This window comes from Cavia porcellus, unplaced genomic scaffold (assembly GCF_034190915.1).
Source record: "Cavia porcellus strain 051 isolate PalLab524CR breed Dunkin Hartley unplaced genomic scaffold, mCavPor4.1 scaffold_5, whole genome shotgun sequence".
Lineage (NCBI taxonomy): Eukaryota > Metazoa > Chordata > Mammalia > Rodentia > Caviidae > Cavia > Cavia porcellus.
The window spans coordinates 63729611-64017968 of NW_026947488.1; the positions used below are offsets into that span (position 1 = coordinate 63729611).

A 288358-nucleotide genomic window follows, 5' to 3' on the forward strand; every position below is an offset into this window, starting at 1 on the left:
GAAGCAAAGAGAGAAGTTGAGGCCCGAGTCTCAGCCCATCTACTTCTCAGGTTCGTCAGTCTACCAACTTGCCATTTTTCTTTTTCTTTTTTGGGGTGGGAGGTGGGGGTAGGGGCGGGAGTGGTTTGAGAGGGTCTCACTCTGTAATTCAGGCTGACCTTAAAGTTGCTAAGTAGCCCAGACTGGTCTTGAATGTATGGTACTACTGCCTCATCCTTCTAGTGCTGCGATTTACAGATGTGTGCCACCATGCCCAGCTTCTTGGCCATTCCTTGGAGCTCTAGGGCAAGTTCCAAAGGTCTGTGATGCTTACAAAGAAGAGGCCCACACATCCCAAGAATAGCCAAAACCAGTTCACCCATTTATTTGACTGAGAACATTAAGAAGGACAACAAAATTAAACAATCATCAATAAAATTCTTACAGAAAACTCAGTAAGTGGGCAAGTACTTGGTAGTCTTTCCCATGTCATTGAGGATTGAGAGCTCCCAATATTCTTTGGAGAATAAGCAGTAGTTTTGCTGGACGTTGCTAGTACTCAGAGCATCCATTTACACATTCAAACCAGTAGTTCCTATTGCACATATTAACATTTGCCACCTAGCACCCTAAATATATGGTACCTCAACAAATAAATTAAAGATTTCCATGTGGCATGAAACCATTTCAGTTTGAACTAATATCCTTGAAAACTCACATTATTATAAGTTTTAATAAATACAGTAAGAACAGCTGGCATTTTACTAAAATACTGAATTTTAAATCGGAGTTTATTCCATAAATAGTTTTCTTTTTATCTGTTTGCTTTCTGGGATACATTTGCTCAAGTATTATGCTCTATGAAGTGAACTCATTCATAGATATCATATAAAAACTGTATTAATATGTGCCTCATTACAGAGGCAGATGGAAGAGCTGGATCTCACAGTTAATGAACTTAAAAGTAACTTAGGAAAAAGCTCTGCTTTTCATAAAACTTTAAAACACAGGATAGAGAATACCAAAGAAATATCTTTTTAATATAGAACTTCCACTAGAAATTTTATAAATATATATATTTGCCTCACCAGTAGATTTTCAGCAAGTCTGGATGGAATGATGCTATCATGGTAAATAAATATTAACAAAAGAATTAATGAGTTTCCACAGGTTTAAAAGATTTCTTTTGAAAAATAATCATAAGTTGAAATAATAATCATAATTTGTAGTTTACACAATTTAAAAAGGTAAGGAAGATACCTCTCTTGGAAGCTTCGTTTTGGGAGTAAGATTGCCCCCAGCCCCCAATTGTAGTTAAGTTCTTGGCTGAGTGGTAACACTTAGTCACAACACTGAAAAGAAGTATTTACAACTTTCAGGCAAAGTACCAAACATTTATAAAAGAGTAAGCTATCAGACAATCCCTAGTAGCATTCCTTGGAGTGCAAAGTCAGCAGGAAATGATTATCCATAACGTTGACAGGAGTCCTGGTGGGTCTTGGAAGCATTCAAAAGAGGAGTGCTCATCAGGGATTGCTCATGTTAGGTTCTGTGGGATGCCTTGTTTTTAATTTAACTGATTCCAGGATTTCATTCCCTTTATAACATCTCTGGCAGGGTCACATTCAGTTTAGTGCAAATGCAAAATGAAAATGAAACGAAACTAAAAGATACATTAGGAGCGAAGGCCGATGTTAGGATCTGTAGTCTCTCCGGACCGTGTGGGCCATCCAGTTCACTTTAGTAGTCCAACTTTCCCTGAGGGCCTCATCAAATTTTTGCTTAAATTGTTTGAGTGCTTCTTCATCAGTCTTTCCTAAAGCAAGAGAGTCCTAAAAATGAAAAGGAAAAAATGGTTTTTTATATCCTGAGTAGAGATGTACAAACATCAAAATCTTCAAGAGGCTGGCTTAGCCATCCATCCACAACCACTACTCGACAGAGTACCACAGATTCTTACTTATGTATGATTTATAGGATGGCAAATGAACAGGAAGGTAGTATTTTGACCTCATCGAAGTTTCTGAAGATGAAATTAATTCATAACTATTGAAGGCACTCAGCTGTCCATTAATACTCAGACAGGTAAAAGGGAGCTTGCTGAAAGGCAAGGTGGCGACCCGTTATACTCCCCAGTCCTCCGGGGAGGTGGGCAGGGGAAGGCAGCTGTTACCCAATATGAGTCTTTTCTATGCCCCTTCTACCCCTTCTGGGGAGGCCATATGCATTATAAGCATTGTGCTTTTCACTTCTCTTTCCCTCTCCTTTCCTCCCTCCCACGTTCTTCTTCTCTTTCCTTTCCTCCTTGCCTCCTTTCTTTTGGTAGTAAAGGAGATTGAACCCAAAACCTCTGCATTACATACAACCTCATCCCTTTTTTAAAATGCTGAGACGTTCTTGCTAAGTCCCTGGAGTTGCCCAGGTAGGCTTGAACTTGAGATCCTCCTGCCTCAGCTCTCAGAGTGCTGGGATTACAGCTATGCACCACCACATTCAGCCAAGCTCTTCTTTCAAAACTGCTCCTTCATATGAATTTTTCAGATTCTGTTCCTAGGTAAAAACTATCCATGAGAAAATTCCTGTTTCACTGCCTTCAGGCTTTTGAATGAAACTGGCAGTTCTAACTGAGCTCCACGCCCACAGTCCATGAAAGGAAAGGGGTTGTACCTTAAGATACTGTATATCCTTGACTGATGTGAGTTCAGGAAGCCCTGCAGTCAGCATCAGTGCAAAGAGAGTAATGAAGAGATTCCCGTGCCGCCGTAAAATCAGGTATGCCTCTTCACAACACTGGCGGAAACTTCGTTGATGTGACCACATGAGCACAGTTTTTAAGGGAAGACAACATGTTTCATAAAGGAAAGTAAGACATATTTAGACTTTCTGTTCAAAACAAAACATTGCTACTGAACTAAAAGTTCATTTCTGATTTTTGCTCTTGTGAAAACTGTCCCAAGAAACAAATTTATGTAAGTTAATTAGGTTCTCAAAACTCATACATACATCTTTTTCACAAAAAAACTAAAATTCTGTGATACAGGCAATATAACGATCTAGGTCTTTTATTTTCCATGAGATAAAACAACTGATAATTGCACAAGTAATAATTATAATTCACAAAGATCTCTAAACACACTGCTGGATTTGCAGTCCGCTCCCAGTGTCCATCATGCTTTGGTACTGCTCTCCCTATTGCCTCTCGTTCATTCTCCCTCTTAAGGGTAACTCAAGAAGACCACCCCGTCCTATGTTCTTTATCTTGCCAATGAGCAAAAAACAGGACCCAGAGATATATTCTGCAGAAACCTACAAATGCCAATAAACAATCCTTTGTTAAGCACATAGTATGTTTTTCCTCCATGGTATATATCTCTACTTATCACAATAATCCTGAAATGTAATATTCTTGACTGTGAAATAAAGAAATAAAGACAAGTAGTATGTTTTGAAATTTCTAAGTAGGGAGGAATAGATTACAAAGTCTGAACCCAGGATCCCTTAATGTTCTCCATATAGAAGGACAGCAAAATACCTGTTCTGTCAACACCTTACTGTCAAATGTCTTAATGGTTTCAGAGCATTTTCTGAATCAGAAGAAACATGGTGTTCTGTGAGAATGAAATACAGTAACTTTATTCAAATTCCTAGCATTCTTTGTTTCTTGAGCATTTCTCAACTGGCACAAGAATGAAACAAGCAAACTGCCCTCAAAGCTTCATGTTATCAGAGTGTATTACTTCATGGATCCAAACAAACTGTTCGGAAATACTAGTACAGCTGGTCAGATGAAAAAATGTTAGATGGGGTTAGCTTTGACTTAAGGGTAATACTCACCGACCAAATTTCTCTGTGTTTCCCGTTTTTCCTTGTTGAATGACATGAATGAAATCATAAGTAAGAATAAAAGGCACTCGTTCTCTTTTAATGCCAAATTTAGATTTGAAATTTCCAAGAATATGTCCAAAGTCAATATGGAAGAGCTGGAAAGCAAACGGGAATTAATTTTCCTTATTTTTCTGGTGGTTCCAAATAGAAAGACAATGTCTCTGCAATCTCAGACTTCCATGTACTACACCCACTCCCGTCTGAGTCCTCCTATTCATAGCCCTCTTGGCCACTTGGGAAGTGTTTCTAATACTTAGGTCTTTTACACGCAAATGAGACAGGCACATTCTCCTCAAAGCTTTGTTTTATCAGGGTGCGTTATTACACACTGCATGTACCCAATGGGAAAGGAGAAATACGCCCTGCCCTTTGCTGGGAGTTGAACACAGGTCCTTTACACAGAGCTTTATTCCGATTCATTCATTCATAAACAGTGTCTTACTAAATTGCTGAGTTACACAGGCTGGACTGAACTTACAACCCTCCTGTCTTAGTCTCCCACAGTACTGTAATTACTTGGTAGTAGAACCTTTATAAAGAAAACTACATCCAAATAATATAAATATCTGATTTTCAAAAGTCAAGCAATTATATAAAACATAACAGCACAACAACAAGAAGAGAACATATTTGCCTTATGAGCTCTGTTACTTGAGTGTTACTGCTTAGAGGTAACTGACTTTTTTTGTATATATTATTTTATATATATATGTTTATACTGACTTTTACTTAACTTTATTATCACTATGGAGATTCAGCACTTTTGTGTTAATGATTCCACATTCTTCATATAACACATTATTATAACTTATCATTAATTCAGTATTCAGTGTTGATATTGTTCAGATTATGTAAATACATTTCGAGTTTAAGCCATGTGGTAGTAGTATACTTAAAACTCAATTTCATTTTGGTTTGACTCATTTTTTTCCTATACAGCTGCTTCTTTGGTTTCAGTTAGTGACCCTATCATTTATTCTCCCCAAACTCTCCTTAGGACCCAAAAATCATTCTCAAAATTATTTTCCATGTGGTATGGTAAGGTTGTTGCACAGCCATCACCCTGAGCGTTCTCTTCACTCTTTGCTCACTTGAAGCATGTTTCCTAAGTCTCATACCCACGTTCTCTTTGTACATGAGGGTTTCTTAACACTGGCAGCACTGACCTGTTAGGGTGTGTAATTCTTTGTTACGGGATTCTGTCAGACATCCCTGCCCTCTAATCACTAGATGTCAGCATTGCTCTACCCTACTTGTCAGTTATGACAGTTAAAAATATTCTGCACACTGACAAACATCCTCTCAAGGACTTTTGTTTTTCTGGATGTCCTTACTCCAACAGCCTCCTGAGAAAACAGGCAGAGCAGCAAGCCAGCCACAGGGACACAAATCTACAATCCCAGACACCTGGAGGGTGAGTAAGGTAAGAGGATTTATTAGAGTTTCAACCTGCCATGGACAAGTGAGTAGTCACTGTCTTAAAAGGGAAAAAGAAAGAAAGATGTTGCACATTTTAAAATGTCTATTTCACCTTTGTATTTGACTGACAGTAAAATTCTAGATTAAAAAATCATTTCCCTTCAAAATTATGGAGTCTAACTTCCACTGTCTTAATTCTAAAGTAGCTCTTGAGAAGCTAAGTCACTCTGAGTCCTACAGTCAGGCATGTGGACTGCTATGACTCTGGAAAGGATTTAAATCTTCTCTTTATGTTGATGCACTAGAATATCTGAGGGCTTTGTAAAGGTCTTTTTCATCCACTACAAGCAAACATTTGTGCTCTTTTGATTGGATGTTCATAAACATCAGCGCTAGTAAATGTTTTAATTATTTACTTAGCACGCTTCTTCTTCTCTGTTTTTGTTATTTGTTTCTAAGATCTTATTAGATCTAATAATGTACCCCCCTACTATCTACAATTTCTGTATGTACATATACACATATGAGAGAGAGAGAGGTAGAAACAGAGAGTCTGAGAGAGACAGTGGTTTGAGTCAAACTGCCAAGATGTAAATCCTAGAATGCCATTCTCTGTTGCCTCAATTTCTTACCCATAAAATTGGCATACTAATACTACTTTGCTGTTAAGATTATCATGAGGATCCAAGGCACTGACATATGTAATGCACTTAAAACTGTGCCTGCCACAGGACATTTATAATACTTTCACTTTGACTCCTACTTTTCAACTGAAAAAAACAGAATCCATCACTATTTCATAGGTGTAATACCTTCTTTCTCAATTCTGTTACAATCATCCTCGGTTTACTGCAGCTACTTTATTTTCCCTGGGTACTTTTTCTCCTTTTGAAGAGAGAAATCTCTATCTTTCATGGTGGAAGTTTCTCTCAAATGTCTGTTAATCTAGTGAGCCGGAGAGTAGCTCAATGGTAGAGCACACTGCGGGCATATGCGAGGCCCTGGGATCACTTCCTAACACAGAAAGATAGAGGGGTAAGTCTGTTGGTCTGGTAGGAACAGATAGAATGGTGGTTACTAGGGATTGAGGTGGGGAGATGTTGGTGCAAGGATACAAAATTTCATTTTCCAGGAATAAGTACTAGACAGCTATTATACCACATGGTGGTTATAGATAATCACAATGTATTCTAATCATGGAAATGTCTAAGAAAGTAAATGTAATTACCACAAACGTAAGTATATAACATATATAATAATCATTAGTCATTCTATAAAATTTATGTATTTAAAACAACATGTGCATGATTTTAAAAATCTCTAGTTGTCAATCAAAAAAATCTGCAAATCTTTTACTGACCATTCATATTTAAGAATTAGTCACTAAAAAGCTAAATGACAATTGTGGGTACATGGTATGCTTGTTTGTTGATCAGTGAGTTTCCTGACAAGTGTCTGGGGAGAGACCTCAGCTGTCAGGTGTTCCCTATGGGACCAATCAGATTCTCTCATGCCTCCTCTGACAGCGGGATATATATTTGGTTGCCACTGTTCTTGGAGCTAACCAAGTGGAAGCGGCTGCAAACTGTACCACTTACTATGCCAACTTCTACTTCATCCTCATTTGTAATATGATGCCTTTTCCTTAGCCTCTGTAGAACCTAGTGTCCTTGAGTCAGAAAAATCAGCTTCTCCAGAGAAAAATCTACATAATATATAAACTGCCAACCAAACCCATTGTAACTTCCTCTCTTATCTGTGCCCTTGAGCAGTACTTGGTGCCTCTGATGCCACAGCTTTTCTGAGACTGACAAAGCTCTCAACAACTACTCAGGTTTCCATTTTCTTAGCTCTGCTAAGTTACTGCCACTTCTCCTTTCTTCAGTCATTTTTCGAACCTGTTGATGCATTCCATCCCCTGCAGCCTCTTTTCCTATCACCTTTGACCTTTTTTTTTTTTTTTTTTTTTGGTACCAGGGATCGAACTCATGACCTGGCACTTGCCTGGCAGGCTCTTGTACTGCTGAGCTAAACCCCTGGCCCACCTTTGACTTTTTGGATTTAAGGTTTTCCTTCTCATTATTACTTTAAAGGAAATAAGGGGAAAATGAAGATAAACTAAAACACCTACTCTGATTAACCAGAATCAGAGAAAATCTTTAAATATGTACACAAGGTCCAACCTTCCTGGTGCAAGGTGAACTATCTAGGACTTCCAGGAGTATAAAGTTCTGTGTTACACTGAAGCCAGGGTTCAAAAAGTCGCTCAGAAATATCCATTTTGGTATGCTTCTAGTGAGAAGAATTCTAAGGGTAGCTAAACTGAAAAATTATGCCTGATATCAAAGTTTTAAAGCAAGCCACATCACTCAGAAATTCACCTGAAAAGTATTTCTCACGCTCAGCAGCCTGACTGAGCTTCTTGAGTTAATTCAAAATACTTTTCTCCTTACTTCCATGTATGATTGAATTTGTTGTTCTAAAAGAGCAAATAACCTAAGCATGATTCATCTCAAGTTTTTTAGTACTGTTTATACACTTTAAAGTTAATGTGTCTTGCAGGGAGCAGTGGCTCATGCCTGTAACCCCAGCACCCAAGAAGCTAAATCAAGAGGATTGCCACAATTTTGAGGTCAGCCTGGGCATATATTGAGATTCTATCTTAAAAAATAAATCAAAACAAAAAACCCCAAAAAGTCATTAACTCTACCACATCGCCTGCTCTTTCCATTAGGTAAACATATAACCCAAATTCAATTTTTATATTGAAAGAATAGGATACTTTTAAATAATCACAACAGGGTTGGGGATATAGCTCAATGGCATAGTGCCTATCTGGCAAGCATGAGGTCCTGAATTCGATTCCCCAAAAATAATCACAATAATCTTTTCAAACATTTAAGGAAATGCTATTTTTAATGTGAACAAGGAATGTGTAAAGCATACAGCATGTGAAATAAGAATAAGGGCCTATGGGAAATTGAGGGAAAGACAAAGGCATGGTTTAACATCCTGAAGTCCTTATTGGACTCTATGGTATCCTCACCTGGCCAGTTTTTTTGACCATTATGTTGTCACTGTGTCTGTCACCAATCCCAAGGACATAAGAAGCTACACAGTAGCCAGCACAGGATAGGGTAAACTCTTCAATGGCTCGGTCCAGGTCATCCCTAAAACACAAGGAAAAACAAAACCAACAGTGGTATTCAGCCCTTAAAAGTGTGAGTTAAACCACACTTGTATCCTTAATTGTGAGAACTTATAACACCAAGCAGCTAAAACTGTACTAACAGAACACACTAAAACGGCCCAAGGGAAGGGAAGTCAGGCTATTTTCTAAGACATCACATAAATGAGCCCAAGCCATTCAAATCTCTGTGTCTTACACATCACGTTTCAGTGGGAATGGGTTCAGGTTCATTTGCACAACAGTTAAGAGGCAACCATGTGCTTCGCTGGATATTCCTGTTACAGTGCTGTGAAATTCATTTATTTCCTATATATTAAAGCTTGTCCAGCACCTTAATCACAATAATACAGTCCTAAGAACTGTAATTTTTAGGGGCTGGGGATTTAGCTCAGCGGCATAAGCGCCTGCCTTGCAAGCAGGCAGTCGTGAGTTCGATCCCTGGTACCGATAAAAAAGAAAAAGACCAAAAAAAAAAAAGAACTGTAATTTTTAGGATGAAGACATTGCAATCTAAAAACTCATTTATTTCTATTATAAAATTGATCTATTAAAATTTAAAATTTAAATTCATATTTCCACGTAATTACAGAAGTTGATGCACTTAAAACTTTTAATCACTATCTTTAAAACACTTAAATTCTTACACTGTACTGTAATTTTACTGCAGGGCCTCTAAAATTTGCTCTATAGTAAAATTCAATGTTAACTATAAGTAAGATTTTAGGAAGGCCTGTGTATCACTATGTTTAACCTGAAATGAAGCAATAAATAAAGTTAGGATTTATGACACTGATGATTTGCTTGTTTGTACAAAACAAGATAATTAAAAGGATAAACTAACCCAGAATTGCACTCTTTAAGCCAGTTCAGAAGGGCATCTTTGTTGAAGGCCGCTGCAGCAGCCACGTTGCTACTGTTCAGCTGAATGTCAGCAATTGTTTCAGAGGTGCTCACAACTTCTATGAGGCCAGAGCGATCTCCTGTTGCTAAGCAGCCGTAAGGCAGCATCCTGAAGGGAAAAAATGGGCATAACAAGTCATATTTTCCTTAAAAGAAATGTAAAGCTTTCCTTTTCATTTTTAAAATAAGTTTATTAGTGATACACTTGCCATTACTTATTCCTGCACTATTACCATACCTTCTGTGAGGGAGTAAAATTCTTACCAACAGATGGAAATGGCTTACCAAATTTCCAATACTCCAACTAATGCTATCATGTTATAGAGTAATTCTGGTGAAACATTCTATTTGCTTGGGTAGGTATATGGACGCATGCTGGTTAATAAAAAAGCCCTTCAGTTTTATTCACATTGAGAAGGAGGCATCCCTTATGAAACATGTGACGGGTACCAGGCTGAACACTCTATACATTACCTTTGTTAAGGACAACTTCATCCTTCAAGTGGTTCAAGCCCTGCAACCTTAAAGTCATCTTTAACTCGGCTCTCTTATGCCCGACATTTATTTATTTGCCCTGAAAATGTAGCCAGAGCCTAAGTATTTCTTCATTCCTCTTTCCTTGGCTAACGCTTAGTTCAAGTCATCATTAATCTTTACTTACATAATTCAACAGTTTTTTTAACTGGTCTATTTCATAGTCTATTCCTAACATAACAAGCAAAATTTCTGCAATAGCTTCCCAACTGTGAGTAAAGTCAGCATGCTTGTGGGGGCTCACAGGGTCTTCTGCAGTCTGGTTCCCCTTCACCTTCTCTACTTCTCTCACTTCTAATTTTAATCCTCCTTGCTGTTGCCCAAATGTATCAGACAATACTTCATTGCTCACATATATGTACTATTTTCTCTCTCTCAAATGTTCTTTCCAAGACACGTACATGGGTTATCCCCCTTCCTCTTTGAATTCTTTGCTGAAAGGTCAATATCTCAGGGAACACCGTGGATCCTACTTAAAATGGCAATATTATTCCCAATGCAATATTCCTTGCTTTACTTTTCTATATCTACCTCAATACAATCTGGCATCTTCTAAATTTTGCATTTTTTTTCTGTTTCCACTATTAAGATGCAAGTTTATCAGGCATGTTTTATTTACTGTTAAAACTTAAGTGCCTGAAAATGTGCCTGGGACAACAAAGGTACTCAATAATAAATGGTTTTCAATCAATAAACAGTATAGTAACAAAATTCCTGTAAGGTAAGTTCCCGATTTTACAAATGAGAAATGTGCATAGCTTGCCCAAAGTGACACAATCAACTAAGGAAGATCCAAAATTTAAAACTGGTCTGTGTGTCTATAACACACATGTACACCCCCCCCCAAGCTTAAACTCAAGACCTTTGTACTGAGCTACATTGCCAGTCCTTTTTTTTTTTTTAAAAAAAAAACAAACAGGGTACTAGGCCATGCTTAAACTTTTGATCTTCTGCCTCAGTCTCCCAGAGTGCTGGTATTACAGGTGTGCGCCACCACACTCAGCTAAAACTATCTTTTGAACTTCACACAGTCTCCAGAGTCACCATGTAATATGAACTGCATATGAAAAACAAAGTGGGTACAACTGATACGGTGAAGAACTGCTGCATGTTTCACAGTGACGGAACAGAGTCAAACCGGAGCACAGACATGACGTCAGCAGGCCTACATGCCAATTTCTTTTTCCTAGATTGAAACTTACCTTCTCACAGAGGATTATAAACTACTTAGAGCCACAAACTTTAAGTGAAAAGATGTGACTAAATGCAGACAGGCTGACAGTCTGTCAGAGAATAAGACTGTTTTTATTGACAGCCATTTAAGAGGGCTACCAACATAATACTGCAAAAGATATCTTAAGACTATCAATTTAAATAGTTTGATATTTACTGTTTTTAATAAATATAATGCTAAGCTGAGCGGAGGCATTTTGTTTTGTTTAGCATTTATTTGATTCTTAGTAAAGATAAAATTGTTTTTCAGATCTCTTTTGGCCATTTTAAGAAGCATTTCTTTGGTTAATTAGCTATTTGCACTTATTTAGGATTTTCAACATTTCCTTTTAGTCATTTATATGAACTCTTTTATGTACTAAAACTTTTTCTCACTTTGGTTGTAAATATTTTCTCCAATTTTCTAAAAACTATTGTAAGTAAAGAAACTGGAAAAACAGAATGAAATACCTTAGAAGATTCAATAAAAGTCGGTAACTACAGAAAATACAATGTACAGGATTTATGGGTTTAAAAAATAGCTGGGTACAACTATGTGCTAAACAATTTTGCAAGACTGAAAAAGAAATCAGCAGTCCCTAATCTCACTGAGCTTCAGAGCGCAAATGTACAATTTGAATGTACATGTATCTGAGAACAAAGTGGAAGGAGAACACATCCGGGATCAAGAAAGACCTCTAAGAGTAGGAAGGACAAGAGGGCTGGAGGGAGCACAAAAGCAAGGTGAAGAGGAAGAGCTGGACACCATGCAGAGCTCTGCGGGCCATGGAAAGACATCTGCCATCCTGCCAACACTCAGAAAGCATCTGGACTTTATGAAAGATGAGAGAGAGCAAAGGAAAGAGGAGACTGAGGGAAGGCGGCAGGAGGGAGTGTGTGAGTGTCAGTGCGTGTAACAATGACATCAAAGACAGCTTAATTAGATTCTAAAGCTCCTTCCAATGAAGCATTCGATTACAGTTCTACCAAAATAAAGCTGAAAGAAAAATCATCAAATTACATCTTGGCAGACTGGTACACCAATGGATTGATTATACCTGCACTAATTTATTTCTCCTTTAAGAAATTTATCTCTTAAAAGAAGGAGAACTTTGAAGCATGAATATTTTTTACTGACACTCCTTATCTTTATCATGACACAACACATGTAAAGCAAGCACTGTGAGGTTAAAGTGCACTTTCTCACTTTCCTGCATCTCTTCCACCCCACTTACAACCAGAATAGACACAAATCCAACAACTTCCTCTTCAAAAGCAGGCAGCGATGTAAGAATTCAGTGCCTTGAGAATGGAACATTCACAATGGGAAGGAAAAAACATCCTTGTCAGAGAGAATCTGACAGAAGTCAAACTGGGGACAAACGTCCGATCATCTTGCCTGTGCTCCTCGGCCACAGCCGACACTGCTACGAAGACCACGACAACACTCCGCACCTTCCTTTCTCACACACTCGGATCCAGTGTTACCTTTCACACATGGACTTTGTAACACAGGGTGGCAGCCCAATGTTTACTCTAAATGGTATGTGTCTTCTCTGATTCTGACTCAGGCATTAACCCAAAGCAGCACTTCATCCCATTACCTCCCAAGAAGAAAAGGGTAAAATCCTTTCCCTCATTCTTGCATGATTTTCACATTCTTCCTGTACCACTCAAGAACTGATGATATCAATGAATACTTCATATTAACTTCTGCATAAATCTCTTACAAGGGAATTAAAATTCACTATTACAACTCAAATGTAAAACTAAATGGAGACAGCTTTCAAAAACTTGGTTTCACATATATTCATGAGGCAGGGGATGAAGATGCAGAGGATTGTCAAACTACCAAAGGCCAGACAGACCTACATCAAGATGACTCATTTAGACTTGACAGAAAAGCCTAACTGGAGGACTATTTGTTTACCAAGGGTCAGCTTCTCAGCCTAAAATCAAAGGTGGTCAAGACTTCTTAACATATTGATGGCTTATAACTGATCTCATGTGACAGGAACGCTGAGCATGGTGGCACCTGCCTGTAATCCCAGTATTTGGGAGGCTGAGGCAGGAGGATTGCTGTTTCAGGCCAACCTTAGCTACATAATGAGTTCAGGCCAACCTAAAGTACATAGTGAGATCCTATCTTAAAAAAAAAAATAAATAAAATGATGTGACATGAATAATACAAGAGTATTCTGAAACATCAGAGAAAAATTAAAATGTGTAATAAAATTTTCACTTATGCAAAAATGTCAGTGTTACAAGAATAGCACTAAAATAGTGATATAGGGAAGGTACTCAAAGATTGAACTTAAAATAGGGTGTGCTACATGACCCAGTTTAACCTGAACAGCTGGCCAAAAGAAAAACAAACACAATAGAACACTAAAGCACATATATTTATAGAAACAATAAAAATGGTTTGCTGAGAAAGACATGGGTTTGAAAATGAACTTGAAAAGAATTAAAAGCACTTTATATTTTTTTTTAGACTAGGGGTCACAGGACAAAAAGTCAGCAAGGATCCCAAAGGACATACAAGTTCTTTTCTGTTGTTGTTAGACGCACAATGTTTCCCATTAGACAACCAGAGGATTTATTTCTAATTCTCTCTTCTGGGCCTTCAAAGAAGAAAGTATAAACTATGTGGCTACTTCTCTTCATCTGAGGTCACAAGAATTTCATTAGATACTAAATGCACTTTGCATTTGGCGAAATGGTAAAATCAAATTTGAGAAAAGAACTTGGCTAAGGTTTTTATTTAGGCTGATGAGCTAAGTCTAGGGCGTCTTAAACTCAGCTTTCACAACTCAGTAAAACTCTTCATATCAATGGAATCATATATGGGGCGGGGGAAGTTATTGAGGCTAAGCTTGAAGTTACTCTCCTTTTTTCTGTGAGCTCAATCAGACTATTTTACTAGCTGTTTCCATTATGAGAAATCAACAAAATTTTGCTATGAACTGACCATATAGGAAGTATTTTAGGCACCACAAACTTAATTCTGCTATTGTGGCATGAAAGCAGCCACTGAGAATAAGGTAAACAACTGGCTATGTGCCAATAAAATTTAAATTATTTACCAAAAAACATAACTCAGGCTCTAGGACTTCTTACAATGATCCATTCCTTTCAACCCATACAGCATTCCTTTAGAGGCTGAATAAAAAAATCTTCAACTACTGCTAACTATTCATAACTACTAATTCTGTTTTTATTTTTAATTTTTAAATTTTTTTTATTGGTGCCAAAAATCAAATTCAGAACCTTACATTTGCCAGGAAGGCAGCGTATAGCTGAGCTATATCCCAGCCCTACTAATTCTGTTTTTAAACAGTTTTACTGGAAATTCCTCCTGTCACTATGGCAGTCATAACATGCTTTTTGGATGAATTGTCTTTCTTATGCCCATCACATCTACAATCCCATGAAAGAGGAAAGAAAATCAGGGTAAATTTCTCTTTCTAGTTTTACAGAAAATATAGTCTGGAAGAATATAAGAATAAAGAATATAATATAGTCTGGAAAATATAGTCTGGAAGAATATAAGAGGAGAAAATTTATTTACTTTTTTTTTTTTTAAATAGAACATTTTGCCAGGTATGGTGGCGTATGCCTGTAATCGCACCACACAGGAGGCTCACCCAGGAGGGCTGCCACAAGTTTGAGGCAAGATGTTATCTCAAAGAAAAAAAAAAAAAAAGGTATTTTGGACCCACTGTACTTTGATAAACAAAGGGGACAATGTCTTACCGCAAGTATTTTCTCAAGTAGACTGGAAAAGACATTAATTTAGATTGGACAGCCCTTAATTTGAATTAGCTCTGCTACTTAATATTTTTGTAAAATTCCTATCACCTTAATTTTCTAAAGTATTAAAACGAAGTAATCTAGTCTCACTTTATTGTAAAGCTTACATGACATTACATATGCAAAAACCCTGCATGGTAAACAATTGTTTCAACTTTGAAAAATAACTTTTTTCCTAAATCCTTGGTTGGAATGTGATTCTTAATGTCTGTTCAGTCCTTATTAAAAGTTTACACCTATCCCTTGTTTCTGGAGTCTAAGCAACAAGATATAGTTTTGGAGTTGATGGAGTTTAAGATAATGTATTCAAAAGTACATTGTAAAGCACTATATTAAATATTAATATGAAAAACAACTAAAAGTAATACCAAGAGAGAATGAATCAACAAGTAGTTTTAGAAATTTTGCTGAGGAAAGCATATAACACAAGACTAAATAAGTAAATAAATTCACTAGAAACCTTACCGTAGGTCCAGACCAGCTTCTTTCCAGAGTAAATCCATCAAGCGCAGTATCTGGAGAGTCAACATATCTTGTCGTAAATCTAATGGAGAAAATCTGCTTAATTATACATGTTTTCATTTTGTTCCTTATAGTATCAGATAATTCATTTAGACTGAATTAAAACCATTAGCAAATACTGGGTAAAATTTTAATGTTGACCTATTTACTACATCCAATAGGCTTACTGATTTAACGTCCCCATAATATTTATTTCAGAAATTAAGTAAAAACTTTTAAATTATTATGTGTAAGTTACTGTACTAATTGTATGAATGCTAGAAAACTATCACATTGCATTTGTATTACATCGCATTGTCAGTTTTGCTTGTTTGCTTTAAGTTCTTAAAATTCACATAAGTGTATTACCTGTCCACAAAGCTATAATAGTTGAATTTTTAATTTTTTATTCTCAAGAGTACTTTCAGGTAAAAGAGTATATCAAAGTACTGACTAATTTCCTTTTAAAAAAAGCATTATACAACAGTGATATATATACATGTTTAAGTCGCACAGTTTATAAAAGCTAAATCTTGGAAACAGATTGCCCATCAACTGATGAATGGATAAAGATCGTTTTTTTTTTTTAATGCAATGAAATACTACTCTACCATAAAGAAAGATAAACTTGAGACATTTGTAGGAAAATGAATGCACCTTGAGACAGGTTTAAGTGAAATCAGACACACGTTTAAATACAAGCACTGTTTTTTTTGGTGTGAAAAACTGAGAGGTAGGTAAGGACCAAAATATATAATAGATATTGTGGAAAAGCAAGAAAATGTTCTAATGGGAGAGAAACTAGAATGAGGGTAGGGGGAAGGAATGAAAAAAGAAAAAAATGAGGAAAGAAGGAAAACATGGAAACAAAGCTTCTGTAAGTGAGGGGAAGAAGGGTTAAAAGGAGAGAAGGGCAATGATGAAAAAAGAAGACTCAAGATGCATCATATACAGGTACAACTTCTCTACAATGAATATTACCATTACGTGTATCTAAAATGTACCAATAAACTTAATTTTAAAAAAGTACTGACCAGTTTTTAGTTGCTACTGTACAGTCAAATGGGATTAAATATTTAGCAGAACTATGAATTCTTTACAAAGAACCACAGTAAGCGTATAAGCACATTTACATATGGTACATATAGCTCCTGCAGTCCTCACAGGCATCAAGAAGCTACAGCTCAATGAGTTTTATTTACACACAGCTATCTAATCATGACTACATTTTGTGGGTCATTATTTCAGAGGCATTTCTGCTGTAAAGTTTAGATAGTTTAATTAAAATATAAAACTACAGCAGTAAATCAATATTGCTATCACTAAAACAGGATTTATGAATTATTTAAATATTCACTTACATTTACAAGCTTTCTGTCAAAGAAATAGACTATGTATTTTATAGGAGGAAAAAAAGGAAAGGTACTAGCAACAGTGAATTATAAGTGAACTACAGAATTTATTTTCTGAGAAAGAAAAACAAAAAAAAGGGAAGGATTTATGACATGCTTAGTTTATGACAGCCACTTCTTGGTTGCCAGTGGTTACACATTTATATGCACTTTTCAGATAAAGCAAAATTACCAGCAAATGAAAACTTCTAAGAAACTTGGTGCTATAAAAACCTGAGTACTTACCATCACCATTTTTAAAAATCACTCCAACTGAATCCTCACCAAATACCTTATTGGTATATACAAGCCACAAAGGTTTCATTTTGGAATCCATGTATTTGCACTTTTCAATACTGTAACCAAATGAAGGGACTATTAGCCGATTTCAGTGTGACAACATGGTAAAAGTGTAATTTTGCCCTGATACATCAGACAAGCCCTTCACTTTTCCCTTTCAGGATCCGCAGAAGTCAGAGCTTAGAAGAAATTTGCTTTTGTGCAAAAAGAAACCCAGAGGAAGCTTTGATTGGCACAGACTGATGCCAGCTGGGCTGTATTTGAAACCTTAGAATCTGTCCTCACAGCCTCCACTTAAAACTACGTATTTCCATATATTTTCCTCTATATATTTATTTTTATTTATTTATTTATTTATTTATTTATTTATTTATTGCTCTTTTTCCTTTTTATCAGTACTGGGGATCGAACTCATGACTGCCTGCTTGCAAGGCAGGCGCTTATGCCGCTGAGCTAAATCCCCAGCCCCTCCTCTGTATATTTAGTGAATAAAAAATTAAAACTGTATCACTGGATTAATATGGGAATATTATAAGGTAATTCTTAATTTCTTAAAGAGAGAACAATTTCAATACTGAATACAAATTGTTTTCCACTATATTTGTATGAATGAGAAGGTAAGAAATAAAATTCCCTAATCTCTCAAGATCTTATTTTGAAAGAGTCAGCCAGGTGTGGTGGTACATGCCTGTAATTCCAGCACTTGGGAGGCTGAGGCAGAAGGATTACCTCAAGTTTGAGGTAAGCCTGGCTTACAAAGCAAGTCCAAGATCAACCTGGACTACACAGCAAGACCATCTCAAAAAAAAAAAGGTTAATAAAGTAATTTATTATGGTTTCCAACATTTTACTTACAAAGGATTTTCAACATTATAAACCAGTGATATAAAATATAAATTTAATTTTATACAATTAAAATTAGAAATTAACTTTTTTCTTTTTGGTACCAGGGATTGAACTCATTACCTTGCATGTGCCATGCAGGCACTTGTGCCACTGAGCTAACTCCCCAGCCAAGAAATCTTTTAAAAACGTTTACCAATCAATCCCATAACCTCTGAAGACTGTTAAAGTTTACCTTCCTTAGTTATATTCCACTTACTGGGGCTGACAGCTGGCCTTACTGCTCCCCCAAGGGACTCAAAACTCCTTTCTGCATAGCTATTTTTCACAGAAGACCAACTGTGCAAAGCACAAAGGTTCACTTACTAGAGCTCTGAAAGGATGATACATGGATTCAGAGGTGACTGCAAATCAGAGAGGGCTTCCCGATAAGCATTCTGTTTTAAACACGTATGCATGGCCTCCTTCCCTTTAGCTCTGTTTAGCTTCACTGCATTCAGTTTTATTAAACTATTTAAAGTTTTTAATTTGTTAAGTGCTTCAACCTGAAAAATAAAGTCCCCCCCCCACATTTATTTATGGTGAGAAATAATACAGTGTAATATCATGTGATCGAACTAATCAAAAAGTCTCCCAATACATGAACTGAAGTACAAATTAAGTGGCCTATGACTAACATTTTACCTACACTTAAGAATTTATTTTTAGCACTTGTTGCAGTATCACTTAAAAACTTTCTTTAAAAGATGAATATGAACTTTAGATTACTTACAATTTGGCTCACTGAGCAACAGAATTTGAAACACTTAGAACCTGAAACACTCCATTTGGCCTGCAACACCACACTCTAAGAGGAAAACCTGCACAGAAGTAACTGTGGGGCTCCTATTATTCAATCTTATCATCACTCTTGTATAATATCTCAGATTATACACTTCCATGAAAAGGATTGACAGCATAGAATACAGTATATTTATTATTCCAAGTCTAAATTATGAGCCAGGCATGGTGGTGCACACCTGTAACCCCCACACTTTGGGAGGCTAAGGCAAGAGAATCATTGTGAGTTCAAGGCCAGCCTGCACTACATAATGAATCCCTGTCTCAAAAAAAAAAAAAAGGGCTACATTACTTGTTTTGATAATGAGACAACTGGCTACCAAATTTATTCAAATAAAAACTTAAATAGTACAAGGTAAATTAACAATGGCCAACTAAAAATCATTACACATGGGTCAACTTTACTGCATAGTAACTGCCAGTTTTTCCATATCATATAAGATCTGTAAGTACACAGCATCAACCTCAGCCAAACATAAATGAGAAAGAGCATTTGAGTATGGTGCTAAAATCAGAAACAACCAATGATTAAAAACACTGGAAAAATATCTACATAAAACATGTGCCAGGTGTGGTGGTACACATCTGTAATCCCAGCATTTAGGAGGCTGAGGCAGGAAGATCACCAGGAGTTCTAGACTAGCCTGGATTACACAGTGAGTTCAATACAAGCCTGAACTACATAGCGAGCCCCTGTCTCAAAAAAAATAACAAACATCTAAGGTGTATAAAACAACATAATGAACACATTACTTGAAATTTCATGAACAGGAAATTTATATCATGTTTTTGTTTGTTTTGCTCCCATTCAAGAAAACTACTAATACTATGTAGGAGTATGAACTCGAGCATACTGTTTCTGCAGACAGACCAGCCTCACAGGAATCTAAGCAGGTTCCATGTAGTTTGGTGATAAAATCAAGATGGCTGAAGCTTGCCAAGTCATCTGTTGAAACCATAGACACTTCAAACTCTTAACAATTCAGGAGCTACATACACACACGGGCAACAAGGGAACCAGACAAAAACTCAACTATGCAAACAAACTTTGTGAAGTATTTCAAACTTGAATTTCTTGGGTGTTTGTATAGGGAATTTTCATTCCCAGCCATGTATTAATATTCATTTTCTGGAACAGTATACTGAATGGTCACAAACCAAATACTTAAGTGTTTCAAAACACTTTTTTTTTCTCATACAGGGATTATAAACAGCACTGAGCTACATCTCTACTTTTGCTTTTTAATTTTGAAACAGAGCCTTGCTAAGGTGTACAAGCTGGCCTTGAAATTGCAATGTTCTTGACTCAGCCTCCCTAGAACTGAGATTATTGGCATATGCCACCATAATGCTTTTCTATAGGTTTCTGGGGAGGAAAATAAATGCCATGCCCTCTTCTCATCAGTCAAGAAAAAGAGTAAGAATTTGTACACATACAGTGTTTCAGCAGTGGCAAACCTATGGCATGCATGCCTCAGCTGTCTGCTTATAAGCAAAGAAGAATATATATACATATGTGTGTGTATGTATATATATATATACATACACACACACAAACATATATACATACAAACACACACACACACGGCTTTCTAATAGCAAAGAGTATCTTGCCAAGCTGAAACTCTTAGCAAACCCAGATAACATGTAGTGTGACTTGATCATATGGATGAAGGATATGGTCATACAATGAAATCAAGCAAGTAGGGAGCTAGTGGGACCTTGCAGAATTTGGCAGAAATTTTGGGTTTTATTTTCAGTGTAATGAAAAATTATTCCCAGGTTTTAAAAAGGAAAATGACATAATACAATATACAACAGAGATCACTTATCATCTATATACAGAATGTGAGCGTGGGATCAGAGGCACAAATGAGAATTAAGGTTTATAAAAGTAAGAACTTTAATAGCAGTTTCATATGAAGAATAAGTAGGCTTGAAAAAAGAACATGGCGGATAGATAGCAGCTATAGAGGTTCTCTGAGATACCCCACTTAGAATCCAGGAATGGTGCGGTACAAGGAGTCCTAAGCAAGGAGAGATATACTCTGCCGACCCAGGAACCAACTAAGCTGGAACCTGAGGCACTGCCGCAATTTGAACTTCCTGCTGCCGCTGCTGCGTCCCAATCAGCACGGCAAGGAGAGAGGTGCAAAAGCTCTGAGAATGGGAATTGGCGAATGGAGCTGAGAGCGGGACTGGCAGGGAGCTCTGCATCGACCTGCAAAGAATAAGCGGAATGGGGACCCTTCCATAGAGTAAGAGGCTTCAGCAAAGGACATACTGGGATGGGGCAGACTTGCCGGAACAAGACGCTGCAGTGAATTTAGTCGTATATTCCCTTCTCAAGCAGGATTGGTGGGGAGTGCCTGGCCTGGGTGACGCTGCTGACTAAGACACCGCTGGGAGGCTAGCCCAAACCAGGTCCCAGCACCTGGCGGTGCACCCTAGTGGTGCACCCTAGTGGTGAAGCCTTCGGTAGGTTGACCTGGAGGGGCGGGCCCAGCAGAGGCTGCCCAGGTGTGTGTCTCCCTAGTACACTGCAGTGGGCAGGAACACCTAGCCAGTGCAATTCAAACAAACTGTAACAGACAAAGACAAAAAAAAAAACTAGGCCTCCTATATTTGCTTGTATGGAAGGAACAAAAAATATGGGAAGACAAAGCAACAAGAAAGGGTCCTCAATTCCCAATCCTGAGAACACTGATCCAGGAAAGGTGAATGCAAAGGACAATGAGGAAAGAAAAATGCAATATCAGACATGGCACCAATAGACATAAAGCAGTATCTCCAGAGTCTCATAGACGAGTTCAAAAGAGAAGTATTTAGCAAGATATAAATAGAATAGTTAGAGAAATGCTAAGCACCGCCCAAGAAAAAACAGATGGTGGAATGGAAGAACAGAAAAAAAGGGGAGAATTGTCTGATGGAGAACATAGAGAAAACATAGAATATGTGAAGCAGGTTCAAAGAGATTACCAGGAAACTAAAAACTCTATCGAAAGCTGGCATAACAGCTTGAAAGAAACTAAGGATAGATTATCTGAACCGGAGGGCAGATTTGTGGGAACATGAAATGAAAAACTTCTTAAAAATAACAAGAAAACAAACAGCAATAATACAAAGACTAGAAGATGATAAGAGGATCTATAATTTAAGAATTTAGAACATAAAAGAAGTAGGGACACAAAACAAGTGAACTACAAAAGCTACTCACAGAAATAATCCAAGAGAATTTCCCTAATTTAGCAAATGGTAAAGATACTCAGATGTATGAAGCATTCAGAACCCCAGCCACCTAAAACCCAAACAGAGCTATACCCAGGCATATAATAATCAAAATTCCAGAAATTCAATATAAGAACAGAATATTAAAAGCCATCAGAGACAAGAAAAGGATCACTTACAAGGGAACCCCCATCAGAATTACAGCAGACTTCTTGGCACAAACCATCAAATCACAAAGAGCGTGGGGGGAAATAAAAGATAATAACCTTCAGCCAAGATTGATATATCCTGCACAACTGTCCCTAGAAATTAATGGAAAAACAAGGTGCTTCCAGAATAAAGAGGAACTAGGGGAATTTGCAACCACCAATTCAACTCTACAGAGAATACTGCAGGATATTCTAAAAAAGGAAAATACCAAGATTCCAGAAACAGTGGCAGAGAAGCCACAATGAATGGAGCAGAAAGCGAAATGAAGAAGAAAAACTGACAACAAACAACAGAAAAAGAGCTCAACAGAAATGAAGCAGAGAAGATTGGATGGTAGGAAAAGCTATTTTGGAGAAAACAAGACATCATAATAGCTAGTGCTGATTTAGTATCATCTTGTTTTGAAGTCCCATCAAGCTTTTATTCTTCTGTCTCCATTGGTCTTAAAAGGTTGTATCTTATTGGATTTTATTATATGTGATAATATAAGTAAAAAGTTTTATAGACAAGATTATACAGAAACCATTGTTCATTTTCTGATAATTGGTTCTAAATACCCATACTGTCATTCTCTTGAATGGTTTTACATTGTCTTGATATGTTTGGTGCTATAGTATACGAAGTTTTACTCAAAGATTTCAAGGAAAGAGACAGTATGGTTAACTACTTTTATGTCAGGATATCTTGTGGTGAAACACTATTTTGCTTAAATGGTTATGCTTTGACTTGTGCTGTTTTGTTGTTATGGCCTCTTTTATCTCAATCTCCTTTTTTTAATTATTTACTTTTTTCTTATCTTTTAAGGGAAAAATAAATTTAAAAAATAGCAGGATACATTATAGTAACCCACTTTGATTTCCTATTAACTTGATTTGAAACCCTGTATTGCCCTCACCATTTTGTTTTGACTGATTTTCCCCTATTCTGCTTTGCTTGATAGTACCAAGTTTGAAAATATAAGCAACAACTGTGAAGACAATAAGATTCATTATGATGCCCATTCTGGTTGACTATTATCTTCTTTTAAAAGTCCTGTAATGTCTCCAGTGTTTTGGTTTTATTCTTTACTGTTTTGTCCAACTTTACTATAACTGATGATATAGGCAATTCTTTTTAAGATAGCAAGAGGCAGTATGATAACCATTGCTGATCACCTTGTATTCTGTTTTTACATTATCTATTATGTCCATCCTTTTGATTTGACCAACTCTGTTTTGTTATGTCACATTTGGTTTTACTCTCTTCAAAAAAAAGTAGTAAGAATTGTGGGAGTAATAAAACCCAAAATGTGTAATTGTTATTGTACAAAAGAAAGGAAAAGAAAGTGCTCTGAAGGATATAACTGCATACATATTTAAGTGTATAAGATAGATAACCATATTACTGAGTTTTGTTGGATCACTGAACAGAACTGTTTGCAATTTCACTGTTTGAAGGTCCACTTTATATGCTTTGATTTTGTAACTTGAACAACTATTTCTAAGATAACAATATGTAATCTATTAACTAGTGATTTCCTACTGTTTATTCTTTCTGAAATTCTGTATAACTTGTACCCTTTTTCTGTTTTTTTTCTTTTTCTCCTTAAATAAAATTTTAAAAAAAGAAAAAAAAATAAGTAGCCCAACTTCTAACTAAGAATAATGTTAGCTATTACTACTATCATGAATAAGTTTTCCAGAAGAATATGATCAGACATAGTCATTTTAACATTGGAAGAAGTCCTAAATATTAAAAACATCTAATGGAAATCTATGAGTTTCTCTAGCAGTGAAAATGAATTAGAAAAATGTAGAACTAAACCATTACAGGTATCTGACATAAAAATAGGGTAGTATACCACATGCAGTGAGTAAAAAATGAGGCATAAGGAAATAAATGGCCTTCAGGGAAAATAAACAGGTTTAAAGAGCTGGCAAAGAGAGGTGCTTTTGCCATAAGGCAGAAATACTGTACCAGAAAACAATCTGGCTGAGCATTTATCAAACCATAGAAAATTTCAGCTAAGTGGACTGAATATTTATAGAGTACTGTCTTCAGAATATATCAGCAAGATATATGCTAATATTTAACAGTCATATTCAGCTTGTGCTCCGAGGCTTACTCCATCACACCAAGTATCTAAGTGGCAATTACTTCAATATTCATCGCCAACACACACTCACAGAAGACCCAGCCATAATGAAGAAAGACAGCAATTCCCTCGATACTTTCGTTGATCCTAATGACATATATGAATTACCATATACAAGAACCATATTTCTTTTTCCCAGGCTTCACTAAAGTAACTACACTGGGAAAAAGAAACAGGCTTTTGAGGGACTATTCTACACTGATACTGGATTAATACTAATTCCAGGAGACTTAAACTATCACTGTGGTAAACCAAGCAGGGTAAGGACTTAACGGAGGTCACATATCAATGAAGTTTTAGCACAGACTGTTTCAAAGGAGTTGCCATGCCCATCCTATTATGCTTCTAAAGGTAAAATCAGAACCGTACTTAACAGCTGGAAGAATCTCCACATTAATGCCCTGACCTGTGGTTTATCTGTCCTTGTTCTGGTTAAAAAAGGAAAGGCCTTTAGAACTGCCTCTACCTAGGAAAACAAAAAAATTCAAAAACAATACTGCATTCCTAGTGAGAATGAAGAAATTAATGCCATCATCAAGGATTTGAAAGATGAAGGCTGCTGATTCACAACACAACTCAGTTCAATCTGCATTTAGTTCGCTATACAAATCAGGATTATCTCTAAACTAAATACAGAAATAAACTGGACTCTGAGCAGCAGTAACTCCCAATCTTGAAATGCTTTGTAGAGTAAGACAGTATCATATTCCTTTACATGACTTCTGCTTTTCTTTAGCTTAAATAAAACATTTATAAATGGATACTGCTATTTTATTAAGTGGAACTCTGATAAAAAGTTGTATTACTAAAAAGATCGGAAAACAGCATAAAACAAAGAACTTTAGCTTATAGCCTCAGAAACTTAGGTTTGAAACAATTCTATTATAATAATTACAAGTCTTTTAACAAGATTCTTAATCTACCGAGTCCTCAGTTTTGCCCTCTTTCAAATGCAGATAAAATCAACAATTGCATCATGGCATCTTATTAAAGGAAAAGTAAGATTAACATTAAAATACTTGGTATGTTTCTTGAGATATAGTTAAGTAATTAGCTTATGTTATTATAATCAGCAACATCGCAGTACTACAAGAGGGTATCACAATTTCATTTATACACATATAGTTTGAAAAAGCAACTTGAGGATTCTGATGGTTATATTTGTTTTTTTTTTTTTCTAATGGGGAAGAGAGTTTTAAGACAGGATTTTCATATATAGTTCAGGCTAGCCTCAAACGGTGATCCTCCTGTGTTAGCCTCCTGTGTGTTGGGATTAAAAGCATGTACCAGTATGCCCAGCAAAATTCCTGCATTGTAGAAATTATAACACCTGTGGATTAAAGAGTCAAAATGTCTCTGGTCTTAATAAATGATGCTGGGGAAACTGGCTTTTCTCATGCTGAAAATAGAGCCTAGATTTGTATTACTTACCATGCCCTAAACTAAAATTAAAAAAGATTCAAGATGTAAATAAAAAAAGAGAACCAGTCAGCTGGAAGATAGAATAGGTAAAACTCTGGAATACACAGGTATAAGCAACAACTACATAAATAAAACCTCAATTACAGAGGAAATGTGAAACACAGCTGGAATTTCATCAAATTGAAAAGCTTTTGCACAGCAAAAGAAACCACCAAAAGGGAGAAGAGACAACCCACAGAACGGAAAATTTTTTACCATGTACTCCTCAGAAAAAGGACTAATATCTAGAATATATAAAAAACATAAAGATCAGACTGGCCCAATTTAAAAGACCCAACCCAAAAAATGGACATCTGAAATGAATAGACATTTCTCAGAATAACAAACACAAACAGCAAATAAATATATGAAAAGCTGTTGAACCTAACTGGTCATTCAAGAAAAGCAAATAAAGACAACACTGAGATTCCAATAACAAACACCAACAATACCTGGGGAAAAAGGAATTCTTTTCCTTTTTGATGAAATGTAAACTGATACAACCACTATGGAAATCACTAAGGAGCTTCCTTAAGAAACTGAAAGTAGAGGTTTCATTTGACCTACTGTTCCCTTTCCAGGTACCTTCTCAAAAGAGTTAAAAGTAATACTGTACACCAATGTTTATAGTAGTACACTTTGTAATAGCTAAATCTTGGAAACAGCCCAGTTTCCCATCAGTGGATAAGTGAATAAAGAAAATGTGGTATTTGTATACAATGGAGTACTCCTCTACCCCCAAAAAATAAACGACTCATTTGTAGGAAAATGGATGGATCTCAAGACCATAATTCTAAGTGAAATAAATGAGACACACAAGTTTAAACAGCATTGTTCCTCTTCTGTGAGAAACCCAAAGTGTACATAGGGAATATAACAGAGGATAGGTACTGGGAATCAGGAATATGTTCAAGTGGAAAAGGGAACAAGGGAGGGAAGGGAAAGGGGAAAAAGGAGAATGAAAGGGAAGATGTGAATAAAGCTTTTGTAAATGGCGATGGGAGGAGAGGTAGAGGGTGGAGAGGGTACAGTGGGGAAAACATCAAGATATATTATGTGTGGAGGGGGGGAGAACATGGCGGACAGACAACAGCAACTACCGGAGGCTCTCTGAAAGGCTCGGCTCAGAGGCCAGGAATGATGCGGACTAAGGAGACACGAACCGGTAGAGATATGCTCTGCTGACTCAGGAACGAACTGGGCTGAGAGAAACCAACTTAGAATACAGTCCTGGCGCTAAAATAGGAACAGAAAAGACTCGGTGTGGAGGCTCGACCCTGCGCAATTAGAAACCGCGATTTGGGTTTCCCGCCGCCCGGCGGCTGGCTGCCTCCACAAGCGGCTCGGCAAGGAGGGACGCGCAGAAGCTCTGGGAACGGGAGTCTGCGAATGAGTCGAAAACAGGACGGACAAGGAGGCGTACACGAAAACTGACTGGTGGCGAGGTGAGTGAGAGAAACTGACCCCCTACCACAGTTTGACTCCAGCGGAGGACTTTCTGGGCTCGGGCAGTCCTGTAAGAGCAGGGCGCGGTGGCGACTCCAGCCACACATTCCCCTCTCGGACAGGATTGGTGAAAAGTGCCTGGCCTGCGTGACGCTGCGGGCGGACTTGGTAGGCTGGCCTAACCCAGATCCCAGAGCCTGACGGTGGCCTGGAGGGGCGACTGACTCCCGCATAGGCTGCCTCCTCCGCAACTCCCTCGTGCGCAGCGGTGGGCGGGAACATCTAGCCAGCGCAATTTGATCAGGCTGTGGCTGACAGGCAGGGAAGCCGGGCCTCCTATGTAAGCTTGCATTTTATAAGGAACAGAGAATATGGGGAAGGGAAGCAACAAGAAAGGCTCCTCGGCCCCCAATTCTGAGAAACAGGCAATAGTGGACACCGCACCAATATACATTAAGCGCCATATAGAGAGCCTCATAGACCAATTCAGGAATGAAGTTATCAACGACCTGAAGCTAGAAGTATGCAGAATAGTTAGAGAAATGCTAAGCACCACCCAGGAAAAAACAGATGGTGGAATGGAAGAACAGAAAAAGAGGGCAGAATTGCTTGATGGAGAAAACAGAGAAAGCATTGAGTATGTGAAGCAGGTTCAAAGGGACTATCAAGAAATTAAGAAGTCTATCCAAGACTGGCATAACAGCTTGAAAGAAACTAAGGACAGACTATCTGATCTGGAGGGCAGACTTGTAATATGGGAGAATGAAATGAAAAACTTCTTAAAAATAACAAAGAAACAAATACAAATAATACAAAGACAAGAAGATGATAAGAGGAGCCATAACTTAAGGATTAAGAACATAAAAGAAGAAGTAGGGACACAAACAAGTAAACTACAAAAGCTACTCACAGAAATAATCCAGGAGAATTTTCCTAATTTAGCAAAAGGTAAAGATACTCAGATGTACGAGGCATACAGGACCCCAGCTACCTACAACCCTAACAGAGAAACACCCAGGCATATAATAATAAAAATTCCAGAAATTCAATACAAGAACAGAATATTAAAAGCTGTAAGAGACAAGAAACAGACCACTTACAAGGGAACACCCATCAGAATTACAGCAGATTTCTCTGCACAAACCATCAAATCACGAAGAGCATGGGGGGAAATAATTCAAGCTTTGAAAAATAATAATCTCCAGCCAAGATTGAGAAATCCTGCACAACTGTCCCTGGAAATTGATGGAAAAACAAGGTACTTCCAGGATAAAGAGGAACTGGGGGAATTTGCAACCACTAATTCAACCCTACAGAAAGTATTGCAGGATATTCTAAAAAAAGAAAAATACAAAGAACCCAGAAATAGTGGCGGGGAGGCCACAACGAATGGAGCAGAGAACAAAATGAAGAAGACAAACTGACAGCTACTGACAGAAAAAGAGCTCAACAGAAATGAGACAGAGAAGATTGGATGATAGGAACAGCTATTTTGGAGAAAATGACATCTTAATAGGTAATACTGATTTAGTACCATCTTGTTTTGAAGTCTCATCTAGCTTTTGTTCTTCTGTCTCCAATGGTCTAAACAGGTTGTATCTTATTGGATTTTATTATGTACGATAATATAAGCAAAAACCTTTTAAAGACAAGGAGATTATACAGAAACCATTGTTCATTTTCTGTTAGTCGATTCTAAATACTCTGTAATGCTGTCATTCTCTTAAATGGTTTTACATTGTTTTGATATACTTAATGCTACAATATACGAAGTTGTACTCAAGGACTTCAAGGAAAGAGTCAATATGGTAACTACTTTTGGGTCGGAATTATCTGGTGGTGAAACACTATTCTGCTTAAATGGTTATGTTTTGATCTGCCCTGTTTTGCTGTTATGCCCTCTTTTTTCTCAATCTCCACTCCATTATTTACTTTTTTATTTTTATCCGTTTAATTAAAGGGGAAAAAAATAGCAGGATATAATATAGTAACCCACTTTGACTTTCTATTATCTCGATTTGAAGCCCTGTATTACTCTCACCATCTTGTTTTTGAGTGATGTTCCCCTATTCTGTTTTGCTGGATAGTATCAGGTTCGAAAGTTTAGGCATCAGCTGAGAAGATAATGAGATTCATTATAACACCCATTCTCGTTGACTTTTATCTACTTTTGAAGACCTACAATGTCTCCAATGTTTTGGTTTTGTCGGTTTTGTTCTTTACGGTTTTGTTCAATTGTATTACAACTAATGATATAGGCAATTCTATTAGAGATAGCAGGAGGCATTATGGTAACCATTGTTGATCACCTTGTATTATGTTTTTATATTATCTATTATGTCCACCCTTTTGACTTGACCGATTCTGTTCTGTTATGTCACATTTGGTTTTACTCTCTTCCAAAAAAGCAATAAGAACTGTGGGAGCAATGAAACCCAAAATGTGTAATAGTCATTGTACAAAAGAGAGGAAAAGAAAGTGCTCTAAACTATATAACTGCATGTATATTTAAGTGTATAAGATAGAAAATGATATCACAGAGTTTTATTGGATCATTGAACAGAACTGTTTGCAGTATCATTGTTGGAATGTCCACTCTACAAGCTTTAATTTTGTGACTTGAACAATTATTTCTAAGATGGCAATATGTAATCCATTAACTAGTGATTTCCTACTGCACATTTTTTTCTTCTGTAAATCTGTATAACTTGTACCCTTTCTCTGCTTTTTTTTTCTTTTCTCCTTAAATTAAAAAAAAAAAAAAGATATATTATGTGTAAGTACAAACTTCTTATGATGAATGTGGTCAGTACACATAACAGATACATTCTAATTTTAAGTAAAGTTAAAAAATATCTGTCTAAAAGATGTGGCAAAATATGTGAATCATAAATACTATGATAACGAGAAGGTTTAGGGATATGAATCTAAAGAACCAGGGTCTAAGGATTTCACAACCACTGTTAACAGCAGCATCAAATCCGTCATGAAGCACATCTAACAGGGCTACTCTTCTAAAATTTATGATATGCTGGTGACATAGACAATCTAAGAGCCCTGGTTAACTATGTTTGGTATAGTGTTTGGTTAATATTTTTTTCAGCTAAGTTCGTTAAAACTTATCTTTTTTTGAGTTCTGACTTTTTGAGACACAGTCCTACTCTGTAGTTCAGGCTGATGTTGAACTCACTATGAAGCCCAGGCTAGCCTCAAATTTGTGGTAATCTTCCTGCATCAGCCTCCCAAGTCTGGGATTAGGGGCATGCACCACCACACCCAGCTGAAATTGTATGCTGACTTAAATTTTCATAGAAGAATGTATTGATTAAGTGACTAAATCTCTATGACTTATGGGATGGGAAAAATTGCATTTGATAAAATGGATCAAAACACCTTTGTTGCCAAATTGCCCAGAAGCTGAATACCTGCTTGGAAAGCACCTTCATGTGGCCTACACTTCCTCGACAGTAGGCTTCGAGGATGACGCCAAATTGCACCGAGACTGCGGGAACATGCATTTCTGACCTGCGGGAGGTAGTAACGGTTTATCAGCATTTCAGATCACCAAACAAAACACTGACTCCCTTATTCTACTGAAAATAACCTTACTATGTCAAACAAAAGATCGAATCCCATCTTCTTACGCATGATTTTTAGTGAGATGACCAACTTTCCAATTTAACTTCAAAACATTGCAACTTCTTTATTCCAAAAAATCTGAAATTTTTATTTCTTACCTGATTTTCTTTTTGGAGCACAAAAGTAATTTTACTAGTTTATAAAGACAGCTAAGCTGAAACAGAAATTTATGAAATTTGACTGGCATTGTGCAGGTGACAAATGCCTCAGTTGGCTTCTATTCAATTTCTTCCTTACTTAACAATAGTATACATACAACAGTATACATATTTGGGGAAAAAAATGCAAAAAAGAATGCATTATTGTGTTGTTCCTGAGGAGGTTAAAAATAAGATTGAATGGGATGAGAAAAGAAGACAAGCTACAATTGAGGAAAAAAACAGCTGGGCAGGGTGGTGTGTACTTAAAATTAATGGTGGGGACATCCCAGCTACTCAGGAATCTGATTCAAGAGATTACAATGTGGAGCACAACCTAGGCAGCTTGGTGAGCCCCTATCTCATGAAAATATCAAGGGGTTAGGGTGTAGCTCAGTGATAGAGCACCTGCTTAGCATGCTTAAGGCCCTGGGTTCAATCTGCAAAAACAGAAAAACAAGCAACCAAACAAATAAGAGAAGAGAAGAGAAGAAAAATCTAGCAATAACAAAACCCAAATCCAGAAATGAAAAACCTAAAATTAAAAGCATAACAATACAGAAGTCATATTAATTCCTCTAAGAAGTTTTAGTTTGGAAGAAAGGAAGGGAGAAAGGGAGGAAGGGAGGGGAGGAGGGGGGAGGGAGGGGTGGCTTTTGTTTTTGTTTTTGATCAATGTAGGTTTCAACAGACTAAAATTCAGGTTAAAAAAGATGTCCCAGACCAAAGTCAAAAATGAGGAATCTACAATATTCCTAGAAAACAAAAGAGTAACTTAGTTCTCATTCTGATTTTACTCTTGTATGAACCTAGTAAAATAAGGTTTATGCTCCAAAAATGATCTAGTTGATAAAGAAAACTGAAAAAGAATTTTACAGTAAACCACTTTACCTTCCTCAGCAAGAGCAGCCTTACTATTAATACCATCCACAGCCATCTGAGGGACAAGTCTACATTTAGCTCAGCTGTGTTAAAATAGTAATTACCTTTTATTAGAAAATATATACGAAGTATTAGTTTCAGTTAAAAAAAAAAAAAATCAAGCAGGCATGGAATAACACTTTACCTGAACTGCTTTACCAAATCATGAAAATCAATGGTTTGGGTATCAATAAATGGAAGACAACCAAAACCAAATAAATTATACAGATAGCTTGGAAACAACTAAAGCAGCTAACTATTACACTGTCTTACACTGCACTGGATAATATTTACTATAAATAGTACATGTATAGTAACAAACAAAGCAAACTTACCTGAGATGCCAAAACAGAAACTGCCCTATCCTCCGATTAGCGAGCGCTCTTTCTAACAGAAATCTAGAAAGTGCACAATCAAGAAAAGGTTCGTATTTTAAAACTTGGACCAGTTGTAAAAGATATTGTGAGAGTTCTTCATCACTGAAAGAAACAAAAGACAGAGTAACTCAATTACTAGTGCCAGGAAAATAAAATCCCTCCCTACAAAACTATTAAATGGTAATTTACTGAAACACATGAATCCTGGAGGCCACATTTGTTACATGCTGATACTCACCATGCCAATGTAACAACATCACAACAGAACCTGAGATTACAGATGGGTCAACGAGGAGTAGAGGAAATGAAAGGATAGGTACCCAGGACACTTTTTTCAAATGAATTAGACTATTACAATTGATAGTTATATTTATAATCAGTTAAGAGTTACCAATACTTGGCTGCCTTAACACTTCTGATTATGCTCTTAAGTCTTTAGTCAAGCAATCATTTTTAAAACAAGAATTTCACCAGTACTGTAAATCAGCAATGTATCTTCCTTTGCAATTGTTAGGATTAAGTAATTCCTTCTTCCACATCATTGAATAATTAAAAATCACCTTTGAAAAGTCTGGATGATAAGACTTTTGTAAGTGGGCATTATACTGATTCACTGAATTACTATGAGAATACTGTGACTAATTGGGCTGAATTAATTCAGGTTAGTGGTTCTCTATTTTGTGTCCTATTCCCAAATCATTCACTATAAACACACACCTGTCAGAGAGAACTCTTGCAGCAATAAACATATGAATCCTCTGCTTGCTGTCTACAGTCTTGGACAACAAATGAGTAAGGCACTAGGCCAAAGCACAATTGAGACTTAAACCCAGAATATTAAATAGAAAAAACAAAATTCAAAGCAATAAAACTTAACAGAGGAAATATACCAGAATTAGCTATGTGAGGAACATGGGGATCAGTGCATTAAAGAAAAATACTTGGCTTGGTTCAAGGGGTACCAGGTAGCTTCTCCCCATCAGGTCTCCAGTGCAAACTTAGAATGGGAGCTTTATTTTTTAATTTTAACTTCCTATACCAGAATCTTAATTAGTTTTATTGTAAAATTTACACCTATTATAAAAGCTGTAAACAGCAGAAAAACAAAAATTAAACATATAAGTGGAAGAAAGCTTTTTCTCACACATCTAATTTTATTGCTCAAAAATAACCACTAGGGTAATTTATTTTGGATATCACTTAAAAAGAACAGAAAGGGATCACAGCATTCATACCATTCTGAGACTTTTGTTTTACAATAACTACACAATATGTAATCTTTTCATTTTAACTAGAATATAGCTAAATCTGAATACCTCTAAGCACATGTGCCAGGCACAGTGTCACGTACCGAAGCACCAGCTACCCAAGAGGCTGCGACATGAAAATTGTTTGAGCCCAGGAGTTTCACCGTCAGCCTGGGAAATATAGAAAGACCCCATCTCATTGCTTCTAGGAAGAGAAGTAGTAATCAAGACTACTATGAGGACTTCAACTTTAATGCTTTGCCTAAATATGTATTTTTTAAAAATTACCATGACAAAATATTAATACTTCTTAATTTGAGAAACAGACTACATGTGAAAAAGAGTTAACACAGCAGTGTTAGCTGCTACTGTTCAAAAAGTCTGTTTACAGGGCTGGCCTGTGTTTGGTTTTGGGGAGCTAAGATTTCAAAAGGGTTTCTACTACCCTAATTGATAAAAAAGGCTGACTGCACCTAAACTGTACCAATGGTATGGCTGCACACCCAGGTTCCTTAGGGGAATCCAGAAATGTGGTTCATGTTAGATGGAGGGGAAGAATGTGACCAGTATCCAGTGAAAAGTCCTGGCCACCAAGCTCACACAGCTTCCTTTGACCTTTTCTTTCTTATGACACATTCAAATGAACAACTCCTTCCCTACTCATCCCCAAGTTATTCCTCGCCCCAAAGAAAGCCACCTGCAGTAGATACCTCATCTGACGTAGGCAGCCTACAGCGTATTCCCGCACGTACTGGTCTGGATAGTTGAAGTCAAGAAGCTCCAGGGCTTCCCTCGGGGACAGTTTAGGCCAAATCTGAAGCAGTGCTTGAAGCTGTTTGAAAATTGAAACTGGTTCAGGAATGATGGAGGACAAAAGGAATTTATTTTTCCTTCGTAGAAAGAAGTATAGATATGGGCTCAAAGAAAGGCAAAACATACTTTCAATAATTGATTCCTAAAAATTTCATTCTGGTTAATACGGACTAACAGATAATTTACCTTTGTTGCTGGACTATTCTGTAGACAAGTAAAACCAGCTATTACATACTTTTATGACATAGAGTAAGACACTGAGTATGTGGATTCTAGAATTATTAGTCATTACATACAGTATCATAATCATTCTTAAAAATGATCAAGAAATACTTAAGGGTAAATTAAAAGAATAAATATAAGCTGCAAGGTCAAGCTAATAAGCAGCAATTAATATTTAAGAAGTTCACTAGTAACATAAAGCTAAAGACAAGTTTACTTGTGGTTGCTTTTTATTTTATTTTATTGATTGTCTTTTTGAGACAGGGTCACACTGTGCAGTTCAGGCTTGCCTAGAGCTCACTTTGTAATAGAGGTTGGTTTTGAACATGCAACCTTGCATCAGCCTTCCCCGTACTGGAATTACAAGCATGTGCCACCATGCTAATTTTTTAAGAATATCACTTTACTGAACTTTTTATTGTTCATAATATGTTTCAATTCCTCACAATAAGTAACCCACAAGAAATAAATAGTGCTTGGTTTATTTTTTATACAACCAATCTCCTATTCAAAGATGGTAACTAGAAGTGATGTGGGCACAGGGTAGCAGAGAATCCTTGGCTGGGCATGCGCTATAATTCTAAGTGGAAAAGGATCAGTACAATATAGCCACATCTTTGGAAATCCCCTGTTCTGAGGAACCCAAATATCCTAGAGAGGACTCTTAACTGCCTGCCATTAGAGCACTGTGAAACTCTTTGGGTTGTTTCTGATAGAAGGTCCCTTCTTCCATGTGGTTTTGATGTTTGTATCATGTGCTCTTCTAGCATATAACTGGAAGAAAACTGGTTATGGGGAAAGAGGGAAACTGATTTGCGGACCTCCCAGAGCTCAACCCTATCTGAAAAATCTTATTCCTTAGTGTTTCATTTCTGTCACTGGATTTTCATAGGTGTCACACTAAATACCTCTGGTATCAGTATCATGGATGATATACAAAATGTATCCAAGATCAACACCTCAAAACTATAGCAACTAGACTCTGATGATTAGAGGACTTTATATCCACAAAATGCTTGATCTTTAAGTCACATTGTGAGAGACAGCCCCTGTAAATCCTTTTTGTCTGTCTGGTAGATGTTTGTCTATGCTTTGTTTTCTGTTAGTGGGCAGTAAAAATTAAATAAAAACACAAAATACTTTATTTAATTCTATAAGCTGATCAGCTCATCATTAATTATATTAAGATATTCTCTAACAAGTTCATAATATCTAATTTAAGTTCTAGCAGCTAAATTAAAAATTTTTTTCTCATATTAAATAAAGGTAAAAATTAAGTCCACTAAAGATAATTTTTACAAAATTAATTTTTCAACTGTTATTTGTGAGAAAACAATACTTTGAATGATTTTTAAAAACCTGAACACTACTATTGACATATATTTACATAAATTATTAATTAGAGCCTGTGTGGTGACCCAGACCTACAATCCCAGCACTTAGGAGGCTGACGCAGGAAAACTGCCATGAGTTCAAGGCCAGCCTAAACTACTAGGGAGATACTGTCTCAAAAAAACAAAACAGAATCCCTTTCTCTCATATATTTATATACATATATATATATATATTTCATTTTCCACAAATACAGTGAAATGTTTTAAAATTTTAACTTTAAATTTTCATCTATTCTTAGCCCCTTATTGAATAGAAAGAGTAAGCTTTATACTTGTTCTTTTCTGTGTACAAATTACAGATAAACATATAGTAAAGAAGCAGACATACAATATTGCTATGGTATCAAAATCTCATGGTACAAAACTAAATTAGGGAAAACATGGACTAAAAAGTTTGAGAGATACTGGCTCAGAGACATGAAACAGCATAGTACTAGACACAGATCAATGGGACAGAGAGCCTAGAAGTAAACTCACATATCTACAGGAGACTTTTATGTTAAGTCAGCCATGCAACAGAAAGACAAGTGCTGTAAGATTCCATGCATGTGTGGAATAGGTTGAGAGTAGAATGGTGGCTACCAGAAGCTGAAGACAGGAAATAAGATGGCAGGGACAGGAAAAAGCTGGTCAATAGCTACTAAGTTATAGTTAGACAGAAGTAAGTTCTGGTGTGCTACTGCACAACAGTGAGACTTATAGGTAATGATAATACATCATATATTTCAAAACCTTGAAAGACTTGTAGTGTTCTCACCATAAACAATGACTGTGAAAGGAAAAAGATATTTGCCCTGATTTAAACATCATACAACATGGACACAGTACAGTAGTACTATACACGGACATCACACAATACCCCATAGGTGTGTGTAATTTTTGATTTTATCAAATACAGAGCTTTGATTTTAAAATACAGAGCTGGGGATGCAGCTCAGTGGCAGAGTGCTTGCTGAGCATGCACAAGGCCCTAAGTTCAACCCTCAATACCACAAGCAAGCAAACAAACCAAACAAAAACCAATTTAACTTAAATTTTTAGAAAAGATATAGATACTTATTACCAGTTTTTCTGACTAATGAGAAACCCCCTACTTTCTTCTTTAGATACTAACAATATACCAAATCTTTATTATAGACTAATGAGTTACAGAGGCACTATTTCCTAAAGGACTGAAACAACAGGAAAAAGTTCTTAGCATTCCCAGTTAACTTTTGGACTCCACAAACGATCCTGAAAAGCTTATATAACATTCTAACAATACTAGACATTCAGATATGTCATGAGTAAAAACAACCCTACCATTCGAAAGTACACGTAATTATTTTTGGTAAGATATTATTTATAATTAAAATTAAATATAGTTATTTAAACCTAAATTATATAGCAATCTCAGCATTCAGGAGGCTGAGGAAAGAGGATTCTACAAGTTCAAGGTCAGCCTGAACCATCTCAGAACCCAGCAAATGGTTGATTTAAAAGACTTAACAATTATCTCTTACCCCAAGATCTTATCTCTAACATGTCTTCATATTACTTTACATTACACGTGTTTGTTTACTAATTAACCAAACCAAATCTAACAATAAGAGCTTATTAAAACCATTAATAAAATAAAGATCAGTGAAAAATACTTTTATCTCTTATACAAATGTCTATCCTAAAACGAGCATGTCAATTATCTTTAGTGAAGGACCAGGGATTTAGTTTAGTGGTAAAAGCGCCTGCGTCTGCTTTGTAAGCACGTGGTCATGAGTTTGATCCCCCAGCACCAAGAAAGAAAAAAAAAGAAAATTTGGGCTGGGGATTTAGCTCAGTGGCATAAGCATCTGTCTTGCAAGTGCGCAGTCGTGAGTTCGATCCCCAGTACCAAAAAAAAATTATCTTTAGTGAAAGATAAGGCAAATCTACTCAGTAAATAGAATTTTTAAACCTCCCTTATCCATTATACAGAGGAAGAATTTAAATCCTCAAAACTTTTCCTGGAGAAAATTGTCCAATATATGAAATATACCTACAAGCAAGACACTTTACATAAAAATTAACTAAATAACATATGTACCCAAAGGAAATGATCTTTACAGAAATGATCTTTTGTTACCTGAGCAACATCTTCAAGTTTATTCCACTTGATTGACAGAAGTAATTTTGGCAGTGACTGTGGGAAATTCTCTCTGCAGTCTTGTCGCAAAGTCCAAATAAGATCCATTTCATTTTCACACAGCTGAGACAAAGGATCCCTGTCCAAGATTTCTTTCAGTACAGGAAGAAACTTTTTTCCACCTCGACTCTAAGAAAATAAGATACTCATTATAGAATTTAATGGTGCAAACATTCAGCAAATTTATATGTAATAGATTCATATATAATTAAAAGCTTTACCATGTGACATACAAAAATACAAATCCCTAAGAATATTATAAGAATATTAATGAGGTATCCTATTTAAAAGTTTTCACTTCTCAGTATTTAATTTCTAAGATGGATGAACAAAAAGAGCTTTTAACTTTTTTTTTATTAGTACATGTTTGCAGTATACAATGCTTCCATTTCTTGTGTGGAGTTGATCCATGTACATAACACATCCCAAATCCCCTTTCCCACCCTCTATCTCTCGATCCTCTTCCTATTTGAGAAAGATCTATCTCCCTGCTTCCTACCATCTATCTTTTATTCTGTTCATTCTTTTTTTTTTCTTTTTTGTCTTTTTCATTTTTATCGGTACCGGGGATCGAACTCAGGACTGCCTGCTTGCAAGGCAGGTGCTTATGCCGCTGAGCTAAATCTCCAGCCTCCTATTCTGTTCATTCTTAAAACAGTTCTAAAACTGGAAAACATATTTTTTAAACATAAAATCCATGTTTAAACACCAGGTGGCAGTGGTGCTTTGGGCCTAAAAAAGTCCTTTACTGTTTGCACTGAAGTCCTTTAATTTTTAATTATTATAAACAAACAATCCTACGATGACCCAAACACATAAGGTTAAAACACTAGGTACCCTCCTGGCTCAAAAGCTTAAGCTCTCTTTAGATTGAGAACTCTTTGTGTTACTGGGGAAAGAGGTAAATGCAGTTCATGACCACAAGACCAAACCATCCCAAAATCAAAACTGTGTGTTGGCTAAAATCAAACCTGAAAAAATTACAATTATCACAATTTCCTTCCTAATCTCTATAGGATTACACTAAAGTAAAATAGATAGGGAAGATAAGGCAGAAAGACCACGTTAGCTCACGAGTTTGAAAGAACCTGTTTAACACAGTGAGGAGATGAGAGAGGAAGAAGGAGAAGAGGAGAAGAAAGAGGAAGAGGAAAGTGGAGGAAGACATGAAAGAAAACAAAACAGAGAAAGATGAAGAACAGGAAGCACAAAAAGGAAGAAGGATGAAGAATGCATGTAATTCCAGCACTCTGTGAAGCTAAACAGAGATGAGTCACAAATTTGGGCACTTAGTGAGACTGTGTTTGTAAATAAGTAAGTGTGTGTGTAGTGTATTTTTGAAACAGATGGTGTTACTCTTGTATGAGGGACCTAGAGGATGTAATATATCACAGAAAAATCACTACACTGCCAGCCCGTGGAAAAAAATTTAAAAATTCATGCGTAGCAATCTCAACGACCATGCAGCAGTTCATTGCACAAATAAATGTCTGGAAGCCAACGACCACCACTGTAATTACCTCTTGTAATTATACAGGCCAATGGTAATTTGTATTAATCTCAGGATGTCTCAAAGAGCTTAGTATAAAGGCCATGGGTTCAATCTCCAGTACCACACGTATATGTACACATTCGTTATTAAGGAAGTCAACCTGCTCTTGACACAGGAAAGCACAACTGTCTTCATTTTTCTCATCCAAAAGCCTATGTTTTTTAAAACACTAATCTATAATAGCCCTAGGAAGCAAGAGTGCTTAACATACGAATCTTGGAGTGAGAAAATACACACAAGGTATTTTCTCCCTGACTACAGATCAGACCTAAGACTCATGTAGCAGTGAGAATGTTATGCATACAAATCTGTGTGAGCTCCAATTCAGAATTAAGGGTTCAAGAAGTGAGAACACAGGTGGCTCACTAAGGGAGCTGCAGGCAGAGCAGTTGCCATGGTCAAGTATGCCCCTTCCTATGCTTGTGCTGAGCCAGGACGGTGATAGGATCAGCTCCAGAATGAGCACAGAAACTAAGCCCCAGGATGTATGGACTCTACCTGTAAAAGACTTAAAGGCTTAAAGAGTTATTGGAGACACACTATAGTGAAAACGAAGGCATGCGGGAGTGTCAAATATAACAAGTGCTAATATAAAAATCACTGCAGTTAAGAAAAACGAAGCAATAGAAGCTGCCAAAGACCCTATTAGAAAACTAAAGCTATTTCTTCAAGGAGAACAAACATGACAGTGAAGAAGAAACAATCTAATAGTTTTTAAAATTGCTGAAGAGAGAAAGAGAGGCAGAGACAGAGACAAAAAGAGACAGAGAAGAAGGGGGTAAAACTGGGTGAGATGATACATGTATGTATAATCCAAGCACTATGGCTGATACAGGAGGATCACAAGTTGGAATCCAGCCCAGGTAATCTGGCTACTTAGTGAGACCTTGATGCAAAATGAAAAACTGAAAGAGAGCTGGGAATATAGATAGCTCATTGTGAGGGTATCACTAAAGATTTTAAAAGTAGATTTATTTAATGAAACAAAACAACTGTATTGTAAGTATACACTTACCAACTTGTCAGATAATTATAAACCAGATAATTATAGTTTAAGTCCATTGTTACCTTCATATTACTTTGTTATGAAATTTTTGCCTTTTAAAAATTAAAAAAAAAGTTAATTCTCTTGTTATGAAATTTTTTCCCTCTTTAAAAATTACAAAAAATACAGTTTATGTTTAGGAGGCAACAAATATATAGGGATGTATTGATTCTAATGTCTCTATTTGTTAACTGTTAAACTGTATTGCTCCTTGAACTCCAGAGGTATGAATTAATATTCACTGTTTCTGCAATATCCTTACCTAAATCAAAATGCTCCCCAGATACTGCGGATACAGTAAATTTGTCCAGATTTGGTATACTATTTTAAAAAATTAAGCACAAAATATAATTAATAAACAGTAAAGCTAAAAATGAAAGCCTTTGTACAATATCTACATTCTTTTTTCCCCAGAGCTAAACAGTTTGTAATGACCAATACTAAACTTACATATAAATACCAATATCCTGTCCCTCTTTTTAAAAATGACATCATTATGTATATAATTCTTCAGGAAGTTTTTATTTAATGCATTTGGGGATCTTGTCATGTTCGCTTAAGTAGACAGATCTATGTCACTTTTAAAATGCTTTCTTACTATTAGTTGTTATAACGTAAGATATCTCTGATCGATGTTTTGCTTAGTTCTAATTTTTCTCCATTAAAACTATGTGGCAATGACTAGTTTACTTGTATACTTCTTTATACATGTACTTTGTAGGATAGATTTCTAGAGGTAAAATTATTAGATCAAAATATGTATTTTCTTTTTGTTTGTTTTTGAAGCACGGTCTCATATGTAATGCCAGGGAATGAACTCATAACCTCATGCCTACCAGGCAGGCGCTGATGCCACTGATCTAAATTCCCAGCCCTCACTTCATAAGTTCAATTGACCTTGAGCTCACTATGTAGCCCAGGTTGTCCTTTGAGCTCCTCAGTCAACCCTTAGTATGGAAGCAGTGGTGATGACTTAGACTAAGATTCTGAGAGTTCTCACTGCAAAGCAGAAAAGAGCCTAGACCAGAGATTTCTCCAGGTATTTTCCCAAACAGCCACAATTAAATAGTGCTTTTATAATATGAAAATGAGAAAAATACACACATTGCCTTTATTTTTGTTTTCTAACGTCTATGTCATTAATATTTTATAGGTTCAACAGCTTTGCCAAAGACACGTAAAAGTTGTAACCTGATGACAAAAGAAGAGAATACTAGATCTGAATTAAATAGTCTTAAGCTAGAAATAAAAAGTAGAATAAAAATACCCATTTTCTTTTACATTTTTCCATGGTAGTAGATTTCCTATTCTTAATCAAGCACACGCAGTTAAAGACTGGATTTCCTGGTCTCCCCTGTATTTTACTATAGTTATGTGACTAAGACTTGGCTAAGGAGAAATAGAAGAAAGCAAATCTACTAATGGTGTCTCCTTACAAAGATTTGCATATCACCTCTAGTCTTGTTTTGTGTTTCCACTGGCTGTAATATACCAAAGTAGGAAGCTGGGGTAATGATATTAAATCATGGAATGGAAACTACATGTTAAACATGGCAGAGCTCCAAAGTGAAAGACATCTAATGTGATGCTTGTCCTTATTATACCTATTTCATACACAAAAGAAATACAACTTCCTCATTCAACTAAATAATATTCACTAAGAATGTATTGTAAATCTAAAGGGTACTGGGGTGCCAACAGCACCACAGACTGCTGAACCTACATTTGTATCAGAAAGGGGATCAGCAACTCAGCACTATTAACTGAGATGTCACCTGACAAAACAGTAGTATGTGCATACTTACCCTCAGTCACAGACTATTCTTGCCTATGAGTCACAGTCTTCCTTACCATAGGTGAAATGAAAGCACCCAATAGTACACACAACTTTAGTACAAGCAAAGGCATTTAAACATCTTAATACTTACTGATACATTAGCACTGTCACTGCTTGCAATTTCAGCTGCCTTTTCAATAATCTGTTTAAAAAAATTTACAGTTAAATTTTGGCTCTTATTTGTAGAATTTTAAGTATAAATAACTATGCTTGTATTTAAGGCTACAAGAAACTATATATGGTCTGGCATTTCTATGCTGTATAATGAAAACATGAATTTTAAAAGCAATAAAGTACTTCCCTAGTGCTCCAAATCTTTGACAAAAAGTAAACAATGATATTACATAAAAGGCTGCAACTCCTATGGAGCACCAGGATTGCCTGTCAAAAAATAGTGGCTTGTATACGTATGTTAAATTTTTAAAAAAATACATACAGGTAAACAAGCTGGGCAGAGTACAGGCATGTAATCCCAGAACATGAGAATCTAAGGAGGGAAGATCGCTGTAACTTTGAGGCAAGTCTGGGCTATATAACTAGTTCAAGATCAACTTAAACTACATAATGAGACCTAGACTAAAACAAACAAACAAAAACTACAAGGTTGGCATAGTGGCACGTGGCTGCAATCCCAGCTACTAGAAATCTGAGATAGGGAAACTGCCATTTTAAAATTGGCCTGGGTAACCTTTTGTTAAGATAAGTGAGAACCTATTTCAACAACAACAAAATAAATAAGTAAATAAATAGGGATAGAGAAGTGGCTCAGTTGTAGAATACTTGCCTTGCAATATGCAAAGCTTTGGGTTCAATCCACGGGACCAGTAAAAACAAAAACAAAACAGAAAATATATGCAGGTAATTATAGCAACAATCATTAAGTTAAACAAAAAGAATAGGACTTATGGGAATTTTTGGTATTATATCTGTATTCAAAGGAAACTCAATACATGCATATATGAAGACTAACATCTATTTTCAACTGATTTTCAAGCCTGAATTTCCATAAGACTACAAAGGCAATCAGAAAGTTTATTGACCAGATATGAATGACTGCAGCAACAGTAAAATAATAGATTTTTAAAGAAATGTTGTTGACAAATGAGCATGATGGTATATGCCTATAATCTCAGGATATGGGAGGCTGACACAGGAGGATAGCTACAAGTTTGAGGCCAGGCTGGGCTACAGTTTTTCAAAGTCAGTCTGGAATACATACTGAAACTGTATCTCAAAAAACAAAAAAACCTTTTTTTAAAACTTCTCTTAAAACACTAGATTAGAACCACTTATACTTGCATAAGATGCTGCATTTCTTAAAATTTTCTAAAAAGCACTTCATCGTATCCAATGTAAACAATACTGATCACTGAACACATACCATAACTGTACATATTAATACTCATTATATAAAATTAGCACAAGAAGCTGTGACTTAGATAAATTTCTCTCTAAAAGAACCATCACAAAAATATAACAGAAAAGTCAAAATGTAGCATTTTCTATTCAATGTGTATTAGAGTATACATGGTTCTTGCCATACTTGGAACTTTTATTATTTAAAAAAGCACAAAACTTAATTATAAATTATGAGTTAGAAAACTTCTCTAAAGAACTTGAAAAGTTACTTCATAGATGGTAAAATTCAATTAAAGTAAAGATGAAGGAACACTGAGTTACACAGATTATATATGTATCGTACTGTTTAAAATCTCTAGGATTACAATCGACTGGGTGCATAGCATGGGCAAGGCTTTGGGTGTGACCCCAGCAACACCCCCCCCCCCATACACACACATACACCTACACAGCTCTGGTAGTGCTAAACATTAAGATACAATTAAGTCCGTAGGTGAATTAATTAAAATATTTAGTATAATATCAGTATCAATCCTCAATTTTGTTTGTAGTTTTGTTTTGTTGAGATAGGCTCTTACAATATCCTACATAGGACAAGCTAGCCTTGAACCAACAATATAGCTCAGTCTGGTCTCAAACCCATAGCAGTCCTCCTGCTCTGCCTTCTGCATCCTGAAATCACAAGCATGCACCACCACACTTTGGCCTTGATCTTTAAAGGTAATTTGTTCTAAATTTGATTTAAAAGCTTCTTACTTTTTGTTTCTTTTGAGAATTGTTTCAAAGATTTTTACATACAAATTAGTACCTAATATAAGAATGCCAAACTTGAATATAAAAATATGACAATTTAGTTCTGTAAGCCTATAAATTACCACAGCCCTACTTTTTAACCACCAGATTCTTATCCCCAAGACATGCAGTTTATATACTAAGGAAACGCACTTTAAAATGTGAGTCCTTAATATAGTCTACAAAAATACTTCCTTAAAAAGTCCTACTAACAGTACTATCAACATAAAAAACGTGTTCTAGAAATATAAACTAATGCAGCAGTGATTACATCTTTATCTCTGAACCAACAACCTGGGCGGCATGTTTCACTAAATAACTTAAATGTTCATTTACAAATAATTTATAACCTTTTTTACACTGAAAAAAACTCAGAACGATTAGAATTTCCTCACATTTTAAATGAGGAACCTGCACACCAGTGATGTGCACGTCTCACCCTGCTAAGTGACAGTCAGAACTACTAGAGCTTGAAGGCTCTGTGCTCTACGACCTTCCCACTGAACCAAACCGTCAAGGATACACAGTTTACAAAGTGAAACAGACACATGGAATTCAAACTATGTACATAAAAAACTAGTACATAATAATTCAATTATTCCATGTACAGTGGCTTTTTAAATAATTAGCTTACCTTATCAAAGGGAGGGTAATAACAAGGTTGCTTTTTATTCTCTGGAAATTTAATATGCAAAGCTGTTGCATTTTCAATATATGGATTTGTTTGAACAGTTCCCATTGGATTCAACATTTCTTCAAGTTCATCTAAAATATGCAAATAACTTTGATTCTTAAGAAATGTTTTTAAAACGAAGAAAAAAACTGTAATGGATTTCTTCACATGAAAATGACTTAAATATATCATCTACACAACTTCAGCAGACAACGCTACCAATAACGATCTAGTTTTCTGTTCATGGTTGCAATAAAATTTCAGTGTGACTCTGCATTCTTTTTTTAAAACAAAAAAGTTAACAAACATTACGTCTACTTTACCTCATCAAATCTGAGACTTCTCAGGTCTGAGTAAAGTTAAGTGGAACTGCCATTCATCAAAATGAGGAGGCCCATGGCAACTATTACACCTGTACGCAGACTTTGTAATCACATGTAATCTTGTTTTCATGGTCACCAAAGTACACAGACTGATAATCTGAGAGTCCTCAATGACATTCATCTTTGCTGCTACTAGTTAATTACCTTGCAATATCTGACTTACTTTTTCATCTTTCCATCCTTACTTTTTTTCTCTCCCTGAGATAGGGTGTTGCTATGTAGTTCAGGCTGGCCTTGTCCCCACTGTGTAGCCCATGTTGGCCTCAAACTCACAGCAATTCTCCTGCCTCAACCTAATGAGTGCTGAGATTACAGGCATGTACCACCACGGCTGGCTCATAAATACTTCAGCTGGTAGTCTCTATAATACATCTATCAAATCATATTCCTTTTCCTTCTTCAACCACTTTTATTTAGCCAACTTGTCCTTTGTTTCTACCACTCTAAATATCATTCATTCACAAATTTGTGCAGACTCTTAGAAATGCAATGTAATCAGAAAACACTGAAACTTATAATCTTCTAATTTCACAGACAGGAAAACTCAAGATGGAGTTAGGAGTGCAATCTAAGGCCTCCACTCTCTAAAGTAGTATATCTTTTCTTATTTTGATTTTAGAACTATTGTACTCTCTATACATTCTAAAGAAAAAAAAATTTAAGGTTTATTCTGCCTACACCTAATATCCATAAAATACATATACTCAGAATTACTACCCATACTGTCCATAAAGGTTTTGTAAAACCTTCACAAATTCAGATCCTTGAGCCTTTGCTTGTCCAAATTTTTTTCCCTTATCTTACAGATTCAGTTTTTACCTCTGTGGAAGGCCCTCTAATTATTTATATACTTTCAGAGCTCATTTCTCAGTAAGTGAAAAGCCTATACTTACCAGCAGAATTACTCTTATTTGGCCTATCAAATACAACCTATCATAAGTCAAATTAACATTTTTGGAGTGGCCTCAAACAGAGATGTAGTTATGGAAAAACAGGTCATAAGAAGACACTCCTGGGTATACCACAAATTTCATATAATTTTTGTTAGAGAGCAATACATAATTATAAAAATTACCAATGTAATTATTCTCTGACTCAATAAACCCATTTCTGGGGATTTGACTTAGACATATACATGCACATAAACAAAGTTATTTATCATGGTGTTATCTGAATTATCAAAAATAACCTCACTTAAAAAAAAAAAAAAAAAAAAAAAGCAATTCTTGAGCTGTGCATGGCCCTATAGTCAAAGCACTTGGGAGGCTGAAGCAAGATGATTGCCACTGGGGCCAGGGATTTAGCTCAATGGCGCAATCACTTGGTAAAGCATGAGGTCCTGAGTTCGATCCCTGGTACCAAAAAAAAAAAAAAAAAAAAAAAAAAGACTGCCACTGGTTCAAAGCCAGCCTTAAGGTACATAGTGAGTTCAATGCCAGACTAGACCACATAGTGAGTCTCCAATAAAAAGTTATTTATGCAGAAACATAATATAAAAAATTAAGACACAAAACACCATCAGAAAACGCTGTTTTGTGTAAGAATAGAGAAAACAATAGAAAACTATTTATAGTTTCTAGTATACATGAAGAATTCTGGAAAGATACATAAAGAATTCTGGAAAGATACAAAAGAAAACCAATAAATGCAATTATATACTTTGTAATGGTAAACTAGGGACCCTAGATAATAGATTGCTTTGGGTTTTATGTCTTATTTGCGCCTGAGGTAAACATGACAGTTTTACAGCAGACACATGCAAGGTTAAGTGTATCTGCTTAGTATTTTTATCATACATTGTCTTTTATTTTGTGGTAATGGGGGGTAACTAATTTCTTTTGTTTCTGTTTTTGAAATAGGTTCTCACTATGTAGTTCAGGGTGACCTTGAACTCACTATGCAGCCCAGGCTGGCCTTGAACTTGCAGCAATACTCCTAGCCTTGGCCTCCTGAGTGCTGGAATTACAGGTGTGCACCACTATGCCCGGCTTCTATTTTTTAATTTTTATTTTATTTATTTATTTTGTGTGTGTGATGCTGGGGCTCCAACTGAGGGCTAGGAAGAATTCTACCAATGAGCCATGTCCCCTATTTTTAATTTTTGAGACATGGTCTTGGTATGCCAGTAAACTGTCCGGGTTGGGCTTGAACTTGCCATCTTCCTGCCTCAGCCCTTCAGAGTGCTGGAATCACAAGCTTGTGGCACCATGCATGGCTTTTACTGTACTTTTTAAAATCATACATTTCTTTAATTGTACATTTTCTTAAAAGTTGAAGTCAGGTTTAAGGTTTGCCAATGAGTTGTTTGGTGATTCTGGAGAACATGTGTAAGTCTAGCATTAAGAGTTTTAAGACAGGACAGTGCTGAAATGATCTTACGAAAAGATAGTTTTTCTATAAGAAATGTGTCAAGGGCAATCACTTGGGATTCATTTTGTCTGTCTGTCTGTCTGTCTGTCTCTCTGACAGAAGCTTTCTTACTCTCAGTATTTTTGCTCTTAAAAAAAATTAAATGTGTCAAATACACAAATCTCTCCTATATTTGGAAAATAATATAGTTAGGGAACTTCCTGAAAATTTATATAGAGGTGAGAAATAAAAGAAGATGAAACACATAAACATGCATGGTTGTAAGGAGTTCATGTCAATAAATAACATTACTCAAAAATAATACACCAGGAATAACTCAATAAAAGAGCATTTAAAAATGTTTATTGCTAGCAAGATAATTTAAAAATCCAAATAAGCTCAAAATGTTACCAAATAAACTATGATGAGAGGGGAAGAATAAAAGAAGAAAATCGCTATTACAAATGCAAAGTTTACGACAAAAAAGTTTCAATGTTTAGGAAAGCAGTATGGAATAATGAAAAGAGTAGTCGTTTATTCTAATTCTAGGTGTGAAACAGTTATGTAAGATTTACTAACTTATTTCTCTTTAACTTTTCTTTACTCATCAGTTTAAAAAAAGGAAAATAAAACCATCTATCTCATTTGATGCAGTTATGTTAGTATCCAAGAAATACAAGCATGTGGAAGGTACTCTACATAACTTCAAAATTTAAGCTAAAGCCAATTAATGTTCTAAAGGTTTTTTTCCCTTCCCTTTTAGTGAATGTTGTTGTTACCATGAATAATACAAACTGTTTTTAAGAGATTGTTCCTTAGAATGACTTTTAAAAATACTATAAAAGTAAAATGTTTAAAAGCAAGAATACATCTGTGAAATAAAAATATTCAGAAATAAACTGCTTTATGAATGTATTAAAATATTCTATGTAAATGTTTTAGAATAAATAATAAAGACAGTATCAATTATTTACTAAAAATACAAGAATACTGAATCAGAAAGAAGCATTAACTAGTCTACATGTCAAAGGCTACTTACGAAGTATTACAGTATAAATCTTACCAGGAAATGAAGACCAGCTGTGCAATATTATGTCTCCAGACCTCAACTGTCCTTTAAAGTCAAAAACCATGGTATTTACCCATGCTACAGGATAATGCTGTTGAAAAAGACACCATTTCAAAGTTAGTTCTGGAAATTTAAAAAAAGAAAATCAAAACAGGATGTGGAAACATGTTGACCATTTTTATAATAGTTAATGAAACATTACAGGTCAATATATCACAATAAAACAAAATATTCATACAATGGAATATTTGCTATGTAGCCTTTGAAAATGAGAAGAAATTTTAACTTTTCAATAAAATGTGACATACTATGGAGGTATGTTTTAAAAGCTTTCAGGAGGCAATATCTCTATTTAAATAAACAGAATTTTATTTGAATCTCTAAAAAGGAACCACCAAATTATTTGGACTTTTATGTAGATATTTTAACAGATTAATTTGGCTACATTATATTTGAAAAGTTATTAAATATTCTAATGTGAGAAAAAATTCTATATAAGAATTGCCTTATGATTTTTTTTAGTCATTACTACTTTTTAGAAGATAAAAGTATGACAACCAGAGGAAATGCCACATTTCCAAGGAACAAAAGACACAAACCTGTATAGATATAGTAACTAGGCTTTAAAATATAAAAGTCATATATTTACACTACCCAAAAATTACTCACAAAAAGGAAAAACATTTGACTAAAAAATATGAAATGAAAAACTAAAATGTGACAATAGGTACCCTTTATCAAGTATTTCAAAATCCACGAAGCTCTGGAAAAGATTTGCTCATAACTAACGTGACTGCAAAACATGACCAAAGATGACAGGAAGTAGTCAAAGTCTTCATTCACCACAGTTAGTATATTATTTCACACCAAATGCTGATGTGTTTGATTATACATTTGTGTCCTAGAATTCACAAGACACGTTGAGTGAGATATATTTATGCTCTTTCAAAAATACATAGAATTTTGAATTATCAAACAAGTCTGGCACTTGGGATTTTAGATAAGAAACTGCAGCCAAGCAAGGTGGTACATGTCTGTAATCTCAGCATTCAGGAGGCTCAGGCAGGAGGGTTGCTGCTGAGTCAGAGGTCAACCTGAACTGAGATCCTGTCTCAAAAACAAAACAACAAACAAAAAAAGCAAAAAGAAACTGTGGGTCAGTTATTTTAAAATGTTTTCATTCATTTTATCTGTATCTATAAAGTATTACATTGTAAAAGAATACCTACATTAAAAACATGAATAAGACACAGAAATGGAAATAGTCTTCTTGAAATCAATTCTTAGGGACCAACATTACAAAACAAATTACTCAGCTACTTAAAACAGTCTTAAAACCATTTATTTTTATAACAATTTTTAGAAATTAGGATATATAACAATTTTTAGAAATTAGTATACATTACCACTTTTCCAGCTTTCCTGATGGTCTGATATTTAGAGGGATTAATAGTTTTGGTTGATTTCTTTGTTTTTACTTTATCCAGAACTGCATAAACAGCAAAACATAACCGAGCCATTCTTGGCAAGTCACAAGTATTAATATCAAATTCCAGTGTTTCATTCCAAATGTGATCATTCTTCCCTGATATCTCTGAGCTTATGATGGTTTTACACAGAAGCTCAGTACCATGAAAAAGACCAGCCCTGACATGAACCTGTAATGGAGGAGATGAAAACAAAATGAAAACTACCATACACCACTGAAACATCTCTGCTTTGGAAAGTGATGAAATGCATACTTAGAAAACAAGCATACCAACTTTTGCAGAGCCTATTTGTCCACAAGACCTATCAGGCTATAATTAGGCAGTATACTGTCCACTAAACTATGATTACTTTAATTTGCTTTTCACTTAGGGCATAAGCCAGCTACAAAATCACCTACTAGCTTAAAAGCCAGGAATGTCTTCTAGTTGAAACAGTGCTAAAGAAACAACACAAGTCACAAAAAGTACAAGAAGAGTCAGGTACCATGGTACACACCTGTGATTCCAGCACCCAGGAGGTTGAGGGAGGAGGAATATTGCAGGTTCAAGGCCAACCTGGACTACACAGTGAGTTTAAGGCCAGACTGAAATACATAGCAAGACCCTGTGTCTCAAAAAATCAAAATAACAAAACCTCAAAAAACTACTAGTAGAGTTTTAACTGGAGCTTTGTCTTACTGTACAGTATAAATGTAAATAAAAACCTGATGGGTAAGAAGGCACCAATGTTTTTAAAAAAAAAAAAAAAAAAGCTCCATTTCTTTCCACTTCTAAATAATCTGTGAATCTGTCCTGATAAGAGCCAAGAAATTCTGTCCAAATCAATGATTACATGTATTTATGATCATTGTCCTTCATGTTTTATTTTAAAGCCCCACATCCAGGATGATGTAAGGCGAAACTATTTGGTCATCTCTACAGATTTTTTAAATGCCTTAATTATCACTAATTTAAAAGTGAGCACCAAAAGCATAACTAAGAACAGTATAGTACTAAAATACAGAGATTGACCCAATGATATACTTTTAAGATCAAAACTTTTTATATCACTTTATCCAAATATGACATTAGCATACACCATTAACAAGTATTTACATAATAAATAACTTTATGTGGAATTATTTAGGCTTGTCTTTACTTATTTTCTTTTTTGAGACGGTCTTGCTATGTGTTCAAGCCATACTTGAACTCACTATGTACTCCTACGTTGCTCTCAAACTTGAAGTGATCTTCCCCCCCAGCCTCCCCAGTGCTGGGACTGTGTAAACGGCACCAGCACCTCCTTAGCATTTTGTTTCTGTCAATCCATCATGAAATCTGTACAATGGGAAAACAGATTTATGATGTGATCTTAAGTGAATAGAGTAACTCAAAATACTATTAAAAATACTCACTTTGTGATCATATGCACAAAAAATACTAATAAAAGTAATTATTATTAGGATAACAGAAGTACTTTTGATTTGTCATTCCTTAAATAATTTTGACTTTATCTTAAAAATATTCTAAAATTAATATTCTAACAGGTGTCATAAAATGGCAGAATGCCATAAATTAAGACATATATGCAGAAAATGTCAAAATGTCCTCAATCAATCCAAAACATATGACTTCTTGGTATTATTTTAAAAACAACCTTTCAGGAATAACTCATTTCTGTACTGCTTCAGTAAAGTGGTAGAAGGCCTTAAAAAACAAAAAACAAAACAAAAACAGAAACATCTTTTAAGTTTTCCTCCGTGTTACCAGCATGAGTACCTACAGCGTTAAGTAACCTTTACGTAAGTCCATGTCCCTATACACTCATTTTTAGTCTGGGAAGACTATAAGTATTACTCTCTGAACTTTACAGAGATGTTCCCAACTTTCAGGAAATCTTTAAATCTACCTCATATACTATTTTCAAATGATTTAAATATGAGAAACTGACACCAACATTGTTAACAGCCAAGACTGACCCTAAGGTACAAAAGAAGTGACAGAAAGTTGTGTTGTTTTGTTTTGGAGACAGAGTCTTGCTACACTGCCAGGCTGGTTTCAAGTACCTTGACTCAAGTGATCTCCCTGCTTCAGCCTCCTGAGTAGATGGGAATAGACATATGCCACCACACCTGGCTAAAAGGAGCCATCTTAATACACACTTTATTACTCATTTTCCTAGCTTCTTTGCTTTCTAGATAAAAATTAGTGGTTTATCAAACCCACAGAATATTATTTTCTTCAAAGCAAGCAGAAATAGCTAATCATCAGAGTGTTGTCACATTTAGAGAAATCTTCAAAAATAAAATATGCCCCCGCTCCCACTGGGAATAAAGTTCAGTGGCACAAGTGCCTGCCTAGCAGACGCAAGGTCATGAGTTCAATTTCCAGTTACCCCCACACTCTCAAAAAGCACAACATGTCACTGCATTAGGTCCACTTGTTATTAACTTTTAGTCTTTCTGAGACACAGTTCACTGTGCATTTCACTTTTTAGCCCAAGCTGGCTCCGAACAGGCAACAGTCCTCCCATCTCAGGGTCCTGAGTTCTGGGACTGCCAGTGTGCACACCACACACAGCAAAGTTGATTTGTAAAAAATCAGAATATATGAACTTACCTCAGAAAGTTGTGGTGGTGTGTAAATGAAATAAGACACAGAAAACTTTAAGCAAAGCAGCTTAAGATGTACATAAGATGGTAATAAGTGATACTTAATAAAATTATAAAGTAGGAGGAATAGCACAAAGTTATTGCAGTTGCTGTCTCAGATACATAATTTTTCTTTTCCTTCCCAGTAACATGAAAGCACACAACAGATAAGAGTTTATATTTATCAGTGGTTAGAATGGCCCCACCATTGTTATACCAAACATGGTGGCACACGCCTGTAATCCCAGCACTCAAGTGGCTGAGGCAGGAGAATCGTTGTGAGTTCAAGACCAGAATGGGCTACAAAGTGAGCTCAAGACCAGCCTAAATTGCACAGTGAGACCCTGTCTCAAAAAGACAAAAATAAATATAATACAATACAATATAAAACAAATAAAAAAATAGCTAGGGAATCCTAAGTAAAGTGGTATAGGTTTTTGAGTTTCATACAACCGGCAATTGCTCTCTTAGGTCTGAAGAACATCTAAAAAATATCACTGAGTGGTGAGACAAGGGTTTGTATGCCAGAATCCTACTTCTGAATTCCTTGCTTCAAACATTCCCACTTGGTACTTCCTCTGCTTTCCCTCAGCACAGTTACATCCTGAATTCTACTTCTTCATGCCTTCCACGTCCAAATTACTAGTCCTCACATCTCCCTCTCCAATCACTGTATCTTTCAACTCCACAAGAAAATCTGTCCTGATGAAGGCTTTTATTTCAGTAAGCAGCACCCACTCCTTTACTTTCCTAACTGCCCTGTTTGCCTTCACTCTCACCACAACTCTCTCCAAGTGCCATCTCTCCTGTCACACTTACCTAATCCCCACTCTGCCTGCCTGCTTCTTTCTACATGCCAAATGTCTCTGGGAAGACCAGTGCCATGACTGACCAATTCATATGTCAAATTATTATCTCTCTGGTAGAACCATTTCTTATGCTTCACTCATTATTAAAAACTTTTTATTGTCATGTTTTCCATACTGACAACAGGCAACACAGTGTTTTAGAAGAGTTACAATGTTTTTCTTAAAAAGCTTCCAAGTTTCTTATTTTATTCTAAAACCAAAGCACTTGTGCATCATCACTGGTCATTAGAGAAATGCAAATTAAAACCACACTGACATTATATCTCACTCCTGAAAGAATGGCCAGGATCAAGAAAACTACCAACAGCAAATGCTGGAGAGGCTGCGGGAAAAGGAACTCTCCTGCACTGTTGGGAGTGCAGACTGGCAACCACTGTGGAGCTCAGTCTGGAGATTTCTCAAAAAAGCTGGGATTGGAAGTCCCATTGTTTCAGCTATTCCACTTCTAGGCATATTCCCAGAAGAACTGAAAGCATCACACCACAGTGATATATGTGCACCCATGTTTATAGCAGCACAATTTGTAATAGCCAGATCTTGGAAACAACCGAAGTGTCCATCAACTGAGGAATGGATAAAAACGTTGTGGTATTTTTAGAGGATGAAGTACTACTCAGCTATAAAGAATGATCACATTGAGATATTTATAAATAAACGGGCACAGCTTGAGACCATACTCATAAGTGAAATAAACTCACATGTATAAATACTGTACAGTCTCCCTAGTGTAAGAAATGGTAAGAATACATAAAAGTATGTGGTAATCATGATTCCCCATTTTACTGTTTTGAAGCCTTATAATGTTTGCATTCATTAACTGGAATGGTTTTATCCTGGTTTAATTTTATTATCTGTGATAGTACAAACAGCTATTTTGAAGAAAACAAGACTTACTCTGTGGTCTTACTATGCTTTTGTTCCTCTGTTTCCATTGGTTCTATCATATTATATCTTATTGGATATTATTATGTGCGATAGTATAAACAAATTTTCTATGGAAAATGAGATAATATAGTAGCTATTGTTCATTCTCTGTTATTTAGTTCAGAAAGCCCTGTAATGCTTTCATTCTCTTGAATGATTTTATACTGTTTTGTTATGTTGGTATTATTGTATATGAAGTTATGCTCAACTATTTCAAAGAAAGAGACATTCTAGTAGTTACTGTTAATTATGGTTTGTCTTGTGGTAAAATGCTGTGTTGCTTGCATTGTTCTGATCTTATCTGCTTTGTTATGTCCTCTTTTGTCTTAATCTCTTTAAAATAAAAAATAAAAAATAAAACAAAAGCACTAAAGCACTTTCGGGGGCGGCGACATTTTTTATTGCTACTTACTTATGAGATAATTAGCATACCTTCCAATACAAAAAAAATTTCAAACATCCTTCTTCTGGGGTATATATGTATTTTTTAAAAATACATTATATATTTATAGCATATATTATATAATGTATATATAAAATTCATATATAATATATATATTTTTTTAATTTTAATTTAATTTAATTTTGGTACTGGGAATTGAACTCACAACCTTGAGCCTGCTGGGCATGCACTTATGCTGCTGAGCTAAATCCCCGGCTCTACACGTATTTATTTACTTGGGTGTTCCTCTGGATGAAGCTAGGCAAGTGCTTTACCACTGAGTTATATCCTCAGCCTCAAAAGAATTACATATTTGGCCAGGTCTGTGTCACAAAACATTGGAGTAATGAAATGCTATTTCATTATTCACTATTATCTGTAAAAAGAATAGGTCATTCAGAAGACCAAATTATAAAATTCAAAAAACCAAAGATCAAATTATGTATCTAATACAAAAATCAGAACAAAACACCAAATAGTTACAGCACTGTGACTGTTACTAATAATGAAGTAACCCTGAATGGGGTTGGTAGGGAGCATATTGAGCACAGAATATGTATTAGGGTAGAACAGAGGGGTTTCAGGAGTATTTTATTTTCAAAAAAATGCAGCTTATTTCATGAGCACCTAGCAATTCATACATCTCCATGAAAGCAAGGAAAGGTTAAGAATATTATCTATTCACATTGCGACTCTTGCTTGGAAACTTCATATCCATAATATGAGTTTAACTCTCCCTAGTGTCACTATATACTGCCCTTCAACAAATAAAGTGTCTGTTGTCTAATCCTACCCTAAACCCAGTTTTGAGTACAAGTACACATATGAAATTTCCTGGAGAATACACAGTATATTTACTTCTTTATACATAAAGTTAAAATACGATTGTCCAATTAAAGATAAGCCATCATATGGCTGAGTACAACACTTAGACTGAACTAGCTTGGTGTCTCATAGAATAACTTATCAGTATTATACTTCGTGTGAAAGTCAGTTATGTAGCCAGTTATTTTAGTAAAATATTATTTAGCCTACTATAATGATGCTGGAAGTGGTGTGGTGCTTACATCTTTCATTGTGTCTCCTTCCCAGTATTATTTTTTGTTTGTTTTGTTTTGGTTTTTTGAGACAGTTCTCACATTGACCTTAAGCTCACTATGTAGCCTAAACTGACCTGAAATGTGCAACACTTCTCCTGCCTCAGTCTCTCAAATGCTAGGAACACAGGCATGCACCCCTACCTCCAGTCCTAAGGATTTATTAAACATTCCTCTCAGATGAGCATGATGGCACACATTCTGTAACACCAGCACTTAGAAGGTTTAGGCACAAGGACTCAAGTTTGAGGCCAGCTTGGGCTCCATAGTGAGTTCAAGACCAGCCTGAACTACATAGTGATATCCTGTCTCAAAAAATTCAAACTTTCTCTCAACTTCTAGTATCATAAACTACAAACTCATAAAATTACAAGTTTCAAGTCTCCCTTTGGCTTTGTCCACAAATCTTACAGCAATCAGAGAACCAGACACAGCCCTCAACATGAAATTAATTATACAAGGTCTTATACTATAAATATTTACTGGAAAACATGCTATTAACATTTTTTCTTATTTCTTGTCAATTAAATATCCTCAATTATGTTTTTAAAAGTCAAAATTGTACATACTGTGTGGAGGGAGAGGGAGAGAGAAAGTGAGAGAGATTGCATTGAATCATTTAAGACACATGATGAGGTAAATCATAAATAAAACAAACATATGACACATATTTTAGGCCGGGCGTGGTGGTGTATGCCTGTAATCCCAGCACTCGGGAGGCTGAGGCAGGAGGATCACTGCAAGTTCGAGACCAGCCTCACCTACAAAGTGAGCGCAAGGCCTGCCCGAACTGCATAGGGACCCTATCTCAAAAAAAAAAACAAAAAACAAAAAACAAAAAACATATTTTGCATCTGTTGTGTAGCAAACTGAAAAAGAGGAGTAGCAGGACAAAATGACATTTCTCACTCTTGGTGACCTTACAAGAGATAAATGTGCCACCTCATTTATATGGAATTCAAATTAAGTACATTTAGAAAAATCACAGCAAAAAATTGAATATAGTTTCAAAGGTTTGGTACAAAGACAAGCCATTTATAATAAATTACTGAGCTTAAAAAGGCTAGCATCTGTAAGAGTCTCCATTTTATCTCTCATTATGGCTGATTACTGAAATACTCCATTATATTAAAGACCACATTTTTGTTTTATCCATTCACTGGCTAATGGGCATTTAAGTTGCTTCAAGATGTAGCAGTTACAAGTCGTACCACTAAAAAACATGCATGCACATATATTACTGTAGTACAATGCTTTTAATTCTTCTGTGAAGATACCCAGAAGGAGAATAGCTGAGTCAAATTCTAGGACTAGTAAGCCTAATTTTTGAGGAATCTGCACAATGATTTCCAGAGTGGCTGTACCAATCTACACTCCCACCAACAGCAGAGAAGGATTCTTTTTTCCCCACAGCCTCTCCAGCATTTGTTATTTCTTGATTTTTTTGATACTAGCCTTTCTCATTTTTTTAAACTTGTATTTCATGAATGATCAGTGGTGCTGAACATTTTTCATATATTTATTTTCCATTTGAACATCTTCTGAAAGGTGTCTATTCATCTCAGATGCCCATTTTTGGATTGAGTCTTTGAATTTGGAGGGTCTAATTTACAGCTAAATGGAAGGACCTTGAGACCATTACCATAAATAAATAAATAAAACACATATATATAAATACTGCATTATTTTTCTGATGTAAGAAATTAAAAATGTAAACAAGAACAAAAATGCACAAAAGATTGTGAAGCAGGAAGAAACTGTTCAAAAGGAAAAGAGAACTAAAGATGGGAAAGGGGGGAAAGAAGGGAAAGAACATATAAGAAACAAAGGATAATATGAAAAATCAAGCTTTGTGAATGGTAAAGGGAAGGGAGCTTGACAGGAGAGGAGGGACACAGGGTGGGGGGATGAAGATATATCATGTACAGATTAAATTCCTTTAATGAATGTTGTCATTATATACACCTAAACCGTACCAATTAACTTAGATTTTTAAAAATGCTAGTACCTTTTATTATTTGACAATTTTTGAGAACTAAAGCAAGAAGCCACTATGTAAGTGCTGAATACATCTTAGCTAAATTTCACACGTGTGCATGCATGCACACTTATTTCCATCTTACTGTTTGGGAGAAAGGGTCTTGCTATGTAGTTTGGGGTGTCCTTGAGCTAACTATGAAGCCTAAGCTGGCCTCCAACTCACAGCAATCCTACTGCCTTGGTCTCCCAGGGATTATGCATGTGTGCAGCCATGCTCAGCTAAAGCAAATACTTTCTTTTAATACTATTTTTAAAACAAAACAACAAATGTTAGTTATAAATAAACTTCCAAGTTTCTGGCAAAATTAAAGAAATAAGGAATAAAGTACTATTATGGATAAACTGGCTATAAAACTCAAACAACCTCAAATATAATGGGCTGGAAAAGTCCTTCGCTAGCTGTGAACTTCCAGAACATGCGCTGGAAGAATAACAATAAAGATAATCAATCTAACTTGGGATTTGAAAAAAAAAAGAGAACCTGTATATTCTGAAGACATTTGTTTTGAAAAGTCACTATTTAATAGTCAAATTGTCATTTTAGAACAAGTCATTAAGACTGTTTATTTCTACTTAGGAAATCTGATTATCTGACTGACCTACACTCCCAGGTCTCTTTATTTTTATTTTGAGATAAGGTCTCATTAAATTGCTAAATTGTCCAGGCTGTGTCTCAACTCACCAGCCTCTTGCTTCAGCCTCTTAGGAGTGCTGGCATTATATAAGAGCATGTTCAAGTAATAACTATTGTCTTAAAACTGCTAAATTCCTAGTTCTTACACAGGAATAGGTTAATATAAAGAGCTATTAGTAACTTCCTGCAAATAAATTTAACAAGTTAAACAAACTTATTGAAAGACAAAAATTATCAAAAATGACACAAAATAGAAAATATGATTACCCATGTACCCACTGAAAAAATTAGATTTTTGTTTTGTTTTGTCTGTTTGAGACAGGGTCTCAGTATGCAGTTTAGGCTGGCCTTGAATTCACTCTGTAGCCCAAGTTGGTCTCAAACTCACAATGTTCCTCCTGCCTCAGCCTCCTGAGTGCTCGGATTACAAGCATGTGCCACTATACCTGGTTTGGATTTCTAATTAAAAACATTCCCACAAGGAAAACTCAAGGTTCAATGTTAAATGACAATTAAACATTTAACAAAGGAAGAGTAGATAATATTACATAAACTTGTTTAAGAAATAGAGAAGGGAAAAGTTCAATTCATTTTAAGGTCAACATTATTCTAATACAAGGCTAATGTACCTTTATCAAGCCAAGCTTATTTCACAAATACAAAGTTGGTGTTATGTTTTCTATCTAGATGTCCCCAAATAGCTTTGTGCATGTACTCATCGGTGGGACATTTGGAAGAGAACTGGACCATACAGGGTGCTACAGCTGACTCTCTGTTAGGGGGGCATGCTCATTCTCATAATCATGTGAGATGAACCAGTAACTTATAATAGCTAGCTGTCTACATCCATGTATTTTTATTTATATGTGATATGTATCTATCTCTACATGCTATGCTTTGACTTCTCCACCCCTCAGAGTTGAGGTGTGGAAGGCTTAGTCCACATAATATTCTGCCTCACCACAGGGCCATAAACCACAAAGCCGTGACCATGGGCTGAAAGTGTGAGCCAAGACCTACCTTTCCTCCATTTAAACTATTGATCTCAGGTATTTGGTCCTAAAAATGGAAAGTTAACCCACCACATGCATATGTATGTTTGTATTTATGTCCATCTCCTATTGGTTCTGTTTCTCTGGAGAACCCTGAGAAACCCTGAGAAACCCATCTACTCTTATTACTTCTGTTTAAAATTGTACTAGAGGTTCTAGAACAGAAGCCAAATTGACAGTTGACAGAAATTGGCAAAATCTATAAACATGAAATATCAATTATTTTAGGTATTTTGCTGCTGCCAAAGAAATAAAGCATAATGCTCAAGAAAAACTATATAGTGAAAGCTTGTTTGATCTTTTTTGCTTACTATTATTATTAGACAGTCTTACTATGTAATTTACCCTGCCTTGAACTCATGATATAATCCAGATTGTTTTCGAACTCCTGGCAATCTTTCTGCCTCACCTCCCAAGTGCTGGGATGACATGTGTGTGCTGCCACACTCACCTTTCTTTGACCTTAAGCAATAAACTGAAGAACAGTAAATGGCTGGGAAAAATACCAACTACAGAAGAGTTACAGAAGTACAAAGTTGTCTTCAAGCCTGAGAGTATAATTCAGTGGTAGAATGCCTGTGTAGGCTATTGGCTCCAGAAGAAAGACATGATGATTTACAAAGTGAAACAAGTAGGAATTTCCAGTTGGTACATTTATACACAGAAATCATTTGATATACATATTTAAATATGAACTAAAGGTACATTTGACTACATCTGACACATGCGTGTAATCCCTGAATTAAGGAGGCTGAGGCTACAGCATGGTCAAGGTCAACCACACTACATAGCAAAAGACTGTCTCGAAAAAGGAGGAAATCTCCAACGAACTCTACCAAATATTTACTAATCCACAGGAATGTCCAAGATGTATTAAAAGTGATAAGATTATAGAATAATGTATATGAAAGAAAAATGTATACAGCATCATCTCCTTGTCAATAAATCAATTAGCAATGAAAGATATAAAGGAAAACTTCAATGCCTGTAAGCATGTAAACACGTACACACTTGTGCATCTGTATAAACATAGGAGTCATCCACAAGGCTTGCTGAGTTTGAATCCCTTATGATAGTAAGAAGATGGAAAGGAGAAATTAATATTAGCACGTGTTGATGGGGCTGGGAGGGGACCAGGAATCAAACTCATGACCTTGCGCTTGCCAGCCATGTGCTGTGCCACTGAGCTATATCCTCAGACCCATTAGTACCTTTTTCTTAATTGTATTATCTTTTATTTGTCTGTCTGTTTTGGTTTTCTGAGACAGGGTCTGACTGGGTAGTTCAGGATGGCCTTGAACTCACTATGTAGCTTAGTCTGGCCTAAAACTTGTGGTGATCCTCCTGCCTCAGCCTCCTGAGTGCCAGGATTACAGGCATGCACTACCATACCCAGCTCATGTTATCCTTTTACAACTGAAAAAAAAAAAAAATCAACAAGAAACCTTTAAAAGATCAATACAAAACTACTAATAAAATAGAAAACACAGGCTAATGGGCCCCAAACACACCCATTAGAAATCAAAATCTAATGTCTGGTGTGGTAACAAAACTTGTAATCACGGCACTCTGGGAGGCTGAGGTAGGAAGATCCCAAGTTCAAGCTTATGTAGGAAAACCCCATCAATCAATAAGTAAAGGGGCAGACAGGATGGGGAATTAAGCTCAGTGCAGAGGTTGGGGGTTCCATCCCCCACACTGCAAAAACAAAACAAAATACAACAGAATAGAACAAAACCAAACACATCTATTTGAGACTTGAAGACCAAACCTCTTATTTTAATGACTGCTACTCAAACACTATTTTATCATTACATGCAGTTAGAGTGTACAGCATTTTGTTTGACTACTGTTTGCTAGTTTTTCTGATATAGGGTCTCACTACATAGTTCAGCCAGGCCTTGAACTCACTGTGTTATCCATGCTGGGCTCAAATTCAGAGTGATCCTCCAGCCTCAGGCTCTCAAGTGCTAGGATTACAAGTGTGCATCACAATGTCCATCTGCTTGCTTTATTTTATTTGAGATGCTGGAGATTGATCTCAGGGCCTCCGGCATGCTTAGCATGCACTGTTCCACCAAACTATATTACCACCCATTTTATCCTTTTCAGACAGGGTCTCCAATGCTCTTGCCCAGCTGATCTTGAACTTGTGATCTTCTACCTTGTTATTCCATGTAGCTGAGATTACGGGTGTATGAGCTACCCACACCCTATCTTGATGCTAGTGAAGTGATTACTATAATCAAATAAATTAGCATATCTATCACCATACACAGTTACCTTTTTTCCTTAGTGAGAATACCCAAAAATTTATCATTGAACTTCTAGTACATAATATACTATTATTAACTGCAGATCTCTTGCTATACATCAGCTCTTTAGAATTATTCATCCAAATTACCTGATTTTTATATTCTTTGACCTAGTATCTCCATTCCCCAATACTCATGATCCTAAAAAATATTTACTACTCATGCAACAAAGCAAGGGACTAGTAATTTCTGACAAGGTGCCCAGGGATATAACTTCATGCCAACAAATATTTCAAACTAAGTGAACCTCTCTCAGATCGTAAAACTGGTCTCTTAATCTTCTGCCCAGCAAAATAAGAAAAAATGCATTCTTTACATTTTAAGGCAAAATACTATCTTGGATCTGATGTGGCTGTGTAATAAATCCTTTTATGTAACAACTTATGATCTATAATGTAGCCATCTACTTTCTTTTTTTTTTTTTTTTTTTTTTTTGGGGGGGGGGTTACCGGGGATCAAACTCACAACCTCTGAGCTAAACCCCCAGCCCCAAGTCATCTCTTTTCTTTTAGGAAGCCATATTACATTTTTTCTGTGCTCAGCAACACAAAAATTTTTTAAAATACTCACTTTTACAGCTTCTTCTGTGTTAAGTTTATTTCCTTTAACCAAAACAATCTGGAAAGGCTTGTTATTGTCCCAAACATGCTGAAAGAAAATTAGGTAGAGGCGTTTAAATAAAAGAAATGAATATTCCCTAGCACCAATGAAACTGTCTCTAGATCCTCAAGTACATTGGAAAATTGTGAAAGCAGCTCTGAACTAACAAGTGAAAATCATATATATTAAATTAAGCATTATAGCCACAAGATCTTGGTTTTCAAAGCAAAACATAGGCAGCATGTACCACGAAATCACTAAAATAAAAATTATCAATGGGCTGGGAGTGTAGCTTAGTAGCAGAGTGTTAGCCTAGCATCCACGACGCCCTAAACTCATTCCAAACCATCTCCTCCCAAGCACCAACAAATAGTATTTAAAACTTTGGAATACATCTGTAATCCCAGCACTTGGGAGGCTGAGGCAGAAGGACTGCAGCAGGTTCAAGGCCAGCCTGGGTTACATAGTGAGTTCAAAGCTAACATGGACTACAGAGCAAGACTGTGTCTTTAAAAAAAAATATATATATATATATACTTTGGATAAGCTATTTGTGGTAACACAGATGGGCTTACTTTGACATATGCTGTATAATACTGTATACTAAAATAGCATATAGTATATATAATACTATATACTATATACAATTCGACACAAACTATGTAATACTATACACTAAAATTGCACCAACACAGACATATCAAGTAGTTAAGTAAACAATTTGTAAAGATTGAGTAACTTACAGAAATGTATTAACTATTCGAATGAACACAAACTTGCATATACACCTTATGTATTTTAAAGAGGTACCAATGAGACATGTTTAAAGTGGTAAAGCAGTTGAGTACTAAAGAATGTAGGCATATCATATTAAAAACACTACTTTAGTAAGGCTGCCAGAAATGAAATACTAATAAACCAACTATTTCTGTGCATCTCACTTTTCAATTAGCATGTCTCAAACTGCTCTTTGAAGTTGTAGGTTTAAGGTACAATCTCTAACTTGATGGCATGTTTCTGGTATGAAAAACACATAAATGGCATATTTATAGTATCTGTAACTTGAGCAAGTTAAAATAGTAGTCTGTGATTTATTTTTTAAATGGGTGATCAGTTTTTGGTAAATATGCACTGGTTTTCACAGAAGTAGAAGTGAGTATATGGAAATGTGTGCAACACTCAGTATATAACCTAACAAAAAATCACATGCCATCTACAATTACAAGGTTCACACATGAAACTTACAGAAATAATTCGTGTTTTCTTTGGTGGTAAAGGAAGAGGAAAGTTAGATGAATTCCGATTTATGGCAGCTTCTATGGCAATCATTTCCTGCTCATACATCTGCTTGATCTTGCAGCATTCCACAAGCACAAAATGGGGCAGGGTCCTGTTTACAACACAGTTCCGGATGTACTGGGGGACAATAAGGGGGAAGTGCAGACTTTCAAGCAAACACACTGACAGAATAAAATCAATTTGAATAGTAGTGTGGTAAATGCACTGTACAAGCACATCTTATTCAACAAGGTATCAGGAATATGATCACTTAACAATACATTAAATAGCTAGCATTAACTGAATGTCTAAGAATCTAACAACTGAACTTGATGCATAATTTCACATTGATCTTCACAATGCCCTACAAATTTTTTAAGGTTGGCCTCACAACATCTTAAAGAAATGAAACTAAGAAGGGTTAAGTTATACACTTAGCATCTGTAAGATCTCAATTTAAGACAGGTCAACTTATCTGACTCCTAACTTTAGCCTAGTGGTGGCGAACTATAGCACGTATGCTACAGTGGGCATACAGAATGCTCTGTCAGCATTCAAGCCAAGCTGCCCCAGAAGCATCAGGTAACTGCACATAGAGGCCATGCTGCATGCTAAGAATGGGGTAGTGCACTCAACAATGAGGTCACAAGCCAGGACTTGTCCCAGGCTTTGCATGGCCAGTCAGCATGCTCTCAAGGATATATAGATATATTTGTTTAGACTGGCTGTGATTTTAATAGATTCCCTTCTTATCAATACAAGAGTTTGGTTTTAACTTTTCTTATGAAAAATTATCATTTAATATCTAAGATTTAGCAAAGAGATGTTCTAATTAAGAGAATGGGACATTTTTAATGTGTTTTAATGTTGTGCTGTCCCCATATTTGAATTTGCAGCATTATATTTAGTCATGTGAAGAATTTATGAAAACTAGATCAAGAAGCCAGGCACGATGGCACATGCCTGCAATCCCAGCACCTAGGAGGCTCAGACAAGAGGACCACTGGAAGTTCAAAGCCAGCCTAAACTACACAATTAATTCAACACCAGCGTGAACTTTATAGTGAGAGCCTGTTTAATAGACGAAAAGAAAAGGTCTTGAACACCGAAAATCACCTAAAGCAAAAAAGCAAACTGAGAACAGATAGTGGAAGATCATTTTCAAGAGGCCTAGACAGAGTCCTTTGTAATAACTAAACACTCTTGGAAAGTGTTACATTAATTCTGTGCAGTAAAAACATTGTGTGTCCCAGTCAAGTGTCAGGCCAGAGATACAGCTCAGCAGCACAAGTGCCTGCCTGACAAGCTCCAGGTCCTGGGTTTGATTCCTGGTAACAAAAACACTCCCCCCGAACCCCACAGTGTTGCTTCTAATCAAGTGTGAGACAGCATTTTGACAAAAAAGCTACTAAACCTGGTGAAACTGAAAGAAAAGAGTTTCTTGAATGGAAAAAGAGGAAGTTTCATTTCCAGTGTCTTTGTTTTTAAAACTATCTTCAAAAAAAAATCACCTGACAGCTACCAGCTATCAAATTTTACTGTTCATAGCAAAATATGATAAGCCCCTATGTGACAGGCACTTTTATCAAAATGATCATGTTGTCTGAGAATAATTTCCTTTCTCATGATTTACCCAACAAGGATAAAATTATGCAAAACGCTGGGTTTGGTGGCGCACACCTGTAATCCCAGCACTAGGGAAGCTGAAGCAGCAAGACTGCCAAGAGGAGTTTGAGCAAAGCTGGACCTTGTCTTCAAACAACGCCCTCCCAAACAACAACAACAAAAAGCAACACCCCTGGGATGCTATATGGCAGAAATACTGCTAAAAATCAAATCCTGCAGTGGTAAATAACATTAGTCAGCAGCACACCACTGACTTATAAAAGGTAGCCTGCTGGTCTATGTATTTGCATGAAAGTACAAATATAAATAATTATGCAAGGCTAGTAGTAATTGTCATCATGTGGTTGTAATACCATGGGCTGGTGAAAATGGTATCCTCACCTGAGACATAGGGATAGATATCTATAATGCTGTGATAGAGGCTTTTCTGTCACAAGACATAAAACCCGAAAAAGTGGTTTCAATTACTAGTGATAGGAGACCTTGCAAGGTGGGTGCAACATCTGGTTTTACACAGTTCTCTGTTCAAGAAGCAAAATGTTTAGTCATTCAGTTTCATTGTATTATACTGTCCACAAGCTCTCTCTGCCAGTGAAAGAAGCAAAAAATTAAGACAGTATCTTCAAAGGTCACAAAAGTGGGGAATTACATCATGGCTCACGCTCTTCATTTTCAACAGTTTCTAGCACTTCCTGATGAAGTTCAGACACAGCATAATGCTTTACTTATGAATAACAATGTCTGGTGGCTGAGCAAAAGGCAAGTCCTAGAAAGATCTGCAGCACTCTTAGACAAAATTAGGCTGTTTGGTCAGAGATACAGCTCAGTGGCACAAACCACCTGCCTGGCAAGCACAAGGTCCTGAATTCAATTCTGGCACATGAAAGAAAGGATCAAAGAACAAAAAGCACATTTTTTAAAAACACATTTGACACTACACATCAATGTACTAAACAAAAAACTACAAAGTATGGGCACAGCAATATACGCACACCCATATGTTTACAGTAGCACAGTTTGTGATAGCCAAGCCTGGGAAACTTCCTAATAGCCAAGTGGCCCCCAACTGGTGAGTGGATAAAGAAGATGTGGGTTTCTTTAATAGAAAGCAGCACTACTCTGCCACAGAGAAGGATATGCTCAACACATTTCTAGGAAAATGGATGCACCTAAGGCCATAAGCTTAAGTGAAATAAATCAAGCACCCATGTATAAGTACCTCACTGTTTCGCTAGTGTGACAAACCAAAAAAGTAAGTAACAACAAAAGTATGTACTAGATATTGCAAAATGGGAAGAAAATGTTCAAATGGGGAGAGAAATTAGGGAGAAGGAACAACAGTAAAGCAAAATGAGAGAAGAAAGAAAACATACAAACAAAGCTTCTGTAAATGGGCAGAGGAGGAGGGGGTGAAGGGAGGGTAGGGGAATGGGAGAAAAACAAGTTCTATCATACACAGGCACAAACTGGAAATAGGCAGCTGAAATATTTTCCAAAACTAAAACATGCATTTGGAAATTCTGCATTTCAGACAATCCTATAGGCCACCAGAAAATCCACAAGGAATGTGGTTCCAGCTGGTCACGAATTCTCTATGTAGCCTAGGCTAGCCTTAAACTCATGGAGATCCACCTGCCTCAGCCTCCCAAGTGTTGCAATTACAGCCACGTGCCAACATGCGAAACTAAATAAGAATTTTGGTAACAGGTTTTTACATTTTCATAAGGAGACAATCCTATTTCCTTACTTCTCCAGATGAAGCCAAATTTTAAAGAACTTAATCTTTCCAACTTACAGTGGTTAGGTTTTTGGAATCTGGAACTAGAGCTACTAAAATTTCAAGAAAGCTTTATCTGGAAAAATGGATTCTATAACCTGTGTGCAACAACTGAGGATACAGAGAAGGTAAGAGTGTGAAGGGATGACAAAGGACACAGCACAGCTGGTAGCTCTAAAAATGAAACCCTTGAAGGATAGAATTCTTTGTCCAATAATTTTAGATCAATGAAATCACTTGAGATTGCTTTTCTTACATTGTTTTGATCACCATATGCTTGTGAGTAGCTGTTTTCAGCTTTCAATTATATAAAATATGATCAAAGAAACAGACTAACAGATGACCTGAAACTAATGAACTTGAGCCAACATTTGACAAATCAGCCGCATGCTTACGGCGGACGGCAAAGATCACAGTAACTATGCAAAAGCACATCAAATGCAAACTTTACTTTCAATAAAAAGCTGTTGGCAATATTGAAAGTCCTGTTACTGTGTTTTTCTTTTAAGACAAAAGATGTTAATGTAAGAGTTACTTTTTCTAAACTAAAACCTCCGTATTCAGGTTTAATTACAGTGTTGGCAGTTTCTGATAAATAAACGGGTTTCATGTTGCAGTTTGGGCACTCAGTCTCTAAAAGGTTTGCCATCACTGCATTGGCCAATCAACCAGGCGAGGTGAATATGTTATTCACATGTGCCACTCCCACGCTTTCCTACATAGCACAGGGCTCGATAAAAGCATTACCAATCGTCTTCCCAACCAACACCTATTGGTTATGTCCTGTTTTATTCTCATGACATCAAGGGGCTCTTCAGAGGCACAAAAACAAGCAAGAACGATTATTCCTATTTCCAAAGATCCCCAACAAGTGAATAGGAAGCCAATGTCTTTCAACAGAATAAATTTCCTACACGGATTCAAAGACTTACTGTATTGTATTCATTCTGAATCATTAAAAATAATTTTAATGAAGACTACTTTGATGAAAACACAATGTGACATCAGTCTTAGTATGTTGCCCACCAAGCACTTTTATCTTCCCTCTCTTTCTCACAGTCTAGAATTCAATTACTCAGTCAAAATGTCTTAGCTACCAATGGCAGGGTGTGGTGGTGCACACCTGCAATCCCAGCTCTTGGGAGGCTCAGGCAGAAGGATCACCATGAGTTCAAGGCCAGCCTGGACTACACAGTGAATTCAAGATCAGCCTGGAATATATAGCAAGATGTTGTGTCCAAAAAAAAAAAATCAAACATAAAAAGATGTAGTGTTTTATATAGTAGAGTATTACTCAGCTATAAAGGACAAGCTTTTGTAGGTAAATGGGATGCAACTCGAGACCATACTCATAAATGAATCAGATTTCTATGTACAAACGTTGTGTTGTCGTCATAGTGTAAAAAACTGAAACAGTAAATATAATCCAAAATGTACAATAGATATTATCAAAGTGAAAGAGGGAGAAACTGCTCAAAAGGAAAGAACAACTGGGATGGGAAAAGGAGAAAAAAAGAAAGTAAAAGATATGTGTGTGTGTATATATATATATAAGATACATAACTGTGCTACTAATCTGTTAGTTCATCAAAAAGAACAGTTTGCACTTGCATTGTTCAAGTGATTTTCATGCCTGTTTTGTAATCTGAACAACTATTTTGAAGATCACAATACACAATATATTAACCAGTGTTAATCTATTATTTTACTTTGAAATTCTGTACCATCGTTTATTTTGGTTTTAAAATACATAAATAAATAAATACATCCAGCGAATATTTGAAAGGAAATAAAATAGCCTTAAGAGAGCTCTTTTGGGCATTTTAGGCACAGCAGAGTTCATGACAATTGCAGTGCTGGCACACAGTACTGAAACTGTCACCAGCCAAGTGAAGCTCAGCAGCCTCACCTACTCTGGAGAGCAGAGTTTCAGTTAATCTTGAACTTGAAAGTCAGTCTTCACTGAAGCTTTGAGGTCACTTTCCCAGGTGTTACAGCTTGCGTCCAGATGTGCCCCTAACAACTGATGTGCTCACAGATAGGGTTTTGCAGAGGCGGCTGGATCTAAGGTGTATGGATATGGATTTAGGATTTGTCAATATGGAATATGGCTGAATGATAGCTAAATTATTCCACTGACTGTTTTAGCATAGTTCTGGGTATGGACAATGAAAGGTCCCCTTGGGCTGTGGGTGGTACCAACCAATATGCTAGATGGGGTGTGAAGAGAAAGATGAAAGGCAGGCTTGCTATCTCCTGCCTACACTTCCATGCCATTCTTCCCGTCCCACTTGGTTCTGCCTTGGAGACATCCGACTATGAACTGAGACATCTAGAAACTGTCAGCTAAAATAAACCTTTCCTTCTTTGGGAAAAAACAAAATGGACAGAAAGAAACAATAGAAAAGAATGTCTTCACTCCCATAACTTGCTTTTAATCTGTCTGCCTTCTAAACTACAAAAAATTAATGGCCTTCAAGGCATGGTGGCACATGCCAGTGAGTTCAACACTGACTGAGTCAGGACAATCAAAAGTTCGAGCCCAACCTGGGCCATTTAGTGAACTCTGTATAGAAAAAACAAATCATTTTAAAGGGCTGGGTATGTAGCTGAGTGTGAGCCAGGTGTGATAGCACATCGCCTATAATCCCACCACTTGAGAGGCTGAGGCAGAAGGATCACCATTAAGTTCAAGCACAGCCTGGACTACACAATGAGAGCCTGTCTCGGGGGAAAAAAAAAAACAAAGATGCACCTCAGTGTGTGAAGGACCAGCTACCCCTACACACACGCACACATAAGCACATGTGCACACACATACATACACACACAAACACACAAGTACCGCACCAGAAATTCAACACATGATGCAAAATCTAGTTTCCAGATACAATACCTGATGATCTCAGTTCCATATTGTCAGATATCACCTTATGTTTGGCATGTTTGTATCTCTCAATTAAAACAGTACAGTATCATAAAATCTTAATTTAAATCCTGTCACTATTGATCTCTCACTTGGCATTTACTCTATTCCTTACATAATAACCATTTTTTAGTGTCTAAAAGTATTTTCAATAAAGTATCTTAGAGACAAAGGCATCTGGGGCCAGTCTGGGCTATAACGTGAGTTTAAGGCCAGTCTGTACTATATAGTGAGACCTTTTCTCAAAATGACAAAAGAGAAAGACAGACAGACAGACAGACAGACAGACAGACAGAGGTAGCAACTTATTCTTTAAGAAGCAAACCTTGCTGTGTGTGTGCTGGTGCATGCCTATAATCCCAGCACTCAGGAACCTGAGGGAAAAGGATCCTGATGAGTTCGATGTCAGCCTGAACTACACAGTGAGACCTTGTCTCAGAATTAAAAAAAAAAAAGCAGTGGCAGGGGGGTGGGGGTGAGAGTGGGGGTGGGGGTGGGGGGGTGGCCCGAGGCAAAGACACAAAGACACACATACATACAAGGAAGACAAGCAAGCAAACCCTGACAGACTGGTGGCTGGCCCATGCCTATAATCCTGACATTCTCTGAGGATAAGGCAGCAGGATCACAAGTTTAAGCCCAGCCTGGGCAATTTAGTGAGATCTTGTCTCAAGACATAAAAAGCACCAAGTGTGGTGGTAAGTGTCTAGAATCTCAGCATGCTGCAGGTTGAGACGGGAAGGTCACTAGAAGTTTAAGGCCAGCCTGAACTACACAGCAAGACCCTGTCCCCAAAAAACAAAATAAGACTAAAAACAAAGACAAAGCACACAGGCAAGGGCGAGGTGGGGGAGGACTCAGTAAAAAGGCAAATTTGTGAGTAAGGGTTACTGAACTACACACACCTTTTTAAGCTCCACTTTAATCTGAGGTAGTTTACACATTTAAAGCACTCAGTATACATTTAAAGAACTCAGGCTTAAATGGAAATAAATATCTTGATGATTAGGGGCAGTGTTTTTAGGACTTAATTCGTGCAAATCTCCTAACATATATAGAAGCAAAAAAAAAAAAAAAAAGGTGCAAAAGGGATTACACACATAAATATTAATGACTAAAATTAAAATTTTTTTAAATTGAAAATTTTAAATTTTACTATACTGGATTGGGAATTTAGTTCAATAGTAGATCATTTGCAATTCTAGTACCCCTACCCAAAAGAATACTTTATATAACTGATAACAAATTCTTGTACAAATATATTTTTATACAACTTAATAAGTGAGTTGCTGTTTAATGAAATTTTAAAATATTTAATTTCCTCCAGGACATTTCACATTTAAATCATATGCTTGTACAGCAAACAAGTAGGCAAGTGTAACAAACTATGTTAAGAATTCATAATGCTATAGGAAAATAAAAAACACTAAAAATAAAAGAGACTGCACAGATACACATTCATATTTATAATCATTATGTCAAAAATACACATAACTATAAATAAAAGTAACAAAAACATGCCAAAATATTAACAATGATATTTTCAGAGGTAGGCATGATTATGGATTTTATGTCAGTGTGATTTTCTGTAGATTTAAAGTGTTTACAGGACTAGGGATTTAGCTCAGCAGCATAAGCGCCTGCCTTGCAGGCAGGCAGTCGTGAGTTCGATCCCCCGTACCGATAAAAAGGAAAAAGACAAAAAAAATAAAAAATAAAGTGTTTACTATTGGTGTACTCTTTTTTAAAAATCAGAAATAAAAACATATAAGCACACTTTTCAGTGAAGATAACAGTTAGCAAACCTACCTGGAACTGAATTAGTGGGTAATCACCAAATACATATTCTATTCTCCCAATGACTTGCAACACATAGTTACCAGGGCTGGCTTCATCATCTTTCCCATGAATAGTCAGACGTTTTTGGATTGCCAACTCATTTACCTTGATGGGGTTCATATTAGGAGACACATGAAAGCTAAACACCTCCTAAAAAGGGACAAAACAGAAAGCTGAAGCAGGAAATTCAAACACTGTGTTAAAAAATCACAGTTATAATCATTATGTGATATGTATAAATGTGCATTTTTGCAATCTTTAAAATTTTATCTTTGAATGAATTTTCTATATTCTAAATATGTTAAGATTTCTGATAATCTGAAAATCATCTTACTGTGTTCTGAATGCCACAGCTCCCATATGTAAGATTAATATTTAACTAAGCTTACTGGGAGCATCACAATCCCCAAGTTGCAATTTTACTACAATGCTGATAAAACAGCATGCTAATGGCAAAACAAACAAACAAAACCAGACCCACAGATCAATGGAGCAGAACAGAAGATACAGAAACATGTCCCAACACACTTCAGATACTTTTATCTTTGACAGAAGGGCCAAATATCTTTTAGACAGCCTCTTTAATAAATGCAGCTGGAAAAACTGGCTTCCCATAACCTGAACATTAAAACTACACCCCTATCTTTCACCACGCACTAATCTAAAATCTAATGGATCAAAGATCTAAATATTAAAAACAGAAACACATAATCTCCTGGAAGACCTAACAGGTGAAACTCTTGAAGACACAGGTGTAGATATATCCTTTGTGAACAAAATCCTGATTGCACAGGAAATATAGAGGCCACAGTTGGGAACACATTACATTAAAAAGCTTTTGCACACCAAAAGAAACCACCAACCGAGTGAAAAGACAACCCAAAGAATAGGGAAAAAAATTTTATCAGCCACTCCTCAAAGGACTAACATGTAAAATATAAAGAACTCAAAAATATCAAAATTGTTTCCCCAAAATTTAAAGACCAATCCCAAAAATAGGCAGCTAAAATGGATACTTCTCAGATGAACAAATACAAATAGAAAATAAGTATATACAAAAATGTCAAACATCACTGGTCATTTGAGAAATGCAAACTAAAACAATACTATAATTCACACTCCAGAAAGAATGGGTATCATCAAGAATCAATCAATAACAAACACTGGTAAGCCTTCTCCACTGTTGGTGGGTATATAAATTATTGCAATGAATATGGAAATCAGCATGGAGACTCCTCAAAAAACTAAAAGTAGAGCTTCCATTTGACCCAAGTATTCCTCCCTTTCTTGCTATCTTTCTGAAAGAGTTAAAAGGATCATACCACAGGAACATATTCACACCCATGGTTATAGCAGCACAATTTACAACAGGGAAATCTTGAAAACAAAACAGCCCACATGCCCAACAACAGATGAACAGATAAAGAAAAGACAGGTTTTATATACAAGGGAGTACTACACTGCCACAACAGAAAAAACCTACACATTTTTAGGTAAATGAATGTACCTTAAGAACATAATTTTAAGTGAAATAAATTGGACATGCGTCTATCACATTGTTTCTCTTGTGTGAGAAACCCAAAGGGTAAATAAGGACCAAAATGAATGATAGTTTTTGGGAAGCAGAAAAAAATGGCAAATGGGAAGAAGAACAATAGAGGGGATAGAGGAAAGGGAAAGGAAAAACAGGTATTTAAAAAATAAAAAAGAATGGAAGGAAAACAACAGAACAGAGTTGTGTAAAGGAAAAGTGGAAGAACTGAAGGGAAGGAATGGGAATGGGGAAAAAAAGAACTAAGGTGTATTATATACAGCTACAAATTCCCTATGAGGAATGTGATCATTATGCATTTCAAAGTGTATGAATTAAATCAGCTGGGTGTGGTGTGCATACCTGCAATCCTAGCACCTGGGAGGCTGAGGCAGGACTGCTGAGTTCAAGGCCAACTCAAACTACAGAGTGTGACACTGCCTCAAAAAAAAAATTTGTAAGGGGCTGGGGATATAGCTCAATGGCACTGCGCCTGCTTGGCAAGTGCAGGGTCCAGAGTTCAATCCTTGGTACAAAAAAAAAAAAAAAGAAAAAGAAAAAGAAATTAAAATTAAAAGGTATGACAATAAAATTAATTTTTAAAAAAAACTTTACTATCAGGGAATATATTATATGGATTTTCCCACTGAGTATCTTTCTCAACAAGTTATAAAACCTGGGCTGGGGGACTGGGGAGTTAGCTCCGTGGCGTAAGTGCCTGCCTGGCAAGTGTAAGGTTGTGAGTTCGATCCCTGGTACCAAAAAAAAAAAAAAAAAAAAAAAACACCTAGTCTGAAAATAAAGCTTCATGGTAGAGTGAGGCCCTGACTTCAATCCTCAGCACTGCAAAAACAAAACAAAAAATTTAGTCTATATCAAGAGGAAAAGTTTTGTCGTTCACCACTAAGAAAAAATCCATACTTTATACCAATTCAATAAATTAATAATTCTGTCCCAGGACTTGGAAGGTTGAGGCAGGAGGATCACTGTGAGTTCAAGGCCAGCCTGTTACCAGGAAATCTTATTTAACCAAATGGCACCTTGCTATACTTCATCTCATTTTTAGTTTATGGTCCCTACTTGCTACCCTGCATGTACTAGTATTGATAGTCTGCAAATGACAGAGAAGTGACATAGGGAGAATTTTATAGAAGTAGCAGTGGAAACAGCAAATGCACAGAAGAGGGAGTAGGTGCCAGGTATCCTTTATTCAGAGACTGGCACTCATTTTTTTCAATGGTGAAGAATTTTTATGAAATATTATTGGTTATAAACGGTGGTTCTGGCTTTTACAAATGTTCTTACTTGACTAAATAAAAGTATATAAAATCTATGTGATTTCTAACTTTTCCTTCTCCCTTTCTTCTTGGGTTTTTGTTTTGTCTTTTTGAAACAGGGTTTCACTCTGCAGTTCAGGGTGACCTTGAACTCTCTCAAACTTACAGTGGTTCTTCTGCCTCATTCTCCTGCCTCAGCCTCCCGAGTGCTGGGGTTACAGGAGTGCACCAACACAACAAACACAATCTTTAATAATTTTACTGATCAGTGCCAAGAATATAGGTCAGCGGCACAAGTGCCTGCCTGGCAAGCACAAGGTCCATTCTCAGTATCTCAAAAATTAATTAACTAATTAATTAATTTATTGGCCCACATTATACAATAGTCTAAGAAGCTGTAGCTTAATCCTTTTGGAAAGGTTTAGCATTTTTAAAAAAGCAGATCACAGAGAGGATATTAGCTAAATTTCAACTATCTCAATATCTGACATGTACAGGGAAAACAAGATTGTGGGGAAAGCACACTGAGATGGGCAAAAGTCGAAGATAAAACTAAGTTTAAAACAAGTTTTTTAAATTTGAAATTTAAATATGTGCTTGCCCACAGTAAAAACACTATTTGAAGCACAGAGGAAGCATTTCTTAGAACTAAAGTATTCAGGCAAAGACACAGATTTCAGGGGACGTAAAATGAAATTTTTTGTTTTGTTTTCTTGAGACAGGACCTTGCTGTGTAGTTCAGGCTTGACCTCAAATTGCACTGTGCTCCTCCTGCTTCAGGCTCCCCCTGCATCAGCCTCTTCCTGTCACAGCCTCCACAGTGATGAGATTATAGGTGTGTGCAACTAAACCTGGCTTAAAACAGTATAGAAAGTCTGGCTAGATGATCTCTAAATGATCTCCTTCTAACTTCATACTTTATGACTGCTTGGAATTGATAAGATTCTGTATCTTATCATCTCTGTATCATCATCTCTTATTTTCAAAATATTTCCTTAAGCCAGGCCTACAATCTCAGCACTCCAGAAGCCTGAGACAGGAGGGTTATAAAATCAAGCCCCGTTTAGGCAACTTAGCAACTTGTTGAAACTTTGTCTCACAATAAAAAACAAGGAAAAAAAAAATGGGACATAGCTCAGTACAAGGGTTCTGGATCCAATTTTCAGCACCACACACACACTCCATTGGGTATAGCAGCTGTCTAGCATGTACAAGGCCCTGAGTTCAAACTTAGTACAGCAAAACAGTAACAAAAACCCCAGAGTCCTGCGATGCAACCCTATGATCACAATACTCTGGGAGACTGAGACAGGAAGAATGCAAATTCAAGTCAAACCTGAGTAATTTTGCAGCTTAGTAAGACCATATCCCAATATAAAATACAAAAATGGCTAGAGATGTAGCTTGGTCCAAAGGCCTTAGGTTTAATTCCCACTACCACAATGGAGGGGAAAAAAAAAACAAACAAACAAACAAAAAACTGTTTTCATATACACTTTGTTAAAAAGATGATTACATTAAGATTTGTATATCCCAGTAGAAATACGACTCATCTGTAAAGAAACTCTGACTCATCTGTAAATTTACTCTGATAGGTAAATTGTACTAAGCCAAGGTTTCCAAATTGAATTGTAATCCCTCTTCAGCAGTAAATTTTCCTACTACACTTCTATGGGCCTTGCAGAAGTCCCTAAGCAGTATTTTATTTTATTTATTTATTTTTTTTTATTTAAGAGGAAAAAGAGAAAAACACAAAACAAACCAAAGCGGTGTAAGGGTACATGTAATACAGAACTACAAAAACAAAACAAAACAAAACAAACAAACAAAAAAAACATAACAGTAAGAAATCACCTGTTAGTAGATTACATATTATCATCTTGAAAATAGTTCCTCAAATCACAGTATCAAAGAATACAAGGTGGACATTCAAACAGGGAGACTGCAAACAGCTGTGTTCAATGATCCAAAAACATTGATATAGTCAGCTATTTAACACCCCTAAACACACTTGCTGTTATATCCATTAGAGCTCTTTTTCTTTTTTTTTTTCCCTCTCTTTTTTACAACAAAATTTACACATTTTGGATTTTATTACTCCTTAGTGCCTAAGCAGTATTTTAAAACTGAGTAAGATTTTATGCTACTAAAATTTTGACTCCAATTGATCTTTATTCTCAATTTATGTCGGGATAACCAATGGTGCTTTTCCTAAACAAGCCAGCCTGCCAGCTTCTCTGTATCTTTCTTTCTTTCCTTTTCTTTTTATATTACTTTTCTGTTTCTTTCTCCCCTCTCCCTCTCTTTCTCCCTCTTTCTCTCTCATGTTGGGTACTGAACCCAGGGCCTTTGCACTCAGCTACATCCCCAGCCCTTTTTATTTCGAGACAACCTCTTTAAAGTACTAAACTGTCCAACTGGGGCTCAAACCTACTTTAGCCTCCTAGAGGGCTGGATTAGAGGCCTGCGCTGTCTTATCCAGCTATAAACTTTCTTATCTAGGGATAATTCCTAAAAGCATGGTTCTTTTTCACCACTCTTTTAATAAATACTTATTACAAAATTGTCTAAAATGAGGCAAAACTCAGCAGGGTGTGGTGGTACATGCCTATAATCCTAGCATTTGAGAAGCTGAGGCAGGAAGGTTGTCATGAGTTTTGGACCAGCTTGAACTATAGTGAGAGCCTGTCTCCAAAAATCCACAAATTTAAAGAATAAAATGAGGCAAAAGTAGGTAAAATTAAAGACATGTGAGTAAAATTCTGGTTCATATACTCATTATAGGTGTGATCAAGATACAGAAATTTTTAAATTTTAAAATTTACTACAGCCAAATACAGATCATCATTAATCCATCTCAAAATACTCCCTCCTCATTTTGGAAGTCCTCTTTCATAAATGGCTTTATAACGTGTGACCAAAAGTATGGTGGAACGGCTGCTGAGCATCATCCAAAAGAAAGGCAGATTCATAAACAAATTACGGTGTGTCCTCATCCTCCTTATTCACTGGGTCTGGCACTGTGCAACTTCTGGTTCTTCCCCCAGTCAAAATGACCATAAAAAGTAAATGTTTTGAATACATTCAGGACACCAACACAGCCGTGACAACACCAAGACACACATGAAGGCAGACTTACAACTTCAGAAAAGTGGCAAGAAAGATAGCCTTACTGTGTTCAGGGTATGTGTGTGTGGGGGGCAGGGGGGGATCACTTGAGGAAGATTAGTGAAAATACGTCTTTTACTGTAATAAAAAATTTCCCAGCATTCACCCAAATTTTGATTACTATGCATGTGAGGCATAATAAAACAAAATCACTTCTCCCACTTTAGTTTCTTCATTGTAAAATGTGAGAAAAAACAGCAATATAAGGTTGTAGTGGAAACTGAAGTATAGAAGAAAAAGATCTCATGTAGGTCTAAGTGCTTGTTACGGCTTGGATCAAAACTGTCCCCAGAGGCCTATGTGTTTAGTCATAGGGCTTTTAGATGATTACATCACAGAGCACTGATCTCATCGCTAGTTTCGTCCACTGAGGAGCCCATAACTGAATGTGAGGGTGGGAGGTAGAAGAGGGGGATCTGGAAGAGGAAGTAGGTCCCTGAAGGTAGAACCTGAAAGGTTACAGTCTTGTCCCCAGTCCCCTCTCTCTTTGGATTTCTCACTTTGCTTCCTGGGTGTTGTGCCCTTTGGCGATGATGTTTCTGCCTTGGAATCAGCTGATCATGAGTGAAAGCTCTGATCTTGTGAGCCAAAATAAACTTTTCTCTCTTTAAACTGTGTATCTCAAGAATTTTTTTCCCAACCGAATCACCATTAATTCATATCACCATTGATTCACATATTCATAGAATGTATAACATATGGGAAAAAAAAGATCATTTTGATCTCCCCCACCTGACTTCTTTGCTAAAATGTTCTTTTAAAATCGTAAGATCTTTGCCAGGTATAGTGCTGCTTGCCCATAATCCCAACACTTGGGAGGCTGAGGTGGGAGGACAGGTGCGAGGCAGTCCAGCCCGAACTATGTAGCAAGACCTGTCTGGGGGAGAAGGGGGGACATGACACCAACATCTTTGTTTTCCCAAGAAATCTTTTTCACATCCCTTTAAAACTGAAAAGCCAATTATATAATGCAGTGTGCCATCAGTGTTCTAAACTACTATTCTACTGACGTGCAAAGGATGTTTAAACTATTCTACAGAATTCTAAATATACATCTACCTCAAATCTAAAGTTTTTCTTTGTAATGGTACATTAGTACAAGAGACACCACTAAGAATGGAACAGCATTCAAGTAAAAATCAGAGATTTCTTACTAAATACTTCTCTAAAAAGCATAATACAAGTATGCTGGTGCATGCCTCTAATCCCAGCACACTGGAGGCAGAGACAGGAGAATTGCTGTGAGTTTGAGGCTAGCCTAAGCTACAAAGTGAGCTTGAGACCGGGCTGAACTACATAGTGAGACCTTGTCTCAAAAAGAGAAAAAAACAAGTAAAATAAAAAATATAATAATACCTGACTATTTTCAAAATGAACAGCTACAATGAGCTTTCCTCCATAAAGTTTGTCTTCAAAGTTTTCAAGGATGGATGGATCATGCTCTGGTGGGTATGTCTGCTTCAGCCAGTCAATCCATGATAACCCCACAAGTGACTGGATCTTATCCTCACTGAATTTGCGCATTTTTCTTCGAAATTCATTTACTTCAGGATCCTCTAAGGCATCAAATTCATGTAGACCTAAACATATTTTGTAAAGGTATCATTTTCAGTAGCTAATAATAATAAAAGAGAACACAAAATGATTTAATAAAAAATTGAACTTAGATATTTAGACAAAACCAGGAATATATGAAAAAATAAAAATAAGCAAGATAAAATTATTAATCTCAGGGAAGGAAGGAGGCTGGGGGGAAAAAAGGAAGCAAGATATATTACACATTCCCTATGATGAATATGATTATTATATATAACCAAATTGTACAAATAAACTTAATTTTAAAACACGATAAATCTCAGGTACAAAACACATGCAGATGAAGTCTTGTGAAGAAATACAGATTGATTACCAGCTTTATAAGAATAATTATTGATATCCATAATACACAATTTAAAACCACATATAGTCAACCCACTCAGAGGCACATGCCTATAATTCCAGCATTTGGGAGGCTGCTACAGGAGGATCACCATGAGTTCAAGGCCAGCATGGGCTACATAACGAATTCAAGGATAACTGAACTACACAGCATGACCCTCTCTCAAAAGAATCAAATAATAATAATAAAATAAATTTTAAAGTACTACTACTAATAATGAACAGATGCACAGTTTTATGCCAAGAATGGTGGTACATATCTGTAATTCCAGCTACTTGAAAAACTGAGTCAGAAAGATTGCAAATTCAGTGTTAGCCTAGTCAATTAGTCTCAAAAATAAAATTAAGGGGCTGGGGATTTAGCTCAGCGGCATAAGCACTTGCCTTGCAAGCAGGCAGTCGTGAGTTCGATCCCCGGTACCGATAAAAAGGAAAAAGACAAACAATAAATAAATAAATAAAATTAAATCAGCCATAGTGGCTCATGTCTGCAAACCCAGCATTCTGGAAGACTAAGGATCGCAAGTTCAAGATCACCCTGGGCAATTTAGTGACTAGGCTGGGCTCTCTCAAAAGAGAAAGTTACCAAAGGGCTGTGTAAAGTTCAGTATGACAGTCCTGGGGTCAGTCTCTAGTAGTGCAAATAAGTGTAATGATTTAAAAAAATAAAAATTATAAGGATTGGGCTGGGTGTGGTGGCTCATGCATATAATGCCAGCACCTGGGAGGCTGATGCAAGAGGGTCATTGGAAATTCAAGGCCAGCCTGGGGTACATAGTGAGTTCAAAGGCAGCCTAAACTGCATACCGACCCTTGGAAGGAAGGAAGGGAAGGAAGGGAAAGAAGGGAAAGAAGGCTGGGGCGGGGTGGGATGGGGCAGAAAGAAAGAAGGGAAGAAGGAGCTGGACATGGTGGCACACATTTGTAATCCCAGCATTAGAGAGGCTGATGCAGGAGGATCACTGCGCGTTTGAGACCAGCCTGGGCTACAAAGTGAGCTCAAAGCACTGTGAGATCCTGTCTCTGAAAGACAGAGAAAAAAACAGAATGAGGAGGAGGAACAGGAAACAGAATAGGAAGGGGAGGAAGGGAGAAAGAAAAGCGAGAGAGAGAGAGAGAGAGAGAGAGAGAGAGAGAGAGAGAGAGAGAGAGAGAGAAGGGAGGGGAGGTGTTTAATAGTTGTAATAAAGTGTTTGCCTAGCATGCCCTGGTTCAATTTCAGGTACTGCAAAACAATTAACATAAAAGACTATCTCTCAAGGTCACTGATGTAGCTCAAGCTATAAAAATTCAATATATTCTACAGGATTACCATCATTACTATTTTAGTAACATTTTTCAGTACAGCATAAATAAGGGACTCTAAACTGGGTATGGTATCACACACCTGTAATCTCAGCACTTGGGAGGCTGAGGCAAGAGGAATGCCTTGATTTTGAGGCTAGCCTGAGCTTGACAGAGTTCAAGGCAAGCTTCGACTACATAGCAAGACTCTGTCTTCCAGAAAAAGAAAAAAGTGCAAAGCCAGGTATGCTGGCACACGCCTATAATCTTAGCACTTAGAGGATGAGGCTGGAAGACTGCTGCAAACTTGAGGTCTGCCTGAATTGCATAGGCAGATGTTGTCTCAAGGGGGGAAAAGGGAAAGAAAAAGTTTTGAGTTGAGCATGTGGAGTGGTTGCCTAGCACACACCAGGTGCTGAGTTCAATCCCCAGCAATACAAATAAGATACCCTACATGTTTAGACAAGTCAAGAAAAACGGGCATTTGCAAATACTTCTTTCAGAATGTTTTCAAATATTTCCTTCAGAGGTAAAATCCTCCGATGATTCATTTTGCTGGATGTTGGAGAAATTAATTCAGCTGTGGCATATATTTTCACCACAGGGAATAATCAGAACCTAAACAACAGCTCTGTAAATAATTAATTGGAACAAAAGTAAAAAATAATGATCAAGTACACAATCTTTCAGGAAAAAGTATTTTCAGCCTAGTCAGGACTGTCAAGTCCTAAAGTTCTATCGTTTTCTTTGTAGAGGGTGGGCAGTAACCTTGTTCCTGGGGTTAAATTGAAATAGTTGTTTACTGTTTCCCAAAGGGCATGACTTTACCACACTGTTGGTTATATTCATATAATAAATAAATACATGACTGTAAAAATTGACTTGTAAGGTATCAAAAGTAAATGTTTATTTTAAAACACTATGACTTATTCAAACTCCTAAAAACTTTTTATATACAAGGCCTCACTAGGTAGTTCAGCCTGGCTTTGAACTCACTGTGTAATCCAGGCTGGCCTCAATTACTGCAATCCGCTGGTAGGAGATTTGGGGAGATTGGATCACAGGCTTTCATACCACGCCTGGCTCAACGTAAACTTTTTAATGTGTGTGTATGATCACAACATCAGCTTTTCAAGATAGTCTGAAAAGCACAATCTATAGATAGTTAAGAGCAGTAAACTACTTAATTTTTGCAATAAAATACTTTTTATCTTGATCATTCGAATCGCAAGCCATATGGTGTAGAAAAATTTTTATGGGAATCAAAGAAAAAAAAAATTCTGGCAGATGGATACAAAACAAAGAACCTAATAAAGGAAATATTTATTTTGTTGAATAAAAATTAAAATTCTCGCAACATCGTCACAGCTCTAAAATATAGAACGAAATGTTTTTACCAAGGGCAAGAAAAATACATATATAATTCTAAGCATATACAATGAGGAAACATAATCCCCAAAATAAACTAATCATTCTCTCAAGTAATCAAACACTTTGTGTCATCAAATATCACCATACTGTAGTAAACCAACAAGGTTTTATTCTAATGGTCCTTGAAAGGAGTTAATCATTGGCTAGCCTGAATTACTATAGGTCAAGTCAAAACAAGGTATCTTAAAGGGGACAGTATTACAAAGTTACCCTGCATTAGTGAACCTGACCAGTATAGGTACCTATTCAGATCAAGTCTTTAAAGTCTCCTTCTAATAACCCTTTAGATCCAACATTATGTCAGCACATTCTGTAAAGCAAGATATTGACATACCATCGCCCATTAGGACTCCTAAGATTTCATGTCCTTAATTTTGTTACAATTTTCCACAGACTTAATTTGCAAAAAAGAATGTAGACATGATGCATCTTGACTCTACAAAAATAATTTTTAATTAAAGATAATTTCAGTTAAGGAGTAAAATTTATCAGAAACATGGGTTTTGTGGAAACATGAAGCAGCTAAAAGGTCAATATTGTAGGTATAGCTCATAAAAAATTAAGGATGTGTCTCAAAAAAAGCTATCTGGAGGCTGGAGATTTAGGTCAGCAGCATAAGTGCCTGGCTGGCAAACATGAGGGTGTGAGTTCAACCCCAGTACCCAAAACAAAACAAAACAAACCTATCTACAGTAAAGAAGTAATTTTTTTCTTTTGAATTCAAAGGAAGATACCTTGGTAAAATAAAAATATATCATTAGTGAAGAAAAAGACATACGACACACAAGCCAACATCACACTGCAAGAGGAGTTTATAAACATTTACTCTTCATTCTGCACTTACCTTATCTCAAACTGATAGTAGTACATGAACTATACTCTGAAAAGTAACGTCAGAATATACTTACTGTATGTTACATATATTATAATAGCTACCCTAAGAATTTGTGCTAGGAATTTTTAAACTACCTTTTCCTATAAGGACTCCAATTTTTGAATCCAATTTTTCCCCTGGATCACAACTTCTTGTCACTAACTTGAGGACTGGAAGAAAAGGTCTGACATCACAAAGTCTTCGTGTTTCATCTTCAAGTTCCTCATATACAGCAGTTTGATTCACACACGCAAACATGTAGGAGTCAATGTCCATAAGCAGGTTAAACATTGGGTAATTGTGAACTTGCTTCCATAACATCTGCAGATAAATGACACATGATCTGGATTGGAAATGCTGGCTTAACTGTACAAACACATCTGTACAAGGATACTCACTGCTGTACTGTTTGTAAAAATAAAAAAGCATATGGACAACCCAGTGTTTAGCAGTAACAGACTGGATAAGTCAATTACAGAATATTATAAAATTACGAAAAAGTAGATATATATTCTGCCACGGAAAGCCATCCCAAACACATTAAAGTCTAGGGGGGGAGGATAAAAAAATAAAAATAAAGCATTTTTTTAAATGGTAAAGTACAAACATACATATGATATAACACCTTGTATATAAAGTAATATATCCACATAGAACATAAAAAGTGCATTCTAAACAAGTTGTTAAAAGAAAATTATCCCCATGAAGATTAAGAGTCAATAAGGGGTCAAGGATGTAGCTAGCAGGCTGGAGATACCGCTTAATGGTACAGCATCCGCCTGGCAAACATGAGGTCTTGAATTCAAATTACAGTATCCAAAAAAAAAAGAAATAAAGAAAGGGGAAAAAAAAGAAAACTACACACATGCCTGTAATCCCAGCACTCAGGAGGTTGAGACAGGAAAATCACTAAGAGTTCCAGGCCAGCCTGCGATATAAAATGAATGCAAGGCCAGACTGAACTACACGGTAAAACCCTGACTCAAAAAGACCCAAAAAACCTTCACAGATATGAACAAGACACCTAAAGTAAAACTTGTGGCAACCCCTCCATTTTCTGACACAGAACAAACTGAAGAGCTAGGGATGAAGTTCCGTGGCAGACTACTTGCCTGGCATGAGTGAGGCCCTGGATTGGATCCCTAGCACCACGAAACAAACACAAGAGAAATAAAGTTCAGCCAACAAAAGAAATGAAAGTAAGTAAACAGGACTTCATCACACTTTAAAATTAGCCAGGGGCAGTGGTGCACACTGGTAACACAGCAATCAGCATGACATAAGTTTAAGACCAAGTTGACAGTCTGGGATATAGTTCGGTGGTAAAGCATATACCTAACACACACGAATCTCTGGGTTTGTCCCATAACACTAAACCACCAACCAAACAACCAGCACAGAACTACCATGCAATTCAACAAATTCCACTTCTACCCAAAAGAACTGCAAGAGAGGATTCAAACAGATATTTGTACACTGATATTCCCAGTGGCATTATTCACACTGCCCCAAAGTTGGAAATTACCCAAAGGTTTATCAACAGAGGCACAGGCAAACAAAATATAGTATATATGTATAATGGAATATTACTTAGCCCTAAAAATGAATGGAATTAAGATATATGCTACAATATGAAAGACAAAAAACATTCTGCTGTGTAAAATAAGCCACACAAAAAAAGGAAAGCTATTTTGTTGTAGGATTCTACTTATATAAAGTACCTACAATATGCAAATTCAGGTACAGAAACTAAAATACAAATCATCAGGATCTGGACTATAAATAAGTTATGGTTACATAGTTCATGTTTGAGATGATGGAAAAGTGCCAGAAAGGGAAAGTGGTGATGGTTGTCCAGCACTGTGAATATGTATCTATCGATGCTACTAGCTTTAAATTTAAAAACAAAAGGAAAGTCAATAGTCAGAGTCAGATATAGCGCAAGGCCATAAAAATGGGATTCACATCTATAATCTCAGCACTGGGGAAGCAAAGGCAGGAGGATCATTGCAAGTTCGAGACCAGCCTAGGCTACAAAGTGAGCGCTAGGCCAGCCTGAACTGCATAGAGAGACCCTGTCTCAAAAAAAAACAAAAAAATGGAGGTGAGGACTAGCATATTTGGTATGTCCATGAAAAGGACATGTATCAAATTTGCCATATGATTTTCACTATAAACATGTTCTATAACAGAATGACATTTCCCAAGCGACATAGAAAATAAGCTAAGTCTTCAGAAATTCAATTTTTAACATACCTGCTTAATATAAGAAATGGTAGCTTCCCGAGGTACCTCCAACTGGATATAAATCCCAGTGGGCAAAAGGAAATCCACAGATATGGAGCCATCAGAAGCTATCTGTGAATCCACTGCCCAGATGTCAAGGATGTCTGCCATAGCAGGAGGCATTATGAAGCTGAAGCACCTTCATAACCACATGGCCCTGAAAATCAGTAAGTAAAACAGTCATTAATCAAACAGTATATTAAGGTATGGCAAATCTGCTGGGTATGGTACCACACCAGCAATGAGAAGATAAAGCAGGAGGATCACGAGAAGTTTGAGGCCAGCCTGGGCTACATAGTGAACTGAAAACCACCCTGAGCTATACACCAAGACTGCCTGAAAAAAGAAAGAAGGAAAGGAAGGAAGAAAGGAAGGAAGACAGACAGACACAGACAGACAGGGTAAGTCAGGCACTGTGGCAAATCCTGAACTCCCAGCTATTTGGAAAGCTGAGGCAGAGACATCGGGGAGTATCAGGCTACCTGTATAACTAACCACATCCTCAGAAAAAAATGTATAGATATAGATATATGTGAGATAAAACCTACCAATCTGTAACTAGTATTTAGATTTTAAAAGTCATTAATAGGAGGCCAATTAAATGACATAGTATTTTAAAAGCAAGAGTAACTGGGCATGGTGATGCATGCCTGTAATCCAGCACTTGGGAGGCTAAGGCAGCAGAACTGCTTTGAGGTCATAAATTATTTAAATATAGTTTTAGTTATTATTTCATAAGTTTTATGTATACATGTGTGTTAGTATATATTTCATTCAAATTCAAGATAAATGTATGACATATGAAAGATGTTGAGCCTGGCATGGTGGAGCATGTCTATGATCTCAATACTCAGCAGGCTGAGGCAAGATCACCACTGAATTTGATGCCAGCTTAGGTCATGTAGTGAGTTCAATGACATTATATATCATGTCTCCAGGTCTTAAAAAAATAAAAATCGGGGCTGGGGATTTAGCTCAGCGGCATAAGCACCTGCCTTGCAAACAGACAGTGAGTTCAATCCCCCGGTACTGATAAAAATGAAAAAGACAAAAAATAAAAATAAAAAAACTTAGGGTAAAGATTACAAGATCCTTAAAAGTCAATTAACAATCACTCATCCATTCATTTTCTCCTATTTTTTAAGAAGAATTATATTCATAGACTGAGTTTTTCTCTGCAAACTCCAACATAAAGTATCCAGATAATAGTCAAGGAAGTTCAACAACTAACCGTTAAACAGGTCACAACATTCTTCATGATATGATGTGGCATCTTCCTCTTTGCTTTTACCATTACTCTACCACCCAAGACCTTGTGCCATAAATGCATTTGCTTTCCTACTGCTAAACCTGTGTTTACATGAAAAATGCTCATCAGATGAAAACCCTCAGTCCAACAAATGAAATACATACAAGGACCCAATAAGTTCTTTTGGATATAAGGATATGTTCACAATGAGGCTGAAATTTGTGTCTCACTGCCACCGCCAGGCAGCTGTGATATGAATTGAATCATTCCCGCCAGCTTGACCCATAGGTGGTACATGCATAACTATCCTATTGGCCAGCTTATACCACTTTCAGAGGGTCTCTGATTATAATAATACAAAGAAAGGCATTAATGTAGCACACAGAGGGCATCATATTACCGTTCCTTAAAGGAAAGGCTACAATGATATAAAACTTATAATATAACTAGCTTGTGATACAGCAGTTGTTAAAGCATATGCACCAGCAATGAAGTAATCGTAAGATTTCCACGTTTAAACTTAGAGAGTAAGCTGAGTGTGGTGTTGCATTCCTGTAATCCCAGCACTCAGAGGCTGAAGCAGGAGTACCTCCACGAGTTCAAGGACAGCCTGGACTACACAGTGACTTCAAGGCCAGCCTGAATTATACAAAAAGGCCTTATCTCAAAAAAAAAAAAAATTTACAGAATAAATTATTGATGAAATATTCATGAACACAAATAATTCTCTTCTCATATAATAAAATAAATTTATTGATTAGTATAATACTTTATAAATTGGTTTGAATAGTATTAAATTTTATATCTGGGTGATAATTATTCAAATTCAAGTAACTAGATTTGATCCTTCATATTTTGTATTAATTTTATTAGTAAAAAGACCAGTAAAAGTGATTACATTCACTTATACTGGTAATACAAGCCATTTGATGGGACAGCCAGTGGGAATGTGTTAAATTAGAAAATCATTTAGCAATCTCTAATGAAATAATGGGTCTAAACATTGATCATTAATCCTGGATGTTAAATATAATGCTGAAATGAAAGGACAGTAAGAAACTTTACAATGCATGTATCTTATTGACACACCAGAACCCACTGATCAATCTTAGCAGCACTAAACTGGGAACACCAATCATTTCGTCTCACAAAATGCAAAAAGAAATGCCAGGCACAGTGGCGCACATCTGTGATCCCAGCACTCAGAAGGCTGAGGCAGAAGGATCGCTGTGGGTTCAAGGCCAGCCTGAACTTGCATAGCGAGATCCTATCTCAAAAAAAGACCCCCCCCCCAAAAAAAAAAAAAAAAAAAAAACTTTTAAAGCTCATCAGTGAGCTTTTAGAGCTTAGCAGTTTAGCAGGAAATAAAAATTAACTTTTAAAAGTCAATAGCTTTACTATACACCAATAATAGGATACCGGAGAAAGAAATCAGAAAAGTAATTCCATTCACAATAGTTTTGACATAAAACACAGATAGATGAAGCTGGGCATGGTGGCTTATGCTTGTAATCCCCAGCACTCAGGAGGCTGAGGCAAAAGGATCGTTGCAAGTTTGAGACTGGTCTGGGCTACACAGTGACCTCAAGGCCAGCCTGAACTGTACAATGAGACTTGGTCTCAAAAAGACTAATTGATTAATTAATAGAAAATAAAAACAGAGGTAGATGACTTCTATAACAAAAATTTCAGAACTTTAAAAAAACTGAAGACTTCAGAAAATGGAAAGACATCCAGTGTTCATGGAGTAGCAGAATTAACATTGTCAAAATGGGCATAGCAATGCCAAAAGTGATATTCAGATTCATCAAAATATGAATGCTATTTTCCACAGAACTAGAAAAAAAAATTATATGGAAACACAAAAGACCCACACCAGTCAAAGCAATCATAAGCAAAAAGAGTAAGTGTGGAGGCAAGAGAATACTCAATTTCAAATTACACTACAAAGCTATAGTAACAAAAACGCAACTGGTACAAAGAAAGACACATAGACCAATGGAACAGAACAGAGAACACAGAAACAAATCCATTCAACTATAATCATCTGATTCTGGACAAAGGAGCCAAAAATACATGCTGGAGAAAAGTCAGCCTTTTTAACAGATGGTGCTGGGGAAACTAAGTATTCACTTACAGAAGATGATCCTTATCTCTCATCCTTATCACTCACTGACTGTAGAAACTTCAGTTTTGAAGTGGCTCCAAGACCTAGTTTAAAACTTGAGACTTTGAAACTGTTTAAAAAAAAAAAAAAAAACCACAGAGAAAACACTCAAAGTATTGGCACAGGCAAAGACTTCCTAGCTAGAGCTCCAATAACACAGGAAATAATACTAATCAACAAATTTGACTACATAAAATTTAAAAGTTCTTACACAGCAAGAAACAGTGAAGAGACAGCCTACTAAACAAAAGAAAATTTACTAGCTATTCTTCTCACTGAAGATTAATAAACTACATAAAGAACTACATAAAGAACTCGAAACTTAATACCACCAAAAACCAAATAGCCCAATAAAAAATGGGCAAATGAAGCTTCCTAACAGAAGTACAAAATGGACAATAAGTATATAAAAAACTGTTCAACATCTTTAGTCATCAGTAAATGAGAATCAAAACTATACTGAGATTACTCTAGTTAGAATGGTTAAAGAGTACAGGAAACAAAGGTTGGCAAGGATGTGGGGGTGGGGACTTCTACACTGCATGTGAGAATGTAATTAGTACAAGCACTATGCAAGTGAGTACAGAGCCTCAAAAACCGAAACACAGATAGCTAGGAATGATGCCATATGCCGTCCATAATTCCAGCATTGAGGATGCTGGGGCAGGAGGATTGCCACAAATTCAAGGTCAGCTTGTATTACAAAGCGAGATCCCTGGTCTCAAAGACAAAACAAAAAAATTAAATTAAAATTAAAAAGCTAACATATGATCCAACTATGCTACTTCTTGCTACATTATCTGAAGGAATTAAAATCAGTATAATACAGGAATGCTTGCAAACCCATGTCTTTTGCAACACAGTGCATAACAACAAAGATAAAGAACCAGCAATGATGCCCGGTAACAGATGGGTGGATAAAGAAAATGTATTACTTAGCTACATGGAAGAACAAAATTCTATCAACTGCAGGAAAACATGGATCTGAAGACCATCACTTTCAGCATAATAAAACAGAATCAAAATGGTTAACTTCCACACGTCTCTTTAACACGTAGAATCTAAAAGAGATGACAAGGAAGTAAGAGAGACTATCATTGGACAAACTGAAAGGGGTAAGAGGAAGGTGGAGGAAATGAAAGGTGGGTAATGGGGGATGGATCAGAGCAAAATACACACATTAACCCCCCACCAAATGTAAAACTAGGGAGAACAATGCAAGAGAAGTAATAGGGGATGGTGGTGGCAGTGAAAATGATCAAAGTATGTTGTTTAGATATGAATCTGCCAAAATGAATCCCCTATTAAGGGGATTACTGTATGACCAATCTTTTAAAAAAAGACGAAAAAAGATTTTTAAGTTCCCCCAAAGGTTCAGACCACGACTGAGAGGGAGGTGTCCTGGGACTTGAAGGTCGTGTTTTTTAAACTACTGTGTCTTACTAGTGCATACAGAGAGGTCTCTATATATTTAGAAACTCTTCAATTGATAAACATTCATAATAATGAACAAAGTCACCACAAATGTCACTCATTAGTTCTAACAAGGCAAATCACTTCAGAGCATCCTTTCTTTGTACACTGTTCTTGATGAAGGAGCTTCTGACTTGTAAGTAATAGTCAGTCAGTAAATATCTGCTGAATGAAAATATGACCCGTCAAATTAAAGACCATGTTTTGCTTACAGTCAAATGCAGTAAAGACAGAATCAAGCTAGCTCCCGAACAAGTTACAGCAAGTACTGTACTGTGTACTGCATCTTCATCAAGAGTTGTCAACAAAAGCAGATAGAAAAAATAAAACTAGCAAAAGTTTAAGACTATGAAACATCATCCATCTGTCACAGAGTAGCAATCATGATAGACCTGTACATGCCACTGGTTTCTTCAACATAGATTTTTTTTTCCCTCCTTACAGAAGACTGGGAATGAAAACAGAACCTTCACACTGAGCTACATATATGCAACCTTTTGTTTTTGAGACAGGGTGTCACAGGGTGGGTAAATTCAAACTTGTGATCCAATTGCCTCAACTTCCCAGAGTTCTGGGATTACAAATGTGTACCACTATGCCTGGCTTCAACAAGACTCAACTGAAACAAAATCACTCAATGAATAACAACAGAAACAAAAAACCACCTCTGGAAGCCCTATATGGTAGCCCACCATCCCAGCACCCACAAACCTGCAGCAGGAAGATTGTGAGTTCAAGGCCAGTCTAGGCTATGCAGTGAATTCAAAGCCAGCCTGTACTATACACCAAGACCATGTCTAAAACAATGGAGGGGGGAGGGGGGTGCGGCAGAGCATCCTAAAGTATAAAGTTCACAGAAGCTTCTTTTCAGAGGCGAGGGTACCTTATCACCATACCACTTCCACCCCACAGCATCAATTTCCCAGATATGAAATTTCTAAACTTCTGGGCTATTAGAGGAAAAAGCACTAAGGCAGACTAAAGGATTTTGAGATAAATGATTATAATAAAAATAAATTACAATAACAAATCACAACTGAGCCCCTTCTAGTCTCCCTCTCTAAATTATTCAACATACTTTGTTCAAGTCAGGCATGGTAGCACACCTCTGTAACTTCAGCACTGTGGAGGCTGAGTCAGGAGGATCACTGCAAGTCTGAGACCAGCCTGGGCTACTTACTGTGTTTAAGGCCAGCCTAAACTGTATAACAAGACCTGTCTCAAAGCACCAAAAACTAGACACAAACAAAAACAATCCTTAGTTCAAGCCAGGCATGGAGCCATACACCTGTTATCCAGATTTATCTGCAGCCTATATGTAAAACAGTAATGAGTATTTTACTTGCTATATATTTTTCCTTGTGGTGATGGGGATAGAACCCAGGCTTCACACATGCTAGCTCATCAGTGAGCTACCTAACCCCAGTGCACTGTACAGTTCCATTTTGTTTGCCTGTGCTACCTTTGACTAATGTTTTTGAGGTGGGGGAGGGTCTCACTGTGTAGTTCAGATGGGCCTTGAACTCCTGGTGATCCTGCTGCCTCAGCCTTCCTGGTGCTGTGGTTATAGTCATGTGCCACCATGACCCGCTATCTCTAATTCTTGAAAACGCACTGTATATAAGAAGCTCTGAATAGAGGGAAAAACCGAGCCATGAAACTGATCTCAAAATGTTAAAATCCAGTATAACTAGCTCTTTTATGTTTTTAAGAATTTTAGTAAACAAATCTATTGATGGGTCAGTCTGACTAAAACTACAGAATGCCTTGTAGGATGCACAACCTTTTAAAATATATATTGAGCCAGGTGTAGTGACTCACACCTGTAATTGTAGCACTTGGGAGGCTGAGGCAGGAGGATTGTTGTGAATTCAGCCTGGGATATGAAGTGAGCTCAAAACCAGTCTGAACTGCATAGCGAGACCCTGTCTCAAAAAGACTACAGATATAGATATAGATATAGATATAGATATAGATATAGATATATAGTATAAAATGTGCCGTGCCACAATTAAAATATCATGTCTGGGTTTGTGTTTGCCTAGCATTTGCAGGCCCTGGTTTCCATCCCCAGTACAACACTACACAAACACACACACATATTCTCTCTCTCTCTCTCTCTCTCTCTCTCAATAAATTTAAAAACATGTCCTTCGTCAGACCTAAAGGTGTGACACAACTGCTGAATAAATGAGGCAACAGATCAACTGGTAAGAGAATAAACATCTGCAGAGATATTTTTTAAGAAAATAAATTACTGTTACTAAACCGGGGAAAAGTTTTTGTTTCTTATTTCTCTTATTCACCCTTACTTCACAAGGATGCTGCATACACACATGACTCTAGTCTATGAGTTTCAGGTTGGGAGATGTCTTAGAGCATTTTAACGGTAAGAAAAACTAAAGCCCAAGCCGGTGTCGTGGTGCGCTCCTGTTATCCCAGCACCTGGGAGGACTGCTGCAAACTGGAGGCCTGTCTGGCTGATATAGTGAGGCACTGTCTCAAAAAACAAACAGTGGAATTAAATGTGCCCAGAGGGATGGGGCAAGGAGCAAGGAAGAAAACAAAATAAAAACTAAAGTCTAAACAAATTAAATATACATTAATTTAATTTAAGCAATTAGCATGCTTTCTTTTTTTTGCTTTTTTTCTTCTTTAACAGAAATGTACTTCAAAATGTTACCTATCTTTGAAAGAGCAGTCTAAAACCATTCTTTTGTTTGAGCATGAAAGCAAAACATTAAACAAAGACTAAGAATGGGAAGAGTTTTTAAAACTATGAAAACGAGGGGCTGGGGATTTAGCTCAGAGGCATAAGCACCTGCCTTGCAAGCAGGCAGTCATGAGTTTGATCCCCGGTACCGATAAAAAGGAAAAAAACAAACAAACAAAAAAAAATGTTACTGGTACATTTTAGATACACATAACATTCATGTAGGAAATTTGTACCTTACATGATACATCTTCCTTCTTTTTTCCATGCCACTCCCCTTCCCCTCCAACCCTCCTTCTATTTATTTATAAAACTTTTCTTTTCACTTTTTTCCCTCCCTTCTTTTCTTGTCCCTAGAAGATTCTACAAGGAAAAGCTTTAAATACTAAAAGTGATTCCAAATCCATAGCATATATCTAGAATTTAAGAAATTTAGTAAGCTGAGACAAGAGAATACAAATTTTAGGCTAACCTGAGCAATTTAGTGAGACCCTGTCTCAAAGAGTCAGCTGTGGTTATTTCTATAATCCCAGCATTCTGAGAGGCTGAGGCACAAGGATTGTAAATTCAAATCCACCCTAGGCAATTTCACAACAGTCCATCTCAAAACAAAAAGTTGGAATTGTAGCTCAGGGCACAGACCCTGGGTTTAACCTTCAACACTGCCAATTAATTAATTCCAGTATATAAAAAATACAAATACAACCAAATACAAAGAAACCAAGACTGGAGGGAAGGACTAATATAGTTAAAAACTAAAAGTAACCTTTTTCAGGGTATCCTTAATGAGGGCATACAGTAAAGCTCTATTATTCTGGTATTTTGGGTCCAAAGGAAGGACTCAAAAAGAGTTTAGCTAATCTTTAATCTGTCTATGTTCTTCAGTTAGTTTGTTGCTTCATTAGCAGTTTGGGGGGGGGGTTGTTTTTCTTTTTTGAGACTCTATGTAGTTCAGGCTGGCCTTGAACTTGTGGAGATCCCACTGCCTCAGCCTACCCAGTGCTGGGATTATAGGCATGCAACACCACACCCAGCATGTTGTATTTTTTGTTGTGTTTTGTTTTGTTTTAAAAGGAGACTCACTGTGTGGTTTAAGCTGGTTTCAACTATGTGTAGCCCACAGCTACTACATACAGACTATGTAGTATTATATATTAATATTCAAAATGCCTCTATAAAAGAAGTTTTAAAATTATAAACGAGATTTCAGTGTTTATTTTTAAAATCATAACATATATTTAATAGAATGACTTCTGTACTACCGTAAACAGACAACATTAACTCTCCTCCTGCTAAAGGAATTCCTGTTTTTAAAGACTTTTGCCAATTAGCTACTTGTAATGCATGAAAAGTTGTAGCCCATCAAAATAATCTCCCTGTAATATTAAAATATAAATTTAAATAAAAAATATTTATTACTTAAATTTTTATTGCAGTGAAAAAAAGATGGTCATCTTTTAAAAAAAGAAAAAGAAAAAATATAAAATAAACTTTAGGCCAGGTGTGGCAGCACATGTCTATAACTCCAGCACTCAGGAAGGTGGCTGAGGCAGGAAGATCACTGTGAGTTAGAGGTCAGCCTACACTACATAGTGTAGTTCAAAGATCATAGTAAGTTCAAGATCAGCATGAACCACACAGTGAGAACATGTCTCAAAAAATAAAAAATATTTCAAATTAATAAAGGATTTATCTCAGATTTAAAAAACACCCACTAGGTAAATATTATTCCTTCTACTTATGAATAGTTAAAAAGTATAACACTGACTGGGAGTGGTGGCACATGCCTGTAATCCCAGCACATTAGAGGCTGAGACAGGACAAAGTGAGTTCAAGGCCATCGTGAACTGCATAATGAAACCTTGCCTCAAAGACAAAAAGGAAAAAAAAAGTTTAATTTTATAGGAGTCATCAAGTATGTATTTTAAATTTTTATTCTATAATTATCTCTTTTAATGTGGTACAAGACTCATTAATATTGGGCTAGATCCTTTTGATACTTTCTTGTCCTTTTTTTGAGACAGGATTTTGTTATGCAGTACAGGGGCTGGCCTTGAACTCATTTTGTACCCTAGAATGATCTTGACCTTGCAGTGATTCTCCTGCCTCAGCCTCCCAAGTGCTGGTGATAATACTGCTACATGCTTTGTGTAGCAGTTTAGATTATACAGTCTGAGCTTAAAATTTCTTAAAATCTCTGAGCTTCAGTTCAATAATATATTAAAAATAAACCACCTTGAGTTAGTGTAAAGATTATACAAAACAGCATAATAACAGCATCTTTCATATAGCATTTGACATTTGAATAGAACTCAATAAATGAAGATTAGTATTAGTTTACCTAAGGGATATTAGTATGACCTATTTCTTTCCTGTCTCTTATTCACAGAATACAATCATCAGCCCTGATTTCTAGGTGTGAAAAAAGTCAGAGCACTATTTCTCAAAACGTAACCACCAGCCGCTTATCAAGTGATTTGATTATATAAATATTTCCCAAGTTAATCTCAGTTTCTACAGAAATCTCACACAGCATTTCTGCTCTTGCAGGGAGGGCTATGCTGTTTTGTTAACTTCTATGGGTAACACTTAATTTGATGCTGTGAGTCTTGGCAAAGGTATTTTTATTTCATTTCTGTTATACTTTTGTTAAACATTTATCTGTACTGTTTTTGCTGTTACATCATTTATTTAGGATGAATGGCTCAAGAACAGTTCAAAGGCCTGCAGCTCGGAACTGCTGAAGCAGCACTTGCAGCACTCAGGAGGCTCACGCAGCGCTGCCATGAGTTTGAGGCCAGCCTGGGTTATATAGTGACTTAAAGGCCACCTGAGCTGCACAGAAAAACTGTCTCAAAAAGCAAAACAAACATACAAAAACTTCCTTTATATTAGAAACAGTTTATATTAATATTAGTCCTCAGGTAATTATTAATTGCATTTATTGGTAGACTACACTTCTGTAAGTTTCATTTCATAAAGTAAAATGAAAATCACAAAACATGATACTAAAATGGGCCTTGTATCCAATGGGGTTTAGAATCTCTAGTGGTGTTTAATGGTGTTGTGGTTTACATCTTGATGACTCCCTAAAGCCTCATGCAGTCTCGGGGTGCAGTCTTGTAGGAGGCCACTGAATCTAGTTTGTGACTGATTCATGGTCCAATGCTAGGATTAAGGGTGTGAGTGTTACACTCACCCTAGGGCAGGCAGCCTGCACACAATATAAGGGACAGAAAGAGGTTTGTCTCTTTCTTCTTGCTTTTGCTGTCCTCTGCCACCATGAATTGTTGCCCCTCTGCCACGTGTCACTCTGCCTTTGACCCAAGCAATTATGAACTGAAACTTCTGTAAGCTAAATAAACCTTTGCCTTTTTTTTTTTTTTTTTTTTTTTTGGTCTTTTTCCTTTTTATCGGTACCGGGGATCAAACTCACGACTGCCTGCTTGCAAGGCTGGCGCTTATGCTGCTGAGCTAAATCCCCAGCCCCTAAACCTTTGCCTCTTTAACTCTAGGTGTCAGGTATTTTTCCTGAGTAATGAGAAAAGAAACCAAGTACCCCCTCAAAGCCTTGCCTGCTCAGAGGTGGGGCTTTTGGAGAAGTGACTGGAATGTGGAGGAGATACTCATCAGTGGAATAGGCCACAGATGAGTTTATAACTAAATGTGACTTGGAGGTGAAGCCAGGTCAGAAGTGGCAGGTCCCCGGGAGCACAGCCTGAAAGGGTTTAACTCCCTCTTACCTCCCCTGATCTCTCTATTTCCTTAAATCACCAGCTCTTCCTCCTCTGCCATCGCCCAGCCCCAGGAGTCAGCCACCTAGGGGCTAAAACCATTTATAACTGTGAGCCAAACAAACCTTTCCTCTTAGAGTTGCATGTGTCCAGTATTCTATCTCAGAGAAGAAAAAAGTAACTAAGACAAGTGTTATTTTTTTTGGGGGGGGGGGTCCTTTTTCGTTTTTATCGGTATCAGGGATCGAACTCACAACTGCCTGCTTGCAGGGCAGGCGCTTAGGCCGCTGAGCTAAACCCCCAGCCCCCAGACAAGTGTTATTTTGTCAAACTTTCTTGACAAGCACCTTCTAGAAAGGTTGTAGCAATTTATATTCTAACTCTAGGACTTACTAAGAGGGCTATATTAGAATTTCCTAATCTTAGTCAATTATCTAACTTTTGAGCTAATGCACATTACTCTGCTGCTTATAAAATTAAAGTTTTTATTTATTGCCTGTATAGTGTCAGTGTTTTTTCCCTTCCTTCCTCCCTCCTTTCCTTCCTTTCATCTTCCTTACAGGGCTTAGGGTTGAACCATTGAACTACAACCCTATCCCAGAAGTTTTTTACTTCTAAATAGTAATGTGTCTTTCTCTGTTGAGGACTTTTATATGTAAGGAATTAGTCTTCTCCAAAATCACTTGGTCAAGGTAATCCCAAAGGCCTGAGTTAATCCAGTCTATGGATACCAAACCAATTTGTCTAAAATTAGATTCCCCTAGATGGTTTTCATTCAACATTCCATCTTTGGGGGCTACCACCAATGGAACTCAAAACTCTGTGCTTGCCAGGCAGATGTTGTGCCACTGAGCCCTATCTCCCAGCCCCTAGATTCCATCTTGAAGGTCACCCAGAGCAACAGTCTCTGCTTTGCGAGAGGTCTGGAAATCCGATAAATCTTAAACAGGAAGCTCAGATAGCAAGGAGCTCTATAAAATAGGCTTTTATTCCACATCCTTTTTTTCTTTCACTGATAATCACTGAATGAGTAATAGTCTTGAACCCCATACAAATCTACTTAAGCAAAAGACACCAGAGAATGTCACTCCTGTCTTCCCAATGACTTTTTTTAAAAGTTATGTCATAAGACTTAATGATTCTAAAATACACAGGCTCTGAAATATTCCATTTTAAATTAGTCTTGCCACAGGCCAGGGATTTTAGCTTAGTAACATAAATGCCTGCCTGGCAAGTGCGAGGTCAAGAGTTTGATCCCTGGAACCAAAAAAAAAAAAAAAATAGTCTTGCTTCAAATATTTTTACTAATAATGCTAACAAATCTTTTCAGAGTTCTACTTTTCAGTCAGCCTTTTTTTCTAAGTGTTCTTTCATGCTTATCACAAAACATGAACAATTATTACAAGTGAACACATATTTCCAAGAAAGGCATGTCCTGCCTGGCATGGTAGGAAACACCTGTAACCCCAACACTCCCAGCACTTGTGAGGCTGAGACAGGAGGATTACCAACAGTTCAAAACCAGCCTCAATTATACAGCAAAACCCTGCTTGAAAAAACAAAAGCAAAAACAAAGGAAAAAAGGAGGAGGGGGGACTAAATAAATAAATAATAACAGAGCTCTGGGGTACTACTGGACAACATGAGGACAGATAAAAACTAATATACTGTATGTTTTATGAAAGTAAAAGAAAGTATCTTGCAAAATTTTCACCATGAAGAAATGACAAATTTTCAGGAGATAAATATGCTAACATGTCTGAAACATTGTATATGCATCAAGAGCTTACGGAACTCCATTAATATGCACATTTTATATTTTTTGTGTATTGGTTAAAGAAAAAAATTTACAAATTACTAAGTAAGACAAAGACTTCCTACTAATATCTAAGTACATAAATGGCCTTCTCTAGGCTTTGAAAATATAACTGAAAGAATTCTCCTTATTTTATACATTTTGGTCTAAAAACTTAAATGTTTAAAATAATGTATAAACATATAAATTTTCAACATGTGACTGTATAGTTCAATGAATCACTGTAAAGCAAAGACTACCTGCTGCAAACTAAAGGAACAGAACACTACCAGTGCCTCAGACACTCCCTGATTTCTCTTCCAGACAGCCACAGCCCCTCAACTGCCCATCACCAGCCTGACTTTTATCATAAATCCTTTCTTTCTTTTTCCTTTCTTTCTTTTCAACTACTTAGGTAACAATATGGGACTGAAGCAAATATCCAAGTAATTCTGGTTCACTGGACACACTTTTGTACCAGATACATATTTAAGACAAAGGTCTCATTGTCTTGAATGCTTCTGTTTCTTAATCCAGTGGCAACAGGCCCAATAGACTCTGAGGTTATATTATTTAAATTTCAATAAATCTTCTTCCCAATTATCTGTGTTCTTTTATAAGTGGTATCATGGCAATCAGGAACGACTGTGTGTAGCACAGGGCACCCACATGTAAGTGCTGTGACAGTGAGTCATAAGGCAAACTACACAAGTGTATGGGGTGGTGGTGAGTAACCAACAGCCCTCACATCGAGGAACTGAACTAGTGCCAAAAAGCCATCTGGATAACAAACAGTAACATGAGAAGAATTTTAAATAGCTTACAGCTGTAGAAAAAGCACTACTCCCGGCTCTGAACCTGCCAGTTATTTCTGTCTGTTGTCACTGTGAAAGTAAGTTATAAAACATCAAAACTAAAAGAGCATCCTGGAAAGCCTGGCATTTCTCCCAAGCCATTTTAAGATTACTTCTCTGCACATTGATTTAAGATTGGTCTGTGGAACTATTTTATTGTTTGCATGTCTGTTTTAAATATTTTCCTTGGAGAGCAACATTCCTGCTCGGCTATCCAGCCATGAATGACAAATTGCTTCTATGAGTAGCTTGCTACTAACATGGGGAGGGGCCACAACACAGCCTTGGAAAATTGAAGAGATTTCTCAGTGGTGCCTTGTCTTTTTTCACTGTCTATTCTACCTAGAGGACAAACCCAGGAAGCCAGAAGAGTCAAGCTGATAGCATCACCTTAGTGCTATGCCCTGACAGATGAAGGAGAGAAAAACTGCAGAGGAACAAAGAGAAAAAGTGACTGGTCTTCAAGTTGATGAATATTTACTAAGTACTCATTCTGCTTAATACGTACCACACGCAGGTTGGGGGCATTTCAAAAATAAAACGCCAAGCAGTTTGCTCCTCCAGCCTAACCCGCGTGCTTAGGTCTGCTGAGAGAGATGAAAAGGAGACATGCTCATGTGTTGCATGCGGGTGTTGCTCTCTTAGGACTGCTGAGGAGAACGAGACATGAAGACGATGAAGGTTTAATGACAGACTGCAGTGTTTTCCACCTTTGCCTCCCAGAGTCTCAACTACAAAAATGATGGAACACTGACAAAGAGAGCTATTCAATGAACACCTGCTTCAATTTCATGAGGCAGGATGGCAGTCAGATTATTTTACTGCAATGCTTTGGGTGTAGTTTGTACCCCAAAAGTTCACGAGTTGTGGAAATTTGGTCCCCAGTGAGCCAAGGTTGAGGATGTATTAAGGACTAAACCCAAGGCTTTCACACTGAGCTAGAGCACACTTTGTACTTTTTTATTCTTAGACAGGGTCTCATTAAATCAGTTGTGCGGACTAGGCTCAAACTTGCAATCTTTTTGCCTCAGCCTCCCAGAGGTGCTGGGATTACAGATGTGTGTCAAGATCTGAAATCTTTATGTTTACATTCTAAATAGAGCTTCTGAACAATATCTTGTGTTTTAACTTAGTGCAATGCCCTACACTTATGTAACAAAATCATAACTTTTGTTCCAAAGATCTCAAATGTGACCCCTTTCAAAAAGAGTAACTACGGGGGATAGTGCCGCAGGCCTGTAATCTCAGCAGCACTCAGGAGGCTGCGACAGGCGGATTCATGAGTTCAAGGCCAGCCTGAGCTACACAGTGAGTTCAAGGCCAGCATGAACTATATACTAAGACCCTGTCTCCAAAAAAGAATTTTTTTTCTTTTTTCTCTTCTTAGCATACCGCTGTTCAAACATTGCTTTATTAAGGAGGCTTCCATTTGATTTACTCATACCACCCACAATGCTGACTTTCACAAATGAATTACTAAAAAGGCAAATAAAATGCAAAATGGCATTAGTATCTACTTCCTACCACTACTATAACAGTGTATAATATATAGAAGATTTTAAAAGACTTTTCATGATTTGATATGGCCATTAAGATGAACCTACACTTTCTGGTTTTTGTTTTGTTTTGTTTTGTTTTTTGAGAGCCACTGTTAAAGGTTCTCTTCACTTTACTTTTCAGCTTTAAAACTGACACCACAGCTGGGCATGGTGGCATATGCCTGTAATCTCAGCACTTTGGAGGGTGAGGCAGAAGGACTGCCACAAGTTCAAACCAGTGTGCTTTAAGTAGTGAGTTCAAGACTAGATTAAATTACATAGTGAGACCCTCTCTCAAAGAAAAGAAAAGAACAATGACTTGTAGAAACACAGTAAAGTGTTCTGCTGTCATGACCTGTGATGACTTCAAAACACACCCCAAAAGCTCACCCACATTCCTCCAAATGTGGTTAAGGGGCATGTTCCCCTTCTAGGAGGCTGTGCTCTATCATTGCTTGACCAATTGAATATAGCAGAAAGAATGATCTACCAATTCCCAGGCCAAGGGCCAAGGAGCAATAGCTTCCAGGTGCTGTCTCTTAAGATCTTTGCTTATGATGATGCTCACTCTGAGGAGACTGCCATTTAAGAGAAGGAGCTCAGTATACATGGGAAGTTCATGAGGGTATGCTGATCAACCCCAGTGGCTGCTAGCACTAATCACCAGCCTTCCGAGTAAGGCAGACTTCAACAGCTCCATCTATCAGACTGACTTTCTCCATCTAAACCCTAATGTCATGGGCCAAAGACAAGTTGACCCGGCTGATCTCTGAGTCAAAAGTATAATAAAATGAAGGCCTTTTTCCACTAAGTTTTGGGGTGTTTTGTTATACTACTGATTTCTTTGAGTTGATTTCAAAGATTTGTGCTGTTATTGGTCGGACAACTGAATGTAGATGTCTTGTGCTCTGGGTGAATGATTTGGGGATGACAAGGCACAGTGTATGGACCACTGTTGCCCCTGACTGACATGCTTTGAAATTTTGCTGTAGTTTTTCTTCTTTTTCTCCATGAAATAAAATGGATTTGGGGGGGGGGGATCAACTACAATTTATACTAAACTAAACTAAATAAAATCACAGCTTTCTGGCAATTTTTTTTGAGGTGTGTGTGTGTGTAAGTGTACAGTGAGTGTGCCCAGGTTGTTTGAGCCTTATACATGTTAAGCAACAGCTTTACCACTGAGCTACAAATCAACCCCTTTTAATTCAGTTTGAGACAGTGTTTCCCTAAGCTGCTCAGCCTGGCCTCTGATTTGAGTCTCCCATGCCTCACTTTCCAAATAGCTGGGATTACAGACATATGCCACGCTGCCACAGTACTTGGCAAAAGCATTCTTTTTAAGGCCCACATCTTTTAAATTTCTGTAAGAATTGCTCAGTAAAACAACTGTGAGACAATTTTGTTTACTAGTTCTAACCTGTAGCACAGACTAAGGGTCTGTATTTTAAAACTTTTAGAAAACAGTCTATGATAAAAATCCTTTTAAAGAAATAATGTATCAGCCGGGCGTGGTGGCTCACGCCTATAATCCCAGCACTCAGGAGTTCAAGGCCAGCCTAAAATACAAAGTGAGTCAAGACCAGCCTGAACCATATAGTTTAATCCTACCTCAAAAACAAAAACAAAAAAAAAAAGGAAGGAAGGACAGATGGGAAGGAAGGGCAGGAAAGGAAGGAAGAAAAGGAAGGAAGGAAGAAAGAAAATATACTTAAAGCATTCCAGTATTCAAAGTCACAAATCACTGCAAATCCAACAGGGAGAAATTGAAATCCTTGGATGCTGCTGATGGCAATGTAAAATGGTACAGCTATTAGGGAGAACAGTGTAATTGTTCTTCAAAACATGAAACACAGAGGATATGCACATCTCAGTAATAGAGTGGTTGCCTAGCATGCAAGGTCCTAGGTTTAATTCTCAGCACGCAAAAATAAAGTTAAAAGTTAAAAATAAATAAACTCAGATTACTCTTATGATCCAGCAATTATACTTTCTGGTATAACCCAAGGAATTAAAAGTAAGCATATAACCATGTACTTGTAAATCTATGTTCAAAGAGCACTGTTCACAATGTTCAAAAAGCAGGAACAATATAAATCAAGACATAAACAGAATGCTGGGCCTGAACTGTATACCTTCCACATAGCTGAGAAGCCTCACAAGTTCAAGCCCAGGCTGGGCAACTTAAGGAAACTCTGTCTCAAGCTATCACACAAAAGAGAACTGAAAGGCGTGGCTTATTGCAAAACCCTATCAATCCCCAGTACCCCGCTACACACACAAACACACATAACAGAAGTAAACATATAAACAAAACATTGTACATAGATAAAATTATTTAGCCTTTTTTTTTTTTTTTTTTTTTTTGAGACAGAGACTTGGAGTGGGGGAGGTGGCCAGAGTGACTAAGTCAGACTGGCTGAGTTTGTATGCTGTCCCTACTAGTTTATATGCTTGGACCCTGACCTGCTTTCTTCATATAGGATACTTTAGTTGTCTTATATCTGAGACAAAGTCTCAGTATACACTTCAGGATGGTCTTGAATTCACACAGTATATAGCCAACACTGGCCTCAAATTAGCAGCAATCCTACTGCCTTCATCTCCCATGCTGGGATTACAGGCATATGCCACCACACCTGCCTATGTTCAGTCTTAAAAAGAATGAAATTCTAATACGTGCTACAATATAAACAAAACCTGAAAAATAACACAAGAGAAAAACACTGGAAAAAAAAAACAAATATTGTATGATTCCACTTTACAGGGTTCCTATAAGTAGCCAAAATTCACAGACAGAGATTAATGGTTACCAGAAAATATAGAGAAGAGGCAATGAGAAGTATATTTTGGGGTTTTTTGGTTTGCTTTTGGTTTTTGAAATAAGCTATGCAGTTCAGGCTGGCCTTGAACTCAAATGTGATCCTCATGCTTCAGCCTCCCCAGTGATAGGATTGCTTATAGGCATGCACCACCATGTCAGGCTCATGAAAAGTGTTTTGCTTTGTTTTGGTGTTCAGAACTGAACACAGGGCCTTACTCATGCAAAGCAATCACTGGATTAACAATGTCTTTTTTTTGAGACCGAGTCTTGCTATGTAGTTCACTTTGTAGGCTGGACTCAAACTTGCAACAATCCTCCTACCTCAGCCTCCTGAGTACTAGGATTACAGGCATGCATTACCACATCCTCATAAAATATTATTTAAAATAGGATATGTTTCAGTTTGGGATGATAAAAGAAATAGATGGTGGCGATGACTGCACACCTCTGTGACTATACCTAAGACCACTGAACTATACAATCACAACTATTTAAGATAACCAGAATGGTGGCATACACCTGTAATCTCAGCACTCTTGGAGCCTAAGAAAGATCAGAAGTTCAAACCTAGTCCAGTCAATTTAAGTGTCTTGGTGAGATCCTGTCTCAAAAAAGAAAAGAAAGCCATGTATGGTCACACACACCTGTAATCTCAGCACCTGGGAGGCTGAGGCAAGAGGATCACTGCAAGAATGAGTCCAGGAGCTGGGGATTTAGCTCAGTGGCGTGAGCACCTGCAAGCGTGTGGTTGTGAGTTTGATCCCTGGTACCGATTAAAAAAAAAAAAGAATAAATCCAGCCTGGGTTACATAGTGATTCAAGACCAGCCTTAACTTTTGAGACAGAAAGACCTTATCTCAAAAAAGTTTTTTAAAAATAAAAAACACAAAAAGGCGGGGCTGGGGATTTAGCTCAGCAGCATAAGCACCTGCCTTGCAAGCAGGTGGTCGTGAGTTCAATCTCTGGTACCAATAAAAAGGAAAAAGACAAAAAAAAAAAAAAAAAAAAAAAACCCAAAAGGCTGGAGATGCAGCTCAGTGTAAGAGGCTTGGGTTCAATCTCCAGTAATGCAATAAATAAACACTGATTTATATTATGTACATTCTTCTATAATTTAAAAAAACAAATATTTAAAATCCAAATAAACTGGTTTGTCTGCAATAAAGGCCTTCTGTGTTCAACTCAACTTTACTCTTTCTATGTCAGTGTAGTATTCAAAAATACTTGCAGGCCTGAAGTCTGGCTTACAACTTGGCTTGAGCCTCTAGCGCTTTCACTATGTTGCTGTCTTTCACTATGGTGATGTCGGCTTTTACTGCCTCCTCTCTCGCTTATTGTAGTCCAGCTACACCAGTCCTCTTGTGATAGAACACTTCAGCCTCAAAATCTGCATTTTAGTTCCTTCAGCCTAAAATGCTCTCACCATGCTATCCAAAAGCCAATATGGCTTGCTCTACTACTTTAGAGCTGTCAGATCTATGCTACCTGTCAGAGAGGGCTTCACTAGCTGTACTTTAGAAGGCAGTAAGCCCACATCTCCTCCATGAATGTCCACCTTTCCCCAATGTAATTTTCTTAACAGTACTCATCACCATACAATGTGTTATTTATTGTCTACTCTTATTATAATATCAACTCCATGAGAAAAAGACCATTTTTGTTCACTGTTATAAGGCCAGGAGCTAGCACACTTCTTAGTATATTAGTAGACATTCAATATATATTGAGCCAATCCAACCCCCTCATCAACCTTGAATCCTAGTTACTTCAACTACCAATGTCGGGCTAGGGATTTAGCTCAGCAGCATAAGCACCTGCCTCGAAAGCAGGCAGTTGTGAGTTCCATCCCTGGTACCGGTGAAAAAATGAAAAAGCCAAAAAAAAAAAAAAAATACCAATGTCAAATTTCTCATTTCCACCTTAAAGGTTTATGCTAGCTACAGAGTCACTCTGCCTGCTATGTCACACTAGTTGGTCTTGAACTGAGCCTTTACTGGTACTTAGAAATCCTTCTATCCTGTATTATACTGTTTCTTTACCTTCATCTTTGGGCTACTCAATTACAACAGCCTCTTAATTTCCTGCTTCTGCTTCCTCTCAGCACTTGCAATCTCTCTTCAATAAAGCAGTGAGAAGAATGTGTGTGTGTGTGTGTGTGTGTGTGTACCGGGAATCAAACTCAGGATCTCACGCTTGGCAGGCCAGTGCTGTGCCACTGAACTATATCCCCAGCCCAGCCAGAGGAAACTTTTAACATGTTAATCAATTTAGACAAGGTGACCTGTGCCTGTAATCTCAGCACTGGGGAGGCTATGGCAGGAGGAACACAAATTCAAGCCCAGCTCAGGCAACTTAGGAAGATTCTGTCTCAAAAAGGGGGCTATGGTTGTAGGTTAATTATAGAACACCCTAGAATTTAATTTCTAGAACTGAAAATGAATATTATATCACATTGTGATACTTTTATTCTTAAAACTTCCTGTCACAGCTTATATCTAACCTCATGCACTAATATAGGGGGCTTTTCAGAGGCGGCTGGATCTAGGGTATGTGACTATGGATTACGAGCGTGTGACAACTGAATTAGTCCTCATTGATTTAGCATAGTTCTGAGTGTGGATAATGGGAAGGCCCACCCTTAGCGTGGGTGGCACCATCAGTAGCCATGTAACCTAGATGAGATAAAAGGGAAAAGAAGCCTCACTGTTTTGTTGCTTTCTGCCTGTCACCCCATGGACTTCCTCCCCAAGCCGTACCAACCTCAAACTGTGAACCACAATAGACTTTTCCTCCTTTAACTTGTGAGTATCAGGTTTTGTGTCTCAGCAATGAAAAAGGAACTTAATACACTTCCCAAGGTGTAGTAAGGCTATTTCTTTGAGGCTAAATTTCTTACAATGGCTACAGGGACTTCACCTTGCTTATCTCTTCAGCCTTATCATACTATGGTCCTTACCACCCAGTTGAGAATATTCTGGAATGTCTACCTTGCCTCAAACATCTCCAGTTCATTTCTACCTTGAGTTTTTTCTTAGCTTGATTTTCAGTGGCTAGATTATCTTTTACATCTTACTTTAACGCCACCTCCTGATACAAGCAGTCATGCCCTACCAACTATTCTGGAGTGTGGAAAAGTTTTTTTGTTACTGGGGATCAAACTCATGACCTAGCACTTGTGAGCCAGGCACTCACACCACTGAGCTAAATCCCCAGCCCCCAACTATTCTATGTATTTCTTCTTCATATCAATTACACGTTGCCATTTTCTTTGTTCATTTCAATAATTAGCTCCATGAGAACACTGATTCTATATACTAAGAATACCTGGCACAATACAGATGTTTGATATTTATTGGGCTTAGTAATTAGCCTACGATGTTTTTACCAAATGTCTTCTTGCCAGGAATGTAGCTCAGTGGCACAGCGCCTGCTGAGTAAGCGTAAAGTCCTAAGTTCAATTCCCAGCACCAGGAAAAAAAAAACATACCAAATGGTTTTCTTCTCACTTGACCCCAATCCACAATTTAATTAATTATATGTGATATATTATCTTAGTCTCTAACTTATTTACAAGGCAAAATAAAGAGGCCACACTGTAACTCAGCAGAATAGCACTTTCCCAATAGGTGCAAAGCCCTGGGTTAGATCTCCAGTGCCTCCAAAAATAGAAAAATAAGATATTCTACAGTTTTCTTCCTCTTTCCCTAAAATTTTCCACCATTTACCCTCTCCTTCAATTTGATTTCTCAGAAAATTTGCTATTCATTTGTAAGCGTTAAGTCCTTTAATCATATCTTGATTTCAAACTTCTCTCTCAGTGTAAGATATTAATCACTTTTTAAAATATTTAAACTACTTTAATGGGTCATTCCTTTTTGTCTAAAAACTGTGGTGGCAGGTATGATGACATACACCTCTAATGCCAGTATTTGGGGGTGAGACAGGAGGTTCACTGCTAATTTGAATCCAGTCTAAACTACATAATGAGATACCGTCTCAAAAATATTCAGACTTTATCACCTCCTCTTCACCCTTCACTACAAGATATTCACCAATAAATATCCTCTTGGAATGGCCCTGTGGAGCCATTAGTGACTTCCTAACTACCAAACCCAAGGTTCTTCAGTTTCCAATAAACCTCTCTAAAAAGACTTCAATACTACTCACCATTAGTAACTTTTCTTTATTAAGCTTTTTTAATTCTATGTCAAATAACCTTAAACATAAAACTACCTTAAAACAAGGATTACAATTCCCCACTTCCACTACCCACCTCAGAGGTTAACTAAATATTTAGAATCTAACCAACACTTATATTTACCTTCTATATTAACTTCTGAAAAAATATTAAAAATTAAAAATATAAAATTGAATACTTACCTCAAAATGATAGCTCCCATTTCAGTCTTTTAGAAGCAAATGATCTTACTAATTTTTTAAAAGTGAGGTCTTCATGGAAGACTTTTTCAGATTAGAAGACACACTACAAAGAAAATTAAAGATAAAAAAATTAATCTCAGTGGCAAAATTAAAACTTAATTACGTGGTATTTATAACTTTCTACATATTAGAATAGATTGAAAATTTAATGAGGTTAAAGATCTTTCAGTATGTTTATTCCAGAGCATAACACTGGGTTCCACAAACATATCCTTTACTTTTCTATTGTAAATTTTTACTTTAGTGTGATAGTAGCCAGTTTTGTGCCTCAGTACCTTTGCCTGAGAGATACAGGAAACAATTTTTGTATTTACCCATTCAGTATTATGAAAGACAAGGTGTGTAAACTTGTACAAAAGTGTCAAACCAGGACTTACACCCACGTGATGCTCTAACAAGTCTTGGGTATGTTTACTTGAGCTTCACAGAGCACCACATTTACATACACCCACACCACTCCAGGATTATTTTTTTTAAGTTTTCTTTTGATTTTTTCAAGTAGCCCAATTCAGTACAATGGCACATGAAAAACCAGACTTGCAAGTTTTGGAGGAGGTTGAAAGTGAATCATCAGATTACTCATGCATGGATAACGCAGATGACCCATTTGTAGTAAAATACATGTTTTTGTAACAGAAGAATGGTGTGATGGATTGTGGGGGGAGGTCGCGGTGGTCCTGGAAGCAGTAAAAAATATTGGACAGAATGCCAGCATTGCCATTTAATGTTGGAAATTATAACACACAAAATGCTACAACATGGTATGCAATACACAAAGGCTGAAATGCATGTGAAATGTTCTATATATAGCAATAGCCATATTTAAAACTGTATTTATTATGATACTTCACTAGTAAACTGAAAATACTCAGAGGTCTGCTGTACTTAGCAGGGATTTCTCATGGTAATCACAGTAATATAAAAGACTTATAGAAACGCAATGGGTCAAAATAAGGCATAAAAATCTATGCCTTCAGAACACAAAGATTTCTACTTTCAATTTAGAAATTAATCCTGGAACTCAGCCATCAAGTCCTTATTTGTATAGTAATAAACCAAATGATGTTGTGAACAGATTTGTTGCTCCCATCTCCCATACTAATCAGAATGTGGCATTTGACAGTTGGTTTACCAGTTTTCAACTGATGCTGCATTTGCTAACAGGGCACAAGTTGACCAGCACAAGAACTGTACGTAGGAACAAAGCAGAAATTCCAAATGAAACACTGCCATTTCAAAACAGAGAATTGTATAGCACACCTTTGGACTGCAGAAAGATTTACACTAGCCTCATATACAGCAAAGAAAAACAAACCATTGCACCATGATGGAAATGCTGATAGGGAAACCTTGACAAACAGAAGCACGAGATGGAAACTTTCTACAAGGAAACCAAAGGCAGAGTAGATGTTGTTAAGTTATGCAGCAACTATGATGTCACTTGAAACACAAAGCATTGGCCAATGGTTGCATTTTACTTGATTCTAAACATGTGTGGCATAGAGCCAGGCATGGTGGCGTATGCTGTAATGCCAGCACTCATGAAGCTGTGGTAAGTGGATCATTACAAGTTCTACACCTGCCTGGGCTACAAAGTGAGCTCAGGGCCAGCCTGAACTGCACAGCAAGACCCTGTCTCAAAAATATACCCCCCCCGCTGGGTGTGGTGGCTCACATCTGTAATCCCAGCACTAGGGAGGCTGAGGCAGGAGGATTGTTGCGAGTTCGAGACCAGCCTGGGCTAAAAAGTGAGTTCAAGGCCAGCCTGAACTGCATAGAGACCCTGTCTCAAAAAGACCAAAAAAAAAAAAAAAAATATATATATATATATATATATATATATATATATACCCCTCAAAATGTGTGGCATAGTTTGATTGTTTATAAAAAAAATATATATATATATATATCACAGAGAAATTTTCTTGGTGCACTGGGACTAGAAATTGTAAGAGATCATTTATAGGAAGAAAAACAAAATGTTTCCTGCCCATGAAACTACACAAAAAAAATTCGACCACATTGGTGAGCTCACAGGGGAATAAGTACGTGTAGCACCCCCAAGACCTACTACATCAGGAAAACAAAAAAGACTATCAACTGTGCCCTATAAGAAAGGACAGGAAAACAAAACATAGATGCTATCACTGTAAGTGCTACTTGTGTATAGAATATGCAATTTATATGTGTGAAGACTTCCCTGGATGTGAGGATTGAAGCAAAGATGATTTTTGTTACAGAGTTCTGTCAGTGTTTTCATTGTAGATCACGTAATTTTTATTTCTGATGTTATCTCTTAGCTTTTGTAAGTAAACAGCTGATGTGAAGATGATGTCTGTTCTAAGCACTCATTACACATCTGATATTTTACTTTATTAATATTCTCCTACTAAGTGTACATTGTACAACATAGTAGGAAACTCCTGACAAAACAGAACTGACAAGAATGGCCTACACATAAGAAAGAAAGCTAAGTTTATGTGCTGTAGGTATAAGCAAGACATGGGCATGGAACATGCAGTTGTCATATGTGAAAACTGCCTGGGATGTAACAGTTGAAGCAAAGATTATTTCTGTGGTAGACTTTTGTGTTTATATTGTAGCTTACACAGGTTTTTATATCTGATGTTATCTCAGGTTTGTATGCAAGTACATAGCTGATATTAAAATGATGTCTATTCTGTGCACTCATTACACATTTGATGTTTTATTTTATTGACATTTTATTTTCTTGTTTAGGTGTGATAATTGAAGTAAAGATATTTGTGAAGTGCTACTGGTATTTTCATTGTAGTTCATATAGGAATTTATTTCTGATGTTATCTTTTAGGTTTTGAAGCAAATACACAGCTGATATGAAAATGATGTTTATTCTAAATGCACAATACATACTAAGGATTTTGCCAGGCATGGTAACACATGCCTATAATCCCAGCACGTGGGAGGCTGAGACAGGAGGATCACCACAAGTTCAAAGCCAGCCTGAATTACATAGCGAAATCCTGTCTCAAGCAAACAAATCAAAGCAAAACAAGACACAGGAATTTATTTTTGTGGTTCTTTTTTAGACTTTGTACACGAAAAATCAGTCGATGTTGAAAATTTTGTTTTTAATAAACAGTGAATATTTTAAATGTAATATCTAATTTTTTTATTTTTTTTCCTGCTAAGAATTCATTGTTCAATATAATAAAACTCATAAAATTAAAATAAGAATATTCTAAACAATAAATGTGGGTTTGACACACTTGTGGTTATTGCCTTTTATGACAAAAAATGTGTTATGTTAATTATCTATATTCCTCTGCTCTCAGCTTTTGGCCATTTTCCATGGCATTACATTTTTTACAAGTAGACTATATATTTATAATCAAATCTGACTACATTATTTGCATAACTTGCAGGGTCCCAGTGCAAAATAAAAATGTGACGACCAGGGATTTAGCTCAGTGGTGTAAGTGTCTGACTGGCAAGTGCAAGGTCATGAGCTCAATCCCCGGTACCAAAAAAAAAAAAAAAAAAACAGTGAGGACTTTTTACCACCATGGGGAAAAGAGGTGGTATATCTTCTGCTGGCTCCACACTCTTTATGTTTCATAAGTTATCAATCAAACTGAATCATCTGAATGAATTTCAGAACTGAGGATACAGTACAGCTGGGTTATAGAGCACTCTTCTATAATTTGAGAGCCCCTGAGTTCCATCTCTAATAACTACGTAAATGAATAAATACTCTCTATTAAGCCCAACTGGCTAATTTCAAATGTAAATATTTTTCACCACAGAAAAATTTTAGGGGCTGGGGATGCAGCTCAGTGGTAGAGCACTACTAGTCTACTATGCATGAGTCCCTGGAGTCAATCCTCAGCACTGCAAAATATAGACAATAATAAATAGTAACACAGAGCCACTAGCTCAAAAGTTAAGAATTTCAAGATAGAGACATAGCTTAGTATTTGGGCTTTGTTATAGTTTATATCTACATATTCCCCATAAAGACTCATGTGGTTGAACCAGTCAGTGGCTCCCGAGATCCAGCTATGGTAGAACTTAGACATCTGAACAAGAAAGCAATTCACCAGCCCTCGTGGTAAGTGCTCCGCCACAAGCCAGGAGAACCAGTCAGCAGCTCCTGTACCCTGCCACCCTGTTTACAACTCGGGGCAGAGGTCTGAGCATCTCTTGAGAAGATGACTGTATGCAATACAGCAAATAGCGAGGATTTCCTTCTATCTTCTCTTTGAAGGCAAATGTTGTTTTTCACTGTTCTGCTATGATTGTTTTGCTCTATTCAATATTCTCTTTCGATTAGTTTTAATGTTGTATTTTGGTTTGATTTCGCTATACCTAATTGATTGGACAACTATTGTGAACATAACAACATATACTACAGAAACTATTACTGTTATCCCCGTATCCTGCTGTGAAGTTCTGTATCAATTCCACTGCACTGTCTTTACTGGTTTTGTTCTGTCTTGTTCTTAAAAAAAAAAAAAGACTCATGTGCTCGTAGGTAGAGCTTCTGGGAAGTGACTGGATTGTGGGGGCCTAGTGAATCTGCTGTTGAGTTTATAGCTATAAATGACACTGGAGGTGAAGCCTGGTTGGAAAAAGTGCGTCAGTGGAGTTGTGGACTGAAACACTCTCTCTTCCTCCCCCTTGATCTGTTTGCCTTGCCATGAGCTCTTTTTTCTCTGCTATGCACCCTGCCATAGACCCAGCTAACTATGGATTACAATCTTTACAAACTGTGAGCCAAAGTAAACCTTTCCTCTTTTAGGTTACAATATAACTTAACCCTCTTAAGGGTTTGCTCACATTGCACCTCAACGAAGCCAACCATGTTCAGGACCCTCATTTTCTACTACTTGAATAGGAGGAATGAGATAAACAAATTTTAAATAATAGAGTGTATTAAAAACTGCTTATTTTTCCAAAAGTAAGAAAATTATTCTATCCCAAAACTGCAGTAGTGCCTTAGTTATTTAGTTACTTAGTTCCACAAGTACCAAACAAACTGGGCTAGAAACAGTATTAAGTCACAAGGCACACTGACAAACTCATGGAGCACCAAACAAGTACTAAGGCAAACCTTTCACATCAAGGTGTCAACTTCCAAATCTGATGACTTTCAAGCAGTCATCTACTAAAGTAAGATTAGCTAATTTGCTAGCTGAGGATGCTAACAGTGGAGGAGGTTATGTTGGGAGGGGGTTGGGGATGGCATAGTTACATGGGAACTCAATACTTCCTGCTAAATTTTACTGTGAATCTAAAACTTCTCTTAAAAATAAAGTTTATCACCGGGCAATGTGGCACATGCCAATTATCCCAGCACTCAGGAGGCTGATAGAGGAAGATTACTGCAAATTCAAGGCCAGCTGGAACTACACAGTGAGTTCAAAACTAGCCCGCACTAGAAAGTAAGACCCTGTCTTAAAACAAACAAATTTTATTTAAGCCTAGCATAGTGGCACATGCTTATGATCTTAACACTCAGCACAGGTTCACTGTGAGTTCAAGTCAGCTTGGGCTATGAATCAAGAATTTGTCTTTTAAAAAAAAAATATATATATATATATATATATATAAAGTTTATTTAAAAGAAAATATTTTGGTTACAGCAAAAATAACTAATTTGGTAAATGCAAGCACACTATTTATTGTTCTTGGGCCTGATTCTTAGTTTGTAAACCAACTAGGAACTGTTCAATGAAGAACAAGTCCCTGACGGTGATGAAATCACTGTTGATACCTTCTGCTACAGACCACCAAAACTTCCAGAATTAATGTCAGGGGCCTATAAAAAAAAAAATCCATTACCCTTAAATTTTATATACTCAAGCCAAGCCAAGGTAATGCCTGAACTACATACAGAGACTGTCTCAAAAACAAATAAACATACAACAAATTTAAAGTTTATATATGTATAACAGACACACACACACACATAACTGAGAATACTGAGAATACATCTCAATCATCTCAGAAGTGCTTCAGTACTACTACAAAAAAATACAAGTATCTCTTAAAAAGAAATACAAAAGAGAGTCGATATCAGACTGACAAATTTTTATGGCATTTTGTTTATTATGGGTTTTTTTGATGTTTGTTTTTTGGGGTTTGTTTTGTTTTATTTGTTTGCTTTTGGTACCAGGGATAGAACTCACGACCTTGTGTTTGCAAGCAGGCGTTTACACCACTGAGCTAAATGCCTGGTCCTGTCCATTACATCTTCAAGAAAGAATGAGCAGAGCAGTGGCGCACCTCCATAGTTCCAGTTGCTTGGAGGCCAAGGCAGGAGAATCACCTAAGTTCAGGAGTTGGAGGCCAGCTGAGATAAAGAGTACGAGGGACGGGGCTGGGGATTTAGCTCAGCGGCATAAGTGCCTGCCTTGCAAGCAGGCAGTCTTGAGTTCGACCCCTGGTACCGATAAAAAAAGGAAAAAGACAAAAAAAAAAAAAAAAAAAAAAAAAAACCAGTACGAGGGAAGGAAGATGGAGGAGGAGGAGTGTTTCAATAGATAATAACAAAACTAAAGGTATATAATGGTTCCTACAAAGGCAAGCAGGCCAGGTATTTCTCTACATAGGATCTTGAACACTGCTATTAACACAGAGAAAGAGAGATAGACATACAAACTATGCCAAGTAGTACAGGGAGAGAAAAACAAAACAGCAAGCAGAACAACAAATTTTTTACGCATATCCATAATTTTATGATAGGCACTTATAATTCAAGATGGGCTTTCAATTTTTTTGTTGTTGTTGTTTGGTTTGGTTTGGTCTGGTTTTTTGAGGCAGGTCTCCCTATGTAGTTTTAGCTGACCCTGAACTTGCGGCAGTCCTCCTGCCTCCTGCTTCAGCCTCTGGGTGCTGGGACTACATGCATGCTCCACCAGGCCCAGCACTTGCAAATGTTTATCAAATAATAGTAATGCTGGGGAGTTAGCTCACTAGTACAGCAGTCACCTACTAAGTGTGAAGCCCTAGGTTTGTTCCCTAGCACTGCAAAGAAAAAAATAAATACTAATAAAAACTGGAAAACAAATACATTCCAGTTGATACTGAATCTCGATGCTTGATAGTGAATGCCTGTAATTCTAGCACTTGGGAAGCTGAGGCAGAATCTTAATTTCAAATCCCATATGGCAATTTAGCAAAACTATATCTCAAAATTTAAAAAGGGAGGGGGGGCTGGGGATGTAATTCAGTGATAAAGTGCCCCTGGCCTTGATCCTTGGCCTTGATTATTGCAGGGGAGAAAAAGAGAATCTATCCTCTAAAACACCGTTTTAACTGAGAATTACTTAAGTGCTCCAGGCTCTGGTCTCATTCACCTTTTGCTCTGCTTTCTGCCTAGGAATTCTTCTTAATCAGTCCTGGATATTAACTATCACCAAACATTAATGACTTAAATTTCTATCTCTGGCCACAATTTCTTCCCCAAGATTCAGACCTGTAAAAAAAAAAAAAGATTCAGACCTGTGTGTCATATACCTTCCACCTTCACTGTGATGTATGTGGACTCTTCAAACGGGGCTAATATAAACTACTGTATTAAGTGCAAAACTACTGTTTTGCTCTCTCTTAAACACTATCACAGAAAAAAGACAAAAACAAAAAAGAAAACTTGTTTCAGCCGCCAAAATATACAAAACTTACCCAACACTCCCACTGTCCCAGACACAGTCACAGTCAGGTATCATTGGCATTTCTTGGCTTGCTATTCCAACATTCTCCTAATTTATCTCTCTGCTTTAATTTGTGTCTCTCTATAATTCAACTGTGGCAGAATAACTAGAATGCACTTTGTGCAGTATGAATGAAACACCTCCAATTCTTTGCCTAAACCTCATAATGGTGGGGGCCAGGGATACAGCTCATCAGCACAGCACCTGCCCAGCAAGCACAAGGTCCTGAGTTCGATTTCCAGTACCAAAAAAAAAAAAAAAAAAAAAACTCCCAAAGGTTTCCCACAGTAACTGCATCTGAGTTGCAACTATTAATTTTTACCAAGCCTACATGATGCTAGCTATGACCTACAGAGACCTATATGACCTAGTATCTGGACTGCTACCTAGTCAAACTGGTTTTGCTTTCTCTTCCTCAAACTATGTGACTAATAGAGAACTTTTGTACTGGCTGTTCTTCCAGATTGGAATGTCTGCTTCCAGGGCTTCTACTTTTTTTTTTAAAGGAAAAAGAGAAAAAAACAGAACAAAACAAAACAGTGTAAGGGGACAAGTAATACAGAACTACAAAAAGAAGAAAAAAAAAACAGTAAGATATCACCAGTTAATAGATTATACAATATCATCTTTGAAACAGTGATTCAGGTCACAGGATCAAAGCATACAAAGTGAACATTCAAATAGTGAGACTGCAAATAGTTGTGTTCAATGATCCAATCAAAAATATTAATATGGTCATCTATTTAACACACCTAAACACTCTTGCTGTTGTATCCTTTTGGGTACTTTTTTTTCCCTCTCATTATTACAACAAAATTTATACATTTTGGGTTTTATTGCTCCCATAGATCTTATTACTGTTTTTTGTAAGAGAATAAAATCAAACATGATAAAACAAAGCTGTCAGTCAAAACCAAGGATAGACATAGCACATGATGTAAAAACAGAGTACAAGGTTATCAACAATGGTTACCATAATGCCTCTTGCTTCCTTAAAGGGCTTCTATTTATAACACTTATGTCTCAGCTCAAAGCAGCCTCTTCTGAGAGACTGTACCATCACAGTTAAGACAGCAACCCAGGTCATACTGCTTTATCATCTTCAAATTATTTACTAGTACTAACAATTCTCATTTATTGATTTACATGTCTGTTTCTTCCACTGGAAAACAGGGAACTTTTGAATCCATTTTAAAGTTTTCAAAACTTTTCTACTGAATTTGAAATTATTTTCAAATAACATATAAAATTTCACACCAAAAAGAACAAATACATGAAGAATTCAGAAAAAAAACTCCCTACCCCTTCCTTATTTCTGAACTTATTATGGAGGATACAGCCTACTTATTACAATTAGTTAAATCAAAGTTTCTCCAGTCTCAATGTAGTTAGGGGTTAAGATTTTAACAAAATTCTCTAGACCAGGTAAACAGAAGATAAGAAGCAAGGCATGGTGATGCACACCTTTAATTCCAGCTACTGAGCAGGTTGAATCTCAAGTACAAGGTCAGTCCAGGCAATTTAGTGATTTACTGAGAGCCTGTCTCAAAGGCAAAAATTTACAAAGGGCTGGAGGTATAAGAGTAAAGGCCCTGGTTTACAAAAAGACGGGGAGGGGGAAGAGAGGATGGCAGTTGGCGCTCAGCAGTAGAGCACCTGCTTAAAATCCTATACATGAGAGAAAGACAGAGACAGAGAATGAAGTAGAGATTGAACCTGGGATGTCTGCCCTGATCTACATCTTCAGCCACATTTTTATTTTGGGACAGGCTCTCACATACTCAGTAGGTTGCCCAAGCTGGGCTTGAATTTGTGACCCTCTTGCCTTAGCCTCCTAAAGTGTAGAACTCCTCCCCTAACACCCCACTCCACCTTACCCCACCCCTATATGGGAGAGTGAACCAGGTTCAAAACCTATCCCTTCTTTTCTTTTCTTCCCCACTCTCGATTTTTATTTTGAGACAGTGCCTCACTAAATCACTACTCATCAGGATGGACTCAACTCTGTAATCTTCACTCTCAAATCAGGATGGACTCAAATCTGCAGCCTCACTCTCCCAGACAGCTGGGATTATGGGCATGCAACACCATGCTCAATTTCTGAATAACTTTTCTTACATATGTCTAGGGTGAGGGGTGTTGAGACAGGGTCTCGCTGTGTAGTCCAGGCTGGCCTCGAATTTCTGGTAATTCTCCTGCCTCAGCCTCTCAAATGTTGGGATTACAGGCATGAGCCACCACTCCTGGCAGCTTTTGATAAGCACAATACTGACAGCCAAATTAGCAAAGCATATAAAATCAAAAACAGCTAGGCATGGCACACCCCTGTATTCCCAGGACTTGGGAGGCTGAGGCAATAGGACTGCTAGGAATTCGAGGTCAACCTAGACTGCAAAGTGAGTTCAAGGCCAACCTGAACTGCAGAGTGGGCCACTGTCTCAAAAAAGAAGGAATAAAACTTTTAACTTTCTTATATTTGAAAAGTTCTATGTGTAACTTACACTAACATTTTATATTTAAGAATAGACATTAACACACTTCAGCATCTCTGCTAATAGCAGGAATAAACTCAGTATGGCATACAAGGTTTACTGCGATCCATTTCCTACTTATCATTTGTTTTGTTTTGCTTTTTGATACAGGGTTTCACTAAGTATATCTGGCTGGCCTCAAACTCACAATGATCCTCCTGCCTCATGCTCTTGAGTGCTGGGATTACAGATGCGTGCCAGCACACTTGGCCCTACTTATTACCTGAAACTCCCACCCACTTTACATTACAGCTGGCAATGAAACATCTGTGGTTAAGCTTTAAGCACCCCGACCTCCGACCTCCAAGAACCCTTCCTTGGCCATATCCCTCTTAAGGATTAATTAATAAATTTTTACTACAGTGGATCTGAAACAATTTGGTCTCGGTTGCTTTTCACACTCCTAAATTTAAGATTCAAGAGCTACTGTTACTTACGTAGATTACACAATATATAATGTATATTATGTATATGATAATGTATAATTATATATATACATCTATCACTGGGATTTGAAATTCAAACTAAGAATTTTCATTTAATAAAAATTACTAATTTCTAAATGAGTATTTTATAAAATATTTACAAATAATAAACCTAAAACTTTAAGTAACACAAATTCACCTTTACACATTTTATTTTTAGAAGCTTTATTTTTTAGAAAACCTGTAGTGAAAAGGGTGAAGTTGTTTTATATTTTTGCAATATGGCACCTAAGATACTAGATTTTGTTTTATTAGTTATCACAAATTTAACTGTTGCTGGAAAACTCTTATATACTTATGAAAGAATAAGAAAAAAAGGCAAATAAACCAATTGTGATGGTGCATGCCTGTAATCCCCGCACTGGGGAGAGTACGAAAGGAGGATTATGAGTCCAGAGCCAGTGTAAATCACCTGCCTTCAGGCCAAGACTGGATTATATCACAAAATCCTGTCTCAAAAGAAAAGGAGAAAAAGTCTTCATGTTGTTATCAAAGTAGTTTGACCTTTCAGATCCCCCAAGAAAGAGTTCAGAGTTCCCAACATCTCCATACCATAACTTTAAGAATCAACAAGTGCTCTTTCTTGTATGTTTCTACAAGCTGGGTTGTCTTTATTATTTGTATTTATCACACTATACTGTAATTTTATGTTCATTTTGTCTGTCTCTCTTAAAAGTTCCTTAAAGCCCACAAGCCCTAATCTTCAACTTTGCATGCCCAGTTCCTCATACAGCACGAAACATGTATCTTCTCAATATATGTTCTATAAAAAAGCCAGGTGTGGGGCGCAATCCTGTAATCCCAGCTCTCAGGAGGCTGGAGGCTGAGGCAGGAGGATTGTTGAGAGTTCCAGACCAACCTGGGCTACAAAATAAGCACAAGGCCAGCCTAAAGTGATGGAGAGACCCTGTCTCAAAAACAGGAAAAATAAAAAATATTTTCTATGAACAAGTGGTGAAACACACATATTCACACACTCTAACATTCATTAAAGGTTCATATGAATAAAGCAGATTTTTCCCGTGTCCAGTTTCTTAGCCAAGAAAAATGTATAAATGAAAAATCTTGCGATAAATCAGTAGCAATGTCAGAAGTAGAATAAAGAATACATGATGACACTAGATAGGACACGTTCAAAGCTCACCCCTGAGGGAACAAGGAAAACCAATCCTAAAAAGCATTTTACACTGTAAACATCCATGTTCTAGTCTTCTGACTAAATAAAAAGTATCCATTTGTGCAAGAAAACAAACTACTGTTTTTTTAAAGGTGGGGGAGGGAGGTGGCACCAAGGTAAGGACAGCACTGATAACAAGGAATACAAACAAATGCATTCAGTTTATGAAATGCATATGTATTTGAACTTTCCTCCAATTAGGATAAGAACGAATAATTCTATTTAGGGCTAAGGATGTTGCTCAGTGGCAAAACACTTTTGCAGTATGCACAAGGTTCTAGCCTCAACCAGTCTTTATTTGCATTTGTTTTCATTTAATGCCTTACATTTATGAATTACCTCACTGTCCAACTAAATAACAACACATTGAAATCAGGGCACACATTTATCCCTCTTGCTTAGTATACCTAGCTGGCTCTGTTCCTTGATGATCAATCAATGTATCTGTATTTGTTTGTTAGTTATGTATCTCAAGAGCATTCCGTGTCAAGAAAAAAACATCTTTTGCAATAAGGTTTTGGGATGAAATTAAGACAGGGCATCACACCAGAAAAAAGAGAATGAAAAGCGCTCTCAAGAGATTCCGCAGTTCTGAGAAGGGAGATTCTACACTAAACTCCTTCAGCTTTATAACTATAGGGTAGTCAACCACTGTCACCTACATGCACTAGAGCTGATGGCCTCCTCCTCTGGACCTCCAGTCTCAACTGTAAAATTTAAAGTTCTAGGGGCTGGGGATTTAGCTCAGCGGCATAAGCGCCGGCCTTGCAAGCAGGCAGTCATGAGTTCGATCCCTGGAACGGATAAAAACGAAAAAGACCAAAAAAAAAAAAAAATTAAAGCTCTAAAATGTAAAGGTTCTATCATGAATTTCAAGAAGTATCTACAATTTGTGTACCCAAGAAAATCCCAACCTCTTGGCAAGCACGTTTAACATTTCAAAGGTCTAAACTTTGACCACAGCTCACTGCCAGTCCCCATCATAAGGGCAAGGCATTCAGTTATTAGGTAATTTTCAAAAGGTTAAAACATGAAGTTTGTAAAAGATTAAAAAGGTTAAAATATGAAGTTTGCAGAATATTTAAAAAGGTTAAAATATGAGGTTTGCAGAAGATTAAAAATCTGACAAATTTCTTATCCAAATCGATATTTTTGAAACAAATTGATTAAATTTGTTTCCACCACTTAGTGCATACCTATAATTCCAGCACTTGGGAGGCTGAGGCAAGAGGACTGCCAGTTCAAGGCCAGTTTGGGCTGAACAGTTAGTTCAGAACCAACCTGAACTACATAGTGAGACCTTGTTTCAAAAAAACTAAAAATAAAATAAAAATTATTTCCTTAGTTCCTACCATAAGACCATGTGAATATTTTAGAAGCAAACATTGGTTGAATTTATTTCCTCAGCTCTCACCATTTTGCATACACTCAGTCATCCAAACTCATGGTAGGTAAAAATTATGACTTTTCATTGTAACCATAATTTGTAAAATAGGGCGTAACACAAAAATATTCACTATAGCATAATCTCAGAACAAAGCTCACAGAATCTTAAATACCAGGGCTTAGGAAATTAGATTTCTTTTTAAAATAATGGGTAGAAAAATCATTCTATTAATTTACTCTTCTCAATTTTATTTGTTGTGTTATGCATTCAAAATGCCTAAAACCGGGTGAGAAGTACAGCTCTGTGACTTGCCTGGCATGTATGAGGTCCTGAGTTCAATTCTCGGTAAAAGAAAAACAAAAACTAAAGCCTTCAAACTATGGCATTTAGTCTAAATGATACAACAAAGTTTATTTTCATAGATATTCTCATCAATTGTACAAAACCAAATCTCTGCAAAATAAATAATAACTATGCCAAACATAGTGGCATACACCCACAATCCTAGCATTCTAGAGACTGAGCAGGGGAATCAAGGCCAGTTTGAATTCAGCCTGGGCTACATAGTGACTTCAAGCCAAGCCTGAACTACACAGCAAGACCCTGCCATTAAAAAAAAAAAAAAAATCGAAACAAACTTGTCATTAAATGTAAGCTACACAATTCTTTAAGAATTCTTAGCCAGGCTTGGTGGTGCAGGCCTAATTCCAACATTTTGTGAAACAAAGGCAAGAGGATTGCCAAATTCAAACCCAACCTGGGCAATTTAATGACTCAGCATAATCCTATCTCAAAGAACAAAAAGCGGCAAGGGGCATAGCTCAGCGGCACAAGCATCTGCCAGGCAAGCTCAAAGTCCTGAGTTGGATTCCCATTACCAAAAACAAACAAACAAATAAATAAATAGAGCTGAGAATATAGCTCAGTGTGAATACACCAGTTTTAATTCCCAGTACCACCAAAAAAAAAAAAAAAAAAGATTTCTAAAATTTCCTTCCAAGGTATACTGCAAAAGTCTTTACAAAATTATTATGAGTGGGGTATGGTGGCACATGCCTATAACCCCAGCACTCAGGACAATGAGACAGAAAAATCATAGGCCAACCTGAGCTATATAATGAGTTGATGCTCAGCTTATACCATAAAGCAAGACTCTGCCTGAAATAACCAAAATAATAATAATAATAATATCAAGATTAGGAAGTCCATCTTCCCATTTTTATTTTTACTTATTTTTTGAAACTGGGAATCGAACTCATGACCTCATGTTTGCTAGGCAGGCACTGTGCCACTGAGCCCAGCCCTTCCCATTTTTAAATAGTTTGTCCTCTTACAAATGAATTAACAATAAGTTTGCTAATACAATTATGAACACATCAGTGACTTGTTTACAAAAATCATTTGATTTTTTTTTCAGTCTTTAAGAGAAATACATAAGCCCATTAAATATTTATGCAATTAAGTTTCCATAAAACCTGAAAAAGACAGGTTTCAGACAGCTCAACCTACCGAAGCTGACAAGGCAAACAGAACTCATAAGCATGCTAAGGGTGGGTCACTCAACAATCTAAATGGATGAAACTCCATTTGAAACTTCTTTAGACCTCACCCTATGTATCTTCTCATCTGGGTGCTTTTCAGTATCCTTTAAAATATCCTTTACAACAAATCACTAAATGCATGTATAGTACTTTGCTGAATTTTGTAAGCTGCTATAGCAAATTAACCAATGTTGAAGAGGGGGTTGTGGGATCTCCAGTTTGTAACCAGTCAGTCAGAAGTTTCAGAGGCCTAGGCTTGTGAGTAGATTTGAAGTGGGGCGGTTTTGGGAACTGAATGCTCCACCTATAGGATCTAATGCTATCTCCGGGTAGTGTCACAACTAAACAGGATTAAAGGATACCCAGCTAGTACGCACTGCTGTAGAACTGCATACTTACTTGCTATTGGGAAAAATCCCCACACATTTGGGGCCACAAATTTCCTGTGTTTATTGCAGAATAGCAGGAAAAAAAAAAATCAAGAGTTTTTGTTTCTAAAAACAACCTGAAAAACAAGTGGACTTACTGATGGTGATGCTCTGCATGACTAAACATTTAAACATGAGGAACTAGAATGCTGCAGGGACTGCTCTAGGAGAGGCTTACTATCCACAATAACCTTCATAATTACAAGGCTTTATCCTGCATATGAAAGCACTTCATAGCTCCCACAGTTCTGTAAAGGGTCTTCAAATACATAGATTACTTGCATACAGACATGTTAACCACTATTATAAATTTGAGACATTTATTGAAGACAACATATCCATTTTCCTACATTGTTTTTCCCACTGGTCATAATCTACATCTTGGATCATACAAAATCTGAACCTTATTCATTACAGCACTGCTTATAAAAGAAACGAAGTATAACCTGAAAGTGCATCAATATGGGACTGCTTAGGTACATTATAGTAAATTCACATAAAGAAATGCTCCGCAACTATTTTTAAAGTTTTTATTTTTATTTAAGAACACATTTTTTAAAAGCACACCTGAGGCAGGAGGACTATGAAGTTCAAAGTCTAAGTTAACAAGTTAGACTAAGTCTAAGTTAACAAGACTCTTCTCAAAATAAAAACAAAAAGGCATGCATGGTATTGTACACCTGTTTTCCCACCACTTGGGAGTGCTCAGGTAGGAGGATTGCTGCAGTTTTGAGGCTGATCTGGGCTACAAAGTGAACTACATAGTGAAATCCTGTCTCAAAAAGACTAAATAAATAAACAATTGGGATGGGGATGTAGTGGTAAACTACCTGCCTGAATCTGTGATCCTGTCTCAGTCTCCCATAGTGTGGTTGGTTATACATGTGTCATCATACCTGTTTATAAACTTTTTTTTCCTCTGTTGCTAACAATTGAACTCAGGACCTCACATCTGCCAGGCAAGTGCTGTGCCACTGAGCTATATCTCCAGTCTATATTACATTTTTACAACTGTAAAAATCTCTTGTGAAAAATGTAAAATCGGGACTGGGGATTTAGCTCAGTGGCGTAAGTGCCTGTTTTGCAAGCAGGCAGTCATGAGTTCAATCCCTGGTACCGATAAAAATTTTTTTAAAAATTAAAAAAAAAAAGAAAAAAAGAAAGAAAAGAAAAAAGAAAAATATAAAACCGTAAGACATCTAGGACAAAACCGAGGCAACTCTGCATTTGGCTGTGAGTCTTAAGGTAACACCAAAAACAATGATCCATGGAGGGAAACTGGGTAAGATGAACTTTTATTAGAATTCAAAACTTATGAAAGACACTGTTAAAAACCAAGTATCAGGTATTCCACTGTTGGAACGAGAGTCTGGGAGCAAGAAGAGTCTGGAATTAATTAGAAATACCAGTATAAATTCATGTTTGGCTAAACACAGAGTGGGTTATATACAGGAACAATACAGACATTGTACATACACTGGCTACTATTCACACATATTTCCTTGCTCTGTCAACTGAGAGGGTCTAGAAGTAGATTTTCTAGTTGTAATGAGTGCACCGAATATGCGGATCTTGGTTTAATACCGTTCTCCAGCAAAAGGATCCAAATTCTGTTGGAGAAATGACTGACCCTAGGATTCAGACAAGAAATATACAAGATAAGTCTTGAACATCTTTGTATCACCAAAGCAAGTGTACACATACATTCATATTGTCTCTCTTCCTCCCTCCCTCTTCCCTCCTTTCTCTCTCTCCCTCTCTCTCCATGGTGGTACATGCCTCTAATTCTAGCACTTGGGAAGCAGGAAGAATGTTGTGAGCTTGAGGTCAGCCTATATGCTACATAGTGAATTTAAGGTTAATCTGAGCTAAGGGTATAAAGAGCATGAAAGATTCTTGTGATGGACTTGTGGTATCCTCAATGTGATTGTTAAGCTATGCTAACCTATACATCTAATAAAATTGCATAAACCTACATACATGAGTGTACAGAAAGCTTTGCTATATGAATAAAGTACATGGATCCCATCAATATCCTGGATCTGCTACTTCTCTGTAGTTAGCAAAAAGTCATCACTGGGGAAACAGAAGTAAAGAGAGAGATCCCTCAGTATTATTTCCTATAATTGTAAGTATGCCTACAAGTAACTACTAACAAAAATTTTACTGATGGGCTGAGTATGTACCTCAGTGGCAGAATGCTTAGCCTGGGTTCAATCTGTAGTACTGGAAAAAAACTTTTTTTATTGATGACTGAAACAGAACTTTATTCTTTTATTAGGGGTACTATAATTCTATTGGTGCTATTTAATGCCATCTCTTTTTCTGACAAGAAGATCTCTCTGCTCTGCCCCAAGTTTCTGCACTCACAGGCTATGGTTCATATAGACACTTGAAAGTTAAGTGACACAGTTCCAAAGTATGCAAACAACCTCAGTGTCAAGTCCAAATTAAAAGTTCCTAAGGACCAAGACTTTCTTCCATTTAATTCAAACACTATGAAGTGCCTATTCAATGTCAGTCTATTATGCTAAGTAGTGACTACAGGCAAAAGAAAATTATGCAAGATATTACCAGTGTTGTTTTTTTTTTTTCTTGTTTTGTTTTATTTTAATACAGGATCTCTCTGTAGTCCAGGCTGGCCTTGAGCTACTATATAGCCCAACCCAGCCTCAAATTCACGGTGATCTTCCTACCTCAGCCTTCTAAATGCTGGGATCACAGGCGTGTGCAACCCCATTCGGCTAGGAACAGTGCTTTTTCTTTCATTCTTTCCTTTTTTTTGTTTGTGTGTTCTTTGAGAGAAGTTTCCTGATATAGTTCAGACTATCTTTGAACTTACTATGTAGCCCAGATGGCCCCACACTAACAGAGAATCTAACTCAATCACCCAGTACTTGGATTACAGGTAGACACCAGTAAGCCTGCCTAAACTATGTTTTCTTTCTTTCCATTTTGCCATCTGTAAAACTGAATAAATGGGATTATATTTCATCATGTGTTATTTCATGTAGAGTTGTTAGTATAGTACCTACATGTCTCTCCATCCCAATTTGCCTTTTATTCAGCTGTTTTAAGATCATGTGGACTTGGAGGAAGTGCTTACTATGAGTTTGGTGCTGAGAGCACTTCTAATTTCTGTGACTTCTTGCTAATTAAGGCCTGCAAAGGATCCTCTGAAACCTTCAAGTATCACAATGATATGATGAAGACAATTATTTGACAATTGAAGAACAGCAATATAAATATAATGAAGATATAGTAACCTGCAATGATTTCAAGTCCCTTCAGAAGCATGAAATAAAGAAGACTGGAGAGAGACTCTGTCAATATGGTCCAGGTGGGGAGGACAGCTCTGATTTTTGTGAACAAACTCACCGTGGGCAGAAATCCTTTCTAAGTAAGAAAAGTTTGAAAGTCTGTGGAACATCTAACAGTGTTCAAATCCATGAGAGAAATCACAGTTTGGGGAACTCATATGTACAAAACCACTATGAGAATAGATTTATTTCTACATGCCATATTGAAAAAAGATGTTAGAAAATATGGTGGAGAGAAACATATAACTGAGAAATGTGCAAAAGCATTATCTCACAGTAATTGCTTTAAAAACCATAAAAAAAACTTCATGCTGGAAAGCAAACATACGAATACAATCAATGTGGGAAAGCATTCAGTACACACAGTAGCTGTCAAAGACATAAAAGTCGACTTCCGGGAGAACATGGCGGACAGACAGCAGCAGCTACGGAGGCTCAAAGACCCAGCTTAGAATCCAGGAATGGTGCGGAGTGAAGAATCCTAAGCAAGAGGAGATATACCCTGCTGACCCAAGAACGAACTGGGCTGAGAGAAACCAACTGGGAATGCAATCCTGGTGCTATAACAGGAACAGATAAAGCCTCAGCGTGCAAGCTGGAGCCCGCGCCATTGGAAGCCACGATTTGGGTTTCCTGCCGCGGCAGCTGCGTATGAATCGGCTCGGCAGGGAAAGAGACGCACAAAACCTCTGAGAACAGGAATCAGTGAACGGAGTTGAGAGCGGGATGGACGGGGAGCCGTGCATCGACCTGCAGTGAGTGAGGGAAACTGGGTCTCTTCCACGGTCTAGGAGGCTCCAACAGAAGACATTCTGGGACCGGGCAGACTTGCCACAACAGAGCGTTGTACTGACTTCAGTCACATATCCCTCCTCACAAGCGGGAGTGGTGAGCAGTGCCTAGCTTACATGAGGCTGCTGGCTGAGACCCAGTAGGCTAGCACAACCAGGTCCCAGCACCAGAAGGTGACCTGGAGAGGCGGGCCCCGCATAGGCTACCAGGTCGGTAAATCCCTGGTGCCCTGCAGTGGGCGGGAACACCTAGCAGGCACAATTCAAACAGACTGTAGCCAACAGGGAAGGAAGCTGGGCCTCCTATATACGCTTGCATATATAAGGAACAAAGAATATGGGAAGAGGGAGCAACAAGAAAGGCCCCTCGGCCCCCAACCCTGAGAAACAGGCAATAGCAGACACAGCACCAATAGACATAAAGCGCTATCTCCAGAGCTTCATAGACGAGTTCAGGAATGAAGTTATTAATTACCTGAAGCTAGACATAAGCAGAATAGTTAGAGAAATGCTAAGCACCACCCAAGAAAAAACAGATTGTGGAATGGAAGAACAGAAAAAATGGGGAGAATTGTTTGATAGATTATCTGAACTGGAGGCCAGATTTGTAATACAGGAGCATGAAATGAAAAACTTCTTAAAAATAACAAAGAAAGAAACAGCAATAATACAAAGACAAGAAGATGATAAGAGGATCTATAACTTAAGAATTAAGAACATAAAAGAGGTAGGGACACAAACAAATGAACTACAAAAGCTACTCACAGAAATAATCCAGGAGAATTTTCCTAATTTAGCAAAAGATGAAGAAACTCAGATGTATGAGGCATTCAGGACCCCAGCCACCTATAACCCAAACAGAGCTACACCCAGGCATATAATAATCGAAATACCAGAAATCCAATATAAGAACAGAATATTAAAAGCCGTCAGAGACAAGAAAAGGATCACGTACAAGGGAACACCCATCAGAATTACAGCAGACTTCTCGGCACAAACTATCAAATCATGAAGAGCGTGGGGGGAAATAATTCAAGCTTTGAAAGATAATAATCTCCAGCCAAGATTGATATAGCCTGTACAACTATCCCTGGAAATTGATGGAAAAACAAGGTGCTTCCAGGATAAAGAGGAACTAGGGAAATACGCAACCACCAATTCAACTCTACAGAGAATACTGCAGGATATTCTAAAAAAGAAAAATACAAAGAATCCAGAAATAGTGGCAGAGAGGCCACAATGAATGGAGCAGAAAATGAAATGAAGAAGACAAACTGACGGAACTTCCGGGAGAACATGGCGGACAGATAACAGCAACTACCGGAGGCTCTTTGAAAAACTAGGCTCAGAAGCCAGGAATGGTGCGGACTAAAGAGAATAAGCAGGTGGAGATATGCTCTGCTGACTCAGGAACAAACTGGGCTGAGAGAAACCAACTTGGAATGCAGTCCTGGTGCTAAAACAGGAACAGAAAAGCCTCGGTGTGGAGGCTGAACCCCGTGCCATTTGGAAGCCGCAATTTGGGTTTCCCGCCGCGGCGGCTGGCTGCCTCTACATCGGCTCGGCAAGGAGAGAGACGCACGGAAGCTCTGAGAACGGCAGTCTGCGAACGGAGTAGAAAACAGGACGGGCAGGGAGGTGTGCATCAACTAGTGGTGAGGTGAGTGAGAGAAACTGACACTCCACCAGTTTGACTCCAGCGGACTTTCAGGGCCCGAGCAGTCCTGCGGGAGCAGGGCGCGGTGGCGACTCCAGCCACACATCCCCCTCTCGGGCGGGATTGGTGAAAAGTGCCTGACCTGCGTGACGCTGCCGGTGGACCCAGTAGGCTAGCCCAACCCAGATCCCAGAGCCTGAGGGTGGTCTGGAGGGGCGGGCCCAGCGTAGGCTGCCTGGTGAGCAGCGGTGAGCGGGAACACCTAACCAGCACAATTCGATCAGGCTGTGACTGACAGGGAAACAAGCTGGGCCTCTCATATAAGCTTGCACATATAAGAAACAGAGAATATGGGAAGAGGCAGCAACAAGAAAGGCTCCTCAGCCCCCAATTCTGAGAAACAGGCAATAGCGGACACCGCACCAATAGACATTAAGCGCCATATAGAGAGCCTCATAGACCAATTCAGGAATGAAGTTATCAACGACCTGAAGCTAGAAGTATGCAGAATAGTTAGAGAAATGCTAAGCACCACCCAGGAAAGAACAGATGGTGGAATGGAAGAACAGAAAAAGAGGGGAGAAATATTTGATGGAGAAACCAGAGAAAGCATAGAGTACATGAAGCAGGTTCAAAGGGACTATCAAGAAACTAAGAAGTCTATCCAAGACTGGCATAACAGCTTGAAAGAAACTAAGGACAGACTATCTGATCTGGAGGGCAGACTTGTAATATGGGAGAATGAAATGAAAAACTTCTTAAAAATAACAAAGAAACAAACAGCAATAATACAAAGACAAGAAGATGATAAGAGGATCCATAACTTAAGGATTAAGAACATAAAAGAAGAAGTAGGGACGCAAACAAGTGAACTACAAAAGCTACTCACAGAAATAATCCAGGAGAATTTTCCTAATTTAGCAAAAGGTAAAGATACTCAGATGTATAAGGCATACAGGACCCCAGCTACCTACAACCCAAACAGAGCAACACCCAGGCATATAATAATAAAAATTCCAGAAATTCAATACAAGAACAGAATATTAAAAGCTGTAAGAGACAAGAAACAGCTCACTTACAAGGGAATACCCATCAGAATTACAGCAGATTTCTCTTCACAAACCATCAAATCATGAAGAGCATGGGGAGAAATAATTCAAGCTTTGAAAGATAATAATCTCCAGCCAAGATTGAGATATCCTGCACAACTGTCCCTGGAAATTGATGGAAAAACGAGGTGCTTCCAGGATAAAGAGGAACTGGGGGAATTTGCAACCACCAATTCAACCCTACAGAAAGTATTGCAGGATATTCTAAAAAAAGAAAAATACAAAGAACCCAGAAATAGTGGTGGGGAGGCCACAACGAATGGAGCAGAGAACAAAATGAAGAAGACAAACTGACAGCTACTGACAGAAAAAGAGCTCAACAGAAATGAGACAGAGAAGATTGGATGATAGGAACAGCTATTTTGGAGAAAATGACATCTTAATAGGTAATACTGATTTAGTATCATCTTGTTTTGAAGTCTCATCTAGCTTTTGTCCTTCTGTCTCCAATGGTCTAAATAGGTTGTATCTTATTGGATTTTATTATGTACGATAGTATAAGCAAAAACCTTTTAAAGACAAGGAGATTATACAGAAACCATTGTTCATTTTCTGTTAGTCAATTCTAAATACTCTGTAATGCTGTCATTCTCTTAAATGGTTTTACATTGTTTTGATATACTTAATGCTACAGTATACGAAGTTGTACTCAAGGACTTCAAGGAAAGAGTCAATATGGTAACTACTTTTAGGTCGGAATTATCTGGTGGTGAAACACTATTCTGCTTAAATGGTTATGTTTTGATCTGCCCTGTTTCGCTGTTATGCCCTCTTTTTTCTCAATCTCCACTCCATTATTTACTTTTTTATTTTTATCCACTTAATTAAAGGGAAAAATATAGCAGGATATAATATAGTAACCCACTTTGACTTTCTATTATCTCGATTTGAAGCCCTGTATTACTCTCACCATCTTGTTTTTGAGTGATGTTCCCCTATTCTGTTTTACTGGATAGTATCAGGTTCGAAAGTTTAGGCATCAGCTGTGAAGATAATGAGATTCATTATAACGCCCATTCTCGTTGACTTTTATCTACTTTTGAAGACCTACAATGTCTCCAATGTTTTGGTTTTGTCGGTTTTGTTCTTTACGGTTTTGTTCAATTGTATTACAACTAATGATATAGGCAATTCTATTAGAGATAGCAGGAGGCATTATGGTAACCATTGTTGATCACCTTGTATTATGTTTTTACATTATCTATTATGTCCACCCTTTTGACTTGACCGATTCTGTTCTGTTATGTCACATTTGGTTTTACTCTCTTCCAAAAAACCAATAAGAACTGTGGGAGCAATGAAACCCAAAATGTGTAATAGTCATTGTACAAAAGAGAGGAAAAGAAAGTACTCTAAACTATATAACTGCATGTATATTTAAGTGTATATGATAGAAAATGATATCACAGAGTTTTACTGGATCATTGAACAGAACTGTTTGCAGTATCATTGTTGGAATGTCCACTCTACAAGCTTTAATTTTGTGACTTGAACAATTAATTCTGGGATGGCAATATGTAATCCATTAAGTAGTGATTTCCTACTGTTCATTTTTTTTCCTCTGTAAATCTGTATAACTTGTACCCTTTCACTGTTTTTTTTTCTTTTCTCCTTAAATAAAAAAAAAATAAAATAAAAATAAAAAGCAAAAAAAAAAAAGACAAACTGACAACTAATGACAGAAAAAGAGCTCAACAGAAATGAGGCAGAGAAGATTGGATGACAGGAACAGCTATTTTGGAGGAAACGACATCATAATAGGTAATGCTGATTTTGTATCATCTTGTTTTGAAGTCTCATCAAGCTTTTATTCTTCTGTCTCCATTGGTCTTAACATGTTGTATCTTATTGGATCTTATTATATGTGATAGTATAAACAAAAACTTTTATAGGCAAGGAGATTATACAGAAACCATTGTTCATTTTCTGTTAGTTGATTCTAAATACCCTGTAATACTGTCATTCTCTTGAATGGTTTTACATTGTTTTGATATATTTGATGCTACTGTACACGAAGTTATACTCAAAGATTTCAAGGAAAGAGACAATATGGTAACTACTTTTATGTTGGGATTATCTTGTGGTGAAACACTATTTTGCTTAAATGGTTATGTTTCTTTCTGCGCTGTTTTGTTGTTATGCCCTCTTTTATCTCAATCTCCATTTTATTATTTACTTTTTTACTTTTATCCTTTTAATTAAGGGAAAAATAATTTTAAAAAATAGTAGGATATATTATAGTAACCCACTTTGATTTACTATTAACTTGATTTGAAGCCCTGTATTGCTCTCACCATCTTGTTTTGACTGACGTTCCTCTATTCTGTTTTGCTTGATAGTACCAGGTTCGAAAGTTTAGGCAACAGCTGTGAAGATAGTGGGATTCATTATGACGCCCATTCTGGTTGACTATTACCTACTTTTGAAGACCTGTAATTTCTCCAATGGTTTGGTTTTGTTGGTTTCGTTCTTTACTGTTTTGTTCAATTTTATTATAACTGAAGATATAGGCACCTCTATTAGAGATAGTGGGAGGCATTATGGTAACCATTGTTGATCACCTTGTATTATGCTTTTTGCATTATCTATTATGTCCATCCTTTTGATTTGACTGACTCTGTTCTGTCATGTCACATTTGGTTTTACTTTCTTCCAAAAAAGTAATAAGAACTGTGGGAGCAATAAAACCCAAAATGTGTAATAGTCATTGTACAAAAGAGAGGAAAAGAAAGTGCTCTAAACGATATAACTGCATGTATATTTAAGTGTGTACGATAGACAATGATATTACTGAGTTTTGTTGGATCATTGAACAGAACTGTTTGGTCTCACTGTTGGAATGTCCACTATATAAGCTTTAATTTTGTAACTTGAACAAATATTTCTAAGATGACAATATGTAATCCATTAACTAGTGATTTCCTACTGTTTAATTTTTTTCCTGGAATTCTGTATAACTTGTACCCTTTTTTTTTCTTTTTCTCCTTAAATAAAATTAAAAAAAAAAAAAAAAGATCATGTGGATTCTTTCTCCAAACCATGAATGCTGCACTAACAGTCTCATCTCTCTATCTTGTACCTTTGTTTTCGGTTTTATCCATTTCTTTGAAATTTCCTTATCTAGAGGCAAAAACAAGAGGACTACATATTCAAGTTCTCGGCAACTCAGCAACTTTGCAAGATCTGTTTCAAAACAGAAATGACTGGGGAGGCAGCCCACTGAAAAGGCTCTAAATTTATCCCTTGTACCACAAAAGAAAATAAAAAAAGGAAAGAAAGCATCATGTAATCAAGTGCCCAATATTACATGACTAAAATACAAACTCAACAGGCTTCTAGCATAGCCAATGTACCCAGAAGTGTATCTTGGTTTAGTATAATTGTGTTATATGTTGTATGTGTTTTTTAGCCTGTAGTCTGGCTGTTAATCTGTGTTTATGATCATTACCTTGATAAAGACTTATAAAATAAATTAAGTGAAACCACTTATGGTGGTGTATGCCTGTGATCCCAGCACTTGAGAGGCTGAGATAGGAAATTTGCCACACAAATCTGAAGCCAGCATAGGTTATACATTGAGTTCAAAAAGGCCATCCTCTACACAGTGAAACTCTGTCTCAAAAGACCAAAAAAATAAATGAATGAATGATGCTGGAAAACATTCAAAAAAAGAGGAAGGGCAAGGGAAAAAATAATTGAAATGTTAGACACATGTACCAATTCAACACAATGAATGTATTCATTATTAGTGCACCTCCTTTTTTTTTGAGACAAGGCATCGAAATACACAGAAACCAATGAGTATAATATGCTGCCATGCTTACACAAACGCATACATTATCTATGGAACAAAACACAAAAACATTTCAATGTGGGATTAATTCTCAGGCAGTGACTGATTATAGCCTGAGTAGGGACTTGAATAGCTAGAGAGAGGGATGAGAAAGACATATTTTCTGTATCTCTTTAAATTCTGTATCTGCATGTACCAACTATTAAATATAAATATATAGAGCAGGGCATGGTAGCACACACCTATAATCTCAGCACTCTAGAAGCCTGTGGTAGGGGATGACAGGTTCAAGGCTGGCTGAGGCAACTTAGGAAAATCTGATTTCCAAATAAAAAGGTCTGCCCCATTTGGTGGCACATATTTGTAATCCCAACTTCAGGGAAGAAGGAAACTTGCCATGAGTTTTAGGCTGGCCTGGACCACATGGGTTCAAGACCAGCCTGAGCTATATAGTGTAACCGTTTTTAAAAAAGATCTGGGGATGTTGTTCAATGGTAGAATACCTGCCTAGCATAGGCAAGGCCACAGATTCAATCCCCAATACCAAACCAAAACAAAACAAGTCTGTGAGACCTGGTCATGGCAGCACACATTAGTAACCCCAAAGTTCTGGCCAGGGGGCAGAGGTAGGTGTGAGGATTTCAAATTTCAAGGACAGCCTGATCCTACACAGTTTAGCAATTCAGCAAGATCACGCCTTCATAGCAAAATAAAAACACACAAATGTAGCTCAATGAGAAGGCCTTGGATTTAATGTCCAGTACCTTTGTTGTGTGTGTGTGTTTGTGTGTGTTTCAGACAAGGTCTCTCCATGCAGTTCAGGCTGGCCTTGCGCTCACTTTGTAGCCTAGGCTGGTCTTGAACCGGCATCAATCCTCCTGCCTCAGCCTCCTAGTGTTGGGATTACAGGTGTGAACCACCAAGCCCCAATTTCAGTATCTTTTTTTTTTTTTTTTTAAGTCTGTGGCTAGAGTAGAATATGCATTAATCTTTCCAGGCAACCATAAAACTACTAAGCAGGGCCAGGGATTTAGCTCAGTGGTATAAATGCCTGCCTGGCAAGAGAACATGAGTTCAATCCCTGTACCAAAACAAACAAACAAAAAAAACTACTGAGCCAAAATACACAACCAGGCAAAATATCAACGCAAATATACTAAGTGAAACTTCTAGTAGCCTGGTGGTCAAATTCAAATCTTGAGAATGAAGGCATTCACAAGGTAAATTCATACTTATGAATAAAGTTTTGAGTCAAAAATATAGAAGTAAAAAAAAAAAAGGTGTGCTCTCTAGAAGGAGCATACAAGTATACTAACACAGAAACACTATTAAGTAAGGCTAAGTATGTAGCTTAGTATTAACATGTACAAGACTCAGCACTCCATCTCATCACTGGGGGAAAAATTAAATAAGCATAAAATCAAAAATGTATTTATTAATTTAGTTTGCCCAGAGACTAAAACCACAGGGCAAACTAGGTTAGCACGTGCCTATAATCTTGTGGCACATGCCTATAATCCTAGCATTTAGGAGTCTGAAGCAGGAGGCCAGCCAGTTCAAGCCCAACCTGTACTACAAAACAAGACTATCTAAAAAAAAAAAATGTGTTCCTAACTCTAAAACTGATATAGGGGAATGAAACTCCCAACTTACTATGTCCCTTACAAGTTCGTATTCTTTAAAATTGAAGAATGAATTTTAGGAACAACGGAGGTGAAGAGTAGAATATATTTACTGAGAGAAAGCAAGCTTCTGTCTGAAGAGAGACCGAAGAGGTTCCCAGGGGGTTGCCAAGGACTCTTGTCTTTTTCAGGGACTTTTATAGAGTAAAATCATGGGGTGAGACAGGTTCAAGGTGGGGAAAACTGGGAACTTGCAAGGCAGATGGGCATAAGGTGGGACAGAACTATGGTTAACCAGTAAGATTAGTTCAGGTAAAATTGATTACATTAGGAACAAATGGGGAAGCGAGTAACATAGAAAGCGGGCATTCTTAAAGAGCAGTGACTCTTCCCTGGGGGGTTGGAATGGTGACTCCTGGCTTCCTCTGGGTGATAGGGAACCATTTAGAATATCAGTCCTTGGGATGTGGATGCATTTGTTTGATCCTTTGTCTTGAGGTCTGGCCCACAGCAGGAGGTATCTTGTCTTCCCTACAGTTGCCAGGTATCTGGGTTAATGCACTAGCTCCTTTGAGGACCTCCCCGGTCTCACCGCCTATAATATTTCTTTTTTTTTTTTTTTTTTTTGCTTATAATATTTCTAACTAACTCGGCTGCCTACAACAAAACCTAACTCCTCACCTACCCAGCTATGCAGTCAAACAGAAACAGAAGTAGCACTATCAAATTACCAGTTCATCTACTCACTGGGAAAGTTCTCTAACTCACTTTCTTATTTGTAAATCCTTAACCAGGCATGGTAGCCCATCCCTGTAAATCCCAGCACTTAGGAGGCTGAGGCAGGAGGTTAGCTGCAAATTCCACACCAGCCTAGGCTACAAAGTGAGTGCAAGGCTAGCTTAAACGGCATAGTGAGACCCATTCTCAAAAAGACAAAAAGAAAACAAAACAGGGGGGGGGGGCGGCTGGCTGGAAGCACATGTGTCAAAGGCCAAGCTTCAAGATAAAGATAAAATGACCAAGCCTACATGCCTTCCCAAGATATAAAGGTAGGAAGATCATTGCCAGTTCGAGGCCAGCCTGGGCTACAATGTGTGCTTAAGACCAGCCTGAACTGTACAGCAAAACTCTGTCTCAAAAAAATAAACAAAAAGATGGCAACTCATTTTCAAGTCCCCCTTTGTCCCTCAAGAGCTATCTCTTAATAAATTCGTCCTACCAAAAAAAAAAAAAATTGTCCTACTCTTAACCTCCATTCTTAACATTTATTCTTCAGTTTCAAAAATCACAAACTTAGCTGGTTGTGGTGGCTCATGCCTGTAATCCCAGCACTCGGGAGGCTGAGGCAGGAGGATAGTTGTGAGTTCGAGACCAGCATGGGCTACAAAGTTAGCTCAAGGCCAGCCTGAACTGCATAGCGAGACCCCGTCTCAAAGAAAAAAAAAAATCAAACTCACCATGTCTGACATCTAACAGGTTGAAAGTTACACTTTTTCCTCTATGTTTACCAGCCAGAGAATCATGAATTCCAGCCTAGGCTACAAAGGGAGACCCTGTCTCGCAAAGAAAAAGCCAGGCAAAATGGCTCACTTCTGTAATCCAGGCAATTCAAAGAGTGAAACCGAAGGATCAAAAATTTGGGCCCAGACTAGGTAATCTAGCAAATGTAGCAAAAACTTCTCTGAAAATAAAGGCTAAAAGGGCTGGGGATATAGCTCAGTGTACAGGCCAGGGTTCAACTCCCAGCAACACACACACACACATTCTCTCTCCTACAAAACTGTAGGTAGACTAAATTACCAAAAATAAACAATAAAAACCCTCCAAATTGAATTAAACTTGTAATTCTGATAATATGAAATGCTGGTTATTTAAATTATAAAAACTCAATCACCTAAACTAGTAAAGCATGAGTGTGTAAAAATGTAGATAGAGCTTGACCTCTGGTTGACAGTCACTTCAAATTCCTTCCAGTGGCTCAGCAGGTGAGGAATTTATGGAATTTAGGTCTTCAAGGTCTAACAAGCACAGTGGTTAAACCACCCAGTCAATACCAAATTGTTTGAGCAATGCTGGTTGATCATCTAACTCCTTAAATCCCTTCTATCTTTTCTTTACTTCACAACTGCAATTATTTTTAAATGAAAAGTACAATTAGTACCTATAATAAATTAGTTGCAGAAATGTGAAAGTAAATGTTATAAATTGGTTGCTAGAAATACAAGGACAAACTGGTCAGAAATATGATTATTTAAAATAAAGCTACTGGATTACCCACAGATTTATTTTAATCCATCTAATCCTGTTGTAAGCATGGAAAATCAAGATCAGCCTTCCCTTGAAGGAAAATGTGCACTTGCCTGATCTCTCCCAAGTGGCTAAAGCACTAAAGAATTTCAAACTACAGGGTCAAGGATGCTGCATTTCCCTTGAGTTTGTATCAGGGTAGAATTCGAACCTCAGATCTGGTTCTAAGGATACTACAAAATAGAAGACTGCCCAGGTTAACATTTGTTGACTTCAGCAGGAAATTACTCCCAGTTAAAGAACCAACCTCAAGTGACATACTATTGAAGGAGCTATTATAAAGAAATTCAATGAGGCAGGAAATGGCATGCACATCTGTAATCCCAGCATTTAGGAGATAAAGGCAAAAGGATGCTGAGAGCTGGAGGCCAGCCTGCACTACACAGTAGGTTCAAGGTCTGCCCGAATTATACTGAGACCCTGCCTAAACAAAAAAGAACTCCAGGGACCAGAGATATAGCTCAGCAGCACTAAACCTGCGTGGCAAAGGTCAGGAGCTCCATCCCTTGTACCAAAAAAAAAAAAAAAAAAAAGACTCCAAAAAAGCTGCGTTAGAATTTGTGAATCTCTGAGCATGTAATGAAAGTTCTAGGTTAACTACTTTAGGCTGCAATCAAGTTAACAGAATAATGGATAGACATATTTGCAATATAACCAACAAATACATGCACAGTAGTATATCACCCGTTAACCCTAAAACCCGTGAGTTCCTAATACAATTAAGTGACGGAATAAAATGAATAGGCTAGCAAAATGTAACAATGTTAGAGAGATAACAGGGAGAACAGGTGAGATTTCAGAACCTAATTCCTGACAAAAGTAATTTCTATTTACCCTTAAAGTTCATTGATTGTCATTAATACATATGCACAGGTGTGATGAGGCACATCTGTGATGCCAGCAGACAGGAAGCTGAGGCAGGAGGATCACCATGAGTTAGTGTGAGGCCAGCCTGGGCTACACGGTGAACTGAAGACTAGCCTGAACTACAAAGCAAGACCTTGTCTTAAAACACACTCACACACACAGAAGATGTATATATCTATCTCAATCATGCACTATGGGATCTGTCTTGTTCCAGTTATATGATCTTTTCCCCCAGTACTGGAGACTGAACCCAGAGTCCTTAGCATTAAGGTACATCCCCAACACTTTTTAACTTTTTCATTTTCAGACACAGTTTCACTAAGTTGTCCTGGTGGGACTAAAACTTGTAATCCTCCTGCCACAGCTTCCCTCAGTGCTGAGATTATAGGTAAACACTGTGGCTGTAATTTTTTACAATTTTGTTTAAAGCCTTTATAACATTTCTTAGTCTGTAAGGCCAATTAGTTTACTGCTTGTAAGCCCATCATGTCAAAGACTGGAATTCTCATATTTCTACATGGAAACAATTAGATTGATCCACTCAAAAATCAGTATCATTTCTGTACACAAATAACAAAATCATTGACAGGGCCAGGGGTTTAGCTCAGCGACATAACTGCCTGCCTGGCAAGCATGAAGTAGAGTTTGATGCCCAGTACAAAAGAAAAAAAACAAAAATATCTCATTGAGAGAAAAACTAGGAAAAAAATCTTTCACAATAGCATCCCCCCCAAAATGAAATACCTAGGAATCAATCTAGGGAAATAAAAGACCTTAACATTTACATTACAGCACTCTGAAAAAAGGAGATCAAAGAGACTATCATAAAATGGAAAGATACCTCCTTTTGTTTTGTTTTGTTTGAGACACATTCTCACTATGCAGATTCACTATGTAGCCAAAGCTGGCCTCAAACTAACAGCAGTCCTCCTGCCTAAGCTACCTGAATGCTGGGAATACAGGTGTGCGCTACCATGCCTGGGAAGACATCCTTCATTTTTGGGTAGGAAGAAGCAATATGGTGAAAATGGCCATACTTCCAAAATTATTATACAGATTTAATGCAATTCCAATCAAAATATCCAAGCATATCTCACAGAATCAGAAAAATTCATTTGGAACCAGTAGAGACCTAGAATAGCAAAAGCATTTTTGGACGATTAAGGCAAGGCAGGAGGCATAACAGTCCCTTGGCTTGAAATTATACTACAAAGCTACTGTGATAAAAAACAGAATGGTACTGGCAATACAACAGACACAAGGATCAATGGAACAGATCAGAAGATCAATAGAACAGACTGGATGTGTAGTACAACTCCAGATATACTAAGCCACTTTATCTTTAACAAAGATGTCAAACACATTCATGGGAAGGTAGCCTCTTTAATAACTAGTGCAGGGAAAACTGGCTTTCCACATGCTGAAGATTAAAACTAGACCTATGTCTATCACCATGCACTGAACTAAACTCAAAATGGACTGACGATCTAAATATCTGCTAGAAACTAAAGTCAGTACAACTGTTTAAACAACAATGTAGGCAAAGACTTTATGAACAAACCTAATTGCACAGGAACTATCATACAGAATAACTGGGATCTAATCTTATTAAAAATCTTTTGCACCTAGCACTTGGAGGGAGGCTGTGGCAGGAGGATCATCACAAGTTTGAGACTAGTCCGGGCCACAAAGTAAGCTCAAAGCCAGCCTAAACTGCACAGTGAGACCCTATCTTAAAATGACCACAAAAAAAAAGCTTTTGCTACAGACATAAATGCCCCAAGAATATTATCATTATAAATAGCTAAAATGTACCAATAAACGATTTTTTAAAACTCTTCTGTATTTATTTATTTGTTGTGTGCCAGAAATCTTCTGTATTTATTTATTTGTTGGTGCCAGGGATTGAACTCACGACCTCACACTTGCCAGGCAGGTGCTTACGTCACTGAGTTAAACCCCTGGCCCCAATTTTTTAAAAACTCTTACACAGAAGAAACAATCAACAGCATGAAGAGACACTTCACAGAATGGAAAAAAATTTTGCCAATTATTCCTCCAAGGACCAATGTCTAGAATATATAAAGAACTCAAAGAATCAGACCATCCAAAGTTAAAGATCCAATCCAAATATGAGCATCTGACATGAAAAGACATTCTCAGATGAAGAAGTCAAAATGGCAATTACATGGAAAAGTATTCAACATCACTGGTCATTCAAGAGATGCAAATTAAAACAACACTGAGATTCCAGCTCACTCCCCAAAGAAGCTTTCACCAATCAACCAATAACAAATGCTGGTGGGGCTGTAAGGAAAAAGGAATCCTCCACTGTTGGTGGAAATGCACACTGGTGCAACCACTGTAGAAATAAAGTGGAAATTCCTCAAAAAACTAGGACTGAAGGTCCTATTTGACCCAGGTGTTCCCCTTCTTTGGAAAAGAATGAAAAGCATCATATCGCAGTGCAGTATATACACCTGTGTTTATAGAGGTATCGTTTCCAAGAGCTAAATCTTGGAAACAGCTCATGCCCATCAACTGATGAATGGATAAAGACGTTGGTATTTTTATACAAGAGTACTACTCTGCCATAAAGGATGCACGTGTGATATTTCTAGCGAAATGGATTCATCTTGAGACCATACTTTAAAGTGAAATAAATTAGACACAGATGTTTAAATGCTGCACTGTTTTTCTATGTGAGAAACCAAAAGTGTAAGTAAGGACCAAAATGTATAATAGATACTGGGAAATGGGAAAAAAAATGTTCAAATGAGAAGAAAGGGAGAGAGGGAAAGGAAAGAAAGGGCAAGGAAAAAAAAACTACAAGAAATAAAGTGTTTATAAAGAAGGGAATGGGATTGAAGGAAGGGAAGGGACATGGTAAAAAGGAGCAAAATTTATCATGTACAGGTATAAATTCCCTATGATGTTATCATTATGTATACCCAAAATGTACCAAAAAAATTTTAAACTCCCCCCTAAAAATTACTTTGATCAAGTATCTACTTATATTCAAGTTTGACATACTCTATTCATAAGAAATTTTGTTTTGATGTTTGTATATATATTTTTTGAGGTGGGATCTCACTGTGTTATCCAGGTTGCTCTCAAATCACAACTCAAGTGACCCTCCCACCTCAGCCTCCCAAGTAACTGGGATTAAGGCCTAGGGATGTAGCTCAGTGCCACAGCACCTATCTGGCAAGTTCAGTGAGTTCAATTTCCAGTACCCCACCACCAAAAAAAAAAAAAAAAAAAAAAACCCTAAAATGTACATGGCCAAGCATGGTGATGCATGCCTATAATCCCAGCACTGGAGAAGCTGAGGCAGGAGGATCACTGAAAGTTTGAGGCAAACCTGAGCTAGCCACTAAGTGAGTTCAAGGCCAGCCTCAACAGCATAATGAAACTGTCTCAAAAGATGAAAAAATAAATAAATAAAATTGTTCTACATCCTATTAGTGGATATAGAACAAGAAAATTCATACAACTACAGCAACAACAACAACAAAAAGTATTGCTTTAATTCTTGCTTGTTTTTGGACAGGATCTCACTGTGTAGTTCAGGCTGGTCTTGAACTTACTGTGTAACCCAAGCTGCTCTCACACTCCCCACAATCCTGTCACAGTCTCTGGAGAGTTGAGATTATAGCTGTGTGCCACCATGCCTGGCTTTTAGGTAAATTTTTAAAACGTCACTCCTCTTTTAGAAAATCCTTTTGTTTAAAACTGTATAGTTACTGTTATGGTTTAGACATATGTCCCCCAAGCTCTCTGTGTTGGGAGTTTGGTCCCCAGTGCAGTGTTCAGAGCTTTCTATAAGGTAAACGGAGTTCAAGGTCAGCCTGGAGTATACAGCAAGACCCTGTCTCATAGAAAAAGAAAAACCAAAACAAAAACAAAAACTTCCCTGTAAGGCATGCAGGGTCTCCACCACCCCACCCTGTGTGCCACTGTGGGCCCTGGAGGCTAGGGAGAAGCAGCAAAGAAGCTGCCTCCGTCCCTGCATTCCCCCATACCCGTGAGCAACGGGACTGACCCAGGATGAGATGATAACTGAAGCAGGGAAGCAACCTGATGTTTGTGTTGTTTGACTGTGCAAGCCTAGGGCCGGTACTCTGAGCAACTGTTTAGAGGATAACAGTATGCAATATAGTAATGATAGTGAATTTCCTAATGTTCTATCACTGTTGTTTCATTTTGCTGTTCTGTTTTTATTCCCTTTAAAATAAATAAATATTATCATTTGTAATGGCCAAAAAAAAACTTCCTTGCAAAGGGATCCTTAGGGCTCTAACTTCATTAGTGGACTTACCTACAGCTGTGCACATAACTTGGTAGCATTCTTTATGATAAACTGATAGAAATTTCGAAGATCAGGCCTAAATGAAGTTATTAATAGGAATGAAAACTTGTGGACTATATCCTGTCCCTGGTCACTTCCTCTCTGACTTTTATTTTATTGTTCGTTTTTTCAGACAGGGTCTACATATATAGCTCATGTTGATCCTAAACTCACCATGTAGTACAGGCTGGCCTCAAACTCACGGCATTCCTCCTGTCTCAGGAGTCCTGGGAATACAGGCATACACCACCACACCCGGTTCCTCCGAGGCTTTGTTGAGGCGGGAGGGGAGAGGTGTTAGGGTCTCCCTATGTAGTGCAGGCTGGCTCTGAACTTGTATCAACCTTCCTGCCTCAACCTCCCAAGTGCTGGGTTACAGCATGTGCCACCATGCCAGGCCTCCTCTCCAGCTCTTAACCCTGCTTCCCAGCAAGGAGAAGTGAGTAGATTTGCTCTCACACCCTTCCATCGCTAATCTCATCACAGGCCCAGAAACAATGGAACCAATGAACTCTACGCTGCAGTCCCAAAACTGAGCCAAAAGAAAGCTTTTTTCCTCTTTTAAATTGTCATTGTCAGGTATGCATCTTGTCAAAGTGACAAAGCTGACTAACACAATCATCTAAACGAAATAAGTATCTTGACACAGGAAGGGGTCTATATTAGAGATAAGCAATCTGTATTTTCAGAACAACTGTTAATGTACTATGCCTGCTGCAACCATATATCAAATCCTTTTTCATTTTCCCCGTCTAAAGCAGAAGCTTGTAACTCACATTTGTTCTGTTTTTCAGTTTTGTTTTGTTTTTTGAGACAGTATCTTGCTAAAGGCCCAAATTGCCCAGGCCTGAACTTGCAATCCTCCTGCCTCATTCTCCCAGCCCCAGGACTACAGGTGTGCACCACTATTCCAAGCTAATTTAGAATTATTTAACTAGAAGATGACAACACAAAGACTTACTCTGGGTTATATTCAAGAACAAGTTAGAGAGGAAGTACACCAATTTTCAGCCATTCTAATAATGGATAAAATTAGACCCAAAGGGTGGAAGACATACTGTGATCATGAGAAAGTAGGACGGTCCCTTCAGGAAAAGGATAGCTGCCTCTCTCACAAGGGTTCTAGGAGACACTGGATTAATACAGGCTCACAATAGTCCTTAGAAAAAAATAGCCCGAACCAGGAAGCAGAAATGGGACGGAGAGAAAAAGGTATCAAAACCTGGGGGTAGAAAAGGTGAGAGAAGGAAATGTGAAAGGACAATTGTCTCTTACAAGCTTTGAAAACTGATATTCTCCCTTTGTTTCTGTTCTTCTCTTGTATTTATTAAACTGTAAATACTGTTTCTCTAGTGTGGGATTTCTTCTGAGGGCCGGGGATTTAGCTCAGTGGCATAAGCACTTGCCTGGCAAGTATAAGGTCGTGAGTTCGATCCCTGGTACCAAAAAAAAAAGTAAATTGAGCCAGACTGGATTTCTTCCAACATATTTTTCTTCATATTTCTTGTTTTTTTTTTTTTTACATATTTCTTTGAAAATAAATTATTTGTACCATTATACACCATGACAAAGCTTTCCAATGTTAATATAAACCAAATGATGAGAATCTATTCCAAAATAGGGTAACTCCAAATCAAATGGTTCAGAAAATGCACATATCCACACACAATTCATACACATACGTACTTTGCATGCAGTGGAATGTTCTCAGATTTAAAAAAAACTGTCTAATTGAACAAAAAATTCCTGCTTCCTGTAAAAATATTAAATAGGATTGCAGTGCTGGGGATATAGTTCAGAGGCACAGCGCCTGCCTGGCAAGTGCAAGGTTGTGAGTTCAATTCCTGGTACCAAAAAAAAAATAAAATAAAAAGTAACAATAAATAAATCAATAAATAACACTGCAATGCAGGGTAAAACTACAACATCCTTCCCAATTATGCACAAAATTTAACACCTTAAAAGAACAAAACAATGCCGAGGAAGCATGAGGTCCTGAGTTGGATTTCCAGTACCCCGCACACACAAAAAACCAACAAAACAAAAAACACAAAACAGCCAGGTGTGGTGGAGCAGGCCTTTAACCCCAGCACTCCCTAAGGTAAGAGAATGGCTGAGTTGAAGATGAGCCTGGGCTACATACAGAGTTTAATACCAGCCTGAACTACACAGTGAGACGGTCATAAAAAAAAAAAAAAAAAAAGGTTTGCTTCCTTATTTTCAAAAATACCCATGATCTAGCATACAATAAACAAAATTCATTTCTGTCATTAATGGTTTAATATTTAAATGCCCAGTCTTTTCATGGGTAGAGTACCTTAATGAAAACCAAGGAAATTAAAACAACCTAGAGTCAAGAGGGTCATAATTTAAAGCCCAGCCTGTACAAAGGACCCTGTTTCAAAATAAAAAATAAAAAGGGTTGGGAACGTAGTTCAGCACAAAGGCTCTGGGTTCAATCCCAGCACTAGGGATAGAAGAAGAAGGTAAGCAAGTCTAAAACCATGCGTAGCTCTAAAAAAGGGTAAGTCTAAACCAGTGGCAGTAAAACTATTCTGCAACAAGCTGAACAGCTGAAAACTCTGAAAAGTTCCCCATCACTGTTCTATATTCTCTTGACTTCCTACTACAAAAATTGGAAGCCAAAAAAAGGTGTGTTCAGAACGTTATATTAGGAATCAGAAGACTTCATAAATAATTTCACTCCTACAATCAATACAGTCAACATTAGCTAAATCTTCCAGGCACCTAGAGATGATGGCCCTGGCCTTTAATCCCAGCTACTCAGGAAACAGGCTAAGGTAGGAGATTCTAAAGCAAGCTTGGCACAAGCTTGGGCAATTCAGAGATGCTGTCTAAACACAAAATAGGGTCTGGGGGCCATAGCTCAGGGGCAAAGCAACTGCCTATCAAGCAAAAAACCCCTGGATTCAATCCCCAGTACTGAAAGAGAGAGAAAACAAAAAAGGAGGGAAATCATCTTTATAGTGGAATATGCTAGTGATAATCTAAATCAGGGGAGTGTAAAACTACTTTTTCCTTTAAATCATTTTCGATTTGGTGAATGCAATTCCAGTTTTAAGCCTGAGGATTTTCACTTTGTTCCATTCCTGCCTCCGAAACTAGGTTAAGATCCTTATCCTGACTACTCCTTCCTATGCTGCATTATTCTGACTTAAGCAGTTCTGCTTTTACCATAAAACCTTACAATGTAGCATAAAAATCCCCAAATGATTAATGAACTGCTGAGAACTCTGACCTGTTCAAGATGATTTTATTAAGAATCATATTTCCAAACATCTACTTCTGCTTCAAAACAAGTACTCTTCTAAGTTAATTAGGATGACTTCATCAGACACTGCCTACAACGATGTTTACAAAAGCACTTATCACTCCCTTCGGATGTAGCAATGCAGAAAACAGAGTCTGTTTCCATACTCTTCCTGTGTTTATACTCTGTAACAAGTGACAGAGTTTAAGTGTCACTTAAGATTATTTAAACATCAAAGCACTTGAAGTTTATGTGTCTCACCCTCTGCACAGCAGTTTAAATGTGTATTCCCCCTATAAAGGAATCCTGGATTCACTTAGTTTCATTCAGGCAGCAATTCCCACTTGGTACCTCACACAGGTTTCAAAGTCAGCCTCTTCAAGACAGCAGGACTCTAGGAAGAGGCTATAGATTTCTATTTTGGCCACTCTAAGATTACAGGCTCTAATGTTAAGCAACCTCAGTTGAGCTTCTTACAACACCAGTCCAGGGCGGAAATAAATGAGCCCCCCAAACGCGAGTCTGCAGACAGGAATTGCAACAACTGACAAGATGCTGCAGCAGGGCTCTTTCTAAGAGCTACCTTTATTGAGCACTTACTACTAGGCTATGCTTATATTCACAACTCTATGAAGTATGTATTATTATTTCCACTAAACGCATCAGCCTATTTCGGTCCTGGGCTTATCTGTGACGGCACTGGGCTTCTGAAACACTTCCCAAAACCAAGAGCCAAGGATCTCCGCCCCTCAAATACAGTTCTGCGCAAAACAGCCACCTAAGGGTCGGAACCTCCCGGAGGTGTCGCAGAGACTGAAAGAGAGGACAACGCCTCCCCACACCGGCGCCCGCCGGCAGCCGCCCGAAAGCCTCCCCGGAGGCCTGGGCACAGCTCACCTTGGAGAGCCCCAGGCGGGCCGCAACCCGGCAAGCGTCCTCGGCGCGGGCAGGAAGAGCTGCGCTCGCGCGGCAGCCGCCCGCGCCCAGGGCTGCGGTGGGCAGGGCCGCCCGCCGGGCCGCGCGGGGGCACCTCCGCTGGCGCCGCAATCCTGGCGCCCCTCCAGCCGCGCCGCATCCGGGTCCCGCGCCGCCGCACTCACCTGCCCGGCGCTCCGGCGCTGCCGCCACCGCCACCGCCGCGGGTTCCTGCTCCGGGTACGCACTCAGCAGTCCAGGCTGCCACGACGGCCCCGCTCGGGAGCCCCCATCCCCGCTTCTCTCAGTCACCTCCCGCCTGTCCCACACGGCACTACACCCGCCCGACACCCACTGCCATGGCCCGCTCCGCCCCAGCCGCCGCACCGACCGACGGAGCACGCGCGCGCCCCCCCCGCCGTGCCCGCGCGTGCGCGCGCGCTGCCTCCGGACCAGGCCTCCCAGCAACCCCGCCCAGCCAGCGAGGCGCGCCGGCCAATCCCGGGCCCGCGCCGGCCGAGGCGACCGGGGGGACTGCGGCACCGGGAATCCCCTTTCCTCCTCTTTCTCTTGCGGTCCGCTTTTGGGACAGTCTGCACCTGCTCAGGCCTGCGTGGTCTCCTCCCCAGACAGCCTGTTCCTAGGCTCCTCACCGGCCTTCTCTCCCGAGTCTTTTCCCGGGCGCCTCGCTCGTTCTGCGACTGGGAACTCACTCCGGCTCCGGACGCACCCTGCCCGCCTCTCGTGCTGGTGACTGTGCCTCTGGGCTGGGGGCTCGAGGCCACTCAGCGTCCTCACAGCCAGCCCCAGTCCCTCCACAGTGAGTGGTCTTTTAAATGGAAAAGTTCAACCTTCTAAGTCCAAAATTCTTTTTGCTGTGTGTGGAACAACAGCTAATATTTATCTACAAAACTACGTTTTACCTGACTCTTTTGCTTGCCTTATCTGTGTTGTCCTGGGCCACAATCCGGGAATTTCCCAGTCCTCTCTTTAATAAGACACTTGAAGTTTACTTGTTGAGAACCTAAAAGTCGAGCATATTGTAAAACTGATTTATAGTAGTTACTGCAACCTAATGCTACTGTAATAAGCTCAGGCAGCAAGTTAAGTGGTGTAAATATAATCTGAAAGTAGAATCTAATGTAAGGCAAAGGTGCACCCGGGCGTGGCTCTTCAGCCTTCCAAGTAGCTGGAATTGCAGGCGTGCACCATCGTGCCTGGTTAGAGGAAGTTTTTTCAGATAGTAGTAATATAATTTTAGAGAGACAAACTTTAAGCAAGACAGGAAGTCCAGAATCATCAAAGAAAAAAATCAAAACATTGGTCCACATAAACGTTTTGAAGTCAGGTATGCTAGTAAACAACTAATCCTAGGAGGGTGTGGCAGGAGGATCACCGAGTTCATGGCCAGCCTGGGCTACATAGACCTTGTCTCAACGCTCCCCATCCCAAAATAATAAATGTTTTGAAGGTTTTGTATGACTTCTTATTTAAGAAAAAAACAATACCTGGAACAGAACTGGACAAAACACACGACAAGCACATTGTATCTCTAACATAAAAAAGTTTTTCTGTAAATGGACTTCTTCAAAACCAGAGAAGTCTAGCATGGTGATACACACACATAATCCCAGCAATCTGGGGAACCACAGTAGCAGGATCCCAAATTTGAACCCAGCGTAGCAATTGGCAGTTTAGCAATTGACGGAGACTTAAGAATGTAGCTCACTGCAAAGGCCCTAAATTCAATCCCCAGAACAAAAATGAAAAAGCAAAAACAAGCAATAGGTACACCTGTAATCCTAGCATTCTCAAATCTGAGATGAGGATCCTGAGATTCAGACCAGCCTGGAAGATATAAAAAATACAGTACTGTCCTAAAGCAAACAAATAATTCATTCAAAAAATGCTCGTAAGCATGGCGGCTCACACCTGTTATCCCTGCACTCAGGAGGCTGCGACAAGAGGATCCTTGTGAGTTCAAGACCAGCCTGGGCTACAAAGTAAGCTCAAGACCAGCCTGAACTGCATAGTGAGACCTGTCTCAAAATGACAAAAAAGAGAAAATAAACGCTTTAATTTCACTAATAATCATGAAAAAAAAAATGAAAACCATTGATTTTTCACTTAACAGTTTGGCAAACGTTAACCAGAGGTACATAGTGAGTTCAAAACCAGCCTGAACTATAAAGTATTTCTCCGCCCACCCTAATCAATTAAAAATAAAAAAGGCTGGGGATGTAGCTCAATGCAAAAGCCCTGGATTCAATCCCTAGTACTATAAAGAAATACACTGAATGTTGAACAATAATAATCAGACACTTTGGGGGAAGGAGAGTTGAATTAGGGTTTCAATCCAGGGTAGTACTGAATTCTGCAATTTTTCTGCTTCAGTCTCCTAGGTGCTAGGATTATAGGCATGTGTGGTTTTAAAATTACGATTTAGATAATTTTAAATCAATTAGCACTCATGTATGGAATGAGCTAGATGAAAGATAGTAGCCTTGGTTCTGAAGGAGTTTGGGTGTGGCTCTGCTTCAGGAATGTGAGCTATTTATCAACAAGGGTGTTGCCCTGTTTGTTGCAGAGAATCCACCTAGACTATAATTTAACCTGTTTTTACATTTAAGGAATTATGAGGCAAGTAAATAAACATTTAACTACTCTACTTCTTTGAACATTTTTGAATCAAAGTTTCATGGCCCAGCTGGGCAAAGTGACACATACCGATAATCCTAGCAATCTGGGAGGCTGAGGCAGGAGTATAAGGTAGTTAGAAATATTATAGGCACTCAGACAGGGCTAGGCCTTTGAGGAAGCCGGCACAGAAGACCAAAAGTCTTGTGACCTTAGAGCAGACACACACACCTCTTGCTGTGGGCCAGATCTCAAAATAGAAGGCAAAACAAGTACCATCACACCCTTAAGTATAAACCTTAGGGAATAGGCATGGATCTCCTTGGGAAGCCAGGAGTCACCAACCCATTTTACCGGAAGGGTCACTGATCTGGAAGAATGCTCACTTGCTATGTGACTCTCCTCCCCATTTGTCCCTGATTTAGTCAATTCTATCTGAACAATTAATCTGGTTGGTTAATCATAGTTCTGTCCCACCTCACGCCCATCTGCCTTATGAGTTCCCAATTCTCCCCACCTTAGACCCTCTTCACCTCATGATTTTATTCTATAAAAATCCCTAGAAAATACAGAATCTTTGGCAACCCACTCAGGACCCTTTCTGTCTCTCTCGCAGACAGAAGCCTTCTTTCTCTCAATAAATATTTCTACTCTTATAACATCCATTGTTCCTAAAATTCATTCTTCGATTTTAGAGAACACGAACTTGTACCAGACATAGAGCAGGTCAGGAATTTCATTCCTCTATCAGGAGAACTGAAAATTCAAACCCAGCCTGGTTTGGGTTATTTAGCAAGACCTTGTCTTAAAAATAACATTTTATGGGGCTGGGGATTTAGCTCAGCAGCATAAGCACCTGCCTTGCAAGCAGGCAGTCATGAGTTCGATCCCCAGTACCGATAAAAAAAAAGGAAAAACACACACAAAAAAAATAACATTTTATTTTTTTTTAAGAATTTTTATTTTCATTAATACATATTTGTAATACATATACTCATCTTGGGAAGTTGGTAAATGTACATGAGTTTGGGCTGGGTATTTGGCTCAGTGGCATACATGTCTGCCTGGCAAGCATGAGGTCTGAGTTTGATCCCTGGTACAAAAAAAAAATGTACATGAGATATCTTAATTCTTTTTACTTGTTCTTCCCTTCTCATCCAAAGTAAAAATTTAAAACGGGACTAGAATGTAACTCAGTGCAAAAACTCTGATTTCAATGCTTTGTACCACAAAAATAAATAATAAAATTAAAACTAAAAGGGCCCCAGGTGCCAGGGACGTAGCTCAGTCGGAAATCCCTGGGTTCAATCCCCAATACCACCAATAAATTAATGAATGAAAAATAAAAATAAAATAAAATGGAGGTAGGATGCTAAGGCAGGAGGACTACAAGTTTTGTTTTTGTTTTTTTTTTGTCTCTTTCCTTTTTATCGGTACCGGGGATCGAACTCACTACTGCCTGCTTGCAAGGCAGGCGCTTATGCCGCTGAGCTAAATCCCCAGCCCCTAGGACTACAAGTTTAAAGCCAGCCTGGGCTACATGACAAGACTCAGTCTCAAAATACAAAAACAAACAAAACAAACAAACAAATAAATAAATAAATATAAAATAGAGGTAGATTATGCAATTTGGCTGTTCTTACCAGACTCTGATAATTAAATCAAGCAGAACTCACAGGCTATAGCAGTCATAAAATACCTATGCAAATAATTAGGGAAGCCTGCAGGTAGGTGATGGATCTGGAAAAACAAAAACCTGGGTTGCTCAATTCCAAGAAGTTGAGACACGAGGGAAATGTTCTAGTCCTGAATGCCCCAATTGGTCAAGGGGCAGATAAATGCTCCTCTTACAAGATCAAGATTTAGACATTTAGGTGCTGGATGTGGCTCGATAATAGCGTACTTACTTATCATGCACAAGTTCCCAGTTCCCAATATAAAAAAAAAGAAATTTATCCATTTAAACTGGTGGTGCATACCTGTTATCCCAGCTCTTTGGAGGCTGAGGCAGAAAAATGGTGGTGAGTTCAACATCAACCTATTCTATATAGTAAATTTGAGGCCAGCCTGAACCATATAGTAAGACCTTGTCTCAAAAAAAAAAAAAAAGAAAGAAAGAAAATTTACCCATTTGGAGATCAGGGATGCTCCATTTAGATGAACATTCAGAATGAAGTTAACAAGATTTTGTTAAATATTTCCTTCAAAGCTGCCAAGAGAAAACCAGGTTTGGAAGCACAAGCCTGTAATTCTAGCACTATGGGAAGCTGAGGTAGGAAGACTGCAAATTCAAATTTGGGCAATTTAGTGAGACCCTGTATGAGAAATAAAAATAAAAAAGGAGGGGCTGGGGATTTAGCTCAGTGGCATAAGAGCCTGCCTGGCAAGCATGAGATCATGAGTTCAATCCTCAGTACCAATAAATAAATAAATAAGGATTGTAGCTGGGCTGGAGGTACCTGCCTGTAATCCCCAGGGCTTGGGAGGCTGAGGAGGAACATCATTACAAATTTGAGACCAGCCTGGGATACAAAGTGAGTTCAAGGCCAGCCCAAACTGCATAAACTAGACTGTCTCAAAAAGATTAAAAAAACAAAAAGGATTATAAATAAGAAGGGGAGTAGGAGTTGAAGGGAGAGGAAGGAAATAGGAAAAAAAAAAAGAATCAGTTATATAGTTATATAGGTTAAAATTCTCTATGATGAATCTGATCATTATATATACCTAAAATATGCCATAAAAAGCATAAAAAATTTTAAAAGATTTAAAAGAACAAGGAATGTACCCTCGCTGCCAAGGTCCAAGGTTCAATCCCCAGGACTACATAAAACAACACAAAGCTACCAAGAGAAATTCATACCAGACAGTGTCAGTAATCACAAACATTTTGAAAAGCAAAACATATTCCCAGAGTCTTGAGAATGTTCACTCTTTTACTCCCTCCGCAAGAATGCCAGTCACTGGGCTAGAGAGTGGAGACATAAGGAGAATCAAACAACTGCTGTGGCTTGGGCTACAGGGGAAGAAACATCATGAATGAAGTCATCACATGATTAACTGCAAATTACATCCCAGAGCCACAAAGTGTTGTGCAAGCAGAAGATAATAAGAAGTAAGCAAGGCTTTCCATAAGGAAGGGACAGAAAGCCTCAGTGTGAAGAGCAGACCATAACCAAAGTGCCACAATTAGAAAAAGAGCTAGGCGAGGGTCCCACAGCAGCAAGGAGTAGGGACATTTGAGAGAGCAGACAGGGCCAGTGTGGCTGCAGCGTACAAACAATGGAGACCGTGGTTGTTGCTCTTTTTATTTCCAGTTCTCTTCCCCTGCAGAGCACAGGAGAGGATGGTACTTTCTTGATTCACAGGAGCTAACTAGCCATGAGGCCTGGTTTGGCTAGTGTGGCATTTGTTATTACCTCTCAGTGCAGTGTGGAAGCTGAACACCCTCATTCTATGCATGATAATTCTAGCATGGGTGTGCTTGTAATACCACCACTAGGAAAGTGAAGGCAGGAGGATCATGACCTCCAGGCCCCCGAGCTTACCTCGAAAACAAGCAACAAAAATAACTGTAGTGCGGCCAAGCGCAATGACACATGCTTGTAATTCAAGCTACTTAGGAAGCTGAAGTAGGAGGATTCAGAGTTTGAAAGCTCAAACCCAATCTGGACAGTTTGGCAGACGCTTGGTCTCAAAGTAAAAAAAAAATAAAGATTGATGACATATCTCAGACTGAAGACACTGCTGATACCAGGGCTCTGGGGCCACTGTGAGCTCCTTCTAGTGATTCTTTCTAGGTTCTTGTTTGAAACAAAGATGATAAGTGAGAAAGGTAGTGAAAAAAAGTATGCACTGGGAGAGCAAACCCCTCTAAAAATGAGCACAGTGGCCAGAAGGAGATTAGCCTATGTTTCTTGTACCTCTTATATCCAGACCTCAAGTCTAGGCCAATGAACCTATGGCACGTGTGCCACAGTGGGCATGCAGAGCCCTTTCGTCAGCACTCAGGGAAAGTTGCCCCAGCATCACCCCAGCAGCCAAGCATCAGATATTCAGGTTTAATTGCAGTGTTGGTGCTTTGCAAAAAATAAGTGGGTTTTGGGTTGCAATTTGGGCACTTAATCCTTAATACATCCACAATCCCTGGTCTAGGTCATCCTTTGTCTTTCCCCAGAGGAACTAAAGATTGCATTTTCAGATCGGTCCCAGATGCAGCTTTGGTGCCTGTGTCCTGGATCCCTGGGATTGTCAGGTCACACCCATTTGCCCAGCAGGCTGGCCACAGCCTAATCTCCTGCCTCACTGGGTTCTGTCCACAGTACCACAGGAAGAAAACTAGTTTTTTCTCCTCCTGCATGCAGATGTGAAGGCACACAAGTGGGATGCTCTGAATCACCTAACTGATACTCAAAGGGCAGGGCAGCAGATAACACACAAATTAGAAATGTCATTTTGGACTAAGCTTCCACACAGACCAGGCTAAAAATCACAACAGAGATGCTGAAATAAAACTCACATCACCAAGATGAAACCAAACAGAGAAATCTGAACAGAGAAATCAGGATTATTGCAATAACAGCCAAATTTCTTAATTTTCAACAGACATGGTAATGAGGTGTCTCTGATTTAATGCTTACACAAATAAACAGGTAAACTGAAGCAACCTATTGTTAATTCCTCCAGTTTTGGTTTTATTTGTGTGGTGATATTGGGGATTGAATCTAGGGAGTGCTGAGCTGCGTTTGTTAGCGTTGAGTGGCTCAAAAATAGTCTAGGTTCTTGTGTAAGACAGGGAATGAATTACCAAATGGACACCCTTAGTATGTGGTAAGTAGTTACATTTATTTAAGATCACAGGATGATAGCAGAAACAGGAAGAAGAGCAAAAGGAAAGAAGCTGAAGGGAAAAAGGGACTGGAGGGGGAAAGGAAAAAGGGACTCAAGCAGCAAAGAGAAAAAAAGGGATTCAATAACTGAAGCTTCCAGTATTTATCAGATCACTGATCCAAAGCGCCTCCCACTGTCCCTCTCACTGATGTCAGCAATCTGCGTGACCTCCTAAGGCTAAACCTGGATAATTGCTCAGGATGGTCCTAAATTTGAGCCGGGATAATCATTAGAGTAGTATCTGTTTACAGTTGAACAAAAGGAAGGGAGTGACTCAGCTCCTTTGTTTCTAACAAACAGTACTACACTGGCCGCCCTTTTTTTTTTTTTTTTTTTCTTTTTCTTTTTGACATTTGGTTGTTTTTTTAAAACAGGGTCTCATTATGTCACCCAGTCTCGCCTTGGGCTATCCACTAGGAGATCCTCCTGCCTCAACATGAGCATGCTAGGATCACGGGCATGCACCACAACTCTGGAATGTTTTTGAGCGGAGATCTCCCTACATTGCCCAAACTGGCCTCCAATTTGCCCTCTTTGTGCCTCAGTCTCCTGAGTAAATAGAGTCTTAGAGATGTGCCATAGTACCCTGTCCTTGGGTTACCCAGTGTACAGCCTACATGAACTAGCAGAATTTCTGCCTGCTCTAATTGTGTTTTTTGTTGTTGTTTGCTTCTTTGCAATGCTGGGATCATTCCAGGGCCTCAAGGCATTAGAAACCCCCAACTTTGATCTCTTTTGGAAGACAGAATGCCTAAAGGACAGAAGCTACAGACAGGGCCTCTAGCGTAAGTCTAGAATCTGGACAGCAGGAAGATCTCAAACTCAGTCTAGCCTGAGCAATTTACTGAGACTCTGTCTCAAAAAAAAAACAAAACAAAATAGAAGTTCCCCTTTAATTAGGCTAGGGAAAACTGGTTGGACCTAGACGGCTGCCTTTGAGTGTCTAATAGTCTTCAAATTCATTTCAGTGTTCATTTCCATGCTAAGTGACATACCAACCCCTCCCCCGCAACCATGTCGGGGAACCCTGGGCCACAAAGGAAGTGAAAAGGGGTGGTGCCTGAGTTCTGGGGAAATGTCTGCCTATTCCAGAATAAAACAGCAAGATTCCTAGCCATTTAAAACCAATCCTTCACTCCCATTTCTATGCCTATATCTACGCCTTCCCTCTCTCTCTAGTTAAAAAGTTGGTTTGCTAGTGTAGACCCCAGGCTCTCCATTCTCTGGTTGGCCAATTAATTTATGCTGTTGGTGATCACCTTCAGCCTCAATTTCTGGTTTTGCAACACTGAACATAAAAAAAGGATCTTGGACTGGGCATGGTGGCACACGCCTGCGGTCCCAACACTTAGGAGGCCGAGGCAGGAGGACCATTGTGAGTTCAGGCTCAGCCTGGGATACCTATGGAGACTCTGTCTCAAAAATAGCAATTACAACAACAACAAAAGAAGGAAGATGGGGGGCAAGGAAGCATTTATAGGTAGCATCCCTTGTAATATACTTTGTTCTTTAGTTCTGCCTTCTCTAGTCTTTCTCTGTCCGTAAAACCAACCTCTTCTGGCTCTGCCATTTGGAACACATCTTATGGAATGAACTATTACCCAATTCTAGAATAAAATGAAACCAACTAAGATAAATTGTCAGGTAGGCATGGTGGTGCGTGCCTGTAATCTCAGCACTCAGAGGCTGAGGCAGGAGGATCACTATGGCCAGCCACAGTGAGCTGAAGGACAGCCTGTGTAATTGCAGTAAACCTAACTTATCCTACTGATTTACATTTAAATTCAAGAAACTCCATAGAGTAGACAGATAAGCTAAGAGAATAAAAGTTAAAATATGTTTGAAGTTAAGGAATGAGAATATGCAATAAAATAACTGCTTTAAGGAAAAATTTTAAAAATATTCTGAGCCAAATAAGATAAGATCAAGGAGTACGAACACCTATTTCAGTTACTCAAAATGGCACAGTCCATCATGGAAGAGATTATGTAAACTTTTATAGTCACAGAATAAAAGTAGCCACAGATAAATGTAATTACCAATTACATCTTATAGGTGAGTTATACAAAGACAGGAAATCTTTTCTATAGATTTCTGATAACTTATGGTGTGTGTGTGTGTGTGTGTGTGTGTGTGTGTGTGTGTGTTTGAGACAGGGTCTCTCTCTGTAGTCCAGGTTGGCCTTGAATTCACTATGTAGTTCAGGCTGGCCTCTAACTCATGGCAATCTTTCTGCCTCAGCCTTGCAAGTGCTGGTATTACATGTGTGTGTTACTATTCTTGGATCCTTTTTTTTTTTTTTTTAGACAAGGAATCTCCTTATGTAGTTCAGGCTGGCTTTGAACTCATTATATTGCAGACTAGTCTTACAGCAATCCTCCTGCCTCAGCCTCCTGAGTTTTGCAATTAAGATATATGCCACCACACCAGCTCTTAAATTTTTATTTTGAGACTGTCTTATCAAGTTAGTTGCACTTACCTTGAATTTGTAGTCCTCCTGCTTGTGCCTCTGAAGTAGCTGGTGTGTTCCAGTGTCTTGCTGAGGCCAGGGTTTTATACATGCTAGGCAAATGCTCTAGTGTTGAATTACATCTCTATCCTTTGTTTCAAGCCCAGACTGGATAATTTAGCAAAACCTAACTCAAAATAAAAAATGAAGGCTGGAGATGCAGTTGAGTGTGAAGACTGAGTTCAATCTCCAGAACCATAACAAAGATAAAAAGTACAATAAAATCATATAACACAGCTGGGCATAGCAGTACACCCCTGTAATCCTAGCACTCCGTTGGGAGGCTGAGGAAGAAGGATTGCAGGTTTGAGGCTAGCTGGGCTACATGGCAAGTTCGAGGTCAACCTGGACTACATTGTGAGAGCTTGTATCAAACAACACAACAAAAACAGATACATACATTGAAAGGGCCAGGCGTGGTAACCTAGGCCTACAGACCTAGCTACTGAGGGGGCTAAGGCAAGAGGGTCACTTGAGCCCATGTGTTAGAGATCAGCTTGAACAATGTAAGAAAGAAGGAAAAAAGGAAGAAAGAAAGCAAAAGGAAAGAAACAAAGAAAAGAAAAGAGGAAAAAAAAGAAGGGTTACTGGAATGCCAGAGTAGTGTCCTGGTGACGAAGAATGAAATCATGGACAGAGGAGGTAGGGTACAAATGAACTTACTTAAAAGATATCAAGGCAGGGAAGTAAATCTTCCATCAGCTAGGAAGGGGATCTGAGTAGGATGCCTGTGAGGGCTCTTTGTCTAGGGGCTTTCAAGGGGTCTAGAAGGGAACTAGGACCATTGTGTAAACAATGTGACCTCTACCCTAGGGGGGCCCTCATACTTACCAGGGTCCAATCTATGCAATGTCCCCTCAGTGCCTGTGCATGGCTCAGGTGCCCTTGAACCAGTGGTCCTGCCAGATCCCAGCCTGGGCGTTTCCCAGACAGCGGAAGGACACCTGGCAGAGGTTTCTTTTTCTTTTCGGTGTTTGTTTGCTTATTTGTTTTTTCTTTTAAAATTGTCTTTCTATGCAGCTGAGGTTCGCCTTGAATTCACTATGTAGCCAACCCAAGCTTGCTTCAAACTCACAGGAATCCTCCTGTCTCAGCTTCCCAAGTGCTGGGATTACAGGCATATGCCACCACATCTGGCAGTTCTGGCAGATATTTCTGTAAGATCCCTGGAGGGCACTGTCTCAGCAGACTCCATTTTGGGGCCAGTGTCCTCACCACCTAATAGAATCCTAACTTCTGTCTCACTAGTTCCTGTTACAGAAGGAAGGAGCCAGGCATGGTGGCTCACCCCTGTAATCCCAGTACTCCTCAGGAAACTGAGGCAGGAGGATCCTCACAAATTAGAGACCAGCTGAGCTCCATATCCAGTTCAAGGCCAACATGAACTGCATAGCAACCCCCTGTCTCAAAAATAAAAACAGCTGGGAAGTTGGGTATGGTGGTACACACCTGAAATCCCAGCATTTGCAAGGCTGAGACAAGAGGATTACTGCAAATTTGAGAGCAGCCTGGGCTATGAAGTGAGTTTAAAACCAGCCTGAATTGCATAGTGAGACTCTGTCTCAAAAAAAAAAAAAAAAAAAAAAAAAAAAAAAAAAAAAAGACAAAAAATAATTAAAACTACAAAAACAAACAAAAAAAGGAAAAGAAAACGAGGAAGGGGGAGAGGGAAGAAAACATACTGACTGGCTCTTTCCCATCTTGTACTATCTACCACTAACCTGAATTTGTTTCTTTAATCTTCCTAGTAGTATTAAAGTATGTACGGTTATTATATGCATTTTCCACATAAGGAATTAAGGTTGAAGGGGATGAACAACTGACTGGAGCTCCCACAGTGGCACACCTGAAATTGAAACCAATCACTCTGCCTGAATCCTCAATAAACTGGCCTCTTTAGAAAGGCTGTTCATATCCCGAGACTGAAAACTCCATCAGACTGAAACTGGGGTGACTGTAAGTAAAAAAAGACCAAGATAAAGCTGAGGTCTTATCTCAATCTTCAGCAGCGTCTGTCACCTAATCATGTAATCTTCAACGCATAGTTTTTGAAGTAAATAACCTATTAAAACACACAAATGAACCAGAAATGGTGGCACATGTCTGAGATCCAAGCACTTAGGAGACCGAGGCAGGAGGATTGCTGTGAGTTTAATGTCAGCCTGGGCTACATAGTGAGTTCAAGATCATGTTGAATTAAATAGTGAGACTTTGTCTCCAAAAAAAAAAAAAAGTGAGTTCATCATCAATAAATTTCATTTGTCCCTAGGGAATGTATTTTGGTATTTATGAATGTGCTTCCATCGCCTCCTGCCGGGCTGCAGTCCTCTGGAGGACACGGTATAGGTATATTTACTAACTTCTTTTTTGAGATACAGTTGCACTTTGTAGTTCAGGATGACCCTGAACTCACTCTGTAGCCCAGGCTGGCCTCAGGTCAGCAGTTGTCCTGTCTCAGCTTCACAAGTGCTGAGATTACGGGCACATGCCACCAGCCCTGGCTAGTGCATATATTTATGCCTCCCACAACTGACACAGGGCCTTGCTCTTAGTAGATCTGCAACAAATACATAGAGTCCCTTCATTTGAATCCACATAGCCAATACTCAGAAATTCAAATATCATGTGTCCAACTCTGCTACTTCTACTCTCTTCCAGGGTTTTAGTTCATTCATTGTTGTCTAGGAATATTGAATTCATAGCCTAACTGCACGTGGCCAAAAAAAAAGAAAGAAAAGAAAAAAGAGTCTATACTCAGCGCTGAAAATCATTATGTCATCTATTATTTGAAGGGGGAAAAAACACAGAAAAACACAGCTGATGAACATATGATGAAATGTCCTTAAGGATATAACATAAGCCAACCAAAGCACAGAAATCCAGGGTTCACCCAGGACAGCATCCTGAAATTGTCTGCACTTCCACTGGTTGGAGGGCAGGTGTTATGTCGCTCTGCCCTACAACAATGTATCTGACCTGGCTTCTGTCCAGACAAAGCTTAATGCGCTGTGGATTCTCAAACTTTTTTTAAACTTACACTCACCCCAGGAAGAAATCCATTTTACAGTTCATTACATAGGGATGTGTTTGTAATGTTGTAAGCTGAAATAAAAATTCAGTGAAAAGTGCTAGGCTTAGCCAGGTGTGGGGGTGCATGCCTATTATACCAGCAACTCCACAGGCTGAGACAGACGGATCCCCACAAGATTGAGGCCAGGTTGTGCGAAACAGTGAGTTTAAGGTGGCTCTGGATTCTACAGGGAGACCTTATTTTAAATAAACAAAACCCGAAGCAAACAATCAAACAAAATCCACTTGGGCAAAGCAATACAATTTGTTAATCCCAGTTTCTCTGGAGGCTGAGACAAGAGGACTGCAAATTCAGGATTAGCTTAGGCAATTTAGTAAGGCATTGATTCAAAACTAAAAAGTACTGGCAATAGAGCCTCATCACCCTGGGTTCTACCCCCAACACTCACCTTCAAAGCTTATTACATGTTTCATGTGATGCTCTCTGATGCTGTCTAGTCTGTTTCGTTTTATATATTTTATGGGGTCCTTCTGCTCGTATTTTTCTTTTTTCCTTTGGTACCAGGGATCAAGCTCACAACCTCACACTCAGTGGTGCTTATACCACCGCTAAGTCCCCAGCTTTCTGCTTGTATTTTTTTTTTTTTTTTTGGTCTTTTTCCTTTTTATCGGTACCGGGGATCAAACTCACGACTGCCTGCTTACAAGGCAGGCGCTTATGCTGCTGAGCTAAATCCCCAGCCCCTCTGCTTGTGTTTTGAGACATGGCCCTATAATGCAGTTCAGGTTGGCCTTGAACTCGTTATGTAGTCCAGGTTGGTCTTAAATTCACAATGATCCTCCTGCCTCAGCCTCCAACATACTGGAATCACAGGTATGTGTCACCAAGCCTGGTTTAAATGAATTTTTGTGTTTTTAGATGGGTCTTACTCTGTAGTTCAAGCTACTCTTGAATTTACCAGATAGCCCTGGTTGGCCTCAAACTCACAGCTACCCTCCTGCATTGCTTTCTTTGAGTACTGGGATTGTGGGCTTGTGCCACCAATGCTCAGTTTGACTGGAATTTTTAAAACATAAAATACAGGGCTGGGGATTTAGCTCAGCGGCATAAGCGCCTGCCTTGCAAGTGTGTGATCATGAGTTCGATCCCCGGTACCGATAAAAAAGAAAAAGACCAAAAAACAAAACAAAACCAAAACATAAAATACAAGCTGGGCCTGGAGGCAAGAGGATTGTTAGTTCAAGCCCAACCTGAACAACTTAGTGACTTAGCAAAACCTTGTCTCAAACTAAAAAATAAGTTGGATATAGTGGTGCATACCTGTAATCCCTGCACTTGAGAGATAGAGGCAGGAGAATCACTGCAGAGGCCAGTCTGACCCTAGTTCAAACCCTAGTACCAAAAATAAAATAAAATTTATCTTAATTTTATTTACAACCCATCAGGTTAATTTCACAATCTATTGAGTCCAACCAAAAAACCCCATAGCACTGGCTCAATACATGTGCCAGTGTAACTTCTGTGATAGGATCTCCAGCATCTTGAATTCAGAATCCTCCTATTTCTTATTTACCCCAGCCCTGACCCTGTTAGACAGGCTCTCTGGGGAGTGAGCACCTACCTCACTGTGAGAGCAATAGGAGCTGGCAGGCAACAAAGACTGAAAATGAGATCAGAGCTCAGAGGAATCACTGTCCTTATGGAATTTACAACCTAATAAGGGAGACAGACTTTAAATAACATTAATAAATAGCATTAAATTAAACTAAATTAAATTAAGAACTTAATCAGAGTTTGTTTAATTACAGTAATGCTATAATACTATCAGTCAGAAAAGTGTAATTTGCGAGTGGGTGTGCTTTGAGATAGGATTTTGCTGTGTAGTTCAGCTGGCCTTGATCTCACTATGTAGTGTTGAACTCCTGCTTCAGCCTCCCAAGTAGCTGGGATTACAATATGTGCCACTATACCTAGCTCTATTCGTAACTGTTTTTTTTAATAGTATATATTTATGATATATAATAAAAATGCTCATTGTGGTGAATTGGTGCATACATATCACATCTTGATCCTATTTTATTTTGTTTCCTCCACCTCCACTGCATTACCTCCATTTCTAGATCCCCTTCCCATCTGCAAAAGGTCTAGCTCCCTGTTTTATGTCATCTCTCTTTTATTTTGTTCTTTATATTTTGATCCTCTCATAGAAGAGAAACCGAGTAGCCAGGCTCGGTGGTGCATGCCTATAAACCTAGGACTCGTAGAGGCAGGTAGATCACTGCAAGTTCTAGACCAGCCCACGCTATGTGATGAAACCTTGTCTCCAACAAACAAACAAACAAACAAACAAATGCCATGTAATATCTAACCTGTGTGTAATTTGTTTCCTCAAGCATTACCATCTCAAGCTAGATATAAATTCAATTGTGGAGTCAGGAGAAGCATCTGGGTTTTTTATTTTTTTTATTTTTTTTATTTTATTTTATTTTTTTTTTTGGTCTTTTTCCTTTTTATCAGTACCAGGGATTGAACTCACGACTGCCTGCTTGCAAGGCAGGCACTTATGCCACTGAGCTAAATCCCCAGCCCCTTAAACTGGTTTTTAAATAGCTGGTTTTTAAACTGAAACCTGAAGGCCAAGTAAGAATTTGCCACATAGATTTGGAGAGGCATTGTCACTGAGACAATTCTGGACAAATGAAGAGCAACAACAGTAAATACAGTAAGAAAGAGTTGGGAACATGCAAGCCCCTCCGCCGTAAGAGAGAGTCTGAGGCCCCATCCTTTCTATCCCCACTTGTCCTCTGGAGCTGCCCTTCCCTACTTCTTCACAAGGGCCTGGGCTCTACTGTGTGTTAGTACTGTCCCAGCCCCACAAAGATGTAGGTGGCCCAGGCGGACCAGTCAGAGGTCTTCAGCTCCCTGGCCACAGTGATGACTGGTTCAGGGTTTGGTTAAGTGACTTAAACTGAACCAATTAAAGTCCTCTTTATGTATGCCCTATGGGAAAGAGATGCTCTGAGCATGCATCCACAAATGCGGGATCAAGTAAAATGAGCAGGACACAATGTCACATCCTGTAATCCCAGCTACTTCAGAGGCTGAGGCAGGCAACTAGAAAGTGAAAGCCCAGGATGTGTAATTTTTTAAAATAGGGGCTCACTATGTAATTGAAAGGCTGTCCTTGAACTTACTATGTAGCTAAGGCTGACCGTGAACTCGAACTAGTCCACCTGCCTCAGCCTTTGCAAGGCTGGGATTGCAGGTCTGCACCACCACGCCCAGCCAGCCTGGGTAATCTAGCAAGACCCTAAATAAACAAATAAAAGTAAATAGGGCTGGGGTTGTATTCTTGTGAAGGCTCTAGGTTCAATTACTTTTTTTTGTTTTAGAGCGGGACATATACGTATTGTGGGAAAGAAAGTTGGAGAGACAGCAGAGAGAGAGAGAGAGAGAGAGAGAGAGAGAGAGAGAGAGAAGGTTCAGTTCGTTTTTTTCTTTTTCTTTTCTTTTTTTGTCTTTTTTGAGACGGTTCAGGGTGGCCTTGTCACTTTGTAGCCCAGGCTGGTCTCAAACTCTCAACGATCCTCCCACCTCAGCCTCCCCAGTGCGGGGATTACAGGCCTGAGCCACCACACCCAGCTCAGTTCTTAGTAGAGGTTCAGTTCTTAGTAGGAAAAAAACAACAAACAAACAAAAACAACCCCAAAACTGAGCTCAGGAAGGCAGAAGAAGCAGCGAGCTTCCAGAGGGGCCTCAGGGACCAGAGATGCCACTGGGCAGCAGCTAGCACAAGCACTGCCAATTTAGAGTTGGTGACTTTGCTCTGAAGCCAGCAAGATGAGGAAGCCAAGGAAGAGGTGAGCGGAAGCCCTGCCCAGCTTGAAGAGCAGCGGGCACCCACTCTCCCGATTTCTTGCAAATCTGTAGCTCCTTAAAACATTTTATAACCTCTTGTTTCTTTACAGCTCGGTTACTAAGAGGAATATGCTAGAGCCAGAGAAGGAACCGGTACAGAGGGGACTGGTGAGTTGCTCAGAAGCTGGCCCTGGCGGAGAGCTCCGCGGGGGGCTTGGGCTCAGCCCGAGGCGCTGCAGAGCTCCAGTCCCAGCGGAGGTGAGAGTCGGGTGGGGCTGGGGTACCTCAACCCCAGAAGTCCCTCGGGGAGTACTTCAAACGCTTTTTCACCGACTTGGCTTTGTAGTTAGGTAAAGGAACTGAGCGCTGTGGGAAAGGGGAACTGTGGGAAGCGGGGCCGCCCCGCCCCGCCCCCGGACCCCTACAGTTCCGCTACCTCTTCCATCACTGAACACTCATTGTCTGTCCTGTCTCGGTCTCTCCCCCGCCGGACCGTGAGTGTCCCGGGAACAGGCGCTGCGTCTGATTCACCTCCTCCTGCCTCACAATGCGGCCCAGCGTGGGGCTTGACACTTGGAAGTTTCTCAAAGAGTTGCTTGTTGAATGAAAGAACAAATGAACGCTTTCTCCCAACTGCCCTGAACCCTAACTGGGATCTACAAGGGAGGAGAGGCCCGCCTATGGGACGGCCTCTTACACCCCTTAGTCACAGTCTCTGTGTCCCGCCTCGAGGAGGCAGCCCCCCCCCCCCTAGGTTTGGTTTATCTGTTCTTATGCATTTTCCTGGTGACAGGGGTCTTTTTCCTTTACCAGATTTTCACAGGCATATGTAAGGATGAGAACCATGATTTAAAATGAGAGCAGTTCCAGGATAAAGATTATATGTTTTCTCACATTGATGCTCCTGTACATGATATGTGGCGTTGGTAATTTTGTGATGTGAGCGCTTCTGGCTCGCCTAAGTGGTGACAAGATGTCATCAGCTTTGTATTCTCCCAGCACTTTCCCGTTAGTGCCACAGCCACTGTATCCTGAGGATTTCTCTCACAGGGTTGGTTCCGCCTCCTTAATTCTGCAGGTGGGAAGACAGGGGAACTGGATGTGACCTTACCAGCAGAGGCAGAACCAGGAAAAACTCTGGAATATCCTGCTACCTAATCCAGTTCTCCTTCTTGCACATTCAGCAGGCTCCCCTCCCCTCGGCATAACAATGGAAGGAAAGAGGAAATGGGAAAAAATAGTCAAGTACTTGAGGTAGAAGGAGGTAATTACCAGTACCCTGGAGCCAAGGGAGGAATGCCAAGTGAGGAGGGTTAAAGAAAGCACACAAGGACAAAGAGCTGGGAAATTAGGAACAAATATTTGCTTTTGCAAGGAAGCAAAAATGTAGACACCACTGCTGAGTTGGACAGGCCCTGGAGAAAACTGAGATCAGTGGCAAAACTAGGCTTGGGCAGGGTGAGGAGAGAAACTTGCAAGCAGCTAAGCTTCATGGAAGAGCCCTGGCCTGAAATGGAGCATCTCATGGCAAGGAAGGGATGTTTAGTAGTTTTTTTTAAAAATCTGTACCAGGGATCAAACTCAAGACTGCGTACTTGCTAGGAAGGCACTTATGCTGCTGAGCTAAATCCCCAGCTCCAAGCATCCAAGTTTAGAATAAAGGAGCCACTGGGAAGGCATTCTCCAAACACTCTTCCAGTAGGAGTGCTTGCTTAAGATTCAAGGGTGGAGTCTCAGCTTGAACCAGGAAACCGAGGAGACCCTGGCCTCTGAATGAAGGATGAATTTCATGAGATGAGCATAAAAGGCTGGGGATATAAATAAATAAGCACTTAAATAAATAAGCACTTTTGGGGGAGGGTACCGGGAATCAAACTCAGGACCTTGTGCTTGCCGGGCAGGCGCTTGTGCCATTAAGTTATATCCCCAATCCTTAGTTTTTAAATTATATTTACTGCTTTTGAAATAATACAGATATGAAGCACTGATTTAAACTCCTCCCATAAGAAGACAGTATCAAACTATACACATATAATGCACAAACATCCGTTTTCTAGTTTTGAGATTATTCTATAATTAAGATGCAATCACCAGGGGAAAGTAGATGAAGGGGACACTGAAACTTTATGTCCTGTGTTTTCGTTCTGTGACTATAAAGGTTTCTAGCCCCTCAGAAAAAGTGTGGAAACTACACTTGTAGAAACTCATTTGTGGGACTTCCTGGAAGATGATGGTGTGGTGCACAGCAGAGAAACAGCCTCTCTGAGATTTGGTGCACAGATGCTAGAATATAGCAATATAAGAAACAGAAGAAGGAAAGAAGGGGTCCCGGTGTTAGATCCGACGCCGCAGGGAAAGAGACCCCAAGGACTCAACTCTTGGTGAGGAAAAAAAAACTTTATTTCCATGCGCATGGGGTCCTCCAGGCAAACGAGTGCGGAGGGCCCCGAGGGGAATTTGTGCAGGGTTTTTAAGGGCACAAGCGGGAAGCAAGCAGGTTTACAGAAGCAGATCGCATTGGTTAATTTTGAACGGTGCAGGACTTGGCAGATGCTGATTCGAGGGGTCTGGGGCTGAGTAACCATGGAGACCGAGGGTCCTGGTCTGATCTCAGAGTGTCAGGTACAACTCGGTCTCGTTTGAACAGCACATTCCTTTACTTATCTTTATCTTTACAGAGGACAGAACATCTTGTGGTTAATGACTAGCAGATGCATTCCTTCCTGTCCTGCTCTGATTACCTCAGGGGGGAGGTTAGGGAGCGAAACATTCTTTATTGCTCTGTTCTATGACTCGGGGGGTTACAGCTGGGGAGTCGATTCTCTCATTCCCCCCTTTTTCTTGTGGATGACCTCTAATCTTAGAGGTATGTTGTAGCTAGGGGTTCATATTGTTGACCTATGACCATTACTTTAACCTGAGAAACTTGTCCCCTTATGAATTGGGTAATCCAGTTAATGAGGCAAGGGACAATGGCTAGGATTAGGATTAAGGTCACTAATGGTCCTATCAAGGGAAGGAGATAGGGGAGAATTCCGTTTTACATTTTTTAAAAGGGGCTCCCATACAAAGATCTTTAACAATTGTTTTTTTTTTTGCTTACAGGGGGACCAAAGCCGCCGTGCAAGGTTGGCATCAATGTTATTAAAATCAGAACAAGCAAGCTAAAACAGTTCATGACCAGCATAATCTAACTGTGCTTTAGTCAATTTTTAACTTTAAGGGTTACCAGTCTGTTGTGTAGTCCACTGAGTATGTCCCTCATTGTCTGCTGTTTCCAGTGGCTTTACATGAGTGTAGTGAATCCGCGCAGTTTTTCCTGCTACCTTGATGGCAGTGGGGGTACTGAGCACCACGGTGAAAGGTCCTTCCCAGCAGGATTTGAGGGAGTCATGGTGGTGACATCGAACTAAGACTGGAGTCCCTGGGGCCTTGGTCTCTGAAGGCGGGTCCAAGTGTTTTTGTCTAAACAGCTGGTGGATCCAGGCCAACACAAGTTGGAGTGTCTGCAGGGACTTAAGATCTCGATTAGTAATTTTAGCTAATTTGTCTTCTGACAATCTTGGAACCAATGGCGGGGGCCTCCCAAACATGGCTTTAAAGGGGGAAATTCTAGAAATATATGGGGTATATCTAGCTCTTAACAGTGCAAAGGGAAGAAGGCTCATCCAATTATCGCCAGTTTTTGAAAACAGCTTAGCTAAAATGTCCTTGAGACTTTGGTTCATACGTTCTACTTGCCCTGAGCTTTGTGGCTGATAGGCACAGTGGAGTTTTAATTAATCTTTAATGCCTGGGCTAACTTTTGGGTGACTCGGGCTATGAAAGCCAGGCCATTATCGGACCCCATTGATAGTGGGAGGCCAAATCAAGGTATGATCTCATGCGATAGCCTTTTAACTACCACTAAGGCTGACTCAGACTTAGTAGGGAAAGCCTCTACCCAGCCAGTAAAAATGTTTATTAATACCAAGAGATAGCAGTGTCCCTGTAAATTAAGTTTTACCATGTCCATGAAGTCTATTTCCCAATGTTCTCCTGGAACAATTTCTTGATGTCGGGTGGTCTCCAACGCAGAGCTCTTGGCTGAGTTGACTAACAAGCACTGTGGGCATCTAGAGCTCGAAGAGGTGGTCAGTTTGTAGAGTTTTGGAATAAAACACTGAGTTCTGGACAAATTCTCAAGTTTAGTTTTTTTTTAAACGAGTAGTCTGGCGAGCCCGGTATAACAGCTCCTGCCCTAGTGTCTCCAGTAACCATACTTGTATATCAGGTAACTGGTATTAGCCCCTTGGGGTGGGAGACTTTATTCCAAGTTGAGATGCCAACTGTAGGTCTTTCTTTATGTAGACTGGTTCTGACAAGGTCAGAGGACTAGTATCAGAGCAGTTACTTTCTTGGTTGACCCCTCTGATGTGGTTGCTATTTTTCAAGTAGCTTGATCTGCCAAACTGTTTCCTAAGGTGACAGTGTCATCTCCGGTTGGGTGAGCCTTGTAAGGAATAGCAACCCATTGAGGCAGCCAGACAGCTGTCAGCAAATCTAGAATCTGTGGAGCATTTTTAGATGGCTTCCACGTATATGTACAGTAGCAAAGGGATATCTTTTTTTTTTTTTTGGTCTTTTTCCTTTTTCTCGGTACCAGGGATCGAACTCACGACTGCCTGCTTGCAAAGCAGGCGCTTATGCCGCTGAGCTAAATCCCCAGCTCCAACAAAGGGATATCTTTAGTAAAAAAAGGTTTACCCTCTTTTCCGTGGCTAGTTTTAGCCTCTCAGTCAAAGCAACAAGCTCCGCCTTTTGGGCAGAAGTGCCAGGCTCTACCCACTTAACCCAGAGTACCTCCTTTTCGGTGGTCACTGCTGCCTCGGCCACTCGTTTGCCGTTTTGGATGAGGCTGCTTTCATCGAACAGTTGTCGGCATTTCCCAAAAGCTGGTCAGTAAGATCAGCCTGTAGGTTCTGCTGCAGTTCGAAGATGTCAGCGCACTCATGGAGAGGTGTCCTTTGTTCCTCCGGATCATCATCAGGCATAAGGGTAGCTGGGTTTAAAGCTGAAGAAGTCTTGAATATCATTGACTCTGGGTCTAGAAGAAGGGCTTGACAGTAGAATTCTGGCATTTGAGAGCCTTTTTTCAGGAGGGGTTTTGATAAGAGTCTCTAAACTGTGAGAGGTTACCACAGAAATCACTTGCCCAAAGCGTGTTTCTTCGCTTCCTTAAGTAACATTGTCACAGTAGCCAGTATTTTAAGGCAAGGGGCCATACTCCTGTTACTGGATCAAGTCTTTTGGAGAGGTAGGCTATAGGCCTCTTTCAAGGGCCAATGTCCTGAGTTAGGACTCTTTTGGCAATGTCCCTGAGTTTATCTATGAACAAGATGAAAGGCTTGGTAACGTCAGGGAGTCCCAGGGCTGGGGCCTCTGTCAAGGCCTGCTTGAGCTGTTGGAAGGCCTGTTTACATTTATCAGTCCAATTCAGCGAATTTTGAGTTTCTCCCTTATGGGAGTCATATAGAGGCAAGCTTTTCAGTAAAATTTAGCCTACAGTATCCAACTGTCTCCAGAAAGTCTCGTCTGTTTTTTTAAAAGTTTTCTTTCATAGAGCAATTTTAACACCTTGGCTATCTTTTTGTAAATTTTTTAGTTCTCAAAGACCTTTTTGTGCTATCTCTATTAACTGGCTGAGGGGCATTTCCTTAAACCTCTCAAACCTTTGTAATTTTTGTCTAACGTGGGGCCGACTGAGTTACAAAGAGAACAACTGGTGATACTGGGAAACCTCCTTACCTCTGGATGTCCAATCAGGGTGGCACAAAAGGAGAACATGGTTTTGGCATTCCGGATCAGAGAGACGGCTTCATCTGGATGGCACACTGCTTTTTGTCCAAGGGTATCACGTGGCAGGCCATCATTTTACTAAAATTATATTCTTAACAAAAAGGGCTTTTTCACAGGTAACAAAATTGTGCTGCATAATCTCCCAGATGTTCACAGTACATGCAAGAACTTGTATCTTATCTCTAGTATCACCTATAATCTCATTTTAATGGAAACATTTTGCAGCAAAGTACAATCTTTTGAATACCTTTACCAAAACTGATCTAATACTGTCAAATTCTGAACACATTTACTTCTTGTCAAACCTGTTATTTGTAGTACTATAAATCAAGACAAATAAAATTCACATCCTCTTGAGCCTTCTACAACTTACAAGAATACCTCTCAAACTAAGCTTTAATCTTTTTCCACATTCTGGCATAGCCAGACACCTTTACTTGAAGACCACTCTCTTTGTCCCTCTTTTTACTATTACCAGTCAATTACCTTTTCTCTCACTTCTCAGACAACATCAAATCTCTCAACAAAACCCTTGAAGTCACCTTTTAGTAGTCCAAAACATACTTATTTTATGTCTTTTTACCACATAAAAATGCTGTATTTTAAAAACAAAACTGTAACCTTTTAACTGGCTCAAATATAGTACCGCCTGGTTTTTACTTGGCAAAGTTGACATGACTCTTAACAACCATAGATATACATATATATGTGCACATGTTTACATTTTCATCAGAGAGAAAAAATACTCCTTTTAAAAGGCATGCCGAGGTTGCAAGCAATCAATTGAAGTCTTACATATTAAGCAAGGCGCCACAACATTAAAGACACAAACAAAGGGAGCTTCTTGTACAGTTTGGTCAGCTAAAGGAAATAATTTTTCTTATTATGAACCTTGAATCTAATAAACCATATGGATCCTGCAACAGAAATGGGCAACAAGCCCCTAAGTTAGTAATAAGTTTAAATAGGCAACCAAGGAGAGGGCGGAGGAAGGAAGGGTTTTACCCACGGTGGGGGCTCCTCCTTGAGGTCCTGCCATACCAAGATGTAGGCGACCTGCCCTCTCGTCTGGGGCGGAAGATGATGTTCTTAACTGCTAAGATGAGGGGAAGGTGGAAAGTCCCCTCCGGTGGCCAACCCACGGAGAACGTGGGCCACTCAGACGAGCAGAAAGTCTGCCATTTACTTTTTTAACCTGTAAGGGGAGATTGTGAGCCCTCTCTCGAACCTCTGACCAATGGTCGAGGCTGAGGGACAATGGGGACGATGTCGTTTGTCCCATGATGTTCTGAAGACAAAGAGTGGTTAGCGTACGCATGACACAACAAATAACCGTTCACAACAGTCACAACACACAGGACAAACAGGCTGGCCACCTCACTCTCACGCATCAGTTTCACTCCAAACGAGTCACCTTAGGGGGTGCCTCCAGATTGGCCCGGACGGACCACAGATTGGGAATGAAATTCCCCAGATGAGTCACCTCAGAGGGTGTCTCTGAATTGGCCCGGACGGACCACAGATTGGGAATGAAATTCCCCAAACCGATAGGAAAATCCTATCGCAGACGGTGAGTCACGGAAAACCGTGTGGGGCGTCCCCCGGTCACCAGAGAACAGAGAACAGATAACAAAAACAGGTAACAAAAATTGCCCCTAGATCGGAGGCGTTTGGCTCGGGGCGTAAAATACCGGTAGATTGATCCTCAGAGTAAAAATAAGAAGCGACCGGTCGTACTCACACACCGCAGAGCCATTGAGGTCACCTCCCGTGAGACGTGCTATCTCGCTGGGGCCTCCAAAATGTTAGGTCCGACGCCACAGGGAAAGAGACCCCAAGGACTCAACTTTTGGTGAGGGAAAAAAAAATTTATTTCCATGCGCATGGGGTCCTCCAGGCAAACGAGTGCGGAGGGCCCCGAGGGGAATTTGTGCAGGGTTTTTAAGGGCACAAGCGGGAAGCAAGCAGGTTTACAGAAGCAGATCGCATTGGTTAATTTTGAACGGTGCAGGACTTGGCAGATGCTGATTCGAGGGGTCTGGGGCTGAGTAACCATGGAGACCGAGGGTCCTGGTCTGATCTCAGAGTGTCAGGTACAACTCGGTCTCGTTTGAACAGCACATTCCTTTACTTATCTTTATCTTTACAGAGGACAGAACATCTTGTGGTTAATGACTAGCAGATGCATTCCTTCCTGTCCTGCTCTGATTACCTCAGGGGGGAGGTTAGGGAGCGAAACATTCTTTATTGCTCTGTTCTATGACTCGGGGGGTTACAGCTGAGGAGTCGATTCTCTCACCGGTACCCAGCAAGATTCTGAAGCAAGAACTGAAGCCCAAGGGGAGGGTGAAGTGAAACTTCAGTGAAGAAAGATGCGGCAAGCACTCCATTTGTCTCCCTGAGCCCTGGCTTACTTGTAAGGCACGGCCTAATCTTGCAGATGCACAGTGCCTACTGGAGATCCCACAGGGCTCTGTAAAGAACCATGTCAGTGGATTGGAGCAGTAGACCCAGCAGGTTGCAGTGGCAGGTGAGTTATTTGGGTTCAGACATTCCCTAAGAGAGGGGGATGGCCTGGGAACAATCTTGGAGAAGGGCCAACCCAGCTGGGAACTCAGACCAACTACTGGCTCCATCTAGCAGCTTTAGTGTCAGGGCCAGGCAGAACTGAGTTCAAGTTGGCTGGAGGTCAAGGAGCTGAGTTCAAGCTGGCAGGAGGCACATGAAATGTTGCAGGTTTGATAAATTGGGTTCTAAACTCACAGCCAAAAACTAGCCTGAGGTTCAGTGTAACCAAAGGTATAAGTTTGCTGAGATTATCTATTACCTCACCAAAGCTTGATAGAATTAATCAATATGGATCTGGGCTCTGTACAATTTGTCCAACAGTGACAACAGAGATACACCTTGAAGTGAACATGTTCTTATTTTCTTCTTTTTTTTTTCTTGATTGCTTTTTCTTTTTTTTTTTTTTTATGAGTGTGAACATTCTGTCTAGTTTTTTTTGGCTGTCATTCTGTTCTGTTTTTGTTTATATTAATTCTTCCTTCTCTGTTTCCCTGATGTCTTCTTTACCAGTTTCCCATAATCTTCCTTTGTCCTCTAGCTTTGCTTCTAATTTCTTCTTCTTCCTCTAATTCTCCTTAACTACTATTAAATTTTCTCTCAGAGGGGAAAATCACCATATTAAGGGCATATTTACTATATGCATTTTTCTGGTTTATTTTAGGTTTTCTTATGTAATCACAAATATGATTAAAGTTAGCAAATTAATAGTTACCACAGTTTGTGTTTTTTTTTTTTTTTTTTTTTTTTTTTGTCTTTTTGAGACAGGGTCTCTCTATGCAGTTCAGGCTGGCCTTGAGCTCACTTTGCCCAGGCTGGTCTTGAACTCACAAGGATCCTCCTGCCTTAGCCTCCCAAGTGCTGGGATTACAGGTGTGAGCCACCATGCCCGGCTTCACAGTTTGTGACTTTCTAGGCTATGTTTGATGATATTTTATTGCTCTATTTTGTACTATTACTATTTTACCAAGGTAACAATTGTTCTAATTATGTACTTTCTGGTATGCCAAGACTGAGATTGCCGGGGCTGGGGATTTAGCTCAGCGGCATAAGTGCCTGTTGTGTAAGCAGGCGGTCGTGAGTTCGATCCCCGGTACTGATAAAAAGGAAAAAGACACACACACACACAAAAGACTGAGATTGGCTGGTGGTCATAAACAATACTACAGCCAGTGGCAAAGAACCAGGGGTTTAGGTCAAATAGGAAGCAACTTCTCATCCACAGTAAACTGAAGCTATAGGCTCTTATAAAAGAATCAAAACCCAAACTCCAGCCACACTTAGATGATGTCTCTGGGAAGTAGTCATTTCCTAAGGGTTCTAAATACTAGCAATAAAGCTACTTGCTATAAACAATTTGCAAGCATCAACCCAGAAATTAAATTTAAAAACTGAAAATGAGAAGATATTTTCTGTGGCTTATGTTTAGACATCTCCCCAAAACTTCATCTGGTTGTGGGTGGAGCTTCTTCAGAGGTAGCAAGATCTGGTGTGTGTGATTAATTCAGGCTGCAATGCTAGGATTAAGGGTGTGTGGTTGCTAAATCAGCCCCCTGATTGGATTGGCACTTCTCAAAACCTAGTAGTCCAGATAGTTCATAAAAGGGGGGGGGTACTGTTAAGGTCACTTGTTGCTCTTGCTTTCCTTCACTATCATGAATGGTTGTTCCTCTTCCATGTGCTACCCTATGTTGGGAGGCAGACAATTATTGGACCAAAATCTCTACAAACTGTGAGGTTAATAAACCTTTCCACCAGGGCTGGGGATTTAGCTCAGTGGCACAAGTGCCTGCCTGGCATGCACGAGGTAGAGAGCATGATCCTCAGTACCAAAACAAAAACAAATAAACCTTTCCAACTTTAACTTGGGGTGTTGGGTATTTTGTCTCAGCAACAAGAAAAGTAACTAACACAATACTTAAGTAAGATGCAGCCACAGACTTCCAGTACCAAAGACAAATGCAGGAGACTATGAGGAAGAAAAACTCAATGGCCACCTACCTGGACACTGAAATGGAAATGAAAGGATTTTGCCCCACTTGGGACACTGTAGCTGGTAAAGCCTTGGAGGTGGAACCAAGAGGCTCTATCTTGAGGTCATCTTCCCCACCCCTAGGAATTTTTTTTAATTTTTAAAAATTTTTCAAGGCTAGTCAAGTGAAGCAGTGGGAGTGGAGAAGGAACAAAGAAACCTGTAACTGGTTGTGATCAATTAGTTGTAAACACCACTGCACTCGGACCAGCCTACCCCTAGGAATTTACCTGGGAGTGAAATGAATACCAATGGGCTACCTGTGCATCACTAATGCCCCTAAGGCACCACCCCAAACCTAAGCTACATGTATGCCCCCGCTCCACATGTCTGATGGAGAGAATGCAAGACCCCGGAGGGTCAGGGGTCGCTCCCCACATTCTTAAAATAAAGGTCATTTATATTTCATACTTCTTATCTTTTCAGCCGTGCCAAAATTCTATTAGGACACAGTGAAAGTCACAAAGCATGAATGAAAAGAATCAAATCAGAAATAATTCCTCATGGGGCAGGGGATTTAGCTCAGTGGCATAAGCGACTGCCTTGCAAGCAGGCAGTCATGAGTTCGATCCCTGGTACCGATAAAAATGAAAGACAAAAAAAAAAAGAAAAGAAAGATTCGGGGCTGGGGATTTGGCTCAGCAGCATAAGCGCCTGTCTTGCAAGTGCATGGGCATGAGTTCAATCCCCAGTACGGACAAAAAAACAAACAAACAAACAACAACAACAACAAAAAAAAAAAAAAAAGAAAAGAAAAGAAAAAAGAAAGATTCTTAGGGACGGGGGTATAGTTCAGTGCCTACCTGGCATGAGATCCTGAGTTCAGTTCCAGACAGCAAAAAAAAGATTCTTAAAAGTAATGGGAACAAGAAAAATCAAACCAATAGCTGCTAAATGTTGCAAAGCTGGGGGATCTAGCTCAGTGACATAAACTCCTGCCTAGCAAGTGCCAAGTCATGAGTTCCATTCCCAGTACCAAAATTTAAGAAAAGATCTGAGTCGATGAAAAAGCAGAAGCTAATACAAAAGACATAATAAACCTCTTCATAGCAGTCATGGCAGGAAACTTCCCAAGCCTGTAAAACAATTTGATATACAGATAAGCCCGGGGTTGTGAGTTCAATCGTTGGTACCAAAAAAAAAAAAAAAAAAAAAAAAAAACATATACAGATAAAATGCATATAGAACTCCACTTAGCCATTGTGGGGATCACAAATTCACAATGGCTAAATTTGCACATTGCCCTATAGAATTAAAGGGAGGATTAGGATTATTGGTCCCACCATTTGAGATTTCCCATTGACTCTTCCAAGTGTAAGATGTTCTATGCCTTTTTTTTTTTTTTTGGTACCAGGGATCAAACTCACGACTCCATGCTAGCAACGCAGGCACTTATGCCACTGAGCTAAATCCCCAGCTCAATCTATAGCTTCTTAAATCATCTCAGGATTATAGTCAAGGACAAGATACTTCTAAGATTATCTACGAAGTCTAGACTCTGAGTCTTTGGATGAACTGTAATTCTTTGCTAGCCACACCTATCACTGTATACCCTGAATAAACAGTGGCTGCTTGGGGAGTGGAGAGGTCGGATCCAGGGACACTGACTTCTCAGCCATTGTTGGGATATTGTACTTGGCTCTGTTTTTTACTTTTCTCACCACATTCTTGCGACTGACAATCCGGACTCTTGGTTGGGCTCCTGATATTGACAGTCTGGACTCTTGGCTGGGTTCCTGATAATCCCTGATGAAAAAAAATTTTTACAACAAGGAATATAATAGCCAAGATTCCAGAAATTCAGCACAAGAACAGAATATTAAAAGTTGACAGAGAAAAATAAGAAATAATAAAAGCTGTTAGAGAAAAGAATTAATTCTTTATAAGTGAATTGATTTAATTCAATTCATCTATAATAAAGTTAATTCAACTAAAAAGGAAAGACAATCAGAATTATAGTAGATGTCTCAATACAAACCCTCAAGTGAAGAGAGCTTGGATTGAAGTATTTCAAGCCCGACAAGAAAAGAAAACAACTTCCAAAAAAAAAAGAAAAAGAAAAAGAAAAAACATTTTGCAACCCGAATTGAGGTATGCCACAAAAATATCTTTCAAAATTGATGAAGAAATAAGATATTTACATAAGAAAAACAATAACCACAACAACAAAACACCTGAAAAAATTAATACCCACCAAATCAGCACTCCAAAATATGCTAAAGGATATTTTAGAAAGAGATAACAAGGACTAAAACTCTATGAAACTCAACAGAATGAATTCACCAAGTGAAGCAAGTAATTAAACAGAAGAGAGGAAAAGGGGACCAAAACCAGGAAAACAACATGACAAGAACAAGTCAATACGTATCAGTTATAGCCATCAGTGTTAATGGCCTCAATTCACCAGTAAAAAGAAACAAGCTGGGAGAATGGAGAAAGTAATTAGAGCCACACAGTGCCTGCTTGGCAAGCATGAGGTCATGAGTTCTATTCCTGGCACCAAAAAAATGAAACAAAGAAAACCTAGTTCCAACAATATGCTGCATAAAAGAAACACATTTAATTCAAAAAGAAATTCATAACTGCAAGTCAAAGGATGGAAAACAATATTCCATGTGACAGGAACTGGGAAAAAAGCAGAAGTAGCTACTCTATTTGCAGATAGTGGATTTCAAACCAAAACTGATTAAGACAGAAAAAGGAGGTTAGTACATGCTTGTAAAGGTAACAATCCAAGTCTAGGAGTAGCAATCATAAACATATATGCATGAAACACCAACATACTCCACTATATAAAAGAAATGTTAACAGGTATGAAAGATCAAATAAGCGTTAATATAATTGTAATGGGCATCCTCAGTACCCCCTATAAATGGATAGATCAACTAGACAAAAAACAATGAAAATAATCTCAACTTAGTCAAACTTTTGAATAAACGGACTTAGTAGATGTTTGCAGTGTTACACCCCAGAATATCAGAACACATTCTTCTCAGCTGAACATGGGGCATTCTCTAAAATAGACCACATACTAGCTCACAGAACATGCTCAAGTAAATGAAAAGTGTCCCATGCATGTTATCCCATGTATAGTGCAATGAAATTGGAAATCAATGGCAAAACAAATTCCAAGAACTTCATAAATATATGGAAATTAAATGTCACATTTTTTTCTCTGAAATGAGAAACTAAAAATATAAGTAAAATCAAAATGTAAATAAGGCTGGGGATTTAGCTTAGTGGCACAAGTTCTTACCTGGCAAGTGCAAGGTCATGAGTCTGATTCCTTTCCCAGGACAAAAAATAAGCAAAATAGCTCAGCGGCATAAGTGCCTGCCTTGCAAGCAGGCAGTTGTGAGTTCGATCCCCGGTACTGGTACCGGTAAAAAGGAAAAAGACAAAAAAAAAAAAAAAAAAAAAAAGCAAAATGTAAAATAGATACTGGGAAATGAGAAGAAAATGTTCAAATGAGAAGGGGGACAAGGGTTGGAGGAGGGGGAAAGGAAAAATAGGACAAGAAAAGAGAATAGAAGGAAAAGTGGGAACAAAGCTTCTGTAAATAAGGAAAGAAAGAAGAGTTAACCGGAGGGGAAGAGAATGGGAAAAAAAGAAGTAACATATATCATGTACAGATACAAATTCCCTGTGATGAGTGTTATCATTATGTATCTTTAAAATGTACCAATAAAATTTTACAAATGCAAAAAAACCCCAACAGTCCATCTTCTACCAGGAGGTTTACACAGTATTCTGCCTATTGATTTCTTCATAGGTGTCTTTCCATGAAGCAGAAGGCACAGGGCTACTTACCACACTATGTGACTTAAATGCCACATCTTGTCTGGGCAGGCAGACAGGGAAGGAGCTTGGAAAGTTCAGAATGTCTTTGGTTATAGTTTTGGGGGTACAGAGTGAGCCTTGGGGCCTCATGGGAGACAGGAGATGGTGAGAGGCTATGGTGGGGGATATCCTAGATCTGGTTTCTTAGAGGAAAGTGTGCTCCAACACCCCATCCTATTGGTATTTTTGTTTGTTTGGTTGTCCTTTTGAAGCAGAGCCTCACTATGCAGTTCAGATTGGCCTTGAGTTCACTTTGTAGCTTGGTCCAGTCTCGAACTTGCAACAATCCTCCTGCCACAATCTCCCAAGAGCTGGAATTACAGGTGTGCACCACCACACCTGGCCCCATCCTGATATTTATGGCTATTGAAAAGACAGCAAGATCAGGGTTGTTTCACTTAGGGTTTCCTTCATCTTTTTTTTTTTCTTTTGGTGGTACTAGAGATAAGTCTATAATGACTGAACTTTGTAATGGATTTTATTGCTCTGGGTGATGGGGAACCAGACAGGTTTGTAAGTCTGTGTGTGATGAAAAAAAAAAAAAAAGGAATTTGATGTGGTACATGATGGTAAAGAAAAAGGGGTAATGTTTTAATCAGTAGCAGTATATATAGAGTGAACAGGCTTCTAGCAGGAAGGAAAAAGGCAGGAATGCTGACTAGGCTGGTTAAGGAATTTAAAATGTAGGAGCCAGGGATTTATCTCAGTGGCATAAGCGCTTGTCTGGCAAGTCCAAAGTAGTGAGTTTGAAAAAAAAAGAATTTAAAATGATGCCCAAATCGAGGGCACCTCCCATCATTCCACTGGGTCTTCTAGAGCCTGATTGACAAGTGCTGAGTCACAGCTGTGTCTACTGCACACATCCTTTCCCAGAATTCACTTGTTCACATAATTGGGTGTAGGAGATGCAGTCCACGTGCATGAATTTTTAATGAGCTCCACATGAAGGAAGGTTACTGTAGGTCACCCCCAAGAATCTGGCCTGCAGACTGGTTTAGGGCTTCAGAATTTTCCAGTGGCCTTTGTTTTTTTCTCTGTCTCCAGGTAATGGGTCTCAGGACAAGGGTTAGGGAATTGGCCCTGTCTCTTGCCCAGGTTCGGTTCAGTGGAAAGGAATGGTCCCACGGCCTCAGTCTTATATAGTACTTGTCTGAAATGTCCCCCCAAATTCTCGTGTATTCAGAAGAAGAAGCTTTTGGAAGGTGATCAGATCAGAGGGACACTACTCATCAGTGGATTATTTCAATGATTAATGGCCCCGGCTCTTCCCTTTTCGCTTTCTGGCTGTCGTGGGTTGAGCAGTTTTCTTCTGCCCTGCCGTTTCTGTCTTGGAAGCAGCCAACCTTGGATTGAAACTTGTGAAACTGTAAGCCAAAATAAACATCTTCTTTATGTCAAGTATTTTGTCTGAATGACAGAAAGGTGACTCATACATTTGTTCAGCCTAATTCTGCTTGATAACACGGACAATGAACCAGCATAGGTATTGGTCACTCTACAGACTGTTAGCTCATGGTGAATGAGCAACCAGTTTTAATAGCACAATAGAGAGACTTCCATCCTCTGGAGGAAGTTCATGCTGGGTGATATTTTATTTTAAAGTAAGTGCACTATAAAGTAAAGGGTACCAGAAGGTAGAGAGACCATGCTGCACACAGTTTGTATAGATTTGAAGGCTGAATGTCACACAGAGAAAACCATACCCACAGACAGTCTGCCTAGCAGCACAGGCTGGGCAGCAATCCAGGTCACCCAGTGCGAGGTCCAGGCAGTGGTGGCAGCAGCACCTGAGCTCAACTCACACTGTTTAGGGCCTTATGGGCAAACGTAGGCACCAGAAAGGCTGCCTGCTATGTGCCTGACCTATAACATTATAGCTGCCTCTGTTGCAGAGAGGGTGTGGGGTAGGGACGACCATCACCCTGGCAGTACAAGCACCAGCCTCCTTGAGAGCCAGTTGCTTGGAGAAAAGGGAAGTGAATAGAATGAAGCTGTGTTGTATACATGTACCTACTCCCAATCATGTATGACAAACAAGTACTAGGAAAAATTTAAAAATAATTTAAAACAAAGAGAAAGCTAGGTATGGTGGTGCAAGCCTATAGTCCCAGCACTTGGGAGGGTGAGGCAAAAGAGTTGCCATGAGTTTGAGACCAGCTTGTGCTACATGGTGTGTTCAAGGCCAGCCTGAGTGACATAATAAGATCTCATCTGGGGGGCGGGGGAAGAGAGAGAGGCACACACACAGATACAGAGAGACAGAGAGACAGAGAGACAGAGAGACAGAGAGAGAGATTTTCCTGAGACAGTAATAGAATTCCTTGGGTGCTCACAGTGCTTATGGTGTCTGAGGAGTCAAATGATACCATCACCGCAGGTGTTCTGTTCTGTGAACTCCAAAGTAGGGTCATCTTTGAGCTATAGTAGCCAACAACCACACTTGGCAGGATCCCCATAGGAACTTGACTGGCATTCTTGTCCATCTCATACTGGAGCAGTGCTTTGCCACCTCCCTGAGGATGCTCATGTCTCTCAAAGAGGTTGCAGAGGCAAGTTGGCTGTTGTCCCCTGTGGGACCATATCTGGCTAATATTATTTTTTAGATTTTGAAAAAAAAGTCTCATTAAACTGCCTGGGTTGCCCTTGAACTTGTGGTCTTCTTGATTCAGTCTCCTGAGTAGCTGGGATTACAAGCATGCACCACCATGCCCAGCTGCATGCATATTTTAACAAAGTAGAAACATTATCAGACTACTCTAAAACTTAATGTTTAAAACTACAGTGCTCTTTCTTGCTCACTGCTCTGAGTCATCAATTCAGACTTCACTTTGTTCAACTGAACATTTTTTTTTTTTTTTTGCTATTATCAAGTGGGGTCATTCATGATTGCAGTCTTTGGTGACTCACCTGAGGCTGTATGATAAAAGATGGCTCATTCAGGTGGCTGGAAGTTACTGCTAGTCTGTGGAGGTGTTTTGCCATTAGGATCCGGGCAGCTGGGCACAAAAAACTTTAGGAGAAAAAGATCAAAACCCACTATGCAAACACTGTTGAAGCTACTGCTGCATCATCTTTGCTTATGTCCTGTTATCTATCCAATGCAAGTCCCAAGGCTGAGCCCAGAGCAAAGATGGCAGGGAACTTCACAAAAGTCCAATGATAAGGTGTGATTCATTGAGGCCAGTGTTGTAACAATCTGTATAGTTTAACTTCTTCCTTAACAGTGTATCTATTTGCTGAATTGATATAGTTTTCATAACTGATTTGAATGACTACCCAACAGTCAGTCAAAAGACTGACAAATACATTTAATTGTTACTACTCTATTTTTAGCAGGTTTTTTCTTTTTTTATAGCCAGGGATTTTCCTATGCAATTCAGGCTGCCCTTGAACTTTCCATGTAGCTAGGTTGGCTTTTTTTTTTCTGCACCCCATAGTATGGAGCCAGGTTGGTTTTGAACTCATCGAAATCCTCTTGTTTCAGCCTCCTGAGTGCTGACATTACAGGGGTATGAATCCATGGCTGACCTGCAGTTTGTTTTAATTTTCACAATCATAAAGAATTTGTTGCCTCTCCCAAGAGAACACAGATGGAAGAACGGAGGAACTCAGGAAAGGAAGAGAAACCTTTGATGAGGAATATAAACAAAATCTAGAATACATGAAACAGATCCAAAGAGATTACCAGGTAACTAAAAACTCCATTGAAGGCTGGCAAAATGCCTAGACAGAAACTAAAGTTAGCCTTTCTAAACTTTTTTTTCATTTTTATCAGTACCGGGGATTGAACTCACGACCGCCTGCTTGCAAGGCAAGTACTTATGCTGCTGAGCTTAATCCCCAGCGCCATGCCTTTCTAAACTTGAAGAGAGATTTATGATGTGTGATTGTGGAAGAAAAGATCTCTTAAAAATAACAAGGAACCAGGAAAAACAATTCAAAGGCTAAAAGATGACAAGGAGATTTATAACTTAAGAATAAAAACTGTGAACAAAGAAGCAGGAGTAACCACAAATGAATTACAAAGACTATTCACAGAAATAATTAAGGAAAACTTCCAAGCATAGGAAAAAGAAATGATATCTACATAAATGAGGCATACAGAACTCCAGCCACCTACAACCAAAACAGATCTACACCCAGACATATAATAATACAGATTTCAGAAATCCACCACAAGAACAGACTATTAAAAGCAGCCAGAGAAAAGAAGCAGATCACCTACAAAGGACAAATCATCAAAATAACGACAGATTTATCAACACAAACTCTCAAATCGAGAAGAGCCTGCGGGGGAAATAGTCAAAGCCCTAAAAGAACCTCCAACCAAGACTGATGTACCCAGAAAAGCTCTCAAAATTAATGGAGAAACAAGACATTTCTAAGGCCAGGAGGAACTGTGAGAGTTCATGGCCACCAACCCAACCCTACAAAAATTACTGAAAGACATTCCAGAGAGAGAGAGGAAAAAATACCAGGATTCCAGCAACAGTGGCAGAGAGGCCTCAATGAACAGGGCAGACAGTGGAATGAAGGAGTAAAGTGGAGAAATAATAGCAGAAGAATAGAATAGCAGAAATGAGGCAGAGACCGTAGCTATAATCTTTAATATAGATAGCCCTGATACACTAACAAAAAAGAAACACAGGCAGACTAGATCAGGAGGCAGGATCCATCGAGATGCTGTGAATAGGAAATACATTCAACCTGAGAGAGGGTGAATAAACTGAAAGTCAAAGATGAGAAAACAATGCTGTATGTGACAGGAAACCAGAGAGAAACAGGGACAACACGTCCAGCAGCCACAGATAGGTTGGAAAGTTATGACACTTTTGTGCAGTGTAGAACTACACAGCTGGAAGGAAGGAAAACCTTTGTGGTTTTAGTAAGTAAAGGAGTACAGCTCAAGATTAAGCTTAGGGGTAAAAGGTTTAGCAACACTCAGATAGATAACAGGTTGACCCCCTAGTCTAAAAAACTAAAGGAGCTAGTGGGACCCAAAATATACAGAGCACCCTGAGAAGGGGAAAGGTGAGGAATTGCCTAAAAAAGGAAGCAGAGGACATTGTTAAAAATGTATCAGAATTTAAAAGTCACAGTAGTCTTATCTCTCTGTTTAGTTTGATTATATTTTGTTCCGGTCTGTCTACTCATATGAGATTTGAGGGTACAGACTGCTAACCCAAAAATAACAAGGTTATACCTTGGTAACTATTCTTAATTTCCTATTAACTTAAACTGAAATCCTGTATTACTTACATTGTCTTACTATGACTGATCTTATTTGAAGCTAGTTTATTAGACCACTATTTTGCCTTAAATGATTTTATTCAAATTTGATATGCTTGATAGTATCAAGTCTAAGAGTAGAAACAACTACTCTGAAGATGACAAGATGTAAAAGACACCCATTCCAGTTTTAATTATTAACTGCCTTCAAGTCCTACAGTGTCTTCCAAGTTGTGTTTTTATAAAAATAGCTTTGTAATGCTATGCTTAACTATATAATATCTGATGATGTGGACAATTCTATTGAAAATAACAAGAGAAAGCATAATAACTACTGTAGATTACCTAATATTGTGGTCTTATATGTCTTTTTCCTTTCATGTTTTTCTAGGAATTTGTTTTGTTGTCTTTTTTTGATCTGTTTTTCCCTAAAATACAGAAAGGATAGATATACATGTAGAGATTCACACATGGGAAGAATTTCTAAACTATTTACGGGAACAGATTATATAATACATGATGTAATGAACAGATACTCTGAAGAAGAGACACTAAGAAACCCAATGCTAATTCTGTAGCATTATGATATAAAATCTAGTAATACTATTATTCATTGTTCAGAGTGACAGTCTAGTCTCTTATGTTCAATTTCAGCATATATAAAGATAAAGACAGCTACTTTGGAGAGAATGCAAGACATTATGGTAGTCATTATTGACTTCACCAAAATCAGGTCTTGAAGACCTAAAAAGCCTTCATCATCCTGTAATGATTTGATTAGTTCTATAATGCTCAGTATATATTCAATGTGTGTGAAGATGGGGACAACTATTTGGAAGAAAACTAGAGACAATAAGATAGACAGTGAAGATCTCCAGTGGACTTGCTTGAAATCTGTGTTTCTTTAAGTTGTTTCCTTATGAACTGTTTTGTTCTGTTTTGACATGTTTAATGTTACCCTCTTTAAGATAAAAAAACAAGTGTGTAGGACTGATAACTGTATTACTAAGTTTTTGTTAGATCATTGAGCAGAACTGTTTGCAGTGTCCTTATTTGAATATCACTTTGTATGCTTTAATTTTGTAACTTGAACAACTATTTCTAAGATGACAATATGTAACTTATCGACTAGTGATTTCTTGTTTTTCTGAAATTCTGTATTATTTCTACACTTTTTTTTTTCTCTTTAAGTTAAAAAAAAAAAGAGAGAGAATGTGTGCCAGGCATGGCGGTGCACACCTATAATCCCAGTGGCACTCAGGAGATTGAGGCAGGAGGATGCCACAAGTTCAGGGCTAGCCTGGGCTGTATGGTGAGTTCAAGACCAGTCTGAACTACATAGGGAGACCATCCCACAAAGGATTTGTTAGGTTAAACTCAGAACCTTCACACATCTTTAGTCCTTTTTTTGAGGCACGTTCTCACTAAGTGACTGTGTTGCTTAGACTGGGCTCAAATTTGGCATTCCTCCTGCCTCAGTCTCCCACTATGCTAGCAGGCATGACACACCACCCCCAATTTAATTCATTGTTAAGAGTATCTACTATGTGTAAGGAATTATTCAAGGGCACTAAAAATACCTCCACTTAGACACTTTCAGAGGACATACTTACAAGTACATGAATATATCTCTTTTTTTTTTGTCTTTTTGAGATAGGGTTTCACTATGCAGTTCAGGCTGGCCTTGAACTCATTTTGTAGCCCAGATTGACTTCAGACTTGCAATGATCCTCCTGCCTCAGCCTTCTGAGCACTAGGGTTACAGGTGTGCACCAACACACCCCACAAATACATGAATATATAAATGCACTATATTGAAGGCAGAAAGGTAGGTTAGATGAGGGGAGTGGAACTGTGCAGTTTATATCTAAGTCTGTTTAAATAAATAATTTTTAATATTAACTCAGTGGTAGAACCCTTGTTTAGCTTGTACCATTCATGTTTCATCTCCAACACTGACCAAGAAAAAAAAAAAAAGGTTTGGGTTGTGCTCTAATAATAAGAGATTTTTAAAATCACATCTTTGTAAAAAGTAAACTTAAGGTTAATGGAATTTAAGGATAGGAATATTGTTAAAACTTTAACGTATATCATTCAGTGGTTTTCCCAAGGACTGTACCATCTTCATTGCTTTGACCACAGAAACACTGAACGTTCGCATTAAGAACAAAAGACTTAAACCAAGCATGGTGTGGAATGCCTGCAATCCCAGCACCAGGGAGGCTGAGGCAGGAGACTTATTTGGAGTTAGGCCTGGTGTGGTAGTTTACGCTTGTAATCTCAGCACTGGGGAGGGTGAGGCAGGAGAATTGATGTAAGTTCGAAGCCAACTTGGACTAGAAGGTGAGCTCAAGACCACCTTGAACTTCATAGGTGACTCTATCTCAAATTAAAAAAAAAACAACCAAAAATAAAATACTGGGAATGTAGCTCCATGTGAAGGCCCTGAATGCAATCCCTAGTACCGCAAAAACAAAAACAAACTCAGTCCTCGTAAGTGGATATTTCTCGTAGCAGCAGCTGTATGTTGGCCCCTGGGGAAGGATAAAAGGTTCATTGGCAAGGGCCCATGTGGGCATGTGTTTTATCCCAGTGCTGCATTCTCAGCTTGGCTGGAGACAATCTTGGGCACTTACCAGGAGATGTGGTCAGTTTCAACTGTAATGGGAATGATCCCATCTTGGGCTTGTTAGTGTGGTTTCTGCTTTCTAGGTCAGTCAGTATGGCCCACTGTGTTTTGTCTGCCTGCCCCATGAGAATGTGTTTCACTTGTGAATTAACTGCATGTAATTATGCATTTATTTGTGTCTCTATTCATTTGGTCATTTCCTTCTAATACTGTTAGAAACAATGGAGTCACTTCAAGGAAGTTACTCCCTTTTACCCATTTAATTTTAAACAGAATCCTGTGGCCATTGCTCCTTCCATTGCCCTAAGAGAGGTAAAAAAAAAAAGTACAAATATCCAGGAGATTTCTGACTCTCAAGTGAAAGAACATGAGTGTTGGAAGATTGGAAGAGGACAGTTTCTCATTGTGTTCAATAAACGTAGTGACCTTTAGTCACTCTCACCTGACACAAATCTCATTTGTTCATAAATATGCATTACTTGTCATGCATATAATTAAGATCAGAGTGAATTCTGGACAAGCATGCATACTGAGAGCTCTTAAGGTGACTCAGCACCGTGTCAATCAATCCTGTCAATTGCATCTCGGCATTCAGGGAGAGGAACCTGGACTGAGGTGTATGGTCTTGGAATTTCAAAGGCTGGATTAATTAGGATGCTGCTGCTACTGTATGCTACGACCTGTGTGCAGGGCTTTTGCTTTTCTGTTATTCTGACATCGCTGGTTCCTTATCTATTGTTGGCACAGACTTGCCCTCAGGACAGTTTCTCTTATGTTCAACAAATGTAGCTGCTTGTCATTTGCTACTGGGTGTATCCTTGCAATTCATTGCTCCTTGTATATGGGAGCCTGGACTCTACCTGCTCATTCCCTGACTCAGGGCACATTTATTGAGTTGAAGGTGCTTGTTTTCCTAGTTTCCTGTTGCTGCTATAACAGTTACCACAAACTGGGTGGTGGTTTAAAACAAGAGGAATTTATTCTCTTTAGCTTCTGGGGGCTACAATTCTGAAACTAATCTGTCAGCAGGGTCATTAATTCTCTCACTCTTTCTTATTTTTTCCTCATTTTTGGTGATTGCTAATAATCTTTGATGTTTATTTGTTTGTTTTTGGTACTGAAGATTGAACTTCAAAGTGGTAAGCTACATTCTACATTCTCAGTTGTTTCTAAATTGTTGTTTTTTTTCTTTTTCTTTTCTTTTCTTTCTTTTTTTTTGAATCAGGGTCTTGCTGTATAGTTCATGCTGGCCTTGAACTCAATATGTAGCCCAGGCTGCCTTAAACTCAATGCCTTGATTCTCCTGCCTCAGCCTTCAAAGTGCTTGCGATTCCAGGTGTAGGCCACCATGCTTGGAATAACTCTTTTCAAAACTACAACCCTATGTATCCCTCTATCTTCCCACTACTTGGTTGTACTGGTTTAACTTTAGGTGTCAACTTGGCTGGACTAAGGGCCTCAGTGAGAGCTGGTGAAGCATCATTTCTGCGTGAATCTGTGAAGGTGTTTCCAGAGTACCCAAGTGGGGAAGACCTGTCACCAGCGTAGGCTGGCATCATCGCATCCGCCGGGCCTAATAACAGAGGCAGAGAAAAGACCAATCTCGCAAGATCATTTTCTGTTTGGGTAGTGGTAACCTTTATTTACTTCAGAGCAATAAGGGTAATTAGAGACCCAAAACTATGTCCAGAGGTAGGTCGAAGGCCGGGGACCTGGAGATCGCATTTGTTGGTGTTCTGTCAATCAGCATCAGCAGTGCGTGTGCTGTCTGACCCTTCCTGGTCCACTGACTTTGAACAAATAAACCCTTGTTTCACCAAACCAAGGCTAATTTGCTGACTGAGCCTTCTTTATCAGGAAAAATGTATTAGATTTCGCTATCTGTGGTATGAAAGGTTAAAGCAACTATATGTGACCTTTTAGCCTGAGTACTGGGACAGCTCAGTGTCCACCACATTCAAGTGACAGACTTTTCTTGGCAACTATAAGCATCTTTGTACTAAGAAGTGGTGGAGGGGTGTGTGTGTGTGTGTGTGTGTGTGTGTGTGTGTGTTTGTGACTAGGTCTCGATATGCAGTTCAGACTGGCCTTGAGCTCACTATACAGCCCAGGTTGTTTTTGAACATGTGGCAATCCCCCCCAGTGCTGGGATTACAGGCGTGTATCACTAGGCCCCATGTCTTAGTTACATTTTTCTCATTGCTGAGACAAAATACCCAACACTCAAAATGAAGGAAGGAAAGGTTTATTTAGCTTACAGTTTCAGTTCATAATATGCTAGGGTGGCTCATGGCAGAGGGCAATAGTTCAAGGCAGTGGCAGATACCAAAACCATCAAGAGCAAAAGGGGAAGAGCTCAAGAGAAGAGTCTTTCTGTTCCTTGCATTGTGTGCAGATCACAGCAATTTGGGTGTAGCACTCACACCCAGAGTCCCAGCACTGGACCATGAATCAGTCACAAACTCTAGAAGCCCGTCCCCATGACTACATGAGGCTTTGGGAGGATATCCAGACACAAATCACACATTCGATTGGAATTTTCTATTTTTATTTTCTTTTTTTGGTACCAAGGATCGAACTCAGGACCTCACATTTGCCAGGCAGGCACTTATTGCCACTGAGCTAAATCCCTGGCCTTTTATTTTTATTTTAAAGGGAAAAAATAAAATAAAATTTCAAAACAAGATAATTAGAGGAGTAACAATAATTAATACATTGCGTATTATCTTTCAATTAGTTACTCAGAGTACAAGATATCGGCATTTAATTGCTTAAACAGTAGCACAAATCTTTTTTTTTTTTTTGGTACTGGGAATTAAACTCATGACTTTATGCTTGTCAGGCTGGTGCTTGTGCCCCTGAGCTAAATTCTTAGCCCCAAATCTTTATCTTTCTTTTTAATGGACTAAGAAGAAATGTTGCAGAAAAACCAATATCAAAATTTCTTTTAGCTTCTCACATTAGGGACACAATATGATGTTTACACATGCAAGTCAGATTTGTTTCACTTATGAGTATATTCTCTAGTTGCATCCATTTACCTATGACCTTATCCTTCTTTATGGCTGAGTAGTACTCCATTGCATAAAATACCACATTTTATACATTCTTCAGTTGATGGGCATTTGGGTTGTTTTCAAGATCTACTGTTACAAATTGTGATTCTGGGGCCAGGGATTTAGCTCAATGATATAAGCACCTCCCTTGCAAGCTTGAGATCATGCATTTGATCCCTGGTACCAAAAATAAAAAAACCAAATTATGATGCTATAAACATGGGTGCACATACATTGCTGTAGTAAAATGTTTTTGATGCTTCTGGGAACATACCCAGAAGGGGAATAGCTGGGTCAAATGGGACCTCCAATCTTAGTTTTTTGAGGAATCTCCATTTTGATTTTCATAACAGTTGTACCAGTCTACACTCCTACCAACAGTAGAGAAGTGATCCTTTTTCCCCATAGCCTCTCCAGCATTTGTTAATGGTTGATTTCTTCATAATAATCACTCTTTCCAGGGTGAGGTGAAATCTCAGTGTTGTTTCAATTTGCATCTCTCCAATGACCAGTGATGTTGGACATTTTTTCATATATTTATTTGCTGTTTGTATTTCTTCATCTGAGAAATATGTGTTCATCTCAGATGCCCATTTTTGGACTGGGTCTTTAGATTTAGGAGGTCCGATTTTTTTGAGTTCTTTTTATGTTCTCGATAATAATCCTTTGTCTGAGGAACTGCTGGCAAACATTTTCTCCCCCATTGTGGGTTACCTCTTCACTATTTTGGTGGTTTCTCCTGGTGTGCTTTTGAATGAGATCCCAGTTGTTGATTCTTTGTGAGAGTTCCTGTGCAATCAGGAGATCCTGTGAGATTAGGTTACTTTTTTAAAAGCAAAATCCAGACTCTTTGTTCTTAAGGAGTTTATAATCTAGTTGGAGAAATAAAGCCAGCTCAATTAGAGTTAGGATCATAGAACTAAGGAATGTTTTATTTTGAAAGCTGGCTGGAAAACTGTTGAGAAATTTTCTACTAAGGTAGAACTTCCCCTATGAGGTACTCTGCAAATAGTCTTTTCAGTTCTCTATAAAAGTTTTCTAATGAGAAGCCCGCTATTTTTAATTTTTATGTATTTATTTTTAATTAGATGAGCAATATGTGGTGGTACTTTCCTATAATCCCAGAACTCTGGGAAGCTGAGACAGGAAGATACAAATTGGAGCACAATATCTAGACAATTTAGCAATTTAAAGAGACCAGGTTTCGAAATAAAATAGATCTTGGTTTCATTTCCTGGTACAAAGATAAAGAAGGAGGAAAAGAAGGAAGGAAGGAATAAAAGAAAAGAAAAATTACTACTTCTTCCTTCCAAGTGAGTTCAAGTGTATATATATTTCTCCCCTGTTTTTCCCCAGTACTTTTGTGCTTTCACATTTCTTCATTTTCTTCTCCCCCCACCTCCTTTTTTTAAGTGCTGAGAATTGAGTCCAGGGCCTTCAGACTCAGCCATGTCTCTCCAATCCTCTTTTTTCCCTTTTAAATTTTTTTAAGGCAAAGTTTTACTGAGTCACTAAGGTGCCTGGGCTGATCTAAACAGCTATCTTTCTGCCTCGGCCTCCCAAGTTTTACGTTTCAATCTTTCTTCCATTTGGAAATTGTTTCACTATAAAGTGTGGGATAGTGAGAGAATCTGGCTTTCAAGTTTCTCAGCATCTTTTTTGTGTGTATTTGAGACAGGGTCTCCCTATGGAGTCCAGCCCGGGGGTGAACTTACAATCCTCTTGTCTCAGCCTGCTGAACGCTAAGATTACGGGCCTGTGCTGTGACACCTGGTTTCAGTACCTCATCTATTTTTTTCTGTGCTGCTGGAGATTGAGCCTAGAGATTTATGCATACTAAGCAAGGCTCTACCCTGGGCCATACCCCAGTCTTGTCTTTTCTGGAATAATCTACCTTTTCCCACTGACTTAAAATATTTTTAAAATAAAAAAAGAATAAAAATTTAAAAATACTGTTTTAGCCAAGCACAGTAGTATACATCTGTAATTCCAGCACTGTGGGATGCTGAGGCAAAGGGATTGCAGGTTCGAGTCAAGTCTGGGCAATATATTTATTTATTTATATTTATTTAGCAATTTACCAAGACATTATCTTAAAATAGAAAATTTTATTTTTTTAATGGAAAATTTTAACCAAGCATATCAATGCATATCCATAATCCCAGCACTTGAAAAGCTGAAGTAAGAGGATCCATGTGAATTTGAGGCCACTGTGGGCTACACAGTGAGTTCAAGGCCAGCCTGAACTACACAGTAAGACTCTGTCTCAAAAAAGTTTCTTTTTCTTTTTTTGGTACTGGGAATCGAACTCATGCTTATCAGGAAGGTGCTTATACCACTGAGCTAAATCTCTGGCTTCTTTTCCTTTTGAAGGAAAAGAAGGGGTTTGTGAGGACTGGGGATATTAGTGGCACAGTGCCTGCCTCGTAAGTACGAGATTCTGAGTTTGATTTCAGGTAACAAAAAATAAAATAAAATAAAAAGTTTGTGAGCCAGCATGATGGTGCATGCCTGTGACCCCAGCATTTTGGGAGATTGAAGCAGAATTGAAAGTTTGAAACCAGCCAGAGCAATTTAGCAAATAAAAAGTAAGTAATACATAATAATAAGTATAATAATAAGAAAGGCTGAGGTTGTAGATAGATTTTCTGTCAGACAATAATACATACGGCCTCTAGTCTAACCGCCAGTGTAGTCCTTGTTCCCAAGTGAAACTTTTTCTGGCTTTTACTGTCTGCAATTCCACCAGCATTTTGCCCTTCTGAGCTCTGGCCAGTGTTGATCATCAACCACTCCTCACAGCATTCTAGAGCTTCTCCAGCTGGCATCTCCAAACCTTTCCAAACTCCTCCTGCAAATCAGTTCCAAGGCTTCTAAACCATGCAGGCAGATAAATTACAACAATGATCCCACAAATACTCCTGGCACTAATTTTCTATATTAGCATTCTTGTCACTGGGGTAAGATTTAAAGGAGGTGATTTAAAGAAGGAGAGGTTTGTTTTGGCTCATAGTAGTTGTTTTTTGGGGGTGGGATAGGGTGGAGTGGGGGTATTTGGAGACAGGATTTTGCTTCATAGTGCAAGCTGAACTCACTATGTAGCCCAGGTTGGCCTTGAATTCACAGCAGTCCTCCTGCCTCAGCCTCTCAAGTGCTGAGATTACAGGGCTGTGCCACCATGCCTGGCTTGGCTCACAGTTTCAGTGAGTTCAGTCAACTGGCTCCAAGGTAGAAAGAGTGTGGTGGAAGGAATATTGGAGGAAAGCTGCTCTCTGCATGGTCACCAGGAAGCAGAGAGAGAAGCCAGGAGGGAAGAGCCTGGGACAAGTGTGCACCCTGCTTAGGGAGGGTAGGAACGGGAACAAATAAGTAAATAAGAATTTACAGCATGTGTACAGGTTCAAATTCTCTATGATCAATGTGATCACTATGTATATCCAAAATGTATGAATAAAATCTGATAAGAATCAAGGTTGGGGATTTAGCTCAGTGGCATAAACACTTGCTTGGCAAGTACAGGAGGTCGTGAGTTCGATCCCCAGTACCAAAAAAAAGTTATTTCAGTTTTTTTTTTTCTATTTGAAATAGAATGGACGGGGCGGGGGGGATTATCCAGTTTAAAACAATTAGGATTTGGGATGGATCTCAGTGGTAAGAGCACTCGCCTAACACACACAAGGCCCTGGGTTCAAAAGGAAAAAAGTAAATGACGTTTTGTCTCTGACTGGGTTAAATTCACACATCAGCTGATTGGGAACTGATATCTTTGTGATACTGAGCCTTCCCGTCCAATACGCGTGTGTTCTGCCTCCTCCTGGCCGGCTTTTTAGGTGCCTGCTCTGTCAATACATCAGTCTGCACACTGGGGTTGACAGATGGAGAGTTTTGTGGGCCGAGGCAATGCTAGTGGACAGAGCAGCTGGGCTGTCCAGTGTCCCATCTCTGCTGACCTGAGCACCGAGGGGACACAGAGGGGCCATGTGGGGCTCCCTGGGGCATGCCAGGGGAGGCTCTTCATGAGGGGGCCTACTCCTGCCCTCTGTCTCTGTCACTTCATTTCAGCTTCGAGGCTCTGCTTTCCTTTCTAGACACACGCAAGCACACCTTCAGAGCTGTGCTTTTGCTTCTTCTGCCTGCTGTTGTGACCTGGAAGTTCCCACAGCTGCCTCTTAACCTCCACATCCCAGCTCTGTGTGGGCTCACCAGCGGCCCCACTTAACAGCTTCCTCCCTGCCTCTGTCATGCTGTTTTCTCTTGCTCTCTTCCTTCCCTTTTTGTTTCCCTCCCTCTCTTCTTCTTTTTTTCTTTTCTTTCTTTTTTTTTTTTGTCTTTTTCCTTTTTATCGGTACCGGGGATCGAACTCACGACTGCCTGCTTGCAAGGCAGGCGTTTATGCCACTGAGCTAAACCCTCAGCCCCCCCTTCTTTCTTTCCTCCTTTCCTTCTTACCTACCCGTCTTTTGTGTACAGGGGATTGAGCCCAGACATAGCCTTTGCATACATCTTCAGCCCTTTGTGTGTTTTATTTTGAGGCAGGATCTCACTAAGTTGCCCAGGTCGGGCTTTATCTTGGGATCCTCTTGTCTCAGCTCCCAGAGTGCTGGAATTATAGGGCTGTGCCACCACAACCAGTTGGTTTTATTTGTTGCTTGCTTGCTTTCACTCTTTTTTTTTTTTCCTTTTAAATCTATTTTTTTTTTTTTTTTTTTTTTTTTTTTGTCCTTTTGAGACGGGGTCTCACTATGCAGTTCAGGCTGGCCTTGAGCTCACTTTGTAGCCCAGGCTGGTCTCGAACTCGCAACAATCCTCCCACCTCAGTTTCCAGAGTGCTGGGACTACAGGCGTGAGTGACCACACCCAGCTCTATTTTTGGGTTTTTTGAGACAGGTTTTCACTGGCCTTGAACTCACAGCGATCCTCCTGCCTCAGGTCCTGAGTGCTAAAATTATAGGCCTGACTGACTACACCAGTCTTCTCTTGTTTGTTTGTTTTGAGATAGTCTTACCATGTTATGCAGGCTGGTGCCAAAAACCCAGGCTCAAATCATCCTACTGTCTCAGCCTCCTGAGTGGCTGGAACTATAGGCATGCTCTACACCTGGCATTCATGATATTTTCTCTCTAATGCCAGTTTTAAAAATTATTCAGAAGATATATATGTTTGTTGCTTCCCTACTCCCATCATTAGAATGTAAGCTCCAAAAAACACAGGAGTTTTATTTTCTCCTCCCCTCAGAGCCTTGGACAGTGCCTGAGCCTTGCAGGCAGGCACTCAGTAAATAGCTGCTGAATGGAGGGTGACTGGGCTTCCTCCTCTAGCTCTTGGAAGACGATTTTCCTGACCACACCACTTTTCATTTCCAGGTTCACCTCTCTCTCCTTGCTTAATTTCCACAACCAAACGTCTCAATACCATGGAAGGGTTTTAGGAGGAATCATTCAGCCTGTTAGGACTCCTGCTTAATGTCCAGTTTCTCACTTTGCTCCCAGCCACAGAGAGAAACGCTGAACCTCACCAGCTCCCTTGCAGAATCCAGATAGCCGACGGCTGCAGTACTCTTGGAACCCCTCCAGTTTAGTAACCCTATCAAGAGCGGAAATGAGGTTAGCTTGGCAGGAAATGAGGTCAGTTTGGCAACGGATTGTGAAACATCGAACAATGTGGGGCTTAACACTCCTGTGAGTTAATGCAAGTCATGTGGTTTGGCAGCGCAGTAAGAAGATCACATGGAGTGTGAGCTGCGCTCAGAGAAGGAAGATCCCTGAGAAATGGGTGCTCGATGCTTCCTGTGGACGTTGCAGGGGAGTGCAGGGGTGGCTGATTCTTCCCAGTGTGAGACAAGACCTCTCTGTAGAAGAATGACTTTGGCCAAAACCAATAAGCACCATTTATTGGAGCTACCATGTCCCATGCTAAGCACTCGTTACATTCCACCTTCTTTTTCTCTCCTGTACTAGGGGTTGAGTTTAGGACCTTTACACTGAACTATGTCCCCTGGCTATTTTTGATGTTTTAATTGGCCTTGAATGGATTCAGACTTGCAATCCTCCTGCCTCAGCCTTCCAGAATGCTGGGATTACAGGCCTGTGTTACAGTGGCCTGTGTATTTGTCACTGATAATCTTTTTTGAAAGCAGAGATATTTATTGAGGGAAAGAAAGCTTCTGTCTGAGAGAGACACAAGGGATCCTGAGTGAGTTGCCCTCGATAATCTTTCTAATAACCCTTTTAAGCAAGAGATTACAATTTCACAGAGACAGAAATGGAAGTTTAAATGACCAAAGGAGTTCAGCATAAGAGTGCTTGTACTAGCAGCACTTGGGCTGAGGCCGGAGAACCTTTGAGTTTGAAGTTAGCCTGGGCTCCCTAGCAAGCCCTTGTCTCAAAATAACTAAATAATAACTAAACAGCCAAACAAACAAATAAAATAAAATAACTCACTAAAGAATCTGCCTCAACTTCCCGAGAGCTGGGACTCAGGCATGTACCACCACGCTCAGCTTCTCGAAAGTTTTTGAATCTATCCTCATCTCTGAAATGAAATGAACACATGTGAGCGTCTAGCATGGCATCTGACGCACTCTGCATGCTGAGTCAGTGGTTAATTTAATGAAGGAGCTGAATTCCGGTGCTCCTTGCTGAGTCAACTGCACGGGAGTAACTTCCCTTTGATCCCAGGGCTCTAAGTCAGTCTTAGTCCTCTGAGACCAAAGGCCACCCCACGACTTTCAGTTTGCTGAAATTGCAAAGCCCTGGGGGGAAGTGTTTGATTGGCCAAGCTTTTGTCAGGCCACAGAGTGGCAGCCAGAGGAAGTTTCTGTTGGCAACACTGCCAAGGACATTTGCAGTTCCTTAATGAAAGGGCAGATTCCTGTATTAACTGATGTGGTAGCTAGTGCTCAGGAGTTATAAATAAGCACGCACGAAGGTTAGTTTTCCATAATACTGTGATGAGCGTTGAAGGCAGCAGGGTGCTATCTGACTGTAACCCCAGCACTCAGGGAGGCTGAGGCATGAGAATCACAAATTCAATGCCAGTCTGAGAAATTTAGTAAGACCCTGCCTCAAAATGAAAAATAAAAAGGCCTGGGGATATAGTTCAGTGTGAAGGTACCTGGGTTCAGTTCCAGTACAACACACACACACACACACACACACACACACACACACACACACAGAGCAAGGTACAGCACTGTACTGCCAGCTACGCAGGAGGCTGAGGCAGGGGAATTTTGAACTGGAAACCTACCTCAAGACAGTGTAGCAAGATCTCGACTTAAAAAGGACTGGTGATACAGCTCTGCGCCAAGGCCCAGGTGCAATGGCCCCAGTGAGGGGGATTATCATAATGCGTTCAAAATAAAATATACTAGGAGAAAAGAAAGAAGGGAAAAGATTATCTATCTATCTATCTATCTATCTATCTATCTATCTATATGGATAAACATAATAGATAACTACTACACTACTAATCTGTAGTTCATCAAACAAAGCCAGTTTGTGCTTTCATTGTTCAATTGTTTGATCATTTTTTATGCCTATAATTTTTAATCTGAACAACTACTTTGAAAATAACAATATGTAATATATTAACCAGTGTTAATCTCCTATTATTTTGTTTTAAAATTCTGTGGCACTTTTATTTTGTTTTTTTAAATAAAAAATAAAATAATAAAAATATATCAATTGTATCAACTATTTTGGATTTTTAAATGCCTTTTGTTCACTTCCTTGGAGGTGGGGGCAATCAGATTTGACTACGGGAATGCAGGGATTTGCCATCAACTCTAAGCACGTACAGTGCTCTCTATCGTGGTAGAAGAACCAGGCATGTAAAGAGGGGCAGCCTCCTGGTGCAAATTCTGGGGACCTTGGCCATTCCAAGATAAATGGTACCGCTCTTACTACATTCTACCCCCGAGCTCATTCCCAGCCCTGCAGCCACTCCCTTTTCTGCCCGTACTGCAGACTAAACCCAGGGACTTTGCACTGAGCTACATTTCTAGTCCCATGATTTATGCTCTTTTTAACATTTATTTTTACGTATTTAGTTTTCATGTTTGTTTGTTTTGAGACAGGGTCTCACTATGCATTTCAGGCTGGCCTCACCTCACACGAATCTTACTCATTTAATTATTTATTCTTTTTGTGCTTCTGGGGACTTCACACAGGGTTTTCCCACCACGTGTCAGCCTTAGTCTTTTTTATATTTTATTTTGAGACTGGATCTTGATAATTTGCCCAAGCTAGGCTAGAGACTGTAATCCTATTCCTGCAACTTCCCAGAGAGCTAGGATGATAGGCGTGTATGCACTGGACTTCAGTCTTTTTCAAGATTTTTAGAGACAGTGTCTTGCTAAATTGCCAAGCTGAGTTAGAACTTGGTGATCTTTCTGCCTCAGCCTCCCAAGAGCTGGGATTATAGATGTGTGCCACCACACCAGGATAAAATTTTTTTTGAATTTTTTTTTTATTTTAAAGGGGGTAAAATTAAACACAACATAACAGAACAAAATAGGACATAAGAAAACAATGTAAGAGATATGTATTTCAAAGCTAGACAACCTGAGATCTTCACTATCTATCATATTGTTTCTTGTTTTCTTCCAAATAGTTGTCCATGTCTTCATACACAGAGAATTCATATAAAACAACATAGTATAAAAGTGATCCAAACTGAATGAGGAAGGCGTTTTAGGTCTTCAAAACCAGACAATAGGGAAGTCACTAATGGCTATTGTAGAGTCTCCTATTATCTTCAAAATAGCTGTCCATAGTTCCATATACATTGAAGTTCAACAAAACAAAACAGGTGTGTGTGGGGGGGAGGGGTTGCTTGGTTTCCCGGTGCTTCAGGTCCCAGCATGGCTTGGGTCCCAGTAAATACCTGTGGCACCTGTGCTGGGCCATTCGAGCCTGCCACGCTCACAGCCGCTCACCAGAGGGGGCAGGTGCTGCTTCAAGCTGTTTCTTTCTAATGAATTGACCATTTCACTGCCCAAGTTCTGAAATGGCCAACAGTCCATAGAAAGACATCTCTTCAGGCACCTGCTTGAAACCAACAGCATCAGGAAGTTGCCAGCTTTGATTCAAGGCCAAGATAAAAAATTTTTTTATAGATAGGTTTTGCTATGTATTTTCGACTATCCTTGAACTCATTATGTAGCCCAGACTGACTGCAGTCCTCCTGTCTCAGCCCCTCGTGCTAGGATTATAGATGGGTACCATCATATCTGGTTTGAAAAACTTTTTTTATATTATGAAAATGGTAAAGGTATTTGTTTGTTTGTTTGCTTGAATAGAATCTCACTCTTACTGGGTGTGTGGTGGCCACTGTGCCTAGCTTACAATTCTTTTGAAGTTAAAAAGGTTCACCAGTGATGATGAACCTTTGAGAGACTGAGTCCCCAAACTGCAACCCCAAACCCACTTATTTATCACAAAGTGCCAACCCTGAAATTAAATCGGAATACTGAGGTTTTAGCTTAGAAAAAACTCATGCATTCACATCTTTTGTCACTGGGGATTTAGCTCAGGGGCATAAGTACCTGCCTGGCAAGTTCCAGGTCATGAGTTCGATTTCTGACACCAAAAAACCCAAAACAAAGCAAAAACGTCTTTTGTTTTAAAAGAAAACAAAATAACAGCTTTCCATGATGCAAATAGCTTTTCACAGTATCCTGGAGTATGGATATCTGTCTCCTCTGACTAGTTTGGGGACAGTTGTAAGGGCTATCCTAGCTTCAGAGGCCCCTGAGGGCTTGCCGAGGTCTCTGAGGCCAATGTGTGATGGCTCAACACCTCTGTACTGTACCTAGTCCTTTTTGCCCCATGGTTTTTGGATGTTTCTGAGAGACTTCTCAGCAATTCACCTCGACAGGGATTTGTGCCTGGCCTGTAACAGCAGGCTAGAAAGCATTAGGAGGTAAAGTAGGTGGATGGGTTTTCACATTTTGCTGTTTTGTATAAGCTTAGATAGTGGATAAGAATTGTCAGGTTACATGTGGTAATCATGGCTGTAATTCCAATATTCTAAGAGAATGAGACAGAAGGATCATAAGTTCCAGACAAGCTTGGGAAATTTAGGAAGTTAGTAAAACCTCATCTCAAAATAAAAAAAGAAAAGTTGGGGATGTAGCTCAGTGCAAAGGTCCTGCTTCAGCCACTAGTATCACACACACACACACACACATACACACACACGTACACAATTGTGGGTTGAGGGTGTAGCTCAGTATTAGAGCACTTGCTTAGAATTTTTGCTTCCCAAATCTATTGTGTAGCTTTAAATTTGTATTTAAATATTATCATTAAGCCAGGAATGGTGGCACGCACCAGTAATCTTAGCACTTGGGAGGCTGAGGCCCGAGGGTTGCCAGGAGTTCAAGGCCAGCCCAGGCTACATAGGAAGTTCAAGGGTGGCCTGAAATATAAAGTGGCCCCTGCCTCAAAAACAAAACAAAACAAAACAAAACAAAACAAAACTCTGCTAAATACTGTATTGCCATTATGTAGAAAATATGCCAACAATGCTGAAATAACTTAAAAGAAACTCACGCCCTGCCCCTCTTCCTACCAGGCAGTCTCACTACCTGGTTTGAGTCATTTCACCCCGTACATTTCCCTTCGGTGGCATCACACACAGGCAGATGTTTGCCTGCCTCTTCACGTAGAAGGAACTACATGCTGATGCCAAGGTTTCTGTGAAGATGGATTTTCACTGCTGTATAAATGATGGAAGAGCAAGGCCGAGCTGAACTAGAGCAGGCATCTGGAAGACTCCAGCTTTGAGTCCAGACCAGGTAACTTAAATGTATCCTCTGAAAATGGAAATTCCTGGAGGATGTCTGCTTAATGTCACGCAGCTTCTTCACCAAAGTATTAAAACCAAAACCCAGAGTTTGGCTATGTTCTCTCCACCAAAGAAAGTCGCCATTTTCTAAATGCTGTCTGAGGTTTTTGATTAGGGTCTTCCTCTAGGTGGGCACAGCAAGCTTCTGCTCTCTGAGGGCAGAAGAATACTTGTGGGAGGGGAAGAGAAGAGCAGCACCTGTCCAATGAACCTGCCTGTCTGGGGTCCCCCTGAGGGTGCAGCTGTGGGCCTCACTGTTCAGGAGTTCCCTCCTGCTCTCCCTAATGCTCCTCCAGGGCCCTATCTCCAAGTTTCTTTGGACTGTCCTCTCCAGGTGCTTTGGAAGCATATCCCATGAGTCACTTTCACACATCCACAGATCTTTCCATACGAAATCAGGATCTCAGGTTGGCTGCTGAATAATTTTGGGGATGCAGGAATGGTAATTAATTGTTTGAGACAGGTTTTTGATAAACTGCTTGGCTGTCACAGAATTTTTAATCTCACGTAGAGTGGTTGGAAACTTTTCTTGAAATGAGGAACTTGAAAATTGAAGAGTAGGCTTTTTTTTTTATCTTCATAAGAACTTTGAGAACAATAGTATGCAGTAAATACTACCTGTAATGTTTAATTTTTAGCTAAGGTTTAATTTTCTCTTAGCTTTGAAATAGAAACTGAATTTCAGTTAAATCTTAAGAAATATTAGGGCTGGGGATATAGCTCAGTGGCACAAGTCTCTGCCTGGTATAGCACAAGGTTCTGAGTTTGATTTCTAGTAAAAAAAAAACCAACAACAATAATAAATTTGTAACAACTGTACTATGAAAGTCAGAAGTCACATTCTTAGGATTTCTCTTGTCTAGATGAAAAACTACTGGGTCTTACCTATCAAAACTCAGACACACTGGGTGTGGTGGCTCACACCTGTGATCCCAGCACTCGAGGAGACTGAGGCAGGATTGTTAAAAGTTCAAGACTGGACTGGGCTACAAAGTGAGCTCAAGGCCATCCTAAATTGCATAGCAAGACCCTGTCTCAAAAACAAAAAGCAGACAATAATAATAAAAGAAGCTCAGAGATGTATATGCCGTCACACATAGACCTGAGGCTTGTTTACCACCCAAAGTCACATGAGAGATTCCAGCTCAAACTGATAACAAAACTAGTTTTAAAGGGTCCTTTTAAAAATTAAGGGCCAGGAATATAGCTCAATGGTACAGTTCCTGCCTGACAAGTGTAAGGCTGTGAATTTGATTACTGGCACACCCCATCCCCAAAACCCTCTTACCCAAAAAAGAAAATAAATAAATAAATAAAACAAAAATTTATTTTATTTGGGGGTGTTATGGATTAAAAACTGGTGGTCAACTTAACATCAAGTGAAGTAAATCAGCATGGTGCTGAGTGCCTGAGGAAGGTAGCCAACACAAAAGGAGATGTGGAAGGGATGAGTGAGGCATTGTGGGTTCTCCTAAGTGTCATTGTTTGGAGCCATTGGTTCTCCTGGAGAAGCTTGTCATGCTGGCTTCCCGGATATGAATTTGGTTATTATCACTGGAGGAGCTCAGGACCTTGTTGGTGAGAGTGGCTGTCGTTCACTTTGAAGGAGCTCTGCTTCTTACATTGAGCATTGCTTTCTGGCTCTGGAGGGGAAGATATGTGCTGTTTAATCTCCAAGAGAAGCTCATCAAGCTGTCTTCCTGGCATGTACTTGACTGTTCTCATCATCAGAAGAGTTTGGGACCTCACGATCGCTGAGGATGGCTGTGGTACTTTTCAGGGCAGCCCTGGTCCTTATTTTGAGTGTTATTTCTTGGCTCCAGTGTAGAATCCTCATCCAACTAGCACAGATCCTTCACCTGGCTGGCATAGCCTTTCTAGCTTCTACCACTGACCTTTTTGAGTCTACCTAAAGGTACAGATCTGTAAAACAATCTTGCATGGGGCTGGGAATTTAGCTCAGTGGCTCAAGTGCTCGCCTGGTAAATGCAAGGTCAGTTTGATCCCCGGTACAAAAAACAAAAGCAAAACCCCACAGTCTTTCATGAGTCTTTGTCATAGGCTCTAGACCTCCAGTTGGACTCATGGGAGGCCTTGTCATGGACTCTAGATCTTCACTGGGACTCATGTAGGACATTACTGTGGGATCCAGGTCCTTGGCTGAATTTTCTAGGTGTTTAGTGTTTGGACAGATTTCCTGCACTTTCTTTGATGACCATCATAAAATAGCACTATAAATTCTGCATCCTACATGTAATTGTTCTTCTTGCAATCCCTGACTACAACACGGGGCAATTAAAGGATGTTCTGTTTTGAAGACTTGACATTATAAAGAGTGGAAAACAAATTTGTCCTGTTTTGCTCTCTCATTCAGAAAGTGCTGCTGTTTTCAGAGAATGACACTAGAGGCTCAGCTTCTTACTGACAGCTTGTGTCTGCTTAGCCGGACAAGTTAGAGGCTACGATGTCGGCTGGGAAGTCTAAACTCTCTTCTGTTAAACATACATTTTCCCCGTACCACTTTTAAGGCACATCTCGTTTATCTTTCTCCTTCAGCAATTGCATAAATATTTCAATCACCTGTAATGAATTACGGAGTTTGCTAAAAGTAGAGGTACTCTGGTTAATGATGAAAATGGTTGTTAATATGAATGTACACCCACACAAAATAAAACCTACTTTTTCTTAATAAAAAAGCAACTTTTTCTTAATAAGAAAAGTCCAAAAAAGGATCATTCTATAAACAGTAAGATTCCAAATCATTATGAAAGAAACTTAGATAATTTACTGATTTTCTTGCCTAAAGATACCTTACTAAAATTTGGTATCTGACATGACACAGTAACATTTGAAGAATGTAATATTGTAGTGACAGTTCTGAGGTTAACTGCTAACGACTATGGAACTCTTTCCAAATTAAATACTTATATTTTAATTATTAATATAGAGCATTGGCCCGGTAGCATAAAAATAGAGAACAGCACCTGGAAATTTATTTTACCCAGTGTTCATAGATAAAAGGGTTAACCATGCTTTCCATTACTTCCTGCAGGTAAGTCCATCTTCATGCTGCAGTCCGCTGGCATCGAATGCTGGCATTTCTCCAAGCTACTGTATGAGGAGGATGCTGAAGGCCATCACTATACAGCATATTACAACACAAGGGACTCTTTCAGTCACCAACTCTGACACACTTCCAAAATATCCCCAGTAATCCACAGGATACTGCGTGCCAGGGATAGGATATAAGCACAGGTACCTATATAAGCAGCAAGATTACACTCCACATTCTGAAAATTGAAAATGGCAGACATAGTGTGACCAGCGGTGACCCAGCTACATAACCCTTCCAGGTCCAGGACCTAAAGTGTCTAGGTTGATTGACCCCGATGGTAGGAGCTCATAAACAATGAATGAATGAATGAATGAATGAATGAAGTACTACCAGGGTAGAAGTCGTTGTTGGCTATTTCATCACTTATAGTTACACTGAGAGCCTTTGCCATGATTTAGGGGAGGGTGGGGAGACGTCTTACTTGGGTAGGAAATACTGTGGGTCCTCAGAAGACATGGCAGGGAGGAAAGTGAAAACAAACTTGGAACATAAGGCAGAGGAAGATCAGCAGAATTGTGGCTGTGAGCGGGCCTCATCAGAGGGTTACCAGGTCACCGAGTGCTCCAGCCCTGTTGTCACAGAGGCTTATCTTTGCCCTGCTGGAGCTTGGCTGGATACCCTGCTTCCCTCTGCTCACCAGGCTAGGAGACATTTTTAATTCTTATTTTATTAGCACATGTTCGCAGTACATGATGACACCTTCACTGTGGGGAGTAGGAATATGTTGCAACCTATGAAATTGTCCTCATGAAGCTGGAGTAGGTGAACGACCCCTCCTTCGGACCAGGGGAGAAGGAAGTTTCCACCTGAACTTTGGGGCTTCATGCTATGGACGAAGGGAAAGGAGTGGTGCAGCTTCCTGTAGGCTTGAGCCATGGCAGACCTCCCTCCATAGGAGGTCCAGAAGCTGCTTCTGCCTGCCGAAGTTCACAGTTCTTTCTTCCAAATCTCTGTGGCTATTCTTTCCAAAGCACCAGGCCCGGCTCCTCCATTTTGACCACCTGGAGGTTCTTCTCCAGACTGGCTATTGGAGTCTGCTTGCTTCTTCTCTGCTATGGGCCATTCTTGCAGCAGTTAGAGCTCTCTTGTTAGAAATCAAATACAGGCCAGGTATGGTCGTGCACGCCCATAATCCCAGCAGTCGGGAGGTTGAGGCAAGAGGATTGCCACAACCTCATTGTCGTTGTCATTGAGGCCAACATGATTTACATGGTGAGTTCAAGGCCAAGTCTGAACTACATAGAGAGGCCCTGTCTAAAAGAAAAAAAAAAATGAAATCAAATATCAAACCGAAACAAAACAAATAAGACAAGAAGCCAAACACCAGCCAGGTGTAGTATACACGTGTAATACTAACATCCTTGGAGGATCACAAGTCCAAACCAGCCTGGGCAATTTATTTTTTCTTTCTTTCTTTTTTTATAATCCCACTTTACTGGTACATTTTAGATGTATATAATGATCATATTCATCATAGAGAATTTGCGCCTGTAATGACATTACTTGTTTCTCTTCTTGCTCATCAACCCCTCTCCCCCTTCTTATTTATAAAAGCTTTGTTTCCATGTTTCCTTCTTTTCTATTTTTTTTTTACTTTTCCCTTGTTTCCTTTCCCCTCCTCCTTCCTCATTTCTCTCCCCAGTTGAATATTTTTTTTCTATTTCACAATATTTATTGTACACTTTGGTCCTTATTTACACTTTTAGTTTCTCACACCAGAGAAACAATGCAGTATTTACGTATTGCTCAATTCTGGAAACAGGGATTGAATTCATGGCCTTGCACTTGCCAGGTAGGTGCTTGTGCCACTGAGCTGAATCCCCAGCCTACAATGTGGTATTTATAGTGTGTCTAATTATTTCACTTAGGAGTATGGTCTCAAGGTGCATCCTTTACCTAGAAATGTCTCAAACTTATCCTTCTTTATTGTAGAATCATATTCCATTGTATTAAAAAAACACATCTTTATCCATTCACCAATTGATGAACATTACTAACTGTGCCCCTGTAAACGTGGGTGTTCATACACTACTGTGGTATGATCCAACTTGGGTAATTTATGTAGTTACTGTGTGTAATAGTGTCTCAAAACATAAGGAACTCCTAGTGGGGTGGTGGGTTAGTGCAAAAGCTCTGCACTCAAACTCCAGCACCTCACAAAAGGAAAAAAGAAGCCAAATACGAATATTCCTCTGCCTCCCATGCTCTAAACTACCTGTGGCTAACCTGTGACGTGCATGAGACCACAGGCTGTTTGTTATCACTGAAAGCTCTTAAAGGTTTGCCATCACTGCTCTAAAGGCTCCTGGAACTTCGGTGCATTTTGGACTTCTGACTATTTACCCGTGAGCCTCCACATGCTGTGGCCACAGTCTGGGTCCTCAGTGCATGACCTACTGCCATGTGTCCTCTTCACTTCCTTCTGCATGCCAAGCTTGTTCCTATCTTACAGCCATGGCTAAAATGCTCCGTGGCTTAAATGTTCCGTGAAAATCTCTTATGCCTGGATCCTTTGTAATTAGACCTCCCCGCTCCACTATTCTTTCTCCATGTCAAAACACACATATTAAAACACATCAAAACTCAGTGACTTTAAATAGCAGTCACTGTCTTGATCATCTATATATGTCTTTTGGGTAGGGCTAGATGGGAGGCTAATTTTAGTTCATGCAGTGTCAGCTGGAGGCAAGTAAGAGAAATAAGGATTTGTAGGCAAGTTGGTGCTGACAGCTGTCTGTGAGCTAAGTCAGGGGCTTTGGTCGTCCTACATGTGGATTCCTGGGAAAGTACCCCAAAAGAGAGAGGTGGAAGCTATTTTGCTTTGGATGACCTAACCTGGGGAGCTGGACATGGTGGCACATACTTATAATTCAGCACTCTGGGAGACTGAGGCAGGAGGATTGCAAGTTCTGGTTTAGCCTGGGCAACTTAATGACTTAGTGAGGAGTTACCTTAAAATAAAAATAATAAAAAGAGCTGGAAAGTCACAAGGTCGTTGGGTTAAATCCACATTACCAAAGACCAACCTTGTCTTGGAAGTCAGATAGCATCATTTCTGTTGCATTCTCTTGGTTGAGAAAACCAAAGCTCTGCCCAAATTTAAGATAAGGAACATAGACTCTACCACTTAACAGGGGAGTGGCAGGGCTCTGAACCAGCATGTGAAAAGGAAATACTGTTTTTCTGGATGCCTTTGGATAATACAGCCTCTTGCAGTTTCCTACAATGGTGCAGCCTTCCTCGCCTGCTGGGGACAGAGCGGTTCCTCCTCCCACCCCAGCAGTTTCTCCTATCATCTCAACCGGTACTTCCCCATGGCTCCCAACCTCATGTGACATTACCTCGCCCTTTTATCTGTGCACTCCCTTGCAGTCACACTTGAGACTGCAACCCTCAAGAGCAGCTTGGCAGGAGCCACCAGGTGGGAAGCTGCAGCCCAAAGTGCTGGCCTGTGCTGCCAGGGAGGCGATGGCTCTTTCGAGAGATACAGAGGGTGGGAAGCTGGTGCTTGGAGGCTGATGGGATGTGCAGGAAGAGGGGAGAAAGGAGGACTCAGGGCTGCTGGCCCAGTACACACCAACAAACCGTGTGGGACTGGGTATGTGGCTCAGTGTCACCTAGCAGAGGCCAAGGGAAGCAGTGCACTGGGGAGAGAAGGCCTGTGCACCCTTCAAACCCCTTTCCTTGCATTCCCAAGATTACAGCCAAGCCCCATTCCTTGTATTGGGAATTGAAACCAAGGCCTTCATACTGAGCTACATCTGTGGTCCTTTTTCTTTTTTATTCGTTTTAAAATTTAAAAATTTTATTTTTGAAACAGCATCTTTTTTTTTTTTTTTTTTTTTTTAAATGAGGCAGGGTCTCACTATGTAGTGAAAAGCCTTGGACTCCCTAATGTAGCCCTGGCTGACCTCAAACTCACAGCGACCTTTCTGCCTCCCAAGTGCATATGCCACCACACCTAGCCCAGAGACAGGGTCTTGGTATGTAGCCCAGGCCAGCCTCAAACTGGAAGCAATCCTCTTGTCTTGGTCTCCCAAGTAGCTAGGATGACAGGCATGCACCACCATGCCTAGTCTATATTTTGAGACAGAGTCTTTTTTTTTTTTTTTCAACAGCTTTGTTATATGAAGAGACAAGAGTCTTGATAAATTGCTGAATTGTCCAGGCTATACTTGAACTTGCAATCCTCTCTCTCTCTCTCTCTCTGTATTTGTTTTTTTTTTTTTTTTTTTTTTTGAGACAAAACCCAAAAAGTTCCCCTATATAACCCCGACTGGCCTTGAACTCACTATGTAGCCCAGACTGGCCTCAAACTCATGGCCATGCTCCTGGCCTCGCCATCTCCTGTGCTGAGATTACAGGCATGAAACATGAAGCCTGGCTTCCCAGCTCTCTTGAAAGAACAATATGCCTGTTAAAAGCCATCCTGCTGATCCTTTACCCCTTCCTTTTCATAGGTGGCTTTGACCAGATGACAATGGCAGCTTCACAGCTGGAGAAGCCTGGGTTCCTGCTTGACTGTGTGGGACAGATAACTGTCCAGCACAGCCTGCTTTATTTCAGCTCACAGAAGTTTTGAGGAGACAAGGACAGTTTTAGAATGTGCCACATTAAGGATTTGCCTTGTTGTTTCTTCATGCTTTATCTAATTTCTTCCTCGTTTCCTGTACAATTCTACAGCTTTAATTAGATTTGGATTTGGCTTTTGTTTTGGTAAGAATTACTTCAAAGCTAATGTATGTCTCTTCATGGTAAAACATTTTCTTTGTTTTTTAAATTTTATTTAAAGAAAGACTAAACAAAACAGAAAAAGAGTAGAAATAATGCATACTTTCAAAGAAAAAATAAACAGTAAGAAATCACTAGGTGATAATTACATATTGTCCTCTTACAAAGAGTTGTTCAAGTTATAAAAATGAAGCATACAAAGGATTCAAACAGTGAGACTGCAAACAGTTCTGTTCAGCTATCCAACAAAAACTTAGTAATATGGTTATCAATCCTATACACTTAGACATACATGCATTTATCCATACCTTCATTTATGTTAAGATTAAACAAACCAAAGCAGGCTAAAATCACTCTGAACAAAGAATAATAGTGTTGCTGGCTTTCACATCATGACACTATGGGATCAGCACTGGGTTCTGTAGTCTCTTTTTCTTCAAAGTATTTGTTCATTTTGTCATATGTCGTAAGATCAGTTCTCGTAAACTGTTTATAGATTCTACACATGCATGAGTCTCAACATATGTTTCTATCCTTTGTATATTAGAGGGAGAAACAAAACAGAGCAAGACAAAACAAAGCATTTTCCTATAAACACACGAAAAAGTTACATAAAATCACTGTACAAGGTATTCTACCATGGTTACTGTGTTGTCTCTTATTATCTTCAACAGAATTGTCCATATCATCACACAGAGTATAATTGAATATAGCTGTACATAACAATATTAATAAAAACAAAAATTTGTAGATAGTATAAAACCTCAAGAACAGGTAATAATCAAACCAGAATGAGTATCATAGTGAATCTTGTCATCTTCAATGTAGTTGCCCATACTCTCAGACTTGACACTATCAATCATATCAGTTTTGAATAAAATCTGTTGATAACAAACAGCAATCAAACAAACCAGATTTAACTAAGGTCAGTCATGGTAAAACAGTGTAAGTTATACAGGGCTTCAGATTAAGTTAATAGGAAATTAAGGATGATTACTGTACTATATCCTGTTATTTTGAGGATAGCTGTTGGTGCCTTCAGATCTAGTGCAAGTAGACAAACTGGGACAGAATATAATCTATCTAAGCAGAGCAGTGTAAGTAATGTGGGTTTTAAGTCCTGGTACACTATTAACAATATCCTCTGCCATCTTTGTTAAGAATATTCCTCCCATTTTACTCCCCCAGGGTGCACTGTGGATTTTTGGGTCTCACCACCTCCCTCAGTTTTTAGATTGGGGTGCAACCTGCTATTTGCCTAAGTGGTTCTGAACTTTCTTCCTCTTGGACTTAATCTCAAGTTAAAGCCTGTCTTTCCATCCTATCTGCAGGTGCTGGTCAAGTTGCCCCTATTACTCTCTGGTTTCCTGTCACATAGAGCATTGTTTTCTCATATTTGATTTTTGGTCTGTAAACCCTTTTTCAGGTTAATTATATTTCCTATAAAGAGCATCTCAGTGGACCCTACCTCCTGATCTACTCTGCCTGTGTTTCTCTCTCTCTCTTTTTTAGTTGTATCAAGCCATCTATATTAGAGATTATAGCCAACCTTCTCTGCCTCATTTCTGTTGTGCTCTTTTTCTGCCATTAGTTGTCTGCTTTTCTTCTTCATTCCACTTTCTGCTCCATTCATTGAGGCCTCTCTGCCACTGTTCCTGAAATCCGTACTTTTCTCTTTCTCTAGAATGTCCTGCAGTATTCTCTGTAGGGTTGGATTGGTGGTTGTGAATTCTCCCAGTTCCTCTTTGTCTTGGAAATATCTTGTTTCTCCATTAATTTCTAGAGACAGTTTAGCAGAGTTCATCAATCTGGGCTGGAGGTTATTTTCATTCAGGGCTTGGAATACTTCGCTATAAGCTCTTCTTGATTTAATGGTCTGTGTCTAGAAGTTTGCTGTGATTTTGATGGGTTTTCCTTTATAGGTGATCTATTTCTTTTCTCTGATGGCTTTTAATATTCTGTTCTTGGGGCTGGGGATTTAGCTCAGTGGCATAAGCGCCTGCTGTGCAAGCAGGCAGACGTGAGTTTGATCTCTGGTACTGATAAAAAGTAAGAAGACAAAAAAAAATTCTGTTCTTATATTGCATTTCTGAGATCTTGATTATTATATGTCTGGGTGTGGCTTTGTTTTGGTTGTAGGTGGCTGGAGTTCTGTATGCCTCATACATCTGAATATCATTTCCTTTTCCTATGCTTGGGAAGTTTTCCTTTATTATTTCTGTGAATAGCCTTTGTAGTTCCTTTGTTTGTACCCCTGCTTCTTCACATTCTTTATTCTTTTTTTTTTTTTTTGTCTTTTTCATTTTTATCCGTACCAGGGATCAAACTCATGACCGCCTGCTTGCAAGGCAGGTGCTTATGCCACTGAGCTAAATCCCCAGGCCCACATTCTTTATTCTTAAGTTATAGTCCTCTTGTCATCTTCTAGCCTTTGTATTGTTACTGCCTGTTTCCTTGTTATTTTTAAGAAATTTTTCCTTTCATGATCACACATTGCAATCCTGTGTTCAAGTTTTGATCATGTATCCTTAGTTTCTTTCAAGCAGTTTTGCCAGCTTTCAATGGAGTTTTTTATTTCCTGGTAATCTTTTTGAATCTGCTTCATGTATTCTATGTTTTCTTTATATTCTTCATCAAATGTTTCTCTCCTTTTTTTGTGTTCCTCCATTCTTCTGTCTGTGTCTTCTTGAGAGGTGCTTAGCATTTATTAATCTACTTATATCTTGCTTTACTTGATTGAATATTTCACTTTTGAGCTCATCTATGAGGTCCTGAAGATATCTCTTTATGCCCACTGATGCCGTGTCTGGTACTGCATGTTTGCTGCCCTCAGTCTCCTTTATATTTACCTCTCCTGGATCAATATTCTCAGGGCTGGGGGCTTGGGACTTTTTCTTGTTTCTTCCTTTTGTCATGTTTTTGGTTTCTTCCATACAGATGTATAGAGGAGGTCCCAGTCCCTTTCCTTGTTGGTTACGGTTCTTCTGAAGTGCACTGGCTAGGTATTTCTGCCCCCTCCAATATGCTATTAAGGTACAAACAGGGGTGGCATATGCTGGCCTCTTCCCTCCAGGTCAGTCATCCTGCTGAGGCCTTCACTGCATTAGTGTGCACCATGCATAGTGAATTGTTTGGGACAACTTATTTGGTCTCAGCTAGGGGTATGACCCAGGCCAAGCATACCCCACCAATCTTGTCTGGGAAGGGAACATCTGACTGAAGTCACTGCTGTTCCTTGTTCCTGCCAGTCCTGCCTGATTCCAAAATGTCGTCCTGTTGGTGCCCCTTTCCTGTGGAAGGGTCTTATTCCCAGCACTCACTGCAGATAAATGCAAGTCTCTTGCTGGCTCTGTTTTCTATTGGGCTCACCAACCTCTGACTTCAGGGAGTCGAAGTGGTGAAAATTCAGGTGGCTTGATAAGTTGCGGCTGTGCGAGTTTGGGCATTGCAGCAAGAGCACCTAATCTTAGCTGTTCCAGTAGTAGCCAGGGACTGCATGTTTGACCAGTTCTTTTCCCTTTAGTTTCTTTCTGTATTGAGAGGATCCATCTCCCTCTGTCTGGGCCTCCCCACAATGTTTTATTTCAGCAACTGAGTTGTCTGTCTCAGGGAGCCTCTGTATTCTGCTCTTATCCATCCACCATCTTTGCTCAGTAAAACATTTCCCTCCTTTGCAATTAGTATGTAAACCAAGGGGTGCTTTGAGCAAGCTTCTCTCATCATCTAACACCCTATGTCTAAACCATAGCTCACCTAATGTTTTCAACATCTGCTTTTTTTTCTCAGCATCTGTTTTGGTTCATTCTCTCAATTGTTTTTATTTATTTTTCTGATATTTATCAAGCAACTTACTGTGTGTTGTGCTTCTTTTCTTTGAGACAGGATCTCACTGTAGAGTCCAGGATGGCCCCTTGAACTCAATATGTAGCCCCAGCTGGCTTCAAACTCATGGCAATCCTACCTTCGCTTATTGAGTGCTGGGATTACAGGTGTGTATCACATTATTCTTAATGTTTTACCTGTGTTTTCTCCTGTAATCATTACAATACCTATGAGATTTTATTTCCCTATTTTTATAAATGATGAAAATTTAGACATACAGAGAGTATATTAGGTTTTGTTTTTTATTTTTGTTTTTTTGGTACCGGGGATCAAACTCATGACCTTGCACTTACCAGGCAGGGACTTAAGCCACTAAACTAAATCCCCAGCCCAGTATATTAGGTTTTATTGCTGCTATAACAAAATATCACAAACCCAGTGACTTAAAACATCAATTTATTATTTTACAGTTCTGGAGATCAGAAGTTTGAAACAGCTTTTTTTGGACTGGAATCAAGGTGTAGGTGGAGCTGCTCACCTCTGGGAGGTGCTGGAAAAAAGTTTCCTAGCTGTTTCCAGCTTTGAGAAGCCATGCACACTGCTTGGCACATGCCCTTTTCACCCTCAGAGCCACTGCTAGCACACATCACATGCCAAGCTGATCTCTCTTCTCTGATCTCTCTTCTATCACATATCTCTTTCTCTGACCAAGTCTTTCTGAGCCTCCCCTCCCACTTTTAAAGGCCTTTGTGACTGGCCCACTGGATAACCCATAATAATCTCTTTTTATTAAGGTAGGTTGGTTATTCACTTCAGTCCCATGTACAGCCAAGGTCCCATCCCAATGCATGCACAATTCACAAGGGTCAAAATGTAGACATCTTGGGGCTATCACTCTGCATATTATAGATAATTATTTAGAAATGTTATAGACATTTAGGAAGGGCTGGGCCATTGAGAGATTAGTGCAGAGGAGAATTGTGGCTGGAGGCGTGTTTACTGAATGCCAGGCTTCAAGGAAGAGGAATAACTATACCAATGTACTTCCCCTAGGTGAGTGAACAGCAGTGGTTGATATTCTAAACAGGCATCAGTTACCTTGGGGATCAAAATCTCCTTAACCCACTCCTTCAAGGGAAGTCTTGTCCATCCTGTGTGTGTATTGTGACTTGCTTCTCCATTTGATCCACATGTAATCAACATTACTTAAGCAACTATGCTTGTAATCTTATTGGTTGACCATAATTTTGTCCCACCTCACACTCACCTTGTGACTTTCCATTGGATCAATATTACCTAAGTGACTATCCTGTCATTATATTTGTTGATTATTGTTCTGGCCCATCTTAGATCCACTTTGCCTCATAGTTTTGTAGTATAAAATTCCATTGATAAGTAGGGTCTTAGGCTATTCAGTCAGGAACCCTTCTGTCTCTGTTAGAAATTTTTCTTTCTCTCAATAAATATTTCTGGTTCTTAACTACTGGTGTTCCTAGAATTCATTCTTCAGTTTTAAAGAACATGAGAGTTATATTTCCTTTATGCTATTTGGAGGTCCTATATAATCTGTATGTCATTTGGAGTTTCCACCAAGATAATTAGATGGAGGTAAGAGTTGTGACTCAAGCAATTAAAATTTTATACTATGTCTTTATAAATTGCTTAGTGTTTTGTTCAAATGATGATAAACTTAAGGTGAGAACATAGAAAGGTTATGATGTTTCTTTAATAGGAAATTTTCCTCTTGTTTTGTGTATGTTACATTTGAACTTGGTTATTGAATTCACTAGAGTTCCTTGTTTAATCTGACTGTTGTGGCTTGTTACCTTTGACAACAGTGCTAAATAATATTAGAGCACCCCATAGTGGACATTGATATGAAATGCTGTAAAACATTTTTTTGATGAAATCTAGTTCATATTTAGAAAATATACATGATTATTAATAAATTGTATGTCCAGTATCCTTGTATCAGTTAAAAGATGATAGGTCAGTGGCTGTTCTTAGTACTTGAGTGATAAGTTTCACTGAGACACTCTGGTCTCCACACTCTAGAGAAAATATCAGCTCTGTTTTGCCTCAGTTTTCTGGTCTGATCTTCTGCCAGTGCAGACAATCTTCTCTGATCTTTCCCTGCCACTTCATACTTTCCTCTTTTTTGGAGGCATGAAAGGTTAGAGAGAGAAGAGCACTAAAATGCCCCAACATTTTTCTCCTACCCAACAATTAAGTTAACTCTGTAGAAAATGAATGTTTGCTAATGCCAAAGACAGGGAAGTCATCTTAGATGAGGCACACATACCCTATCTTTGCATCAGATAAGATACTGAAATTTTGCCTGCCTAAGAGAACACAAATAAAAGCCATGTCTTGGTTTAGTTTTATGGGCAAAGATCTTCCTCAAGAGACTGAACCTGAGGCCCTGTGAGATGTGCTGAAAGCTTTAGAAGCAATAGATATGCAAAGGATGTAAATCTCACTGGTCACTGCAGGCAGAAGGTTCATGACTGTTCTGGGAAAGCCAGCCCATTCTCAGTGGTGGCCTAGAGCTTGGCAGTACCTAGCAGCAGGAGGAGCCTGCCAAGGGCGTGAGCATGGGCAGGATTTCATGTCCAATCCCTTGTCAGCAAAAGAAGGGGCAGAGTGAGCTGTGACTGGGGAGCCCGTGGAACCATCAGCAGTCCAGTGATGGTGAGTCCTTCCTGATCAGCATAAGTAGGAACATAGCCAGTGGTGACCAAGAGGGCCATCTGCAATGAACTGAGGAAGACCTGGAAAAACAGCTGGCTACTACAGAATACATGTTGTGGGGCACCACCTCCTCCTGAAGTGTAAGTCCCCATTCCAGAAAGAGTCCCTTGGTTTTGCATGCAAGACCTGTTATTCACCAGAAGGCAGAGTGGAGGAGTTCCTAGCCCAGAGATGAGCCCCAGGAACACCAGCCACCTCTATCCATCACATAACCTTTATGACCTATATGGCCATGGAGTTAAGGGAGCTGGAGAGACAATTGAAACAAGAGGCAGGTGCAACAGTGTCCACATGGCTGCTACAGTTATGGGACCAAGAGGCTGATAACATGCAATTAAGCCCACAAGACAAGTCTCAAATAGCATAACCTGGATCCTCTCCTTGTAACAGAGTCTACAAAATACACAGAGGACAACCTTGATAGCTAGTAACCAGAGTTTGATAAATTGGTTAATGGCAGCTGCCTGGCTGGTTTGGGAGAATCCAGGTGATTTGCTGGGGCAAGTTATGAAATGGACAACCTACCTAGACTTAGTCAGAGCTGTGAGAAACAGGCCTGTGTGAAATGATGTTCTCTGTGCAGTACCATAGCCCACATGAGGAGCTACTCACAGCCTGCATGAAGGACTTGACCTTGGCGAGTGGGCCAGCTGGCATGTTTGTGAGAGTGTAGCCCTTCTTGCCCCTTTTATGGATCACCCAATCCACGATGTGGTTGATGCCTTGGTGCGGTGGGGTAACATAGAAGAGAAGTGCCAAAGTAAGGCGAGACCTGTAAAAACCCAACTGCTTAAGGAGAAGAAATAGGTGGCCCCCGACTGAGAGGGGCCAACTTCCCAAGGGTAGATGTTTGGGCCACTGAAGGTCAGCTGATGCCAAATTTGTACAGTCCTGCCTGCTGCAGATAAGACAGATGGGCAGGCTTGGATGTACTGCTGTCTCTGTGGGAGTAACTGTGCTCTGAGCAGCAATATATGCTGAGGAGCCCGAAGATAAAGGCAGCCCCAGTGAAGCAGGAAGATATGGTGCTGGCTTCCTTTTATCCAGTTTAGGAAGTGGGCTGATACACCTGGGGATAGTGGGAGGTCAGAGGTCACAGGTGGAACTGAATATTTATTAGTCCCCAAAGCATGTACGGCATATACAAGTGTTGGTGGACCCCAGAGCCAAATCAGTGCTAACATGTGGAAATGCAGACTGTTTCATGGGACCTATGCACATATAGAAGGGTATGGAGGTCACTACACCATGGTCCAGAAAGCCCAGGTGACACTGGCTATTGGGCGCTTGGCTCTATATCCTTTTGGTGTCTGTGTTTCCCCAGTTGCTGAATACGCACTGGGGTGGACATGGTGATGGTGCTCAGCTTGACACTGTGGAGGGAAAATTCTGCTTGTGGACCCACTTGGTAAAAACCAGAGTCCAAGAACATCCACAGTGCATACTTCTGACTCCCACAGGCTATGTGAGTCATGTGCATGAAGCAGTCAACAGCTACCTGGGAGCCACGAGGAACGAGGACAAACCATCTTGAAACTGGAAGAGATGGGGGATGATATGCCCAGCACAGGGTCCTTTCAAATCCCCAGTAAGACCTGTACAAAAACTGGATGGGGCATAGCAAATGACTATGGATTACTGGGAATTAAATGAAGTGACCCTTCCGTTGCATGCAGTGGTGTCTAATGTTGCAGACTTGATGGTCATCTCACCCTGATGCTGGGTCCATACCATGGATTTGACCAATGCCTTTTCCATTGCTGTCATCTCTGACAGTCAGGATCAAATTTTCCTTTACCTGGGAGGGCAGGCAATGGACTTTCCAGGTGTTTCCAGAAGGCTATTTACACAGCCCAACTTTGTTTCAAGGCCTGGTAATCCAGGACTTGACCACCTGGACCAAGCCACACTCTATGCCACTCTTCCACTATACAGAGGATATTATGCAAACCTCTGACTGCCTTGCATATTTGCAAGCTGCTGCACAGTCTGAAGGAAGCTTTGCTGGTCTGGAGGTGGGCCATCAACAAAGATAAGGTCTGGGGACCTGACTTATCTGTCAAATTCTTGGGTGTTATCTGGCTGGATAAGACAAAATAATTCCTGATGCAATAAAGTCTGGGCATCTGCAAGACTTATGATAGCATGCCATTTACAGATATAGATGGGGCTACTGGCCTTTTGGTGGATGTTCACAATGCACCTAGTTACCCTGTTGTGCCATTTGTACCAGATGACCCTAATGGGCACAACACAGAATGGGAAAGAGGCAGCAGAAGCTGCTTTTCAGAAACAAAGAGGGCAGTTGTACAGATGCAAATCCTCCGAGTCATTGGTTCTACCCTGCCATTTATCCTAACAGTGAGTGTAGATGATGTTGGGTTTGGTTGGGGCTTATGTCAAAAGCAAGGGAAGCAGAAGCACCCTATTAGATTTTGGTAACAGTTGTGGAAAGGAGGTGAAAGCTAGTATGCTCTGATTGAGTAACAGCAGTGGAATATGCTGCTTTGCATACCTGTAAAACTAGTATAAGGCTGTAGACACTGGAATTACAGAGTAGATAGCAGATCGAGGGCTGGGTCTGTATATGGAAGTTCCATCCCAGCAGTGGAGTGGGCTAGGCCCCTACCCTCATATGCTGGAGGTTGTTCTTGCAACAGAGGACCTCCTTTTTGTTCAGCCCATTGGCAGCTGAACTGGCAACAGTATTGGAACTGGTGATGTATAGACAGGAAACTGTCTAAGAGGATGGATTACAGGTAATGACATCTAGTCCCTATGAACATGGAGAAGAGGGACCTCTAGCTGACACTTGGTCCAGCAGTGGCACAGTATTGCAGTGCACAGCCATTACTGTCCAGCTCAGCACAGAAATTCTCTGAAGCCAGAATGGACAGGTTAAGCCAAAGGACAGAGTTGTGGGCAGTATGGCTACTTATGATACAGGAAGAAAGTCCTACTTTTTTTTCTTCTTCTTGGTCTTTTTAAGACAAGATCTCACTACGCAGTTCCGGTTGGCCTTAGCGTACTTTGTAGGCCAGGCTGGTCCTGAACTCACACCAATCCTCTTGCCTCAGATTCCATAGTGCTGGGATTACAAGCATGTACCACCATGCCAGGCTGGCTCCTACATGTTTGCACAGAGAGTGGGACCATATTTAGAGGGCTGATACTCTGGCTACCAGTTTGGGCAGCCTAGGATTGCACATAGGGCACTCACCATCATAGAGTGCTAACCTTTGACCAAAAAGTAACCAGGCAGTATATCAAGTTTCAAGACATAAGCTCCTCCTCTCACTGGAGAATGACTTAGCAGATGCTTTAACAAGGGTAGCTGCTCTCTGAGGGCTGCCTTCTACAGTGGTCCCTTGGTTCCATAAGACACTAGAATATGTAGGACCCCATGCCATGCAAGCTGTAGCACAGCTGTAACTGTAACTGTAGCACCTGGATTAGACTGTCTTGAGTCAGAGGCTGCGACAAATGTGTGTCCACCGTGTGCCCACTTGACCCTCTGATGGGAAACTGGGTGTCCTCTTGGAGCCCTGGGAGAAGGACTGAGACATACCATTAGAAGTACAGCTCTGGACTTCAGTATGGCTCTTAGGAGCCTCTGTGTGCTCCCTACCTGACACCAGAGCCATCATTCTGGAAAAAAGTGGCATCATGGCTGCTTGAGACATCCTTCTGGCAGTGGCGGCAGTACCCCTAACTCTCTTACCCCAAATAGCAACAGGAACCCTGGTTTGGTATTTTAAGCTCTGGGGTAAGATGATTCTGGCCACAATCCTATCACAGGATGAACATGTGGTCTGCTTCCTCCCAGATGGATGGCATTTGCCTAGAATGGTTTCTCTTTCTGCACTGTCCATCTGACCAGGATAAGCCATGCTAACAGCATTGTCTCCTGGACACACATTTGCCCATGTGTACCCACAATTGCATTGTGGGTGTGTACTAAGCTTTTAACAGAGACAGCTGAGGGCCTCCTATGGAAGACTGTGCCAATGCCCTGCTCAGTCAGACTGACTGGCAGCAGCTAAACTGGACTGGCTCTGCCTGGGATCAGCAATGCCAGGCTGTTGAGTCACTGGTCTAGAAGAGCACAACCATCCCACAGGGACTGGGGCCTTCTATGCACAATGGCTGGGGGTGGATGATGGGAAGTCAAGTAACATCACTGGATGTAGCTCCATTTTGTATTCAACAGGTGAATATGTCAGTGGGGAACTGCACTGTGGGGTGGATACCACTTGATCTGTGTAACTATGTTACTGATAAGTATAAATTCACTGGAATGGTGCCCACGAATTGGCCTATTGCGGAAGCCTTATGGGTCTGTGGCTGCTGTGCTCCTGGGGATTCCTATATATTATGGACACTATCAGACCCACCATCACAGACACACCCCACAATTGGGATGCAGGCACCACAGGAGGCACCACACTTAATGGGTGACCTGGTGGTTGATGGGCTAGATACTACCAATGGCAGGGATTGTAGACCTAGCCCTCCAGGTTGCAACCTTTGCTTGACACATGTCCCAGGCCCTGAATGTCACACATCAGGCTTTGATGTTACTACTCATGGATGGAACTTCTCAAATATGGTTTTGCAAAACTGCATGACCTTTGATTTACCAGCCACAGCACAGGGAGGTACTCTTCCATACAGAATGTTGCATTTATATTCCTGACCACCAGATGCAGGTGTAAGAAGCCTTATATGAAATGGATGCTGAGATGCATCAGCACCTACTTGTTCACCCAATGATGGGAATCCTTGGGAGCCACCTGGCACTGGGTGGCCATAAGCTGTGCTGTGGTGGCAATGGGGTTCATGCCACTATGCTGTTCCTTTTATTGTTGCTGTGGTCTTTGTGCATAGAGGTTCACCCTGTGGGCTGCTCACAAGAGGCAATGTTCCCCCAGCCTTTGAGGGGATGGGATGTGGGGTGCACTTCAGATTGCTTCAAAGCCTGGGTCATCTGAGGATGCATAAGGACATGACCCTACTTTCTTGCACAGGTGCACAGTGGGGTACACTTCCATAATAAGCATGCCTAATCAGAGACAACCATGTATTGCTACACAGTTATGGCAGGATGTAAACTAACACATACAAGCTGGACAATAAAGACTTGGCTCGCTATAGTTGCTGATGACTCTGTGTGATTTCTTTTCTCTGGGACCTCACACACAAAAATATTTCTTCAGCTCCCCAAACCCAACAGAGAGGTAACTCTTTCAGTGATCTGGTGTCCTTTGTCCCAGAGTGACCAGAGATGATGCTGTTGGAGCCCTTTCTTAAAGCCTCCATTATAAGTTGAGCTAGAGGTTCACACTTTTCTCTCTCTGCTAGTACATTAGAAACACCCTCTAAATGTTTCTCCAACTCTCTGGGAGTTAACTTTAGAATCACCTTGCCTTAGGTGCAGAAAGTCAGGCTAAGGCTGCCTGCAGCAGCTGTTTGCCTTTCACAGAGGAAAGTAGCTATGAAAGAAACAATTTATATTTATTTGAGCCTTGAATACGCTCACTAAGAATAAGAATAAGAAAGAGCTTTTAGTCAGCCTTTCTCTTTCCTTACCTGCATGTAGGAAACTGGTAAATGTGCTTTACTAACTTGTGAATTGTGGTTTGGTAGGCAATGAGAATAAGTTTAACCTGTGAGCTTTAAAGACACAGAAATTTTAGATTAACCCTTAAATAAAGATTGGCCTTGTCTTGCTGCTGAGGAAGGTTGCTAGGTGATTAGGCAGACAATACAGGTACCTTGAGGCTTCTTTGTGGGTCAAATTCCTCCATGTTATTTGTTTGCTTATAGAGATCCCCTTTGCAGGATGATAAGTGCTGCCTTTTGATCTCTCTGCCTCGGTCACTATCAGAGAATTAGAAAGCGGTGGTTTAGATCTCCTGATTGTTGGTGTTGCTAACAATTCTTTCTTCTCTAAACATAATCATTATGGTTGAAGTAAATCATAATTATGCTTTCAAAAACACCGACAGGAGTAAAGATATGAGTTTCCTGGGAAAGTAAGATCGTGTACCAGTATGAGGATGAATAGTCTGGTTGGATTTATCTTCTGGATCTCTCTCTAGATGGCAGCTACCTGCCCTGGTCTACTCAGGGACACATCAATTAGATCAATTAGAAATTAAAGGGACATTGGTTTTTTTTCTTTTTGCATTTCAGAATGAGGTACTCAGTGTCAAAACCTCTTACTCCTTTGGAATGTATTTTTAAGCACTGGAATATGTTCAATCCTCACATATTGAAAACTAACAGTTTAATATTTTTCTGCTCCTATGCATAGCCTATCACCTAAAAAAGCCAGAATGGAATGCTGGGGGAAGTATTGCTCTTTATGACTAGAACTGTACTGTAAGAAAGAGAGAAAATAATCAGAATTGCCTTATCTTCAGATTTACTTTACATTAAGAAATAATCCTTATTTGTGTCAAAATGTATGTTAGAGTATTCTGGCACAATAGAGAAGCAAAAAGTACAAAATGAACAGGTTTATTGAGTTGAGGACGTGGAAAGGAGCACACAACCCATGGCGGTTGGGGTGCTTCCCAGACACAGAGAGGCAGAAGGTTATATGATCTCTGATCGGAAGTGGTGCATGGGGTGGATACTGATGACGTGTGAGGAAGCGATCAGAATTCTCTGTGTGTGCAAACAAGAAGGGGAGTTGTAATTAGGGCTGAAGAAGAAGCAGGAAGTGGTAAGCATTCCCACTTTGGCCTTATGCCATGTTAGACACTGCTGTAGTTGTACAGTAATTTATACTAGGGCAAGAACCTTTCAACATAAATGTGAGCCACAGGAAAACCAGACACCTCTGGGACTTAAGACATCCACTCTTCCTGAACCTGAGGCTGCTCTTCCTCAACCCTTGGAATCAAGAGGGCAAGGATTCCAAGACAACCTCAATCAGAGCCTTCCTCACTATTACTGAGTCTGAGGCTTCCCCTCCTTGCCCTTTGGGTCCTGAGGGTGGGGTTTCTAGACCAGCCATAACCAAAGCGTCTGTGGGGCTGTATCCATCCTCATCTAATTTTGTTCAAGTTTGCAAGGATCATATACCTTACAGGAAGTAAATGGGGAATTTGGAACTACTGCATTCATGTGTCCTTTTCTCTCAGAGACTTAAAACAGCAAATCTGGGAAACTTTTCAGGCAATCAGATAATAGTAAATTCAAAATAGCTACTATAATACATCTTGTTATCTTTGAAATAGCTGCTCATGCCATCAGATATAATAAAATCAAACAAAACAAAACAGAATAAAACTCAACCCAACAAAACAATGAAAATGATACGGGACTTCAAAGCAAGATTAATAGGGAATTAACAACGGCCACCACCTTCAAAAGATTTCCCCCCTAGATGCAATACTATGTATTGTTATCCTCCAAATAGATGATCAGAATACCAGCTTTAGGTCTGCAAAGTCAATGAAACACTAAACACTACAAGTACAACATTGTATTTTAATTCAATCGCTATCATCTCAGCCTGTGTTTCTCCAGATCAGTCGGTTGCTTCCAGGAGGTGGGGGGAAGCTTGGCTTTTCTTGTCTCCCAGTCCACACCAGGAGGGGCCAGAATTTGGTTGTCTTCCCTGTGGTCCATGCATGGCTCTGACTCACAGGTATTGGCTGTCTTCTTCTTCTCCCTGTGGTACCAACTAACAGGAAGAGGCTGGTGTGTGGTTGTCCTCCTTGCGGCCTGAACTGATTATTCTTAAAGACTAGTTTATTAGCTAGTTACCTCAGACATTAAGAAAAAGCTACAAAAGATGGAAGTTGTTCCAGATAGCTCACTTGACATCTTAGTGAAAATTTTCTCCTCAGTATTTTATAATCAGAATGAAGAGGAGGCTGAAGAGAGGAAACAAAGAGACCTAGAGAAAGCAGCTGCCTTTGTTGCAGCCTTAAAAGAAATAGACCCTAGATCTGACTCTGAGAGCTCCAAAAAGACCTAGGTGACTACTAGCCTCACCTGTTGCTGCTGCCAAAAGTCAAGCCACCTTAAAAGAAATTGCGATGAGGGCTGGGAATTTAGCTCAATGGCACAGTGCCTGCCTGGCAGGTACAAGGTCCTGAGTTCAATTCCTGGTACCAAAAAAAAAAGAGAAAGAAATGAAACTGCAACAAGAAGCCCCAGGCTGTGCGCCAATTGCAAACATGACCACTGGAAGTTGGACTGCCCTCTGAGATGGAGATCCAAGTTCAGACACATCTTACCAGCTGGTCCAGTGAGACTGAAGGGCCCTGGGGCACTCTCACCCTTCTCCCATTGGCTGGACTCTCATCTCCATGGAGGAGCCCCAGGCAATCATGACCATAGAGAGAAAAGAAACCAGTCTATTGTTGGACACTGGTGTGTGTCTCCCAGGCCTTCTGTTCAAGCCTGACCTCTTTCCCATCCACCATATCTCAGTGAAGTAAGTCATGGAGAGGAGGCAACTCACTGTTTCTCCACCCCTTAGGCTGTAACCGGGATGTTTTCTCTTCTCCCATTGCTTTTTATTTATGCCTGAAAGTCCAGTTCCCCTTGTTGTTTGAATAGTGTAATACTCATGTACCCACGTCAGGTACACTGCTCCCTCCCCCCATGGAACCAGAAGTAAATCCTGATGTATGAGCAACTAAAGGTAGAATTATAGAGCAATAAAAGCTCTGGTATAGATACAACTCAAAGATCCTACTATTTTTCCTCAGCAGAAATAATATTGTTTAAGGCCTGAAGTTAAGAGATTGTTGCCTATAACTGATAAGGATACAAGGTTTACTTGAACCCAGTAATAGCTCATGAAATATTCCAATCTTGAGAAGTCAAAAACCCAATGGGGGTGGAGGTTGGTACAGGCCCTTCGACTGATAAATGAAGCAGCAGGGCCAATCTACCTGAAGCAAGAGAGTCCTGAACAAAGTCACTCAGACACAGCGTAGGAGAAAGAGCAGTTTATTGCTAGCATCTCTCAGTGACTAATGTCCATCCAAGAGCCCAGAACAAAGCCTTGTTTCCACTTTTATATTGTTTCTATCCTATGGGGCAATTTTCCTTTGGCAATCAGCACCAGGCAAAGCTTTAGAAATAAAAGCAATGATTAAAAGGGAAATGAACAATTGAAAGAGTTTTGCCCTACAATAAGTCACACGATCTTACCATGGTGGGAGGCGGGGCCAAGGGATGTTTATCTTGAGGTCACTTCCTACTTCCCCTATTACAACTTCCTTTTTCCTTTCCCAGTGTGTGCCAAAAAAGTTCCAATCAGCTCCTCATCAATGCTCACCCTAATCCCTCCCCCCCAAGAGGTTATATGTATATCCCATACCCCATGTTCTGGTCAGAGGAAGGTAGGCCATCCACGGTCATAGACTCCTCTCCTTGTCCTTGGAATAAAGGTTACTTTTTTACTTTATATTTTCCTCTTTTATCACGCTGAAAACTCTAACAACCATGATCAAAGAGGCAGGAACTTAACAAAGGCCTTACCAAGTCTGCTGTGCTCCCCCAATGTTAACCTCACAGCTGAACCCCTACATAGCCAGGGTTGAGAGAACATGTCTCTTTAGGGTACTCAGCTATATCAACTTCCCAAAACAGCGTAGCCACAGTTAACCCATAGCTTCACCCCAGGAGGTAGTTTCCTTTCTCACACTCAGTGGTACACTATCTTTTCTCAGATCCTGGAAGATGCCAAGTTGTTTTTCAGTGTTAGATTTAAAAGATGCTTTCATTTGTATTTCTTTACATACAGATTCCTAGTGTGGTGAATTAAAAACTGGTGGTCAACTTAAACACCAGCTGAGACTGCAGCCCTTCCAGGGGGAGAACTAGCAGTGTCTCCTGAGATCCACGCCATGTTGGAGCTTAGGACTCTGGGAAGCCAAGCCAGCACCTCCCCTCCCTGGTAAGCAGCGGTAGTGTGGCCCACTGCAGCCCTTCCAGGGGAGAACTAGCAGTGTCTCCTGAGATCCACGCCATGCTGGAACTTAGGACTTTGGGAAGCGAACCCAGCATCTCCCCTCCCTGTAAGCGGAGGCAGGGTGGCAGACTGCAGCCCTTCCAGGGGGAGAACTATCAAGTGTCTCCTGAGATCCATGCCATGTTGGAACTTAGGACTCTGGGAAACCAAGCCAGCACCTCCAAAAAAAAAATCAATGTATATTATATGCAAGTTGCAGTATACCAAAATGTAATCCACTATTCTGTGCAATTTACATGAACTTATAAAATCATTTTCAGATTCTATTAAAAAAAAAAAAACACCAGCTGAACTGAATCAGCATGGTGCTGAGTATAGACGGCCCATCTGAGGAAAGTTGCCACCATATAAAGGAGACCCAGAGGGGAAGAGTAGCATTGTAAGTTCTCCTAAGCAAGTGTTATTTTGAGATGTTTGTTCTTTTGGAACTATTGATTCTCCTGGTTTCCTTGATACAAACTTGGCTGTTATCACTGGAGGAGCTTGGGACATTGTTGCTGACAATGGCTGTGGTTCACTTTGGGGGGACTCTGGTCCTTACTTTGAGCATCACTTCTTGGCTTTGGGTGGAAGACATGTGCTGTTCAGTCCCCAGGAAAAGTTGGTCATGCTGGTTTCCAGATATAAACTCTGCTGTTCTCATCATCAGAGGAGTTTAGGCCTTTGTCACTGAGGATGGCTGTGGTACTTTTCAGGGGAGCCTGGTCCTTATCTTGAGCATTGCTTTTTGGTTTCAGTGTAGAACCATCAACCTACTGGAACAGATCCTTCACCCTACTGGCATAGACTTTCTAGCTTCTACCACTGACCTTTTTGGGCTTTCCTAGCACAGATCCATGAAAGACTTGCATGAGATACTGTTATGGGCTCTAGGCCTTCAGTTGAACTCATAGGAGGCATTATCATGGACTCTGGGTCTTCAGCTGAACTCATGCAGGATATTGCCATGGGATCCAGGCCCTCAGCTGGATTCTCTAGGTCTTCAGTCTGTAGACATATTTCCTATACTTCTTGTATTTAACTCTGAGTCACCACTATATCTATATCTATATTTTATTTTTTTATGATACAGGGGATCGAACTCACTATCTTGTGCTTGAGCCACTGAGCTAAATCCCCAGCCCATCCACTATATAATAATACAATAAATTCCATGTCTTGTCTTGTTTTCCTTGCAATCCTTGACTATAACACCTAGTTTCTTTTTGTCTTAAAAAAATCTTCAAGACCAGGCTTCTCAACTGATGTGGATTGTGTTTCCTCAGGGTTCAGAGCCAGTCCTCATTTTTAGTGGGGAGAAGTGATTTCCTGAGACCTGGCATGATTTGAGTTTTCCCAGGTCATGGTGTTGGAATACATAGGTGATATACTGTTATGCACCACCTCAGAAGAGCTATCTAGCCAAGGCACCCATATTCTGCTGAATTTTCTAGCAGACAGGGGTTACAAGGTCTCTCGATCTAAGACACAACTTTGCAGCCTTGAGGTAAAACATTTAGGCCTTATCATACCAAAGGGAACCTGAAGTTTGCTTACACAGGATTGGGGACCCACTCAGCAGCTGGTAGGGTATCTATTGGGGACCCATTCAGCAGCCGATAGGGAGGCCTGAATTAGACATCGTAGCCAAAGGATGTCCTGCATGTCTTAGAGCTGTGGCTCCGAGGCATCTAAGCTGACTTTGGGTGAACGTATCATTCACCTCACAGTGTGGCAGGACTTCTTTCTTCCAAAGGGAGCCTATGGCCATTAGGCAATGGACTTCTTAAATATCAGGCTGTACTTCTAGAAGGATCATTCAACAAAGATGTACTCCTCCTTAAACCCTGCTACCTTTCTACCAAAGAAGGAGGAAACTGAGTCTGAAAGACATGGTAGCTAGCCAGTAATTCTCATACATATGCAGCTGGAAAGGACTTGTTAAACACACCCCTTACTGACTCTGATTTGACCCTCTTCTGCAATGGCTGTTCCTTCATGGGACAAGAAGGGCAGGTAAACAATAGGGACTCTACATCAGACACTTGAAAGTTCCTCACTTGAGCTTGGGACTAATGCTTAGTTATCAGAACTCATACCTCCAACCAGGGTTTTACAACTCAGTAGAGGACAGAAAGTCAAGATTTATACTGAATCTATGCTTTCCTAGTGTTACCTATCCACCCAGCCATATGAAAAGAAAGAAATTATCTGACAGCCAATGGACCTCCCCATAGAGTATCATAAAGAGATGATCTTTTATTACCTGTCTGTATGACCTTCAAAGTAGTAGTAATTCACTGCAAAGGATAACAAATGTGAATTGATGAAGTATCTAGAGTAATAAACTGGCTGATGCAGCAGCAAAAGAAGCTGTTAGGCCAGGCTTTCTGGGCTCCCTGATCTGAGAAGGGACCTTTGATCATGCTTGTCCCAAATATTCTCAGTCAGAAATCAAATGGGATCTCTTTGGTGTCATTTCTTTCCTTCAAGATGATTATGGTAAATTGTTCCTTTCTGGTGCTAGTCAATGGGAAACTATTAAATCTTTGCATCAGACCTTTCACTTGGGGAAAAACAAAACCCAGGAGATGGCCTCAAAGTTATTTAAAGGAAAGGGACTTTCTCAGACAATACAACAGGGAGTTATGTGTGCTCTTCTAGGGGGAGGAGGAACAAGATGGCAGATAGATAACAACTGGCTATAAAGGCTTCCTGAGATAGTCATCTTAGAATTCAACATAATGCAGAGTGGGAAGCTCCAAACAGAGGGAGATGAATTCTTTGGTCCCAAGAAGAAATTAAGGTGACTTGCCGACTATCCGAGGTTCCGCTGCAACTTGCTGAGGTCCCACCATGACTTGCCAAGTCCTCTGCAGTCCTGTTGCCTCAACATTGAGTTCGGGGGTCGGTGAGCAAAAAGGAGAGGTGAATTGGCAGAGTGTCTACATCGACCTGTGGTGAGTGACGGGAGTGGAGCCATTCTATAAATAGGGGGCTCTGGTGGATGACATTCTGGGACCGGGCAGGACTGGCAAGTACAAGGGGCAGCAGTGACTTCAGTCAGTTGTTCCCTTCTCATAGGGATTGGTGGAGTGAGCTAGGCCTGGGTCATGTGACCTGGCTGAGACCCAATAGGCTATCTGAAATCAAGTCCCTACAGGGGTGTCACACACTATCCACACTAACCCAGTGAAACATCAGAAGTTTGACTGACAGTGCAGGCCACAACAGATTGACCTACTTGGAAGGGAGGTGGTGCAAAGAAATACAATGCACACCACAGCAGCTTGATTGATTCCCCCTACTGCCATGCTCCAGCCGCTGCCTTTGGTGCCTCTGGGTTACCGGCGAGACCTGTCCCCGCATGTCACCAGATAGTAGGGGAGTGGAGCACTTGGTGCCCACTGGCTGACCCCGCCCCTACCTCTGCCACCGCCACCACCACCACCGCCACCACCGCCACTGCAGTGCTCCAGCCGCCACTGTAGTGCTCCAGCCGCCACTTGGAGGGGAGGCGGCACAAATACAGTGCAGGCCACAGCAGCTTGACTGATCTGGAGGGGAGGGGCCAGCATACACTGTCCCTGTCTGCAACTCACTAGCACACTGCAGTGGGAAAGGTCATCTAGCCAGTGCGCTTCAGAAGAATTGTAACCAACAAAGAAAGAAACTGGGGCCTTCTGGAAGAAGCAAAAAAGATGGGAAGAGGAAGCAACAACAAAAAGTCCCCAGGTACCAACCCTGAGAACATTGACCCAGGACAGGTAAATACAAAGGAGAATGAGAATAGCAAACATGCAATATCAGACACAGTTCCAGTGGACATAAAGAGATATATTCAGGACTTCATAGAAGAGTTCAAAAGTGAAATATTTAGCCAAATAAAGCAAGATATAAGAAGATTAATAAAAGAGATACTAAGCACCCCTCAAGCAGATACAGATGGAAAGAGGGAGGAACTCGAACACAGGAGAGAACCATTTGATGAAGAATATAAAAAAATATAGAATACATGAAGCAGATTCAAAAAGATCACCAGGAAATTAAAAACTCTATGGAAAGATGGCAAATCAGTTTGAAAGAAACTAAGGATAGATTATCCAAACTGGAGCACAATTTTGCAATGTGTGAGTATGAAAGGGAAAACTTTTTAAAAATAACAAGGAAACAAGCAGTAACAATACAAAGGCTAGAAGATGACAAAAGGATCTATAACTTGAGAATAAAGAATGTGAATGAAGAAACTGGGGTACAAACAAAGGAACTACAAAGGTTATTCGCAAAAATAATTAAGGAAAACTTCCCAAACACAGGAAAAGAAATGATATTCTGATATATGAGACATATAGAACTCCAGCCACCTACAACCAAAACAGAGCTACACCCAGGCATATAATGATCAAGATCCCAGAAATTCAATATAACAGCAGAATATTAAAAGCTGTTAGAGATAAGAAACAGATCACCTTTAGAGGAAGACCCATCAGAATAATGGCAGACTTCTCAACATAAACCATCAAGTTAAGAAGAGCCTGGAGTGAAATGTTCCAAGACCTGAAAGAAAATAACCTCCATCCCAGATTGATATACCCTGCTAAACTGTCTCTAGAAATTAATGGAGAAACAAGACGCTTCCAAGACAAAGAGGAACTTGGGAAATTAGCAACCACCAATCCAACTCTACAGAGAATACTCCAGGGCATTCTAGAGACAGAGAAAAGTACTAGGATTCCAGGAACAGTGGCAGAGAGGCCTCAATGAATGGAGCAGAAAACAGAATGAAGAAGATAAACAGACAACTGATGGCAAAAAAAGAGCAGAACAAAACGAGGCAGAGAAGATTTTATTCAAAACTGATATGATTGATAGTATGAAGTCTGAGAGTATAGGCAACTACACTGAAGATGACAAGACTCTACGATACACATTCTGGTTTGATAACTGCCAGTTTTTGAAGTTCTACACTATATACAAAGTTATGTTTTTATTAATACTGTTATGTACTGATACATTCAGTTATCCTATGTCTGATGATATAGCCAATTCTATTGGTGATAACGAGAGACAACACAGGAAACATGGTAGAACTTTTTGTACGATGGTCTTTGTTGTAGTCAGGGGTTATACACAGAGAACAACTAGGATTAGGACATGGAGTTTATAATATTTTTATAATGGTCACCGGAAGTTAACACAGGAAAATGCAGGAAATCTATCCACAACACCAAAGACATAGATTATTTAGTCAAGAGCCTAAACCCCACAGCAATGTCCCATGTGAGTCCAGATAAAAATCCAGAGCTCAGGACAATGCCTCCCACGAGTCCAACTGGAGGTCCAGAGCCCACAGGAAGGACTCAAGCCAGTCTCTTTTATGTATCTGTGCCAGGAAGACCCAAGGGTTAGTGGTGGAACCTAAAAAGTCTATGCCAGCAGGATGAAGGAGCTGTGCTAGTGGGGGATGAGGGTTCTACGCTGGAGCCGAGAAGTCATACTCACAACAAAGACCAGGGCTATCCTGAAAGGCACCACAGCTGTCCTCAGCAAGACGGAGGCCACGAGCTCCTCTGAAGACAAGCACACTAGTGTATGATGTGAAATCCAGCAATACTATTATTCTTTGTTCAGAGTGATTTTAGCCTACTATGGTTTGTTTAATCTCAGCATAAATTAAGATATGGATAACTGCATATATGTTTAAGTGTATAGGATTGACAACCATGTTACTAAGTTTTGTTGGACAGTTCAACAGAACTGTTTGCAGTCTCGCTGTTTGAATTCCCACTTTACATGTTCCATTCTTGTACCTTGAACAACTATTTATACAACAATATGTAAACATCAACTAGTGATTGCTTACTGTTTATTTTTTTCTCTGAGTGTATGTATTATTTCTACCTATTTTCTGTTTTGTTTAGTCTTTCTTTAAATAAAATTTAAAAAAGACATGTATGCTCTTCTAAAAGAACAATCTTCTTAAGGGACCATCGCACCTCCAGGTATACAGAAGCAAGGTAAATACCCTGGGAAAGAATGACAGCTCAAATTCACTTTTATGCCAAAAAATAAGGGACTTTAACACTTATAGGCCTGGACAAACACCTTCACAAACTGGGTGGAGGCCTTTCTTTGTTTAACAGAGAAGGCATAAGAGGTGGTAAAGCTTTTGGTCTCAGAATTCATCCTAAATTTGGACTTCCTAAAAGCTTACAGAGTGATAATGGGCCTTCCTTTAAAGCAACAGGTCACATAAGGTGTTTCTCAGGCACTAGGAATTCCTCCAAGTATACAGAAGCATGGTAAATACCCTGGGGAATTTGTGGATGGAGGCAACAATCATCAAGAAAGGTAGAAAAAATGAATGATACCCTAAAAGAAACATCTTTGCAAAATGGCTCAGCAGACTCACAGTGGCCTCACTGACTACCCTTTAGCTTTTATCAAAGTTAGAAATATACCTCAAATTCTAGACCTCTGTCCATCTAAAATGCTTTAGGGATGCTCTTTTCTCATGAACAACTTTCTCTACATTAGAGAAACAGATACCTTACTGAAGAATGTCACCTCACTGGCTAAATTCCAACAGACACCTCAACAGCTCATGGAAGCTCAGCCTGAAGAGAAGGGAAACCCCATATTTCACCTGGAGGTTTAGCACTGGTAAAGTGTCTTCCCCCATTGGCCCTTTCTCTAGGACCAACCTGGGAAGGACTATACACAGTGATCCTGTTGATTGCAACAGCTGTCAGGCTAGAAGGCCTGGATGCCTGAGTACACTGCATCTGACTCAAGACTTGGTAATCACAAGCTGTCGCTGAGTATGAACAACCGTTCATGTACTCCTGTGAACCCACCAGAGACTTATATTCTTCTTCAAGAAGAAAGCAGCCAGCCATGGTGGTACACACTGCAATCCCAGCCTTGGGGTGCTAAGGCAGGAGGATTCCAGCAGGGTCAAGGCCAGCCCAAAGTGAGTCTGAGTCCAACCTGAACTGCATAGTGAGACCCTGTCTCAAAAAGGTTAAAACAAACAAACAACCCAAAACAAAGCCTTCAGAGAAGTGATCTAAAATGTCACACTTAGTCCCTTTACCAATCACCTCACCACTTAAGAGAGAATGCAATTCCTTTCTAATGTGGGCACAGGAATATGCAAAGTAGCTACAACAAATGTCTTGCTGGATATGTGGTCTGCTCCCCTTTTGGAGTACATTAGGACTTCCTCAGTGGGTATTCCCATCTCAAGGAGATGGCTGGAATAATCCACTAGACTGTACTGATGAAGGAGTTCAGTGGTTCATAGTTGAGCCCACCATTACAAAGCAACTGAGTGGCCTATAAAATATACTCTTGGACAGCTATTGTGAAGAAAATAAGTGACATTATGGTAGCCACTGTTGATTTCCTGCTTTTTCTAAAATCCTGTGTTATTTGTATTGTTTTACTTTGCTCTGTTTTGTTTTATTCTCTTTAAAATAAAAATTAAACAAAACAAAACAACTATATTCTTAATGATCCTGGACATAACTAAATTTTTCTAATAATGTCCCTGAAGCTTCTTTACAGGTACCAGTAAGACTTCTACTTAATAAGAGTCCTACTCTGAAAGCCAACAACTATAGACATCAGGATGACTATTTTCAGATATGAGATGATTATATATGATTAACCCTCACTATAGGACATCTTAGTAGAAAGGTTCCCTTATATTGGGAACAAAAAAATAATTCCTATTCTCATTGGTCAGACTCTACTAAACACTTGGGATCACCTCCCAAACAATATATATACACAATAACTTCACTAGTTAAAGACCGGTTTGCAACAAACTGGTTTAATGATTCTGGCGTTAGATGGGAAGCCGTCAATGGTACTCATAGGCCCTATGGGACCAATCTGTGGTTCTGGCTACCTCCTGGATGGACAGGAAGATGCACAGTGGGATTTGTGTGGTTGCAAGGCAGTTGTGTCAAAAGTATTGATAAACCTCCAAACTTGCCCCACCTATAGCACTGATGGCTAGAAGTGTGTTTCACTGGTATTGTCATTTGGATTCTATCTTTAACCCTTCCCTAGGGTTTGAGGGTGTCATGTAACATACTGAGGCCTTAATGAACTATGCTCTGTGGGCCTTAGCTGATACCACACTGGTCTCTCTCTTCTGAATGAAGAAGTACAATCAGTGAACCAGGATTCCTCCAAAAACAGATGGCCTTAGATATGCTGACAACAGCCCAAGAGGGTGCTTGTGCAGTTGTGAAGGCTGAATATTGAGTGTACATTCCTGATGCTTCCAATAATACCTCAATAGCTGTTTAAGATTCTGAGTTCCCTGGGCCTTTTCATTTTCCTCTATATGGAAAGCTATTACTGTCTCCTCCTGCTGAATCTTTTTGACTATATTCATAATTATTCTGTTTATCTTATCATTTGGCCCATGCTTACTGGTTTCTTTGACCTTGTTTCCTTCAGCTTTAAAGTTATACACCTACCTAAGAACTCCTGGCCTGTACCAAGGGCCTTCAGACAGACCCTCTGTGGAGCATCTCTGACAGCTGATCACAGCTATGAACCTCTTCAGCAAAAAGTAGCCAGAATTGTCTTCACCTCTTGCAGTCTCATGGCAGAAAGGGGTGAAGTATTATACACAGCTAAGTGATTTAGGAATATTGCGGGCAGTCAGGCAGGACTGGATCCTCAGGAGGTCAGTGCAGAAGACAACTGTGGCTGGAGGTGCATTCACTGAAGGCCAGGTTTCAAGAAAGAGGAAAGTTTGAGTTGAGGCCAGCCTACGCTATGAATTGAGTTCAAGGCCAACCTGAACTGCATAGTGAAATCCTGTCTCAAAAAGGAAGCAAGGGAAAAAAAAAACCTAAAAGAAGAATGACCACGCCCACATATTTCCCCTAGGGTTGAACAACAGTGATTGATAGTTTAAATATGCCACAATCACTTAGGGTGGGGACCACAATCTCCTTAACCCACCTCTTCCAGAAAAGTCCTTTTCGTGTCTTGCGTGTTTGCTAGGTGATTTGCTCCCCCATTTGATCCTCATTTACTCAATATGACCTAAGCAACTGTGCTTAAATCTTACTGGTCAATCATAAAGGTTTCTGGGAAAGGCTTGCTGGAAGTTCAAATCCAGCCTGGGCTACAAAGTGAGCTCAAGGCCAGCCTGAACTGCACAGTGAGACCCTGTGTCAGAGAGACAACAAACAAACAAACAAACAAACAAACAACAGCAGTGGTTTTGTCCCACTTTTCACCCCCTTGTGACTTTCCATTAGATCAGTATTACCTAAGCAACTAGGCTTGTAATCTTATAAGTCGATTACAGTTCTGTCTCACTTTACGCCCACCTCACCTCATGGTTTTGCTCTATAAAACTCCCTTGAGAAGCGGGGTCCTGAGCTGCCCACTCAGGAGCCCTCTGTCCTTGTTAGAAGCTTTTCTTTCTCTCCATAAATACTTCCTACTCTTAACCTCCAGTGCTCCTAGGATTCATTCTTCAATTTTAGAGGACATGAACTCACACCTAGCAGACTGGGAGTTACGTTTCCCTTATATTATTTGGGGGCCCCATGTCATGCTGTGTCATGCCTACCTGAGGAGGTAAAGAAGCCCCCAGTCACGCAGCCAGTCAGCAGCCAAGCTGGAGTTTGTGCTCTGGCCGTTTGGTTCCAGGGCCCACATTTTAAATCTCTGTGCTACACTTCCCCTACAGATGCACTAAGCAGCGGGGCTGGGATAGTTTATTATGACCCCAGAATCCCTCCTGCCTCCCCTCCTTTCACAAGGTTCGTGAAACTTTTATTCCCCTTCTGCTTCCCTCACTGTGTGGGTGCTGTGGCTAGTGGCTTGGGCTTGCATCTCAGGCCCTTTTCTTGCTGTATGACTTGGGTTAGTTATTAAAGTTCTTCAGGTCTCTATTTCTAGAGCTGTGACATGAGAAAAATAATAATATTTATCCTCTTAGGATATTGTGAGTGAAAGGTTTGGCCCAGACAGGACACTGTAGCCAGGAAAGCCACAACCGGAAGCAGGAAGCCCCATCTTGCCCTGCCCCTAGGAAGTTACCTGTGACGCCATCTTCCCGCCCCTGGGAATTTACATATGGCGCCAAACCTAGGACCAATGGGCTACCTGTGTATCCCTAATGCCCGCCTTAGGTTCCACCCCAAACGAGGCTATTTATAGGCCCCCACGCCCGTGTCCGCCGGAGAGATTGTCGGACGCCAGCGGTGGGGGTGCCGGTCATCTCTCTCCGTGTTCTCAGAATAAAGGCCGCTTTTTATTTTATATTTCTCATCTTTTGTTAATATTTTTCATCTTTTGGAAATAACTATCAGTGAGGATGAAAAAGTTACGATAAGGAAAATGCCTGTATAGCAAGCATTATGTATTAGCAGGACTTTCTTCTGCGATAGTGTCTCTTTGTCTATGTGACCCAGCCTCCCAGGGGACCCCATTACAGGTGTGAGCCACACCCAATGCAGGTCCTCTTTCTGATTCTTTCTGAATTTGTCATTCAGGATATGACACCACATTATTAACTCACCCTGTCTCCTTAGGCTCCTGTTAGCTGTGACTTTTCAAATTTCCTTGGTTTTGATGACCTTGACAGTTTTTGTTTACTTGTTTGTCTGTTTTCTTGTTTGTTTTAGAGATAGGGTCTGGACTGTACAGTCCAGGTTGCCCTTGAACTATGTAGCCCAGGTAAGCCTCGAACTCACAGTAATTCTCCTGCTTTAGCCTCTTGAGTGCTGGAATAACAGATTTGTGCCACTGCATCTGGTTCACCTTAACAGTTTTTTTGGTGGTTTTGCTGTTTATTTTGCTTTGTTTTTGAGACAAGGTCTTGCTATGTCTTTTGGGCTGAATTTGAACTCACTATGAAGCTCAGGCTGGACTATCTTGCAGCAATCCTCCTGCATCAGCCTCCTGAGTGCCGGAATTACAGGCATGTGTCACCTTGCCCTGTGCTGACCCTGACATTTTTGAGGAGTGTGCTTAGATATTTTGTAGAAAGCTCTTCTATTGGAATCTGTCTAGTGTTTATCTCATGGTTAGACTGGGTTACATGTTTTTGAGGGAGACCCCTGAGATGAGAAATCCCTTAATGATTGATCACATCAAGGTGTGCACTATTGCTGATGTTGAGCTGATTCCGATTTCTTCACTGCTTTGTCAGGTAGTGTTTGTTTGCTCTTATTTTTGCAGTACTGGGGATTGAACCCAGGGCCATCATACTAAGCCATATCCCCAGGACCTTTCCCCAGATAACCCCTCTTTACATTTTTGAGACAATGTCTCTATAAGTCACTAAATTGCTCAGGCTGGGCTCGGACTTAGCATCTTTCTGCCTGTCTTCCAGAGTGCTGGGACAAAGGGGTATGCTGCCATGCCCAGGGGCAGGGTTTTAAAAATTTTTAAATTTTTATTGTGAAGTTGTTCTTTTTCTCCTTTTATGCGCTGTCCTCTTTGGGAAGACGTTGTGAGCTGACCTGCACCTAGGGGAGGAGTTGGGCTCCGTCTCTCCAGGACTTAGTGGAGGACAGCCACAGAGGGCAGAGTGAGGTTAGCCTCTGACTTTCCAGAGGCAGAAGTCTGCAACCCAAGTGTCAGCAGAGCCCCTTTCTCTCTGAAGGCTTATGCCTAACTTAAAACAAAACATACCTGCCATATTATTCACCAGATGTACCACTTCATAGTCCCACTCGCAGTGGACAAGAGGGGGAAGCGTTGTTCCACATGTTTACAAACGTTTGCTGTTGTCAGTCTTCAGTGTTAGTCTTTTTTTTTTTTTTTTTCTTTTGAGACAGAGTTTCACTATGCAGTTCAGACTGGCCTTCAATTTGCAGCAATCCTCCTGCCTCAGCCTCCCTAGTGCTGGAATTACAGGCATGCACCACCATGCCTGGCCACTGTTAGCCATTTTAATAGGTGTAAAATGCAATTTTATGGTGGCATGTTCTATTTTCTTCTTCTTTCCTTCCTTTTTTGGGTGTCAGTTGCTGGGGACTGAGCCCAGGGCTTCAGGCATGCTAACCCCATCCCACTGAGCCATATCCTAAATCCCATTCATATTGGTTTCATTTTTTGTTTTTTCCAGAACCAGGGATTGAACCCAGGGCTTCTGCACTGAGCTACACTCTGACTTTTTATCTTTGATACAGAGATTTGCTAAATTTCCCAGGCCAGTCTTGAATTTGTGATCCTTCGGCCTCCTAGAGTGCTGGAATTACAGGTTTGTTCTACCACACTCATATATACATGTAATATATATGTTCTACCACACTCATATGTACATGTATATATAATATATATTTATGTACATGTATATACATATAAATATATATTATATATTTATTATATGTATATATGAGAGAGGGAGGGAGAGAGAGGGTCTTGCTTTGTAGTTTTGAACTGGCCTTGATTTTTTGTGTTTGTTTCGTTTTGTTTTGTCTTTTTGAGACAGGATTTTACTATGCAATTCAGGCTGGCCTTGAGCTCACTTTGTAGCCCAGGCTGGTCTTTTGAATTTGCAATGATCCTCCTGGCTCGGCCTCCCAAGTGCTGGGATCACAGGTATGTGCCACCACACCGGTTTAGGTTGACCTTGAAGTCACTTCGTAGCCCAGGCTGTCAAACTCTCATCAATCCTCCTGCATCAGCCTCCAAAGTGTTGGAATTAACAGGTGTATGCCACTGTGTCCGACAGCTTTTTAACTTTAATGGCTGCGAAACTTTTACTGGATGAGACAGGGTCTCACTGGGCAGTTCAGGCTGGCCTTGAGCTCACTTTGTAGCCAAGGCTGGTCTTGAACTCCCAACAATCCTTCTGCCTCAGCCTCCTGCGTGCTGGGATTCCAGGCGTGTGCCACCATGCCTGGCTTTAATGACTCCTCTTACTGGACATTTAGGCAGTTTCTGCCTTTGATATGGCTACCACAAAGCTTCTTCCCGAGTCTTTTGTGAATGTGCAAGCCAGGCGGCAAGGCTGGAGTCCAAACCAGCAGGCAGACTCCATTCTGCAGTCCCCAGCACTATGTAAGAGGCGTGGCCTGAGCCTCAACCCGGGGCACCTGGAGCAAAGGGTGGCCACAGTTAACTCTGAGGTCTGGCTCCACGCCAGCGCGAGTGAGGCCCTCAGTAGGTGCGGTCTCTCTTTTCTTTTTCCATAATGTCGTTATTTGGCCTGTACAGGAGTCCCCTGTGCTTTATATAATTATTGTTAAATCTTTTTTGGGGGTGAGGAAGGTACCAAGAATCAAACTCAGGATCTAATGCTCGCCAGGCAGGCGCTGCGCCACTTAAATCCCTGACCCTTTAAATTTTGAGACAGAGTTTCACTAAGTTGCTGGACTATAGCTAAATTTGCGATCCTCTTACCTCAGCCTCCCAAGTGCTGTCGGTACAGTTGTGCGCCAACACGGCCGCGGTCTTTTCATCTCTGCATGCAATATGCGGGGCAAAAGTCCTGCCTGGAGCAGCAGGTACTAACTGAAGGGACGGCTGGCTGGGTGGGTGGATGAATAGGAGACCCGGGTGCTGAGGTGCAGGGGCACAGCGCCGTGCACCATCCTGCCTCCCTAACCCACTCGCTCAACACGCGTGTGACTCGCTCCTTCTGTTTCCTGCTCCTACCTCCAAACACTACCTTACTGAGCTTAGCTTTCCGCTGGGACGCGGCTGGAGCGTCAGGGTCTGACTCGCCAAGCACACGTCCGCGCCGCAGCGCTCCCTGGCGGGCCCACGGGCGCCCCGCAGTCCTCAAGGCGCGTGGGAACCTCGGGAGCGAGGGCAGCTCCTGCAGGCCTCGGGACACTTCTGCTTTGGCCACAGGCGGGAAGAGGAAGCGGGAATGAGGGAGGGCGGAGCGCAGGAGAGGGAAGATGAGGTTCTGGAGCCTTCTCTCAATACCCGCGTGGTGGTGCACCCTTGTATTCCCAGCATCGGGGGAGGCGGAGGCACGACGATCGCAAACTGGAGTTCCGTCTGGGCAATTGAGCGAGATCCTGTCTCAAAACAAAAAATTAAAAAGGCCGGGGGATGGCCTGGTGTGGTGGCGCACGCTGTACTCCCGGCACTCAGAAGGCTGAGGCAGGAGGATCATTGCAAGTTGAAGACCAGTCTGGGCTACAAAGTGAGCTCAAGGCCAGCCTGAACTGCATTGCGAGACCCAAAACAAAACAAAACAGGGCTAGGGATGTAGCTCCGCGGAGAGGGTCCGGGTTCAGTTCCCGGTACCGCCCCTCAACTCCTCCCTGTCAAAGCCTTGCTTTTTGAGGGTACAGACCCTTCCTTTGGGGTGGGCGGTGGTTGCCCTGGACTCACCGGCGGCTTCATTCGCCCCTCTTCCTGCAGGAGGTGAGGGGCTGCGAAGTCAGGAGGCGGAGGCGAACACCATTTCTGGGTCCTCCCCACACTTCAGGCCCGTTGCTAGGCCTCCAGAGCAAAGCAAGCACGCCCCTACTGGGGTCGGACTGCGGGGTTGCGGGGTGCAACCGCTCCAGGCGATTGGGCCCGGGCTGGTCGGAGTTTCCTGCCGGGAACCGCGGGAGAGGAAAGTGAGAGCCCGCGTCCGCTCAGGCGCGGGTCAGGGCGCCACCTGGCGGCCGCGCCTCGCAGTGCAGACCCGCAGCTAGGGTGTTGGGAGTCGCTCAGAGCAGAGCTCCTTTCCCTTAGGGTGAGGGCCGGGGCCACTGGCTGATGTGCGTGCCATGCGGTGGGCTCGGGTTTTGCGCAGCCGAGGAGTGAGCAGTCCATGCATGAGGATGGTTTCAGTTGATCGTGGAGCTCAGGTTTCTTGTCTTCATGGATAGCATCCCGAGGACTCAAAGTGGCTCACCCTCCTCTCCAGTCTTTCTTACTTTTCTACCTTAAAAACTCCCTTTTCCCCCTAGCTGTGGTCTCTGTTGCTCAGGCGGCTCTGGAACTTCTGGGCTTCTCCCGCCTCGGGCTCACTAAGAGCTGGATCACAGGCCCGCACCACCATGATGGTGGTCTCTTTTACATTTGCTTTTGATAAAGCATGAGTGTGCGACTATAAAAGAAATACATGCAAAAAGTGTAGGAAGTTTCTGGGTCCTGTGAGGTGTCGCGTGTGTTCCCACTCCCTCCCTGGTCTTGGTGGTTCTGTGCTCACCGGAAGTGCCAGTTTGCTGTCCCCTTCCTTGATCCTGGCAGGATGTTTGGTGGGGGACCAGGTGCACCCCTTCCTAGCAGCCTTGGATTGGTGGAGCCTTTGTGGCAGGGGTCACGGGGTGTTAGAGAAGAGGCAAGGGTCATCCCCCATGGTTTCCCACCTTTTTGTTTGTTTTGCATAACTTGACTAAAACAACTTTTTTCTTTCTCAGCTTCTTGCCCACGAAAGACAATTTAACTTTTTTTGCAGGAGGGTTATCTGTGTTTTTAGCATGCATTTTTACCATGGATGATCCTCCTTTTCAATTGAGCAGAGTTGCTTATTAAGGGTCTCATGGGCAGTGGGCCAGAATCCCAGATCTACAGTTACAGAAACACGGTGGCCCACTTTCCTGGTTTAATCAGGGAGATCCAGCCTAGGAAGGTGAGGTTCCAGTCATAGGAGAGTTGCGCTGTCTTCATTACCGTGGTGCATGGTCCAAAGCTGCGTTTGGTCCTAATAAACACCTGCAAATATAGGGTTGAACAGTTCTGCAGATACAGCTCCCCAACCTGTGTGTCTTGGACAGCTCGAGCACAGGGCACAGAATGCCCAGGGTGGAAGTCAAGGTTTCCAGTCCTCCTGCCACGTGAGGCCCTTGGCAAAGGGACATTCTCCAAACTGGATGTTAATGGCCGTTCAGCAGAGGAGGGATTGATTGATTGACTGATTTGCAGTACTGGTTATTAAACCCATTCTCATCACACTGAACTGCTTCCCCAGGCCCTTTTTGTATTTATTCTTTTGAGATAAAGTCTCACTAAGTTGCCTAGGCTGAGCTCAAATTTGTCACTCTCCAGCTTTTGTCTCCTGTAGTGCTAGGATTACAGGTGGGCACCGCCACACCCAGCTAGGAGACACTTTAAAATCTTTACCAGCAGCGGTTTGCTGTATGCAGTGATTACACTCATTGTGCGGAGCTGGTGCATGTGCAGAACACATCTCCATTCTGTTTATTTTCACTTTCCCTGCGCTCCTGCATTTTCTTTCTATATTTTAAAAATAATGTTATTGCTCGTATCTAGATGTGCTGCTCAAGCCTCGTGTGCTCATAGGTGGGAATTTTGGGAGGCGACTGGGTCATGGGTGTGATACTGGATTACTGTACAATGGGTTTATCCTGTAGCTGGCTCCCTGATACTGGGAGGCGAAACCTGCTCAGCGGTGATGGGTCACTGGTGCCCCTGATGCGTCCTGCCTACGGTGCCATGAGCTCTCTTTGCAATGCCCCTCTGCATGCCATCCTGCCTTGGAGAGAGCCGACACTGGACTGCAACCTCTACAAACTGAGAGCCAAAATAAACCTTTCCTTCCATTCGTGAATGCCAGGTATTTCATCCCAGCAACAAGAAAGAACAAAGGCAGCCAAAGTTAGAGTTAATTATTATTATTATTTTTTAATCAGTACCAGGGACTGAACTCACAACCATGTGCTTGCAAAGCAGGCGCTTATGCCGCTGAGCTAAATCCCCAGCCCTAGATTTAATTATTGAAATCTTTATTAAGTTAATTATCATAAACACAGTTTAACACCCAGACTAACAGACCAAAAAAGAAAAACGTGTAATACATGAAACAATTATAGTAAATCAAGATACACTTTCAGGCACATTGCCCATGCTAGATTGTTGTAACTTTTCTCTCTTTTTTCCCCTATTGTCTGTCTTTTATTTTATACTTTATTTTATTTTATTTAAATTACATATTGAGTTTTTCACTAAATAGATTATAGATTGATTTTAAGCTGTGTGTGATTTATTTTACTAAACATTATGGTCTCAAGGTGCACCCATTTTCCTACAAATGACTAAAGCTGGTAGAGTACCCCACCGTGTATAAATATCACACTGTCTTTATCCATTGTCTGTTGATGGCTGTATAGGCCAGTTCCAAGATGTAGCCATTATGAGTTGTGCTGCTATGAACATGGCTATGTACTGTGAGTGTAACGCGATGCTCTAACTCCTTTGGAAAGTTACCCAGAAGGGGAAGAGCTGAGTCTGATGGAATTTCTAGTTTTAGTATTTTGAGGACTCTCCACACTGGTTTCGGTAGTGGTTGTACCAGTTTATAATCCCATCAACAATGAAGGCCCCCCTCACAGTCTTTCATCATTTATTATTGTTTGATTTCTTTTTTTAATCTCAGATTGTGTTTATTGACCTAATTATTATTTACTGTTCTTTAGCATCTAGAGTTTATATTGGAAGGTCAAAATGGTAATTTTCTTATTTCTTATTTGTTAAATGGTTGGATAACATCATTCAGAAAAATTAGAAGTCATTATATTTTCTTAAATATTAATTCCAGTTCCAATTTAAGACTTCAGTTTATTCAAATAAAAATACTATGTCTCATAGTGATGCAAGGATTATTTCTGGGTTATTTTTGTTGGGTTATTCTTTGTCTGGGGCAGTTATCCTCTGGGCTGAAGCACTGGGAGATGAGGAATGGAACCTGAGTAGGTAAAAATCTTTTTTGGAACCAAGCTAGTTATCAGTTACAACCAAGCCATGACTATGGCTAGAATTTCAGAAATGGTAAATAGAAATTCAACTTCTATTGTCTTTGCCTGGATTATACCACTCTGGTTTACTGCTAGTTCTGAAAATAATGGTTAAACTGTCAAGATCTTCATTCTTTTCTTCTTTCTTCTTTTTGTTTTTGAGAATCTGGCTGGTTTCTATGAAACCAGAGTTATTTATTTTTCCAAATTCATTTTATTTCAAAATGAAATAAAGAAAAGAAAGAAATGAAATAAAGAATATTTCAAAATAAAAAAAGAAAGAAAAAAACTAAAAACTAAATTTTAAAAACGTCAATAGGGGGCAACAATGGTACATACATTGCACATTGTCACCCCCAAATCATTCACACAGAGAACAAGACATCTGCATTCAGTTGTCCGAACAACACCAGCACAAATCTTCCTCTTCAGTGAACTCAGGGAAATCAGTATCATAACTATCTTAACTGCTTTTTATGTACACATACATATGTCATTTCAGTTTCTCACACTAATGAGACAATACGATGTTTACACATGTGTCTTATTTACTTCACTAATGAGCATGATCTCAAGTTGCATCCATTTCCCTATAAAAGTCTCCAGTTAACCCTTCTTTATGGCTGAGTAGTACTCCTTGGTTTAAAACACCACATCTTTTTTATCCATTCCTCAGTTGATGGGCATTTAGGGGGTTTCCAGGATCTGGCTATTGCAAATTGTGCTGCTATAAACATGGGTGTGCATACATCTCTGTGGTAGGATGTTTTTAATTCTTTGGGAGGACACCTGGAAGGGGAACAGCTGGGTTGAATGGGACATCTAGTCCTAGTTTTTGAGGATTCTCCATATGTATTTTCACAGTGGTTGTACCAGTCTGCACTCCTACCAATAGTGGAGAAGGGTTTCTTTTTCCTTGCATCCCTACTAGCGTTTATTATTGCTTGATAGTAGCTGTTCTGTCTGGAGTGAGCTGGAATCTCAGTTTTGTTTTAATTTGTTTTTTGCAAATGAAGATCTTCATTTTTTTTGTCCCTTTTTTAGACAGGGTCTCACTATGTACTTCAGGCTGGTCTTGAGCTCACTTTGTAGTCCAGCCTGGTCTCGAACTTGCAAGGAATCCTCCTGCCTCAGCCTCTCAAGTACTAAGATTACAGTTATGTGCCACCATACATGGCTTTCAATTGTAGGAGACAATTTGAGTGACACCTCTTACATGCAAAACAGTTACTGCAACATTGATTATATTGAGGCTTATTTTATATACTAATATGTATAGAGCTGACTATGGTATTTTTTCTCTTTAATTGGCTCTAAGCATTGCAAATAAGGCTAGCCAAGGTGCTAATATGTAATGTCTAAGCCATTAGACAATGTCTTGTTTTCTCTCACAGTGCACAGATACGAGCACAGTGGAATGATGAAGCCAGTGAGCTCCAGGAATGTCCTGCATAGGAGCCTCAAAATAAAGAGGCTATGAATCTCCAGGACACAAAAGTTTACACATCAAAAACTAAAGCAACAGCTTCCAAAACAATTTAATTGCTACTTAATTGAATCATGCATATTGGTCCTTCTGCCTGTCATTCTCCCTGCATTATGCAAAGATGCTTTTCTCCCCACCTGACCAGCCAGCTCAGGTTACTCACATGGTTCCTGCCATTCTCACTGACACTCATCCTTGAGCCAACCCCTTCCTCACAAGACAATAAATTCCTTAGATCAGGGCCTTTGTCTGCACATCCTCACGGAGATCTGGCTCAAGACCGCTTGGCTGCCCTTAACTTTGAATGTGCCTGGATGTCTTTACTTTTGCTGTGGGTTGCATTGGAGATGGTAGATTACAATTAATTTGCTGAGATTTCTGTAGCATCTCAAAGGGATTACAAATATAACTTTTTGGATTGTGAGGAAGACTGGAAAAGATATTACAATACTTGGATCACAAAATACTATATTTTGTTTTACAGTATTCAGTGTTATTTTAATTTGCATTTCTTGAATGGCCAGTGATGTTGAATATTTTTTCACGTATTTATTGGTTGTTTGATACTTCTTCACTGGGGTGTCTATTTCAGATGCCCATTTTAAAACTGGATCTTTAAATTTGGGGGGCTAATTTTTTTTCTATAGTCTAGATATTAGTCTTTTGTCTACGGAGTAGCTAGTAACATTTTTTCCCATTTTGTAAGTTGTCTCTTCACGCTGTTGATGGTTTACTTTGCTATAAGACTCTTTTACATTTGTTATAGTAGTTTTTTGAGACAGGGTCTCACTGTGGGTTCAGGCTGGCCTTGAACTCACAGTGATTCTCTGCCTCAGCAGTCCAAGTGCTGAGATTGTGTGCATGTTCCACCATGCTCAGCAGCTTCTTAATTTAACGTGATCCCATTTGTTGAGCCTTGTATTATTTCTTATGCAACTGGAGTTCTGTTCAGAAAGTCTTTGGCTACACCTATGTCCTCAATAGTTTTATCTATTTTGTCTTCCAGCAGATTAAGTGTTTTGTTTTTAGGATTGAGATCTTTGATCCATTTTGATCAGTGAACAGTGAGAGATATGGGTCTAGGTTCAATCTTCAGTATGTGAATGGCCAGTTTTCCCAGTCCCATTTGTGAAAGAGGCTATTTTTCCTCTAGCAAAAGTATTCATTCAAATGCTAGCACTTAAGAGGCTGAGGCAGGAGGATTGCTGTCAGATCAAAGCCAGGCTGGATTAGTAGACCATGTCTCAAAAAAAAAGTATTTGTTCAGCCCCATGGCCAAAGATAAGGTAGCTGAGTGTGCCTGAAGTTATTTCTGCATCCTCTATTCTGTTCTAGGACTGTGAGGTATGCTATTGGTATTTTCATCGGGATTGCATTGGATATGTATAACAGTTTTGGAGTATAACCACTTTCACTACCCTATCTTTCCATTTTCAGATATTTTCTTTGATTTCCTTTTTCTTTGTTAGGTTAATCCCTAGCCATTTTTCTTGATGCTATGGTGAGACGTGTTGTTTTCTTAACTTCTGTCTTGGTAAGTTTATTATTGGCATATAAGAAAGCTGTTGATTTTTGAGTGTTGACTTTGTAACCAGCTGTGCTACTGAATTTGGTTATTAATTTTAGAAGCCTTTTGGTGGAGTTTTTGGGGTTCTTTTGTGTAGAAGATCATGTCATTCGCAAATAATTATAATTTAATTTCCTCCTTTCTGCTTCTTTCTCCTGTCTCACTGCTCTGGTTAATGTTTTGGGAACTATTTGAGCAGTAAGTGGTGGTAGTAGATATCCTTGTCTTGCTTCTGATTTTAGAGGGATCAGTGTCAACTTCTCTCCATTTAAGATGATATTGGCCATTGATTTGTCATCGATAGCTTGTCTTAGACTGAGATAAAGACCTATACTTATTTTCTTTATTTTTTAAAGCATGAATTGATGTTGGATCTTGTCCATGTTGGATCTTGTGTCTATTGAGCTAATCCTGTGAATTTGTCCTTGCTTCTGTTTATGCGATGTATTCCATTTATTAATCTGCTTCTGTTGAACCATCCCAGCATCCCTGGGATGAATTCCACTGGGTCATGTTATGTGATCTTCTGATGGTTTATGGAAATCTGTTTGCCAGTATCTCACTGAGGATTTTTTCATCTGTGTTCAGTAAAGAGATTGGCCTCTTGTTGTCATCTTCAGGCATCTTGAGTGCTTTTCTGGTTTTAGAATCAGGGTAATGCTTGTTGCCAGGAATGGCTTGGGGAATACTGCTTCCCTTTTGATTTCATTAGAGAGAGTGAAGAGTATTAGTGTTAGATCTTCTCTAAAGTTCTTTTAGTATTTGGCAGTGAATCCATTGAGACCTGAGTTTTTCCTAGTTGTCAGTTTGTTTATTACTTCTTCATTTCATTGACTAAGATTAGATGATTTGGGATTTTTATCTTGATGGTTCAGCTTTGCTAGTTCATATGTATTCATGAATCTATCCATTTCTTCTGAATTTTCCATTTTATTAGAGTACTGGTTCTCAAAGTGGTTAACAATGACCTGAGTTTTGGCAGAATCTATTGTGATTTAGCCTTTTTCATTCCTAATTGCATGGATTTGGGTTTTTTCTGTCCTTTTTTTGGTAAGATTGTCTCAAGGCTTGTCTATTTTATGTAATCTTTCAAAGAACCAACTCTTTGATTCATTGATTCTGCGTATTTTTTTAGTTTCAATTTTATTAATGTCTGCTCTGGTTTTTACAATTTCTTTCTTTGTGATTTCTCTGCTTTCACTGAAGAGAAAGATTTGTGCTGGTATTGTTTGGACAATTGAATGCAGATGTCTTGAGCTCTGGGTGAATGATTTGGGGATGACAATGTGCAGTGTACAGACCATTGTTGCCCCCTGATTGATGTGTTTAGAATTTTTGTTGTAAGTTTTTCTTCCTCTTCTCCTCCTTGTCCTTCTCTTTTTCTCCTTGAAATAAAATGAATTTGAGTTAAAAAAAAAAGAAATCAAAGCAATATTCCATGCAACAGGAACTCAGAAAGATGCAGGCATAGCTACTCTAATTTCAGACAAAGTAGACTTCAAACCAAAACTTATCAGAAGACACAAAGAAAGTCACTACATGTGGGTTAAGGGGACACATCAACAGGAAGACACAACAATTGTAAATATATATGCATCAAACACCAGCATGCACAACTTCATAAAGCAAACAGTAAATTGGGTGAGGTGGCCCATGCCTATAATACCAGCACTCAGGAGGTTGAGGCAGGAGGATTGCTGCAAGGCCAGCATGGGCTACACAGAGAGTTTAAGGACAGCCTGAACTACAAAATAAGATCCTGTCTCAAAAAAAAAAAAAAAGTTGAAGAAAAGAAAAAAGAAAAACACTAAGAGACATGAAAATCAGCTAAATAGCAATATAGTTGTAATTGGGGAACCTCAGTATAAACTGAGGTCACAAATAGATAAACTAGATAAAATATCCACCAAAAAAAAATCAGAGTTGAACTAAACCTTCAAGTAAATAAACTTAATAGATACTAATGCACTCAACAACAGAATATACATTTTCCTCAGTATCACGTGGTACTTTCTCCAAACAGACTATATACTAGCCAAAAAAGCATGTGTAAGTAAATACAAAAGAATTAAAACTAACTCATGAATATTATCAGATCATAGTGCAATGAAACTAGAAATGCAAAAGACAGCACAGAAACTATGTAAACAGATGGAAACTGAACAATGGCCTCTTGAATAATTAATGAATCAGATGAAATTAAGGAAGAAATTAGCCAGTCTCTTCACTGAAGCTTTTCTTTTCACTGTGTGCTCTTCAGTTTGCATTTCACGTCTGCTTCAATGTCTTACTGTGCATTTCTTTTTGAATTAAATGTGTTTCTTGTAGACTTCATTTTGTTTTTTGTTTTTTTTTGTTTTTTGGCTTTTTCGTTTTTACCGGTACCAGGGATCGAACTCACGACTGCCTGCTTTCGAGGCAGGCACTTATGCCCCTGAGCTAAATCCCCAGCCCCCTAGACTTCATTTTGTTTCTTGGTCCATTCTGCCAACCTGTGTCTTGGCCAGGGATTTGAGACCTTCACACGAGAGTGATTACTGAAAAGTGCTGACCTATTTCTCTTCCTGCGTTATTTTCTTGTTGCTGATCACTATATATTTTTTTCCTTTTGGTTTGCTGCTCATCCCACCAGGAATATTCATTCTTTTTGAGTTATTGGCATTGCTGGCTTTATTTTCTCTTCTCATACTGCCCTTGAGAACTTTCTGTGATGTGGGTGTAGTGGTCATAAATTTCATGAAGTGCTCCTTTTCATGAAAATACCTTATTTCTCCATCAAATTTGAAGGGAAGTTTTGCAGGATACATAAGTCAGGATTGGAAATTGTTATTTAGGGTTTGAAACGCTTCATTTCAAGTCCTTCTGGTCTTTAAGGTTTGTGTTCAGAAGTCCGTAATTTTTTTTTTTTTTGAGTCAGGCTGGCCTTGAACTCCTTATGTCTCCCATGCTGTCTTTGAACTCACAGGAATTCTCCTGCCTCAGCCTCCCAAGTGTTGGGATAACAGGCATGCACCACCATGCCCAGCTATGTTTGTTTGTTTGAGACAGGTTCTCACTGTGTAGTACAGGCTGGCCTTGAACTCATAACAATCTTCCTGCCTCAGCCTGCTGGGATTACAGGTGTGTGCCTCCACACCTGCATTGTCTGCTGTAATTCTGGTGGGTCTGGCTTTATTTGTGGTTTGCTGCTTTTCTCCAACAGCTTTTAAGATTTTGTCTCTGTGATGGAGTTCTTATACTTTGAGTACAATATGTGGAGAGGTTTTCTTTTGGTGTGGTTATTTGTGATTCAGTATATCTCACTTATCTGTGTGTGTATTTCTTTCCCTATATTTGGGAAATTTTCTGTCACTCTTTCTGTGAATAGGTTTTTTGTGTGTGATTTGTCCTCTGATTTTTCATTACTCCAGTTACCCTTAGATTAGTCTTCTTTGTGTTCTCTAGCAGCTGCTGAATCCATTTTTCACGTTCTCTTGTTACTTTTAAGGTGTCTCTGAGTTGTTGGTCTTTGAAGACACCATTGTCTCCTAGTTCTGAAATTGTGTCCTCACATTGGTTGCTTCTGCTGCTTCCCATGTTTTCAATATACTCTGTCTCCTGGATTTCTCATTGGAACCTTTTAATTAACTCTAATTCTTTGCTAAACTGTTCATGCATGTTTTGTGTCAAAAAGCTACCTTTTTATTGTGTTTTCTGAAAGCTCTTGAAGTGTTCGTTTTGGTTATTTCTTCCAATATCTGTTTGGTTATTTCCATTTTTAAAATTTTTGTTTTTTGAGACAGGGTCTTCCTAGGAAGTTCAGACTGGCTTTGAACTCACTATGTTGGGCTGTGCTCTAATTTGGGTGATCCTCCTGTCTCAGCCTCCCAAGTGCTGGGACTACAGGCATGTGCCACCACACCCAGCTGTTTAGTTATATCTTCTGTGATCTTGCTGAATACCTCTTTGATTTCTTTTCTAAACTCCTCTGTTATATTTTTGAGTAATTCAAGTGTACAATTTATGTTGTTCTTCCCCAGGAAGTCCCCTTACATTAACTTTGGGTGAGTTGGAAGCTTTGGGAGGCATTTTGTTGCCCTGCCTTCTCATGTTTCTGTTGTTCTTTGTTTTGTTTTGATGTTTGTGGACGTTTATTATGTAAAACTTTGTTGTTGTATAGAGATCTCTTTAGTGCATTGCTTTTCAGTGATACACTTTGGGCATGGTGATACACTTTGGGCATGAGTCCTTGGCCTCAGCCTCAAGAATCAACTGGCTTGGTTAATTTTGGAGGGGAAGTTAATTAGCTAGATAGCATGTTATTATGCCCTTTTGTCCTAGTGTCTCTGTTCTTTGTGCTGCTTTGCTCAAATTTCTCATTCTTTTGGGAAAAATAGCTGTTTGGTAGCCTGTCTGAGTAACTGCCAGTTTATTTCTTCTTGTGCTCAAAGTCTTATTTTTTTGTTTTTATTTTATTTTATTTTTTATCAAGAAATAATTGACAAACACAAATTGTATTTATTTATTGTGTACAAGTTAATGTTCTGATATTTGTAACTTTGTGAAAATGACATAGGGGAATGAAATTCCCAACCTATCGTGTGTCTGGTATGAGTTTATGTTCTTTAAAATTGAAGAATAGATTTTAGAAACAATGGAGGTTAAGAGCAGAAATATTTATTGAGAGAAAGACAGCTTCTGTCTGAGAGAGAGACAGAAGGAGTCCAGAGTGGGTTGTGCTGTTTTTATTTTAAAGAGGATAAAACCAAGGAAAATAAAACAGAATAAAACCAATCAAAATAAACCAGTGTAAGTGATACAGGATTTCAAAATCTTACAAAATCAACAGTAGTTACCATAATGCCTTTTGTTGTCTTCAAAATAGCTGCAGATACCTTGGACATAATAAAAATCAAACAGAACAGAACAGAATAGAAACAATAAAAACAAAACAATGAATGTAATAAAGGACTTCAAAACAAGCCAATAGTAAATCCAAAATTGCTACTATAATATATCTTGATATCTTTGAAATAGCTGCTCATGCCATCAGATTTAGCATAATCAGAATAAAAGAGAATAAAACCCAATCCAACCACAACAATATGAAAATGATATGATTGAAATTGAAAATGATATGGTTTCCAGGTGGGGATCACCTCCTCGTGAGGCCTGGTTCTCTCCCTCTACAGTCTGCAAATGGCGCTGACTCACGGAGAGAGACTGTGTTCAGTCTTATCCGTGCTTTTTCCCTTGATGGCTGTTTATTAGGGTGCTATTTTAGTCAAGGTCACCATCTTATCTCATCACATGGTTGGCCACCATCTTGTCTCATCACATGACTGGGTGTCATTTTGGGTCAGCTGCTGCCATGTTTGGTTCTAGATTTGTTTCTTTTTTCTTCTAACAAATTGCAGGTAATTTGGAAACATGCCTATTGGCCTGAGCAGAACAAAAGAACAGCAAGTAGAGCTTAGCTCAAGTGACTTTGAGTTATTCTTAGGATTTAAAAGTTTTTTTTTTTCCTAAAAAAGAGGTTTCTGTCTCTACTTAAAGAAAGTTTCTGTCTTTACTTAAAGAGCCTTAAAGAAAGTAATAATATTTTAAGTTTTCTTTGGTACCAGGGATTGAACTCACGACCTTGTGCTTGCCAGGCAGACACTTACACCACTGAGCTGAATCCCCAGTCCTGCCAAAATATATAGAAGGTGGAGTGAAATCCCTTATGTTCAGGATGTTGTGCTTTTTTTTTTTTTTTCTTGTCTTTTTGAGACAAGATTTCACCACGCATTTCAGGCTGGCCTTGAACTCACTTTGTATCCCAGACTGGCCTTGTAGTGATTCTCCTGTCTCAGTCTTCCAAGTGATAGGATCACAGGTGTGTACCATCATGCCCAAGTTTTTGTGACCCTTCATCTCAGGAAAATCCCTGAAACTGTGGTAGTTAGAGTGAAGTAGTGAGAGACATCTCCGATTATCTTATCCTCAGATCTCCACCTATTTCTTGGGGTGGGAATATGGGTCTCTCTCATCTGTTTAATGAAGAAAATTTAGATGGGACCCCATGACTTAATTGCTGGACAGGGCATTTTCTGTGTTCAACAATTAGGTTCTGGAGGAAATTCAGAGGAGAAGCTAGAATTATAACTGTTGCAATTGGCAATGCTTGAAACTCACTCAAATTGTCCAAGGGAAAACCAAGAAGTCTGGATGTTGGACACACGACTACAAATTCACTGCCTGCTCCAAGTGTGAGGCAAGCCATTGTTCCTGCATGGCACTAGAGGGTTGACTGCCCCTGCTCCTAGAAAGGGCCTGGGCCAGCCAAACCCTTGTTTCCTCCTCTGAAGAGGCCTCTGTCCTTGGACATCACCATATCCTGTGAAGACCCTGTGAGGATCTGAATAACCCTGGACATCATGGGTGAGCTAATTCAATTATGCTGTGGTGGACTGACAACTAGTGAGCACATTGTAACACCCAGCTGAACTGAATCAGTGTGATGCTGAGTGTGGAGAGGCCACCTGAGGATTGTTGTCAACAATATAAAAAGGAGAACAAAAGAGGAAGAGGAGGTGCTATTGCTCTTGGAGAAGTGTGTTGCACTGGCTTTCCTGATATGAACCTAGCTGTTCTCATTGTCAGAGGAGCTTGGGACCTCTTTGTCACTGAGGGTGGCTGTGGAACTACTTCTCAGCGGAGCTCTGGCCCTTACTTTGAGTGTCATTTCCTGGCTCCAGTGCAGATCCCTTGGCCTGCTGACACAGATCCTTCATTTCACTGGCACAGGATTTCTAGCTGCCACCACTGATCTGTGGACCTTTGAAGCACAGATCTGTGAAACAGACTTGCATGAGACATTGTTGTCAGTTCTAGCCCTCCAGTTGGACTTGTGGGGACATTGTCATGGGCTCTAGGTCTTCAGATGGATTCATGCAGGATACTGCTGTGGGATCCAGGCCCTCAGCTGGATGCTTTGGGTCTGAATGTATGGACAGATTTCCTGCCCTCTTTTGTATTTGACTCTTTGGGTGACTACTATGAAATAATTCTATAAAACATGTGTCCTATATTAAGTCGTTTCTCTTGAAATCCCTGAATCCAATGTACATCACTCCATTTTGACTTCTGTCTCTGGAAAACCTTCTAGAACTAGAGGCATAGTTGGGGTCAAGGGAATCCTTAGTTAGATGTCCTTTACTTCTGTTATGATGTGTCACTTTGAAGGACAAATGCTTAGCCATGAGTTTCTAATTGTACCACACTATCCTACTCCCTTGCTAGGAAGAGGTTTACTAGTAAAATTGGAGGCAATTCTCGGAGTCTAACAAAGACCAACATGGATTTACAACAGATCCTCAACCAAAGTGACCAATAAGTGGATCCTGCTGGATGGTATAATGGATGCCTGAATTAAGAACATCATTCTTCTTTTACATATCAGAAAAGAGAGGAAATGTTTTGGGTGTCTTGACTCAAAATCTAGTACTGTAGCAGAAAAAGCCCTCCTCCTAGCCAGTATACTTCAGTTGGTTAGTTGCCCTGGTAATTCCTATTCCAGTTCCATTTGCTCCCGTCTCTTAGAAAGGGATGGTCACTCTGATGCATAGCTGGTCACTATTATGCACATTGTATAAACCAATCCACAATTGACAATCCATTATGCCTCTGTAATTTCTGCTTGCTTATCTCATATAAGCCCTAGACTACAGAGATCAGGGCCTGATATTCTGGGAATGATCCCAATTACTGCCCATCAATGTAAATAAGTCTGCCTCCAGATCTTGGGTGTCATTTTGGTGTTTATGCTTGCCTTTGCACTTGGTGCATTAACTGGGAAGACTAACCACACTGACCTCTTTGGTCATGGGTTGTGGCCCTCAATGACAGAACAAGGACCTTTCCAGGCTCCAATAGGAAAGTGTGCCCTCAAGATTTCTCAAATCCTCATGGAGATCTAGAAGAGGATTCCTGGCTCCCCACGTGAGTGGCTCACATTGGATCACAAAGAGAGGAGGATGCAGGCTGTCTGTCTATCTGCTTGCCTACTTGCCTGATTCTACTAAGATCCTTGGGGGAACCCCAGTTAGTTAGTCTGTCAGTCCTGCTTTGTTCGACCAGAAGAAGAGCTTGATCAACTCTTGTTATTTAAGGCTACCCTCAAAGGAAGAGGTGTTGAAATGTTTAACCTCTGATTGTCTGCTGATGGATTGTGTGAGTGAATGGACTGGACAGCACAGGCAATAGGCTACTCCGTCTATGCATCAAGACTGGGAAGAACTGGTTGCAGTAGCTGATTGGGCCCTCACCTGCAGTTCCATGGTGATCAACATGTGACATAACAGAGGCCTCGGACCCTCCTTGGCTAAGTTGTGCCCAAGTTCCTGCAAGGGGCATAGCCAGGTGGGCATCTGGATGGTCTCTCTCTGAGGGACACTCACCCTTTGTTTGTTGTGCCATCGTTCAAGGGTACACAAAACACACATAGGGAGCCAGAGATGAGAACTAATTAGTTGAAACTCACAGTCCCTGACTGCAGGAAAATGGGCTTTTATTGACTTAAAAATGAAACCAAAATTCTCCCTGTATGTCAAAGAAAAAAGAAAAGGAAAAAGAAGCCCATTGTTCCTAAGAATCCTACTTTGACACACTCATCAACTGCTGCAGTTGGTGCCAGCAGTATAATCCCACCTCTTCTGCTTCTGACTCGTCTATTTCCAACCAACTGAACTGGTTCCAGCTAGCCACTGCCTGCATTATCCTTGAGAAAGTCCCCACCCCAACCTTCTGCTTCATGTCTATGCCTGTCTTGGTCAGGTGGTGTCATCTAATGCCTGCCTAAGATGACTGTCAGCAGTTCCTTCTGAGTCTATTTAACACAGAAGTGTCCACATTGCGACTAAGGAAAAAATGAGGTCTGTCAGTTCTGACAAGTGAGTTGCACCCTGTTGGGTCTAAGTAGATAGGACATACTGAGCTCTATCAAGCTGTGCCCCTGAAAGCCTGTGGTTATTATGAAAATCAGGGGCAAACCTGTGACTTTGCTGGTAGACAATGGAACAGAACTATCTGCTTTCAAAATTCCTTCTGTCAAGCTTACTATCACCAGGGCAACTGGGATTTTTGCTCTTGCCTCTTCTGCAGCCACAAACTTGCACCCTGGGAGGACACCTCTTCTGCACCAAGTCAGTCAGACTCCCTCTTATTTAACAACTTTTGACCATTCTCCAAGAGGAAGATGATGCCTGCATCAGCTTGAGATAGATAGCCACAATCCTGAAGTTCTTAAAACCCGGCTTCCAGAGGTATGAACTAAGGACTTGCCTCTGGGCCTGGCCATTAACCAGGTCATCTCACCTTGACAGTGCCCCCCGCCCCATTGCTGTCAGATATCATGGGAAGTCCAAACAGGCACGCAGCCATACATCAGCCTGATAGACTTAGTCACCTTGGGCAAGGTCTCCATGCCACCAACAGTGCAACCATCACCTTGCATTCTATGGTTCCGAACCCATACATCCTTTTTGCACTGTTCTAGAGTGAAAAGATTCTCCCCTCTGCTAGTGAGTTGCTCCTATAAGCCCCTTCAACTGGGAAAATCCTGAAACAAAAGGCCAGATCACTTAGACTCAATTACCATAAGGGGTTAAGCTCTTTCACGGTTTTCAGGGGGTCCCTAGATGTCACAGTCCCCTGAGAAATGAAAAAAAATGAGGCTTCAAAATTGCAAAATGTCTGCAACTGTTAAACTGCTAAAATACACTTCTCCTGTCTGTAAAGCCAGTTCAAGATCATCCAGCTACCAGCGCTGCCACAACTGCCCTCCATATGGATTGCCTTAGTCTTCTGCCATCCATAACCTGCTGGTACACCTTCCTGGACTTAAAAATGCCTTTCTCTGCCTTTGATTGGCTCCTGTCAACCAGCCTCTCTTCACCTTTAAGTGGAAAGACCCTGCTTCTGGACTCAAAAACCAACTGATCTGGACTCAATCTCACAGAGATTCAAAAATTTGTTTCCTCTTTAAAAAAGCAATCCTGATTAATGATATCTAAGCTGCCTACTGGAAAGGCACAAAAGCTCTGTTACAATATCTGGCTTATAAGAAAGAAACTCCATAAATTTCTTGGAGCTGTTGGATTCTATAAAATCTGGATCTTTGAGTTCACAAAAACAATACTTACTCAGATTATCAGCTCCTGGGTGTGCTCAGTGGTCAACCTGTGCAAATACTTGGATCCAGTCATTAAGGGCTGTCTCCCCTTTTGCATCCACACTCTAACAGCCACTGTCCTTTTGTCTCTCTCTCTCTCTGTCTCCTGGGAGATGTCTTTTTGAATAAGGTCTCACTATACGATTCAGGATGGTCTTGAGCTCTCTTTGTAGCCCAGGCTGAACTTACAAGGCCTCAGCCTCCTAAATGCTGGGATTACAGGCATGAGCCACCACTCCCAGCTCATTGTCCTTCTGATTAAGAAAGCTGACAATCTTACCTTAGGCCAAGACCTAACTGTCCAGGTGCTACACGCTGTGCTGGACCCCACCTAATACCAAGGACTCTTATGCAAAAAATCCCCACCTGAGTCTTGTGGTGATAAAACCATTCAATCTTGCCATGTACCTGCCAACAGAGCTGGGCCCAACAGATAATGATTGCCTGGCATTGTCTGATAAACTGTTCTCAAGTCAACCAGACTTAAAAAAAAAAAATTTCCCCTTACAGATGCTGAATATACCCTGTTTACAGCTGGAAATAGCTCTGTTGGGAAACAACAGATATACTGTGATCACCTTGGACAAAGTTATTTTGGCCAAAGCTTCCCTGATACTGTTTCCTGTTGCTGTTTGTAAACCTGCCACGAACAATGCAGAACCAGACCTGCCCCTACTGTATATTCTACAAGCTCAAGCCACAGCATTGTCTCCTACACCTGTGCAGCCAGACTCAGAACAGCTTGTAACTAGCTCCATAAAAGTTTAAAGATCACCTATACCTGGTAAGATTTCAAAACACACATAACCTAGGTACATATTAACTACTTCTACAAGTTTCAGAAATCTAGTCTTAGATCCAATGAAAAATTTATCTGGACAGCTCCTCCGAGGCTCATTCTGAAAAGACAATGCACTCAAAGCCCTGCTCTGGTCACTGATGCTGACCAGTCCATGCATGACTGAAGCCTGGGGAACATCATTCACAAGATTGCTCCATATCTATTCTTGATTTTTGTGTTTTTTTCAGGCTACTGACCCCAATCCTTGCTTCCTTGTCCCCTGATATTTTTTTTGCTTTAAACTCTATAGAGGGTTGCCCCAAGAGAATAGAACAATCAAACATGTCTAACTTCCTTACTACCTTGCCAGAGTAATATTATAGAACAGGCAGGCCTAAATTATGTGTCTTCCTAAAAAGCAATTTAGGGAAAAACTCATAATAAGATGATTTTGGGAATCTTGGCTATGACAACTAACAACTATAGCGTTACTGCTTCTAGTTGGACCTTTTTTCAGAATATTACATGTAATGTGCTCAGCAAAGATTTGTGGGGAAAATAACAGAGGCAATGAAGCAGAAAATGATTCCCCCCAGTGAAGTTATTCCCCCCATAACTTCACACTGTTATTTGCCCAGGTAATAGTTCCTATTCCAATTCCTGTTACTCCTGTCTCTTGGAAATGGTTGGTCAGCTAGGCATAGTGGCATATACCTGTAATCTCAGCATTCAGGAGACTGAGGCAGGGGTACTGCTGAGAGTTTGAGGCCAGCCTGGGCTACAAAGTGAGTGGAAGGCCAGCATGAATTGCATAGCAAGACTCTGTCACAAAAGACAAAAAAAAAAAAAAAAAAAAAAAAAAAGCTGGGTATAGTGTGCACACCTGTAATCCCAGGACTCAGGAGGCTAAGGCAAAGAAGATTGTTGTAAATTCAAGACCAGTCTGTGCTACAAAGTGAGCGTAAGCCCAGCCTAAACTGCACAGTGAGATTCTGTGTCCAAAAGGAAAAAAAAAATAAAAGAAATGTTTGGTCACTATGATGCACATTTTATAAACCAATCCCCAATTGACAAGCCATTCTCTGTACTTCCTGCTTGCTTATCTCATATAGGCCGTAGACCACTAGAGAAAAGGGATGATACTTTGGAAAAGATCCCAATCAATGCTTGTCAAAGTAAACAAATTTGCCTCCAAGTCCTGGGTGTCATTTGGTGTTTCTGCTTGCTGTTGAATAACTTCTCCTAGTGGCATGCTTTTCAAAAAGTTAGATGAAGTGGTTGCTGGATAGACACAGCCTGTGGGTAGTAGCAACTATGGCTGTGCTAATGAAGAAAGCTGCAACACTAACTTGAGGCCAGAGACTAGAAATTCTGAATCCCCATCATGTCAGAATGACTCTTGAGACCAAAGGTGGTTGATAAGGGAGTGGCTTGCCAAGCATCATACTATGCTCTTAGTCACCTCTGAGGTTGTTACAAAATTTGCATTACTCCTAATCCTTTCTCTTCGATACCTACAGGCTCCAAAATTAGTCACTCTGTGGACAAGTGATCTTCCAGACCCATGAAGTGACCCGCCCCTCCAAGAGCCCGAAGAGTTGTAGTTCACTGATAGAAGAAGCATTAGCCAAGAAGGACATCAAAAGGTATTTTATGCAGTTGTCAGTTTGCAACAGGTCATCAAGGTCAACTTTCCCAAGGACCTCTGCTCATAAAGCAGAGATAACAGTTGTTACTTAGGTATTTGGTGACTTTTGGGAGAAATGAAATGGGAGGTTGGGCATGGAAAAGCTGGTTAGGAAAGTAAGTGTGGTCTAACTACAAAATCCCAGAAGACATGCACATAACAGGTCCCAAAGCTCTGCCTATGGACTTCTCTTGAGGACTTGAGTATGTTTTTGATTGGATGACCTAGACCTGATGTCAACTCTAGAAGTGGGTGATACAAAAAGACCATCACCACTGAGTTTTTGCCACTGTTTAGTCTTGCATGATGGTCCACCCTCATGCTTTGAGTGTACTTTTGCTACTTTTAACAAATTCACTCTGCAATGCCTATTTTTTCCTATCTCTAAAACTTTGCTGCTGTTTAAAAAAAGAAAACGTCACCATACCAAAAGAACCAGTTATGAAGACACACACACACACATACACAGAGAGAGAGAGAGAGAGACAGAGAGAGAGAGAGAGAGAGAGAGAGACAGAGAGAGAGAGACAGAGAGAGAGAGACAGAGAAAGAGAGAAACCAGGTATGTACTATCTTCAATCTTACAAGAAGAAATCTACAGTGGTGTAAACATTAAGACAACCTAAGTATTGATTCATAGCTAATGTGTACTAAATTTGACAGCTATCTCTCCACTAATGGAAAAAATAATTGAACAGTAATTTTATAGTGTTAACTGTGTAAAGATTAGTGAACCTTAGTGATTAGACTATTAAAAGATATAGGGAGTTGGGAACAGGAGCATGCAAGAGGGAAAATCTGAAACCTTACACTACATGATATGTGAAAGTGAATAGAGAAATGGTACAAAGGATCGTATTGGAGAGCAGAAGAATCTTTATAGAATTAGGTAAATGTAACTGAAAAAACTGGTAAGAAATAGAGGGTAAAAGAAAAAAAAAGCAAAACAAAGGAAATTATATGCAGAGTAAAAATTAAAGGAAAAAAGTAAAAGAATAAAGAAGAAAAAAATAAAGAGAAAAAAGACAAAAAAGAGATAAAAAGCCAGGAAAAAAGACAAAGGAAAAGGTAAAGGATAAAGAGGAAAGAAGGAAAAAGAAACAAATAAACAAACAGACAAAAAAAGCGAATAATACCCCCTCCATAAAGAAATTTCTTGGCCAGAGACATAGCTCAGTGGAATGAGTGCCTATCTGGCCAGTGCAAAGTCCTGAGTTTGAATCTTGGTTAAAAAAAAAAAAAAGAAGAAAAAGAAAAAAAGAAAATCTGTAATTCTGAATGCATGATTTTCTTCTAGGATCTACAAGTTTGGGGTGGTATCCAAGTCAAGATGTGTCCCCGCTCATGCTAGTAGATAAAGAAGGCAGTCAGACCCCAGATCTGTGCTGGATGCAGGCACCAGCAGGCAGCAGGATAAGTTGCTAATGCTGTGACTTTCAAATCCAGAGCAATTCAGCCTGAGCCTCACCTCTGGACAGGGGGGTGAGGCCTGTGTCCTCAAAGGGGCTCTTTCCAGCCTGACCATAGTTCCCAGACCTCAGCTGTCCCTTGGTTGTCTCTCACCTAGTCACAGCAGAAACATAACACAGGGAGCCTGAAGAGAAGCCATCCTGTGGCTGCTGAGTCTCAAGTTCAAACAATCAAACCTTCCTTGGAATGGTGTCTGACAAGTTCTCTCTGGACCAAGTCTGAGGGGTGGGCACTTGGACTACAGTCATTCACCAGTTGTACCTGTGGAAGGACTCACATGGAGCTGAATCCCACACTTTCCCTCAGCTCACAGCCCGCGCTGGTGTGTTCCACTATCATCACTCCTATTCAATATAGTTCTGGAAATGTTACCCATAGCAATTAGGCAAGAGAGAGAGAAATAAAATTAGTAAGTATAAGAAATCAAGAAGTTAAATTATCATTATTTGCAGGTAATATGATACTCTATATAGAAGTTGCCAAAAACTCCACCAAAAGACTACTAAAGTTAATAAGCAAATTCAGCAGCATAGCTGGATACAAAGTCAACACTCAAAAATCATTGGCATTCTTGTACACAAACAACAAACTCACTGAGAGAGAAATTGTGGAGATAACACTATCACAATAGCATCCAAAAGGATGAAATACTTAGGAATCAGTCTATCAAAGAATGTAAAAGATCTTTATATTAGAAGTTACAGTAGGGGGGCTGAGAATTTAGCTCAGCAGCATAAGCACCTGCCTGGCAAGTTCAAGGTCATGAATTTGATCCCTGATTAAAAAAAAAATCTAAAAGTTACAGTACTCTGAAAAAAGAGATTAAAAAAGATATCAGAAAATGGAAAGATATTCCTTGCTATTAGATAGGAAGAACCAACACTGTGAAAATGGTTATATTTATAAAACTGTTATACATATTTAGGGCAATTCCAATCAAAATACAACTAGCATACCTCAGAGATTGAGGGAAAATTTCCTAAAATTCATTTGGAAACAGGAGAGACTTAAAAGGCCTAAGTCAATCCTGGGCAACAAAGGCAAGGCAGAAGGCATTACAATTGCAGACCTGAAATTATACTACAAAGCTACTGTGATAAAATCAGCATGCTACTGGCAAAATAAAAAAGAAAAACCAAAACAAAAAAACAGACCTGAGGATCAATGGAACAGATTAGAAGATGCAGACACAACTACAAAGTTATGCAGCCACCTTATCTTTGACAATGGGGTCATATATGTACACTCAAAGAAAGATAGCCTCTTAAATAAATGGTAAAAAAATTGACTTTCCACATACCACAGACTGAAATTAGACACGTGTCTACCACCATGCACTAAACTAAAGTCAAAATGGATCAACAATCTAAATATTAAAACAAAAACACTAAATCTAATGGTAGACAAGTTAGATAGAAATCTTGAAGACACGGGGTAGGCAGAGTTCATAAACAAAACACAAACTGCTTTAAAGAATCAAGAACCCGAATTTCATCTTTAAAGAATCAACAACTGGAATCTCATCTTATTAAAAAGTTTTTGCACAGCAAAAGAAATCATCAGTGGAGTGAAAAGAAAACCCATAGAATGGGAAAGAATTTTAGCCAACTGTCCCTCAGACAAAAGAGTTCGATCTAGAATATACAAAGAATTAAAAAAGTCAGGCCCTCCAAAATTCAACGACTCAATGCAAAAATGAGCATCTGAGATGAATACGCATTTCTCAGATGAAGAAATACAAATGGCAAATAAGTACATGAAAAAATGTTCAGCATTATTGGTCATTTAAGAAATGCAAATGAAGACAACAGTGAGATTCCATTTCACTCTAAAAGAACAGCTATCATCAAGAAATCAAGCAATAACAAATGCTGTTAGGGCTGTGGGGAAAAAGGAACTTTTCTCTGCTGTGGGTGGGAGTGTAGACTGGTACAACCCTGTGAAAATCAGTGTGGAGACTCCTCAAAAAACTAGGATTGGAAGTCCCATTACATCCAGCTATTCCCTTTCTGGGTATTTTCCCAGAAGAATTGAAAACATCGTACCACAATGTTATTTGTGCATCCATGTTTATACCAGCATAATTGTAATAGCCAAATCTTGGAAACAACCTAAATGCCCATCAACCACAGAATGGATAAAAGATGTGGTATTTTTATATACTAGGAGTATTACTCAATTATAAAGAGTGATAAATCAAGGCATCTATAGGTAAATGGATGCAAATTTAGACCATTCTCATAAGTGAAATTAATAAGTCTCACATATGTAAATATCATATTGTCTCCCTAGTATAAAAAGCTGAAAGAATAAATAAGATCCAAAATGCACAATAGATATTGTGAAAATGAATGGAAAAGAAACTGCTCAAAAAGAAAGAGCAATTGGGATAGAGGAAAGCAGAAGAGAAGGGAAAAGATTATATACATAATATATATGCATACATATATACACAAGATAGATAACTGTATTATTAATCTCTGTTCATAAAAAAGAACAGTTTGTGCTTTTGTTGTTCAACTGATCATTTTTTATGCCTATATCTTGTAATCTGAACTACTTTGAAGATAACTATGTAATACAGTGACCAGTGTTACTGTATTATTTTGTTTTGAAGTTCTGTATCATATTCTTATTCTTTTTTCATTTTAAGATTTAAAAAGTTAGAAGTAAAATAATGATGGTGATGATGAGAAAAAAGCCACAACGACACAGACTACCACAGTTACACAGTAATGCTGCAGTTGTTACCATCCAATTGGTTGGAACCAATAAATAAGGCTGCAAATATATGGTCCGGGTAATGGGGATTAGACCAAGGAAGCAATGGTGACGCGCTCCCACTATACAATTCCTGAATGTGAAGTCCAACCAGAAGATGAATGTGTGGTGCAGAAATCTTTTTTTTTCTCCTTTCCTTTCCTTTTTCCTTTCCTTTCCTTTCCTTTCCTTTCCTTTCCTTTCCTTTCCTTTCCTTTCCTTTCCTTTCCTTTCCTTTCCTTTCCTTTCCTCTCCTCTCTTTTCCTCTCCTCTCCTCTCCTCTCCTCTCCTCTCCTCTCCTCTCCTCTCCTCTCCTCTCCTCTCCACTCCTCTCCTCTCCTCTCTCTTCTCCTTTCCATTCCCTCCCTCCTTCCCTTCTTTCTCCTCCTCCTCCTCCCTCCTCCTTTTTGCATGCTATTTTCTCCTTTCTTCTTCTGGAATATGGAGATTTCCATCAGGAATGTATCCTGAAGCAAGGGGACTGACGCCTAGGCCTGCAATCAGGGGCCTGCCTTTGGCTGCTGGCTATGTCACCGTTATGGCTTGTATCTAGATGCTTCCCTGCCCCACTGCAAAGCGTCATATGGTCATACACGGGGTTTTTTGGAGGTGCCTGCACCTAGGGTGTGTGTGTGTATTAAGGGTGTGATGACTGGATTAGTCCATTGATTAGTTTAGCATTGCTCTGGGTGTGGATAATGGGAAGCCCCACCCAAAAGTTGTGTATCCTGGATGGCAGACAAGAGAAGGAGAGGTTTGCTGCTGCTGCTGCTGCTGCTGCTGTCTTGTCTGTTGCCTCCTCACAGCCATGGACCGTCCTCTGCAATCCCCTCTGCTCTACTTCTCTGCCTTGGAGCCAGCTGACCATGGACTGAAACATTTACAAACTTTGAGCCAAAGTAAACCCTTCCTCCTCTAATTTGTGGGTATTTGTTATTTTGTCTCAGCAATAAGAAAAGTAACTAAGACAGTCACTAACACATTGTGTGAACATGGACAGCTTTCCCCGTCTTAACCCCCAGGCTCTCCATCACAGAGGATGTGTGAGGTGCTTTCCATCTGGGAGTGTCTAGGTCCAAAATTCTCTCTCCCCCTTCCCTTGGTGAGGCAGGTTTCCCACTGGGCCATTTGCTTACTTGCTCGAGCTTCTCAGGGCTTCCAGGATAGGCTGCTTACATTTTGCTCAGGGGAGAAGACACTTGCCCAATCATGCCAGCCCATCCAGGACTCGAGAAGATGCCTCTGACCTTACCCTTATCTGTACCCTGGCTCCTCCGGGCAGAGACTCTGGGACACAGAGGAGCCTGCAAATCTCTGCTGCTGGGACTCCTTCCCCATATTGCCTTGGCCACACCAGGCCTGGCCTTTCCCTGACAGCTCTTCTTGGAGAGGACAGAGACCACAAAAAGAGAACTTGCTGATGTTCTACAGATTCAGGTGGGAAAGAAACAGCACAGGGTGTGGTCTCTTGAAATGATCCATTTTGCTCAGTGTCAAGGGCCTTGAGACAGCAGTGCTCAGCTATTACTGCTACACTTTTGGCTGTCCTAGAATATACATTCCTTTTGGGCTTGGCATCCCCATTGTTTTGGTGCCAGGCTGATGAAGTTAGAAATCTTAGTGTCCAGGTCATGGGTGAAGCCTGTGGTCAGCCCTTCTAAGCGTCTGCCACTTCCCCTGGGCACCCTCAGGATAAGTGATTGAAACAGGTCCAGCAAGCCTTTCCTGTCTGTGGGTGCTGTGAGTCCCCAGCATTAGCCCTGTGATCAATGGCTTCAGTCTCTGTCTGCAGAACACAAGACCTCAGCTCGCTGTGAAACTTCCCTCCATTCCAGGGCCTCTAGGAATGCTTCAGAGTGCTCACAGCATGTCTCTCACCTTCCTCTCTGGGCCAGTCCTGCTTCCTTGTGGAATTTGGCCACCTGTGAAGCCACCTGAAAATGAGGACACTTCTCTGCTATTGCTGCCCAGATTTCTTCTGTCCAGGGGGGCATCTGCTACAGAGCTGCAGACCTTGTGTGCCCCTGCAGCCAAGCTGCTGTGCGCCCCTGTAAAGGTGGAGGGATGCCCTCCCCTTGCACCTGTTTACTGGGCTGGGCACTCAGTGCAGCTTGTGGTCCTAGGGCTCTCCAGAGTCTCCGAGAATTCTTCTGCCTCAGTCAGCAGCTCTGTTTTACACAACACAGATCTCTCGTATTGGTCAGGAGTCTGCTGATTGCAGGATGGAAACAAGCTGCTTATGTTTAAAAAGTAAGAAAGAAAGGAAAGAAAGGGCTGGGTGTGGTGATTTGTGCCTGAAATTCTAACACTCACAGCTGCAAGTTGGAGGCCAGCCTGGGCTACATAGCAAGACTCTGTCTTAATGAGAGAGGTGGGAGAGACAAAGACAAAGACAGACAGAGAGAGAGAGAGAGAGAGAGAGAGAGAGGATTTTTTATTTTTCTTTTTTAGGCTGTTTTTAAACTCACTATATAGTTCAGATTGGTCTCAAACTCATGGTAATTCTGCTTCAGCCTCCCAAGTACTGGCATTATAAGAGTGTGCTACTATGACCAGAAAGAAGGAAGGAAGGAAGAAAGGGAGGAAGGAAGGAAGGAACGAAGAAAGGAAGAAAGGAAGGAAGAAGTAGATATTGGTTTTTCATTGAAAACACATGGCGAATCTTCAGGTACAGCTGGATCCAGGAGCTCAAATGATGTCAGAACTCAGTGTATCTTCTGTCCTTTGTGTTGGTTTTATTCTGAGGCATAACCACTATACTTCTGTGCTCTCAAAATTTTCAGGTTTATTTTTTTCCTATATATATTGATATTGGTAGAAAGAGAAACTTTTGCCTTTAGTTCCTGAAAAATTCTGGAATTGAATATGTTTTTTGGCTTAATTCATTTGCTTCCACTGAAGCAATCTCTGAAAGATGGGGGTAAAATATAAAAATACACAGCCTGATGCAGTGGCGCATATTTGTAATCCTGGCTACAGAAGAGGCTGAGGCGGCAGTCATGGTTCAAGCCCAGCTTGGGCAACATAGCAAGATTCTATCTCAAAATAAAAATAAAAAGGGCTGGAGATATAGCTCTGTTTAATCTTCAACACTATACACATGCAAACCTCAACATTTTTTCTTTTTGTTATTTTTGGGAGAGCTACTGAAAAGCAAAAGGACCTCTAGGGTTTGGTTTTAAGTGGGAGTTGCCCACCCTCACACCCTTGGACCATCTGTAAGGGGCCAACCTCAGCCATCAGCTTCCGTGGCCAGGTCATGTTGGGCCTGGCCCATGACCTGGCCAAGGAAGCACTCATGACCCCAGGACAGCAGCCATTCCAGCAACCTCTGACCATCCTTGGTAGGAGAAGAGGCCCAGAGTGCCATTCTTGGATGCTGGAATTACAGATTTCCAAGAGACAGGCTGGAGGTGTAGTGAGTGGCAGAGGGAGTGCTTAGCAGGCTCCAGGCCTTGGCTTCAGTCCCCAGCGCAAACAGACACATGCAGGCAGGTGCACACACACACGAAGTTTGAGCTGGGCATAGTGGCACATGACTGTAGTTCAGGTACTCCAGAGGCTGAGGCAAAATGATCACTTCAGCCTGGGACTTTGAGGACAGCCTGGGAAACAGAGCAAGACCCTATCTGAAAAAAACATTTCCACAAGAAACTTTCCATTTGCAGAGGGAGTGGAAGAGAGATCAGAAATGATTGGGAGACCGAGACCACAGGAAGCCTCTGATCTCAGTGGCAGTCTAATCTTTTTTATTTTTTTGGTGCCGGGGATCAAACTCACGACCTTCTCACATTTGCCAAGCAGGCACTTACACTGCTGAGCTAAACCCCCGGCCCGGTAGTCTAATCTTTTAGAGTACAACTGAACCTCTTTTTCTTTCCCAAGTGAAACTTCTAAACCACACTCATTTGAAAATTCACATTTAACTTATTTGTGTCCAACTATACAATGATTTAAAGACAAGGAGGATATTCCAAATAGAGAAGAAAATTTTTAAATTGCTTAGCTTGTTGCATGCATTAACGTTGAGGGGTATATTTCCTGTAAGATGAGACTGTTGACTGCCTGCCTAGAGCCGTCTCTCCTGCCTTCCTGAGAGGACCCTGATTGTGTTCAGGAGTGGAAGTGACTCCAGGTATCAGAGACCTGGCCTACACTCTTTGGTAGACTTAGTGTCAGCTAGCTGTGATTCATACACCTTCTTTTCAGTACAGGCCCATGAGATAAAGTGTGTGTGTGTGTGGGGGGGGGTGTAGAGACCCAGGAGAGCAGTTCCAATTCCCCCGAAAAAGCCTGGGAGACATGGGTGCCTTTCTGGCTACCCACTTTAAATTCTGTGATGCCTGCTAACAGGAGGTAAAGTTAGTGAGGAGGGCTGTTGCCCCAGCCTTTGAGCTACTAATCTCTGAAACTTCTCTTGTGAGACAACAAAGTACTCATTATTTGTTTTTTTTTAAGCCTAAAAGTATTATAATTGATGCAAAGATACGACTACCTATTAATCACAGCAAGATTGGAATTAAAAGAGATTTTTAGAGGTCAACTACCCAATGCAATTCTACTGTAAATTTATAAGTGGAAAGAGCATGAATGTGGAATCAATTTCTGCCCTACTGTTGCTATTTTCAAGCTGGGAGCCCTGCACAAGTTATTTCAACTTGATCAGTCTCACTTTCCTTGCTTAGTAAAGAAAATAAAAGATAGTTTGTGGGAATTAAGTGAGATAATATATTATGGCTGGAACAGCCTAGGATACCAATAAAAAGGAGCTATTGTGGTTATTACCCAGATGAGAAAAGCATGGACTTTGCCTTCACTATTACAATTATGGACTATAGCAAGACAGCCGTGAAATACAAAATGAAACATGACAGATAAGACCCAGTCAAATCACAGGGGTAGGGGTGCGCTACGTGTTCAGAGGCAAGAGATGCTTAACAGACAAAAGGCAAATTGGGGATGAAACTGATTTTATGATGTTCTGAGTTTTTAAATTTCCCTGCAAATCTGCTGTCTACATAATCATATGAGTTATGAAGATACACTCTGCACCCCTAGTAAATAATTCAAAACATGATAAAATATCATAGTGTCATTGTAATTTTTGTAGTAGACACATTAGACATATCCTAAATGTGGGAGTTAAAGTCACATGACACAGGTGAATGAATATTCCTCTTGTTAAATAGCCAGTAATTGTGTTGTGACATGGAAAAACGAAAATCTCTGCTTTGACAGTGGTGAGACTTTGGGATATTGTTGGATTTCTGCCCTATGTATAAGTTGCCTTGATGACTACAATATTGTTTGTGCAATAAAAATTCAATGAAATCGAAGACAGTACATGTGGAACTGGGGGCTTTGTGTTATATTGTTTGCTCTGGTGGTTGTTGGAGCATTTGGCTGCTTCTCCAAGCCCAGCACAGTTGCACAGTCACCCTGGGGAAGCTGGGATGTAAAAGGCTCAGCTCCTCCAGTGGCTGTGGGACTGTCACCTTGTCTACCCAGGACAAGGTCTTGCCTGCTGGGGACCGAGTGAGGCTTTGTTTTTTATATATTCCATTTTGTGTGTTCTCTCTTCACTGGTACATTGTATTTTTGGTCGTTCATGTTCAGATGCCCTGAAAATAGGCAGAAAGAGGATCAGTTCCCTTTTACCTTTTGTGTGTGTGTGTGTGTGGGGGGGGTCCTTGCGATGACTTCCTTAGGGCCACTTTGGGCAGGCCCAAGGCCTGAAGGCTGTGTGTAGGGTCCTGCTGGGGATGGTGTCTGACCTTAAGGGAGCCCCTGGCAAAGTGCTGGCGGGCGTGGGGACCCCACGTGTCGGAGATGGGCTCCAGCCGCCCCATCCCTTCCCTCCGGGCCATCTGCATGGCCGGGAGGGGTGGGTCCCTGGGTGCCGAGGCCGGTCAGCTGCGTCGCGTTAGCGCGGACAGGCTCTGCCCAGAGCGGGCGGCGTAATGGGGACCATGCTCGTCCTAATGGGAAGCAGCCGCCGCGCCCCGGCCGAGCCCCTTCCCACGGGGCCGAGAGCGGCCGAGATAAAACGCACGAGCCACGAGAGGCGCTTTGATTCCAATACGAAACAAATTATTCCTGCCGGAATGGAACAAAATAAGTCAGAGCGGAATCTCTCGGCCGTCATTCCTGCCCGCAAGCCACCCCTGGAGTCCGGGCCTGCGACCCCACGATGCAGGGCAGGGACCGTGCCCGGGGGGCTGCGCGCCCACGAGGCCAGGAGGTCGGAGTCCCCGGGGCTGCTCGCAGTTGACCCCCAGTCGCCTCCAGTTCAGCAGTCCGCAAACTCCGCGAGGGAGCCTGGTTAAAGCACAAATTGCAGGGCCTCTTCCCCAGTCCCTGGTTCTGTAGCTGGCTTGGAACTGACCAGTATGCTAATGTCAGGTAGTGCTTTAAGGGCCTCCAGGCAAATGGGGAATCGCAGAACATGCTGGCCTCAGAGCTCCCAACCCAGGTGCCCTGGCATTCAGATGACGAACCTAGTGAGGTCTGGAGGGGTAGTAGCTCTGCCCCGTCCGTTTCTTGCCAGGACCCACTGACAGGTGAATATGCTTAGATTCATGGTCACTTTGGCCCTTTGTTTCCTTGGGCATGGCACGAAAGACCTTGCAGGTGCTAGGTAACCACTCTATCACTGAACCACACCCAGCCTGTTTCTGGTGAATCTCTCCTGTCCTATAGCAAACTAACCAAGTCCCACTCCAAAGTTCAGGATTTCAATTTCCCAGCATCCTGAGCGGGTGAGTGGAGGACTGCTAAAGACCTCTGGGGGGAGCAGTTGGTAAGAACTCGGGGATTCCAGGCAGCCCTCTCTGCTCCAGCTCCACAGCCCCCAGGGAAGGTGCCCGGTGCAGAAGTCATTCCCAGAAAGAAGAAAGCTGGTGGTGTGCAGGAAAGTGGCCTTGATTCTTGCTGGGTGACCTAAGTGCCTGCCTGGCTTCTCAGAACCTGTCCAGGGATCTAAAACCCTGGAAGTGTCTTAGGTGTGGGATGTCTGGAATAGGTGCCGCTGCCCCTTTCTGCATTCTCTGGAGTAGATCACAGGTTTTCAGATGTGAGCGTCCAGTCCATCGGATGTGGCTGAGATGGTAAGGCACACAGTGGTGTCACTCCCGGCACTGTCTGTGCAGTGAGTCTGAGGTAGGACTGAAACTTTGCTTTTCTAATCTGGTTCCTGGTGATGATGCTGGTGGTTGATTCGATACTCTGAAAAGTCACTACTGTAGGGCTCCTTTGCCACTTCCAAGCCCTTTCCATAGCTGCAAGGGTCCGCAGGCCTCTGCTGGACATCTTCCATGAACCCCTGCCTTAGCCCTGACTGCCTCTGTCAACTTGCAGAAGGCAGCATGGTTTTGCTATCTGAGCCACTGGCTCTGAGGCAGGGTTTCAGCCATGGGACGAGCAGCACCCTCTCCTCATTCCTGCCCTCCACTAGGCAGGACAGCTCTATTCCCCCTCCTGCTATCCCCTAGCTTTGGGCTCTAATCTCAGCCCTGGCCAGGGCCGGACAGAACAAGCAGTGGAGGAAGAGAGCCCTTTCACAAGCACTTCAGGTCCTTGCAAGGCCAAACCTGGAGGGGTCACTGTGGTACTTCTACCAGCGACAAGGTCTCTCTGAGGTGGTATCCTCTTGCTATCTTGAACTGAACCGTATAGCTATTTATGAAATATTTGCTGAGGGAAACTCAGCCAGGAGGGAAAGCTGCCAGGCGGGAAAACAAAGTACAGCAAATGAAGCCATCCCTGCCGCCTACAAGGACAAGGTTTCCAACAGCGGTAGCCCCCCTAGTGAGGGGCAGTCTCCTGTCTGACCTCCTGAGGGCAGGCTGCTGTGTCAGAGGCTCCCAGGCCTGGGATGGCCAGTGGGATCCAATACAGGGGTCCTGGGGCTTAGGGAGTCTCTGGACAAGCTGGAGATCCTGGAAAGGGAGCAGTGGGTGGTGGTAGGGGGCTGTGTTCATGGGGAGCTGTTCTTTGTTCTAGTCTCTCAGGATCTCCAGAGAGGAAGCTTTTTCTTTTTTTCTTTTTTCTTTTTTGGTCTTTTTGAGACAGGGTCTTACTATGCAGTTCAAGCTGGCCTTAAACTCACTTTGTAGCCCAAACTGGCCTTCAACTCATAGGGATAATCCTGCCTTAGCCTCCCAACTACTGAGATTATCGGTGTCTGTTTCCATGCCTAGCTCAAGAAAATTTATTTTAAAAAGGAATTTAACATAACATTTAAGTGGTTAGAAAATGTAAAATGTGAATATTCATGATCTTTGAAGTTAAGCTATGTGAAGACCATCAGAGTTTAATAATTTTCTTCATAATTGTTTATTATTAGGGAAGGACTAAATTGCTTCTAAGTTCCCTATTTAATTATTATAAGTATTTTAACTCTAGTTGTCCATAGGAATCACCAAGTCTACTTTGAAAACTATCCCAGTGCTTCAACTATAGCCCAGGTATGGAGCCTGTGCAGAATTTTTGGTTTTTTTTTGTACTGGAAATTGATCCTAGGGCATTGTACTAAGCCACCCCTCAGCCTCCACCTCCAGGCCCTACTTTGTAGTCCTGGGCACTGAGGATCGGGGTTTCACATTGAGCTATATCTCCAACCCCTTTTTATTTTTTATTTTGTAACAGGATCTCATAAAGTCACTTAGTTGTCCAGGCTGGGCTAGAACTTGCAATCCTTCTACCTCATCCTGCTAAGTAGCTGGGATTACAAGCATGCACTACCACTCCTGGCTTGGGCACAGGAATTGTGCCCAAGGCTTTTAAAAAGCCTTTTATAGGAATTTTGGGGTTCAGTTAACATAAAGAATCCTTGAGTTATGGATTGAGTGGTTGGAGGGACCAGTATGAAGTCAATCAGACTTTTGGGGACTGTCTGCTTAGGGTTTAAGGATTGCTCACTACTCTCTCACAACAGCGAGGAGTCCTGGAAGCTACCAGAGACTCTCCCTCAACATCAGCTCCAGGGGATAGAGCCAGGGAGGGAGGTGGACCTTCAGGACAGTATCTGACCCTGATCAGCCAGGGTCTGTCACACAGGAAGATGGAGTTGGGATTTAGAGATTCTGACTATATTTGAGATTCATCTTTCGCACAGAGCAGAGAGGAGAGGCTTGACCAGAATTGTAACCAAAGTTGATTCTTGTGATCACTAAACCCCTGTTCAAGCACAGTCTTTCAGGAAGTCTGGCTGTAGCCCTGCCTGGGGCTCCAGGGAATCGACACACATCCTTATAACACCTTCGTTCAGTTTGGTTTAAATCAGTTTTAGTGGATTTGTGTTACTTGTGACCAAAGAGGCCTGGCGCATGCACAGACACAGTGCAGCAAAAACACGCAAAACTGAAGCATGTTTTAAAAAAAAAGAAATATGTACTCATCCCTCCACGTATGTGTGTGCATGTATGTGCATGTGTGTGTGCGTGCATGGGTGTGTGTGCCTGTGCACATGCACACATCCGGTATTTGAACCAGGCTTTTTGTAACTCCATGTGGTCCCAATGGAAGCTTCTTTGGAATCTGTATTTTCCCGAGTCCCCTTGGAGAAACCTCAGTTTTCAATTCAATTGGGAACAGCAGTGGTTCCCTAATGTGGCTTCATGGGCTTCATCAGAATCACCTGGAGGAACTACAGACCCATAGATTGCCAGGGGCCACCTCCAGAGGCAAAAGCAGCTTGCCAAGAAGATCTTGACATCTGTGCTTCGAAACCTTTTTTTTCATGGGATTTTGCTGTGCAATGAGTCTACTGGAATCAGACTGTTGGGTAAAAGGTTTTTCTTTCTTTCTTTTTCCCTTCATTATTGGGTTTCAATCCAGGCATCACACATGCTAGGCAAGAGCTCTATCACTGAGCTACACTCCCAGTCCCTTTTGAGAAAGTAAGCTGCTCAGGATGGCCTTGAACTTCAATCTTCTTACCTCCTGAGTAGCAGGGATTGGAGATATGTACCACCATAGGCAGGAAGTTAACTTTTTTTTTTTTTTCTTTTTTGAGATGGGGTCTCACTATGCAGTTCAGGCTGGCTTTGAGCTCACTTTGTAGCCCAGGCTATTCTCGAACTCCCAATGATCCCCCCACCTCAGCCTCCCGAGTGCTGGGATTACAGGTGTGAACCACCCTGCCCAGCTCAGGAAGTTAACTTTTTAAAAGTTAGATTATTTGATTTCTTACGTGGAGGTGTATCCCTACTACCTATAAGTTCTGGGAGATGGATTTTGAAGGGACTTTGGCTAGAAGATGAGTAAGAGTTTAGACGTGGACATACAAAACAGTGAATTTCGGGCTTGTTAGAACATTTAGAACATGCATTTAGGCCAAATGAACCTTTCCTGATTGACTGCTTGAGGTGGTGGAATGAACTAGATCATTTGCTTTGCCTTCTGAGCTCTGTAGACACAACTAAAAGAAGAAAGTTCTGTGTGTGTGTGTGTGTGTGTGTGTGTGTGTGTGTGTGTGCATGTGTGTGTAAAGCAGAAAAGTACCTTTTTAGAAACAAATATCATTTCTGACCCAACAATAGCCGGATCCCTGTGAATGAAGGGCTTGCATATTTTCCTGTTTTAATGGTTCTAGTAAAAATAGTCCAAACCCAGGCCTGATTGTCAGGTCCTGAAAAGCCCAACTGGAGTGCTTGAAATGACTCCCTGAGCCCTCAGAACCTGGACACAACTCAGTGCCAGGATTTGGGTTTGTATTAAACAGTAGCCATGGGTCAGGAGTTAAGGGAGAGGGGAATTACAGTGATCTCCAAGACCACAGCCAATGCTAAAAGCAACAGCAATAGCCACTGCAGAGACAGGAGGAGAAAGCAGCAACCATTATGGATTGAAGGATCTTTATACAGGAGTGCGTAATTATTCATTTGAGTGCTTAGGAAAGCTTGATGTGATAGGCTTTGTTATTCTAATTTATCGAAGGCTCATTGAGGTGAAGGAACTTTTTTTTTGAGCTCACACGACTTGTACGGAAATCCAACACCAAATGAAGGCTGGTTTGACTTCTAACTTAGCACAACACACTACACACAGAAACCCAGGTGGTAAACACCATTTGGTGAGCCCATTTGGTCCTGGAAGCCTCTAGGGCAGTTCTTCAAATACACTGCTGATCCCTGCTTTCTAAGACATCCCTCCTTCCTCCCTGGGTCCACTGACCCGCAGCGAAGAAAGGTGATTGCAGGGGCTAGAAGGCTCTAATCCCACGTTTTGGAAGGGTTCTTTATAGCCTGAGAATGCAACTATGACTCACCTTTTTAGGGTACCAAAATAGTCAACGTTTATTGATCAACTACTGGTATATTTAATGACTCAGAGAGTGGGGATAAGGAGAATTTCTTGAGTTGAAAACACGCATAATTGATACATGTGTATAAAAATTTTAGGGTTCATTCATATGATGGATTATGAAGCAGTCACTGGAAATCATTTTTCAAAGAATAAGTTATAGAGAAAACATACAGTGAAAAATAAGGACAAGCAAGCTATAAAACTGCAAATCTATGGAAACTATAGCCTACTGATTATGGGAATTTGATTTAATGGACTTATTTTTACCGAAGTGTATAAATAAAAGACTGGAGGAATATCACCAAAATATTATCTTTTGAAGTTATCTTTTGCAGTTATCTTTTGAAGGGAGAGTGAGGCTAATGTAATTTTTATTTTTTCTTCGTGGATTCAGTGCTTTCTTCCCCTAGTTTTCTTCAATTTGAGTTATATTTGTAAATGGAGGAAAGAGTGAAAATATGCGAAGTCCTAATACGCGGCAGGCCCTGGGAATGCACAGGTGTGATTACCGATGTTTACCCAGGATGGATTTCAGCAGGCGGAACCGTCTCCGCCTCCAGCCTCAGGCTTCCAAGAGCAGGGATGGAGGTGTTTTGCGAGGTCTGACAGGGCAGACCCAGGCTAAGGCCTTGCGCGGTGCGGGTTGAGAGCGAGGTCCCTTCCTGTCCACCGGGATCTCTTCATTTGTTGGGAAGACAAGTGTACCGCAAAAAATAGTAGCTGCCAACAAGCAAAAGCCAAAGCGACCCCCGAGCGGAGCTGGAAGTCGCCGGATCAGAGAGGGCAGCCTCTCCTGTGGGCAGGCCGGGACCCACGAACCGCAATTACGGTTCTGGCGGCTGCGAGCAGAAAGGCTCTCCCGCGAGTCCCCAGAGTCGCGGCGGCCCGCTGCAGAGTCCGGCGGGCGCCTGCGGTTGCAGCTTCCTCCGGCCCGCCCCAAACCTCCCCGCAGGCGGATTGGCCGGGAATGGGGCGGAAGCCGCGAGGTAGCGGGATTGCTGTACGGTGCTCCCGCAGGTTTCCAAAGCCCCTAGTGTGAGCACCTGAAGTCTGCGGTGCTGGCGGACGTAAAGCTGGAAATATCGGAGGGACTCGGCTGGGGTTGCAAGCGAGGCGGCCACTCCGGGGATCCAGGACGAGCGAGGTCGCCCTCCTCTGGGCAAGCCCGTCTAGTCTAGTCCCGCAGTTTCGGTCGCCGAGCGGCGCCGGTGATGTCGCTGGGTGCCAGCAGAGGGCAGCCTCGAGATGGTGAGGCTGCGCGGCGACATCCCCACACCGCGCGCTCCCCTCAGCGCAGACTCTGCGGGGAGCCAGCGGCCTTCGAGCACGGAGTGCGGCAACCTCGGTCGGCAGAAGCCGGGCGCCGAGGCCGAAGGTCACCCTGAGAATGTGGTCTCTCTGCAGGTCTCCACAACCTCACGCTGGGACAGAGAGGTTGCAGGAACTTAGAACGCAGCAAGGGGACCAAATGTCCCAGGAGGGGAAGTGAAACGCAAAACCCAACGGACGTAGGGAACATGTTTGCAGCAATAAAATTCCAAGAGTGTAAAAACCTTTTAAACGATGTTGCTGAGAGCTAGGATAGCCCTCGCGGCCTTGGGAGGAAGTCAGAAGCTAGGAGGTGGCTCTGAGCAGCGCGGGAGACGCGCAGGCAGGGATCAGGCGTTCCGCACTGGCAGCCGAGGGATCCCGGCCACTTTCTGGGTTGGACTTGGGCAGCTCTACCTTCTGAGCAGCCACCCTTGTGAAATGAGCATGTGGGTTCCCGGGCCGTGTGACAGCAATGGGCATTCGAGATAGCAGGGACTCAGTGATTTCAAGTTTTGTCGCTGCTCCGGCTCGGGTGCAACAGAAGGGGCTCCTGAGTTTGCGGCGTGGTGAAGGGATCCGGTCTCCCCGAATTTGCCTGAATTGCCTACCTTGGAGACTCAAGCTCGCCAGACGCTGGGATCCAGTTGCTCGTGGGCGGCCGCGGTCCTGGAATTGTCAGAAGCGCCCCCGCAGTCCTCAGGCCGGCTCTGAACTGCCCGACCTGGGCACCTGGATCATCCCCCTCCAGAAGGACGCGCGTAGCCGATAACGAGTTGAATCCGTGCCCTGGCGCAATGCGTCTCCCTGGAAGCCAGGTGAAAGTCTCTTGGTGCACCAAACAGACCCTTGGTCGAGCGTATCTGCCCATGTTCCTGGGATCTTTGACTAGCCTCGATCTCTTCTAGACTGCGTGTGAAGGTCACCCATTAACTTAATTCCCCATCTATAAAAATCGAAAAGAGCGTATGTCCCAGTGTGGTTGTGAAAATTATGTTTCAAAGAGTATGAAGACCTGTGTAAACGTGAAGTATAATAAGCCGTAGAAACAACTAGCTCTCTTCGTACCTGTACACTAGCCAACGGAATAGGTGTTAGAACAGTCTGCAAACTTGGGCATGTACACATCGTGCGTGTGCAAGTCTGTCTCCATACACAAGACAAACGCACACACAGTGCACACGCACAGGACAGTTTCCTGTAGTCTGAGCGTCCACACGCAGCCCACAGACTTGATGGCCTGTGCCTGGAGGCAAAGAGTTCATATTGCTTAGCCAACCCAAACCATTTCTTCCACGCTGGGCCAGTGATTTCGCTGGGAAGCAGGGTCTGGGTGCTGCTTGCTCAGAGATGCAAGGAAATGCTGGATCTGGGTCTTTGGCCAGCGCCTCGGCGCCGGCAGGCTCCTTTATCTCTCATCTGCCTGCGGTGGGCAGCTCCAGTTTCAGTGGGGACTGAGACCCCTGGGTAGGTGGGTGGGGGTAGGGAACTGGAGAATGGGGTGGTGGAGGGCGCTGCGGGCCAACGAGGCTGTGGGGTCTCATTTTGGGGGTCTGTCCCCTTTGCCTCTCACTGACAGCCCACGAAAGATAAAGGCAGACCCCTTACCCACCTGGCTCGGGGAAGGTGGTCAGGTCCCTTCAAGCCATGGCTGGGGAGAATTTGTGGCTCCAGGGTTCTTTGGGCTGCAGTGCTGGGCAGGAGCCCTAGGACGCTAGAAAGTGTGCATGGGCCTCGGCTCAGTGCAGCTGTGAGAGCTCTTGTGCATCCGTATCAGCAGGTCTTGAGGTGCACAGTACCTCCTCTCCCTAATCAGCAGCAGTGCACTGCTCTGTCCTCATATCCCATTCAGGTCCGTGGTATGGGAGAAGCCGCTCCTTACAAAGCCTAAGCTGTTGACCACCGGTGGAGGAGAGGTTGCTAGTGTCCTAGTAAATCACAGTGATTTAAAAACAGTAATAGCTGGGCATGGTAGTACATGCCTGTGATCCCAGCATTTTGGAGGCTGAGGCAGGAGGATCGATGTGAGTTCCAGGCCAGCCTGGGCTACATAGGGAGAGCCTGTCTCAAAAAAACAAGACAAAACAACAAACAGAACAAAACACAGTGATAGGCCGGAGTCAGAAATGCTCTCCAGTCTTCCCTGCAGACCTCTTTAGCCAAGAGAAAGCCAGCGTATAGGCCCAGCGCTGGAGGCGTCTCCTTGGCTGCGACCAGACATAAAGGCACAGCACTTGCGTTTGGTTCCTGACCCCAAAGGTTGCAAATGCCACAGTTGCATTTCACAGGGTTAGGTGGGTGGGGAGCCACAGTCCGTCATGGTCCCTGCCTGAGCAGTTAGGCAGGAAGACAAAATGCTGGTGGAGACGGGGTACCAAGAATTTAGTGACAGAAGACTTTTAGGGAAAAATGTGGATTTGTGCCTCATTTTGGCCTGGGGGTGGGGTCAGACCCTGGCCTTGTGGCTCAGGTTCTTTTATCCTCAAGGCTAGCGGGGTTGGAAATCTCCTTATACCGGCTTGAAAGGGGCCAGTGCTGCAGCCCACTGTCCCCTCCCTCAGGATTCCACAGGCCTTGACCCGGCCTTTATCTCTGTACGGTCAAGCAGTCTCGGGGGCTTCAGGAAAGAGGACAAAGGCCCTGGTGTCACTGTGGGCGGGGGCTTGGTTTCCTGACTCTCTCCTCACACTCACAGCTTTTAGCGTTGTTGGGGAAAATTTTTAAAAATATGTGTTGAATTTCCTTTTTCTCTATTAGAAACAAACAAAAAAACGCAAATGACGTATTCCCCTCCCCTCCGCGTCTACTGAGATTAAAGTTTCCTGGGATCCTGCTCAGGATTTTGTCTGATTGCCTGGACAAGCAGTTTTCTTTTTACATGGAGGAAAATCCAGGGAAGGTTTTGTTATATTTGGTTTGATAGTATTATTGTTTAGGGTGATCAGGCAGGCTGAGGTCCTCCCAGAGAATCAGTGCATGGGTGAGATTCCTACACCACTGCCCTGCGTGCCAGGCATCTCTGCGGGTGATGAGGGGCTTCTCTATTTCCTCTCAACACCCTACCTTCCAAACCGCCCTGTGCTCAGACTGGCCAAATCATTGCTCCAGTTTTGTTTAGAGCTGGCAGGAAGGACCCGCCCGCCGCCACAGCCGCTGGAGGATCTGAGCTTGCCGTGCAGGGCAGCCCACATGCTCAAGGATGGAAGCACTGGTGACCCAGGCCAGGGTCTCCCCAGTCGGCTGGCCAGTTGTTGCTCCTGCTCCCCACCCGCGGGCGGTGCCTTTGCTTCTGCAGCTCAGCCCAACCCGCTTCCTGCGTTTGCCCCTGGGTTTCCCGTTTCTCTACAAAAGGCTGAGGGAATTTCAGCCACAGGTTGACCCTCACAACCTCCCCCGCAGGGTGGCTATTTTCCCCTTTTTGAAAAGGAAAAGAAAAATGCAACAGTGCCTGTTCTCCAAGGGAGGCAATTTAAGGCCGGAGAGCCTGAGTTAAGTCTGTCACTGATCTCAAGTGTCTGCATTGGTTCACTTCTCGGGTCAGCTGGGCCTTTCTCAGAGAAAATCCCTTATATGAGTGAAGACTGCTTTGGGAGAACCGAGAAGGTGAATGGAGGAGTCCCTGGCCTTGACAGGCTGGGCAGGGTGGATGCCTTGGTTGTGCCTGGTCCAGGGTAGGTGCTTAGTTTTTGGGCACTTGGCATGACAGAGGTGCCCTGGCCAGGGGTGACTGGGTTAGGATGCCTAGCCCTTTGGAGTTACTGCTAAAATTTTTCTCGTATTCCTTCTTTCCTTTCCTTCCTTCCTTCCTTTTCTCCTTCACCAAGGGATAGGAAAGTGTTACTGAACATCTACAATAAAATAGGTACTTTGACATTAAAATATTAAATTACTTTACAGATATTGATATATAAATAGATTTAGGGTATATCATTATTTCTATTATAGCTGCAAAAACTGATTTGGAAATTTTATTGTGTTCAAGGTCCATTATTAAAGGGGAACATCTGGCTCCTTAGCATTCTTCTTAGCTCAAAAGGCTCCCCTCTTTGCCTCATCCAGGTCTCAGACTAAGCTTGTCATAGTTCACCACCAAGCTAAAGCCTGTGCCACAAACAGCCTACTCAGCAGCACGGTCTGTTTCCTTCTTTGGATGGGTGCACCTTTATTTACTGAGTATCCAGCTAATCAGACAGCAGGACCTGTGCTGCTTGGAGAGCAGAGTGCACAAATGGGCAGCTCGACTCAGCAGCTCTCAGGACTCCCCTTAGATTTTTCTCAGATAGGTACGCAACAACTTCTGGCTTCAGGTTCTCAAATGTAATAAAATTTTGGGTCCTTTTTTGTGCAGCCTGGATCCTCCTTTCTTCAGAAAGTGGAAAGTTACTGAGACTGGTTGGTTTTAATAATCATTAATTTTGAGTTGTCCTTAGGGCAGAACTAAGCACATGAATGTTGCTTTTGCCAACTACATGCTCCTGGTCTCCACTACAGGGAGGAGGTACACACTTCTGGTTCCATATCTTCTTACACATCTCACAGGCTACTCTAAGGGATTGCCCACCCCCCAGGTGGCAGAGTCAACAGGGTAAGACCATAGTCATGGTCAGCACCAAACTAGATAACAGGGAGGAGAAACCCTACAAGGCTCCTGAGCTTGGTCAAGCTACTTCCTGGCAAAATCCTCCCTAAAGAGAAGTCTTTGGCCCAGTGTTTCAGGTGCTCCAGGTCTTCATCAAGAGAATAGCTCAGTATATGCAATTCCCTGATCCATCTCCTACTACCGGGATGCATATGGCCTGGTCTGCCTCCAATTTCCACCAGCCAATAGGGGGCTCCACCCAGTTGATGGCTTTCTGCCTAGGCTTGCAGGAGATAGGGCAAAAGTTAATATTAGGTGAAAAGTCTGGGGCTTCTTGCCCACCAAACCTGGGATATGGCGCAATGAATGCTTTACTAATGTCAGGGGAAATAGGTCTCTGACACCTCCTGGAATGGAGTGCAGGACCATCCTGGGAATTCCCTAGTTCTTCTTCCCACTCTCCATTGGGCATGGACTGCATTGGCAAAGGCTTTTCCATAATCCCCCTTGAGAACCCGACACCTTGTCCCCAATCCATTTACTTCGAGCAGTTGCAGGGGAGGTTTTCAAGAATTTGTATGTAAATACGAGGAGAGGGCTCATTCTATCAGTGGTGAGTGTGAGAATGTCTACAGCTACTCTCACATACACTGTTCGGTATCATCTGTAGCAACTCATTACCCAGAAACATCAGAAACTGGCAAAGTATATGTACCAAACTCCATTTACATTGCATTTACAGCACACACCGGTAAACATCTGCATTCACAAGGGCCACTGGTCATATAGACCAGACTGTATACACTAGGATATAATCGCTACACATCAGGAACTCTATTAAATACTTTTGCTGTAACTCAAGAAACTCTCTAAATCAGCTTAACAGAAACTCAAAGTACAAAAAGGAAAGAAAGGAAATGAGCAATGAAGAAAATCTGCCATTGCCCCAAACTTTTAGCACTGAGGGAAAATGACTTAGAGCTTTGGAGAAACCCCTAGGGCTGGAATTAGAGACAGATGTCTTCCTGCAGCATCTCTGGGGAAGTGGGTATGATTTGGCTCTGTTCTCTCACCTCCTCCAATCCCTGTGTAAACCCAGGAAACCCCTACTGGTTCCTTCATTTTATTCTCCCTCTTGCTAAGGCTTCTCAACCTTCAGTTCCTCTTGACTTTCAGCTCTCAGGAGCAGAGAGAGACTCTGCTCCAATGTTTCAACATTGGCCCGGCTCAAACTTTCCCACCTCACTGGAGGTGGGCTGTTACCTGCTCTTTGTGGGAGGCTACCTTCTCCTGCTTTTCCTGCTCTGGATAGCTGTTAGGGGGGTGCTGACAGCCAACCTCAGAACAGGGAACCTCTGCCAGATGAAGCAGTCTATATATTCTCTGTTATGGTTCAACAAGCCAGAAATACATTCTCCGAACATAACTGCATGTATCATCATGAGGTATGAATGCAACACATACTGTGGTTCCAGTAAGCACTTCCTAAATGTTAGCCATATGGTTATTACAATGCCCCAAATGTATGTCCTCCCTGCAGGGGAATGACAGACACACATATATCTCACACCCCTTTACCAGCACACAACTAACACTACACCACATCGGTTGTTCGCATCACAGAAAGCATGAATCGACAAGCACACAAGAGCACACCGTCTTTTTCTAAAACTTCCTTTCATTAGCCAGACAGTAGAACACCGGGCCACCAAAAGTACGTAGATGTACCAGGCCTGAGCAGCCTCTTTGGCTTGCTGCTGGCTGTGTCTCTCTTTAGTCTGTTCTGGCAGCCTCCAGTCTCCATTTCAGGTTTAGTCCCTAAAAACTCACACGGCCTCCTCTGACACATGGAACCCTCTTCTGGGGAGAGAGGAGAGGACATCCCAAGTCAGAGCCACTACTTCCCTGTTGGTCCCAGTTACACACTGTAGAATTGACACCTTGAAATTCTGAGGTTTGAACTCTGGTCCGCTAAAGCAAGCAGCCTATATACAGTTTGTTACCTGCTCCTACCCCACCGGCTGGGCTGGACCTGGTATCAGGACTGGGAGGTAGAAGGTGGGAGGTGGGGATCTGTGGCTAAGAGTGGATCTAGCCCCAGCTGTGCCGGGCCACCCAGCCTCCCAGCCTTGGCAAAAGTCTTGCCTTGAGTGCTCACATACTCCGTGAGTGCTGATTACCTGTTGTCTCTATTGAAGGCCAATCACCCCAAAGTGGCTGGGGGAGACCTAGACTGCAAATGGGTCAAATATCTGTCTGTGGGTGCAGAAGCCTGAGTCTTAATTTGTTATTTGAAGATCTCTGTGAAGGGAGAGAAATTGATTTCTGTAGCCATGTAGTATATTACACCCTTTCTGAAAGCCCCAAGTCTCTTACTCATGTCTCAAAGTAAATGAATTCTGATTATTAAAAATAATAAAGCAATCAGTCACTTATTACATTTGTAAAGAGGTTTGCAGATGACAGTACATTTCTGAAATCAGGATTTTATACAACGAGAACAAGCTCTTCAGGCTATTTGACTAAAAAAACAAGTAAGAAGAGAATAATGTAGACACAGACCGTATACCTAGCAAAATTTTGTAAGAGGCAAAATATAAACTTGGATGGGTGCAAAAATAGAACAAATCCTGTTCAGTAGAGCCTTGAGTACAAAGCAGGGAGACAAAGTCTCTCTGCTGATGTTAACCAGCCGCAACAGATGAGCGATGACACAGAAAACAAACAATATCCAGGAAAACAAAGCAGCAGCACCAGTCAAAAATGCCACCACCCTGGTTGCCCTCCACCCTTGTTTAGTGCTCTTTGAAAAAGGTCAACATTGTTGCTGCAAAGCTATTTTAACTAGCCCTCGGCGAAGAAAATAATTTGTAAGTCCGTGTTAAAAGAAAAAACGGAAAGATTTATTGGGGAATTCACAAGACGCACCGGTGCGCGTGCACACACACATACACACACGCACACACACAAATATAACAAAAGTGCTCTAGTTCTCGCTAAAAACATTTGGTCCCCCAAATGACACACTATACAACCAGGTCTAGGTTTTCGGGCCAGCGAGCTCCGGGGCCACAAGCCCGCCTGGGCCGTCTGCTGCCCTGCCAAGTTTCACATTTTTCCTTCCCACGATGGGAGAAGCAAGGCTTTTGAAAAAACAAAAATTAGAGGAGGGAGAACGGTCCCTGCAGCACGTGCCTGGGTCAGGCAGACAGCGATCTCCGGCATCGGGGCTTCTATCCGAAGATTTGGGGAAATGTGGTTTTAGTTTTATTTTATTTTATTTTTCAGATAGGACAAGAGCAAAACTCCCTAGATTCATAGACAAAACCATCTTTTACTGGTTATTTTCTCCTACCTCTATGAACGCAGCTTTTTGAAGGCCCGACAGGAATTCTACTGCAAATCTCCCCGAAGAAAAGATGAAGAACATTACAGTTTTAAATTTTGATGTTTGGTTTTAGCAAAATCCCAGGCCATAATACTTCGTCAGTTTTTCCGGCGAGTGTTTTATCCTTAAAAAAATAGTTTTTTTGAAACTGTCATCTAAAAAAGCCCCACCGATCGTTCTAGCAAGATATTAGCCAGTCGCGGGGTTCTGGCGGTACCCGAAGCAGCGGCACGGAGAGCAGAGGAGACGCAGACTCCTTCGGAGCGGGCCGCGGGGTGAACCCGAGCCCTGGCCGGGCGCGGCCGCCCGGCTCCCCGCTTGGGCCCAACCCCTGCCCCGCCCAGCGGGCCCCACAGCGGGCGGCTTCTGAGCCGCTCCACTAGGGTTCGCGGAGCGATCGGACAAGTTCTTCCCCTTCTCCGGCGCCGCGGGTCCTGCCACCGGTGCAGCCCGGACAGGCAGGGAAAGCCGAGCGGGAGCCCACGAACCTGTAAGAGAAGGCCACGAGGTGGGCGCCGCCGAGCGCGGCCGCACCTCGGCCCCGGGCGCAGTCTCTCCGCGGGGAACTTTGGCTCGAGGTGTCCGGACGCTGGGGCTCCGGCAGGAGGCGAGGCCTGCAGCGTGCGCGCGGAGAGGCGCCTCAGGCCAGGGGACGCCAGGGCACGGAGGGCAGAAAGGCGAGCACAGGGGCAGCGGAGGGGACAACGAGGGGTGTGGAGTGCGGGAAGCGAGGAGGCACGGAAGGGTCGTGGGCGCTGGCTCAAGAGGCATCCTCGCGGGTGCGCCGTCCGGCTGGCGACGCGCTGCGACCGGGGCCGGCGACGTGCGTGCCGGCATCGTCGCATCCGTTCGCGCAGGCAGGCGCTGGATCTCAGATATCGAGGCGCGAATGCAGCGCGCTGGTCTTGCTGTCGTGGTCCCAGTAAGAGCAATGCATCATGGCGAGCTCGGGCTGCCGGGCGCAGGCGAACTGCAGGCCGGGCGCACTGGTGGGTGCGGGCGCTGAGGGTGCGGCGGTGGCCGGGCTGGCCGGGCTGAGCTGGCCGGGGGGCGGCGCGGCGGCCCCGTGGTGCGGTGGCGCTGGCGGGGGTGCCGCGGCCGCGTGCAGATGGTGCGCGTGCGGGTGCGGATGAGGGTGCGGCGGCGGCGGGGGTCCTGCCGGCGGGCCTCCCAGGCCGTTGTACGAGTTCACGACGCCGGGGGGCAGCGCCATGCCCTGCACGCGCGAGTACGGCCCGTAAGAGGCGGCCGGGCCCGCCAACCCCTTGACGACAGCGGCCGCACCCGGGCTGCCCGGGCCCGCGGCCGCCGCCGCCGCTGCCGCCGCCGCCGCGGCCGCCGCCATCTGGCAGGAGGCGTAGGGCATGGGCGAGGGCGGCTGCGGCAGTGGCCACGAGTTATTGAGGAAACCGGACTGCAGGTACTTGGGGGGCGCCAGGTAGCCGTAGCCGTCGGCCCCGGCCCCGGCCACGCCGCAGCCGCCCGCCGCGCCCCCGGCCCCGAACAGCCCCTTGCCGGGCTGGAAGTGCGCGGGCGGCGGGCGGAAGGGGCGCTTCATGCGGCGGCGGCGCCGGTAGTTGCCCTTCTCGAACATGTCCTCGCAGGCCGGGTCCAGCGTCCAGTAGTTGCCCTTGCGCTCGCCGCCGCCCTCGCGCGGCACCTTGATGAAGCACTCGTTGAGGCTGAGGTTGTGTCGGATGCTGTTCTGCCAGCCCTTCTTGTTCTTCTCGTAGAACGGGAACTTGGCGATGATGTACTGGTAGATGCCGGACAGCGTGAGCCGCTTCTCCGCGCTCTCGCGGATCGCCATGGCGATGAGCGCCACGTACGAGTACGGGGGTTTCTGCGCCGGGTCGGGCTTCTCCGAGGCTGTCCCTCCGCCGCCCTTGCCCGGACTTGGCGGCGGCGCCTCGGGCTCCTTGACTACGCGGCCGGTGTCCGGGGCCAGCAGGGCCCCTGAGGCGTCCTCAGGCTCGGGGTAGCTGGCCATCATGACAAAGGAGCCACGCCGCGGCCCGGCCACCCCGCGCCCCTCTCTGAGCGCTGGCCTCGCGGAGTCGGGGCGCAGAAGTCCTCCCGCGGCCGAGCCTCAAACTTCTGCAGACTGCGGATGCCGCTCGCCGGAGGCCTGGCTGCTCGCGCTCTCCTTTCTCTTCCCCTGGGGAGCGGCTGGCGGGAGTGGGACTCAGCCTCTGGCCATGGGGAGCCTGCCCAACGGAGAGGGGCTCCGGCCCGCCGCCCCTCCCTGCCGGGCCAGTCCCCGCCTCGGTGGGTTTTCTTTCCTGCGCTCCCCTCCCCCACCCCCCGGTTTCCCGAGCCACGACCCGCGGCTCTGCGGAGCTGCCTCCCGGAGTCCCTAGTGCGCCGGGAGCCTCGCTCTGTTCTGATTCGTATGGGCTCCGCCGAGTTCCGCTTGCGTCAGGCGCCTTCGCCCCTATAGCGGGGCCGCCAGCCGCGCACGGGCGAGTTCATCTCCAAGTCACTTTTTGTAAACGCCCCGCACAGCCCGGACCGATCTGCCCCCGCTCGGCGAGCCTCGGGGGCCCAGCAGACAGCCGCGCTCACGCTCTCACGAGCTCTTGGAATCTGCCGCTGCTTGCTCTGCGGACTGGGCCGGGAGCTGCCCAGGGCCCCGGAGGGGGCCGTGTGTGCCGGCCCAGTGCCTCGGAGCTCGGGCCCCAGCTAGGAGAGGCCCTCCAAGCCTCCTCACAGCTTTCAGGTGAAAGAAAACGCCTCCTTTGCTCTGCCCTTTGCTGAGGTCCGGGGGCTAAACTTCTAGTTTGGAACCGTGGAAGGGCGGAGACGGTGAGGGGGGTTGACTAGGGCGGGGTGGGGAGAGCTTCGCGGTGGCTTGGGGAAAACTAGCACAGAAATGCGTGTCTTTAGAGAAAGAAATCCCAGCCTGCCGGTCCCTCAGGCTCGCGCTCTTGGAGTGACTGAGCCGCAGAGGGGTCCAGGAGAGAATCTCTGGGAGGAGGCGCCCAAGGTCACCACCTAACAGCCTCTAGACCAGATGCCTCGTCATAGTCCGAGTGGTAACCTTCCCGGTTGGCTTGTGCTCTGACAATACCAAGTGGACTCTCCCTCTGCTCCTGCACCAACGTAGATGAGGAAATTATGGGGTTTTGGGACTTCTGTACCTGTGAGTGCATAGGTGTTACATGTGGAAGACGTGGGGAGGAGCTGGCCTTGAGATGTGTGAGATGCCAGCTGTCCAGGTGCAAATGTGTTGGTCAGAAACACAGGAATGTACTTGTACTAGCTGTGAGGTTTACATTTATGAGGTACAACACATTTCTACTTATAGATATATATGTGTGTCAGGTGTCAGGTTTGAGTGTAGTTTCACGCTTATAGCATTGCCACTTTGCTTCCCCCCTTTCTTTGTGATCTTTCACAGCTCATCTCTGTCTTTTTCCTGCTCAATATATATAATTCTGTCATAGACTTGGAAGAAAGATAACATGGTGAAGGTAGCCCTTGTTCAAATCTGTCTCATGATGAGACATTTGTTCTGATCTTTTTCCCAAGGTTCAGGAGTAAGATCTGATCTGCCTTCAGCAGAAGTCTGACTGGGACCTGGTGACATCAGCATATTACAGAGATTGTCAGGGGAGACGTGTGCTGGCACCAAACTCAGGTGTACCTTTTAATAATGTTTTTCCACTTAGTTTTAGTAGAAAATCTGCAATCATAAAGTGGTGTTTTAAATCCTCAAGGCTCAAACTCAAAGATGCTGAGGAGGGGGCTGGGATGCTTTGTGGAGGAAGGTGGTCTAAGTGCATGTCATGCAGGTGTGCATCAGTGATTGGCATGTCTGGAGTGGCTAGTGCAATGCCTGTCATTACTCTTCCTTCCAGTCTGCCTAGTCTCTGAGAGACTAGCCGGAAGCCTGAGGAGCCCTCAGTAGCCTGTGGCTCCAGCATCCATAGACCACTGACATGTGCTGTCTGCTTCCTTCTCTGAATGAGCCTGTGATCCACATTCCGAGATGAAAGGAAGGGAGGACAGGGAGCTGGGGTGCTCTGGAATTCAGCATCTTGAAGATGACTCCAGAGAGGTCAGCAGGGCAACCTGGCCTGACCACCAGGGTGAGAAGAAGCTAGGCTCTTCTTGACCCCTCCTCACTAGGTCCTGACCCCCACCCCTTACTGAAA

The 288358-nt window shown here is 40.5% G+C and overlaps 2 protein-coding genes, 1 non-coding gene and 1 pseudogene across 5 annotated transcripts; all 4 read right to left on the reverse strand.

Annotated features, from left to right (window-relative positions):
- Positions 1 to 340: 340 nt before the first annotated feature.
- Pik3cb (phosphatidylinositol-4,5-bisphosphate 3-kinase catalytic subunit beta) lies at positions 341 to 149559 on the reverse strand. 3 transcript variants are annotated; one of them, XM_063249082.1, is made up of 24 exons: positions 149541 to 149559; positions 109312 to 109414; positions 86555 to 86741; positions 84394 to 84619; positions 80128 to 80351; positions 72766 to 72945; positions 64595 to 64765; positions 63320 to 63397; positions 50663 to 50914; positions 49251 to 49347; positions 45417 to 45547; positions 42723 to 42773; positions 38138 to 38326; positions 34318 to 34439; positions 32319 to 32462; positions 30712 to 30811; positions 18334 to 18512; positions 17071 to 17180; positions 15398 to 15476; positions 9315 to 9482; positions 8330 to 8453; positions 3814 to 3959; positions 2647 to 2779; positions 341 to 1811 (listed from the first exon to the last, which is right to left on the reverse strand). In XM_063249082.1, the coding sequence occupies exons 3-24, from the start codon at positions 86705 to 86707 to the stop codon at positions 1674 to 1676; spliced, it is 3195 nt and encodes a 1064-aa protein (XP_063105152.1). In that variant the 5' UTR covers positions 86708 to 86741; positions 109312 to 109414; positions 149541 to 149559; the 3' UTR covers positions 341 to 1673. The 3 variants fall into 3 exon arrangements, with proteins under 3 accessions (XP_063105152.1, XP_063105150.1, XP_063105151.1); XM_063249080.1 differs by lacking the exon at positions 149541 to 149559 and adding an exon at positions 148803 to 148943; XM_063249081.1 differs by lacking the exon at positions 149541 to 149559 and adding an exon at positions 148600 to 148697.
- Positions 149560 to 199689: 50130 nt separating this feature from the next.
- On the reverse strand, positions 199690 to 199826 carry LOC111753459 (small nucleolar RNA SNORA2/SNORA34 family). The gene has a single exon (XR_002788250.1). It is a non-coding gene; the product is annotated as a small nucleolar RNA SNORA2/SNORA34 family (small nucleolar RNA).
- Positions 199827 to 204687: 4861 nt separating this feature from the next.
- On the reverse strand, positions 204688 to 205322 carry LOC134475892 (protein kish-A-like; annotated as a pseudogene).
- A 79739-nt stretch (positions 205323 to 285061) lies between these two features.
- On the reverse strand, positions 285062 to 286966 carry Foxl2 (forkhead box L2). Its single transcript, XM_023560205.2, has one exon. It carries the CDS (start codon positions 286192 to 286194, stop codon positions 285073 to 285075), a length of 1122 nt encoding a protein of 373 aa, XP_023415973.2. The 5' UTR covers positions 286195 to 286966; the 3' UTR covers positions 285062 to 285072.
- Positions 286967 to 288358: the final 1392 nt, after the last annotated feature.

Coding starts and splice junctions, on each gene's coding strand:
- Pik3cb (XM_063249082.1), bottom strand. CDS start 86,707: ATGCCTCCTGCTATGGCAGACATCCTTGACATCTGGGCAGTGGATTCA. Junction 84,620..86,554: donor CCATTTCTTATATTAAGCAG/GTATGTTAAAAA, acceptor ATTTATCTGCAG/ATGTTATGGAAGCAAGTTCA. Junction 38,327..42,722: donor GTGACAGTGCTAATGTATCA/GTAAGTATTAAG, acceptor TTATTTTCTTAG/AGTCGAGGTGGAAAAAAGTT.
- Foxl2 (XM_023560205.2), bottom strand. CDS start 286,194: ATGATGGCCAGCTACCCCGAGCCTGAGGACGCCTCAGGGGCCCTGCTG.